This window comes from Xylocopa sonorina, chromosome 8, assembly GCF_050948175.1.
Source record: "Xylocopa sonorina isolate GNS202 chromosome 8, iyXylSono1_principal, whole genome shotgun sequence".
In the NCBI taxonomy this organism is placed as follows: Eukaryota; Metazoa; Arthropoda; class Insecta; order Hymenoptera; family Apidae; genus Xylocopa; species Xylocopa sonorina.
In genome coordinates this window covers 3297512-3554313 of record NC_135200.1, presented here as the reverse complement: position 1 = coordinate 3554313, position 256802 = coordinate 3297512, and the positions used below count along the sequence as shown (strand labels likewise).

Below are 256802 nucleotides of genomic sequence, written 5' to 3'. Positions count from 1 at the left end.
ATCTCTAATAACTTTTGCTAAAAGATATTAAATTAAAAGAGGAGATATGGTTCGTCCTTACCGGTCTCTTCGTGGCGCATTTTTAACGCGATCAACCGGTCGATCGAGCACGTCGCCCCGTATCGCGAACCTTCTTACGGGCAAATTTATCATTTCTCGATAACAAATGATAATTTCGCAAGGCCGCGGAACAAGTTTAACGAGCGTACCCCATCCCTGGTTTGAGTCGCCCTCGGTGTCTTTCTGTTAATCCGGATAACCAGGCTCCCGTGTCAGTTTCCCTCGTTTCACAGCCGCGGTTGGAGCCAGAATCGCGTTCGACCGATTCGCGCGAACGTATTGCTTAATTATTCAAATAGCCGCATGTGCGACCGCGATTCCGTTCGCAGCTGCTGTTTGCCGAGGCAAACGAACAGACCGACGTGTTTCCGCTCGACACGCAACGAATAGAAACGGCTGTCTCTCCTTTTCGACGAACTCGCTCGAAGCCATCCGGCAGCGCGCTCTTAACTCTCGCTTCGTCGGCCATTTTTCAGCCATTTCTTCTCTCTCTCTCTCCTCTCGTATTATTAAGTTATCGAACGTGTATTCGTATTCCGCGTTTGCACGCGATCCGCGCGATTTTCCGTCTGTTCCGCGCCGTTCTCCAGCCGATTTCACGATCCCGCGCGCACCGTACAAAAGCGCTCGTTACGCCGTTACTCCTCGTTTTGCCCCGTCCGGTATCGTTTTGATAATTGAAAGTTTTGCGAGCGCGCAGTCGGACCGGGAAAAGTAGTGGTTCTCGTTATTTATTGGCGAGATAAACACGTCCAGTTTCTTTTCAATGTCGCTTCAAATTGTAGTCCACGGTGCGCTCCCAATTACATGCAAAGTAGGCGGACGTTCTCTCCTTGAAAAGTTATCTTTAAATGTCCGGTTCTTTCATTCCCACTTTGCGCGTACTCCACAACCATTGTACAAATCTACGCAGTGATGATCAGCAATTTCCATTGATCCTAATTTTAAAAGAATCCCTTACGAGTCAAGATTAATTAGAATTAGAGTTGCTGAAGTGCGACTTCCATTACAAACACTCTGTCGCCGTTCATTGTTCCTCTCGCCTGGCGAAACATGGCCAAAGGACGGGGCCGTAAAGGGCCGTTAATCGGCGCGGGCCAATTAGAAAATGCTCGAGATAGTTTCGCCATTGATCCCCATGCAAATTTCGCCCCTGGCGGAGAATTAGCCTTCGCGAGATTGTCTCCTTCCCGTGGCTCGTTAGGCCGTATTTCAAATTCCTCCATCCGGAGCCGGGTCGATGGTACCTACGCTCGAACGAATACCACCGCGCGTGTGTCGTTCGGAATCGTGATGCGCGAGATTCCATCGCGGGCTGAACGCGGCGCCGCTTAGAATGTTAAACAAAACGACGCTCGTCGATGGGCGGTGGTTGTGTCATCGTTGCCCAGCAGAGACGTTGGGGAACCGCGATTAAACGACGGGCCTGCGATATCGTTCAACGGGACAAAATGCTTGTACGTCCATCGATCGAACTGGAGGGGACATTTTCCGCGCGTTTCCCTATCGCAAATTCCTCGAATATGATCCCTCTTTCAGGAAGAAGAACTCGTTTGGGACCTTTAGCGATACGATTAACCCTGTCACTGTTGTTTGCTCTCAAAATATATCGCATTCTCGTCGAGAATGTGCCTCGCGTTTCAAAGGTGCTCGAAACGCGATCGTTTTCGCGCGAAAAGAACCCGCTCGATACGCGTACGTGCGCGAGGCGATTTTTCGAACGGACACCACTGGCAGGTTCGACTGACTAAGTGGCGGGTCGGAACGAATTCGTTTGTTCGTCGGGTCGGTTTAGCAGCCGCGAACCGGCGTGTCGATTTAGCGATGGAAGCTCACCCACGAGTGCCACTCGACCTGGCATTCTCGTTAAACTTGCCCCAGATTTCGAGTGTTGTCTAAGCCGCGGACAATGCTGGCCGAAATCCTGAGCAATTTCGCCGGCGAACGACCCGACTGGGAAGCGATCGATTTTGCCTGATGACGCAGGGAAAAGTTGGAGCACGTAGAAAGCCTTTTCTGATTTATGATAATTCGAGGGCTTTGGGGATGTGCAGGTGTTACAAATGTTCACGATATTTCGTGGGAACCGAGCTTGGAGTCAATTTAGCGATTGGATCCAGTGAATCCATTTATTATGATATTATTTATTCATTATCGACTCGCGTGTGTTACGTCGATTCAAGATCATACTAGGCAAATCCCTTTTGTTCATTTGCGATTAAAAAGTGATTTTTCGAATCATATTTAAGGACACTACATTTAACGCTATACTCTGTTGTAAACAGCCTGTGCACAAATCCATTGTCCCTTTCGATCCATTTACATGCAAATAAAGAATGTTCAGCTTTTTACCGGTAGAAGATATCAATCGCTCGAATTTGAATAACAAATTCTGATCGACGCGGCCGCTGGACAATTTGCGAGCACCGTGTTCCGCGTTTATCATCGATGAACAATCACAGTCGAGGGGTTTTCTAGAACGAATCACGATCGTTCAGAGCGCGTTACCTGCACCACGACAATCGAAAGTTCGTCTCGGTTTATCTGACGCGTGCCTGGCAATTGCACGCGGCCTGATTACCCCAATCCCTTATCAAATTTCTCCTGTGCGATTTAATTCTGAGACTTGGAAAGAAGCGAACCGTGTCATTTTCCTCTCTCTCTCTCTCTTTCTCTCCTCTTATCGTCACTGGCGATCGCAGCAGCCGCGTTTCGCGCGCTCGAAAACCAGCGCTGGAGAAGTTCCTGACGCGATCTTAATTTCGCGAATTTCACTTCTTCGCCAGGCCGTGTATACGTCAACCTCCTCTGGTCTCGACTGACTGCGGAAAGTTCCGCGTAAACCGGGTCGGCCCGTCGAAGTTCCGCGGAAACGTTACGGCTTTGTTGTGTAACTTTTGTTCGCATGGAAATTAACCGTTGGCACCGGTCCTGGCGGGGGCGTGACGATTTCATTGATGCAACTTCGCGCCCGGGAAGTTAGGCCCGCGGTTTAACAGCCCCTCGCCAGGGAAACGGAATTGGACCCGAGCTGGCGACGAACAGTTTCGGTTTTACGTAACACGCGACTCAGACAATGGAACTTTATTCATCTTTTAGCGGCTGCGCGGCGCATCGAGAGGTGTAACGTAATATATACGCGAGGATGAATAAGGAGGAAAAAATCGGGAACAATAGGTCCGTTAGATATGGAAAAGCGAGTCGAGGAGGTTGCTGCGACTAAAATAGCACGCTAGACGCTACGAGTTTGCTGGTCTTCTTGGCCTACGAGAATATCTTTGCGCGTCGCCTTTCGCGGACGGTGCTTTCTTCGCCCAGATGAATCTGTATTGAACTGCGTTTTCTAGAGGATCCACGATTTAAGTGTTTTCTTTTTTATAGTTCCAGTTACGCGTTTCAGTTCTGAGAATCCTGAAACGAATGAAACTTGATAGTATTAATTAATTGGTATTACCATAGGTCGATGAGCAATTTTAATTACATTTCTGTCGCGATTTCTGAATCGCGTGAAGAGTAACAAGAGAACAAATCGAACACGCATCGTATACGCACGCATAAAGATATGCATGGAAAGGTGAAAGGTGTAGCAAAGGTTGAAGGTGCAATTTTTGTGCGAAATAATTTAGGGTGCGTACAGATTTAATTTCCGGAGGAGTATCGGGAATTTCAGTTTACCTTGAAATTTTTCGAAACGCGTCGCCGTGGCAAGGTTAAACTCGACATTAATCAAGCATTCCCAGCATTTATTAACACGCAATGCGCGCGCGTTATTCGCATCCGAGGGATCCGTTTCAGGTAAACCAACACGCTCGCTTAAGGGATATTCGGTTACAGACCGGGACGAACAAGCAGCCATGAAAGCGTCGAAGAAGTTTCGCATCTTTTCCAGCCAGCATCCCGTGCGTGTCCCCCGCGGGAATAAAAGCACGACGAGCGCGCGTCGCGCGACAGCAGGGACGCGCAGAAGCTGTTCTCCCCGAATCTGTCCCTCCGCGTGTCCCGTGTCAAACTTGTAAGTGGCCGCCATCGCGAGGAAATTCTTCCCTCGAACCCCGGACGATATCGTGTCCCCATTTCGCGAACAGAACGAACACGCATTTCTACGCGGTGTCGCGTGTGTTCGTTCAAATGTTCCAGACGCTCAATTCCCAGTGAACGAAATTCTGCACTGATTGAACCCATTCGCGTGAACCTATGCGAGATTTATCTTCCATAGCGATCGCTGGATATTACGCGAATCTAACCGATATTATTTTACGAGCAGCTTCTGCGTCTCTGGTCGAGGAAAGCGATTGGAAAAGCAATCTCTGGGAATTGCGTAACTTGTGGACGAATAGTCTTCCTGTATACAATTCGTACCGTTTATCAAGCGCATCCACGCGATTCGCCAGGCGAACTTTGCAGTCTCGTTTTGCTTTATCCAGCACGGATCGATCTTGGGTTGTTCCGTGTTCTGTTTTCGCGAAGTTTCATCCAGCAGAGGGAGAAATCCGAGAGGACACAGTTTTCGAACAGCTTCCACCGTTCGCTCGATGTACCTTTTATTCCACGCTCGATGCGTTTCGTTTGAAAATAATAGAAAGAAAGTTTGTGGACAGTGAACGTCGACGAACTAAACTTCCACTTGTTTTTCAATCGATCTTTTCGACTGGACGATCGCAAATATATTTGTGGCTAGGAATACAGGATTTTCTCAGCCAAGAAAGGCAGCGTGCAACCAGGTGAATGAAAACCGGCAAAGCTGCGAATAACGCGATACGCTAAACGACAAAGACGAGCGTAAACGTGTACAGAGACTTCGGGATTGCTCTTACAATATCACGTGTCGGTTCGAATTAATCCCCCGTAGAACGACGGACATCAGATAAAGTCGCATCGTACGTAAAGGCGTGGCGGCTGTAACGGCCGAACCGCAAATTGGTTCTACCATTCGCTAGAATTAAATTTAATTCCCCGTGCACAAATTAATGATAATTGCCGTCCAGTGATACACGCCTGGCAAAAGACGCAAAAAGACAGAAACAAAACCTGTTCGCTGTTCGAACGTGTATCGATACTCTGCAACACTCTCGCGGCGAACGCGAAACGAGGCGAACGGAAGAGCCTCTTTCAGCCCCGCGAGAAGCAAAAGCGAGCCGTCGTCCGAATTGCACGACGAATCAGACTGGCAACGCTCGTTCGAAAAGGCTATAATCATCGGTACATCCGATCCGGCCAGCCTTTAAACGGGGTGGAAAATAAAAAAACGCAATCGTAAGACTCGGTTATCGTGGCTGTTCGCGGACGAATTCCCTCCGCGACGAGTCATCCACGAGCGTCGAAACGGGCCAGCGCGCGATAGCCGTTGCACCCGCCGCTAAAAATAATACGCCGCGCGGCTGCACGCCGGCTATAAGCGCAACCTCGAGCGGAGCAGTGGTCTCGCGTGTGGCGCGGCTCGCAGAAAAGGGTTGCGACGAGCAAAAGGGGGAGAAGACGCGGCGGCAAGGCTGGCCGCGTTAAGTCGGTTGGTAGGGTAAAGCGTCGGCCGTGGCGCTGGGGAAAGATAAATGGCGTCTGCCCGTCCGAGACCGCTCGACGGACCCGTCCGTCCTCCATTCTGGTACCCGCGTGAGCGCGCGCGCGACCGCCAAACGGAGGAAGGCCGAATTAACGCGAATGTAAATACTCGCAGCTGCCATTCCCGCGGTTCACACGCGCCACCGGGAGAAGAAATTACCGCGATTAACGTCTTCCTTCCTCCGTGCGCGGACGACTTCTTAACGTCTCCACCCCGATTTCGCCTAGATAAAAACCACGTATACCTGGATCATCGGGATTTATACTGACCGGTTCCTCGCTGGCGATTGGCTTCCTTTTTTTTTTTTTCGTTCCCGTGGCCTCGTTGCGAAACAGCGTGCTGATGTTTCGCTTCCACGTAGCCGAGGAACGGTCGGCTTTTATGAATCCTCTCCTATCGCGCTTTGAATATTTTCAATCTCGCGAAAATCCTTCCGTTCGGATGTTTCGAAGGAATCTATCTCTGTTGTATGAAATTCGAGCGGACAGACTCTTAATAAGAGTACGGTACGTGTGTAGCTGCGCGTGCTCTCTTTTTCTGTTCATAGCCGACAGCAGTGGCCGTTGGCAGTTTTATACGAATTTAGTGGGACACCGTGCGATGTATCGGCGAATCGATTGAATTTTTTACGACCCATCAAATTCGATATCTGTCGATGCACCGCCGCCGGGCTGGCGCCGGACAATTTTTTGATCTCGCGCGGCACGTAATTGCCTTTCATTTGCGTGCTCGTCGCGATCGAGCGCGCTCGATTCCCTCTCGCGGACTGTTCTCGAGCGGTGCGTGTAGGCGCGGTTACGGCGAGGATAACGTTCCGTGGCGATACGCCCGAAATTCGCTGCCGGCTGCGAGGGGGCCGATTCGACGCACCCGCGCGTCAACATCTCGGAGGGAAAAATTGCGCGCGTGCAGATGTTGCTTGACGCGAGATTTTAGGTGCCGAGGGAGACGAAATACATTCGTACGAGCGGATGGACGCGTTGTAAGAGCTGTTCGGTTTAATACGCGTTTAAGTGTCCCCTGTCGTTTCGGTGGCCCCGTTTGAGCGACAGTTAGAGCGAATCGCGTTTTAATTAAAGCGGAAAAATGTGCCTCCCTGTAAAGGCCCTGGGTAACGTGGAGCATGGTTTTAATGGTGTCTAATGCGACGTAACGCGTCGCGATTTAACATTTTCGGTGGTAACGAAGAGATATTAGAAACTTTGCGTTCAATATCGTGCGTTAATAAGTAAATTTTGCAATCTAAATTTGGTTAAATCGTAATTAAATATTTGCGTTGATAATCGCGAGACAGGAGAAGAGAGAGATGGAAGGAATAACTAATTCGCAGAAGATTAATTTAATAAAGTTCCGTCTAAAGGGTGAGAGGAAAGGAAGCGTAGGGCACATAAAATGGTTTAATTACATGAGTCAACGTACTATACTTGATTAGGTGAAACAAGTTTTGAACGTTTCTTGTGAAACTCGTAAATGTTACATGTGTACGCTTAATATAGAACACGACGTCCACGGGTGTATGTATATGAGTCTAGCGACCATAATGTAATTGAACTTTATGAAAGGGTACTGTCATTAAACGCTTTTAGCAGTATTAATTCTATATCTCGCACGGGACGTTTCATTCTCTTATTCTCACGTTAAATGCACCAGGCGTTGAGAAAAAGGTCAAGTTTAATTACAGTTTAATTGACTGTGATATGTCAGAAGAAGGCGATTTCATAATGTTAGTTTGGCGAAATAGCTTTTTGCACACTTGTAAAGATATAGCGTTCCGATTTCATATATTTGCCAATGGGATAACGCCGTGTATCGTTACAAGACTGCAGATGTTGCAGTCTTGTGATGCATATTCGTATTCATATAAATTTAACCAAACAAGTGGAACGCAATTAAGCAAATATTTCTCCTATAACTAAAACTATTAAATATCGTGTAGTTTCGCATATTATACCCATCCTATACTTTTTTACATCGTTTTAATATTCCAATGAACGCTTAACTCTTCGCACTCCAGGGCTCCAGGACGTAGCAATTTAAAATTCTTCTTCAAACTCGAGGGATCCTCGATGGACACGATGCAAATAATTCTCAGTTCATAACACAAGGATAGAAACAAATCGAAACACCATCATTTATTCTATTAGCAAATTACAAATATTATACGAATAATAATATCATTATCTTTATCGTTAGATTTTCCTTCCGCTGAAAATGGTTAAACACCCATAATTTACTCGTAATTCGCTCGATGTACCATCAAGGACTTGAAAGTAACTCGAAAACCGCTACTAAGACTTATCGTCTAATAATCGTCGAAATCGAAACCACTTCCAGCCAACCAGCGTGGCTCATTTGTCCCGTCTAGATGGATTTCCATGATCTTTTCCTCGACGTCCTATGGGGTCCAAGGAAACCTCCAGCTGAGGAGCAAAGCGTGAACGCTCGTGCCACTCGTCTCTCCTCCTTCTCCCTCCTCCTCGTCTTCTTTTTCTACCTTGGTCCCCCTCTCATTCGGGCGTCACGTCTGCACTTCTTTCCACGGGATATCCCGGCCCGTTGTTCTCGTTTTTTGGCTTTCTTCTCCTCGTAGCCGTCTTCCCGCTAGCAAACGACTTGGCGCGCGCCACTTTACGTCCTCGAGAAGTTACGGGCTTTCCCGAAACTCTCGAGAGTTTCGCCCACTTGGACCTCCGCGTCGCCCGCAAAGAGGGGAAAAAAGAGAGACGGCCAGGTCGTTCGGTTGGCATAACATTAGAATTTTATACGGGCGTAGCCGGTAACCGTCCGCTGTACGGCTCTCTTGATCGTTTTTACTCGGCCCATTATCGGTCGAAATGTCAAGATCAGATAACCTGCGCATGCAGAATTACTCGGACGCGTGCCAAGGTTTTATTCGAGGCGATCTATCTAGTCCACCGCGTATCTCTCGCCCCCCTGGGATCCAACGGGCTTTCTTAATTGGTCTTTGATGTCGGTTTTTTTGTTCGGATTCTGTGGACATAATGGGCTCCACGTAAATGTCGGCTCGTCTATGGGAGCCGATTGAATAACGAGGCTTTCGTAAGCGTATCCCGGTTAAATTCGGAATTCGTAATACACGGGGGCAATATTATTTTCAACAGCTGATTTAGTATTGCTTACTACATCGTACAAATACAAAGTTTGTGAGAATTTTTACGCGACGACTACTTCGCTGCCAGCGCAAAATTTTCTGATTACATTGGTATTGCAATTTCTGTTTGAAGTTTCTGCGTTTATATATAAACTCCGTTACTTCTATACTCTTTTGTTCTCCAATGCAAAAGAATTAACATTAAGAAAAAAGACACATTTAAAATGTAACAACTAAATTGGTGTTAGCAATCAGTAAGGCCCTGCCATCTACGAGTATACTCGTGGTTGGCAGCGAATGGGTTAAACAATTATCAATATAAAATCGCCATTTAAATTGTTCGCTTCGGAAACAATTATCCAACGATTCGTAGCATTTCATTTCACGATTCGGTTGTTTACATAAAAATAGCTACGACAAAACTATCACGCGTAACGTACGATTTTAAATTCAATTGAAATTCAAACTGTCGAAACGCCATCGCGAAGCATCGTGGATCCATCGACCTCCTAATCGCGATACAATCGAAGCGCTTAAACCGTAACGCCTGACTAATCCCATTTAAAACGTTCATTGATCCACGACGCGGCAGAGAGCGATAGTTAACACGAAACAATTTGTACCCCCCGTTCCTCGCTCGTCAATTTTCTGTTCGGCTGCGCGGCTACACGGCTGCGGAATCAGCTGATTCGTATTCGCGATACAGTCGCGCGCGAGCAGCGCCACGGGCGCAGCCGCGGCGGCGATACGAACCAATTTCCACCTCCTACGTTCGCCAAGCGGGGATTCCTTCGTGCAGTCCAGTTCCGATGTTCCTACGCGGCGGTACGAAACGATCCCGCTGCTCCCGGTGCTCGAGTCCTGCCCGGATCGTGTTTTAACCAGGTTTTCGTTCGCGCGTGAAACTCAGAGTGCCGCGCTGTGCGTATCAGAGGAGGGTCAGTGGATAAGTGCGTGGGACAACGAGGTGACCGTCGACGAGGAGGGCCCGCTGCTGCACGAATCGAACCGAGGCAAAAGACCGGTAACGTATCCCACGCGCGTAAGTCGCGCGAGTTTGTTGAAATTGAAACGGTGACAATCGGGTTCATCGCGGTATCGCGCTCGCGTTTCCCGTCGTCACACCCGGGACCATCGTGTTTTCCTGCCTCCGCGCGCACAGATATCGAAGCGTAGATTAGGCAGATTAGATTTCGTGTGGGCGCGCGGCGATCAAACGGGCCCTTGTTTTGTTTACGCAAGCCGATCACCGCGGAACGGAGCTGGAAACGGACAAAAGGGATTCGAACGCGCTCTCCTCTGTCTTTCTGCTCGCGCGTCCGTCTGCGACTCCGTTCCTCGGCGTGCCCAGTAATTTCTTTTCACGCGAACAGACGCTCGTCGCTCCATAATTGTGTGCCGCGTCAGACGACGATGCGAGCGCGCTCGATTTTTCAGCTGGCATTCCAGGGCTCGTGTAACGATCGTCGATGCCCGTATTGATAACGAGACTCGTTGTAACAGTTCCGTTCGAGGTGTACAGTTAATACAGAGGGTACTCGTCTCTGCTGGTTGTGTACGTGTATACAGAGAGGAAGACGGCATTGTTGTGACGCTTTACGTGACACTGTTTTTCGAGCGGCTCGATTCGCGGTACGACAAGGTTCTAGGTATTTGATATTGTTATTCGACGACCAGCTTTTCGTGGTTTACGTCTCGAAGCGTAAACGACGGGGAGAAAGACGGGACGGGTTGGAAATGGTTTCACCTATGGGATTCCGAATTGTTTTTGCCGGTGCCTCGCACGACTGTGCCGGCACTGGCTTGCTTAACGAGCCTTTCTTGTATACATTGTTTCGATACGATAACACATAGTTTTCGTGACGTTCTGCCCACGGTTCTTTGAACTGTTGCTTGGCTTTTATGGTACATCTTTTGTTGTTTAACGATTATTCCCTCAGTGGACGGTATTCTACATATTATATTCGATTCCACGTTTACGTATCGCTTATGGTTTAGAAATAGAAGGCGGTTATACAGTTACAAAATTAAAATTTCAAATATTTCAGACGATTCCTAGATACTTAAAATTCTACAATAGTTCGCATAGCTTCCCATGGTTCTTATCTACGTTTTTACCTTGCGAATTTACAAGTATAAAAGCAAGTAATATTTATATCTGCTCGAGGAAGATTGCACGCTTAATTCAACGTTTATAATTTTTCCATCTTTATCGCTTCCAGTCTAATGAAGTAATTGCTGTAGAAACTTTCAGTCATAAGTGCATACGATTACATACAGTCGAACATGAACAGTCGCGAATCTATCGTTCAATAACGTTAAAGGAATCCTTAAGTTGCTTTGACTTACCGTTTGGAGAACGTATCTTCTCTCGCAGCAGATTAACGAAATTGAAAGGAACCTCTATAAATCGCGGGACACGGATAGAGAAGTATAACGCGAGACTGTAATCGTTTTTCTCGTCGACAGTAAAGAAAGAGTCGCAGTCGAAGGGAGGTTTGAAATAGCTGGTGTAAGTAAGCACGAGCAAGTATCTTAGTCCTCTAATGTTGCGGTCGAAACGGAGTCGTAACGGCCACGGAACGGAACGGAACCGTCCGCGTAACTCCTTCGCGGCATCGATAGCCGGGTACGTACGATTTAGCGTGCTGGCCAGTGAATCGCGAGGCGGTGCGCGCGAGTCACGTATACCGCAAAGAAACCTTGACTTTTTTTTGTACCAGCGATCTTTCCAGCCAGCGTATCTGCCCGGCCATATTTTCTGTGTCCGCCGGTGTGTTCGTACGTTGCGCGCCGCGTATGAAAGTGAAAACCAGTTATTCTCTATCGTTTCGTCCCCTTCCCGTATTTGGTCACCGAATGAGATCGTCTTGGCGCGGTTGTTTTAGGGGCTCCGCCGATTTTTACACACCAGCTGCCGATTTCTTGCTCAACCCGCGCCGGAATCTTGCCCCGATCGATCGATCGATCGATCGATCGATCGTTAACGATTTTATGTATGTACGTGCGCCGGCTCTGCTCGCCATTCATTTCATTCTCGAGCGATCCATTCGGATGATAATTTTTGTTATTACCCGCTCGTAAACGTAATACGAAACAGTTCCTTCGTTGCGGTTACGAATTACTGTATTTCGAGCCGAATTTGTATAGAATATCTTGGTTTAGAAAAGTTGCAAATCTTTGTATTGCTTTTTCATTGGACGAAATGATAATCAGGAGAACATGTATGAGACAGCTAAGATAATATTTGAGTTGTTACAATGTTTTATTATTTTAATTTGTGGAGGTATTCCGCATACATATCTGCTCGTTATGCACGATAAATTATGCGCAAGCGAAATGAGAAATTTCGAATGTCATTGGAACAGAAGAGATCGGAACATATTTCACGTTTTTCGTAATTACAATCGCAACTACGATGGAGAAAATAAACGAAGGAAACGTTTAAACGTGAAAGCAAACCGTTTCGCGTTTCGCGATCTGATATATTCCCGTTTCTGCTCGACGATTCCTCTTGAGATTGTCGAACGCTCCTCGTACTTCCTATTATCCGTTAGATTCGCCGTGGTTTGAGATTACAGGATCGGATCGATTTATCGGGGCAAAGTATTGTGAGAGTCTCGACACGCGCAATAATGATATCGAGCAGCCGGAATCGGAGTCGGAATTATTCCTGCGATAAATTATGTTAAGCAGTGATAATGATAGAAATTGTGGCGCAGGAGCGGTACAGTTAGCGATAATTACGATGGTCGTTAAGATGAAGGCGAGAGATTAACTCGGACGATATTGTCGTTATTACTATTATTCGGATTAAATTCTTGTTTTACAGGATTCTTAGTTGCGCGTACGAGAGCCGTGTAGGGAGATGTATATCGACTACGTCGACGTTCCCACTTTCCTACTCTTTATAATAGATAATTAACTTTTTACCTCCGAGACGCGAGTAAATTGTAGCGCAAGAGAATTGTGAAAGTACGCAGTGGGCAATGTAACGAGCAGTTTTTAACACCATCCACTCATACTTTGCACACAACGCGTTCGAATTCTAACTACAAAACTGTTCGTTTCATTTGATCAGGATCTTTTATAGCCCACTATAGAATCATTTTTCCAACCATGTTATGTATCGTTGTTGTTGGTAATTTCGATATAAAAACATTCGATATCCACACCTTTTACCCATACATGTACATATAAACAAAATTGCATCCTTGCACTCGAGGACTTTAGAACGGAGTCGTTTAAAATTCTTCATCAAACTCGAGGACTCCCCGATGGAGACGATGCAAATAATTTCCAGAACGCGATATAAGGAGAAAAACAGATCGTAATAACTTCACTCATTCTGTTAGCAAATTATAAATGTTCGAATCAAGAGCTCACCTCGTCGAGCAAAGTTTCCTCTCATCCAGTCTCAATCTCGTTCTATATCGAGGCCAATTACAATTTTCTGTAACCGTTGAATATCCATCGCAATGTTTCGCAGAGAAAACGAACCGCGAACAGTAAAAATCTAGCAAAGGAAGAGAAGAGTAGACGAGAGGGAGCGAGAGAGAGAGAGAGCAGTTTCTTGCCACGCGCATCCGGACAAATGGACTGGTTCAGGAAGAGGGACGAGTTTATCACTGTACGGAGCAGATAAAGGGGGTATCGCGGTCGAACAACCTCGCACCTGTTTGCGCCGTGAATGATTAGGCGCTTTGGCGAAAGGGAACATTTCGCGTGGATCGCGTTCGAGGCGCGTCTGCACGGTTTTGTTGTTACACGTGCGTTCGAGCCATTCCTCCAGGGGACCTACTTACTTGCCTCCATCCGACGTGCAATTTATCATTCGACGGGGCCATTGTAGCCTATGATATATCATCGCCGGTTCTTTTCCCAGCCCCAGCCATTCAGAACGTGTTACACTCCGCGAATTCCGTCCCGTAACGCTGTTGCATTCGTTTCCAACGAATTATATCGCTATTAGCCCTTAACTAGTCGCGTCTGATTATAACGACGAGTCGCGATTCCTGTTTCCTAGCCGTTCTTATCCGCGCGCGGAAATTGTCAGTCGGACGACTCTTCAGCTACAAATCTTCGCGACGCGCGAACGTTTTATCGTATTTGGATAATTAGAAGCTGAATCGTTCGATTTAAAACGGGGATAGTTTTTGCGCGTCCGTTTGGAAAATAAACCGAGAGGAACTCGGAACGACGCGGACGAACATCGTCGTTAATGTCTTCCTGAACCGTCTGAAATCGATCAGACCGATCGTAAAGTCGCGCTCAGGATAAATAACGATCGTTAATGGCCAGGTTTTGGTAAACGTTACGTCAGCTTCGGAATCGAGTGCAATTTTATTACGCACGTCTGGACTCGCGCGAATTCGATCGCTAATCTTCGAAAGCGCCACTAAACTTCAATACGAGACCGTCATCGAGGGATGCGTCTTATAATTAAGAACAAATTTGGCACAGCTGGCGTTACTATTTTTTTTCATTTTGCTAAAGTTCAGCTATTTTTGACACGGACACCGTATATACAATTATTATTTTTAAACGTTATCTGGCTGACCTCCACTTTAACTTCTCGAAATCGTTTCCTTCGTTACTCGACATGACTCTACACGTGTCGCGCGTCACGCTAAGTAAGGGTTAACGAGGTATCGTTTAAGTTAATTCTATTTTAATACCATTCGAATTCGTTCGAATTCCACTCGCGGGTTCGTTTAATTTTGTTAGATGCTAATTCGTACTCCTGTCGTCTCGCCGCGTTTTTATTGGAATAGTTCGACGGTGCACCATCCAGCTCAGAAATAGACAGCTCCGTTTCGGCTCGCTTAGGTATCGTCGCTCCGATTCGAGACTCGAATTACCGATATCTCATCGAACAGGTACGATTAAGCGCGCGGGGAATTCGATTACGGGTTACGATCGTCGAGATAGATTCGCAGAAGTGTTCTCCATTCGCTCGAAGGGTAGAGAGACAAGGATGAATATCGCCAGTCGATGTACAAATTGTTTCTCGCGGTACATTTTGTACTTTACACGAGCGTTTATTTAAGCCTCGCTCGTCTTATTTGTCGTTCGTCTCGGTTCTAACAAGTATTACTTGTTGTCGAATAAAACGAGCCAACAATTTGCATTCGAAATTTAATTTCCATTAACTCCATGCCGACGTAACTTGTTCAACTTCCATATACATTTATGGTTTCGTACCTTTCCTTTAACCCTGGAGTTCTCTCATGCATGAAATCCCAGCCGTGACATTTGGGACGCTGGCATTGATCACGAGCAGACACTGAATCTCAACAAAAATTTCTTCTCACGTAGTTACAATTTTCTACAATCTCGCTCGAAAAATCATTCGAACCTAATTCCTACTATTTCAATCAAGTTTTAGAACCACCTTAGTGCCTCGGAGTTCCCTTTCATGTATCATCCCGTTGAACAAACCCGGCTGTGATTGTACGCAAAAGATTACAAGCCCAGAGCCAGGAGGCGCGTCGAGCACGCTTGATCCAACGGACGCAAGCGGTTCGTCCAGCACCGCGAGTATTAATTCCGACGAGAGTCGAGAGTCAAGCAACTTCGTTACTCTCGAAACATCAAAGATCGCGGATCGACGACAGAACCGACGCAATCGCGTCGGCTGGTCGGTGTCCCCTGAATCACGCTCGATTCACTAGCCGCCCCCGCTTTCATTTTCGTCTGCCTCTCGATGGCGCGCACCGAAATAGACACCCTTCCGCCAGGGGTTCTCGAGAACGCAGACACCCAGAAGTGCCGTCCGATAAGTAAACCCGTCCGTGACACGGCTCTGTTCCCGCAGCATTTCTGCACCTGGTTTTCAGTACCCCCGGTGTCCTGTTCCTTGCTGCCCTCCTCGTACCGTGCGCGCCCTGTGTGGCGAGCGCATTTTTCCGCGCCAGGCTGCTCCGGGGCCTGCAGGTGCGACTGTTCTCCGCTCGCAGTATTTCAACTCGGCAGGTGCGATAGCCTGGACTTTTGCTCGATAAACTTGGGATTCGCTCCACGATAATGGCTCGTTTTATCAAGGAATCGTTTCCATCTTTCACCTTTTGTACAGCGCCGCGTCTGTTACCAGCTCTGTGCATATTCAACGCGTCTGTTGACCCCTGACGATGGAAGGCAACCGCGATGTTGTGGGGTTACGCGGGGACTGAAATGCTGGAAAGGACGCGATTTACGCGCGGAGAACACTTTCGATTTGTTCTGTACGAGTGTTCAGAATGTAGCGAGACATTGATGTTTATTATAAATAGAGAATATCTTGCACGATTGTTGGCTGGAGTTTTTATTCTCAAAACTGGATACAGAGTTTCTGTTTCAAAGGTAGAGTTTTGTAAGTGTTGACAGGGTCTCGTTGTATGTACAGTTGAGGGTAGAATGCGGTTAGGGAATTCTAGGGAGAAGCGTGTTAAGGAGATGTTGATTTTTTGAACGAACGTTATCAAGGACTTGTTTGCTGGGAAATTGCTGGGAGAGATTGAAAAGATAGCGAGATGGGAAAGCGATTACTCGAAGTTTAGGATTCGTGAACTCGTTCCAAGAGAAGCTATCTCGTGTTTGCGTCGAATATGGATGGCGGTCGGATGTTGAATCTTCTCTTGGTCTATCCTCTCGATGAGATAAAGGAGCGTGCTCTGGATTCTCGATTTTCGAGTCGTTACTGTGAGATCACGGCTGGATGGAGATGGTTCGCGGTAGAATTTTCGAGAGATCTCGCTTGGGATCGATTCGAAACGAGACGTTTTAGATCGGAACGCGCAATGTTGATTACTTTATTGAGATGCTCTTGCAGTAAACAACGAAGTTAATCAAGTAATCTCATAATATTCCTTTTGTAGAATTAATTTTTTTTCGTAGAAACAAAATATTTCAAACTTACGTGAACTGAAACGTTTCTCTTTTAGCAGGTGTTGCGTTTCGTTTCTGTGACCCACAATTGTTCTAGTTGCGTTAGTATTATTATATACAGTAAGAAATTTAATCGTATGATTGGAGATCATCGTATTTGTCGAATAAAAACTAAATGTCGCGCGAAGTTGTTAGATGAATGTTTAAAACCAGCGAAAAATTGATCTATTATTATAATATCGATCGATGCAACTGAGGTTTGCAATATTTCTAAAAAAAAGCATGCGTGCAAACATACTCAAACGATATAAATACCTAAAACCTTGTCGTTATTTAGAAACAATTTGGTAGATTTGTCAGAATAATTGAAACGAACATGGAGATTACCCGTTCTTCCGACTTAACCCTGACAAATTCGTCCTCCGCATTTAATAGCCTCCCATCGTCCAATTTCCAAACATTCACTCGACTCCCATTAAGCCGTACGAAGATCCCAAGTGTCATTTAAATAATCAATCCGCTCATTAACCTCGGCGAAACGAGTTTCGTCCGAGCGATGGATTTCGAACGCTTCGTCGACCGCTTTCAAATGCGTTCTGCATACGAGATACGTCCACAGACACAGACACGCGACATTAAACGCCATTAAACGGTATCCTTCTAATTTCAATCAGCGGTACAATAAGCAGCCGTTCGCGTACGCAGAATCTGCCGCCTCGCGAAGTTCCGTGACTCTCTGCAGTTGTTGCGCGTTGCATAAGAAGGCCACACCCAAAACAGATACGAAAATACGACGGATCGTCGACGGTGTTTTGCCAGCGAGATGTTTTTCAAGGCTAGGAAATGATGAAATCTGACAGAACCGGATCGAGCGATCAAGGATTTCGAAGCGGTGCAACGCGCAGCTGACCGATGACTCATCGTAGCCATTGTTGCGGTGCAAAAAGGACGCATTTCCGTGGTTTGTTTGTACACTCGGCCTTGATCTTCTCTTATGCAATCGTTCGAGAGTCACGAAACTCTGAATAGTCAGAAAAACAATGATTGCCCTCGTCAGGAGGGAAGGTGGTCGCGCAGAGCGTGTTCGTCCGTTGGAAAACTGATGCAGCCGTACGTGGTACGTCTCTCTTGAACACGGGAGGCGCTATAAAAATAGATTCGGCCCAGAAAGGTGATAAAACTGAAGCGGTGATAAAAACGAGGCTAATCTGAGTTTGTTTTCGAGTTACTGCCCGTTTTGTGTCGCAACAGCCCTCTCCACGACATCAAACGCCGCGAGTAATTAAGTATCCAGTTTACTTACGCGGAAGATTCTTCGATCCTGCGAAACGCTATCGGGCAGTTTAGTTGCGTCACGCGTAGGGCAGCAAAACGCGAATCGCTTCCCGAGGTGAAGCAATAATATACAATTATCCATATTTTCGCTGAACGTGATGAATTATTCAAACGGTGAAATGGCAGATTTGTTATGTAAGAATTCGCGGACGTAACGCCGCGTCGGATCTGCGCGTCTGGATGTAGCAAGATTCGCTGTTCGTCGTGCGAGTGACGTAAAGCAGGATGTAACTCGAAAACGTAGCCTTTTATCGGACATTTTCATAATTGTCCGAATACTTTTAATATCTTTCATCACGCTCTACTGGCATTCGTGCCGTTAACTCTAGGTCCACCAAAGAAATTCTCTAATTTATAAAAAAAAAAAAAATTACATTCAAGGATTGCGCCTTGGTTTTATATGTGTGTTAAGGAAAATGAAAACGGCGCTACGCAGACGATAAAATACTGTACAATAAGAATTAGAGGCATCTTAGTAAGACAGTTAGGCGTCGCGAACGCCTCGCATCAACCCTCCGCGCGCATCGCGCGCCAGAGGAGCGCAAACGAACCCTTTTGTCACCGACCCCAGTGTCGGAGGGGCACGGTCCCTCGAAACGGGCACGTAACGCGTATTAAAATTAACCGCTCTGCGTACACGATCCTCGTAGCATGGTCCATTCACCGGTGCAACGGCTTTGTGCGGGCGTGGAACGTCTCGAGCATACGCCGAGCGACCGTGCGGCTTCAAGGAGACGAAAAATAGTGGCCGGTGACGTGAAACGCCGCTGGCGAGGATCCTTGACTCGGAAACGCGGCTAAGGCGAGGCTACCGTCCACCAAGAGGTAAATTTTGCATTTTCTAATTGCGAGGCGTTCTCCAAAGCGACACGGCGATACCTGCGGCGAAATTCTGGGAAACTGATAAGGGTGTTTCGTGAGAACTTTTGTTTTTTTCCTTTTTTGCTTCCTGTTTCATTAGAATAGACAGGGAAAGAGGGTAATTTGAAAATTGCGAAACGGGAGGAGATAGTTTTTTTATATCATATAATCGAGTATTGTTGTGTTTGATCATTGATAAAATTGATTGATCGGGTCAGTGTTTTTGAATTTTCGATATTTTGCAAACTTCGATACAATAATTTTGATTTTTTATTTTTGGGGGTATGGAAGGATCTGTTTTGTAGACAAAACGTGAGAGACAATGGAATACTGATTTTCTTTGATACACTCGTGTGTTAGTGGGAGAGTAACGAACCAGTAATCTTCGCGTAAAACCGTGTAACGTTTGCTTCGTTTGCGCTGATTTAATTTACAGTGCAGTTTGTGGGTGTTGTAGCCTGTTGTGCCGTGATGTTGGTCATTTTAGAGCAGTTCACGTCGATTATGTATACGAATTAACTCTAATGTAATTGATAATGGTGGGTTTGATGATTGGATTCATTCTAAAACCTGTTACTGTGGCATTTAATTATTGAAATTAATCTAAATATTTTGCTGTGATTATTCCCGCTAACCACACACAGAGTTTCCAATTTCCTTTGCTGGCTTCGTACATTACGTGATGTAATATAATTAATTAATCAATAATTTCATATTTCCTTGATATTGCACAATAACTTTGAAAAGAACTAAAATGCAAAATAAACATTTTATCATTTTCTTTAATAGTATATTTCAGGCAAACGAAATCAATTGAATTGCATTATTATTTATCATTAATTTAAATTAATTACCAATAGTTCTAGGAGAGATCAATTACCTTCCTTACTTTATACAAAACCGATTGGAAAGAATTTTCCGCTTTCTAAAGTGCATCATAATTAAACCGTAATTCATTATTCTACTGTCTATTTTCTAGAATTTCAAATAAATTTTATAGTCCAACCGATCGCTTATTAAATATTCAGTAATACGGAAAAATAATTAGATCGAGCTTCGATACGAAGATACTGCTTGGAAACAAGTATCGATTATATCTTGCTGTTTAATATAGAGTAATGCAAAATAAGCAGCTTAGAAAGTTGCCTTAAACAGAAAATTTTCTATGCATACACAAAACTGACGATCAAATTTTGATCCAAGACTCGTAGTAATCGCTGAGTATCACCAGCTGCGCAGTCTACGAGGAACGCGAAACATTATTAAAAAATTCCTCTGGAATAGTCCATCTAGGATAAGTAGACAGCTTATCGTCCAACTTTCTTCTCCCGTGTACATACGTACACTGAATTGTCCAAGCGTGAAGTTGAACCGAAGAAATCTTGATTAAAGTTTCTCCGTAGGGTTATTAATTATTACACAGCCACGCGGTCCATTTCGAAAACTCATTTATCCCGTCGCTTTCTTCGCAGCGAAAGAAGGATTTCCGTTGCGCAAAGAACGTTACGCATCGAGATCAAACTTCTTTTCCTCGATATCGTAAGTAGTTACGCGTCAAGAAGAGCAACATTCCATTTCGATGTCTCTGCTGAAAAACTCCATCGATTCGCAAATAAGAAACATCTTCCTGATCCGAATGGCGAATTTGTCGGCTGTCGAGTCGTGCGAAAATTCAGCGAAAGACAGCAGTCAAAGGGACGGTATAAAGCTCTTGTGTTTCGCGAAAGCTCTCGATTTAAGCAGCTTACCAACGCCGCATCCCCAGCGCGAGCCGAGGTGATGGTAGATTTAAAATTTCCATTGACATAACGCGTTTCCACGGAATGGTAACGGCACCGCTGTAATCCCTTCTAATTTGCTATTCGCCCAGCGGTTAAAACTCCCTAGAATTACCCTCGAAATTTTCTCTGCCCTTACGAACGCGTTTAACCGGCGAGAAGTTCCGCGGAAACTTGTTTCCTCGCGTTTGTGACAATAAATTCTCGACTTGGCTGCTATCGAGGTTCGCGGCGAGGCGAAAGGAGAATCGTGTTTCAGGGTAGTAAAATCGTTGTCGGTACTTAACAGTGAAATATTAGAGGGTGTTTATTGGGTTTAACAGTTACACGGATTGATGTTTAGTAAGTGTAACATCAACGATATTCGTGGATAACAAACAGATTACTATGTGACAAATTAGTGAGTGTTTAACTTTCGAAAGTACAGCGATCGTGAAATCGATATCGCGACTTATTTTCCACTGTTTTATATTTCCTAGGCATATAGAAATGCTGAAACCGACTCACATTTTTCGAAGCACTTCAATCGTTGACAGAGTTCACATGTTAAAAACGGAGATGAACAGTTTTTAATGTGTCCACTAAACAACTTGCGATTGAAGCTGTTTAAAAGAGGAACTGACACGTACCTCGAGCTCGTCAACTGAAGGAAAAAACATAAACTGCCACAGATTCACTGTCGACTCGACACTTTCCCACACTGTTTGTAAATGATCGCCCAAAGCCCAGTAAACCGAGAGCGAAAGCGTAATAGAATTTTCCGTCGCGCAAAAGAAAAAACGAGGCTGGCCAATTATGCGGTGGTAAATGGGGGGGGGGCGAATATTTCCTCGCGTGCCGCATCAGATACTCCGCGTGAAACGTGGCAGAGAGGAAGATGAAAGAAAGCAAGGGAAGAGGGAATATCGGGGGCAGCACAGGAAGCGGCTTTCAGGCAGGTTGCAGCGACGCAACGTCCGGTGTGGATAACGCCTAACAAAAGGGTATCCTTCCGTTCGCGTCGACGAAATAGATACCGCCTTTCATCCTGCGGTGGAGAGCACATTTTTTCGTGCCCAGGAACCACCCTTACGCCCCCGATCCATCGCGCAACTGACTCGTTGGCTGAAACCGAGTTTCCTCGTTCGAAGTTCGCAGTCATCGCACGAACGATGCGAGGGGTGCAATAGACGTGTCCGTGAAAAGAATCTTGAGCACATCCTCGGAATGTTTTACGTACACTTTTTCTTCGTTACCTTGCAATTCGTTCGTTTTCGTGTTAAATTTGCTCGTTGCAAGCACTTTTTATTGTCATACCTATATACAGAGTGAGATCGAAGAGAAAATTCTAATGCAAATTAGCTATCGCGTTAGACAAACATTCCTCGCGTTTCCATAACAAAGTAAACCTTTATAAAAGGGCAGCCTTTTAAATTCGACACCGTTACTCAGTTTCCATGATAAAATGCAAAACAGCCACTCGACAGATAATTAGATCCCGGGTAATACCCGAAAAGCTAGACGAACGGCCGACGTACCCTGTTACATCATACATTATCGTCACAAACTAATAACGAAAATTGCGTCACGGTATATAGGTATATTACAGGGCCGTGCGAGACCCGTCCGACAATCAACCAGTTATTAAACTTTCGATGGGAATTAGGCACGCAGGTGTTACGGCCTCAAAGTGGAAACCACACGAGCGCATCCACCATCGACAAAACTTTCCTCGTGTAATACGGAATCGCTCGACCGCTGTTCCAGCTTCCTCGTACGGCGTGAAAACTCATTTCGCCGTACGCGAACACCGCCACGATTTCGTCTGCTTTTTCCTCGCCCCCGTTCGCTCGATGCCGTTCAACCCGCTCCTCTTTCACGTCCGATTTTTTTCTCTACCCTTCCGGCGTCCACCAGCAGCGGAGCTTTGGAATTCGTGTCCCGCGCGATCGACCCAATTTGATCGCTTCCTGTCGCCCTGGCATTCTTTCCGCGTCTCTACGCGCTCGCGTTCGCGTTTCTCGTCCTCGACGCGAGGCGTCGCCGCTGGAAAATCCACTGGAACGGAAACGAACGCGCCCGTGTGATTCGAGATTCGTCTCCCCGACGCGAGAAGGGCTTCCGACGAGATTGAAAGAACGAGCGATGGCATCTTGGCTACGATAATAGTTCTCGCGCGGAGGCGAACGAGATTCTCTGGGAGTGTCTCTTTCAGAGGCGATTGGAATATTTCCCTTTCGTGGTTGCGTTTCGATGGAAAGCGCGTTGGATACTTCGTTTCTTATTATTGGTTTCTTGCAGAAATTCTATCTTTTCGTATATACTACATATTTCGTTTCGCAGATGTTTTATAGAAAAATTGTGTACTTTAGTACACTCTTTTACTTTTTTCTCGAGTCCACGAAGGTTCGCAGCTCAGTGTACGAGAATAAACGTGTGATTAATTAGAAATTTAGGTGGTATTTTGCGTGTGCAACAATTTCCACTAGTTAATTACTCGAAGCGAACTAATTATGCGATACTGATTAATTATCGGCTAATTTGCAACAATAACGAACGCAAGTGTAATTAAGCCAATTACACAGCGTGTTTTTCGAACGACCCCTGTAATTTTGGAACTTGTGCTTTACAAAATGGATTAACGACACCGTTACAAGCGATGTTATGCAATAAAAAGCATAATGTTTCGTCAGCTGTGAAAAATTGCTCTCGGTAGCGGAATATTTTTCGTACAGAATTAGCTACGGAATTCACCGACCGAGCTGGGCACATATTTGTGCCTGCTTGTCGAACACTCTCGGCGAACGATCGAGGGGCGAGAAAATGGGTCAAGTTTGATTTATATTGTTTGGGAAAAATGGGGAGTTCGTGGAAACGGGGAGAGGCGAAAAAAAAGCGGAGGTCGAGGAGGACCATAGATTTAGCGGAAACGTGCTTTCTTCGAGAAGTATCAGGAAATAAAGTCTCGCCCTTTAGAAAAGGGAACCGTGTAACTGTCGTAAAAAAAATTGTTTCCTTTCGATGCTCGTAATTTCATTTAAACTTCGCTCGTAACCCAGTCGAGCGAAACGCGTTTTCAAGACTCGAACCGTGATTTAGAGTCCTATTCAGCATACCCAGGGAGTGATGGGGAAATCTCTGGAAACGTTTATAGAATTAATTTGTCAGTTTCGCTTTTGTGCAATTAGAGTGGAGCTTCAGTATTGCTAACAGGAAAAGTCATTTAATTACAGCGTAAACGTAACTTTCCTTTAGATTAAATTGCATTTTTCCTTTTGATTTCCTTCTTTTATTTTTTTCATTAATTATTTATTCTCTTTCTCTGCTGGCGTTGTATGTGCAAATTCTGTTCACAGAAATATGTCGCGTCTTCGCGTTTTGAAATATCTGCTTAATTATTCACTGTCTTGATTAAACATTCTCTCAGTGGAATTTTTGCTCGAGGAAGAAGTGGGTCCTTTTACATCATTCGCATAGTTTCCTTGGTTAAATAGAATAGCTGAAGCGAGTACATCATTTTACAGAGATAAATGTAGTGCAATGAAGTTTGTCAAGCATCGATTTAATTAAATATTCCATTTGGTTTGACGCATTAAAGTTGAGTCGACACTCTATTTGGTTCGAGGAATTAGGAAAGAGAGAAGAGAAACTGAGACAGTTTAGAAACGTGGTGCAAGGATTTCTAAAACATTCAGGAACCTGTAATTTGTTGGATTACAGCGACCAGCTCGCGTCATTCAACGTTTTGAATATTCTACCTCGGTGAAGTAATTCGTCCATTAGATTAGCCTGGCCGTTGGCGAGGTTTTTAGTCTCGTTTCTTTGGCTGGACGCGGAGTAAACGTCGTTCGAAAGTTGTGACTAATCTGACCTATATTTACTAGCCTGTACGTGTTCGATATTTCTCAAAAATCTGGACTGCATAAATCTCTGAGATTGTATCCGTTCGAATCGCTCTCGCAAAAACTTTGTTTTCGTGGCGTATCTGTTTCCATCGAGCACGTCAATTTTTGTCGGAAACGTCGCTCGTATCTCCTTTGAGATAACATCACCATCCGATTTTTCAAACTTCAGTGTTTATTCGTGGCTGAGTCAAAGTTAAACTGGTTAGATAGATATAGCAATTTTTTTACATTCATTATTTCTACTCGAGACTAGAAATATTTTTTTCATTTTTACAACGATGCATCAACAATTTATTTAAACATTTAAGAAGTCATTAATTCGCATAAAACCGCACAGCGTATCAAACAGAATTTTTCTATAGTAAAATTACATTCATGGCGCGTATAGTGTAGCCATCATAGTAAAAGAAAGCAGAAAACGTGTGATTTAGTTTTCCTCTCGACACCAGAGTGTCGTCCAACATTGCTCGCGTTTTTCACTCGCGTCTCCATTCTGAAAGCGAACGGAATACTTTCCCCAAGCTCGTCTTGAAATTAATCGAACTCCGCTCGGCGCATTCGCATCGCGGGCAGCAACGTTCCATATTCTGTCAGGGCGTGAAATATCTGGTAAACAGCCGTCTCGCTGCTGACAGCCTCTCCGCTTTCTTTACGCGGCCGGTGCCGATTTAATTTAACCTCCGTTCGCTCGCTGCCAGTCAAAAATTGAAACGGGCTAAAAACGGGCGAAACGCTTTCGCCTCTCCCCGGGCGTCCTTCTTTCGTCGCTCGCCCACGGGCGCGCTCCGCTACGTGATCGAGTGTGTAACGCGGGCATTTCATGACAATATCTGGGACGGGTCGTTGAACTTTTCATAGGCGAGCCTTCTTTGATTCACGGCCCCCATCATCAGTGGACAATCGAACCGCGTTTAATTCTCGGTAACGGGGATCAACCGGCCGTGTTATACAATGTAACCACCAAACAAGAAAGCTGCTGCTGCTGCACCTTGGCTTGTAAAAACGTCGATACTTCTTTCGTGGATCGTGTTTAAAGAGTGGACAGCTGGCTGTACACATGGCGAGAAGGTAAATTGCGAGATAACGATATTTCAATTTATTGGGATGCTGTAACCAGCGGAATGTTATATCAAATTGTAAGTATTAACTTGTAGATTGTACGGTATCGCGTTCAATCGCTCTGTCGGAGTTAGATAAAAAGGGATGGGAAGATAAGTGTGATTGACTCGAGTTCTGATATACCTTGTACATCAATTTATCATTGTTATCATCGGTTATTGAAATTTTAATGTTCTTCGATCAACACTACCATACAAGTTTTCTGGAACCACCCTTTAGCCTGACGTACGATAACATTTTTCATCAATAAACCAATATGTGGTCTATCTTTCTAAATATATAATATAAATAAATAGAAATAGAAATGAATATAGTTAACAATGTAGAAATAAAGAAGCAAAAGTTATTCAAGAAAAAAAAGAAGGAATTCTTCCGGTACCGGGAATCGAACCCGAGCCTCCTGGGTGAAAGCCAGGTATCCTAGCCACTAGACCATACCGGATTTCGTGAGATGGGACGTTTCAGTAACCAGTGATCTTCTACTCGCAGTCGTCAACTACATTCTCATCCTTAAAAATGAGTAAAATAATAATATTATACTCTAACGCGTATTAAGCGGATGTTTGCTCGTCAAATTCTCAGCATAAAGCGAGCGATTCTTCGCTTCGAATAATAATACACGATAGTTAGGTATTTGGTAAGAAATATTCGATAATCTTTGAATAATAAAAAATATATAACAACGGAATAAACAGAAGAATGCAAAAGGGAGGAAAAATATATATTGTATAAACAAATTCCACATTTTGGATATGAAATTTACAGCTGTTTTAAATTCTAAGAATCTGCAGGTGTCTAGATAGTAGATATTGTGCAAAAATTACTCCCCTAAAGTCCGTATTTACACGTTTCCCGCATCTGGCAAATAAATCATAGAAAACAGGTTTCGTTGGCTACCGCGCTTTAATAACAATAATCACGAAACGGGGTTTAAACGTTTCCCGCGTGAGATGCGTTAAGCAACGTCGTAAAAACGAATAATTAATAGTAATAATTCTCGATGTACTGTTGTTTTTAGCACTGACAATTTTTACCACGAGTGAACCATTACCAGCTATTGCAATTCGAACGTTTCCCCATAAATTAAGGGGAATCATTTCGACAACGCATCAACACGGTGGTGGTTGCGCAGTTCCGCGCAGAAACCCGCACTTCACCATCGAAACGGCGCGACTGAATAAATTCCATGGTTAGTAGCCCCTCGCTGATGGCGTTAACGAATGCCACCTCGAATTATTTACCGTGTACCGTGCGAAACGTTTTGCAAATAGAGTGGGTAAACAGCGATCAGGATCTCGGGAGTGGCGAGCGAGCGTAGACGGTACAAAATCGCAAGTGTGCTCGGACAATCAGGAATGCTAATCGAGTTGATCGATTCTCGTTGAGCGGCTAATTAGCCGGCAACGAATACGGGCGTGCATCGAAATCCTTGAAAGGATGATGTTCCAGGCGAATTGTACTGCTTGCACGGGTTGCAAGGGGAGCATCCTGCGTCGCAGGACGATCCAGCCGCGAATTAATCGCAAGTACTGCTTATAATGAGGACTTGTGAACTTGTGTAAGATATGAAAGGAATTGTTTAATTTAAGTGTGACGAAATCGAGTTCGCGTAGTCTGTTAGTGGGTGGTCTGGCATTATTCTAATATTAACTTTGCATCCTTCAACTTTTCGATTTTATTCAAATAACGCATTTAATGAAAATCCTACGTGGTCAAGATTTTTTGTATTTCTTGTTACTTAACTAGTTATCCGAGTTAGAGTTGAGTGGAGGTCTGCAAAAAAGATGGACTACATAAGTTTAAGGACCCCTGGGTTAGGGCATAGTTTTTAATAATGAAATTACATAAGATGTTGACGTTGATATATATACGAATTTAAGCTGGGTTATGAGACGATATTACGAATATCCATTTTTATAACATAAACGATTGCGATATTTTAATCATAATATTGTTTAAACGTACATTTTTTGTCTGTACGGATACTGTTAAAGAAAAATTACTAAGAATTCGAACAAATATTAACGAATCAAAGAAGTCTCAACTACTAGGAATACCAATTTTTCTTATTTTCATGCCAGTTAGACGAACAATTGCACCTGTTTGAATCGAGATATTTGCCTGACCGTCTCGCAAGTGGATTCACGATCGTCCGCGGTCAAAACGAATTTCCCGCTAAAAAAGACGGAAACAACACTGGCAGTTAAATGTGAAAGGTAGCCGAACAGAGTCTGCGGTGTTTCTACAATTTTTTCTCGCCCCGCGTATTGTGAAACACGCCGCTTCGAGGTGGAGCGAAGGCAATGTTGCGCGAAAACGTTATCCAACCGCGTTAATTTCATTATACGGATCTGGCTTTAGCCGCTTAATCGCGGAGAGCGCGTGCACGTCCCTTTGTTGCCTGGTACTTTCCACCGATTGTTTCAGCATCTCCCTGCGTTGCATAATACGCGCGCGAGAGTTGTGCAATCGCACACCTGCGCTTGCACCGACCGCGTCGAAGACGAGATATCTGGTGCTGCGCGTACCTGTACTTTCCGCGCGCCCATTAACGAACACGTTGGCTCCTCCCTTCGAGTCGAATCGGTTTTCATTCACGATTATAATTGGCGATTAATTAATATAGATGCAGAATGTATCGCTCGTAGCTGAAAGTGTACGATTGGATGGCGATTCTTTCTCTATTTAACGAAGATGTTAGGTTAAATATTTGTACTCGACGCCTTCTTCAACGTTGGCAATGGAAATTATTGCATAAAACGGAGGAAGATTTTCTTTGCATAAAACTGAGCTATAATTTTTATTGTTAACGTCTACAGGCGATGGAGAGTTTTGCTTTCAATAGAAATCTTGAAAGACACACGCATTTCTTAGAAGGTTGCGGTGGAATAAGTTTAACCTCCGTAATCGCTAATCAATTCTGGTGTCCCCTCAAATAGTTAATGGCTGTTTAGTAGCTGATGAAATTTCAAGTATATTAATTCTTAGTACTCCAAGAGTTTCGGAGCGGAGTCATCTAATGTTCACTTTTGAACTCGAGAACTCCCCAATAGAGCCAATGCAAAACAATTTTCAGTACATAAGAACAAAAACAAATCGTAGTAACTTCATTCACTCTGTTAGCAAATTGCAAATGAAATCTGTTCAGGAAAGTTTCGTTCATGTAACTGTAAAAAAAAACTGTTACTTTTCCTTCGGAATACAAAGAACTAAATGCATATATCAGAATGCCAGAGTTCTTGTATGAATGATCAAATGGTGTATAAGTATCAATTAATTAATTATGTGCGAATTATTATATTATATTAATTTACAATTCATTACTATATTAATTTACAATTCATTTAATCATCGATCGACCATTCTCATTAATTCTTAGCTAACGAACCAGAGCCAATAATCGCCTCTATCGTGGTAGCTATCCAATTATATCGATCGTTAACACATTTCCATTATACATCTGGCGAGCGTTGTTGCCGATAATCGCGAAAGCGATGTAAAAGCGCCCTACCGACGATGAACATTTCACAAACCGGTCGCAGAGTTTCGCAAACAATTCTCAGCACGTTTGTTTAGAAGGCATTCGGTTCCTGAGCCCGCCTCCCGGCGTCCAGGGCCATTTAGCCGGTGGTTCCATTGCGAGAGCACCCACCTATTTTCCAGCTTTTTGCGCGGGGGCCTGCTCGTAAATCCGTCGAACGTTTTTCGGGGGTAGCATAAATCGCGGTTCGTAATTCCGCTCGGTAAGAGGAGAAAGCTCCAGGGTGGCGCGTGGACCGCGATAAGTTCGCGCTGCTCTCGATAAATCAACTTTACGAGCTTACGCGCGAGCGGCCCCGCGTTTTCACCGGAAGCGTCGCCTGGTCTAATGGAAAAAACAAAAAAAAAAAAATGCGAGCGCGGCTGGTTACAGCGGTCCGCGAAAGGGTTGGCTAGGCTCTGGCGATCCATCTAATCCTGCGTAGACTCGAATTGCCCCGCGAAAGAATAGTCCGTGGTGGTGGAAGGATCGAAATAATTCCGTGAATCCCTGCCGTCGCGGAAGGGTTTATATCGTAAATCTCTCGCGTCTCGCGAAAACGAGCGGCATTGTGCGCTACGTGTAATTACGAAAGCGACAGTGGTTTCGCGTCCATTGAGACTCTGCGTGTGCAGGTGGTCTGGTTTCGTCCTGAGAATGGAGACGCGCGGATAGGGTCGTGAGAGAATAAAACGGGGGATCAATCGTTTGTTTTGAAATTCAAACGACGCGATCTTAACGCATTCTGTGTTTATCGATGAAAAACGCCCGCCAATTTTCTTATTCGTTGTATCTCGAACAACAGTTGCTGAAGCTTCGAAATGTAACGACTGTTGAGCATTCTTAGAAAACTTGTTAAACGCTGTTTTAACTTCAGTTTTCCGTATTTAAGTCCTGCGAGATTTGAAACGCGAATAGAGCCCGATATCGCGTTGCGTAACGTTTTCAACGTAGCAATTTTTCTAAGAACAGAGGCACGAGGAAGTTGAAAACAGGAGCGCTCGAATTGTTCGCCGCGGTAGCAACAACAGAAAATTACTCCTGTTCTCTCCTTTAATCATACGATGATGCCCCAGCGATTTCTTCTTCCATAGCTTCGGCTCGTCGTTAAAAGCCACTTCGTCCAGAGCCTCGGATCCTCCTCTATTTTAAGCGCCGCTATAACCTTTTACGAAACGTCGGCGCGAATAGTCGCCCAGTGGCCAGGCAACCTTTAATCCCCGGCAGAATCTCAAATCCGGCCTTTGAACTCGAAATTCACCAGACCGCGCGCGTCTCTCCCTCGACGGGGGATTTAAACCGGAATTAAACTGTTCCTTTCGTGAATTTCTCCAAAAGGACCTCGCCGCCTTGTTTAGAAACTTTATCTTTTACCATTTCCCTGCTCTCAGTGGAACGGAACTCTGTTCATGGAGCGCTGTTTAATGGATTTTATTCTCTCGAATAATTATTAGCTTTCGAAATGTTGTTATACAAATCGTTTATAAATTATCAACTGTCGAGATACGTATTTGTTTAAGCTGCGTTTCGACATTTAAGGGTTTAGGTATTAACTGTCTTATACGTACAAATGCAAGCAAGCATTCTAGCACCTCCAGCGATCCTAACCTCGCTAATTGAAACGTACAACACGGATGTCCAGTAATTATGACAGTAGATAGAGCCATTTCTAGCCAGACATCCGCGCCACGCATCCGTGTCTACGAGACAAGTAGATTCAGAACCGTTGCTCGCGTTTAAACGAGGTACATGTTTCGATACGTAGTTTCGATGCTTACTTACTCTGTTAATAATCAATATTGTATAACATTTGTGTTTATAAAAACATCGATAACACAATTTTTTAATAAGAAAATGCGATAAAGTTTAAGTTAAATTGTTAGTTGCCTCGATCAAGGTTTAAGAGCAAGATGCTTTGTAAATAAATACATTCATTTAGTAGCTTATTCATTTGATTCCGATCATTTTATGAACTTCGTTCGGATAAGGGAGCGCGCGCATAAATTATCAATCAGTTGAATTAAATTCTTTTTTCCCGTTTTATCGAGCTAATTAACGCGTTTTACCATATCGAATGAAGACAGCCGAGAAATGAGGGAAATAAGGGGCTCCACGTTAAGAATATCGCATATTACGTTATTTGCACGCGACCATTAATATTCATTAGCGGTCGGTTAATGGTGGAATGACAAAATTACGACTGAAAATTTACGGCTGCCTGTACGAAGGCTAATAGAGAAGCGCCACCGCGAACGATAAAATCGAGGGTCGCGAGATGCGCAGAGGGGTACAAGTCGGTAGCGCATTATTCACGGTCGTTCAACAAGAAACACCAGTTTTCGCAATCGTGAAATCATGCGGCTGCCCGCGATTCCGCGAATTTCGCGTCGAACGCCGCTCGTAAAGACGATGTTTCGCTGGGACCCACACTGGCAGATACAAATACTGTAATTCGTTCCGACATTCAAATGAACATCCACCGGATGGATATCTAGATTTAGTCGGTTCCTTCTCCACACGATCCTCCATAATAAGATCCGAGCCAAGTGTTTTTATTGCGGTGCGTTCATAATTCATCCCTCGTTTCAGGGTAATCGAGTTAATCGAACACGACTCACTTCAACCCAATTATATAACCTATCTTGAAGTTCTTTCACGTTCGAACACGTTCATCCGCCTTTCTCATTTCTCATAGAGCCTTTGCCACACTTTTTTCATCGATTCCTTTTAATATTTTCATTCACTGATACTCTTGCGAAGTACAGTTCATAGTTACATTAGATGAGAATTGAAAGCGTGCAATTTCTAGGGTTGATTAAAAATATCAAGTAAATATAACAGCAAAGATTTGTTAAGAAGATTGGTTGTATTAATGTTTAAGAAATCGTTCTATCTCGTTTCATCGTCTTTCACGATTTCCCCGATTTTACTTTCCGTGCCTTCTTTTCCCAAGGAACGCTCGTGGATCAACGCGATTCCGGGTCTAATTAATATCGCGTTTAAATTATTCGTAAATTATACGGATCGTTAATTAGCCGTGGCGAAATTAACGAGCGGCAATGCCGGCGAGCAGGATTCGCGTCGCTCGCGCCTTCCCGCTGCGCCACGCGGCGCCCCTCTCAGCTTCATGGAAACTGAAGTTTACGAGCAACAGGTGGCTAGAGCGAGGCGTCGTTTCCGTGGCGTGTTATCACAATCAACCGCGATCGACATCCGCCACGCATTCACAATCGAATCTGTTTAAGAAAAACGCGCATCGCGCGATGCGAGAGGGTACAATTCAATTACTTCGATACACATAATTCGTTATTCCTTGAAATATTGATGGCATCGGTGTAATCAAACTACAGATCGAATTTTATCGAATATATATTATATTCATCTTCAATTAGGTGCGAAACGTGAGCTATCAATTTAAAAAAGATATCAGAGCAGTAATGCACGATAAATAATTAACAACAAACTGAAAGATGAAATATTCCATCCCCTTCGTTGATATAACACAAGACTCCTTTTCATAATTGAAAGGTATCCCAAAACAAATCAGACTGTCGAGAGAAATTCAAAGAAAACCATTAAAGCGTTGTCTCAAGGAATCCGAATTCACAATCGAATATGTTTAAGAAAAACGCGCATCGTGCGATGCGAGAGGGTACTATTCAATTACTTCGATACACATAATTCGTTATTCCTTGAAATATTGATGGCATCGGTGTAATCAAGCTACAGATCGAATTTTATCGAATATATATTATATTCATCTTCAATTAGGTGCGAAACATGAGCTACCAATTTAAAAAAGATATTAGAGCAGTAATGCACGATAAATAATTAACAACAAACTGAAAGATGAAATATTCCATCCCCTTCGTTGATATAAGACTCCTTTTCATAATTGAAAGGTATCCGAAAACAAATCAACCGGTCGAGAGAAATTCAAAGAAAACCACCAAAGCGTTGTCTCAAGGAATCCAATTAAAACTTGGTTCGAGCCAATTTCCGCTAGAAATATTGTTCCAACGGCGCTCGGATTCTCGCGGCCAATCGCGTCGCGACATAGATGCCTGGAGGAGTTGAAATCGAAACTTACCTCTCTCTCTCTCTCTCTCTTTCTCCCTCTCCCCCCTGTATGGCCTTTAATTACGAGCTGGCCTGGCGGCCTATTTAAAAAGTGCACCACGCCCACGCACACCTACGAGCCGCGGCCTCTGCATAAGCGAGGAGATCCTACACGCTGCCTGGCAACATTGGCATAAATTATGTTCAACGAATCGGTCATGTATGCGTGCGCGCGCGCGCGAGAGAGAGACTCCTTCGATTAACACTTGCAAATTGTAATAATTGCTGGGATGGTGCGCGCCAGGATGACGCGTAAAGCCGGCTCCTTTCCTGGGAGCATCTGCTGTCTTAGCGACTCTAATAATTGTCTTTACAATCTTTTTCCGCTGTGGCATTGTGGGTTTTTCAAGGGGGATGTGAAATTTAATAGAAGTACTGTACGTTTACGGTGAGAAGAATTGTTCAGAGAAATTTCTCGTTTGTTAGTCTTTTATGCAACAAGTTGCGGTTGATTTCGTTTAATTATTAATTAATTGTTTTTCTGTGGCAGCAAGAGAAAAGGATTTCTATTTTATTCGGAGAAAATAGATGTAGATAAGAGGTAGTTTGGTCGACGCAGATTAGAGTATCGTTGTTTCTCTTTTATCGGTATTCTGTCTCATTTGTTCCGTTATTTTTAGATCATTTCTGATATAAAATCAAGCGTACACGTGTTATCGGTAATTTCATTTAGAAGAATCAGCTGTAAATAAAGAGTTATCCGTGCGTTGAAAATAACGAAGCAATTTGCGCGATTCATTATTTTTTATCTCGATTGAATGAGAAATTTGCCTCGGGGCCTGACCTGTGCGTAAAAGGAAAGTTCGCTGGAGGATTCACCGCGCGCGCTGTGTATTCCGTATAAAGTCGTGGTAATAATCGCTCGTGTAAATGTAGAGGCGTTTACCAACGTTGATTAATGCCCGTCGAAATCGCGTGGAAGGAGGACAGACGTCGGAATAAATAACGCACGTACAAGGGAGACGGAGCGTTCACAATGAAAGTGTTGCGCAATGTGATGGAAAATGCGCTGCGAGTGATGGATCGTTTATTAATGGCTCGGTCTAATTCGACCGACAGACGCTGGGATTATGTAATTCTCGTGTTTGTTTTACTTAACCCGTTAGACGTTGGAAGATCGACCGTTTCGAGGAAATTTCGACGCTTTCATTTCCGTTGATCGATCGAGATTCCGTCGATTCTTTCGCTGCACGGTTCTTCGAGGAAATTATCTTGCCAGTGCGTCTTTTACGCGTTAACAAAGCGGTTGTGATTCTTCTTTGATATAAATCTGTTTCCTTCTATTATATTAATTTTATTACTAGAGTATCGCATTAATGCAAAATGTGGAAATTTTAATGGGGTTATATTAAATGCTTGTACAGAAGCGTAGGTCTTAACTTGTTATTTTATACTGTCCTTTTTTTTAAGATGACCCTGTTGCGCTAAAGATACTTTTGTTCGATATTTATGTACATCTTTGTACCACCGTAGAGAACCGATAGTATAAAAGAACTTCAGCAGTCTTGATACGGATATAATTAAATCTAACCTTCTTCGTGCTGCCGCAAAAGGAGATACGTGTACTGCATAAAAATCCGATATCAACACCGTAGTGCCTTCACTCGTATTTATATCGCAACTATTCACAGCCAATTAATGATTTCAGAACACGTGTTTCCATTCGCGATGCATACTAGACTCAGTTCACAGTAACATAATCTATATTATCAACAATAATTAATCCAATTTCCACACTCCACTTTGCACTCTACAATTTCTAACGATTATTGCGTCCTACATACCCCTAAACGAACTTGTTAAATCACTCTGTAATAGAGATTGTTCGACTCTGAAAATGCAATCGAAGTAAAATCAAAGTTTAACATTCCCACCCAAATCACAATCAATGAGATACCATTGGAACAATAAAAAATCCAATTTCTGCATTGTGTACGTACCTCGAACGAAACTTGCGAAATAAACTCGCAACAACGATTCGTAAGGACTGAAACATTTCTCTCGAAGGGAAAGAGAATGTTGCGATTTTCTGAAATTCGAAAACAAAGCGACGCGTTAAAGGTAACTCGCGGTTGGAGATATTCAGAAGCCGGAACAACCGCTGTTCCCGTGTCGCCATTTTGGAGAACGCAGCTCGCGCGTGCGCGCCTCGTCCAGCGTCGCCCGACGGGTCTGATTTCCTTTACAGGTGTGAACTAGAGCGAGGAGAAGCCGCGACGAGGTTGGCCGCGACCTACGCGCCCACGCCCACGCACACCTGCCCCGAAACAGGATCGCGCGTAGTTACCCGTTAATTAGTCGTTAATTAACCCGGTACCTCGCGTGACGCGAGCAGAGCCGCGGCCCGCGAGAAAATGCCGCGGCACTCGCTCCACCTCGGTCCAACTTGACGGGAAGCTACGTCAGCCGGAGGAGGCTCGTTTCAGCCCCAAGGAAGATGCACAACGTCTCGACGGAGGGCGCGTCGCCCGGTGGTCGACGATTGTCGCGCAGTTTTCACTCCTGCCTCCGCGGAGCTGACCACGACGACCTCGAATCAGGTAGATCGAACACGCAACGAACGAGAGGTTCTCGCTCGAGCGAGTAATACCCACGTGTGCACGCATACTTGCATCCGAATCGTTCTGTTTCATATCTTATGAGCCACCACACGGGGAGATAACGGATTCGTTATGGTAACAGTACTTAAATATTTTGAGAAACCTATATTTTAGCTGGCATCCCGTTCGACGCACCACGAGACTGGGGCTGAGTAGTTAAGTAACGAGGTTAGTTGACCGGTTCCTTCTAACTGTTGTATCACTTCGATATTGGAGAAACTTGCAGCACGTCGAACCAACGGATTCGAATCAGATTACGACCTAGCATTTCTTTCAATTGTAATCGCTCTAGAGTGTAACAGTTAGAGGGGATTTTTCTCGTTAGTCGACTAAAAGTATCTCTGATATCCTCTACTCTTCTGCTGATTGCCTATAGTACGATACAAAAAGAGGCTGAGAACTTCGAATAAGCATCAGCTAAACGAACCAGAGAAGAAATCTTAATAAACTCGTAACAGGAAAAATATTTTGCTTTCCTTATCTCGTATTAAAGTAACAGGAACTTTCAAGTCGACCGCGTTTTGCGTTTAACATGTGCAAAGATAGAAAGAGAAATGGAAGCAGTCGAGACAAATAATAAATGAATAAGGTAATGCACGTACGAAAATCAGTCACGCTTGCACGTAAAACTTTTTAGTATCGTCGACTGGTTCAATTTTGCAGAACGAGCTGCACGTAAGTGTAATGGCAGTCTTCGATCTTGCCAATGGAAGTCGCGAGCGCAGGAACGCGTACGAGCGGAAGGGGAATGCCCTAAAGACGATAAGAACCGCGGTGTATATCATTATCCTGTCGGTCGGATTAAATATTTCCCGGCGTTTAAATATCGCGTCGCGATTTTTGTCGCGGATCGAGCGATTTCGCGGCGCGTAGGACAACGACACGCGTAGTTCTCCGCTCGCGACGTGGGCTAGCGGTATGCAGCGTTACGGGGCCTACGCTCGTTAAAAACCGCGCTTCTACTTTCCCATAAAAGAAAAACCGCTCGTGGGAAAAAGGAGAACGGGGTCTCGGTTAACGTGGTTGCCACGGCGGACGCGTTCACCAGTCGCGTAGCTTACTGCGTCCTAACGCGACAATCTCGCGAGTATTTCACGTTGGCAGGATTCGCGTTCGATTTCAGGCTGAAGGAGAGTTTGATGGATCGCTGATGCGCGAGGACCTTGCGTAACGGTTCGATTTGTACGCTCGAACGGGTTGAACGCCGTGGTTTTAGGAAAGGTTAAACTGGTGAACGAAATGCAGCGGGATTGCACGAGACTGAGTATTCCTTGAGAAAGTTTTGAAATTGATCGCTCAACTTCAATTGTCGTTCATTAATTTTTAGTTGAGTTTTCTTTTCTGGCACTTCGTAATCGAAAGGTTAAAAAATGACTGTGCGTTGATCTGTATTAAATCTAGTCGATCCTCCTTATTCGTGTCTGAGGAAAGATCTGTTAGGAATTCGAAATCTCTGCTCTCTTGTTTTATGTAAGAAACTCAATCCACGAAGGCTCTGTTATAAACAGCGCGCTAGGTTACTCTGAGAAACAGTAGTACGCGAAGATTGTATCACACCGTTTCTATTCATAACAACGACTAGGTATTAATTAAAGCCATTAAATCGTAAAGCTATTTCGCCCCGTATCGCTTCTTGGTACGTGCAGACTGGTTCCTTTCTATCGTACGCATACCCAATTAAAAATAGAGCGGATTCCATTGAATCCTCTTGGATGGTTCTCAAAAATCGTTGCTTACGGACTTCCGAGAAATCAAACTTCGAGTCGCTTAATTAATTAGAACGCGAACGTCCGTTTCGCTTTATTGCACGCGGTGTACGGGCGAGGCATAAATTCTTAAACGGTGGCGCTTCATAAATAACGCACGCGATTAATCTTACGCGGTCCAGTTGCTTGTTATGGTACCCCACGCGAACGCGCGTTTAAAACAACCTGCGACAGAGATTTGCGACGAATCGACGATAGAATTGCTTCGCGATTCGATCGATTCGATCATATTATATGTTATTACAAATCGCAAACGCGACGACAACTTTACGCGAAACAAAGTATGCCACGGAACATTTTTCCCAACGCGTTTCATCACGAAACATTTGTCACTCGTAACTCAAGTATTTCCAAACGCTTTCTACTATTAGCTATTGGTAACTGGAACTCCTTCGAAATCAGGGTGCCGCATCGATGTCACTGGTGTATCGAGAGACTGTTCGAAATAGAAGTTTCGACATTGCGTTGAAACGCGAGATAAACTTCGACTCGCCGCTCGAGACTTCGTTTAAAGGAGGAGCGCGGGAAAAAAGCCCCGATATTTACGTCGTACGAATAATTCATGAGAATATACGATACCGTTGAACCGGAACGTCTGACGGCCACAAATCCTCGAACGGCGACGCGTCTGAAAGGGTGCTGGCGCCTAAAATACTTACTTGGCGTGTTCGCCGCGAACGACGCCGCGAAGGTGTTCTAAAATTCGGCAGGAAACCGCGACAGAGTCCATCGCGGTCCGTCCTCTGCGTTTCGAGATGCAACGCGGCTCGCAACCGGGAAAAACTGATCTCGACCTCTGAGAAGAGCGCCAGGAATTCGGGACGGTATATTTTTAATCGAACGTTCAGCGTTCGCGTCGAGAGAAAGAGACTGACGATTTCACTATTTCAAAAGTGCGCGCTCCAGCTATTTCGGAAGACAGTTTCGACAACGCGCGTATATCTCTCGTTTCCTAACTGTGCATTCATCTCTCTCTGTAGAAAATTGTAAAATTTGTTGCGAACCATTCTAATTGCCACTCTTTATTTTCCTGATGAATATGGACGTATCGTAGCAACTGTGCAACTGGTAAAAAAACAAAGAGAGGGAGAGATACAGTTAAGATGAAATCTTCTGCAGCCATTGTTATGCTTTGCGATACGTAATGCTTCTTTTTTTTTTTAGAGTAACAGAGGAATTTTATTATGAGAGGTTTTTAATTAAAAGGATGGAATATATTAGATGCCTTGATAAAAGTAAATGGCTTTCCCAGGAGTATGACGAGTTCAAAGGGTTAATATCTCGGCGAGGAGCCTTTTCAAGTCGCCAGGATTCGCACCGTGAGATTTTCTCTCACGGTCAAAGATGATGGGCGATTTTTCAGCCGAGAGAAAGGATCAACCTGACGTTATTGGGTTTCGTAATTTCACGTGCACAATAACAATGTATCGTGGTTGAACAGACATTTTTAGAATCCATAACGATCGATTTCTCGATTCTAGTTACAAGTATCTTCATTTATTCCTGAGAGGGTTATGAGAAAGTGCTAGATGTAGCATATACTAATCTACCAAGTGAAATTCGCGTGTCTTTGATTATCAGCAGCTTAACACCAAACTTACCGCGTAACACGCCATAAGAAACTCAAAACTAAGTAAAATATAAATCAGTTTGATTCGTTCTCCGTTATATGAGAATTGCATTCTCAGAGCACCAAATTACGATTCACACGGTTACGAAATCAAATTTTATAAAATACAAAAGGCAAGATATATTTTAGAAGCTTTTCAAATAAACGTTATATTCTCTTCCAAATAATTACAATTAACACAGAACTTAGCATGAACAACAGAACATGATTAAATCGAAAGAAAATTCTCTTACAATAATTCGAAAAAAAATCTGATCGAAATCTAAAAACCGGTCATTTGATTGCTCTAATTCGATATTGGCTCGTGTGTTTTCGAAAGAAAGAAGAAACACGGGCCACTTGGTGCGTTTCACCCCGTTCATTCATCGATTCAACCGAAGCGAGGCGTACCTCCGAGAAACGGTGCGTCGCGACGCGCGTAACCGAGGGAGGTCGCGTTTAATATTTACTTTCAAACACGGCCTCCGCTCGCGCCAGTTCATTACCGGCTGTATCGTGTCCGCTGTCCAGTCGCGAGAGACACTCGTGGATCCGATTCCCGCGTGCCCAGCCGCGGGGACTCGCTGATCGTCTTTTCTTCGAACGATAATCACCAGTCGAGTGGACGCTCCGTCTCGTTCGTTCCGCGTACGACTTCGAGATCGCCCACAGTCGTCCGTTTAAACATTTAAGAATCGTTTGGCTAGAGAGTCGACGGAATCCGCGCACCGTGCAGCTCCTTCGTATCCTCTCTCGGTTCAATTCGAACGGATTCGTGCGAAACGATCGACGTTTGTGTTGTGAGATAAGTGGATTTGCAATGCGTCTGCACGGTGAGACTGCGTAGTTTCGCGAACGCTACGAGACAGCAGAGAAATCGATCGAGAAAGTGGAATAGGAGGAACTCATGAAATTATAATACCACTGATTACGTCTACTGTGCAGTCGTAGAAAAAAAAAGAACTGAACGAAAGTGGAATTCTTGCACAATCTTGATAATAACTAACATCGAAGGCATAAACGAATCTTTGTAACATTTAATGACAGTGCAATGGTCGCATGATCTTGGTAATAATAATACGCTAAACTGATAATCTCGACGCGAAAGCGAGCCAAGGATATCGAAGATATACGTATTGCGTTACAAACGCAACGATCAGTGCAATTGAAATTGGCGATGATATCTTAATGATAACAGAGTCGCAACGATCACGAGTCACTCTGAATGGTTTAAGGGAGTCATTGAGTCCCGCGTGTGGCCAACAAGGACTTTATTGATCGCGCGGCAGGTCGATTGGCGGCTAATTACCCGGTGAATTGATTCAGTGTGTTTAACGAGTGTCGCAAACGCTGTCCGAGCCCTTCGATCGATGAAATTTACCAGGCTGTCCTGCGTCTCGACCGACAGATGCTACCGTCGTTGAATCGAGCCCTGTGCTCGATGGACTCTCTCGTGCCACGCGTGTCGAACGATCCTCGATAAGATTGACGAGTCCGCCAAGCGAGTCGTCCGCTTTCACGAAGGGCGACGAATGGTTCCGTTCAAATCAGACGAATGGACGGGCCGTTCCGTTCTTCCTCGACGAGCGTTGCTATTTCACTGAAAGTTCGAGCCGTGCCGATGACTCGTCAATTGTCCGAGGGAAAGTCGCGATTTCTGAGACTGTACGAGATTTCTTTCGCGAGGAGGTTCGACAAATCGCGACGCGACTAAAGTGTAACAAGTTTCACTGTACTGTGTCTGAAAATTGCGCTCGTGGTTTACGCGAAAGGATTGCTTCGTAACAATCGGAAGCAATTTTTATTTAATTATTCTGAAGTTCGCGATGCAAGTCTACCAACGAGCCTCACATAATTCGATGCTACGGCTCCTGGCAATTTGTAGCTCGCTGTGAAATTAATTGGGAAAAACAAGCGTTGGATAGTCACCGTTGATGCGTGTTGATTAAGAAGCCGCTGAGACGAGCCTTGGGATCGTTACGGCTGCGGGACACGCGTAAAGCGAATATATTGGAATAAAAATACAAATTCCTGGAGATTGCCCAACAGCATTAATAAAACATCGCGCGAGGATGTGGCGAGCGGAGAACAATGAGCCAGTGATTTCATCGTTTCCATGATTAAACGGGCAGGACGTAACGAAGGGCGAGGTGCGACCGCGTTTGGAGCAGCTGATTTCAGGCCTGTTCGATCCGCCGGATTTATTCGTGGATGATCTAATAATTGCTCAAGGCCGGAGTAGCTCGCACAGTTTGCTGGCTAACCGGTAATTAGAGTGCGTCAGCAACATGAGAATCCGATACGTACCGCAGGATATCGGAAATTGTTACAAGCGTACGTTCATTTTTCTATTTTCCATACACTTTTTACTCTAGTTTCGCCTCCAGTTCGCGCGCTTTTTTTTTCATAGACAATACCTCGACGAAGGAAATTACGCGCGCCATGCCTCGATAAGGTAACTATTTCTCCGATCCGTGGGCAATTTTCTGTAGTTTGCGGTGACACGAATTTCATCCGCGGAGCGTGCGCGGTTGAAAACGGACGGTTACGTAGAAATGGTTCGATACAAACAAATAGAATACCCAACAAGTTTTTTTTTTAACGTTTCTTTCACCTTACGCGAAGATGCAACTACATTTTTTATTAATTTCGCTGTAAAGATACATTTGTGTACAGTAAATTTTGAACGATAATTATATTTTATTTGAAATGCTGGGCAATTGCGATTGCTCGAATCTTGTTATCGAGGTTGCGTTCATTGGGCTACGCGCGATATTTAATTCGCTAATTGTCCTTCGTCGAGCGCAATTCCGCGTAGAATGCAGATTTTCCGTTAATTCGAGGCTGATAATTTATTCGATCCAATTTTAATAATCACGAATACTCGACAGAGGACGATAATTCGATTTAAACGATTTCCAATGTAACGGAAAACGTTCCGCGGAGATAAAGGTAATTTCGAACCGCGAAATTTTGGCGCCTGTTAAGAGTTTTACGGAAAACGGCCAGTTGCAAATGTTCCCACGTTATTGTTCACAAATATTCGGAAGCTGTTGCGCGAATTAACGAGGAATAGCCGGGAGAGTATTACAAATTTCAGCATTGACCGTGCTGTTGCTTGTTACCGCGAGCATGCGGGCCCACTTGTTAAATAGAAACAGAAATGCATTTCAGGCATCGGAAAAGACCGCGTAACGTATTATAAAATCTACGTGTACCATGTATGAAGCATCGTACAGCTTTTAAAATGACCATAAAAAATCGAAGAAAATCTTTTAACCAGTTAACTGTGGAATTTAGTTTGAAAAGATCAGCACAGGGTGCGGAATTAAGAACAAGCAACGACGTGTATGCACGTCGAACGCAGGACAAATGGTACTATTATACATTTTACGAAAAACGAGGAAGGATTACATTTTTATTCGTCAGAAAAACTAACAATTCGTTTCTGAATACATTAGTCTTACTAAAAGCTTGGGAATTGTCAAAAAATAATAAAATACATAAACAAGAAAAATTGAAGATAGCAAGAGTAAACAAGAAAAATAAGAAAATAGTTTACAAAATTTCATGCTATGCTTATAAGGGTTTCTTTGTAGTGAATGGTAATTTTTTATTTTACACGATGAGTATACACGTCGAACGCACTTAACTGGTTAATAAAACATTTCAATTTTCTATATAATTTCACAGAAAAGCTTTGCACGCATTCTAAAAGCGAACGATTCACGCGTACGAACTATACAAAAATGGCCTTCGTCGATCTCCCCGCGAAATTCGATTCCGTTGGTAAAAATCAGCGACGTTTTCGCGCGCGAGATATCGTTCGCTGGTTTCGTATCGCGAGACGAAAAGGAACGAGCAAAGATCGCGAAATAACGCCACTGAACAGAAGATTGAAACGCGGTGGTAAAAGTGCGCACGCCATTGTGGCGATGAGATCCGTCGGAGCCGAGCAATTTCATCGATCGATCGGTCTATCCGTCGCTCTCCCCCCTTTCATTGTCGGACACGCTTTTTATCCGTTGATTATACAGTCCCTTTAATAGCTGGCAACTGGCAATTAAGTTGTATCTGGAGGCTCTCTATTTACTCTTTTCACGTTTTGTCCCACCGCGAACTGGCGGAGGATCGACTTTTTCCCGAGTTCCGCCAGCGTTGTCGACGAGAAACGAAGACGGAGGGGACGACCAGGAGGAACTATTCGGTAGAAAGCCGTCGAAATTCATTTCCATTCTCGAGGGGAATTAAGACACGGCGAACATCGACATCGAATTACCGCTCGGCGTCCCGAGTTTTTATCCGCCACTCCACCCCGCTGTTTTGCTCGGTAATAACGCTAATTGAATCGATCCTGGCTTGCTTCTGCCCTGCCATTACTCGCTCCGTGTGTTTCCATCCTCTGACGCTGCGCGTGCTTTCGTTTCTACCGCTGAAATTTCGATGCGTCCGCTCGCGATCGAGCGTAACGTTCGCTCCTGTTGCGGGCATCGCGAGAACTGCTGGTCGACATTTTCTTTGCCAACTTTTAACCACCCAATTGGCGAGGAAAACTGCGATACTTTGGCATGGAAAATTGTAAGAGAAAAAAGTTGTTTGCTTCGATATTTGTGTACGTTGGAGTAATGACGAGTAGGATATGGTTGCATTTTAGAGTTAATTAGTTTGCAGTGTATAGTGAAATTACGTGGAATTTCGAATGTTCGTGGAATTCGAAAGAGCGTAATTTCAATATTGAATGTCTTTAATGACTTTCCTCGACTGTGCTGTACGCGTGAAAGGAAACGTTGCGTTACTCGCTCGCTCGCTACACACACCGGTCAGTTTATACCGATGAAATGTAGGAACGATCGCGTGCGTGGATTTTCACTAACGTCTGTAAATTCCTCCGCGCGATTCCTTGGCATTTCGACGCGAATCTCCGGCTTTCACGAGCGATTCGAAACACGTGCCTCGCTTCCTGTTGTACCAGATTCACCATGCACCGCACGTCCCCACAATCGCTCAATAATAACTCGATTGCACCAGTCAAATCGGAGCGGACAGAGGATGGAACGGTCGTCGCTGAAAATCCCACAGAAGTTCGCGCGAATCGCTTTTCCGCCATTCGCCATTCAATTTCATCGAATCCTTCATTTCCCTGTTGCAATGTGAAATATTAAGTAAGAATTCGTTAAATTCCACTTGTCTTACCGTATATTTCATCCAAATATGTGTAAGAAACAGGATAATGCAATGAGATACACTCACGATTGACACCTGCGTTAATTAATTATAATAAGTCAAAGTGAACATTGAGTTTCTTACGCAATCCGACAGTGATTTCTCTGAAAAAGGAATAAAAGAAATAAAAATTCTTGTATAATATGTTCCACGCGTCGATATCCTTTGCATCGATCGACTCTTTCATATCTTGTACTTTATATTACAAATTGAACGGAGGAATTGAAATTTTGAAATCTCCAGCTGTCGACAGCTGCTGACAAGCAAATTCATCACGCTCGAATCGTAGCTTTTTTTCACCAAATATATTCGAATTATCCTTTTCACCCTCCCTGCGTGCCCGCTCAATCCTGACGGACAAGAGGTTAATTAAATCCTGACCGGGCGATTCGCGATTTTAATTAAAAATTTTCCCCGCTGGCTAAACTCTTGCTGAAAGTTCGGGAAAGCGGCTTTCACGTGTACTATTTCTTTTGTCACGCGGAGGGAATTAATTGGACGTCGATATAATCAATCATAACTCTTATAATCGGAAGTATACGAGGCCTGGCGAGTAATTGATGAGTTACGATCGTAAATCTCTTTGAGATCACGGGCATTGATAGATCCTCATTATCATCGATCCACCGGGAAATAAGGTAGAGATTTATAAATAGTTTATCAATAATTAATACGTCGTGACGCGTGATTATTGATTAATGCTCGTTATAAAGCTTGCAGAGTTTCGCTTCGATACGGCCAATGATATTTTTTGCAGGTGGAAATATATTTATTTGCAAAAATGTATGAAAAGTAAATGCACGCAAAAACGCGAAGAGTATTTTTTATACGTCCACGAAGAATTTAAACGCTAACGTGGTTCGACATTGAAAATGAACGTATAGGCAACTGTATTATATAACATACGATGTTTTCCAAGTTCCTGTACTAAACTTGTTGAGTGAAAGTACAGGAAATTGTTGCAAGTTTAATGAACTTGTGCAAATACGATTCGATAGATTTCTGATAAAGTCATCCCCCGTGTTTAATTTACTATGCGCATAGATTTTAGATTAATAGTTCTCAGGTCGTATATTCAATTGGACTAAATGATGTTTCTCTCGTTTTGAAAAGTTTCGTAATTTCGTGCGAAATATTAGAAAAGTTGATTGCAGTTTCTGATTCAAAATGCGACCTCGAAACCAGAGAATTATTTTCACTTTTCCTCTGCAATTTCACCTTCTAAAGTTCATGACCATTGGAGGGTCACAACGTAAGTTTCCTTCTCTCTCTGAAAAACCACTTGAAGCTTCGCAAAGCATTAAAAGCATCAAATATATTAAGCATCAAACATATTATATATATTATATCAGGTGTCCTTCTATAACCGGAACGCGCTGTACAACAAACGCGCAAACATCCGCGACGAATGTATGCCTCGTCCATCAGGTTCCACTGTCAACAAAAAAAAAGGAACGACCACCGTCGACGTTCGCCCCTGAAAGGGTGAACCAGCGATCCGCCAGCTGTCCCTGAAATCCCAAACGCCCCTCGAGCACCCTTTCGAACGGTTCGTCGACGCGCACGCGAAGTTTCTCGTGCGGTTCGAGGAAACACGTCTCTCGCGACGTCGTAACGGATCTCGCGCGGCACGGTGCGTTTAATCAGGTCGCGATTAATCCAGAGTCACCTCCCCGTCGAGTACAGTTAGAGAAAAGCGTGGACGACGGGACCGTCAACCTGTTTGGCCGTCCTCGGCGTCGCGTCAAGTGTCGCGAGAATTGGAGCGTGGATCTCGGATCTGGCCTCGCGCGCCGTGAAAAACCCGTCCCCGTGGAAAACACGCGGCCACTCTCTTGTAACCGAACCTACCATCTTCCGCTTCCCTCGAATCATCCACCGTGAACGCGCGTTCTTGTGTCAGACGGCCCGTCCTCGAGCGAAGCCAGACGGTCCTCCGAGTCGGAGTCACTCGGTTGAATCGAAGGACACTTCCAGCGGCTGACGGAAGTGGAGGGGAATTAGTAGAGAAGCTGTGTTTCTACAAGGATTCCAAATGAATATTAAAAATGGCAGAAATAAGCAGTTTATATATTTTAATTCCAAAACAGATGTAAAATAAATATTCTGGCAAAAGTAATCGCACAATATGTTTATTATTGATACTTTAGAAGATACAAGGGAAGCGGCGCTTTCACAGCTATCACGAATTGTATACCACTGAATTGCAACCTTCTAATGAAATTTGTACGATGTCTGATCTTATTAATTTCTGTTTCTGTTGGAATTTTAGTAGTTGGAAGTACAGGTATAACCTCCTATAACACGAAAGTTAGGTTCCTAGAAAATACGGTGTTGTACAAGACCTAAAGCTATTACAAAAAGGGGGATTACGTTCCAGAAACTTATTAAAAACAAATAGTTTTTTTTAATTCTACATAAACAACTTAATTTTTATTAAACATATAAATGTATAATACAAAGCAAAAAAAAAACGAAAAATATTATTTTAATCTAACGCAACTCTAATTTAATGATTTTCTCAAGCAAAATGACTCGAAATTTTCAGCTAGCTTAGCCCTTCTTGTAATTTCTTTAATATTAAATTAGTAACTGCACAATCTTTAGGACAGCAAGCCTCGCCGCGGCTGTAGAAGTACAGTGTTGTACAAAGGTTTTTGCAGTTTTCTTATCGTGTTATAGCGAAACCGTGTTGTAGAAGGGTTCGCGCAATTTACGAATTGTGTTATAGCGAAACCGTGTTATGAGATGTCCTGTTGTATGATGGCTACTTGTATTAGTATTTGGAATATAGTTGGTAGTATATGTAATATGATTAATATAAAGAAAGAAATGAATATAAGAAACATTTTGTATAGATTTTGGAATTTTCAAGCTGCTATGAATATCGTCATTTCTTGAGTCATCGTTCCTGAAAAAATAGTTTTAAAACATTCAAAATGCACGTTATCTAAAGATGTCGTATCTCCGCACGAATCCTTGCTGAGAACTTTAAAAACCGCCGCGGTAGAACTTCAGCCACGTTTCTCCATTCGTACACTTTAATAACGTGTTAGCATCGCGGGATTGGTATTCTAACGTCGTGTTCGTATCTTAATAGGAGTATATTACATTCGTATCCGCGCGTGCATTCGACATTGTCTCGATTGCGGAAGTTGTCCGTCCGAGGTTTGGTAACTCCATGAATTCTGATTAGTCTCACTCTAATCGACAATCTTACAGTCTGATGAAGTAATAAGACAGTGGGAGTAGGCGTGTTCCGTATTACGATTGATTATGATCCTCATCTAGCTGACTTCACCTACACGAACCTTGTATCTAATCTGTCGGCTCGATTATGTTTTATGGCGATTAATCGTGAACAATTAGAGTTCGTTTTTATATCGAGTGCATTACCATTACAATTCTGATTGTTAAAATATGAGATACTACATATTATAGGATAATCGTGTTAATTAAAATTGCGATATTTTTATTTGATTCGTTAGCGAATAACTGACGTAACGTTTTCTTTATTTCAGGTGAGTCTAAAGGGAAAAGTATACCTAAAAGTAATCGCCATGACAAAACTAATCGGAAAAAGCGAGGTGAGTCGCAAAAATATTATTAATAATTTAATGCTTGAACGAGAAATAAAGAAAAATCTAATATTTAGCTTCGTCAAACGAAGAACTTTAATTGCTACTTTCGCAAACGATAGATAAGTTTCTTTTTAAATATCTTACTTGTATAATTCTCGTATTGGTCGCTCGAATCTTCTGCAGAGCACGCGTCGCGAAACAACGACCCGATTTACAAATGCAGCACACGATCGTCTTATTAATAGGCATTGTTACGTTCGTGCCGCGTCTTGCAAAAAGAAATTAACCACAAGGTTACTAACGCTGGAATGCCGTAGGCGCGAGCATAACAACAGGATTAACCAATTACTCGAACAATTAAACTAATCGCACAGCAGAGTCTGACGTATGAACACCTCCACTCCTCGTTCGAACTTCCCCCAATCTTTTCGTCCCCTTTTCTCATTGAATCCACAAATTTCAGTGTGTTCTTTTCAGTCAAAAAAGAAAAGATATTCTGAAGTCGAAAGTTTACGCAACTAGATATTAAAAATTGATTTCGATATTTGGAGAGATATTCGATATTAGCAATCTTTTGCAATCTAAATTTTATTTGCTTACATGAAAAAATATGTCGTTGATAATTCCAGTTCCTCTCATCTTCATTTCAATGAACTTTATAAACAGCATCTGTAAAAATGTCCGTTAAGCACAACTTATAAATATAGCCGAATATAGAGGACAGAAATAAGTTTTAAATTTGGCTACGTCGGGTCCAAGAGGAAGCCTGGGCATCGCCATTTTCCTATTCTCCACGGCGGCGTCGGGACCAACGAAATCGTTGACACGAAAACGAAATTTACGAAAGCGGGCTGGCAGGCGACGACACGTTTTTACTTTCCCTCCGTTCTCCAACGGGGGAGTCGTGAAACTTTAATTATTCGCGGTGTGGGGTTAAATTAGATTTTTCTCACGGCTAACCAGGGATTTCTACCCTATTTTTTCTACCCCGTTACAACCGGCTACAATTCTCCCGCTGATGGGATTATAAATGTTTTGTCGAGAGCAGCAGCTAAAAACTCATCGTCGATAGCCACGATGGGAATGTAAATGGAAATTTTGCGGAAAACCTTGCAAAATTGACATTGCAATCTTTTCGATTGCGAAGATTTGCTATCAGAGAAAGTGAAAAGAGGGGATGATTTGACTGGCTGCATCGCGGTTAAATTGCTGGCAAAAACGAGTAGCTAATCGAGGAAGTTGAACGAATAAAGTGTTGCGCGACACGAAGTAGGTATGCAAAGTGATGGCTAATTTATTGGTAGAATACTCAGCGCGTTCAGTTTTATTTATTTCAATTTGATTCGCTGTAACAATCAGCATATTACGAATAAAGATATGAAATGATGCATGATGTATAAAATGAAATATAAATAAAGCATTCGATAAATAATGTTTATTTTATACATTGCATGAAATAACGACGAATCGAATGATTTGTTTACTTGCCGGATTGTGGATATCTGTATTAAAAAAAATATGCATAGTTACGTCAAATTATTAAAGGAGTCGTATGAAATTATACTGTAGCATAGTTACGGTTGTAACTTTGTAAAAATGTAAAAAGATTAAAGGTTTAATAAATAATCGTAGACCACTGTAAGTTCTGCTATTGAAATGGTGCAGAGACTGACATTACCGATAGTTTCTCATTGTAGTCGGTATACAGAGTGCATTTTTCCTTTATTACCGACAAACAGTTAATAGGCTTAGCTCCTTTGCACGTGGCGCCTCTGGGAAGTATAGTTTGAATTACTTTCACCGCAGAAAACTGATTTGAATTTTGAACGATCTCGTCTATTTTTATATACTAATTGCTTTCAGTTTTTACGATATGCGTTCGCAACAAACACGTTTAACATTTAACTCTGCGCGTTTTGCAAAAGAACACGAAACGTATATCATTTTCATAAAATATTTACATACTTCGATGAAGTTGTGTCTCGTAAGTGCGCGAGATTTCGTGGAAATCTCGTTCTCTCTCGTGACTGGAAGACAAATGCTTTCACGTATGTGTCCAGATCTTATCGTTCGTGTGACAAAACGCGTGCAAGCCTTTGTAAAATGCAATCAGTAACATTTGCGCATATGTGCGTTACGCGTGGAACCAATGGCGTGGAAATAGTCTTCGTCTATATTCATTATCCACAACTACCATCAACGAGTGTCGTAAGCTAAACTACGCAAAATTTATTCTAATACTACCATGCATTGAGTTTTAAATAAAATTTCGAAACTCTCATTTTTCATCGCTTGGTTAACACGTTTAACGCAGACGCATCGTTACTATTGCAATTTTAGAGACGCGCATTTTTTATACACGTACTTTCACCCTATATTATAACACTCTATATGTTATTATCGAGTTTCTTGCTCAAAAGAAGCACAGTAGAAATAACGACAAGTAGTGTACGATACATTGTACATACATACATGGAGTACATAGAACACATTGCACTGAGCAAGAAAAGCTTAGTAAACATAGGCCAAGACGTGAACCGTTTGCGAGATACAAAGATTTTTGTTTGCTAGCATCACGATTAACGTTCGTTCCTGGAACGATCTCTTCGACCAGGAAACTTTTCCATGTAAAGACGAGCCGCGAAACCATTTCCATTACCACGAGCATGCATAAAATGCATATCTGCCGTTTCTTTATTAGATACTTTGTAACCGCGTAACACTAATAAGATCCACAATCGCCACTAATAAGATACACAACTGACTAATTCCGGATGAAATCTACTATCAACATTTTAACGAGGACATTCGAGAACGCTGCCTATAAACGCTGATGCAAGCCAGTAAGTTAATCACAACTAAAAATGTTTATATCTCGCAAACTAGTCACCTTCCGACCCACGTTTGCCATTACTTTTTTACACGGTGCATCGTGTTCCAATAACGAATGAGAGGTCCTTTCGACCATCTCGTACGTTGACCTCGCGTGCATCGAACGTCGCATATAAAGTAATTCAAGCGACGAATCGAAACGCGAAAGGTTCAAAGGTGGAATCGAAAAATCCGATCAGCCGTCGCAAGGTCTACGCCTATGCGTGCGCCAAGTAACGTATGAACACCCATTAATGGCGGTACACCCCCTACAAGGTGGAGGAGAAGATCACGGCCGATCGTATAAGGCGTTCCATTCGTCGGATCGTTGACCGTGCAAGGTGATACCGTATTCTTCACCTCGGTCTTCTCTTCTTACGCAAGCAAATCAATTTCCACTCGAAGACCACTTAACCTCTTTTACGCTACGTGCCGTGGCATTCGTAAAACCTCGTCCCCCCTCCACCTCTCTGTTCCTTCGCCAGTGGTGCTTTCTAACGCGTCGCCTCCGACTGGTGCATCGTGGAAACTCATTTCCCTTTTAGCTCGTCTGGAAATTCCCCGTCGATTACGGAGAATGCTTTTGGAAAAATTTACGATGGGTAAATCCGTCGTAGCTTTTGTGATAATTTATACGTTGAAAGATTTTCGTTTGGTTGAATGGGGTTTTATTTCTCATTTTTTTAAGCTTCGATTAGACGGAGAAAGGTGGAAAGTGAAGTTTATCTTCGTTTTATTTGGTGTACGAGGTATCGAAAGAAATTTTATTTTAACGGAGAGCAATTTCTGCTCGCGTATGCAAATTGCGGCTCGTTACCATTCGCACAGGTGGATCTCGTTTTCACTTTCAGTTAAGCGCGATCCCATTACGCATTAAGCACGTATAATGCTTACGCATTTACAGGTTAAGATAATAATCTGAATATTTTCGTTGAGAATTCATTTAATTGAGGTTCCGCTTTCACCTTCAACAGTTACGTCCTGGCTATTTATGCGTCCACATTAATCGCTGATATCGCGTTTCGTACGAGATTTCACAAAAACGAGCAAATTTTACTTCTCCTTTCTCAGCTACGGTCATTATTAAAAACGTTTTATCATCTATTAGAAACAAATAATCTTTTAAGACAAGTATGTTTAAGACAAATAATCTTTTAAAAACACTGATCGCACAGCGATCATTTCACATTATTCAATTTTCACATGATTCATTTATCAAAGAGCAATAAATTTCAATAATTTTCGAGAACGTTTCGTTATTTCTCGACACGAGAACCAAACAGACAGACAACGCACAGCTGTTCCAGGTAGCGCAGTTTCGCTGCTCCTGGCGAATTCAGCTTCGCGAATCGGAGAACGGTCTCTCTGATCCGTGGATTAATTTATACGCGCGTCGAAGGTCTTAGCGACGGTGTAATAATCGCCATCAGTTTCCAAGTTCACCGCAACGCGAACGAGACAGCTGGTTTCAATTCAGCATCGCGTTTCGCGCCCATTATTGTCTCCCCCTTTCAAATCGCGCTCTTCTTCCACGTCCGTTCGCCACGCGTTCGCCAACCATTCTTCGAGTTCCAACGAACGCGCTTTGTTCGAACTTGAACGAACGTTTTCCAGCTTGATTATTAGAAAATTCGATGTCAATTGTCGACCAGCTGTTACAATCGTGTTCAACGTGGTGTCAACCGTTGGCAGTAGTTAGTTTGCATTTAACGATTTTTATGGACATTTGTAGGATTCGAATTTAAATTCCTCCATGCAATGTTTTCCAATTCACTGTTCCTCGTTCCACATTATTTTTTATATTTTTAGATATTTGAATTTACGACTTTTCATTGATAACATCTCTACATCCTCGTTCTCTCGAATTTCAGCATTTTCCAATCTTCATATTTCATATCTTCGAATACCAGCACTCGTCTATATCTTTGCGTTCGATATTTAAAAAAAATTTCCACGTTTCTGTATTTCCATATTTCTGCATGCTTCAGTTTCAATATCGCCACGTTCGACAGCCAGTCGAGAGATTTCCACGTTAACGCATAACTGGCGGTCCGCGTTTCCACCGCAGTTTCCGCGCTCGCGCATCTCCCAGCGACTCGATCGTCTCTGCGTGCACGGTTGAAAAACCGCAGAGCCACGCTCCCGCGAAATTCCACGCGATGCAACTCGAGCGCAGCGCGGAGTCTCTCTCTCGAGAGCGGTCACGTATGGTGTACCCTTTCTATCGCTCCTTCTCTGGGTCTCGTTCGCCAGGTTCCTCTGTCCAGCGTTCAATTTCGTAGCGGGCCCGCGTTTCGCCGCGGAAACGTGGTCGCGCGAGTCTTGAATTACGCGGACGGTCGCGTTTGCGAAACCTTCGTACGTCCTGCAGACCGTTTGTGCCACCGCGATAAATACGCCCCCGCCCTCGAGAACGCATTGGTATCTCGTTATTTAACGAGACGTCGTTTCGTCGTCGAGACGAACAGTCGCGTCGTTTTGCGCGCGTTTCATCGACAAATGTGCGAATTCGCAGGTGATCAGATTTGCGACGAGATTCGTAGCTAATTTTTGTTTATTTTTCGTGGAGATATTAATCGACATTCCGCAACGGTAGCGATCTTCAAGCGCCATTATAATTAATTCCGTACGATTCACCAGTGTCGAGTAAAATTTAATTGAGTATGTTTAAAGACTTCTGAGACGTACGAAGTAGAAACGACTTTATTTCGCGAATGAATCAAGGAAAATTCCACGCATTTCCAATATATAACTGTATTTGTATAGTCGAACGAATCGAGGTGTCCCATCGCGTCTCCTATTCCAGTGAATACGAGTTATTACAGATCCGCCGCCTTCCATCCGCTTTATCCCGATGTTCGATCCCACGACGGTCCTTCCTCCACTCCGCCATCTTTCTTCCGCCCACAACGCAATCCCCCGTGACCTCTGGGCCCCTCACAGATCCTCTATCACTCGGAACGCTCCTCTAAGCTGCCCTGTCCTCTAGCATGTGCCACTCTTTCGCCTCGTTCCCACTCGAACGGCTCCACGCGCCCTCCTCTCTCGTCCTCTTCCGTGCGCCTTCGTCGTCTCGTAGTTCACGGGGAGCGCTGTTCGCTTTAAATTCGTGTCCCCCCTTCTCTGTTGTTTGTACGGTCCAGGCACGAACACCCGCGATACGATCTCGTTTTCCGTCGGGAAAGGGGACGAGAAAACCCTTTGCATGGTTGCGCGAGAGACCCATGGTATGCAGGTAGCGAGAGGCGTCGCGCACTGTTCGGGAATACTTGATCTCCCAGCCCAGCTGTTCGTGACAAATTTCAAAACTTTCGTCGTTGTTTGGCTCTCGAAGTGTAGGTACATACGGGCCTGGTGGCGACCGTCTTAATTTCGTTCCACCGTGAGAAACGCGCGTCGCAAAGGCGGCTCGACGTATTTCGTCGAAGAGGAGGTTCGTAGTTTGAAGTACGCACTCGAGGATTTCTATTGAGATATTAAAATTCCTGGGTAATTAATGGTGTTAAGTAAGTCCTTTTTTTTGGTTGGATTATCGTGGGAGTTTTCAAGTTTCAGCGGTCTTCTATGAAAATCATCTCGAAATCTCGTACTTTAGGGTACGAAGCAATCTTTCATTCGGTATTTGTTTGAATTTATGATTCACATCGCGTACTATTTTCTCACCAATTATACGGATGTTGTACTTGGCTCTTAATTAATCACGCTATTCTGTGGTGTGTACGTTTCCGCGTAGCGTCATTAATAATAAAGACCGTTTCTTTGTCCTCTTAGAAATAATCTAGAAAAATGACACTGGTAAAATAACTTAAAATCTAACCTGAATAATACAAAGCTACCAAGTATAGAACATTTAAACAAAAAAGGCAATAAGACAGCAAGTGCGACACTATTCTCTTATTCCATCGAATGAAACAGCAAAAAGAAATAGATAAGACAGAGAAGATTCAACAGGACGATAGTCGCCTCAAATACATTATTTACATTACTCGTATCGCACGAGTAAAGGCTGTCGTGTAACAGAATTTCGTGCGCCTCGTGATCCCGGTTGCTCGCGTTATTTCGCGAAGTGTGTCTCGAAAAAATTTGCCGTTCGTTGACCTGGTACACGGGGCCCGTGGCAATTTTCCACGAAAGACGAACGGAGCCCGTCGCGGGATCGAACGAGGAATGTCACCCGGCACGGAACAAAGTGTGCTCCTCGTTCTTATTCAGACGCGGTCGCAGCGATGCAAATGGCGGATGGATGCGACGCCGGTGAACGGAAGTCGTCCGCTCACGGGCACGGATCACGCTCCGTTATTTCCTGGCGGGCGCGAGTCGTTCCGCCGCGGCGCCTGCCTCCGTGCACGCGCTCCTTTTAATCCACGGGACCCAGAGCGGGCTGTTTTTAAACCCGCCTGTCGGATAAGCACGACGGATATATCGGGCGTAGCCGTTCGCTGACGCTTTACGAATTGAACCTCGCTGCGATGAACGAAGAATTTCGTACTAATTATCTAAGCGATAATTGCATTCGGTTTTGGACTGCTACGTTGTATTTGCGCATTTTATTTCAGACACCCATCGATTTATGTGAAATTTTTTAGTCGCGATCTCATTTTTCCTGGAATTTATTGTATATCAAAGTAATGGAAATTGTTATTTGAATGTTTGCCTTACCAATCATATTTGTATGTATATCCAATTTATGCGATTTTCATTCGCGTAAAACGAATCCACGTGAAACAGATCTCCTAAATTGAGGGACGGGTGTACATATTTTTTTTTTTATTTTCGATGCATTCAAAATTGTATTACTATTGTTGCATCAATTTAGCTTTCTATTCCAAAATCATCGAAGAAAATTGCAAGATTGTAGGAATAGTGTTTCAACGAATTAATTTTTCTCCTACAAAATATATTTCAAATCAAATTCATCGCAGCTCTTTCGTGTTTCTTTTCTTACGCTCGTTATGCATTTCCAATACGCTCGTTCATCGATTCCCACACTCGACCATCCTGCACGGATATCTGCCTTCAGATATCATCGAGAATTTCATTTTCGCTATACAAATCTTGACCATCCTTATCGATTCGTGCAAGATCCATCGAGTCTCGTCCATGCTTCGAGTAGCGAATAATTCCTCTTCCTGTTATCGTCTTCTTTTCGTTTCTTTCCCTAAGCTTGACTGTACAACAAAATTCCTTTCAAGAGTAGTCGACGACGCTGCACTCGTAATCATTAACTAATCAGGTCATCTTATATTAAAAATAGTGTGCCTATCGGCATTTATGCCGCAATTAAAACACTGCTACAGATTACTAAAGTTAATACTGTTCAAGAGCTGCTTCAGAAAGTAGCGCCACTTCAGATAACCTTTTTCTGGCTCGATTACACCGTGCGTCTTACTCGAGAGCTAACGTTACAAGGTGGATAAGTGTTTATTATGCCTTCGTTATTTTTTACTGTCGTGTCTAACGCGTACAAATATATATATATATGTCATTCGTGGAAACGAACGATTATCGACACGTGTTCTTTTAAAAGCCTTTCCACGAGATACAGGCACAATTTTCATCGTCAGGTTTCAAGAGGAATTCACGTTCGATTTATAGTTCACCTTCCAGGCGAAGGCACGCCAGATATTTTGGTATCCCATTCTCCCTGCGCCGGAAATAAAACAGTATTCTTGGCGGAGACGCGGCTGTGTACCACGGCTTCCGGTACGCGCGTTCAGCTCATTTGTTTCTTTTAGTAACGAGTTTCTAACGTGGAAAGAATCACGGAACGCAAATAGCCACAAATAACTAGAACTGGCGTCGCATACAAATTAGTTGGAACCCCATAAAGAATGTTTATTCGATCATAAATATCCACAAGTTACGTTTCTCTCGGATTCCTGCCTTTTATGAAAAAAAAACAACAGAATAAATGTTTTGTTATCATGATTAATCGTACAAAAAATTTCTTTTACTAGAAACGATGTAAGTAATGATAATTTGACTGTATCAAAATTAAATACCCGTTAGGCGATAGGAATATTAAATCGATAATACATTTTATTTGTTGCATTCTTCGACATGTACAAGTACAGTGCAAGTCAAACACGATTGTCGTCGAGAAACCTTACAACTCGTTAGTTTTGACTTGAAATGGGAGCACCGCGCATTCGTTAACAGGTCCAGCAGGTTCACCACGACAGTCGCACGAAGTAGCTTCATTCTTCGCAGACTTGTCCAACGGTTTCGCTGGAGTTCTTCGAAGTTGCGATTTCTGCGCGTCGCTCTTCCGATTTCCTTTTCCCTTCCTCGAGAAGCGCGTACCATTTCTCCTTCGATCCGCAAAACGATGTGGGCGGCAACGTGTCCAACAGCTGGTTGTACTTCTCCCATTTATCCATGAAGTATAATCCCATGTCGCATTTCGGCCAGGGTTTCACTCTGCACGGTGGAACTTTCGCAAACAATTAATTTATTCCACATAGTATTTTCAAAATGATTTTGAAAACTCATTTTCCTTTTTATTTTGATCGATCGACTTCAAGGAAGAAAAAGGATTACCATAATTAGTAGCTGATGATTAATTTTTATGAATTATTTGCAGAATTTCTTTTTGGATGTGATCTTTCTTTTTATTTTAAGAATGAAGAGAAAGAAAGAGAGAGAGACAGAGAAATATGTATAAGGAAGGTAGTTACTGTAAATTATTTACCACCGCAAGAAGTACGCGGACAGTCGTGTTGCAGTCCGTTTCGATGATAGCAATCGCAGTCTATGTAAACGGACCCTGCGTACAGCTCTCGAGATTTCACTTTCCTCAGTTGTAGCTTCTTCCGTGAAGTCGTGGACGATTTTTTCGATTTCGAGTTTGATTGGCCCAACTTCAATTGCGTATGCTTCACGCTTTGCGACTTCTGATCAAATTTCATCTAGAAAAAAAGTGTCTTTTAATCCAAATATTTTAACTAGCATCAAAATTCTTCGTTCATACGACAATATGAAACAATTATTAATACATATTCGCCAACAGTAGATAATTAAATTTATTGCGCAGACTAGCACTAAATGAATGAACAGATTCATTAAAATACCTCAGTGACCTTAATACAACTTCGACGAGAAAAATAAAATAGAAATCATTCATTAGCATAAAACCGCGACCGCTTTCATTTCATTTCGCGTTACGTACACCATTACGAATCGTTCCATGCGTTCCACGCGTTCAACGCTAAGTACCCCTCTGCAACAACAATCTCGCGACGCCTCGTTCGACGCGGTTTTATTTAACGAAACCAGAGCGACCGCGTTACAATTTCCCTTTCCAGCCAGCTGTGATTTTACAACGCGGGCCAATTTGCATACGGGTAGGCTCGACCGCAGCGTCTCGTCGTTTCCTCCGTGGACAAGTCGACCCTGAGCGATTCCCTAGCGTCCGAAGCCGGCGAAACAAGAGCAACCAGCGCGGTTTCCGTTGGTCTCGGCGGTCAGCAGCCGCGTCCACGCTCCGTCGCTTCGATTCCCTCGAATTCGTCGCGGCTACGCGCCTCCTTCCTCTTCAGCTCGAGCACGGCGCGCGGCACTGGCAGCGTGCACTCGTCCTGAAGACCGTTCCTCTTCGAACGACAGGCCTCGTAACGAAACAGCACGCTCGATGGTACGTAATCCCTGTAACGAGTCAGCAACTCGGCCGATCTGACTTCAGGAACGATCGCCTCGTTCACGCGGGGTTTCGTACATTCCTCTGGAACTGATTTCCTATCGCTCTCGTCTGAGATCGTGCACGGTACCAGGACGCATTTCAACGTTTTCGAAACATCTGCGCGATCAGTTTCGAGTCTTCGATGTTGTTCGTTAGAATTCGAGCACGATTTGGGTCTGCATTCGTAACGGTGAGAAGAAGAGTCGATAGAAGCGGGCTGAAGTCGTTGATGGTGTTGGTTGTTCGAATTCGAACAGGATTTTGGTCTGTCTGTAGGCTGACAGCAGTGAGGAGGGCAGACCTGTCTTCTGAGGACGCGTCTGAAGCGATTCGATGGGGTTACTTCAGAGGGATCTAAACCGTTTCTGCGTTCCACTAAAGGATCAACAGAAGAGTTGTCTGTGTATTTTCCTGAGCAATCCAACGGTGATTCTTCGTTACTCCATATTTTCTTGCGAGAGTTGAATTTTTCTTCCGCGACATCAAGCAACTGACGCGTTACCCTCGCGATAGGGCCATTCGCGCAAGGTTTAGACTCCGTGTAACCGCAGAAGTCGTCGTCCTGGGCGCAGACGACCATACGCGTGGCTGGTCCACGCTCGTCGAGCTTCGTCTCAACGAGACTATGCTGGCACGACCCAGACTGCTCCACGGGACACAGAAAACCCACAGCCATTGGGCAGCTGCCGTCTCGTGCCACGCGCGTCTCGAAACAGCTTCTTGTCCCTGGTTCCGCGTTCTCCTTGAAGCATCTAGCTACTCTGGACGAAGTTCTTTCGTTGGACGCGATGCAATCCATGATCGTCATGGGCGGATCACAATTTTCGATGCCAATGGGTGCGGTTTCTTCCGTCGCTGGCTCGTAAACGATTCTAGAGGAGGGCTCGCTGGAATGCTGCGAGCTTTCGGTGGTTTCCAGGGTGGTGACCTTCTTCGAATGACATGCGGTTGCTTTTTCCACGGGGACCATTACGGCTCTGGCCACTGGCCCGTTTCGACACTCGCGAGACTCTAGACTGTAGCTCATGGGAGGCTGCGAATGTTGGTGATTTTGCCATGCTGGAAACGATTGGTTGGAGCTTGCCAAGTCTTCTTGCGGATGGGATACGATCCTAGAGGAGAAATTGAAGGAACAAAGAAAGTGGAAAAAGAACTTAAACAGATAATTTGTAAATAAGTTTGAGAAAGTTGGATTTTGAAAGTTAGATTTTCGAAGCAAAATTTTCAACCCTTACAGCTCTAGAGACGCAATATGCAATCATTTTCGTGTAAAATTAATACAGGGATACTCGTTAGTAATTTGCCCTTCCTTAGGTAGCGGTTGGGCAATATTAGGGTCATCAAGATCCCCATTTTACGCCCCACTCTCTAACCAATTAGATTTCAAAATGATTAATTCCTGTTGTAAATATCAAATTTAGTTTTTTAGTTGGTTGTAAAATTTAATGTTTTAAATTGTTAATGTTTACAATACATAATTTTAATGCTGAAAAACAACAGTCTTTAATTATTTAACCTTCTGAAAAAGAATCACTATAATTTATTACTGTCTGCGTGTTGAATAGTCACTTGAGTGTGGCAAAAAAGTATCCGTCCCCAGCGATGGTCAGCAATAACCGCGCTCCGTCCCTACGAACCGTTTCGACCAGGAGTATTCAGAGCTCTAAGGGTTAATATCATATTTTCTTAAATTTGCTATAAATATTCGTAATAGAAGTATATACGTAATAACCGCGAAAAGAATTCCACCAGCCCGTCATTAATCAATTCATCAAAATAATAACGCCGTTGAAATGATCGCGCAGAGAACCGTAACCTAAATGAACTCCATGGTACCCAAGACTTCCTCGTCCGTCAAATCAAACATCGCGGAAATATACAACCGACAAAAACGGCGCAGCTCGACCAATTTAATCCACGCGCTTTCACCATCTAAAACCCAATCGCGTCCACGATTCCAATCCCACCTAAGGAAACTTAATTCCCTTCTGTTCGACACACGTAGCGCCCTCGTACCTGGATACAGGGCCAAACCGCGAGCCCTTGGTCTCGAGCAGCAGACGCGTCCTCTGGGTGGCCGCGCGGCGATCCACGGGCACCTGGACGACGTGCGCCACAGGTCGATCACCCTCCAGGCGACACTCCAGCAGCGTAGATCCCGGTGGATACCGCGTGCAGCAGGTGGGTAGCGTGCTCGCCGGATATTCAAGGCCACGGCGCTGTCGGAATCGAATTACGTGCAACGAGTACTACTCGTTTCGATTCCACGGCGTCCCTCGCGAGCCACCTCCCTCGAGGTCGATCTTCGCGGGCCCAGGAACGGTGCTCGAGGGACGTTCGATCTTCGAACTCTTCCACGAGTTTTCTATTCAGTTTCGTTCTAGCGGCGGATTCGTTCGCGAATTGCACGAACAATTAGGTGAACGCGAGTGAGGGGAATAGAGATTCGAGTGGGGAGAAGTAGGTGAAGCATTCTTGGGTTTATGAGTATAATTAAGAGCACGAGTGTTCGTATAATGGAAGTTTTTTAGGGATAGAAAATGACCATTTTTGCGATACTTTGTAATAGTTTTATTCGTTTAAATGGAGATGATTCTATTGCCGTGTTCCGTTTTCTTTCGACGAAATGTACGGTTAAGTAATTTATTTACAATTATCGATCATCGTACGGTCGTTCTAATTTTCCGCGACGATCCGTCTCGCGTTCTAATCGAATTCGTTGGTTCGCGTTATTTATGACTCTATCGATCGTGGAACGGCCTGGTTCCGCGGCGATTCCGGAATTTGGCGAACGCGAAGATATTCGACGCGTTCGAAGAATCGCGCGACGGTTGTTCGCGTTAACGATGGACGCGGTGATTTACGAGCGAGAGTGATTGATGGATTGCTCGCGGTGGCGCGAACACGAAGGCGCAGTAAGTGGGCAATTATACTTTCCGAGAGTTCGAAAAACGATTAAAGCATTCGCCAGGACCCGTTCGCGTGCACGCGAACAGCCTGTCGATTAATTTCCCGACGAAATTAGTCAACGGACGAACGATTCCGATTTCTCTTCAATTTAAATTGTATTTATTTAAACATTTCGCGAGGAGGTGCACTTAGCGTCGAACGAATAATTCTCGTTTCTATTAACCCAGGTACCGTTCCACTCCTCTCGAAACAAGAACGTACAACAACCAATCCAAGAAATTGGTAATCGAATTCCTTACCTTAACGGAAGCGGTCGTTGGTTGGTTCTCGATTTCGGTGCAGGCACCTGCCGTGCGAGCCGCGTCGGTGTTCCCGCTGGAATTGCAAATAAATATTAATTTCCGTTCGAACTCGATCCTCTCGATCGTGTTCGAGGCGCCGTACGAGTTGTTTTCGACGTTGCGGCGATGTTTCGCGCGATATTCGTAGCTGATCGAGGATAATTCGGTAATGACGTGACGCTGCGCTGACTACCGTGCGCGCGTAATAGCGTCTTAGCGTATGGGGTAGCGTCGAGTCTGAATAACCGCGACGAACGAGAGCCATATATACGTAGAACGCGACCGCGTTATCCCTGGTACAATGGACGGTCTCGTTTCGACTCAGTCGAGCGTGTAATGCAACACGATAGCGGCTTCTTATTCCGTGGAAGAAGGAGATTAAATGCCCCCGGGAAGGGAGCCACGACGCTAATGCGGCGATAACGTTTCTTTGCGCCCGATAGTTTTCTCTGCGCGGATATTTTGCCAACGTTCTGACGGGATTTTTCCCGTCAGAACGAGACCAAACACAATGGCGATCTGTGGCGCTATCTGCGCCCCGGCGGTATCGTGTTTTATTGGCGCGCTATTATACTGACACCGATTAAACTAGTCCGGGCTATCGCCGCTTCCTGGATTTCAGATTAGAGCGAACAGCTGTTATCGCGTGCCGCGAGCAAATGAAATTCCTGTCGTGCTTCGTGTCGCAGAACTCCGTAAACTATTAGGAAACGGGAAAAACCGTGCCTCTCGCAGCCGATACGACACGCAGTTATTCTGATTGGCTGAATGCAAATGGAAATTCTCTGTTTTCTGTATGAGTGTCAGGTCGCTTAACGTGTTCGCTACGAGTATAAGGAAAAGTGCAGTGATATATAAGAACTTGTCCTCGTTCAAAGGGTGTGTCTACAATGCATGGAATTATACGTGGTAGTGATTACAAGATATTGATAAAAAGTAAAAATATATTGATATGTTTGTACGAAAAGACGTAGGACTTTGATGAAAAAGAAGGCAAGAAGACGGTTTGAACCTATCGAGCCTGCCGTAGAACAAATATATTTCTTCTAAGATTGCTCGTTTCATCGTTCTGATAGTGTACAATTATCACTGGACACCTAAAACCACTTGCACTACACGATTAATATAATTGAGTCGTTTATATCGAAAATGGTCAAGATCCACTTATATTAAGATCCACATGTATAACGATTTGCTTTTGAATAAGTTGAAAAATATTGGTAACCAATAAAATGGTAGCAGAAACTTTCTCTGATCCTAAGGGTGTATAATTCATCAACCCAATTAACATTATTTGAGAAAATAATAATTTGCATCATCGTATTAACCAGCTAATTTTCGTTTTATGAAACGTTAGCGATTTTTAATATGTCAAACATTGAAATTCCATCCATTTTGACTTTCTCCAAAAATGCACTCAGACCACTTTCGATTAACGAAGCGTAACCCACAACAATTGCAAAAAATTTTATTCAAATCTACAGCATTCCAACATCTAATAGATCAGTATTTCAACACCTATATCCCTCTAAACATTTGAACGCTTAGCCACGCAAGATTCGCCCAACTCAACGACAAGGTACATAATAGGCACGATTCACGATGGCAGACGAATTCCGCTGGCCGTTGATCGATTCAAATCCGAAATAAGCATGCTGGCCAATGTCCATCCAGCGTATGCAAATCTCCCAGCCGCACCCCTAGAAAAAAAAAAAGAACTCGACGTCGCAGTACAGCTGCAGCCCTCTGCCACGCATCGACGCCTCGTTCATAATTCAAACCCGTTGCGCACTTTTCTCTCTCTCTCCCCTTCTATCCTCGAGCGACGCGCTTCCGTACGAACGAGCATTCGGGTTCATTAGCAGCCGCCTAATCACGTTCGAACGGGCTTTTAAATGCGCGCCAGGCGCGTGTCGTTCGTCGTCGTCGAATGATCTCTCTCGTCGACCCGGCTCCGCGATTATCTCGTCCAGCCTCGAATTAGAATAAAGGGTGCCGAGGACGGAGGTAAACAGTCGTTTAGAAAATGGTCGGTACTGGTGCCGTTGGAAATATTATTAGGTGCGCGCGTTTGTCGAATCGAACGCAGCGATTGCGCAATGGTAACGAATCGGCTGGAATTGATGGGCAGTCGATTAGCTGGGATTACATTTTGCTTTAGACGTTCCTTTCGACGGTGGCTTTCGTAATTCCGCAGTTTCGTAATGCCTGTTTTCTGGCTAACGAGTGAGCGTACGTGTAATAAAAATTTATATAACCAGATGCGGCTTGTTATGCGTTTGATTCGCGTTACTTTGATATTCCGAAATAGCGTATATATTAATTATGCTTTCGCTAGGAAAAGTAAAAGCAACATTTTCTTTTTTTCGCTTTAGCGTTTAGACGATATCCAGCGAAAAATGTGGAAAATTGCGTAATGCACGCGGAGTGCGTTTACTTTCGGTCGGTGAAGTCGGTATGATTCATTGCTTCTCTTTCACCCGCGTTACACATCCGACTTGTTGTAACGATTCGTTCTCTAGAAATTTCTTTTAACGTTCTCGATGTTTTGGAACGAAATAACCTACGATAAACCTGGACGTGTTCGTGCATTTTGTTGAATAAACTTCGCGTTTTGTTCGTCGATTTTGATCGTTTTGAGAAAGTGATTCTGTCTAATGGTATTTCATTACTCGAACGTTTGGAAGAATAATTCTACCTACTTACGAGCGAAGAACATTACCATCCGGCGCGCACCTTTTCCCAACGATCGCCGCCATGTTACCTTTGCAGTTACTAATTTTTACGCTGTTCGTCGGTCGAGCGATAACCCTGGTACACTCAGAATTTAAGTTCCAACGACCATCGCGTCGTCACGAGAATTTTAAAGCATCCGCACGTTTCCGTTAGCCGAAGTTAGGAGCTGATAATTTTCTTCCACTGTTTCTCTTTGAACGTTCGCGATAATTATCGAACAATTGACACTGTGCGCTGAACAACTTCAGATATAATGCAACGTTGGTGCAGAAATAAAGGACGCTAATATGAGTTAACACGGAGGATCCTCTTCAAAAAACTGACGTACAAGTTTTTCATTATTAACTTATTTCTTAAATTTCGAACAGAAATTTTACGAATATAAAATATGCATTGATAAACGTATGCAACGTTCAAGCTCTTTACTTTCTGCGCACGTGATATCAATTTCCGTTTCGATCGAATTTCGAAATAGTTACTTTAGATTTTTGTTCCGCCCGTCTCACAATTGCATCTGTAAGCTGATACTTGAATCTGGCATAAGGAGAAAGATTACTTTCATTATCACTAAGCCTCATTCGCGCGTGCCTCACGCCAGGCGATCAAAACGATATTACGCCGCCATACCATCGACTTTTACGACGATCGCAAAGGGTTAATAAAAACTATACCAATACTTTTCTTAAGCTATGCTAATTTATTCCAAGTAAATAAAGGGAATATCAAAACGTTCTCATTTTCAACTCGTAACCGTATGAGTCGAATGATCAGTTGCAGAGTAACATCGATTCAAGTTTGGTTATCTAGAGTCAAGTATGAAACGAGTCTTCTAAAAGGTCTGTCGATTAAACAACATTCGTACAAGACTCGAAACCTGTCGATACCACCGAACATGTTCGCGCGTCCCCAACAAAGTAGACGCGAGCTATCCGCGCAACATCGTCTCTGGTACCGTCCGAAAAGGAGTAAAACTTTATTACGGATGTAAACCGCGCGGCTCCCGGTGCGTTCATGCGGATAAACATAAATCATCGCGTCTTCGGCGATGGTGGCGGTGTTCCCTTTCGCGAGCTGCTCGAAAACGAGAGTTGTAAATCGCTGGTGCAACACGCGGCGCAGGTAGATGGTTAGTCTAATTGGAAATATATGCCGGTTCATCGAATCGCGTATCCCTTATCGAGGCTGTCGCAGTCGTGGAAACATCCCTGGGTATCGCGACACGATTAATCCCGTGGCGTGCCCGCGGTGTAATTAAAACTGTGCGCGACGGAAGTCGCAGCGAAATGTTTGCGACCGAATGGCGAACGTTCGCTGGTGAACGCGACGCATCAAAAATGTAATCGAAACTAACATACCAGGGTTATAAAAATTGTTTTTTTTAATAAGTGCTCTTCTGATTCGAACGATTTGAATTATTTATAAAAGTCCACCAATGCTCGAATTGACTGAAGTAAAATCAGTTAGTTTTTTACTGTTGAGTGATAAGAGATTTACAAGTGGAATCGATTAATCGTTGCGCACGCGATGGCGCAGCAGTGCTATCTTCCAACGGTCGTTCGTACTTGTTTGCTCTGCTAGAATTACGGAGCAGCGTGTGCGCGTGCGTTTGAAATAATATTTGAGCTCGAGCACGGTGTTCTAAATCGTCTGTGTTAATAACGAATCTGGTTATTAAACCGGAATAACCTTTTGCCTGACCGTTGTTACGCCATTAAACTTTCGCTCGTGAACCAATTCGTAATCCTTCGCGAGCTATGCGCACAAGCATTTCCGCTCTTGATACACTCTGTTTCACGCGATTACGTTTCTGTTGCTGGTAGCGCGCGTTTTGGTAACGCGATTCCGCGCTGCTGTTTCAGAAAATAGAGTCGGACTGCTTTAAACCATTGTTCGAACGACGCGCGGTCAATTCTGGCGTTCACTTTGATCGTTCCTCGCGTGTAACGTTCTCACTTCATTGCACAGGTACACTACCCATCAACGATTCACAGATTTACGTATGAATTATAATAAATTCTAAAAAAAAACTTTAAATATTTCTAATTAATTTCAATTCTTCAGTTTCCTTCTTGAAATCCTCGAACGATTTTTAAACTTAACCATTCCTCTACCCTTCGTCTCCACGATTTTATCAAGCTGGCTAAAAAGACGAAATCGCGACGTGGACATCGGATATCTCCTTTCTTCAAATCTTAATCCCTATCGCGTTGCATACGCGCATCTACCAATTACCTCCCAAAACCACCTGCCTGTCGAATGAGATAAGGAAAAAAAAAATAGAAATGATGTACGCTGAACCACAAACCCGACACACGCACGCATAAATTCTTATCGATAGTTGGAGTCCAGGCTCCATCGGGAACCAGTCCAAACGGTCGCGAAAAAGATAAAGTAGCCAGCGACGGTGGAAACACGGGACGGGATATCAGCTGGCGCGCGTATCGGCGCCGCGTTTACCTGTTCAAACAGCGGGACGGACACCAGCTATGCGGTTTCGTCACGGTCGAACGACGGAACGAGCGGAAAACCGGCGAACCTTTCGCCACGCTCCTCGAGGAACCGTCTCGTAACCGCCCCGGTTCGACGCTGTTCCGGGCTGTGAACCTGACTTATCGCGTACTGTTCGCGATCTCGCAACCGATCCACGCGCTGATCGATCGCTATTGATCGCCGCGAGGACTTTAATTGGAGATATATCGATATCGACCTGTTGCGAAATGGGGTGCGTTCTTCTAGCCACTTGCGATTGATCTTGACAACGCTTTATGGGTCGCTGTGTCGGTACTTTTTTACGTTTTATTGTTTGGAGTAGTTAGAGTTTGGATATTTTTAGAAGTACCTACTTGGTACGAGATGCACGTGCAATTGCTTATTTAATTTCCAGACAAACGTGAATATCACGAGTTTTACTCTGATCATTAATTAAACCAGAGAAAATGTACTCAGAAACAGTGTATCGTATTTGCTGCATCGAAAAACGAATTGTCTTCGGAAAAGATATAAATATCCAACTCATCGTTTAACGCAATGAGAGAAAATGTACTCAGAAACAGTGTATCGTATTTGCTGCATTGAAAAACAAATTGTCTTCGCAAAAGATATAAATATACAACTCATCGTTTAACGCCAGTCTACGATAGAGTTATTAACCCTTTGACTACGACAGACTTTAAAACACACCAGTCGTACTACACAGTACGAATTCATTCGCGATATACACCTAGAATGGCGAAACTTTTCGTTCACCATACATCTCTGAGCAAGTATATTCAAAACCTCAAATAATATTATTTATTTCTTTGTACTCTACTTCTTTATCGAATTGCTTCTGCATCGCTGCATTCCAACTTTTCTAATCGCCTTTAGACACCAGCAGTGATCAAAGGGTTAACATCTCCCTCGATGATACTGCATTAATATCCTTAATCTTATACTAAAACTTTCTTACAATTACACGCTAGATATACCACTTCACACTTCAATTCCGCGAAGGATAACAATCTTCCCTCTCGAGACTCGATCTTGCACACCTGTCCAGGCCCGATGGGCCCAGTAGATCTCGCTTGTACACCCATAACGCAACGTCCGAAACGCAACGTTGACACAGGACATCGAAGCTCCAACGAGACACCGACAAATTAGTTCCGTATCATCCCCTTGTCCCTGGTATCGCCTTACGTCCCTCGTCCGGTGGGTCCTGCTCGTCATCGACTACCGTCTCGGGCCACGCCGCGCAAAACAAGCGGGACGAGCGAGGCTGGAGAAAGCGGAGAAAAAACAGTCGACGAAAGAGGAGACGGGGTTCCCTGTCGCGAGTGAACCGTGCGTCGTTTTTCTTCCCACGCACGGGACACCGTCCCTTAATCCGTTCACAGCGGGCTCGTTCAATCCGCTCGTAAATCCGGCGCCTATTTTCCGCGATGGGGGCCGAAATTGAGGCGGCGCGTTAATGGGACGCGAGGAGGCGTCGCGTCGCTTCGCGTCTCTGTGCTTCGCGTCTTATACGGGTCGGGTAATCACGGGGATTCATCAGCATTTTCTGTGTCCTGTCGTTACTTGGGCAATGGAGGGTAGCGATGGCTGTCGATTAGGATTTTGGGAGATTTCATTTGGGAAATAGTCTTTTTATGGATGCATTAGGAAATTTTGTTGTAGCACTTTGGGTATTGGGTGGAAGGATGATTGAATGGGTATAATGGTCTTTCTTATAACGAACTGTTTCTCTTATCGAATCAAGGGCGTTTGTAATGGACACTTGCGCGCGTAATCTGTGAAATTTAAATTCATTGCACGCTTTTATATACAGTGCTGGACAAAAGTATTGGCACAGCATGATTGTTATGATAAAAATGCTTATAACTATGAAACAAATTGTTAAAAAGGAAAAATTTGTTTACACGTTTATTTATTTATTATTCTAGATTATTATTTAACAGAAACAGTAATATAAATAAAGTGATATGCGAAATAATAACAAAAACATATTTATTGAGCGTTTTAAGCATGGACAAAAGTATTGGCACAAATGATTGAAAGTACTTAGAAATTAAAAATTAATATTTGGTTGGCCCTCCATTCCTCATGATAACTTCCTTCAATCGTTTTGGCATTGAAGTTACCAATTTTTTTGTAAAATCCGGCTCTATATTGTTCCATTCTTGTAAAATAATAGCTTTTAATTGGTTTTTGTTTGTTATATTATATTTTCTAATTTTTTTTTCTAATTCATTCCAAACATGTTCGATGGGATTCATGTCTGGACTCTGGGGTGGGGTATTTAATGTATGTGCGGTATTGTAAACGATCCATTGTCGTACAATATAGGCAGTATGTTTTGGATCATGGTCTTGTTGAAAATAAAAATCACGCGGGAGATTTAATTTATTAGCACTTTTAAATAAATTTTCCTTTAATATATTTAAATATACATATTTGTCCATAATCTCATCTATGAATACTAATTCGCCAACCCCAGACGCTGCAATGGAACCCCATACCATGACTCCACCTCCTCCATGTTTCACAGTGGCTTGTAAATGTTGTGGATCCATTTCCGTATTTGGCTTTCTCCAAACTAATACTCTGCCATCTGATTTAAATATATTAAATTTAGTTTCATCTGAAAATAATACGTTATTCCAGAATGTGGGATCCTTTTTTATAAATTCTTTTGCAAATTCTTTTCTCATCTTCCGATTCTTCTTGGATATGTATGGTTTCCTTCTTGCGACACACGCAGAATATCCCGCATCTTTTAACACTCTCCGTATAGTTTTCGAACTTACTTCTTTTTTATTTTCTTCATTTAACTTTGCTCTAAGTTGTGATGAGTTTAATTTACAATTTATTTTCACTTCCTTTACAATTTTCCGTTTTTCTCTAACTGTTAACTTTGAGGGACGTCCACTTCGATTCCTACTTTTGAAATCTGATTGATTCTCAAATCGTTTTACGACACTTCTAATAGTGAATCGACTTCTATTAACACTTTTTGCTATTTCACTATAAGATTTTCGCATTTTGTGCAAATTTAATATTATTTTTCTCTCTTCACTTGTAGTTTCTTTCCCTCTTCTTGACATTGTTGCTTGTTATATTTCCTATGTTGCTAATCGACTGAACTTAAGGATGACTGTTAGAAAAAATGACTATCAGGGAATCCCCTACCTATACCATCAAGTGACAATCGGATTTTTTTCGGAGAGATACAACTACACTAAATTTTGTATAATGTGCCAATACTTTTGTCCATGCTTAAAACGCTCAATAAATATGTTTTTGTTATTATTTCGCATATCACTTTATTTATATTACTGTTTCTGTTAAATAATAATCTAGAATAATAAATAAATAAACGTGTAAACAAATTTTTCCTTTTTAACAATTTGTTTCATAGTTATAAGCATTTTTATCATAACAATCATGCTGTGCCAATACTTTTGTCCAGCACTGTATATGTCTGCGTGTTATCTTAATGGAGAAGTTTCGTTGTAGAACGTCCCACTGTACATAATTTTATTTTGAAGAAGAGAAAATGATTGGATATCGTGTGAATACAAATGTTCGTCGTGTATGTTTGATGAAAAATGATGGGAAATTTGGAGAAACGAATCTCAGACGAAACGCGTTTCTAACAGCAGTGGAAGTATCAAGCAGAGTTCTGTATTTAGAACAACCGCGATGTAGAATCTTGGCGGGTTAGATTGGATTCTCCCCTTTTTCTTTTCTCTCAACGATTCTGGCGCCTGTATAGTACAACGTTAACATAGACACATTCGTCACCCGGTTGGTTTACGTCTGTATTAACGTCACGCCAGGCGCCAGAACTATTGAGGCTGTCTGTACCTACGAGTTTCATATGAAACACGCGTTACGAAATCCAGTCGTGAAGTCGTCACGTGTACTCGGTCGCAATGGAAAAGAAAAGAAACAGAAGCTTAACGATCGACGTACGCCACACAGCGCATCTGCTTTCCGATTGCACGCATCGATTGCACGTCATCGATCCAGCGTTCAGTCTCGAACGCTTACCATCGAGACATCGGTAAAAAACAGATTACGTCGAACGAGACGAAACTTGTACACGAATAATCCGAACGGTTCTCGTATCTTCCGTGAAATGCCGTGAAATCACAGCCTGTGTCAGAACTAAGGCGATTCACAGAATTCACCGCTCTTCCAACGTCGACTGAAACGGTTAATCTTTAATTCAATTAAAGAACGGGGACGTAAACCGTTCCCGTTAACACCGCGTCGTTCTCGAGCGTAACAATAGCGTAATAATCGAAAGCAGCGCATAACTCGCGGAAGAAGACACGAGGAAACGCGTCCAGCCGAATGACTAATGTACCTGAAGCTAATTACTACCCCCGACAACGTTAACCCAGCGATTTATCTCGCGCGCGGATCGATAACTCCTACTACCCCGAGCACCGCCAGCACCATCTGTGCGCGCGTATCACCGCCGCGTTTCAGAATAACTTTTGATTTACAACGCGGACACACTCGAGATCAAGCGGAATGCATTAGACTCGGTGCTAATTACGGTTTGTCGGGCCTGCCCGCGGAGGTTTCGCGGTTCTCGCGCCGCGGAATCGACCACGATCGATGCGGGGAATTGTTAATTAGGATCGTCGAGGGCGGCGCTCGCCTCCCTCTTTACCTCGGTGCCGCTAATGACTCGTGGAATTTAGTTACCCGCGTTCGAGACGCGTTTCTTTTTTTTTTTTATTTCTTTTTTAATTCGCCTCGCGGTTGTTCGCGTCGTTTTGTTGCCGTTGACGCGTCGCATCTTTCGCGAAGCGTACTTTCGTCGGGAATCGAATAGTCGAGATCGTAATTAGGAGCTGGGTACGCGTTGCGGAGGTCCTTTGGTGCTTTGGATACTTTTTCTTGTCACCATAAACAATTGTTGATATTCATCTTGTACGTAAATAATTTTGCGAAGAAAGGATTTACTTTATCGTCAAGTTTGTTGAATTTCGCAAAAATTGCATAAACTAATCTCTTTCGATCGCCTCAAAATTGAGCCGTAATTTCTCGATTCGTAAATTTTAATCATCGACGACAGAATGCTTCCAAAGAAAAAGAACGTCTGTCGTACTGTTCAGTCCCTCGTGGCTATCGAAGCGACTCGTCATCCTCCCCGAGGGACGCGTTCTGTTTCTCATTTAGCCGAGGTTGCTCGCAAAAGTTACGACGAGGCACACCAGCTGCGTCTGGGTCCGCTGGCAAAAAGACAAAAGGAGCGTGGCGCAATTCCCAGACAGAGCCGGTTGACCTGCTCCTCGTAAAATGCTAATTGATTTTCAGCCGTCACCGTGGCTGGCCGAGAGATCTTCCCGAGCTGACGAACATCCGACAGCTCTTTCCGTTTGTCTCGCGCTTCCTGCGGGACCCGATCTCGTTCACGATCGGCGCTGTTGTCGAACGAAACGCGTGCTGGAAGGAAATGTACAGATTTCCGACTACCCACTTCAAATATTCTCGAAAATTACTGAATATATTATTATTAAAAATTATATATGAATATTATTAAAAATTAGCATCGATTTTGTCTGAAGTGCAACTGAGTCTCCAATTTTTCAACTAAAATTTCATTCATCTATATCAAAAAACTTACAGTTGCCGCAAATGGCTAGTCTTGCGAAGTGCCTGCACTGTCAGAAGCTTGAAGAACGTTTACAATTCGACAGAGGGTACAGATCGTCGATCTTTGGCAGAGATTAGCGCGAGAAGAGTAGTACTTTCCTCTTTGACGATCACGTAGCAAGGTTCGGTTGGTCCGTCTAGTCTAGTTATTCTAATTGGACGGCTTAGACTGGCTATTTAGATGCGTCGACGCCTCGCAGTTCGCCGCGGTGTTATTAGCGTTCGTGTGTGGTCTCGGATGGTAGGCGGTGTGTAGGATCGGCGTGATGCGTTGCGATCGAGCGAGGTTACAGGCTGAATTAAAATACCGCGTCCCGTGATCGTGGAAATTGGAAAAGGAAATTGTTAGGCTCCTCGGAGGTGTGGGTTGAACGTATCCGTAATGGCGAGGGTTTAATAAAGCGCGGCTTTGTCTTTGCTAGTTCACTGTCTTGGGCGTGGATTGTACGTGGCGCGATTAAACGAATACGACTCTTATCGAGTGTAGACGGTTCTTGGTTGTAGAAATTAATGGAAAGTTGTTTTAATTCGTTGAAAGTATCTATTAACCTTTCTGCATTGTGGTATTTTTTATTCTGAACTCTCTCATACCGCGAGGGAATCGATTCTAAAGTGTTTAAGACAGTTAAAAATAATTTTCTATTAATCGAATATTGTTCATGTTATAAATATATTCGATAAAATATTAAAATATTAATATCGAATTTTTGTTCTATTTCTAAAAAATTGAGAAGGCTTCGAAAGAGGTTAAAAAAATGAAGAAAAGTCGGACGCACGAGAGGAGGGGATCCCCCAAGCATTGCGCGCGTAACACACAGGCGCGATGGATAACGCGTGCAACGAGGAAAGTGAACTAAACCGGCGTCGCGCCGTTGGATCCTGGTTCTTTGCGAGGAAAACGTGCGTCACGAGTTTCTTTCTCATTCGACACACGGCTTGCGACTCCCCTACCCCCTCGTCTTCCGCCCTTTCTACGCCTCTCGAAACCCCTTTTTCTTTCGCGTTCCACGTTGTCGATATTTCTTCTTATTCCTCTTCGCTGGCTGCCTTCTGCCTGGCAGAGTCCCATCTCAAACATTTCTCATCGTTGCCCGACCTCCCTGCCCATTCCAAGCTCTATTTGCTTCCGTTTCCACGGTTTTCAACGTTTTTCATATTTCATTTTAGGTACCAGTCGCTTAGTCGCGATTATCGTATTACAAATATCTATCACTGTCTTATAATTGCAATGCACCTAAAATTTTCCAACTATCTCTACGAGAGTGTAATCAGTATTTAGATATTTATGAATTTGCCATCAGTCTAATTACAAACGCAGAATTTCTACACGCGCGTCGCAAGCTACGGACACGTATCTATTCGCTTATCGTCGAAGATCCCCAGTGGAATCGATCGCAATAGTCGCCAGGAGCTCGAGCGATGAATCGACTCGCAGGATCGAGAGGGAATTCGAGGCAGGTCTCTCGAGGCACGCTCGACGGGATCGATCGGCGTTTCGCGTCGGAATTGGAACGGAATGGAGCGCCGATTGAACGCAATTCCATCGCTTCCTCCATAGAGGGGCTGCCTGTCGGGCAATCGACGTGGAATTCCGTCCGTGGAAAAATTAAGCGCGTCCCAACGACGCGACGGGTGGGGTCGAATTGAATTTTAAATGACCGACTTCGACTTCGCCAGCGGGCCTGGGTGCCCACTGGGCGAATTCAAATTTAAATCCCACCTGCTCGCGGGGGCCTTCGACCAACGGACGACGCCCACCGTTTCCGAGATGGGACTTTAAAACGCGTCGCAACGCGAATCGGACGTTCGCGATAGGTAAATTGATGCCTCGGATCGGGGACAGTGGAATTGATAATAATTGAGCCGTCGCTCTGCTGACCCAGTTGAATTCCTCGCGGACGAGCCAAGCTGAATTCTTCGCCTGTTGCCTTGGCTGAATTGAAATTTAAATGACACTTGCTCGTTACGATATAGGACACCCACGGTCTCCGTTGAAATTTCAATGATATCGCAAGGCTCGGTTAATTACAATTTTATTACCAACGAATGTATATAATAGAATTGCGTACAGTCGTTACACTGGCGTTAGATCGCGCGATATGTCCTTCGTTGAAATGTTTCGAAGAAATCTCGATGCGATCGAGAGTTTAACTGCTCGACTGTACGCGATCGTCGACCGAGTCGCTCGAAGCTCGTTCCCAGAACGGTGTCCACCGACGCTAATGACATTCGCGTTTCAAGGATCGTCTCTTAAAACGGCGCCCACCGTTGAAATTGAAATTCCAACGGTACCTGCGCGATTGCAGCCGTCACAGTTTTAACTCGACTAATAACACGACGCGATTTATGTCGCGTTTACCGGATACGATTAACTCGCGCGCAGCGGCAACTGTTCGCGGCGGTGTTTATGTCGCAACGTGAAACAAACGAGAAAGAATCCGGTAAAAATTGATTGCTCTTTCCCAGCTACCAATGACTCACGAGCGAACGATCCGCCAGTCATTCTCTGAAACCGTTTTCTCGGGCCTGTCACTTGCGCCTGATAAGCGTGCAAGCTACGTTAGCGGATTAACAGCTATTAGAGCAGTACTTCGTTGTACCATTATGTTTGTTTGAATTTTCTTTGGATACGATTCGATAGACTTTGGAATATCTCACAGTTTAGTCACGAGAATAAAAGGGAGTAACAGTGGAGCGTAAAAACTAAATTTACTTGAAGTCTTCATGAATCGACTCAATTTTCAGAGAAGATCGAGGGCAAGGAGATACCAAGGGGTAGTAAATCTTTAGACGTGAAAGATTCAGAAGGCGACTGCTCCATTTCCTGATCGATTCTAAAGTCACAGTGTATAAAACGAGAACCTGTACGGAGAATCGTTGTGCAATGGTAAATTTGTACTTTCTAAGAATTGCTTCGCGTGCAATAACATTATCAAGATTTTGTTCGTGAATATATTTTTTCTATATTTAATCGTTGAATAATGTGTAGCAATTTTAAATTGATCAGATTTGACATTTTGGGGCTATCTGTTCGATCATTTCCTACTTAAAAGAAAAATTGCATCGCCAGTATAGAAACCCAATGGTAAAGGAAACTAATTGTAAGATTTTCGTCGTTTCTTATTTAAACGAAAGATCGACGATTTATCGAGCGTAAAATTGTAAAATTCCGTTTAGCAAAATTCATCGAGTATTTTCTGGAGAAAGTCGCAATAACGTTTATGGTTACCGTCGAAATTGGTTCGCGCGAACGATTTTACGGAAATGGTAATCTTCCGCGGGACCGTTTTACGAGTCTTTTCTCCGGGCATGGAACGCGGTCGAATATTTTTTCTCCGCAGGATGGAAACCGCTTGTGATAGTAGATTGATAGCGTTTGCTCCAGTTTCAGACAGCGTTTCTGCGGAGCAGGAAACGATTATCGATCGCGATCTTAGGTCCGGTCTGAGTCAGCGTCACTTTGAACGCTGGTAATAGGCACGAACGGGGTAGGCACTGTCACGTTCCCCTTTTTTGCCTACTCGTGTTTCTGGGAAATTCTGAACCTGGAAATATCGGGTGAATAACAGTAAACGTGGAACTCCCGGAATATTTCTATTTAAATACACTTTTAAATGGACCGACAGCTTTCATTTCGGCAAACTTTTTACTCACTTCGATAAATTTAGTAAGAAATTTACTAAAATTTGTGTAAAGTTTCTAAGTAATTCATGGAAGCTGACTGAAAACTAAAATAATGTAAATTAACTTTTCGTTTTCAGTATAGTACTTCCTCTTACTACAAAATATCTTTTTATACGATTTCGTGACATGGTATTTTTACGGCGAAATAAGGTACTTAATCGTGTCTATAGGCCAAGACGATCGAAGTTCTGCTGTATTATTTATATCAACACACTGACCTAAGAGACCCAAAGTTCTACCTCTTACCTTGAAATCAGATGAAATTCAAGCGACGGATAATTCGAAATTAAAGAATAAATAAATGTAAATTATGATCTGTATTCTCCGTGGTTATCGGTAAATCTAAATTACCGTCGCCATTATATGACCCGCGCGACGTCCATTGTTGAATTTACAATGATGTGCACTGATGAACCAAATTATGGAGCACCGTTCGTTTAATTGTGTACGTTGTACGATTATTATAATTACGAAAGACTAAGTATCATCGGTGCGTAAAAGTGTATATTTTTTAAACAAAATTTCTGAATAAATAATAATTATAAGCTCTCTGTATCTATGCTTTTTAGGAAGATGAATAATTAGTTTCGACACGCGTAACGATGGGACTACCCCGTGATAACTGTTCATTTAGAGGTGCAAGAAGGAATGCTCCTCAGCGTAGCTAGACAAACCTGGCCAGTGGACAGTAATTGATACACAGTACATATCGACGTCTGGGACGTGACGCGAATTTCATCCTTATAAATCGCGAGCGGAATTAGATTCTTGTATTGTACGGTGGCTCGAAGAAAGGCACCGACGCAACCTCTCCTAAATAGAAGCTTGATCGAATGTAATGGGCTGCAATAAGGATGGAATCAAGTTCAATGAAACTTGAGAATCTGAATTCATTTAGTGGTTAACTACGTGCTATTTATTTATTTCTTTTAAATCAAATACACTTTCAATCGAATGCCTGGAACGCGTAAATGGAAATACAATTGAAACTTGTACTGTACGATACTTTATACAATTTCTTTAACCAGTTAAGAGCACTCGACGCGTATACTCGTCAGACGAAATCTCTACTACGGTGCGTTTGACGTGTATACTCGTCGTGTAAAATAAAAAATTACTATTCACTATAAGAACTCGAAATCTCAGTAAAATGTAATAAGAATATTATTTTGTGGTATGTTGCCTTTATATTACCAATACTTAAATTATTTTCTTATTTCTCTTGTTTATTCTTGCTATCTTCAATTTTTCTTGTTTATTATTTTATTATTTTTTAATAATTTTCAAGCTCTTAGTGAGAACAACGTATTCAGAAACGAATTGTTAGTTTTTCTTGACGAATAAAAATGTAATCCTTCCTCGTTTTTCGTAAAATGCATAGTATCGTTGCTTGTTTTTAATTCCGCACCCTGTGCTGATCTTTTGAAACTAAATTCCACAGTTATCTGGTTAATTTATTAGAAACCATAACGATCTGGAATAAAGAAGAATCTACTATCCGTAGAGAATCGATTGAACGCCAGTCTCGATCATTTTTATACAACACTGTGTAATTTGCTGCTTAATAACGAGTTAGCATTAACATAAATACAGTGTTACGTTAAGTGAACGGGATAGTTAGACGCGAAACGCAGGATACGCGACCATTTCGCGACGAAGGCAACTCTCCTCGAGTCGCATTACAAATATTCCACCCTATCAGTGGGAAGGTTAATTATAAAACTGCATTGCTCCCTCGCTAGATCACGCGCGGTCACTTTCAAACCGCCACCGCGAGGGCCCAGCGTTCAACGTCTTATCTGCTGCTCCTTTTCAAATTCCCGCAACTCTAATTACCACCGCGAAAGAATCTCGCTGATCGCGTGCCATCCGCGGATTCCGCCAGTTTCCCAGCGCGGAAAGGTCGTACAAAGAAAAAGCAGCTGAGAAAGGATTAACTTATTCAATATCGTAAATAACGTTACAACGAACGCGCTGTAGTATTACGTAAATAAAAGAAAGAACGGCGGTCGCAGTGGACTCGCGATCATCCGCAACCCTGCGCTCGAAAGTCCACGGAACGCGACGACGAGTCCCGAGTGTTTACCCGGGACGACCGCCAGGGGCGCTGCGGGTCGCGCTCGGTAGACGTTCGAACAGATAGTCGTGTAGCCGTCTGCCGTGCGGACGATCGTGTACGGACGTCGCTCTGCACGCGTCTGTCGTCTCTTTTCGCCAGTGGTACGTCGCGGCTCGCGAGTAACGCTGTGCGCGTCGTTCGAGCAACAGTGCGATCGGTGTTCGTCCTCGCGAGAAGAAAGAACGAGATGCCGTCAGACCGTCCCGACATTTCGCGCGCATTCCTGAAACGCGACGACGGCCACGCCGGGCCACGAGCGAACCCGTCGTCGTGACTCAGACCCTTTTACTTTTCCTCGTAACTCGCGCGCCAGCCTTCTAGTCCGCCGTGTCTCTCGTCGTTTTGTCGAACAGCGGCTCCGTTTCGTCGCGTGAATCGCGCGCACCTTCCCTGTTAGTCAATGGTGTTCCGTGCGCATCCCGCGAACAGTTCCGTTCTAACTGCTCCGTGTGTTCGATGCACGCTGTTACTGTTATCGCGCGCCACTCGTTCGATCGAGTCTAACTGGTGAACCGATCGCCCATCGTTCGAGAGAAATCGTGTGCTCCAAAAAAGATATTAACAGGTGCCAGTCGTAAGTAATCTCGCAGCGAGGTTTTGCTCGTCACTTTCGAGTTCGTGGATAGTGCGTGCGTAATAATCGGTCGCGTGAAAGGAGTCGATCGAGGGAGGTCAACGGCGACGGTAATCGGTTGAAAACATTGGTCGATAGTAAAAGTACTAACTCTCGTGGTTGTGAGCGTGTTCGTGTGTTATCTACGCGGCTCGCGTGTATACATGTAACGAAGGCCAGCGTTGGGTTTGTTTTCCTCGATACTCGTGCTCCTGCGAGTCCTGCCAGTCTATATTTAGTGGCAGCGTTCGCTGCGAGAAATTCGTGGAGCCCTCGACCGGTGCACGTTCTTTCGCAGCCCTTCGAAACCTCTCTCTCTTTCTCTTTCTTCGCGTACGGTGCGAAGAAGGAAGCGTAAGGTGAATTTAAGGGAACTCCCTCGGCCGCTGGACCGATCGCGGGTACGAAGCGTATACTGCGTTCGCGTAAACTCTCTACACGCGGACCTCGGTGAATAGTGAACCTGTGAGACGCGTTGAACGACTCCGATGCGACTCGAAGGCGCGTTCATAATCGCGTGACGCCTGTCCCGGCGCGATCAATCGTCGAGCAATCCGCGCGGATAATGCGAATCGAGTTCGCGGAACGGCGGTCGAGCGAATGCCATCGAGACGTACGGGAAGAGAAAGCGTGAATCGTGACATGTGATCGGGTGACTGCCAGAGACATGTTGAACGCAGAGAGCACCGAGGACTCGCCTAAACGGAGGTCGACCTTCTACGTATCGTTGGACACGGACGTGCGACAGCCAGCGAAGATCCTGAAAACAGTCGACGCAGAGAACTCGGAGAAATTCGTGAGCAACACGTTCCCGATCAGCACGACGAAAACGGCACCCAGCGTGATACTAACGCGCACCCTGAGCAACAACGAGTCGCTGTCGAAATCGAAACGGTCGGAGGAGTCGTCGTTCCCCGAGTCGAGAGGCAAGGTGCAGTCGTTAACGAAGATATTCGAGGCCCCAAAGGGGGACTCGGTGGCGAATGGGCCGGATCAGAGGAAGAAGGTCGAGAGGACCAGGTCGTTCAAGACCATCGAGAGGTTTCAGAGCCGGTTCACCGGCCGGAAGGACGCGGGCAGAAAAGACAGCCGGTTGAACAACACGATCGCCTGCTTCGAGGTGGAGGACGAGGAGTCGAAGAAGAGAACGGAAGCGGAGAAGCGCGCGAGCTCGAAGGGGCAGGATGCGAAGTCGAACGGCGCGGCGAGGATCGGCTCCTCGGAGACGAAGGGCAAACAGAACGGGAGCACCACGTTGACCAACTTGTTGATACGCAGAACGCACAGCACGAAGCTGGCGAGGAGCACGAGCACGCTGGTGAAGGCGAGCGGCAGGCACGCGTCGGTCGACAGCCCGTGCGGCGCCGCGACGCCCGCCAGAGCCGAGATCCATCGCTCGAGCAGCGAGAAGTCGAAGGAGGACGAGACGCCGGACGATTCTGTCGCGGATAACGACGAGGGCACCGAGTCGTCCGTCTTCGAGGACGCCGACGCGGACGCTGGGATACATTCAGGTAGGCGTTAGAACCCTTTAACTGCGTGCGGCTGCTTTTACCACAGCGAGAGAAATAAATGGGGAATCAGTATGTGTGTTCTGATTTTATATTACTGACGTGTGTATATTCTGTTTTAACCAGTTAACTGTGGAATTTAGTTTCAAAAGATCAGCACAGGGTGCGGAATTAAAAACAGGCAACGACGTGTATACACGTCGAACGCAGGGCAAGTGGTGGAAGGATTACATTTTTATTCGTAAAAAAAAAACTAACAATTCGTTTCTGAGTACGTCATTCTCACTAAAAGCTTGAAAATTATTAAAAAATAATAAACAAGAAAAATAAAAAATAGTTTACAAAATTTCAAGCTATCTATATAAAGAAAACATATCACCAAATAATATTCTTATCACATTTTATTGAGATTTCGAGTTTTTGTAGTGAATGGTAATTTTTTATTTTACACAACAAGTATACACGTCAAATGCACCGCAGTAGAGGTTTGGTCCGACAAGTATACACGTCGAACCACTCAACTGGTTAAATGGTTTCTTGTTGTTTTTATTTTAGTGATATAAAAGCCACAACCACTGTTTGATATTAGCCAAAATTAACGGGTTGTTTGTATACCACACCCGCCTCTGGCTAGAATTTTAGTATATGGTTTACAGACCTACCCGCAGTTAAAGAGCACACCGCTTGCGGCAATAAAATGACTAGTCTAACTCGTCATTGGTTTTTACGTCATACTGTACAGTGACGAGTTACACTCGTGACTAAAGTTACCGTTAGATATGGTAGTAATTAATTTAGTTTAAAATTTTGTATCGAATCTGATGTTAGTTGTGTGAATATCACAGATCGTTATCACGTATTGTTTACCGTAAAACTATCAAGTACATGTTGTAGATCTATTTTATTTAGCCAGCCAGATATTCCTCAAACTCCTCTTCTTGTCTTTGAGCTGCGATCTAAGTGAGGATCGTGCTCGAACAATTCGTCAAATATGAAATTTTGAATGCTTATAAATTGATTTTTAAGAGAGCGTTATAGCAAATCATGAACAAGTATTGCTCAACTTTGTTATATCGATGTCGATGTAACTTTTGCTTGTTTCTATAACAACCAAACAAGAATTTTTAACACATATTTCTCCTTTCCCGTTAATAATCAAATGTTTCATCTGTATATTTGATATCGCCATTTTTAAATCTCACATTTAATCCTGAAATAAGTCTTCTTGTAAAATTGAACAGCACAAAACATCGCGTTTTCATCTTATTTAAACATTAAAGATCGCAAACAAACTGTACGTGTCGAAAGATCGAATTTTCGTTTTACGAAGAAACACTAGAAGTCACAGAGGGGTAACTTTTTATGTCCTACTAAAGAAAGGTCAATGACTTAGGGTGAAGGGGGTTAATTGAAAGCGCGTGAAACGTAATTCGGTTGGGATGAAGTCCAGATAACTTTTTACGTAATTGGTTGGGCGTTGTACTCGGGAATTTGTAGGGGCTCAGAGATAAAAGTAGAACAATTTGATAATAGCGTAGTTGGCATTTCATAACAAGTAGGATGGGCGTTGAATGGATGTTGATTCGAAGAGTGCTATGTCAATAAAGTCTGTTGAAATTACGATTGAAAAAAGATAGAAAAAAGATGATTTCACTATGAAACGAGCGACAAAATTCCACATGTATATATATATATTTTTTTTTTATTAATTTCGATGAATGTCGACGAATTGGCGAATGGTAAAATCGAGAAAGAGCGTGGAATCACGGTTGAGCGGCGTCGAACGAAAGGGCTGCAGGGTACGAGAGGGATGCTCTCGTAAATCAAGTCGAGGAAGCGATCGAAATTCGCGATCCACGGGTCCCGTTAGTCGGCCAGAAATTGCTCGACGAGCGAGCGCGAGTATTTTTATTTCACGTTTCACCGCCGAGAAGGTCCGCCTTAATTAAGGACGAACGATCACGGGCCGTGGTTCCAGGACCTATCGTCTGTTCCCTCGAGGAAAATTGCCTGCATTCCTGCCGTGCACTCTGCCGTCCATTGCCGTGTGTAAAACCTTTCGCCAAAAATCGAAGGAATTTCTAATAACAGTCGAGGGGGCTGCGGTCAGTGATGGATAACGTTGAAACACTAGACACGGTCAAGTTCAACATTAGGCATTACGTATTCTCTGATTTATCGCGGATATAATGCGAGATTGCCAATTTGTCGTTTACTGCAATCCATTGTTTTTTAACGCCAAATGAGCTAGGGAATCGAAGAGTTGGGAATTCGAGGCGAACGTGTAAGGGGACATTACGGAAGATCCGGAAGGCATATGGCGCGTAAGTCGCACGACTGGAAACACTAAAAGTGAACGTATTAAACGTTGCGCTGTGTTTTTCGTACGGTTCGAATAACGAGTGCAAGAAATTCGACGTAGAAGTAGAAAACAAGTAACATTACAGCATTCTAATGGAATTCTAAAACAATTTACGCGATATATGATGTAGTAACATGTCGGAGAGTCGTTACTAAATTCTCGAGAAATTAACATTTCCAATCAAGTGTGTATAAAATATATCGCGGAAACACTTCATAACAGTAACCGTACGAGGGGTCTAATCAGTATATCCGAAGGCTTTTTCAACATACGGTACATTAATGGCTGAAAACAAATTGAGTCATCAATTGCACGAGGCAATATTTCCTTCTGAATCCCTTTTATTCTCCGCAGCAGCCATTAAAGGCAGAAATATCAATCTTTATCGGATACAGCTAATTATATTGAATATTTCTGCGGTAACAGTCGGTTACCGCGATTAAATTCTAAAACGGAGCCTACAAATTACCCAAATAATTAACTCGTCTGAATATATTCAACGTAAGGAACAGTGTCGTACACAAGAGTCAAGAGAATAATTTATCTGGCGTTTAACCTTCGTTTACAAAAAATCAGCGAATACATCGATGTTTAAGCGCGCCCATCAGACGTCTACAATTCTCGCTCGAGCTGGCAGGGACAAAGCGAAACCATGGCTTCGAGAGCAATGTTACACCCACGAGGTACCGACAAGCGACGCGTGTGCTCGACTTAATTGAATTTCACGCGGAATTAAGTTAATCGATCGGCCCGTTGCTTTTCATAATACCTGGGATGCAATGCTAAATATTTATAAACCGCTTACAGTAACGGGACCAGGGTAGCAAGGTTGACCAAGGGTTCCAGGCAGCGACAACCTTAATTAGGGTTCGTTTTGTTCGATGTCAACGTGTAGCCGTATATTTTCATATCCAACTCAAAACTCTCGCTTCGTGTACAACGTAAATCGAGTCGCGAATGCAAATCTAGCTCGAGTCGAGATTACGAACCGAGGTTCGAGGCAGGTTCGCATCAAATATTTCGAATTTAATCAAGAACTAGCGTTAGCATTCGGTGTTAGAGAGCGCAGGAAAGTTTGAGTAGCGAACTGAACTCGTTGATTCGGAAATTTAGCTGGTGTTTTGGATGAAACTCAATGAAATTCAATTAGGTACACCAAAGTGAATCTGTTATTAGCGGAATTTGTTCTCGATAGGATTGATTGAATTGCAGAGAAAAATGGGTAGGAATTTAGCGCGATCGGAGGTGGAATTCTTCGAAGGATTCGCGTCTACACCGGAACCGACGCCAAGAATACGGAGGACCTACTTACGCGGTAGCCTGGTTGAACCACCTGCCTTTGAGGCCAGGTCGAGAGAGCCGGAGAGTTATTTGGGCAGCTGGTGGGTTGGTCGAAAGAAAAAGGCTGGCACGGTTGTGCTTCCCTTTGTTGGACATCCCCGCGACCTTCCAGCCAGCACCCTCTCGCTGGCCTTTTCTTTTCACTGCATAGCTGTTCAGAAGTGGTTTCTGAATGTATCCGGGTAATTCGATGCTCGATTATTTTTGGAGTACTCCCTGCTACTGGAAGGATAGTTCGCATATTTTAGTTTCGCTTATTTTCGATGCCATCGAATGGCACGCTGGGATGGTAGTCGGAGTTGCAAGCAATTCTGGATAGTTCGTGGAAGAATTGGCGAATAAACTTTCGATCGTTAAACGTCTCGAAGTAGGTTGAACTGCGGAAATAATATTTACGAGAAGAAGATTCTCCGCTGTTTTCGAATGAAAGAACGGAAACGATATTTTACGCGAGATGAATTTTTAGAAGTAGCAACGCGCAATGTGAAACCAAGAAATTTTATAAAACTGGCTGGCATGTTTTTTTAACGTTTGCTCGAGCGTTCGTATCGAGCAACGAGATAAGTCATTATTTACAATAATGTGATGCAATAATCTGGTATCTGCTTGGATCTGATAATTGATTAATCAGGTGTGCACTCACACGGTTCTTCGAGTAAAATAAAAAGGTGAAAGTGATTCAACGCAGGTGAAATGGTACATACACGTTCTCATTGAAAGGATTAACAATCTTCCGTCAATATTTACACGACTATAAATACATCAGTAGTACGGTTATCATTTAAATAAACACTCGTCGGTGTATTTATAATTTAGTTCACGGTAGTCGTCGGTTGGTTACGTAAATTATTAAGAATAAGCAGAAATCGTTTGCGATTTATTTTCCATGCCAAAAGATCGAACGCATCTTGCTCGTATCCTGAAGAATTGTAAATGCGTAAACATCCGTACAGCGTGCATCGATTTTGTATACACAGAGCGCAGTTAGATTCGAACGAATCAATCGCGTATCATCGCAATTCCACGATTCGATTAATCCAACGGAAAAACTGGGTGGTCGTGCGTAGAAGCAGATACGCGTGCCCGATTTCCCCTAAAAAGCGACATAAGGTCGCCGCTTGGTATCGCTCGATACTGGTTTTTCGGGCCATATTGCGCCAGTATCGACGCAGATAACTCACGCTCGATCGTAATAGACCCGTTTTATCTGCCCCAACGCCTCTCTCTTTCTCTGTTGCTCTCTCGCCACGCGTAGCCGCGCGAATCCGATTTTTCACGCTTCCTTTTCCCGTTCCTGCGAAACGAAGCTGCGAGACTTTGGTCTCCTCTGCAAACGAGCGTTTAATGGATCGGCCCCGATGCGTCCCGTTGCCCCTCTGCAGAAAATCGCGATGACACCGCGGTTTTACGGCTTCATCGCGAGCCACCGCCGCGAGAATCGTTACTTCTTGCACTCGTGACTTCTCTCGCGAGCGTTTTCTTTCCTTCGATTCCCAACGGTTCGTTGCGAGGGACAATGACGGTATCGAGGATGGATCACAAGGCACGAGAATAGTTCCGCGTCATTGGTGCACGCTCTCCTCGCGATGATTCGTCGTATGTACACGCGTGATACGAAAGAGGACACGAGTACCGGCTCGCATGAATATTTTCGAGGCTCCTAAAGCGGTACCAGACCTCCTCTTTGTTCAGAGGCTTGATTTTTGCTCGCGAGAGGACCGAGCACGGTTTTCGAGGGAATGCGGAGCACGATGGGAACGAAGTTTCTCGTAGAAGAACGTTTGAAGTTCCGTGGACGCTCGCTATGAATTATTCGAGAGAATGCTCGATGAAATTCTTGCTAGTCGTTCGTGCACGCGACGAGACGTTTCATTTCCTTTGTATGGCGCACTTTTATTGTCCGTTAAAAATTTCCGCTTAAATACGTGCCTCGTTCGTGTGTAATATACGCGTTGCGCAAGGTCGAAAGTGTACTTGACGTTTTAAAGTTAGAAGAAATTGCTTAAATTCAACGTTTATTAACGTGACGATCGAAAGCGACACGTTTAGCGAATTTTGCGATCACCGCAGATTTCGTCGAGTGCGATTCAAAGATACGCTCTTTTATTCCGAGCCACGTTTTCTTTTTTTCTCGCGGAACGTGCGGTCTCGCGGAAGCATATTCAGCGGGGAAGCAATTTAAAGTTTTTAAGAGCGTCAAATAGGTCAACGCCAAGATCGAGAAGTGCCCTTTCGAGTGGAGCGCAAACTTCAACTTCGAAAACCGTGCCTTTTCTTTTTCCAGTTTTCTTAAACGTTTTCTTGCATCTTTAAGCATTCGTTCGTGGTTATTGCACAAAATTCACACCTCGTTAAATATTCATGAACACATCTGACAGACATTGAAATTCATTCCACTTACGAAATCATTGTACAATCGATGGAACCGCAAGCATTAGAATTCCTTCGGTTTTCCAGTAAACATTGTGAAATGAGAAGATAGTAAAATCATTTCTACCTGGCAAATTACTCCTTTTACACTGATTCTACCTGTTTTTGCCTTTTAACCCAGTGAACGACAAAGCTATAAGCTGCAGGTCAGAAACGAGCAATCGTATCGAACGTGGTCGTTGAGCCAAAACGACAAAGGGATATTAAAGGTGCGCAGGTAAAGGCGATAAACGCGAGGTTTACAGTTTGCGAATGCTCCGTTGCACTCAATCCGGGTGAGAATAGGATGCCCACCCGCTGCCGTCAGAGCGTCCAGCTAATGGCGGCAATAACGCTGAATGACATCAGAATCCCGTTCCTTTGTCGGTAATTGCGGCCTAATCGCGAGCGCGAGGCGGATGAAACCGTGCATGGAGTTGGAGGAGCGAAACCAATTCCAGGTCGACCGCTCGAATCTGGGTCTCGTTATGAAATCATTTCGAAACGACCCTCGCTGTTACTTAATTGCGCTGCTCGATCGCGCTCGACGCGGCCAAACTTTCGTCCGCGCGGGAACGTACGCGAGAATCACGCGGGAACGTTACCGTTTTTATTCGAAGGATCTTCGCGAATGCTGAATGTCGTTCTTGTCGATACTCGTCGCGAAAGTTGTTCGTTTCTTCTTTCTCTCGTGATTCGTCGTTTGTTCGAGTTTTTAATTTTTTACGCTCCACTTTTGGGAGTAGCAAGTCGAGGTGATTTCGCGTATCTGTGACGAATATCTTGAAATGATTTTGCGTACGAATTAACTTATGAAAACGTAACAGAAAATGAGAACGTAGGCTTGTAAAGATATTTCAATAGTTTATCTATTTTATTCTCGATGGCATTTCATTAAATTGATCGCAAGATAGTTTGTTTTGAATTATCATAGTCTTCTAAGGCATCACTGTCACTTTTTCTTACATCGACTACCGTATCAATATTTCCACCACTACTATCATTTTCTTTATCACTAATACGATCAATTTCGTGTTTCAATAGTTCGAAATCGAATTTATCTTCATTTGAGCTAATTTCACTTCTGATACCTATTTTTGTACGGCTTCGAAACTTAACGCTTTGCTTTAAAACTTATCTTAGCAACGCGTGGCTGACACTGTGCTTAGCTTATTTCGCTACTATCAATCAATTATTTTCTTAATATCCAACATGCAATTGAAGATCATAAGCACCAAATATAATTGTCCATTTAAATCATTTTTAGGTGTTTTATACTTACTAAAAACAGTCGATGGAAAGCTCAAGTTGTTACATGAAACACCGTGGCGACTGAGACTCATATTTCTAATACGTTAATATATTTCTAAACTTCTTTATATGTTACGTTATATTGTATATTTATATCAATCCATCCTTTATGCATTCGATGCCAAAAATTGATTAAATTAACTCGAAACCAAACCAAAGAACTCAGGAAACCAATCAAATTCTGAAACGCCTTGTTACCAAAGAAAACTTAATAGATAGATAAGATTCACAATGATACGTCGAAAGAATCCAATCGGAGAGGACGTGGTATCCAGTTAACGGTCCACACCGTGGAATTCGTTTATCATTTCCACGGCTATCCATCTCGCGAACGTAGGTTCACCAGCGATATCGCCTGTGGTCCCCGCTCGAGAACGAATCGAATCTCCGCGGGCAGGAAATCGCGTCCTTCCGCGAGCGGGTTCGACGTGAGAATACGCCGGAAATTTATTCCCAGCGGGAAACAGAGAGAGCCAGCCAGGAGGCTGCGCCTCGGTTTCTCACGAACGGTTTTTCACCGACTTCCCTCGTCGTCGTCGATGATTAGATTTTGCTCGCGACTGGACGATAGGGAATCGCGTCGTACGTTCCAAGGTTTAACGGGTTTCCTGGGTGGTAAATATCGGTCAGATACGCGCCTATCCTTTCAGGGTTGTTCGCAGATTTTTTTTTAATTAAATGCTCGTAGCTGAGGTTCATTATTGCCGATTAGATATTGGAATACCAGTTTCAATACCAATCATTAAGTCACCCTGGTTATTTTTTCTGTTTTTTTTCAACTGATTCTCTTGATTAGTTTACGGATGTTGATGTTCGCAATCAATTTAAATACTTCTTCGAGAATAGAAAATTTGTAAAAATATTGCGGTTTTGCTTGAGGTGAATTGTTTGTCTCGAAGAAAGCGCTACATTAATTACCTGTAATTAGTAATACGATGTTAATTACATGCTAGAGGTATTTAGAAAATATGTCGGAAGGAAATTTCACTCGTTAATGTGGGATATTTTACATAGTTAATTACAGCGTCTAAATAAAAAAATAAAAGTCGAACCTCAATTTGATAAGTAAGACAGGAGAGATTATCGTAACTTGAAGTGAACTAATTTTCTATGCAAATTAACAATTTTCTTCCATATTTTTAACACGTCAAATGCCATAGGGGTCATTGATAACCAGCACTCAATTTAGAACTATTATTACAATGCCACGAACAAATTAATACAATATAAAAGATAATAATTAATTTCACTTCTAAATAAAATATACACCTATTGTACGCGCATATTGCATAGTAAAAAATTCATCTTGGCACCATAAAATTAACGTAGCATTCGACGTGACAATTATAAAACATTAGCATTCGTAAAAAAACAATTCTTTACAAATTCTGCGGCAAATTGTTCCACTTTAAACAAAGAAGCAAAAAGACGAGTCGTTAGGAACGCTGGCGAAACTGTCTCGCGCACGTTTCCTCGCGTCGAATCGTTTGTTCCGCGACGGTGCCAAGGCACGCCACACGCCGATTGGCGAGCGCAATTACAAAGTGAACGGATTTCTTTCTTCTCCCGCGCGCCACGTTCCTCGCCGCGAACGAACGGTAACGAACGTTTACCAGACACGTTTGAATCAGCCCCGTTCCATCGTTCTCGCTTTTCAAATCGTTTATCTGTCGGCTTTCACCGAGCGAGCCGATTTTCTCCGTTACAGCGCGATCTTATCGATCGTTTCCACGGTCTCTAGCTGGTGTGTTTAGTGGGTCAACGAGAAAGTCTTCCACCGATTCGTTCCGACTGATCTCCTTTTTTCTTTTCCACGGCGGATCGTTTGCATGAAACTGGCGAAACGTTGACCAAGCGGTGGGCTGAACGGCACGTTTCATCGAGGGAAATCGCGCGCCGTTAAATATTTGCAACGGCCGTTTTTATGCACCGCAAACGACGGCCCAGTTTCGGTGTTTACGTTTCGTTTCTGCCCGTGAAATTTCTTTACGCTCGTGTTTGCACCCGTGTTTAGCGGTTTTTTCGCGCGAGGCGCAGAGGGGAACGTAGGTGTGTCTGGGCTCTACTGTAACACGATAATACGTAATCGTTCGACTGCGGATGTTTATGCGTTTAGTCGCTCGCTTGCTTGCTTGCTTGCAACGCAGCGAGAATTCGAACGGACGAGAAAGTTTGCGGCACGCACACGTACGCTGCAAAAATCTGCGAGACGATCAAATGGAAATGCTCGTGTTGTTTGGGTAAATTGTTTCCTCTGTGAGAAACAAATCGAGCGGAATTTGTTTTTACTTTTTTAAGTAAAAGAACTTGGGTTTCTTTATGGAAATTTAATCGACATTGAAACCTAGATAAATTAGTGTCCAACATTTTGCAGTTGAAAGGTTTCTTCGAAAGCGTTCTAGCAAACCCAAGCCATTTTACAGTGAATTTATTAATAATTACATGTTAAGGTAATTTGAGGTATAAAAAGGGTTTCGACGAAGAAAAAAGGGACGAAAACTCGTTATTACGTGTATTAAATATTTATTTGATAAATTAAAATGTTGAGTTCACTTAGACATAGGAATACAAGAGATTAAAATAGAAGATTAAGTCTAAAGTGAGCATTTATTAAGATACCAACAAAAACTTCTATTTTATTTAAAATTGCGTGAGATTGAGCGATATGCTTCTTATGTGTTTTTTAGTTAGGTGAGTCACCCTGTGTTAGAAAGTACAAGCTATTATCAAACACTCTACAATTGAAGTTTGGAAAGTAAAACTCTTTTTTTTATAAAAAAAAAAACAAGTAACGTGTCCGGCAGAAATGCATCCGAGATTAATTAACGAGAGTAAAACAATTTAAATACTTTTAATGATAGCAAAGTGAAACTCGATTATAGGGAAAAATAAGAAAACGGAAGTAAACTATTGAATTGTGAAGAAAACGAGCAGGTGCAGTGGAGAATAAAAGTGTACCCAATTGAACGAATACAGAGTTAACGGAAACCGTAATTTTTCGGGTCGGAGTTGTTCAAAGGGCGCATAATAAATTTCGAGTTAACGAAATGCACCAGTCATCCACGTGAAGCGTATTCGAGGGTACGGGTTTAAATATTTTACATTTGAAACGATCGATTGAATGGAAAGCCGAAAAAGGCGTACAAAAGCTCTTTGAATTTGTTCTGGGAAACAAGGCGTGGCTTCGTAAAGAAAGGCGTCGGAATGTCACGAATGCTGAATTTATTTTTTCCCATTGTCATCCGTCCGTCCCGTTGAAAGAACGCGCGTGCATCGGGGTACAGTAGCGTCGAAAATTTTTTCCAATTCTTCGACGCACCACACTCTTTCAATCACGTACAATTATTCAACTGGAAATTTAACAAAAAAGTTGTGCACAAACATTTCAAGCTCCTTTACAATTTAATATAAAATTGTAATGAAATATTTTTCTATTGACAAGCAACGACAGTGACTAAAAATCACCTTCATTTCTTAGCTCAGCTGTGTTTCACGAGTATATTCGTCAAGGTTCGAGTTTCGTGACACGTGTAAGTACTCTGAAAATGGAGCGCCACAGCTGACTGGAATTATCAGATTCTAACATCCAAGTAAAGACGAAAAGCCATAATTCAATTTCTCTGCTCTGGCAAACAACTAAGAGCCAAAGTACACAAACGCGTCGCAGCATCGAAATACCAGGAAACTCCCCTCGACGAATCACCCTCTACGAGACAGCGTCCGCCCCTCTGGTCTCGGTTTGCCAAATTAATCGAACGGAGCGTCGCGATACAAATTGGATCTGGTGCTCAGAAAGTCCCGCGCCGCAATTATCACGGCCCGTTGGGTCCTGCGTGGTCCCAGTTTCGCGCGGACAAAACGGAGCAACCCTCGCGACGGAACACGCGGCCATCACGGGAGACGAAGAGGAATGGTCTTCGACGTTCTCGTGTTTGAACTCGTGGCGGTTTTTTCCGCGCGTTTCGAAGACGAATCGACTTTCCACGAGGGGTCCCCCGGTCCTAAACACACAAACCGTGGCTGGGCGTTCTGCCCAGTTTTGCCAGTCCCTCCTCGTTATTGTCGTCGAACGAGCCGTGCATAAACGCCGCGAGGGCCCGTGCACTTGAATAGACGCAGCGATCGGTGGATCGGTGAAAGCCACTTCGAAAACTCGTCCAACTGTGGAATTTTTCGACGGTCTAGAGCACTGTCCCGCTACCTTTTATTTTCGATGGCACACTAAACTTTTGTTGGACGATTCTTTCTTGTGAGAACCCAGTGTAATTTTGCGAAAGAATATCTGTATAAGAAACAATCGAAGACTTACAGACGTAGCCGTAGAATACTTAATCATTCATGACAATTACAAGAAATGTATAAAATAGATTTTAAACACTTGAGAAATCTTGACGTTCGCTCTCGCTCGCATTCTGAAAATTTCAATGTATTTATTGTGACAATTACAAGTCGACAACTGTCTCGAAATATGTAAAATCGAGATTCAGAAAACGACAGTCAGTCTATGCTATATTCCACGTTTATATTACGCATACATGCCATTACCCGTTCTTCATAAAAATCCATCGTTTATGTAAAATTCGCAGCCACTAATCTCGGAATATATGATCGACGCTGGTAAAAGTACATTTTCTACGTTTGAAACGATACCACGATTGATCCGCGCGCATAACTCGACCCGTCTATATTTAACGCGGTCGAACAGATCGATTTGCATACCCGATCTATACGATGCGATAGGAGGTCGGTCTCGATTACGCCCACGCACCGCGATACTTCCTCGATTCCATCGAGCAGACCTGCCGGAAGTGACATCAGACGTCGAGCCGCGAGCACGTGGCCTCCTGCAATCAAGGATCATTAAGCCTCGACCACCGCCGAGGACAGGATCAATTGAGACGGCAATTTGCTCGCGCGCGTTACGTGCAACCCCAGAAAAAATCTGCATATCCGGCTAATCGCGCTGCGATCCGCGCGAACGTGACACGGCCGCGACTCGTCCGTCCGCGAGGTTCAATCTTCGTTTCATTCGTCGTTCTATTCGTGGATCGATCTCCTCGAACCTTCCCTTTCATTTTGTCTAAACGTCCTACGCAAATACAAGCTCAGCTTCAACCAGCACCACCGCTTCTCATTTATATTATAATTATCGAAATAACATTTCATACTTTCATTTTTCTTACTCTGATACTGAAAACGATGATGGTAAGGTGTTTCCCAACAATTGTCAGGTCCACATTAAAATATTTTCACATTACTGTTAACGCACAAAAGGATATCGCGCGCTCACGCGAAATACAAATCAGTGAGAGCGTTTAAAAGGTGGGGGAACAGTTCCTCGAGATGTTCCATCGACGCGCACCCACTATTCGTCAGCCAAGGACAAAAAGCTGTCGGACGCGTACCGCGGTCGTCGCACGAGTAGAAAGTGTGACTCGTCGATCAATCGTAATCGCGGAATTAATTGCGTCTATTACGTTATCGCGCGGCACGGCAGACCGGGCGTCGTTCCGATCCGCGGGAATAATTAATCGCAGGGTTCGTTGCACTTTGCCAGAGCGTTTAACGGGCTTTCCTCGCGGACGCGCCGCGCTTACGGCACTTTCCTTCTCTAAGGTTACGCTTTATCGCGGTAAACAAGTTTCTCTTTTCATGGGCGTAACGCGATCGAGATACCACCGCGGGAGATCCTCCGGCTCTCCTCGTCACAGCTGATCGAGCGTCGCGCGTTGCGCACGTGCTATCGGCGTTGCTGGCTTCGATTTTCGAACGACTCCCGCCATCTTTGTTTCGCGCAGTTCGCTGGAACCGCGACAAGTTTCATAGAAAACTTTTGTACTTGCGCTGAAGTAATTATTTGTAGTAATTAGATAAAAGATATGTTTATCTCGAAGGGTTACCTGCAGCGCGTGGCTCGATGAATTAGCTCGAACGAAAGAATTCGTACGTGTTCGCGATTAGCCATTATCAGCTGTGTAACACATAACGGTTTACCACGTAGCCAACAGTGTATCTTGTAACTAGTGACACAACCAGAAATGCGATAAATCTAAATATAACCGGGAGCATAATATTATTACAGAAATGACGCGTATGAAACGCGACGGACTTTATTACGTGTATCTTCCATTATTAGCTCACAGGGTTGCGAGAAGAGGATTCGTGAATTAAAGATGATTAAACCGCACCGCGAATCCATCTCGAATATTTATTAAAAATCGCCGTTACGCGAATGCACCGCGCGTACCTCTGTTATACTTCTCGATCGCGAGACGTGAACGCGAAACACGCGTTAGAGTCGATGACCACGAAATGGGCCGAAAGTCAGCGGTCGTCCTTATTGCACGTTGCATCACCGTAATTGCGATCGTTAACGAGGAATCGAACGGAGGACACGATAATTTTCGATAACCACGGGTTCGCCTCGGTTTCCACCGCGGCAAATTGGAAGCCGCAGAAGCCGGGAGCAGCGCGTTTCCGCCTCGTTCCGCGCGGAGAAAGTTAATGTCCTTGCCCGCTCGATTACGCCGCCGCGCGTTAATTACGCCGCCGCGCCTCGATCGATCGTGCCGCGCCGTTATCGTTCAACGTCGCCCAGGACGCGTACCTTTAATTGATCCCGCTTAATTACGCGACGCTATTTTCTCCTAGACACGCCACCGCGCGTGTTCCTTACGCGTCCCGCTTTCACGACCGCGAAACGATCGCGAAGCGTTACAGCGGCGCCAATCGACGATTGGTAATTTCCTCTTCCCCTCCTTCCCATCCGCAGGGGCTTTGAATTCTCTGCTTTCGATGGAGCATAGTGCGATCCACGAGTGATTTATTCGCGTTGACGCGCGACTCGATCAATCGATGTTGAGAAAGTAGATACTGTCTTGGTTGATTTCGAACTTGTGTAACGCACGGGTCAAGTTTACTGGTGTTGCACGAGTGCTACGATAGCGTGACAGTCCCTCCTACGCTCGCCACTTGGGACAGCAACCTTAACACGCACAATACAATTTCACGAAAGTATTATTTCCGCTTGTGTTGCCGTATAATGGAATTTCTGACTGTCCCTGACAACCCCTAGCTAGTTTTAGTGATGAGTTTACTAGCAGATTCAGCACGAGACGTTCTCTTTTTTCCTTCTCTCTCTTCTTACACGTCCATAGCTGTACACGAAGCAACGTGCTTCAGTAAAATTTGCTTCATTCTCAAGTAAAACGAATAAATTTTGTGTAGCGTGTTTTGTTTTGTCACATACAAGCTTATAGTAAATAACAGAAAATATGTTAAATGGGAAGATATACACGTCCAATGAAGAAATAATTGTTTCGCTTAAAAGTACAACGGTAAAACTGAAGTATGCAGCTTCTATCTTTAACCACTTCGAAAAATTCGAGCACGTACGCAGTATTAATTCATCAGGAATAAGGTGAACGCACGATCGGGTCCCCTAATGCCGCTATCAATCTACTTCCATATCCCAAACTCGCCCAAACCGACTTACCCAGTTCCATTAACGATTAATGGCGCAACACGCAGCCTTTCACCGCGCGCACCTAGCCGCAACCAGTCCTCAGGGAGAAAAAAAGAGGGTTCAGGATTAACTTAGCCGAAGGTGTCCGCATCGTTAGATCCAAATTCGATAAATTAGAAGGATCCACCTCGGAACGGGAGCTTAACTCCGCTAGCACCAGTCGACGCCCGTAACTTCCTCCCTTTTTCACTCTCATTACCAGCCGCGATAAGGATCATTCTTCATTGTCGTCGGAGGGGTGCCATCCAGGACGGAGGAGCCCCGTATACGCGCGCACCCAACGACGGATATTTAAATCTGCTTTGGTAACAATGAACGTCGCAAAGCGGCCGTTTAATCCGCAAAAATGTGCCCTTTGTGCACCGTGTCCCACCCCTGGATCGATCCCTTTAAAAGCCAGTTTACGGTGCATATTGGCCCGCGACACCCCTCGAGAGGATCCTGCGGTCTGCATTCAACTTGCCCTTTTCTTTCCTCGACCTCTCCCTCTATTTGGTCGCCTTTGTCGGTCGCTTGTTTACGTACGCGCGTACGCCATCGACGTGTCCCTATCATTTTCCTGGCGTGGTGCTCGCCTAATTTATCTGACGCGCGCCGCAGTCTCCTCTGATAGGGACACCGTCATGTCCAGCGGACCGATAGCTCGCTTTTTAGCTCCAGATTTTGCTAAGTTTCTTTATTTCGATTTGTTCGAATGATTTTTACGTCGTCGTTGCTCGCGTTGCATCGGATAGTTCCCACGCGCGTGCTCGTTAAGAGGTACTGCAGTGACGCATGCTCTGCGAAGTAATTAGCCCTTTGCCAACTCGTATGTCAACTGCACAGGCGACACGATACGTTTTACCGTTGCACTCGTATGTCGCCATATACTCGCCATCCTACATTTCATTACTATATATATATGTTTACGTTAGTATTACATTCTAGGGACCCTTGCTGTTATTTTTTAAGGATTTTGACAAATAAAAGTTTGCAAAGAATGTAAAATAAATTCCAAGCTGCTTAGTAGTCTTCTCAAATATAAAAATGAGTGCAAAGAATAAGATACGATTGAAAAGTATTTTTCTTCTTGCACTTTCTGTTTAGATTTCATACGATTATCGGAGGAATCGATACTTTTTCATTCGATTCGAGAATTACTTGATTGTTAGACTTTCTCCAAGTCAATCGATATTAAATCTGGTGCGCTAAACAGCAAACAAAGCCGAGCAATTTAGCCGCAAAGTGGTTCTCGATATTGTTCGCGACTTAAGTGTTGGCCAATCGCTAAACAGAAAGGCGTGACGGTTATCAATCGGATCGCGAAACGGCCGCGGTCCGAAACCCTCGATCGAGCTTAAAACTCGTTGCGCAACCCGGACCCGTTACGCGCGGACTTCTGACATCGAAGTCGATTGAGTCCTTTCAGCGTCACGCTCGTGCGCGGTCCACGTCGAGGAGGATCGAGACGCGGAAGGATCGAGGCACGTCTGACAAGTTTACGCTCGCCACGGTCCACGCTATGCGCTCCCAACCTCTTCAATGTGTGCGCGCAAGTACGTATGCCAGGCCACATCGTGTGTGTGCGACGCTGTGACGCGAAAGTAACGTGTTACGTCGTTCCTCTGCTGTAACAGTGACACAGCTACCAACTTGTCGGTTTTTGAGTTACTGCGATCTTATTGCTGGCGTCTCGCGTGCTGCCTATCTAGTCTAACATTTGTAATCGTGTATGCTTGCTCTATGGAAACAGAATAGGCGAGTAGAAAGATAAACGTACGTGATGGGATTTTAGACAAAGGAAAGACTCGTATTTAAGTAGGTACTTGAAAATAAGGTCAAGTCTTCGTCTTATAAAATACTATGGAAACGCTGACAGACTTTGGAAGAGTTCGCTTGGTCTTTTCTTTCATATCGTTTATATCAACCATTTGGAGTAAACTCGCATATCTCTGGACCAATTCAATTTTCACTTTCAATCTGTTTTACAATAATAGTTTAATAAACAGATTGGTTTTGCTTATTCCAATCTAACGACAGTTAAATCGCTGAAATTTCGTTGAGCAATTGAACGTCGCAAGTCCAGACGGAGGTCGACAGACGCGTACAGATTTCGAGCGAAGTCGATGCCAGCGCGACTGGTTGACTCTTCTCTCGTTTTACGTCGTCCCTCCTATTCGTCGTGGCGGTCTTCTTCTTTGAAACGAACCGGGATGAGTCACGTTCACGGCGAGTCTCGTGAACCCTGCCCGCCTCGTCATCCGCCAACAGGATTAACGACCCTGTCCGCCGGTTTTTCCTTCGGAACAAACCGGAAACCCATCTCCCGTTTGCCCTGACGCCGGAAATACACCGATACCTGCATCGATCGTGCATTTTTTTGGCTGCGCGAAGATGGTTAAACGCGATTCTCCTGTTCTATTTGGGGACTTTTAGCCGATGGAACGAGATGGTGACAACTCGAGGCTAAAATTGGCGAAAGTTGAATCGGTTATACTGATATAAAGCTTTGCGAGCGATTATATAGAGCGAATCGAAGAGCAAGCGGTTGTTTTTATAAGCTGTTTTTCTCTTCTTCGAAATTGTGGAAAGAGAACGTCGAATAAGAGATGCTGGTGTCTGTATCGAGATGATTATCAGAGTTCTTGTAAAGAAAGTCGAGGTATTCTTGTTGGAAAAAGAAAAATTAAGAAAGTAATAAATGTATAATAAAACTTTACTCCTGACAGACTACAGGTAACCTAGTTCTCTATGCTTGACACATACTACCTCACCCAGGTTCAAGATAAAATTAAATCAAAAGGAAGTTTTAAAAAGTTTTAATGCAAAAGCATATGGTTATAGTAGACGTTTAAATGTGTAAGAAGGACTCTAAATCGGTCCAGTCGTTAGAATCGTGTACCTTTACAGCGTCTCAGAAAAGATGAAAGAACTAGAACGGATACTGACTCACGGATTAAGCAAGAAATGGAGGGAACGTTGAATTAGTTAAGTGATTTCGAGGAGAAACGAACTTGAATACCAACGCGAATTGAGAGCGACATCCCTTTTTAGCGAATTGCCAGAATGTTGTTTGAGTCGTTGAAATTATTTGGAGATCTTAAATATTCGCGACAACAATGTAACACAGCTTTTCTCGAAATTTATTCCCAATAAAATATACAACACGATGCGAGATACAATCTGAAGTAAGAACGCGCACTTTTCTCATCGATCGATCGCTGCAATTCGTTGCATTAATATTCGCGAAGAGGAGTGGGCGGAAAAATACCGTCTTTTAATCCCCAGTGGTGGCACGCGACGAACTTTATGCGACCTAACGGTCTGCACAGCATTTTTGCGTACGCAACAATTACGAAACAATTTGCAAATAGATTAGCCACTTAACACTTGACATTTCACCGTGGACGTATCCTTGTCGTTCTCGTGACTCCGCGTGATGTATCGTTCCTTCGAGCCGTGTAGGACAAACAAACGAATCGACACACCTGTTTCATAATTATTTTACACCCATTCGTAATTTAATATAGCATAGATTGTTCGATGTCAAATCGATAGACAGTTCTCTGGGATAAATAGTTCTTTACAAATGAGATTTCAAACACTTGACAGTTTTAAAACATTGGTTTGAAAGACTCATTCATTCGACACATTCGCATTCTAGAATATTCTGCATAAAACATACGAAATGTAAATTATTATATATAAGAGGATAATGAAATTATCCTTCAATCGCATTACATCTTTTTATTCATATAATAATTCTTCTAGATCCACTAATTTATTATTATTCTCTTAGATACACATTAAAAATGATTTGACTGGAAACTTTTATAAAAGGGATTGTCCAATATTTCATCTCTTACAATCCTATGTAAAATTCTAATGTAAAACTTTGAAAAGTTCACGTACAACCAAAGTGTCTGCAGACCAACATATTTTCCCAATCATAACCCTGTTGCACTTCAATTATTATCTCACTTCACGAGAGCATGGATTAAAAATCAATGTCTCACGATTAACAGAAAATAATTCAACTTTGATTCCAATTTCCTTGGATGGAGGTACGCGCAGCAGTCTCGTTCGATTTAACGATTGAAAATCGTCGAAAATGATACACCCTTGCAGCCCCTGGAAGGGAGCCGCGACGAGAACTGGGACATCCGGTCGGAGCGTGGTAAAAGCCGCGCGCGTGGACGTTGCGAGTCCGATGAATAATGCAAATTGCACGCGCCAGCTAGATTATCGCAGGCCCCTTCTTCGCGTTGAAAATCGCGCGGCCTCGAGGAAAGTGGATCGATGCGTGCCCCAGAAAATCGTGATCCACACCCCCGCGCTCCACGATAATCAATTCGCGCGTACGAATTGGGCTCGCGTAATTTCGATGGCCTCGCTCGAAAAATGGACGCGTCCGAGAGAAAGTAGTTTTGTACTGGCTGATCTTTATTTACGATCCGTGGGAACTTTATTGAGTCACAGATAGCGCGAGTAATTGATGACAGCCGGTAATGGTGTTACTCGTGAACGTTCATTTATGAGAGGTTTCTGTTAATCGCGTTTCTCTTATCGCATCGTTTTTAATTGGGCTTAGAGTAAATCTCGTGGTCTTACGTGTACATATTACAGAGATCAGCATCGTGTATTCTATGCACTTATGATATTCGTGTTTGTTTTACGCTGTGCAAGTATACAAACAAAGGGAATTTTAATGAATATTTTCAAGAATTATTCCATGTAATCGAAAGGTAGTACAAATCAATTTTCAACTTATCAAAGTTCAATCAACCGTTCTTCTGAAATTTTCTATATATCGCAAAGAATCTCGCGATAGTCTCGTGTAATTAAGCGTGTTCATCGCATTAATCGCTGGTATATTCACCTTCCTCTTACTCGTTTCGAAACGCACAGACGGAGAAACGGGCAACCGTGTGCTATGCGATACACGAGAGGGCACGCTGGAAAAAGATCTCGCTGCATTACGGTTATCCGCGAATGAGTCATCGATAGTGTACTTTATCAAAGAGCACTCGATTCTAGTGTGAATAACAGCTTTGCAACCATAAGAGGAGTATTAATGGAATTATCGAATCGCTTCCGCGAGATACGGGGATCAATAGAAAAAACATTTAATATGAATCAACTTACGATGAAACAACCTTGCGATTAATTCGTATTATGGAACTCTTAAAAGGTGCGACTAATTTTTAAATACAAACCTTTTACGATATTGCTCCAGCTTTAATAAACACGTAAATATTTGCGTTAACACGTTCGCGGGTAGTGAAAATTTCAGTGAACCGCAAACATGGACAGGCAATTTTGAATGCACAGAGAAAAGATAAAATAATGTGAAATATTAGATTATGACTTTAAAATACATAATAATTAAAATTAATAACAAATACATAATAATAAAAATTTGAATGCCATAGCATTCAAATTTGTGTCATTCTACATGACAATGGAACTGAAAAGAATCTCGATCCACCTGTTTTCCAACGACGCGTCACATTTTCCATAGTCAAGTCGAAAGAAAAAGAACGGAGAGAAAAATATCTGCGTTAAAACACTCACGAACAGTAAAAATGTCAGTGAGTTAAATGCACAGAGAGAAGATAAAATAACGTGAAATATTAGATCGTTACTTTAAAATGCATAATAATTATAAACAAAATAAAGTTATGTGAAATGAAGTGAATAATAATTAAAAAATTCGAATGCCATAGCATTCAAATTTGTGTCATTCCGCATGACAATGGAACTGAAAAGAATCTGGATCCACCTGTTTTCCAACGACGCGTCACACATTTTCCATAGTTTCTTTCTTTCGAAAGAAAAAGAACGCGCAATGCTTGATGGAACGCGGAGAAAACGGGACGTCGGTAGGTAAATTCACACGGAACTATTTTCTTTCACGCGCATCTGTCAATCCATCTGCACTCAGAGATAAAGCGGCCGTGTCTCCCACGGGCTGTAACGCTGGTACAAAGTTTCCTCGGTGCCCCGCCCAACCAGCGTTATCTCCAGCGAATGTCTTCCGAACAATAAAAACCAGGTCCCCCGGGCGACGCGCGTCCAAACTTTCCCAGCAATTTCCAGCAAAGACGCGTACCATCGCGTTATCGGGACACCTTGCGGAACGGTTATCTGGGAACGGCCGTCTCCTATCCATTATCGATAACCGAGACCCGGCTGGCGATAGAACCGGAGGTCCCACGGTGTTCTTTTTTTTTTAATAAAGGAAATACCACCGTCGAGTGTTTGTCGAAGAGAATAAATTACAAGGTAGCGTAGGTCGTGCAGAATAATTTTAAATAATTTTCGTTCGATTTCCCATTCTTTTTGCCACAACCTACCACAAATGTGTTATTGTATTTTTTGTACTTTATTCTTTTTTAATATGTGGAGGATATAATTGATAATAAGGCAACGCCAATCGTGAATTTGGTGCAGGATGCTACTTGGTTCTTGGTAACAGGGCAATAAAAAAGACTCTGCGATATGCCAGTTGCTTGCCAGCGACTTGCATCTGTTCCAAAGTACAACCGCTGCAAATTTCTGAAAATTTCAATTCCGGAGTGTTTATACTTGCGTTACACTGCGATCGAACGACTGAGTTTACGCTCAGCTGATTTTTAGCTCGTTACGAGGGTAAAATCAACAAACTCGATTCGCTCGCCGTTAATGCCACTACCTTCTTAGAATAGCTAAAACTTTCCAAACAGTCGAAGGTATTAAAGTTCGCAATACTTCCGTTCGAAACTGCACAATGAGTTATTGACGACACGGACGGTGAAGTTAATTAGAAAAATCCTGTACCACGGTCGTTAAGGCATGGCCGTAAAATCATTTCCTTCATTTTCTGTACAATGGAGCATTGCGTAGTCGCGGGTCTACCTGCTGCAAGATCTAGGATATTGCCTTGGAATTAAGGGCGTTTTCTATCCAGTTCAGAATTTTTATTTCTCTAACAAATTTCGACGAAATTGTATAATTCGAATGTTAAACGATTTAACCCTTTACGTTTGGTGATTTCGCGGATGTTAACACATTATGGGCAAGTCGGGTATCAATTTTGCGCAGGACGTTCGTAAATGTTAGTAACGCACTTATCAATGCTCAGTTTTTCTTATTCAAGGAATATTTTGTTTCGTATGACTCTTTATGAGGAATAAAAAGGAAAGCTTGGCTGTTCCATTGTTTCAAAAAATATCATACAGTAAAAAGATATTAGAGTAAATGAAATTACTACATAAGAAACAGGATAATAAAATATCCTTAAATATCATTACGCTTCTCTCTTACTAGCTTGAACTCTTAAAACTGTGAAAAATTAATAATCGTCTTTTGCTCCACGTTGTACAGTAAATAAGACAATAGAAAACTAAATTAAAAATTGCATTTTTTTTAAAACATAATCCAATACCTTCGAAATACTATACACTATCTGTTTTCCAAATTTCATTGAAATCATATTTCACTAATTTTCGCCTGCCAGACGTATAAGTTCAGCTCACGCTGTTACCCATTCCATGATCTGTAAACAATTATTTCTACCAGCAACAGAAAATTTCCATTTCAATAGAGAGCTTCTAAAAACCATGCATCTCCGAAAAGCTACGTTCAAATAAATTCAACCTACGTCCCTCAAAGAGGACATCCAAGTGATACGCTAGACTCGCGATGTCCTTCGTTCAGAGAGCAGATTCGAGTGCAAAAGGGTTAAGAAACGATTTATCGTACAACAGTAACTACGCTTAGGAGAGCGCTGAACTCGATCCTGGGAAAAGCCCGATAAAACGCGTTGCTCGATCGCGTGCGACCAGTCGAGAGCGAACTCGTGGCCCGCTTCCCGCGCGAGACCAGAAACGAAACGAAACGAAACGGAACGGGGCGCCTGCGGAGAACGCGCCTCTAGGCGATAAGAAATAGAACGGCGCACTTGTAGGCCGCTCGTCGAAACGAACGAACCCAGACGTTGACTCATGCGCGGGTGAAATGAGTCTCGAGAAACGCGAGAGCCGCAACCCCCTTTCGCCGCGTAACGCGCGATTAAATGTCGCCACGGCGACCAACGGGAGCGGGGTAGTTGTCCCCTGAATCAGCCGGTGAATAAGGGACTGGATTTCGGGGCGTCGTCGTGTTAGTCACGGTTATTACGAATCTGGAACTCGATCGGCTGGAGCGCCAGGCGTGTCTTTCTAGAGATGTGATACGGACGATTCTATATCGTCAGGATGGGAAACGATCGTTTCGAGCGACGCTCGATGAATTTACTCTGTAATGTAGGAAATTTATTAATTAATGACAATTACAAGATTATTAGATAGTTCTTTTAAATTGAGATATTACTTGAAAGACTGCTAATGAACAACTAACTAATCGTTTTAAAACATTCACACGAAAAACTCATTTACTCCGCACATTCGCTCTCGCTCGCGTTCTAAACTATTCCACGCAGATAACATTTGGAAATTGAATTATAGATTAATTTTTAAATTAAGATAATTTCATTATCCTACAGCAATTTGGAATATTTTTTGGATTTGAAATATTGTGACTGGGATAGTATCAGTAAAGCACAATTTTTGTGCAGTATTACAGATTGAAAATTGGTTATTTATGAAATATTTTTATTTTTCAAGCATTTCTTCATTATTGATTTTCATGCTACATCGTATAATGCAATGACAAACTACACAATCACGTTGTGCGATTAAAGTTACTGTTAGACATGGCAATAATTAATTCAGTTTAAAATTTTTACTATATCGTATCTGACAATATTACTCGTGTAAGTATCACAGATCATCAGCACATATTGTGTATACTACAATTCTATCCAAATAAAAAATATAATTTTAATTAACAAACACGTATGGATTATAAAACGAAATATATTTTTTCAAATAAAAATGAAACGGTTATTTCATGCACAACTTTCCACGATGAAATCGTACCAGAAGGGGTTAACAAGTACAGGAAGAAATTTTTTCTATTAAAGTGTAGAACAACCGAACGATAACTAAACAAGTCTGCCAGTGTAATTCTATAGGAACACTTAGAACACAGCCATAATCATAAAGCAGCGGTTAGAAGAGATAAACAATAACCTCCGAAACGAGAGTGTTTAAGCTGTCTCCCATAGAATTTCCAAAAAATCGTTGGAATCCAAACGAAGCGTCGCTCGGTCGCGAGAATCTACGTCGTTTCCACGCTTGCTCCACTCGCTCCTCCTCTTTCGCTCCCAGTTTCCTTAATTACTTCATTATGCGAGGTTATTAACCTCCGCAGGCAACGACCTCCTACTGTTATCAATGTTATACCAGCGATATTAAATGTTTCCATTATTTTTCTGTTTCAGGTGAGCGCAGGATACGCTACGCAGGATTTTCAACTTTCGAATCGCGAGTCCCCTTCGACGGTGAGGTGTGATACGCGTATCATTCGCGATTTCCTGTTCTTAAACGAACATAAAAAGTGTTCGCGATTTCTGAAATTTGGTGGATCGCTCAAAGGGCATTCAACATGCTCTTATTACCACACACAATTAATTACTATTACGTGTAATTGTAGATATTTTGGATGTTCCAACTATCTCTTTTTTTGTTTCTTTAATTCGATGGAAAGTTTGGCGAGCCTGCACTTCTGGCTCGAACGTGGAATCACGTGAAAACTTTCAGCTCGATTCGATCTATTGTTCGAAACCTGCAACAACATCGATATTAGCCGGTTCTATCGATTTTCTAAATCGATAATTAGAAAAATAACAGGCCCAAGAGTTAATTACGAACGCTTCGCTGAAGCTGCGAGCGCACGCGAAAGTTCGCAGCCGTTTCAAACGTGAATAATTTCGATATAATTAGCAGCTCAGGATTAAGTCAGCGGATCGGGTGAACCTAACAGCGAACCTAATTTCGCGAGGGTAACACATTACAATATCTCGATACGACGCTTCGTTTTACAAGTTAATTTGGAGGAGGCAGAAAGATATAATTCCAGATAATATATATTTCTTTAATTCCAGAGGAATGGAAAATGAATAGAAATGAATTCGAGTCTCATTTTCGAAATAACGAAAGGCAAATAATTGTATAAAAACCGCGTATTCCCGCAGTTGAACTCCGTGATACGCGTGTTCGAACTCCGGTTCCTTCTGACCGCGGGATGAGTTGAAAGATCCCATTCCACGGACGGACCTGTACCGTTTCTCAGTGAAACGGAACTCTAAATACCCTGTCGCCGAAGTTTTATTGCCCGCCAGTATATTTTTGCGCTCCCCGAGGAGGACATGTGCGCGCGAACGCGTCGTTTCAGTTCTTTCGATGCTCCTCCCGGGTACGTATATACCCACCGTTTTTCTTCAGTCGTCGAGCATGCCAGCTTGCAAACGCTGTTTATTTGTACCAGCGAATTACGCTCATGATTAATTGATTATATTAATTTTTTGAAATATTCAAGTTCAATCTTCGTTCGCGATGCGTTGGGGAGGATTCGATGGAAATTATACGAACAGATGCGTTAGGACAGTTTTCTGGGTACTTTTCAGATTATCCAAAAGTACTAAGTGATTGCAAAAATTCGTACTCGATTTTCATAAATGGCAATACACTTTTGATCGTACTGACGTTTCCTTTGTAATCATATTATTTACTGACAGTTATCTAAATGCCTCGTGAGTAACCTTAAAAATATAGTTTATTTAAAGTAATTTGCGTGCAGGGTTAATGTTCAAAATGGAAAATGAGAAGTCACATTTCCATCGTGTCGTAATAAGAAATAAGTAATATATTTTATGAGAGCGATAACGAAAGTTTTAACGAAAGGGGTAACTTTGAGAAATGCGATGAAAAAGCTAAGAATTTATTTAATTAATTATATTTATTATACACTGTTCCGTGCGTTGGCAAATGAAATCTGTTCGAAGTACAAAAATCATTTCAAATAAATCGGTTCCCCGAGGGGTTAATTCGTTTAGACCCCGTCGAGTATATATTCAATTAACAACAGTGGACAATCGCATGCGAAAACGGTTGTATAATATTTCTACGAAGAGACGAAGCGTATCATCACCATTTTAGTAATTCCGTATCGTCGCGCGACAGATAAGCTTCGCGACAAACCGGCATCGCGATCCCACGAATGCTCTAATGAGTCGGTGTCGATGGTCGATAAGTAATAAACGGCTGTACGTGCCTGCAAGATGGGTACGGACGGATCACGCGAACCTTCAATTATTGCAGTACATCGAATCGTTTTGTTCGCGTTTTATGCGCGATCGAGAACCGTTGCCCGGGGAATCGGCTTCGAATCGCTCGAAACAGCCACCGATGGCTAAACTAATTTGCCCCGTCGGCGAGCTTAATAATTGTAATTACTCGTCGACGTTCCAATTCCAACGAGCTAACTTCCAAATTCTCCTTTTATCACTCGACTTCGTACGTTCTATAATACGTTTCTTCCGTCGTTCAATTCGCTGCCATAATGGATTCTCATGGTGATCGATGTTGAAAATTGTGTTTAAACGGAAACGTGAGTAACAAATGTCGAATTGGTTCGCAAATTTAATACGAAATTCTAACAACCGCTCGTTAATTCTAATACGTTCGAAGCGCGTGTAGAAACTGTATGGGCGCTGAAAGGGTTTCTTCTTTGAGGATTTCAATTCTTGAAACATATTCTCCTTTTTACTTGTTTAGCATAATTATACTCTAGCACGTTTTTCTGTGATCCAATTTTCTACACAACCGTATATTAAAATTTTTCATAGAAGGAATATAACTTTGATGAATTAATTCCAATTTTATTATAAATTTCTTTAAAAAAATTAGCTTTGAATTTTCATCAATTTTGAATTTACTCTCGTTGAAAAGTGTTGCTTCGTGGAAAGCTGTGTACGCGTAAGAAGGGAGAGAAAGAAAAGGGAGGCGATAACGTTTTCCCTTGGGTCTGTTAGTGGCCTCATCGTTGAGGCTACCAAAATGGCGGAGTCACGCTTTAGATGTGGGAATGCTAGGGACGGGCGGAAATGAGTACTTTCGAGAAACTGTATCGCGTGTGAAGAGCTTGCTGTCCCTCTAGTGACATTTGTTCGAAAACCACCACACGTTATTTATTTACTTCTTTAAAAAAAAAAAGAGAGTTTCAAATGCATCTGAATACAGTTCTATCTTCAGTATGAAGCTCATCATCTCTCAAGCTTCCATTATTAAAATGCAACCGAAGAAATTCAGAGGGACGATAGAAATTTCATCCGATCGTTTCCAAGAATCTCGCAACGCAACGACTACGTCCCACGAAGCCTGCCACGAGTTATCTTCCAGCACCACTATTCCAGCAAGTAAAAATCGTAACGCGAATCGAAGTACGCCAGACTGACCCGATCGCTCCGTATGCAACGATCCTCGCGTTCAAATAACGCCAGCGCCGTTCCACCCTGTAATTCCACCCTGCGAACGGAGTGTATCCAGCTCGCGGGCACAGAACGACCACGTGCTCCAGCTGGATGTAAACGTCGTAGTGGAGAGAGAGAGAGAGAGAGAGAGAGAGAGAGAGAGAGAGAGAGAGAGAGAGAGAGAACGATCAGACCGTGGACGAGGGAAAGCATCGCGTAGCCGCGAGTGTCGATGATCTCAGCCTCCCACGTTCGCTCCGGCTGGAGCCCACGGTGACTTAGTGTTCAGGCATTCGCAGAAGAAATTGTCGAGGAACGATAGTGACGGAAGGAGGATCGTAGTGGGGGTGGAAATGCGTCAGCGTTGCTTAATTACGCGGTGCTCGAAGGTGAACCGGCTCGTGACGCGGGCATTCGATTAATTACCAACAACGCGATCATCGTTCTCTGGATAGGATCGATCTGGTCGACGTTGCACCGTCGACGGGGTGTCACGTGGAGGGGGAACTGAAAGAAAGGCGTTCATTTTTCAGGAACTACCTGTTGAGTGGTTTGAGTGATCGAGTGTTGTTGCCATTGATTGATTAGTGAGCCTTGGGTATTTATGCTAATTTCTATTTTTACAGGAGTAAGTAAACAGCTGGAGCTTGAATATGCGTGTCAGAGTCAGGGTGTAGAGAATTATACGACGTGTGCAATTTTATGAACGAGTAAGAAGTAGCTTTTCGCGTCGAAGGTTTATAGATTGTTCGTTTCCATCGATTTCATTTATTTGTCGGAATAGGTCGTTGCGGTAATGGTTGACGCGTTCGACAACGAGCTCGTGAGAATCAATTTCGCTTTTTCTCTCGTTTCTTCATCGAGGCAATTACGCTTTATTGCGCGTTGGCAATAATAACGAAACTGGCTCGTACGCTTTGAATTATTATGCAGATAGGAAACGTCCGGATTCGCGGTTGTCGAAACGAGAAGCAAGTTGAATCTTGTTGAGATTCTTTCGTTCGGCTAATTGCTCGATTAAGATATTAAAAGGGGTGTAGGATCACGGAAGTGATTAAAGAAACCTTTCGAGGTTCTTGCGCGACGCGTTGTCACGTTTTATTTGGACTACCTTTGCACCAGGATTTATGCTTCTTTTTATTGGATATGACAGAACACGTGTTACTTAATCGTGCGCGTGCAGATAGAGTTATCAGGAATCGTGCTTCACTTCAAAATTAAATTACGTAATATTCGTAATTGCATCACATCTATAACTGTTTTTAAATTATTTTTATTCTTCGATTGTCAGAAACATGCATAAATACACTCTAACAAGTAATGCTTTACTATTTCATTATTTAATTACAATTATACGACACACACGCAATCCGAACCAATCGCACCTACGATCGTAACGCAAACACATCACGTTCCAATTGAAAGGTCAATAATATCTTCATAACCGAATGAAAAGTTAATTGCATATCGTTATCCAAGAAAAATTGAAAGAATGCGAAATTGCATCTGATATACGAAGCCGTTAGGCAGTTTCACGTGAAAGAGAAAGTAGAAAATCTCAGCTAATCGTCCCTCAGCTGAACGATGTCGAGGCATGTTCGAAATGTCACTTTATGACACGTTCAGCTACGCACGCTCGCGCTGCAACCGAACAGCGTTGATAACAGAATTTATCGGCGCTGGTGCTTATTCGTTGCACGCGCAGCTGCACCACCTGCGAATTAATTGCCGCGGCGTGTCCATTAAGGGGCAGCCTGTTAACCGTTTACAGCGGGTACCAGCGCCTGGATCGACGGAACGACGATTTTTTTCTCTTATTACAATTCAACTGGCACCCCTTCGTGGCGCGTCGTGGACGTTCTCTTGGACAGGTTCAAATCGAACGCGATACCAACTACTGCACGCACGAACCAAGTTCTAGCAACGACTAGTAGGATCAAGCGTTCAGAATTGTATGATTAATCGATGTCTCTTTACGATGAGACGTTGAACGGTTAGTAATTGACTATAATGTCTATGCGACAACTTCATTTCTTGCAGCTGAAGTTTACTTTCTTTCGTTTCTGATCGATATATCCTTATCGTCGTTTCAACCTCTTAAGACTGTCAAATCAGTCAAGATGACTGAATTTTGACTAGTGAATTACAAGTATATAGAGCAGAAAATAAAGAAAAAGGGATAAGGATGAAAACTACAGGAAACAAATTACACGACAGCTGTCTACTTAGCTTAGCTGAATGTTTCTCCTTTTGTTAAGTCATGTCCGTTACAAGGAATACAAGGTACATGTTTTTAATGGAAACGAAAGGTCGTGAAGAGACGAAGTGACAACGATAACCAAAACGCGGTGATGTTTGTTTTACGGGACGTTCGATAATCGAACGTGGCCGGACATCTGCGCATGCGTGCGCGCAGCTGCGATCGCGTTTCGAGAAAGGCGGTAGCATCTGCCTCGACCGCGCAAGAGTCGCGTGCCCCGCTCCGCTCCAATTACCCTTAATTATTCTCGCGATAATCATTGCCAACCGAGCGGAGTGGCGATCGTGGAGGGCGATAGCGCCTGCAGGGACCGATTCGACGACCGTTCAACCGTTTTTCTTCCCGTTTTCTTCTTCCTCTTCTTCTCCACTTCGCGGCTGCTCCGCCAGCGTTCGCGATGGCGAGCCACGAGTCGATTGCTGGGCGCGTGCAACGTCGATGAAACAAGTACGGCTTCAAGTCGAACTTCGTGAACTTTGCGAACCTGACAGAACAGTGTTCAGAGCAAAAATTGAAACATGACGATACAAGTGGACGAAGTCATGCTTCGAATGCTGTTTTTGCGCTGATAGGCGGTTTCCTGGAACGTCATAAGCTTTATATAGACAATTATTATGATTCAGTTGGGCTCGCGATAGAGCTTACGTGTAAGTCAACGTAATCAAAAGGATTTAGCCAAGAAGAAACTGAAACGAGGAGAATCTGAATGTTATAGTTCGCAAATGGAAAGGTAAACGAGATGTCCCAACTGTATCCAACATGCATACAGATGAAATGGTTCAAGTAAAATATGAAAATGGACAAATTTCTACTAAACCAGATATAGTCGAAGATTGAATTTTGGGACTGTCAGGTATTGATCACGCTGACCAACGTATGCCCTGCTACTCGTTCCTTAACCGTACATTGGTAGAAAAGAATTGCATCATACTTCTTCGAAATTTTCCTGCAGAAAGCGTACGCGTTTTATACTTGAAGAAATCAAGGAAATAAAAAGATGACGCTGGTTGTTCGCTTTAAGGAATCGGTTATTCTGCATTTGGTTGATGGCGATGCTAATTATGTAGGAGAAAGTGGCATCTGTAATACGGATATGTCTGTATTTCATTAAAAAAGGGATTCCTACAAAACCATATGGGATGTATAAAAAGGTAAAAACGACGCAAAGAAAGTAAATAGTTCGCATTGATTCCTGCTTTAAAGCTTATGATACACAGCCACAACGATATAAATATTTCATTTTAATACTATATAAATATACATTACTATATAAAATTTTCATCCATCCTTTTTAGTAATTGCTAACTGAAACGGCTACAAACCTGTGCCGCGACCAATTGCAATCAATCTAAATTTGTAGCGGAAACTACAAGATATCTATCTAAATTAGAGCTAACCAACGACTTCCTTCGCTGAAATGCGTGGCTGGTGATTGATTTCGGTGAAATTGAGTGCAAAATGGGAAAATTACTGCAACCGTGTTGTAGGACGCAGTGCAGTAGGAGAGCTCTGCTTTTATGATACTTGTCGTAAGATAAAATTGAAGGATGAATTAGGAAAATAGGTATGGTCTTTCCATTTGGTATAAAAGTGTCGATCCATCGAGAACGCATAAAGTGGCGCAAGAAACGAGCAACGCTCGTCGACGGGCACATTCAAGCGCACGCTTGAGACCTCTTGATCGTAGAGTATGAAAAAAGGCTCGACTATAACATATTGTATTTAAATGAAGGGTAAATCATTCTCCCGTGATAATTCGGTATGCGCTAGGCAGAGGTAAATGAATAAATGCCTTTCTTCTCAATTACACTTGCGTCCGTTTGCATAATAAGGGGAGAACGATCGCGGCGACACGCGCTCTCGTGACTCAAGCCGACGTTTTTCATTTCCAATCGAACAATGAACATCCGCCTCCAGCGCCTCGTGCTTAAACAATTTCCGGGTTCGTTGGAAATTATTTACGAACGGGATATTATTCATGCGACCCTCGTACGCGTCCATTCATTCCCGATGCTTCGCAAATATCCAATTTTTCTGTTCACCCAAACGATTTCCCTCTCATCTGCATATTTTCTCTCTGTCCCCTTCTCAGAATCTTCAAACAAGATGTATATACAATCTTCACTCATTCAGCGTTCGTTTAACCGCCGTTTACGACGCTGCTCGGTTATTTATTTATCAATCACGGGGCAATTCGAAAACGATATCGCGAAGAATATCGCGACACAGAGTCGATGAATCGTCCCGTGGCACGAGATCGTCAGAATCCGCGCGATGCCACTTAACCCAAGGAGCCCAGCGATTGCTTTTCGTGCGACTACCGATCGTCGCAAAAAACAAACGGCCGCTAACGACGACGATTTATCGCGGACTGCGAACGATCGTTAAGGCGACGCACGGGCCCCGCTGGAACAACGGCCGCGCTTGTACGCTGGCCACCGCGATTAAGGGTGACCTTACACGGGCCATCTTCCGAGAATACGAATTAACGGTAACGGTGACCCAATTCAACCGTTCAGATTTATATCGCGACTTGCTACGAGTCGTTACCGCTCGACGCTCCAATTGATCGCGGTATTTATTAACGCCGCTAATCGATCGTTAATTTATCCGCTGTTACTTTCTTTAGGTGTTGTCAGTTACGTTCCAGCGCGTTACTGTACGCATTGTACAGCATTTGGGGAAAATAGTAGCGATTGCAAGGATGTGTCTTGACTTTTATATCGCAACTTGCCGCGAGTCGTTACCGCTCGACGCTCCAATTGATCGCGGTATTTATTAACGCCGCTAATCGATCGTTAATTTATCCGCTGTTACTTTCTTTAGGTGCTGTCAGTCACCTTCCAACGTATTACTGTACGCATTTTACAGCATTTAAGGAAAATAGTAGGGATTGCAAGGTTGTGTCTTGACGAAGAGTTGTATAATAAATATTTCTAGTAAGTGTTTTCTAACGCGATCGTTATAGCAAGCTCGATATCGCGCTAATTAAATCACGATTCATTGCGGTGGTGGCTTGGAAAAAAGCAATCCACCTAATTGGACGTAACTAGATTGTAACTCTGAACCGTGCAACACCGTAAAGAAACTTTTCCTCCTCGAAACCTTTCTATTTCCACCCGCGAACAAAAACCGTCGTTACGTCGCGCACCCTTCACTCCAAATGGGGCCGAGCATATTGTCGTCGAAAGCGTTTTAATTGTTCCCCGCAGATGACGCTCGAGATCTCTCTCTCTCTCCTGGTGCCTCGCGGCGGTCCCTCGCGATAGAAGCGCGGAGAAAAACACGCGGCGGTAGCGTGATCGATGCGAGACCGATTCGTCTCGATTCCAGGCTCTTAATGGGTCGAATCGGCAGGCGCGCGCTGAAAACGTGCAATCGAGCGCGCCTCTCGAGGACTCTCGTTGCCTCTTTCGTCCGGATACCAGGCGTGAGTGGGACCCTCGCAAAGGGCCCTGAGAAACGGTCGTAGGGAAACGAGAGAGTCCTCGAGATCGAGCCTGGTAATCGGAAATACTACGCGCGTCGAGAGTGCCCGGTGGCCTTATGCCGTTGCTCGCTTTGTCCACGCTCCTCGCGATGGAAACTGCCTTTAATCTGGCCGCACGAAAAAGCGCGTTAACGCTCCGATTCCATCGTCGATCGCCTCGGATAAGAATTGCTATGTATTGTCGTTTACGGCGTTCCTCGTGAGAACTGCTTTTAGCCATTCGACGTACTCCTTGTAAGCGTAGCTCGCGTGTTGAGAAAAGTGCGACCAGCTTTTTAGCGATGGCGTTGGGTAAGGAAAACGTGAGATCGAGTGGAAGAGGGAAATGATTTCTATCACTTTATTCTCCGTGGTGACTAATTTACCCTTTGCACTCGACAGAAAAAGTAACAGTAATGTTATTTTACATAACATTCTCAATTTGCTAAGAGATTATACGAAGCTATTACCATTTGTGTTTGTCCTTATGTTAGGAGCTGAACATTATTTGCATCGTCTTCATCGATGGATCCTCGAGTTTAATGAAATATTTTAAATGACTCTGTTCCAAAGTCCTCGAGTGCGAAGGACTCAACTCGTTGCCTTTTAATTTCAAATTCTTCGAACAAAGTATTGTTTATTCTAGCGAAAGAAAAATACAATACTAATTCTCGTGGATAACATTCGAATAATTCCGTAGACGAATGTGCATCACCGCGTGTACCATGCAAGCCAGGAATGTAGCAATAACAGGAAGCTATTCGTAATACCAGTCGATCGATCATAATTATTCTTTTCCTCGGCCTTGGAGTAATTATTAAAGCGTATCGATAGATCAACGATGCATTTAATATCTCTTGTTACACGGTGGACATCGCGAGATCGTCCACGGATATTCTATGGGCGTAGAAATCGACCGGATGAACGGATCAGAGGAATCCGTTCGCAGGGGAAAGGGAAAATTCCCTTCGAAAATTGATCAAATATTTTTTTTACTAATTTTATCGATTCCTTATCGCTCAATTACTCGTTCTGTTGCTCGGCGAATCTTGTAATAAGATTTCCTCGCGGGTCCCCTCTACCTTCTCCATTTAATTTCGTTTTCCTCTTGCTGTTTTCGCAAATATGCTGGCTCGTCTTTCATTAGCAGATAACGCAACGTATTATAACAGAGTGCGAGTTTATTTACGACAGTTCGATAGCGAATAAATCGTACACGAATATCCGACACGCACGTATTTTTAAAGGCACCGTAGGCGATGATAAATCCGCGGTCTCTGAATAAGTAAGAAAAGTAGTGACCTCCTGTGATTAATTTCGTGTCTTCATCGCGCGCAACCACTACTCTATTTCTCCCCGTATTACTTCCGGGCAATTTCAAGTCCCCAGAGGGGGGGAGAACAAGACTAATTTCGTCCCCCTTTCTCGCAACGGTAGATTAACGTAACAGGTTTTCCTTTCAATTTTGAGCCCCGATAATTTCACGCCTTCTCATTTACGAAGAAAGCACCCGGCGCTATTATTAAATTTATGCTGGCGATTCCCACCGTCGTTTCACCGTAGAGACACGTAGTGACGTTAGTTAAACGAAATTGATCGTACCATCGGTGAATATCGTCGATTAAATCGCAAAATAGTCACGCTGAGAGGATACGAATAATTCACGCGAGATTATTCGAGGATATTTTCTGAACCGTTTCGACGCGAGAACGGGTAACCAAGTCGAACGCTGCTGGCGTTCGTTAAAACAATCCCGTCCCTGGCGAGCCACGAGGCATCGCGATCGCCCGTAAAAAAGTATTCCAATAACAATAATTTATTTCGTTGTTGCACACGTGCAACCGGTTCCGTTCCACTCTGCGCTCGTCCGGCGAGTAACCGTTTTTTCCGCCGCTGCTCGATCATTTTTTACCGATTCAATTAGCGAAAAGGAGCAAGAACATGGCCGTCGTACCGCCACTTAGTAGCAACACGGTTCTTAATCGATCGCAATTAACCGTTGCAACAGGTTGCCACGAGATCTGTCACCCGTTCGATTTTCGTTTTACTCGGACCCGGGTAATCGCGTCTTGGAAAACGAGTTGGGGGACGCGGAATCTTGGATCATCTCGCGGCTGATTGGCCGCTTACGCACTGTTAACCGTTTTTATTTACGATCGATCTGCACGTCGTTCCAGGGTATTACTAAAAAATGATATTTAATTGCCTGGGATAAATTATCGCAACTTCGCCGCTACTTTATTTAAATTGCGAACAATTTTCAACGAGACGCGGTACTGGAAATATTTATTTATGCATCCTTGTTATCGTTCGCTGGAGAAACCTGTGTAAAACGAGGCAGTTAAAGCCACAGTATCTATAAACATTGAGTTTATAAAACAAATTGTGTAATTAAGGTCGTGTTTATTATACCTCGCCGAGAGCATGAGATAACAAAAATGTAAGTAATTGAAGTGCTGAGAATGCGAGACCATTGAGTAATAAATGTTGCATATTATTGTACGTACTTGTTGAAGAGAGACCTGTACGTTCAACCCTTCGCATTCAGCGAGAGGCAACCTTAGATCCGCCGATTCCAACCACTTTCGAAATTTTCCTTTTGCGATCGGTTGATTTCTCACTTAGTAACCTTGTTATTTTTATCGACAAGTGTACAGATACACACTGGATCATCCTATAACACGGTTGTTCCGTGCTGTATGAGTTTCTTAGATCATACAAATGCATGAGTCCTTCAAAGATCGAAACAATTAAAAAATTTGCTTCATGTAACTATTTTTAATAATCAAGCTCAACGAATGTTCAGGCGAATAAGCGCCCTGCGTCTCAGTTTATTTATTCACAAACATACACTTACACACATACATAACGAAGATGTCAGATTAATATTTAACGTGCAAGAGTTAAAATATCTTTTATTTCTTTTCAAACTGAACGAATACCCAAATTAAGAATTTCAATTTTGTTATTCATTTCAGCGTCGAATGAAACATGCAGCTACACATTTATCCATACTTATTATTATATTACACGACAACATTCTCCTTTAAAACCATGGTAACTCTGAAATTGGTAAATACAAATGACGTTCAGCGTCACCAGGCACAAGTTACATCAATTATCCGAGCTGAAACATAATAAAACTACATCTTACCGGGTTATACGACTCATAACTTTCAACTTTCAGAGTACTCCACGAACAAGGTTACGATTTTCTCGTGTCATACGAACCCCTGCGTTACAGGGTGCGTCTACTGCATTTAAAAAATGAAATTTGTGGTAATACTAATCACTGCAACGAGATTGGATGTCGCTGACACGTCCCAGGGACCTAGATCGCGAGACGCAAGCCCCGTTCACCTGGAAGGGGATAATTATTCGAGGGGAACCAGTTCCGCGAGCAGTCCGCCGCTAGGGCAGCGTAAAATATCGCCGGATCGTGTTCCTCAGGGAGCGCGGCCCACGTTTCTGGCCACGAGGCCGGGTTTCGATTCAATTAGAGGTGTGCAACGGGTGCAGTAACGCTTCCTTGTACATCGGTTGTTCGCGCTTGTTCCACGGGGATCGCGTAATTTTTGCCCACGAACAACGTAACGGTGGTGCACGCGGGTTGGTGCTTCCTTTTGTCTCTTTCGTTTCGGCGAGCGAGCCAGAAACGTGTTCGATGTAATAGCGCGGTGTATTTCATGAATTACCATGAAATTTAATGAATGCGCTATGAATTATTCAACGTAATGAATTTATGAGAGTTTTAGTTACTTCTCTCTTTTTTTTTTTGCGAAGGTGTCGAGTAAAATATTATTTCTCGAGCTGCGATTATGGATCGTGAATAATTTTGTTGTTGATGGTTTAATTGATTTCACGGGACGTTCCAGCGAGCAGAGGTTGTCTGTTTGGTTGTAATGTTTGTTCGTTTAATCGTGATGTTAGAATAAATGTGATTATTAGTAATTGCGGAGAAAATTGCTTGATAGGAAGATAGTATAGAGGAGATTAGATGAGATTAGGTGAGATTAAGCGAGATTAGGTGCAATAACGCAATGCTCTACAACCTTTCGCCTTCCAATGTTTTCTTTTTGATAATTCTGCGGCACACCACAAGTACAAGCTAGCAATTACATAAATTATAGTAATACATATATATTTTTATTAAATAAAATACACAACAAAATAGTTCTATGTACGCAGATACTTGCTTTTATTTAAGTTCTACATAAATCATACATTTCGCTGAAGTCGAGCTTTTATTTCTAACTAATGTGATAGTTAAAAAATTTAATTAATGCGATTATACATAGTGAAAAATATGCAAATGAATACAAAATGTTTGTCAAAAATATTCGTGTAAATAATTGGAAAGAAACGGATAAAAATGTAAATTTATTTTCACAGTTTTTAAATTCATTTTCACGTCGATGAACACCGTCGAGGCACAACGATTGTAACTAAATATTTCAGAGATGAAAACGTTTCATTAAAACAAGCCATAAATTGATCCGATTAATTCGAGTAACAGTTTTCCTCGCCCACTTTGTGCTCAGTCTTCGAGTCGCGTTTCATTTAGAAAGGCGTATCTGCTTAGGAAGCGATTATAGAATAGGCTCGTTCTTAATTGCAATTAAGCAACGCTACGAGTGCGCGATCGATGCTACGGATTTGAATTTTAATCGGCCGATTAATATTCATATCGAGAAACCGGAAGTGAACGGGCTCAATAAAATCCGTTTTCGTCGATCGATGTTCAACGATCGAGTCCCCAAAAACATATGTGTATCATAAATTTTAAACGATAGCTTTCAACTTTTCACAAATTAAAAGACATTTTCAAACTGTATAGTAGTAATGGTAAATGGAAAAGTTAAATGTTGAAGATCCATATTTAATATTCGAAATAATAAAAAATTATTTACCTAGGATTCGAAGGCGAAGGAGGCAAGAAATTAACAAAAAGATATACATTATCTGATTCGCCAAAAGAGACACGTGTCACAACGTGTTTTGAAAAACCAAAACAAAAGACTAGCATTGGCTTGTGAACTTCACTATCGACGTCTCTGAAGACCATTCCAAATCCCCAATAATTTAATTCCTTGTTACCACTCGATAATCTACAGAATAACAAACCATTCCCACATTTATATTACTAATTCGCTACCATTAACTACTCCAAAATCGCACGTGCACTGCAAAAATCCGCAATAACCTCGTTCGTTGCCACCACTCGATAATCTACAGAATAACAAACCATTCCCACATTTATATTACTAATTCGCAACCATTAACCACTCCAAAATCGCACAGGCATCACAAAAATCCCCAATAACTTAATTCTTTGTTACCACTCGATAATCTACAGAATAACAAACCCTAGGTATTCTAGAAATCTCTCGCGGATAAGATCGCAGCATCCAAACTGGACACGATAAAAATGCCCGCCGCCAAATAAGCGAAGAACACAGCGCGAACCCAACCACCGAGGCCACGAATGAACAGTAAGGGGGGGACAAAAGGGAGCCCTGAATGAGGCCCGTATCGTGGTCGTTCAGCCCAGGCCAGGGAAGTTACTCAGCGCCGTAACGCGACGCCTCACCGTCGATCCCACGCTCTTTGCATAACGTGACTGACCTACCGTATCGTCAATACCAACCGGCTACGCGATCCAAAGCGCGGCGGCCTGTTATGCACGTGAGGCGAGCCCCCCAGGAAATTCGCGCGCCGCGGAAAAGGTCGACTTTTCCGCGACGCGACTGATAAACGCGTTTTTCGACGCTGATCAACCGGCTCCGGTTGATTGGCTCGCATCGGTGCCGAGGAACGGTATCCGTTTCGAAACGAGACAGTGAAGAGTAACGACGTCGATCGCAAGTAACGTTATTGGGCTATCGCGTCTGCGTGTTTCGTTTGTTTCGTTGCGCGGAGAACGTTTGAGGAATGTCCAAGTGCTGGGGAGATCGTGGAACGGGACGCGTGCGTGGCGGTGGGGAAATTTGTGGGAATACTGTTACGAGGATTAAACGGATCGTGTGATAGAGTGAATCCAGTAGGTGCGAGAGGTTTCCTCGAGCCGTGAACGAAGTTGAATCGCGTAACGCTTGGGGTATAACGCGGGAATTAACCATGAAATTGTGTGTAATTAAAGCGTACTAATTTGATGGAAGAATAAATGATATGTACTTAAATGAAAAGGAAGTAGTCTTTCTACGTATTATTTATAAAAATTATGGGAATTGTGGAAGATCGCGATTAAGGATCGCGAAAAAAGAATTGCGAACGATTCTAACGATACGAAGACTCTTTTCGCAAACAGATCAATATTCGAAGAAGAACATCGAACGATCCATATTTTCGCGCTCAACCCTTTCAATTACTCATCGAAACATCGGTCAACGATACTCTCTGACCGCGAGTTCACGCACAAAGCCGTCAAAAAAACATCCCTCCACAGCGGATACGCTACTTACGTCCGAGAAGATGGCGGCTAAGTTCTGCCACGACGACGCGCACCAGCTTTCTTCTAGCTGGAGCACTCTGGACCTCGACGCTCTCTGGTATCGCCGTGAAATTCGCGGAATCATCGATGCAGATAGAGAGGGGCTCGGTTTAAGTAGCGGCCACCGAAAGCCGCTTTGCGTGACCTTAAAAGAAGTACGGCGCAACCTTCGCCGCGGGGCGCATCCCACGATAGCCGCTGGGACCAGAAGAAACAGAGGGATAAAGCGCGAGCGAGTCGTTCAACAGGAAGTCGGTGTTCGCGTGCAACGCACGAGGACACCATGTGTGCGCACGCTCGTCGCCAGCCGTTCGAGCAAGAAGATGGACCTTCTCTCTTTCTTCGCCGCTGCCGCTTTTTCTTCACCGTGGAAACGAGTTTCCGTCGTGGCGATGGAAACGCGTGACTCTCCAGTACTGGGCTTAGACCTTTAAACGATTCGCGCTCCTACGAATTTTACTGAATCCAATTCTACAATCGATGTTCTCAATTCCGTCACAATTAATATTTGATAAAAGATTCGTTGGATTGTTAAATTTTTTTTAATGGAAAATAAAAATTGTTGATTATCCGAAATGAAATGAAAGTAAGCAAATGGATAACTCGTACAAAACGCGAACGAAAGTCCTCCTCGGCTCCTGCGAGCGGAGTGAAACAAAGGAATTCATAAATAGAGTTTAGGGATGCAAGCTGCAACGCTGCGGGGCCGTTTTTTATGTTCTAAGCGGAATGAAAAGGTCTTCCGCGCGAGTAGGCATAGATATTTCACGGGTGTTCGGATGTAATCCATATTTTTCCCCCCATGGAGAATGCTCGATCGACCGTAATTAACGCCATTAGCATTTCACGCTCGAACTGCGGCATAAATATCCGATTCGAAATTGGTCCGTGACTCCTGCCGAAGCGTTCGAGCGACAAAAAGCTGCTCACCTGTGCAGCCGTTTCCTATGTAACGAGATATACAGTCGATCTTCCCTTTTTTAAATCGCTTCTCGTGCTCATTTTATTATTCCTCACGTCTCGCGCGTTTTTGGACGGTCGATGCTTTTTTGGCGTCGAATTAATCGCCATTAATTAGCAGCGCAAAGAAAAGGACTAACCTCGAATTAATTGAAATTAACGCGCCCGTTTGAAATTCATGAGTAATCGCGAGAGAAGAGGCGTAATAAACGTGAGAATTTAGTTGTCGGCTGGACGCGTCGCTTTTGAAGGGTGCGTCGGCTGCGCGGATCATCCTGATGATGTATCATCTGCTTATGCAGGCGAGCCCTGCGAAATCGGATCCGTCCCATTTCACGCGGCCATTAATCGCCGCTAATAATTTACCCCTCCGACAGATTGTCAAAACGACAAATGAAAAATATGTAAGAGGGCGAGCGTAGACGAAGATTCATTTTTAAACCGCTCGCAACCAGATATTAGCATGTATTTATATTTTAGTTCGCGCACGAGAATACATGGGTGTCTTGTTTGTGTACGCGTCGAAGGGTTTTAAATATTAATCCTCGCTTTTAAATAGTCTATCACATGGGGGGACTGTTTTTATGAATCGTGAAACAGATTGTTATATCTTTTTCAAGTTAAAATTGAATTGTCAGATCCCTTTCGTGTCGGTCACATTTTAATTTTCGTAATTTATTTAGCAGTTATTGAAACATCGAATATCTCATGTGATGTTCAAATAATTGACGAGGAAATTTCAGTTTTTTATCGAACTGAAAAAAACAAATTCCATGTAATTAACAATCTTGCTCACTTTTCAAACGATTCAAGAAGAACAAGAGGAAACAAAAAGGTCAGAGCACAATACAAGGATTTATTCACACAAGCACTATTCTTCCGCAAGAGTTATATCACAAAGTAACAAACCCAGCGCACATTTACCCCGAAAAGAGCCAAGAACCTACCAAAAAGAAACCAGAAGCTAGTTTCCCGTTTCGCACGTACACAAAGAGACCCAAAGCGTTCGCGAAACGCGCCACGTAGCTCCAGTTTCCCCAAAAGGGCGAACATGAGAAGCATCCGCAATTTCCTCCTCTCTTCCAACGATCGTACCGGAAACCGTTGACTGGCGTATCGCAAAAAGAACGGCTCTATTAAAATAGAGAAGACTCGAGGGGGATGTTGACGCGCGCTTCGTTCTCCAGGCGGAAGAGATCCGCCGCGTGGAGAAAGGGAGAAGAAGCATCTGGCCACGGCGCTACGGGTTCCGCCTCTCTCTCGTCGTCGTCCTCGTCGCTTTGAAGACCCGCCTTTGCTCATTTGTATACCATTCGCAGCCGCACTCGCATTCGCGACGCGCGTAACGCATCAGCCCTGTCGCGCCCCCGCCGCGTCCTGTCTCGTGGGTGCCGCTGCAGGAACTGGAAACCACGTGCGCCGGGTTTTTAACGTCCCCGTTTCTCTTCTCGCTGACGATGTCGCGCGTCTACCTATTTGCTTACTTCTGCGCGCTGCTGCACGGCCGTTTGCAGCACCTGGTAGCAATTTCGAGGGGCGATCCACGAGGGTGAAACGAGGCTATTGCGGTTCGAGATCCATTTCGATGAAGAGGAATAAGGGTAATTGCTCGCGTATACGTATACTATCTACTAAAGTCTGCACTTTATACGTATGCGTTTATGCGCGAGCTTCGATGTGTTTTAAAGTCGCTTCGCTAGGAAATGAAGCATTGGACGTGGTTGCTTTCGTGATTCTTCATTTTTGCGGCTTTTTGTAGCTTCCAAGCTGATCTTCTATCCCGTATTTTCTTTTAGAAATCGCTAATAATCTTGCATTATTATCATTTAATTCAATAATATTTCGATATACGATGCAAACTCGTGTATTCAAAATTTGATATTCTTGTCGATTACCTGTTTGATATTCATACTTACGCTGACGTTTGCGTCATGCGTACAATTGCTGTTTAAATAGTTTCTCGTACTTGCGTCTTTAGAAAGAAAAAAGGCGAGTATGGTAATGCGATGAACGTGATATTTCTTGACACGTAGTCAGTTCTCGTTTAACCGCACCGACGCCATACATCACGAATGCGATATTTATGGGTGTAGCTTGATTTAGCCGAAGTATGTTCCAAGAACGCCTTCGAGGTTCCACGAACAAATTTTCTTTATACATACATTCTATATTCTGTTCTTAAATACCCAGGCATTTAAATTTCCCTGAAATGTATAAACGATAAAAAACAATTATTATACAAGGTAAAAACAAATATTGCGTTAAACATAAGGACGATGATCGCGTATCGATGCCATTTAACTTCGCCATGCAAATGCTAAGGTAATTACAGTGATACAGAGATACTTTCTGCTACCGTATGCACAAAACGTTCATGATCTACGAACAAGCGATTCAACCGGTCCGAGAATCCGCTGAACCTACACTTTCATTCAGAAAAACATGATATTTGACTCGAGCGTGCATTTGCTGTCTAAATTCAGCGAACCTTCCATCCGCTGAGCGTAGCGACATTCCAAAGCCGACGAATGCGTTTTAAATTAATAACCGAACCGTGACTGGACGCAAGCGTTCCCGTGGCATCGATCGTCCCTTGAAATGCATTCGGAATTCGGGCATTTTGTTTGACGCGCGTTTGACAAACGACCGCGTCCCTCAGCTCTGCATACGGTCGACGCCATAATACGACTTCGATACATCTGGAGAAAAGCGATTTCTAATAGCCCACGGTCCATCGTAAATGGCGTCGGTGAATTTATGGCCGCCAGCACAATGAACTGGTTCACGCCTCGCCCGGTAGACGCGAGACGCGTTTCTTTGACAGAGCCAGTCCAGTTGGCAGAGCTCGAGGAAACGCGGAAAAATTCACCGGGACGAACCGATCTTTCCCCTCTGGCGAGCACAATGGAATTTCGATTGTTGTTGACGCGTTTCATTCGATATGCATAAAAAATGGCGTTGTTGTGCGGTGGAGATTGGTTCAATTGATGTGTGCGCAACATGGGCTTTTTTCAATCGAATAAAAGAAAAACGTAGAGATCTCCTTTTAAAAAATTTGTTACGTACTTAGCTTCTGGTGGTTAAAAGAAATATCCTAATTATCAGTAAATTCTTCGATGTGTATTACATATAAAATTATTAGAACATTGTTGTGCAACCAATACGATGAAATTCATACATCAATCGATTTTTACTGTTTCAATTAACCCAGTTCACCAGTAATAACTGTATTCGTCATTCCAAGTACAGATAGCCCTCGATTTACGCCCCAGTTCCGTTCCTACGAAAGTCGACATAAATCAAATCTACATAAAATAGATCTATATTTACAGTGATAAAAATGAATCCATATTGAGTAAAAATCTTTGTTTTAACGAGCGCAGGACGTCGCGGCTGAGTAAATACGTCAACACTGAACTGAGAATCAGTCCAGTCATAGGGAGAATCGGGGAATTACACGGGGAAACGGCGAGTTGCGCAAACGACGTTATTCTGAATAAACGTAAACCAAGGGGTGCTACCTGCATACTTTCACCCGATGTCTCTGATTTCACTGGACGTCCGCGCATCCGCTCACAAAGGCGAAACTGCAGCCACCGGGGGACGCGTGTCGAATCGCGGTAGCCAAACGCGAGAGCGAGGAAACGTAGGTTTCGCGCACAATGCGCGAGCTTCGTTGCACAATCGCGAGCGCGTGTTCACGTAGCCAGCATAAATTGTGTTTGGTCATCCTTTGCCTATAAATAATTCCGACCGGGGTGCACAATGGGGATGGACAGCTGAGAACGATGTAAAAAGCCACCCTGTCGCAGACTCACGCACGCAGGAGAGGGACAGAGAGGGAGAGACAAAGTCGATAGCTTCTCGACGGTGTCAGTCGCTGACGCGTGCAGAAAAATCGGCGAAAAAATAACCGGTGCGCACCAGGCCAGGATGGAAAAGTCGAGTGGCTGAATACAAAGCAGGGGAGCGGTGAAATTCGCACCCCCTCGCTGGGAGAGACGCGAGCCTTCCGGCGGAGGTGTCGAGCTATCGAACCGAGACGATTCATTCGGACGCTCTTCCCGGATTTTAATTGAAAGTTTTAGGTTCGATGAATTTTGTGACGGTATGTGAACTTGTGGTCTATATGCGACATGTGCGCGTCGAGGTTAATCTAATTTTATTGAAAACGTTTTTCTACTCAAACTTATTGTCACTATTCTATTATTGATACATCTATACAGCAATCGAGAGTTTAATGAAAGTATGAAGGACATCGCCAAAAATTTGACGGTATTTTAGCGATATCGTAGCAATAGTTTTCATTGTTAACGTCTCCTGGCGATAGAAAGTTTCCATTTCAATAGAAAACTTCAGGAGAACGTGTATTTTTCAAAAAACTACGGTGGAGTAAGTAATGTCTCCTCAGAGGGGATATTCGAGCGCAAAGAGTTAAATAGTATTCCGCGATAAGAAAAAGTTTGGAGAACGCCAGGTTAATCGAATATCAGGCGCACCAAATCGAAAATGGTGCCTTTCACCGCGTCTGCGACGTTATTGCGATTTAACCAGGTTTCATTGCACGCGCACCCCGCTAGGAACCCCATAAAAATAGAGGCTGGAGCGCGCGTTTCGTTGGCCGCTGCTAATGACCCTGGCATTGTGAACACCCCGGCCACTATATAATAAAGCGATAAATTAAACGTACCAACCCCACACGTCTCGCCGTGTTCTTTTTCCGACGTGTTAACAGCCATCGTGGGGTTAATGGCGTGTGAATCCCATGAATCGTACCGGTTAGCGGTCGACTTAAATGGGAACCAGTCCGCGAGCCGCTGGGTCGCCAGCGTTGCCCTTTTTACCGGCCGCGCGGACACGCTATTGGCTCGGCTCGCGAAGTGGCGCGCGTTTCCGATTTCAAACTCTGTCAGCTCCGATTGTCCGATCTCGAAGTTCCTTCGTCGATTTCTTTCCTCTTTCTTTTTGGTTTGCAAATCGTTTGGGATAAAGCTCGAAAGAAATGTAACTATCGTGCGATTTATTGACATTATCATTATTTAATCATTAATTAATTTAAAAAACTATAATTACTTTACTCCTTTATACCACATAATTAGTTTAAAGAACTATAATTACCTTATACCTTGTACCTTTGTTCAAATTTGTTTGTCACTTCACATTTAATAGCTAGCAAATATCAATATTTACGTGTACATTTGAAAACTTTTTATAGTTGTAAGAAATTTCAATGTTTCTAAATAATACAGAGGTATAGCGGAGTATTAAATGTGTTTAAGCAACGTGGTAATCAAAGCGTAATGTGATACAGTAACGGAGTAGTTGCAGTTGTTCAGTTTTTCCAACGAACGCGCAAGAACGAGTTTAATCCTCGTTTGGCCCTGGGTCGAGATCAAAAGACGGCGTAATTAATCCCTCAAAGCCAGGAGCAGGCATTCGCGCGCGAATAACGGTAAGCCGCGGGAGAAAAAGAGCAAAAGGTGAGAGTGGAAGAAACAAAACAGGCCGCGTGGTTTTCGCGTTATTTCGGCGTCAAAGCAGATTCTACTGCGCTCACAAAAGACGACGGTGACACGTTGTTGCATGTGGTTCGAATAACGAGACGCGTTTTCTACAGCCGACTGTATCGTTAGAGAGCTTAGAAATTTCTCAGTGGAAGTAGCATAGACGCGTGTACAAATTCTCCGATGGACACTCGTTTCTGTAGGATGAGCTTGTTGAAATTAACTTGGTATGGTTCGAATAGTTGATGGCGTCTGGTGAATAACATAACTTACGAATTTCTTTATGCAGAAATAGATACTTTTGATGGAACAATACAAAAATGGTAGAAATTTGTGAACTTGATTTGGACCTTTGAACATTTCCTTCTTACAAGTTCACTTTTCGTTTATGAAATTAGTGAAATTATTCTGATTTAAACTGGAATCGTGCAACTACTGTATAGTAAATGTTAGTAATTACTAAGCCGCCAAGTGTCACTAAAACAATATTATTCAGTTATTAATTGTACGTAATAATTTTGTTGGATAATGTAATTAATAATTGCGCAAATGACTAATTTGCAGATAAAACACTGAATCCTTCGTACGACAATAAATAATTTTCCTATATTTCATATCGTAAATTATAACTTCGAAATACGGTGACGTTTCATTTCGAAGAGCACGAAACTTCGCCCTCGGTCAAGCATTACTTCGAAGCTTTCATCCGCGATGAAAAGCGCGCAAAGTTTTCACGAACTCTGTTGAACTTCGCCAGGAGCAGTTTCTCATCGAACTTCCTCGATCCCGTTAATTTCGCCAGGCTCGAAGTTTCCTTGGGAGAGTGTGAAATTTTCTTGAATCTCGTCGAGATGATCTATTAAAAGAAATTCTGCGAAGGCGACTGGGGAACGTTTCCCCTCTGGTGCATTGTCCCCTGAAGAACTCCCCTATCTAATGGAGAGACTGAGGAAGAGAGCGAGAGAGAGAGGGAGGAGGCGAGTAGAATTCTTGGACGCAGGCCAAACGCTCCGTGGAATGTGGAAGGAAAACTTTCTCGTGGGATTTTGAGATTCCGCGAGTCGTTTCGAATAATTTCCGCCTGTCGACGTGTGGAAAAGCAAACGGGCGTAGATCAGAGGCATTTCACCGCCTCTCTGACGATATTTTCGTTTCGAACGTATTTTTGGATCGTTTTCATTGATACTCCTCTACTTTCTGGGTCATTGTCGGTTTCTTAAAAAAAGTTCCTCGATCTTTTTCTGTACAAGAATTTTAACGTACCTTTATAATTATACGATATATTCTTGGCGATAAGCTTTGAACAATTCGATTTACGGTAACATAAACGAATAGTGGCAGAGATCCAATAAGAGAGAGCTGTATCTAGTGCCATCTGGAATAACTTAGAAGAAGTTTCAAAATTTCTTTGAATAGGATCCCTGAATATCTTTGTTCATTCTTAATAGATTAATCACTAAAACAAAAAATTTCTATTATTAACCCTCTGCACTCGAGGGCTCCAGAACAGTGCCATTTAAAGTTTCTCTTCGAACTCTTCAACGCAGATAATCTTCACCTCGTAACATAAGAACAAAAACAATTCGTAACACTGCATTTATCCTGTTAGAAAATTGCAAACAAAATCTGTTCAAAAATGATAGAAAAAAATTGTACTTATTCTTTCAAGAGCAACATAATCCCACGTAACACCAAACGGATAGAACAGAAATTCTATGCTGACCACGCCCGGATACAAGCACGTTTCAAGGATCATCGATTCGCGAGAGCTGCGTTAAATCAAATATCACTGTACTCGTAACGATTCGTGGATTTCGACGAGGACGAGGTGAATCGTCGCGAATATTTCAAATTTAACCACGTTTCCCGCGCGTCGAACGAAACGGAGCCGCCAGCTTTGAACGCGGATTCGATAACGCGGCTTCAAAGGTGGTTTGTTATCAGGCGCGAAGGATCGCGCGGTTCCAGCACCCGGGGACACCGCTTATCTCGTGCACGATTCGCTGTATAATAAAGTCGGCCAGGCGAAGATGATGATAAGGCAGCGATGCTGCGACCGCTCGTTAATCCGCGACACGATATCGCCACCGTCCGCCGCGAGATGCGCTTCGGATCGATCCTCATAACCGGGACGGTAATAAGCGCCGCGGAAGAAGTTAGAACGGTCGGTGGACGGGAGCAGGAAGAAGCTCCGCGTCGTTCCGCCTCTCTGCACACGCGTTTCGCTATGGAAATATCCAGGTTAATGGGAGAACGACGCGGAATTAATGTGGGAACCGTACGAGAGACGATACTGGCGAGTGTGCAGCGTGAAAGGAGATCTTCGCGTAGAACCGTAATTATATAATCACGATGACCTTGATTGCAGGTAAACATTTTAACTGTTTAATCAGTCGAAAGGCTAACACGCGGGCGATAAGATCAGTGTGAATAATTGGAAGTTCACTCGAGATACCAGGAATAGGAAACGCTTGATGCGTTCTGTTGGAAAAAAAGCGTGAACGAGTACCAGTTTGTTATTCCACATCCGAATAAATGGTTCACGGATGATCGGACGCGATTAAATTAAATTGGGCCCATTGTCCCGTAATACGACAGCGAGGGACGATAAATTGAAACCGTACACGGTGATCAACGGTGGGAGCGTAAAAACTCCGAAATTACACGTTCAAAGTTACCAGCCGTGACTAACGCGGCGAGGCCGATAGGAAATAAAAGGGGGCATTAATTAACAGTTTCTTCGTCATAAATTCAATCTACCGTGAAGCACCGATAAATCTTGAACCGAAGGGACTCCGCGGGCTCGCTCGATCGATTTCGTTGTGCGCGCGGCTTAAAAGACAGTGGCGGGAAACAACCGTCAGGCTCGTAAATTCGCGACCACTACTTGTCACGGCCGGCCAGCGAGTTTTGCATCGCGATCTTATCGGAGCGTCCGCGATTGCGCGGAATCGCCGATGCACGAGCCTGCTTTCGAGAGCTGCAGTCGAGAGACAAGCTTTGTCCACCGACATTAAACGATCTTGCCGCGGCCATTTTTTCAAAACCACTTTTTTCATCTCGTTCTACCTGCCGTGAAGTAAACAATATCCGCAAACGCGGCGTCGAACGTGACAGCAGTCGATCCTGCGAAATTAATTATCCTAATCGTACATCTCGAATTGCCAAACGGTTGTGTTACTCTCTGGGACATTCTACGGTACAAAAGCCGTACGCGACTCCTATTCATACGTCGATCGTAATCAGCGTAGAGTTTGCTCAGAGATTTGTCGTGCAGGGTACGCGTTGCTCGTAACGGTTTAATGGGAACTCGATTCCCGTAGAATTTGTATGCCCAGCGTCCTTTGTCGCGTTGGGTGGTCCGTTCGTCGAATCGGATCGTTTATGAATGGTTTTTGTAACCAGAGGGACGGAGGGAGCCGCCAACCGAAAATCCAATCGACACCGCGGTAGCCTCTAACGCCGCCATTACGTCACGCCACGGAATGCAAGAGGTCGACCTTGCGAACCGCACAATCGTCCATTGTGAAACCGTTGAACAGACCACGATTCTATCGCGAGACGTCGACTTCTTCGGTTCCCCGATCATCGCTGGGAATTAAGCCGACCCGCGACAGATATTTACTGTTTTATTTCCAATTACGCATCCGCCGTGCACTGTATTTATCGTCCTCCCTTATCGTGGATTCCGCGAATCGGTGGATTTCTCGGATACTTCGGAGGCTGTCACGTGAGTAGCGAAAGGTACTTTTGGGTGCAGCATGTTTTCATCGTTCTATCCTTGGCTGTTTTCGAGCCCTCGCGTGATCAACTTTTCTACTGTTGTGGACTGAAATTACGCGCGCGTCGATTTTTTATCGAATTTTTTATTTTTCTCAATGGCGATACGTAGCGAGTTCTATGTACCTGTAAATGTATTTAAAAAATGGTTAATAGTTTTTGTAGACGGTATTTTAAATTCGATTGGTCAGCCAAGGGATTAATTGCTCGACATAGATTTATTAATTGTACACTGTACTTTATTATACGTAGGTGCTTTGTCTCTTTATTTCATGCGCGCACAATTAGCGTGCAATTATCGGTTTGAAAATGAATATCCTTGTGGTTACATGATGGCGTCCTTTAAAAAAAAATAAAAGATTCTTGTATGCACGTATGCCATTATGAAGTCATCTATCCGGAATGAAACAAACTTTGTTACGTGATGATTTTTCTAAGGAAAAGAGGACTTTCGTACTCTATTAGGTTTTAAAATAGCGTCTAATTATACATTGTGGATACAGCACAGAATTACGAAACAGTTCAGAAGTCGTTTCTTTCTATCTATTAAACTGCTTAATTATTTTGTTACTTGTTCGTACCAATATCTAAGTTGATGTTACATATTCGCATTACTAGATCAAAAATTGAATATACATTTCAGGACAATTAGTTCACTAAAAAAATTCTTTCATCTAAAACATACAATAATCAGAACCACTGTTACTCCATCCATTCCTGCCTACATCATTAATCGTTCTATATCCACGAACAGAATTCCATAACAGTAATCATTACCAACATCTCGAACCCCTATCAGCCCCGCCCAGCCAACCAATATATCCGTTCACCGAACGGAAAACTCCCAAACGAATCTCTCTTTACAACCCTTCACAATGCCAAACTAGCTACAGGGAAGAAAAGAAAGAAAGAAATGCCCCGATTCAACAGCCAAGACGTATCAATTCACCAACTACCAGCCGTTTCGGTTTCACCAAAAGTCTCCGATTGTCCCAGCGTCGAACACGCCCCGTTTTAAATGGCTCAGAATCTGTTATACGTCGCACGAACCCACCCCTTCCTGGCCCATTACGTTCTATATACACAGAGTTCGTTTCCGGGTGGAAACACGTCCCGATCGATCGATCGATCGATCTCGTGCCCGATCGACGGGACAATCGGTCACGAAAGGGTTTCGCGTGCCGGCTCATTAATAACCGGTGACCTCTCGCGCCCCGTCGTTAACCAGTGGGGCGCGTGCTCGCGTTTTCGTTTCAATTTCGATTGATCCCGGACGCAGTGGCTTTTGCCGCCGCGCCCGCCTTCCTGCGCACTCGAGCCCGCTGCACAAACGATGCGTGCTCTCCTCGCGCTGCACGGGGCCCGCGTGCAGCAGCTGCAGCCCTCGCGAGGGCGAAAAGGGTCCACGGGCGATCGTTGCGCGCGCGCCAATTAGCCGATCGTGGATGCTGGCTCCGCGACGCGATGCGTTTCTCAGCTCTCTTCGGGTGTGATTCGTTTTTCAGAGGTTTTCATAGAACTTTGTCAGCTTTGAAGTTATAGGTTTGCTTAGTCGATGATCGGACGTGAAAGAATGTTTGAATGGCTTGATTGCGTTCTATTTGGTTCGATGTATGAGCAATGAGGCTAGTGCGCTTAGAATCCGGATCGCTAACCCTGATTTATTGTTACCGTCTTAGAGTTTCATAGATGCATTCGGGTTACGTGCATTTTAATTAGTTTGTTCGATACTTTTAAGGTGTGCGTCATTGTGGTTTATAAATATCTAACCTAGAACATGTACGAGTTTCATCGTGCAGGTTTGTTAATTCTTAAACACAGTGCAATATTGTTGGGTTGTCAGGAAAGTATTTTCGATGGTCACGTCTGAAAGACTTGTGTCAGTGGTGTCATTTTTTCCCTTTGATATGAAATTTAGGTTTGGTTATCGAACAAAGTGACAGATATATAATTGATTAAATTATAAAAAGGTGAGTTTTACTTCGCACTACGAAACAGAAAATACTGTCGTGCAAATCTAATATATTGTTTATTCAAACATTTATGCTGTGCTGTTAATAAACGCGAAAGAATTCCACGCGAAAACTTTCGAACGTACTCAATAGATGAAAAAGATCAAACTCTCGTCTATAAATTGCAATGTTTCGTTTCAATATTTCTGTGAATTATCCGAGCTCCTAATTGGTTCCTCGACGCCAAATGAAAGTCTACGCCACAGCATCCAACAGTCCCTCGCGAACTCTACTTTTACCAAGAAACATCCTGTTCATCTCTCCGGCTGTTTCTCGGCTTTTTCTCAACGAGTCCCCGGCCTGGCTTTTGTGCAAATCCGTCTCTTCGTCGAACGCCATTGAATTTGTGTCACGGGTCGTCGGCGAAGAAAGCGCCCATTCAGTCGCGACACGTGCGTCGCCTTTTTCCATCCGTGTTTCTCAGTAATACGCGGACGAGGGACCAGTTTCCTTCGCCCCTTCGCCAACTGGATTTTTCGAGACGCGCGGTCATCACGCGTGCGTTTTTTCTCCTCTCCTTTAGCCGGAAGGTGTCACGCGATTTTCAACAAAAGCCTCGAGCCTCCAGCTGCCACACGAACGTGTCTGTCTTTGGAAATCTTAATTAAATCGAGATGAACGACTGTACCGTTGCACTTTTCAGAATCGTTTATGCGTGTGACGCGCGCGATTGGTAACGGTTCTGTGTCCAGTTTCGTATCGGTTCGATCATCGTCTCTTGTCGGTATGAACGCGTACGTATACATGTCCTGAATAGTTTCTTCCTTTCTTCGAACTCGGAATTTATCTATCAGCGACGATCTACAATTCGAAATAAACCTGTTACATGAAACTTTGATGTGTTGTGCAACCTTATTTAGAGTCTCTTAATATTTCAACCAGAATCGTTAGAATAGCATTAGTTAGTGTTGAAGCTATTGTGCTTTCTCAGCCAAAATATACATTCTAATTTTACATTACTGAAGTGATACTTTACAATTAAACCATCTTTACTTCTGACGTATACTTTACAATGTTTACAATAGTATAAAGACCACAATTCCCAAGAAAATGGTGTAGAGTTTAAGGTGTACATTACCGCAAAGCAGTACATTTAACTTTTCAGGAGTTCACGTTACAAGTTTCGTTGCTTTCATCCTCTTACAATGAGAATTTCAAATGGGTCGAATGAAAAGTTCACCATGGTGCGCATACGACCCAATAGCGTAAAACTTTATGAATCACTGCGAGTGTAAAGAAGGTAAAAGGGAAAATCAGAATAATTGCACGGATAAGAATAGTCCTGAAAATCCTTCGATTCCTCCTTTCCCAGTTAGTTGCGTAGTCCTTCAGACATAAAGAGAAACGAGTGCCATCGCTCCACAGAATTATTTACCGAGCGAAGTTCCATCACGCGTTTACCACTCTCTTAATTTTCCCTTTGACGAAGAGAAAAATCGCCACGCGGTTAGAGTTGTACTTCAGTTGGTATAAAAGAAGGAAGCGCACCTCTCGCGTATCCCATGGCTAATTTACGACGCGTAAAGGGTTGGCGGATCGACGAGGCGACGAAATTCGCGGCGCAACCGTGGCGGATGGGTTTACGGCTGGACGCCTCGCGATCGCACGAGGAAGCCGCGCGGCCGCTTACGGGGTTATTAACGCGGCGATCGCCGCCTCGGTCCACCGGCGATAAATTAACTTCGAGGCCGGTTAACAAACAGCCACTAACGCGGACACGCGGTAAAAGTCGCGCGCGAAGATTTAACGCGATCGTAAACCATCGGGATCGGCGTTAATTCCGTCGGAGCCGGGTTACGTCTTATTTTACGCCGATACCGCTCGCGGCCCGCTCGAGAGCGTAGAATTAGACGCTGCCGGGTCTCTATGCGGGCGTTTTAAACGTCCATCGAGTTTATACGATCGCGAGCCTCGGGAAGTCGTTTTTACGTTGCGTTCGACGGTCTCGCGTTTAAGATATTGGAAACCGGATGGGAGTTACTGGCGTTTCAGTGGCGGGACGTCGATTTGTCGTATTATTTGTTCTTTATGCCGGAGATGAGAATTGATGGAGATATTTAGTGCGAGTCTTTTGCGAGTTTATTAAATGTGACAACGTATTGCGCATCATATGTACCTCTTTTTTGTTACGTATTCGTTTGTTTCATTATTTTTTTAATACGTTTCATTTAAATTGTCTAATCGTATAGCAAATATTATGAGCAGCAATTAAGCAATCTTTAAATTTTTTATCGTTTAAACTTATAAGTAATTTTCAATCAAATTTGGGAAAATCGAACAAATCAAATCGAATTCCAATTGACTCATCAATTATATGAGTTTTCGGTTCTCGATCGACGATTTCTGACCTAACAAACAGTCGCACACAGCACATCGAACACGTTCAAATTCATCATATAAATCAAATGCGTCGAACTGTTCGTCGTACTTATCCGTGCTCCAAATAAAAAATGTTTCCTTTTCGACGAAAAAAATTGTCTGGAAAGGTAATTTCAGACAGCATCCCCCCGAGAAATTAGGCCACTTCGTTTCAGCTTGTAACCCGTCAAGTGTCAAACGACACCGTTACATCATGGCCACCCAGTGTATACGGTGCGTCGTATACCGGGTATTTCGACTCTGCCCGTCGATATTGCGTTACGTATTTTGACAGCGAAGTCACGAGCGGATCTGATTCCCCCTCGTGTCGATAACCTTTTGTCTGCGAGATCCAGTTTCGTCACTCGGTACGTGGCCCGTTGATTGGATGTCTCGTCGAAGCTGCTCCTCTTTTTGCCTTCGAGAGACAGCCCGCTATTTGGAGCGGACCTTCTTCGCTGACGTCTTGGTTTAAACGCCGGGAATTGGTCCGGTCCCTTTGTCAATTTTTAGCCAACCGTCTCTCTTTCTTCCTTCCCTTGCGCTTCGTTATATCATTCAGAAGTAGTATCCTGTAACCTGCAATAGATTAGAGCAGTTCTATACATTTTGTATATTTTAATAAATATACTTTTTAGTAAATATACTTTTAAATCCGTGAGACGATTGTCGCAAAAAGTTTAACGAATTTAATACAGATCATTCTAATTTTTACTTCATGAATTTCTGTTGCACTGTTTTTTGGATATCATTTTTTCATTTTATTGTCCACGTAAAGTTTCAATGCCGTCATTCGAAGTCCGTCCAACCTGTGTTTACAACGCGGGATTTAAATTCGTACTTAAAGTAATAAAGTTAATAAACATTCAGTATTTTCTGATTTATTTTAAGCAGATGCAATTATCCAATATCTGACAAATACAAAGATTATAACAATTCAGTGGCCACGATTCATCCAATTCACAATGTACCCAGGTTAATACCACTACCTGCATCTAGCGAAAATAATTTAAATTAAATTCAAAATAGTTTACACGCAACAGAAAATAGACTGCGCTTCCGTCCCAATGCAAGAAAAAAGAAAAGCACGTAATTTATCCTGTGTTACGCAAAGTTCGCGTACACGGACGAACAGGAACCGTAGCCACGTGACGTGGCCAGTTCTAATTAACTTTAAACGAAATTCAGCGAGCAAGAAAGGAACCCCTGCGAGTAGATCGTCGGCTACGAACATCGTCGTCACGGGCCCCGGAACGGAGAAGAAAGGCCGAGTAACACGAGACTCTTGTGCCAGGAGGAGCGTTTAAACCGCTGACCGTAAACAGAGAGAAAGGTCCGGGCCCTGTGGCCTCTCGCAAGGGCGTTAATTACGGGGCTGCTTTCCGACCCTTCTCTCCCTCTCTCTCTCTATCTCTATCTCTCTCTGCCTTTCGCGCGATTTCCGTTGCCTGGGACGCGTGCACGAAGACGAAGAACGAAGGGCGACGAGGAAACTCGAACTCTCGAGGCTCGCGTCGAGTGGTTACTTCGGATTAAATGGAAAGTGTACACCACGGGTTCAGAGGAGGGGAAGCGATTTTTAAATTAGTCCGACCGATGGAACTCGGCTTGAAACGTTTAATACTTGACGTATTGTTGTTCGCCGTCGCGTTCTCGGGGTTGAACGTTCAATGGAGCGTGTTCAATGCGCTGTACGCGGTGGTTTGTTAGATTAGTGGTGGTTAATGGCGAACTGGAAGTTCGTGTAATTGATGGATCGATTGAAAAATGAAAATTTGCGACTTCTATCGGAATTCTTTTTTTCTGCATAGCAATCGAAGGTAGAATTGGATATTTTCGATGGCAATCGCGTTTAATCAGAACCACGTATCGGTTTGAAGAAGTGACACTGACATGTTATAACTAATTATGAGGTAAATAACTGTAAACCTGAACAGAGAAAGAGCAGTTACGTACAGATAATTGCATATTCTGATTAAGGGGACGCAAAATCAAAGATCGCTCGCGAGGAAGTCTTCGTGTATTAACAACACGCAGCAGAAGAAACTCGATCAATTTATCCTTCTCCCGGGCGCATCAAAAGGAAAAATAAATAATGAATACCTCTCGCGCAAAAAGCCTGGCATCATCGTCGTCATCGTCGATTTACCGTCCCTCGTCCAGTCATCAACGCACCTGTAAGCGATCCCTCGTGCATTCCGGAAGCCGTTCAGCAGGCTAAAAAACAGCATCGTTCGGGAACGAGGGCGGAGGAACGCGCGCGGCGATTCCGTGGATGCTATTTAAAAGAGGGACTTCCGTTTCGAACGAGGCCACTGGCACTCGCATGCCTTCGAATTCGATCGCGGCACGGTTCGAGCCTACGCCTGGGGAACCGCGTTACTCGACGACGACAACGGGAGCCATTGTGCGCCCGCTGGGGACCATTCACGGGCCCCTCTCGTAATAACGGGCGGCGTTCCATCGAAAACGCGACGAAAACGCTCACAATGACCGAGGGCTGAGCGCGCAGGTACCCACGATCTGCCTAGGATTCCGTGAACAGAGGGAACCGATCGTTACCACGAGTAACTCGCCACGTGATACCTACCCTGCGAATGGTAATTGCTGGCGTCTTAACGGACGGGACAATTGAACGGGGACATTTTTTTTATGGGAGGAATTCGATGTATGGAGTTGGTAAAATTTTCTATTCTGATTTCTTCGAATTATCACTGTTATCGTTGTGTAATTGTACGTCTGTTATGCTTGAAATTGGAATTTTTCAGTTCAGTGAACAATCAAAGTTTAACATTTGTACGATATGATTATTCTTCTGCTCGCAAGCTTCGATTATACGATATTGATCCTTTATATTGGGATATCCTCTCTGAGAGGACGTCAGAAGTTGAACTTACACCGCAACTTTTTACGAAATGCATGTCTCCTTGAATTTTTCTATTGAAACGAAAATTTTCCATTGCTGGTAACTAACGTCTAGGAAAACATCCGAGTACAAAGGATTAAAAACTGCGATCGTACAAGAACATTTAAACAGTCGATACGAATACTTGTGCATATTAGAAATATTAATTCAAGTTAAAGGGTTTTCGAATGAGAACAAAGTTGGAACGAAAAGCGTTCGAGACGAATTCACTCTAACATCGATTAAACCGCTCTAACGAGACTCGAACAATGCCATTCCCCGACTGCGAGGAACGCCGTGGCGAACGCGATTATTCGGCCAATAGCGATTCGGTTTGCCCAGGCTGGCTGCGAATTTCCATCCGTTTCGAATGCGAAACGGGATACGATAATTAAAAGCCAGCCGAGCCGCGCCGGAAATGGCCGAATTGTCCAGCCGCTAAATCGCAAATGTTCTCTCTGTTTCAGACACGTCCTACGAGAAGGCTTGTCGGAGGGGTAGCGCGCCGGCCACCCCTGTCCTCGGAGCACGGCCCCTGGACGTCACCCCCAACAGAATCGTCGTAAGTAGACCTCATTCCTACCATTTAAACTCCCTGTAATTTCGACTGGCCCTAATTTTCGATCTCCAGATAATATGCGCGTAGCTAGCTGGCTGCTACCCCTTTCCCTTAGGGGTAGCTGCCTTTTGTTCCATTCAACCGGTGATGGAACAATGATACATTTTTCTTTCATTGTTCTTTTATCGCAACCATCAGTTGTACGTTCTCCGTTATATTTACCGATGGTGTATGATTTACGACGAGCGAGATTTGAAATTTCGGCTGTCTGAATATTCCTTTTGTCCACGCAATTGGTAATATTTAATAATTAGCTTAGATGCAGATTTAAAATTGAACGTGAGCGAATTCAATTGAGTATTTTCGTTGAATGCTACATTTTGATTATTTTTTTTAACGAAATTGGATTTAATCGCTGGGTCAGGAAATAACCACTCCAGCGTCTATTTTTGGCCCGAACAATTTCATTTATTTACGCGATGAGTCGCGAGGAATTTTCGCGTGGCAGGTAGAAAAGGCGTTAATTGGCGAAATATCGCGGAGTAATTATTTGATCCTGTCTGCTGTTCGTGTCCCGAAGAAGACCCTTGATATCTTGTCGTGGATCCTTATTGCGAGGAATATTTTCGGCGTATCTGTCAACGCCGCGTTAAACTACGTTAAACTTGCAGATTAAGCTTGAATCAGGGCTTGACGCTGACTATGGCTAACTAATTTCCGCGAAATTGCTCGTTCTCGATCTTGAGAGTACCACGGGCGCGAGATTTTCCTGATCATCGAGTTTGCGACTCTTGGAGTCTGTAAACCGTTTCACAGATTTCCTCGAGTAATTTTGCGTTGTTTGCATTTAAAGGTACATCAGAAGTTAAGCGTGATTAAATTAAGGTGAATAACGTCGCGCTGATTTCAGTGCTGTTTCGAACGTCGAATAAATTTATTTTCACCTAGGTGATTAACTTCTGTTAAACTGTTGTAAGATAAATGAACCGATTTGATTTTCAGTATTTAGAATTTGTACGGCAATCGATACGTAAAGTCGAGTTACAATAATTGTACAAATTTAATGTTATCTCTATCGATATCTTTTAACACCTTTTTGCTAGAATGCAAATATTTTGGGAATAATTGTTAAAAATTTTCAACCCCAGAAAGGAATTAGAGGAAAATGATAGCATATAATCAATTCAACAATCATTATAGGGCAAGTGAAAAATTTTGTTGAAGAAAAATGATTAAGTAATGATTATAATTTCAAGCGGAAATTTCAAAAGGTGTTTTTTAACACCTTCGATAGAAACAGCGTTAAGAAGATCACCAATGATATTAACCTGACGATTTATCTGAAAATTTCTCTTCACCATCATTAATCACGGAACTTTCTTCAACGAGAAAGAAAATCTAACCCAGGATCTTCTTATTTTCACAAAGTCGAGGGAAAAAATTGACGTACAGCGAATGAGAAACGATTTCGACGAGTAATCCTCTCACGTGCCTGAAAAGATAAGCCTGGAAAGGTAAATCGTGGCAGACGGGAGGATTCTTTTTGTCGCGGCTTACCATTCACTGTTTCCGGTTAGAACGACACACGGCGGTAGCCGATGGCCGCTCGTCGTTGTCACCCCTCGAGGAAGCATTTCGTTTTCGAGGCACGGGGGCCGAGTCCCGGGTTTTCCGATCACGTATCTTCGATCTCTCGAATCTTTGGGTAGATCGAGCCGTCGCGAGTTCGTGTATCGTCCCCGTTCCCTGCCTCTTTTAAGCATCACGTTCGTCGCGTTTCTCTCCCCCGTTCCGCGAACCGCGCGATGTCGGAAATGCTTCGTTCGATTGTCCGCTATAATTAGAATCGACGTGCTCGCTGTTGATTAATCGGTTCTCCGTTTACACCTTCCGCGCGGATGCCTTCGCATGCGAGATTTTTATATTTTCATAGTCTCAGAGAGAATAGACTGGGCCAGGGACGAGCAACCGTTTCTTCTTTTAAAAATGTTGCGCTGGCTGCGTGTAAGGAACTTACCATAATACACATTGGTAGCATTATTTCTTCCAGAATTTTTGCAATTTCGCGAGAAATGCAATGTATAATATACAGATTAGAAACTCAAGTAGGTAAGAGGAAGTTAGAAAATAACTCGAATCCTTAGGAAGATTAGCAGACAAGAAACTTAATTAGAACAAGCGATCGATATATCGAATTTACTCTTCCTCTCCATTTAAAAGGTTAATAATTCTTTTGGACACTCCCACAACTTTCGTACAGTCAATTAACCCTCGATTCTTCCTCCAAACTAAACTAAATCCACCAGCTTCTTCTTACCCTTCGTCCTCTAAATTCTACCCACCGCCTCCATCTACGTGGTGCACCGTTTAATCCCGCGAAGCGTCCCGTCTTCTCGCAATTTCATCCCCCGTTCCGGCCGCCCTCGTAGACGCTCTCTCTTTCCCGGCGTCTTTCACCTTCGCCCTTCGCTTCAATTCCGTTGCGTAAACTGACACGCGGGCTTTTAGCCGGCCAGAATGGATGCAAACGCCGTGAACGTGACGTGCCAACGGGGAATATCGACCGGGTGTCGTCTTGGCGCTCGGCCGCAGGTGTTCTCAAATCTCACGGCCTGGATCGGTTTTCTAGGACTCGCCTAGACAACGCCCCGGGTCCCAGGTGTCGAGCGATGCTGCGGTTGTTAAATAAACCATGCTCTGAGATTCGCGGATTCGTTGCTCGAATTGCTTCGTTGTTGGATCGCGCGGGTTCCTCGATGGATTATTAATTTCTCGCGTTCGTTCGGGAATTCTGATGATCCCTGCTTGCTTCCTTCGCAATTTGGAGTCGAATCAGTTGTTTGAGTCAGTGAGACGCCTTTTTTCATTTTGTGTCTAAATTTTTTCATGTATCGTGAATTTCTTGTGCAATGAAGTAGGATCGACGACTGATCGATGAGTAGATTTGATTTATGGATTATGGATGCTTAGTTCAGCCTCGTCAGGGACGATCTTTTATAGTGAGAAAGAAAATTATTGAATTTTTTTTTATTACGATTTATTCATTTTATATTGATAGGAATTTGAAAAAGGAAAGATATATAAAGAAAGCAATAAAAATGCACAAAAGACCGTAACGTCCACATATGTGACCAAAGGCGTCAAGAAGTTAAATAAAGTCACAGCTTCTATAAAAGTCAGCTCACGTACATATAACGAGAGAACAAGAGAACAGTACAGATGAAAGCAGCGTAAAAGTGTCTGCAGAAATATAAATGGCAACAGGCGTGCAGTCGTGGTGCTCAAAGATAATGGAAGATGTAACGCAAATCAACGTGCAATAGGACAAGGACTTCGTCTCGAAGTAGGCCACTGTGCTCTCAATCGAAAGGAGATAATATAGATTCATCTACGAACCAGAAACTTTCCTTAGAAACCTGGTAGAAGTCCTCGCGAAATGGACGAAAAAAAAAAAAGAAAAAGAAATGTAAAGATACTCGCGTGGAAATGTTCTAACATGGAACAGCTTGCGTCTGGACATTCTTCTCTAATGAAGATGGCCCGGATGAAAGTTGACGATCTCGACTACGATAGAGGATGAACCAGCGAAATCTTTCGATTCGAGCAGGTATCCAGGTCAAGTGGAACATCTATTCCGAGATGTGCCGCGCGAAGAAGCCAAGAGTTTCAGACGGTCTTATTTCAGCCACATCCGAATGATTACACCCTAAAAATTCCCTCGTAATTAGAAATCCCGTTCCGCGTTCGTCGCGCATTTTTCTCGTCTTCTCAAATTTTACTCGCACGATGTTTCTTCTCAATTCTATACGTCGTAATACATAACAATTAAATATTTAAAAACTATTATCTTTAGTAGATTAAATGACAAAATTTTGAAAAACGATAGAATACATTTCACACGTTAATCTACTATGATCGTGCCAATAACTATAATACGTACATGAGAAATTATTTCTATTTGAATGCAAATATTTTGGGAATAATTATTGAAAATCTTCAGCTCTCAGAAACAAAATTAGAGGGGGAAGAGATACCACACAATTAATTCAACGGTCATTATAGAAGTCGAAATTTTGTTGAGAAAAAACGATCAAATAGTGACAATAATTTTAAGCAAGAATTTCAGATAGTATCTCTCGATAACTTCGTTAGAAATAGCGTTAATGCAAGAACCGTGGTTGGTTATAAATTTCTAAAAATTTCGCACGGCGTTCAGCCGAAGTTCTCACGATAAAAACGTAAAATCGCGTCTTTCTTCGTCCATACACGGACATTAACTATTTAAGGAGGCAGACCGACAAGCTGCTGGTAGCTGCAGTTGTAAAACTTTCAACTAGTCCACCTGGTGCACTTTGATTACACTCGCGTATCACGTAGATCGATAACAGCGAGCCAGTGGAACGACGAGTCTCTTCCGGAATTCCCGTTGTCTTCTGTAAATTATGAACGTTGCTTCGTAACAGAAGGCATCACGGTCTCTTTGCTACTGATATTTCCCATTTCCAACTTTTTTTTTAAACAAAATAAACCGAGAATTATTGTATTTAATCTTTCGTGTAACAGTAAGATTTCATATCTGTAATTTCTTTATATCAGTTTCTACTGTTGCATTGTCGTAATACTAGTTGTTGTCAGCAATCTATTTATAGCGATTACATATCGCTGCTATTGTTTTAATAGTTCTTTTATCAGAATAAACGTCGTTTACAAATTTTATTCTTCGTGACTGCAGAATAAATTGCAATATAGGGAAATTAAAATCAATAAATGGAATAAATTGTTTAAATCGGATTGCAACAGGAGGAAATTATGCAGAGTTAATTATATCGAATAAAATCATTGTTCTTGTTATTCGATTTAATGTTACGAGGAAAATGAATTCCCGTGAAACGGCGGCACGTACGCGAGCAATTTCCTTCTTCGAACGGTTTTCCCTCTTTCGGGTGTCTCTTAATTCAAAGAACGTCACGCGGCGTATAAAAGGTAATATATGAGCTTTCTGTTACGCGCTGCACTCATAAACTCGTTCCGCGCTTTATATTCGAAGCAAAGCGAATTAAACATTTCACGCACGACGCGTCGTAAATTAATCGAAGGGCAACGCGAGCCTTCCATAAAAGTCGCGCCGGTGGGGATTTAATTTGAAACAAATTCGTTCCCCTCCAAATGGAAAACTATTAATTGCTGGTTACGAGAGCTCGCGATGATGCTTTGTAGCAGTAACCCAAGCGGTTTCCCTTAAGAAAACGGGAAAGGAGGTGAAAATATCCTCGACTTGCGATCGAACGGAAAACAACGACCGCGAGACGACCAAGATACGATCTCTCGATGCGAATTGAAGGGAATAGACGATTCGCGAATAATGTAACATATTTTCAATTTAATTACCAGGCGTTTACGAGAGTTATTAACAGGCGAGCAAAGAAAAACGAAAGAAGTACGATTCTTAATTACGAGCCTGCGGCGGGATGGTAATAAAGGTAGAGGGGGAAAAAGGGAACGTTCTCGTGGCTGTTTTACGAGCGTGTAGCAGTTTCGTGGACAAGCTATCGACGATCGGAACGATTAAGAAATTATAGTCGATAAAGATGAAATATATAGGCGAGCGTTTGCCCGCTTTTTTCCAGCCCGTTTTATATGGGCCTGTTATTTTATACGCGAGATATTTCGAGATCGCATCGAACGAGAATATACGTTTAAAGGATAGTTACATCTTTTTTCATCGAAACGAGGCGAATTTCTAAATTGTATCACCTTCCGTTCGAGCGTACGAAATCAATTCACGATTAAAATCCGACATTTTCTGTGACTAAGAAGAATTGATATTCAAGCCCAACAAAAACTGATTTGGAAAGTGAAATTACCTCGAGCGAAGATGAAATCGACTTTAAACTGTCGAAGAAACGAGATCGATTGCGTTCACGAAAAAATTAATGGCAGAGAAAATGATGCACGACCAACAACAAAACTCGTCCAGCGTGGAGGGTTAACAATCGCAGCACGAATTTATTTTATCCTCGTTACGTTACGTAATGAAAATATTTTCTGTTCCTCGCGCAAAATCGTCCGAGCGTAACGAAACGTACTCGCGCGAGGAGCGAGGCGAAGAGAAAAAAAGCGAAAAAAAAAAAATGGCAAGACGCCGTTATGATTGGCCGACGCAGCGAGGGTACGCAAAGTGGAAGGTACTTTTACTCTCGATCGCCACGAGTTAGCCGACACCCCTCGAGGGAACGAAGGAGAGAGAACCCTGGGACTGGTTCCCGAGCGATGCGTCGACCGACTTCACGGATCGATCCGATTAAACCGCGCATTGTTTACGAAATCGGCGAGCGCGGCGCGAAACGAACCGTGTCCGTGGCCGATCTCGCGAGCTGGTGTTACGCGCTCGCAAGAAATCGCTCGTCTCCGTGTCGATTTCGGTAAGAAATCTGCTGCAACCGTCGCGCTTAGTTTGCGAATTTGCGTTATTGAATTTCTTCGCCATCGCGGTTGTAACCGTGCGAGAAGCGTCGCGTCGGTTCCATTTTGTTCTTCGTTTCTCAAACGCGAGATTCTTTGGATCTAAACAAGAGCCATTATTGAATATGGTTATTCGCGTGGCTTGGTGAACTTTCTTTTCTGTACTTTCGCGTGAATGTTTTCATAATTTCAATTATTCTTAATCGACTTGAACCGCAGAGTAGCGAAAAATAATAGAAATGTTTTCATTGCAAAAGAGAGGCAAAGTGGATACCGATCTGGGCAACGATGATGGGAAATCCGAGGCGAGATTTCCGCATCTGCGAGGCGCAACGAATGCGTGACGTAGCGTCCCGCAGCTGGCTTCCGTCGCGAACAGAAGTGGATGGCTCGGTTTGAGAACCCCTCGAAGACGTTTTTGTCCTTCTTACCGGTGGATCTGGACGAGGGGCTGGGGAGGCCGAGGGCCGACCCGTTTCGCCTCACCTGAATGCCGGGGCAGGGTTTTTGGTCGCGGTGCACAAAGGTGCGCCCCAAGGATCCCTTGACTTCGGCTACCCGGATGAGCAACATCTGCGCCAGTCGCCGTCGAGATTTTGCCGCGAAATCTTGCCGCTCTACCAGCCTCCGCGTCGAATAGTACGTTTGTTGTTTCATCGAACGTTTTTCTTTTTTCCTTTCCAAAGCGGCATTTCTGCAAAATGATTCACGACTCGACGAATGACTTTCGAATCTCGTAATTGTCGCCGAGTATTTTTGTACGCGAGCGTTTGTTTTCGTTGGTGAACGCTCGACGGACGAATCGCAAGTTGTCGGCGGGTGGTTTGATAATCGATAAGAGGCGAGGGCGATCTCGCGAGGAGACAGTAATGGATTTCAAAGTGGTCGTTGATGACTTATTTCGAGTGGCTGAAAGGTGGCCTGAGTGGGTCTTTGTCGAGACTATTCCATCGGTGAAACGACTGTGTACTATTTAAAGAGCGATTTTCAATCGTCGAGACTCGTAACGCTACGAAATAACCAACCAGAAAATTCGTCGATTACTCGAAACTCGAGCAAGGGTACTCAAGTAACAAATAATATCCAATTGATTCGACGATAACTCGAAATGAAATCGTCACTAGTGAATGAAAAGAGGCGTTCAAGAGCGAACAGGAGCTCCACTGTTAACGAATACCACTAGACGGTCGTTTTGACAGTTTGCCAAACGACGTCTCGAATAATCTCTCGAAACGAGAACCAGCCGCGAGGACGCGAGGGTATTTCAGCGAGAAGGAGGAAACGAGCGCGTGTCCGGCCGCGCGGAAGCGGACTTGGCGCGCGCGCTCGTCGCGAGTAACGCAGGGGCGATAATTTATATCGGCGAATAAGAGAACTCGGTGGCGAAATAAAGGAACATCAAAGGCGAGAGTGGCAACTGCCTCGAGAGAGGGTCGACGGCCCCGCGATCGACGAAAAGCGACGACGAGCCACCGCTGCTGAAAATATCGCCTCCTCTCAGGGCCCGCGCGGTGAAACGAGGAACCACCGCCGATACGAACGGCCGTCGCCTGTGCGTGAACCTCGGCTGGAGATCGAGAGGCTGCGTCGAATAAGCAAAAGTGCTGTCTTTCGCCGATGAACCGTGGAAATTGTACGCGAAGCGATTGTGTGGTTCACTTTAATTGTTGCGCTGGCTCGCGGTGGTGCTCGCGGTGTTTCGTGGCTAGTAAGTCGAGAACATTTTTAGCCTGTTCACATTCTGTGGCTACGGATTATCAATTTTCGCTAGTGAATATTCGAGGCGAGAATTGCTCGTGACATCGCTCACTGTTACTGTGGATCAAGAGTTTTGGAGTTACCTTAATTAACGCACTCATTTGCAAAACTTGAAACTTAAAAGTTGCATTACTCGTTAATTTTCATTTTCAAGGCGTTGCTCAGAAGTTGGTGAAAAGAACAGAACAACTAAAGTCGCTATCGAATTGTTCCATTGAAATAATAACAAAATCAATGTTTGTGGAATACATTGGAGGTGCCTCTTCGAAGATCAACATCAAGATCGACGCGTGAACACCAGCAAACGATCTCAACGGCTGCGACGCAGCGCCATCGAGAACGAAAAAGGGGCCATCGACTGGTCGAGGCATAAATCGCGGCGGATCGTTTAAAGAGCCTGTCGATTTAAATCCCAAGGGCAAAGCGGGACGCTCGAGGAGGGCCGTGGCTCGAACCGTCGATCCCGTTTTCGGGGGCCGTCGAGAGAGATACCTGAGAGAGCCAGCCAGCCCCTGGAATCCCCGGCTCGTGCTTCCGCGTGTGAATAGAAATCCCCGGGAGGCCATTGTGTCTACGAAACGCACTAAACTCGAGCGATTCGCCTCGATGGCTGGTCGAGGGAAACCAGAGATGCAGCGACCGCCACGGTCCACTGTTCTCGCGTTGTTTGGGACCAGACGGCCGGAGATGGGATGAAAGATTTTCGGCCTATCTCGACTCTTAGTGTCTGCTTCGCGAATATACAGTGAGAGATAGTTCGAATGTACGCGAGTTATCTCTGAGAAGAAGCACCTCTTGGAAATCGTTCAGGTTCTTGCCGCGAGTTTAGCAGAAACCACTGCAAAACTGTAGCGTTGTAACCCAAACCGCGAAAAGTCGAGGAGTTTTACGGCATTTTTGAAATTGTGTTTCGCGAGAACTTTTGGAAATTGTTTCATTCGAGACCAAAGGTTCTCGCGTAGTTGTTTAAATATCGTTCGAAGGACTCGTTACTCGTGACAAAAATCGTGGGGTTAATAGAGAAGAGTTATACGATTCTTCTAACACTTATTTTATTCGTTTGCTTTCGGAAAATCTGCTCAAGACTGAGGCTAATAACGATCGTTGAGAGAGAAAATTGATGGACTTGGAAACGTGGATCGTACGATCGAAAGTTTGCAAATAGTGAGATGATGTTTGACGAACTCGTCGTTTGATTAATCGAAGTTGCACTTGTTCGAGGAATGATTTATGAAAATCGACGACGGCATTTAATGAACCTTTGATACACGAGGAAGTGCTGTGATTGTGTAACGGTTTCGAATGAAGCTACTTCATTCCGCGCGACGATATTATTCAAACAAGACTTTCTACAAGTACAAATTGAGTTTCTCAATCTTCTATAAACAACTAAACCACTAATCATAATTATTATTCAATTAAATAAATGTTATTCCAGTGTGAAAAGAAGATCAATTCGAAAGACACTCGACGCATTGACGTCGCTCGTCGAATCCAATACAATTAACGAACGCTGTTGTTCGCGGAAAAGCGTGTTGTTTAAGGCGGCGAACCGTTAATCGCACGGTCAACAATTCGCGATCGATTCCGCGGAGGAGAAAGGTTTCCCACCGGAGTCGTAGACGAAAGAGCTGGTCTCGTATCGCGACGTGCTTCCCAACGACGAAATCGGTGACGCAGTCCAGCGATTACGCTGCATCCTGACATTGGGCGGTCCTATCGGCGGTCGCACGTGCGTGATAACAGCCGGCACTCTCTGGGGCTGCGTGGCGCGCGTTCAGTGACAACGGAAGCGTCGCGAGCGCTCGATCGCAGCTCTTATTCGCCCGCTGAAACGATAAACCGCGTAGTTCGCGATCGCTGTTTCACGTCGAACGTTCGAACCGGCATAAAAGTTTCGAGCTCGCTGCAACTGACGTTGGCGCTCGAATAAAATCGCTCGAGAGTGGAAATTAGGGGATGAAACGCGCGTCGATCGAAATCAGAGACAAACCACTCGAAGAGACGTTACGAAAGTGGAGTTAGTGGTAGAATCGGTGTAATTGGAAAGAAGATTGGTGAATGGAAATATTCGCTGAAGAGTGATCGATTTCCACCGAGTCGCAGTTAAGAAGATCGCGGTGCAAATAAATCGAGACCAGGGGGAATAAAAATAACTACGTAAGAGGCGATACACCGCGAATTAATAAGCGTATCGACTGCAGACGGTGATTAATTTCGTTCGACGATATTAAACGGACGTTCGAGCGAAAACAAGACGCAGGATACAGCCGATGAGACGAGCGTCGAAAAGCAGCGACGGGGTCGGTGAAACCGACGCGCCACCGTCGCGAAACACCCAGTCACGGTGAAAACAGGCTGCGATCGAAAAGACCGCGCTCGACGAGGATTCGCGGCAGAGAGAAATCGTTCTCCCGACGAATGACGTTGCGGTAGACCGTCGTTATTGATAAGTGCGAACGGACGGAAGATTCGAGCGCATCGATCACCTTTCTCGGTAGATCGAACGCCACGCGATATTAACAGTGAGTCAGCACCGATAACTCGCGCGTAATTGCCGTGTTTATACAGGCCGATCTGTCGGGGGAATTGTCATCGATGAGATCCGACGTGTTCTTTCCCGCTCTCGTCACGAATCACACGCAACTGACTGAAATCGCAGGTACGAAGAGCCTCTACTAATTCGAGAAAAGAATAGATAAAATCGTGAGTGAAATCGATTTGGATAAATTGAGAAATTAGTTGCGATCGAACTTGTGAGGGAATTTGGAAGAAGTGCCATCGAATCTGAGAAAAGAATAGATAAAGCTGAATGAAATCGATTTGGATAAATTGAGAAATTAGTCGCGATCGAACTTGTGAGAGAATTTGGAAGAAGTGCCGTCGAACTGAATCGGGAGATGTGTCTTGGGTAGGACGGAAGTGAGAAATAGAGCTGGGGCGACGAACCGGTGGAATTCGTGGTGACGCCTGGTGCAGTTTCCCACGCGACACGGTTCGCATGACCAGGAGAAAAATGTGCGTGAAACCGATGGAGGAGAACGAGGAGGACAAAGTTGTCAGCATGATCGTCAACTACTTCACCGCGAGGGTAAATATGACTAGCCGGGGTTGGGGCGAATGGGGACTGGTGGCGCGAATAAACGAGGGTGAGGTTTGTTTTGTGCTTGTTCGGTGAAAGTCGGTGGGATTTATTCGCGAGGGAACGTTGGACAAATTGATGCGATCCTTTTCGTGATCTGAAGATATATACCTGTTTAGATTTATAATCTCACAAATATGCTTAGAAAATAATTAGTTGGAATACATACTCCACGATGGATGTTTCCAGTCATGAATTTCATTCGTGAAAGATTTTAGGTTAAATCAGGTTAGATTTTTAATTATTTCATTCGTTATAAAGTTAATTGCACATATTTTCAAGGTTTATTTGTACTTGGTCGATAAGAATCCACTAAAATAGCTGGTTAAAACGAGTAAGGTATTTCTAGTGCGTCTTTCGCCAGACATTTTTCAGCGGAATTGTTGGCAAATTGACGATCCACTGATCCGTTACATCCGGGAAAGCTCGCGTCGCGAGCCGCGTTTCCCGAAACGCGGCGGGAAGTTTGGAATCCTTCCGAGTTCCGTTGGCGCCCGGCCAGGTTCTCTTTATCCGATGACCCGAAAGAGGCACGAACCGCGTTCAAAAGTCGTGGAAAGTGGAACGGAGGATTTTACGTTCGAGAAGCCATCGGTTTCAGCGATCTCGTTGTTAAATCCCCGGCGAACAAAAGGAGAAGCTGTCCCGCCGCGTTCGGAGACGCGAAAGCACCTCCTTCCTTTCTTTTTCGCGGGTGAAAAGATTTTTAAGTACGCGCTGTAAAACGTCGCGTAATCATTTGGTATTTACCTGCTTCGAGTAAATCCCATTTCTCTCTCGAACTTTTACAAAACTTCTCGAGCCACTTTCAAATCAGAGGAACACGAAAAAGTATCTTATTCTTACACAGAGATGCGAGAAAATAATTATCGAATATTCTATAAATTCCTTGAGGATGAAAGAATAAAAATACACTTCTGGTCAAGACGAAACAAGTTCTCGTTGGAGCGTCACGCGGAATTAGGCCCTCGCCGATACACGAAATTAATTACAACATTCCTTTCTCCCCGTTCGAACTTTCTAACGAACCACGTTCGATCCCCCGTTTACATAATACACGTTTTCTTAATTCCAGCAGAAACATTAGTTCTACGCTCGGATCGTTTCCTTCCTCGACACGTCGCTCTAATCGTAACTCAGGGGGTGCGTTTCATCGAACAGCGGGTGCGAACGTTAAAAGTCCTTTCGACACGGGTCGCTAACGATTTTTGGGCTCTCGGATCGGTCCAGTTACATCGCTGGTCCGGACACACTGGTTAAAGCCTCGATCGAACGCCACGGAATTACCTTTCACTCGAGCAATGTCACGAAAGATTCTCGATATCGCTCGCGGGAGTCAGTCAGTCGATGATTTTCACTCGCGCCGCGGACAACTTTTGCCACGGTTGGCGGCCGTCGAGTCCTCCGTCGCTCCTGCGTGCTGACCACTCTTCAGCGTCGCGTTACTCGCGTTGTGAAACGGTGTTTGGTTCGGTGCGCTGAATTCCCATCGATTTGTGTCGTTTGTAAGTAAATGCAGGATTAACTGGGATCTGCTTACGTGTCTTTATGGAGCCAAGGAACGAACAGTAAGAGAGCTCGAGCTGTGTATTGGTTTTTCTTCTTTAGTGGTTCATTTGTAACTACTTATTATGTAGTTTGCTTTATAATGAAATATTTACATTGATTGTGTTAAGTGAAGGTTTTTTCTGAATATCGAGAAGTATTTCTTTTTAATACGCCAACTGTTGTTTCGAGTGATTAAAGCTTGGTGCATTTCGATGCCACTCGATTTAATTGCATAGGATTTGGAGAAATAAATCTCTTTCGATTCGAGAAGTAACGGAAAATATATTCTTTTTTTGTTTTGTAAGGCTGAGCTCGGTACTTTTCGTGGGAAACTGTTTGAAAAGAAGAGAAGAGTACTTTAATTAAACAAAGATACATTAGACACGAACGACTTTTTACTTCGACCGCAGAGAACGGGCATTTGATACGTCACGACCTAATAAAATTGCGTAATGCAACTTAAAGCACGATCATACGCGTAAAATGAACTACAAGTATGTAACAACAGGTAGAGGTTCGAAATAAATCACCGATCTCGAAGCAAACCTAAGCGTCGTGAAACCGAAATTCTTAAACAGCTGCGCGACACATTTACCCCAGCATTGACTCGACTAATCCTTTGTTTGCCATGCGTTGACTCCAAAAAAGTGGTGCAACCGATTCTCAGAAGGGAAAAATTACGTTTTCCACGAGGCACGTTGTGTACGCGTACGCGCGGGCGTGTTTGCAATAAATACAGCCGCGTTTAATGGGTTCAGCGTGTCCGCGTCGAGAAACCAATTAAAGCGGACACGAGATGCAATTTTCAATTGACGTTTCTCCATTTCCTTCACTTTTTTTTTATTCTTCTTCGTGTACACGGTGTATATATCGATACAACTGTTGGAGTTAATATCTCGAAAATTGTACGAGCTGTCGTCCACTCGTGTCCAGATTTAACAACTATTTTTATCTATTACATTTGTTAAGCGATTCTGGAGGCGACGAATTTAATTCTCGCGTTGAACGGTGAAATTTTCAACCGGAGAGTGAAATATTTCCACGACAAAGGAATAAAATATTCTTCCTCTGAAAATGATTCTAACACGTGAACGCGGATAATAAAAATTTCAGCGAGCCGTAAAAACGCGTCACGATCGGCTTTAAAAAGAACGTTACAGCATTCACATCCGCGGAAACGTTAAAAATCGCTAAAATTTCCTGGACTTTCACAAGTCCGTCGCGTCGATACGGTATTCGAAACCACATTAATTACCTTCATTCCGCTCGTACGTATCGTTATCCGTCTCGCGTTGAAAAATTGGCTCGTTCGTTCCTACGCTTAAAAAAAGAAGAAAAAACAATCTCGTGGCGAACAAGAAACTGCTTTCACACGGAATAAAACGCGCAAATCACCGAGTTTCTTTCGCCCGTTATCTTTTATAGTCGCGGGCATACGTACAGGCGCGCGTATCGATCTGGCGTAACATTACGCAGCGATAAGACAAGACCGCGGATTTTCGCGGGCGAAACGGATCGCAGGAGCGCGGAGGACTTGCCTCTCGAGGAGGAGAACGCGCGCAATCGACGAACTGAACACGCACGGACAGTTATATCATACATCGAAGTTTATAGGCACGTCGCGCATCGCGTTGCACCACCGCCTGGTCGATTAATCTTCGTGTAATTAATTCGATACGGGGGGATATTTGCGCGAGGCTTGTTTGGGAAGTAGAATCGCGCAACCGTTCGCTCGATCGTCAATCACAATTTAACGGGGAAGAATGCAAAATTGATTCGATGCGGCCGTTTCAAAGAAGCTGGATTGTTGGGGTAAATTAGTTGCGAGAAAGTAGATGCGTGATACGACGCGGTGAAAGGATTCGATACTGGTCGGTTCTGATGTATAAATGTACAAATTGTAGATGAATGTACGTGTACGTACAGTGTTGTAATAGAATAAGGCAACAAATTGAATTGTCAATATTTAATCAAATTTTTGGTCGGTATTTTATTGCCAAAAAGATCAATATAAAAATATTAAATGGTCAATACATAAATAGCGAATGGTCAGAACAATTAAAAAAATGGAACTAATTACTGGTTAGTATGGAATTAATTGCTGGTTATAGTATCATTACGATCAGTATAAAATTAATTAACAAAGAATATAAAGCAGAAAAAAGCACAGTATTAAGCCCACTCCATTATAGATTCACTGTAAGTTCGAAAATAATTACATAAAAAATTCTTTTTATTTTTATATGTGAAATTCAATTTTGGCTAATAATGGTTAAGTTAAATTGGGTTATGTTATTTTATTTTAAAGTATAATACTGACCATTTATATTTAAATATTAACCGTTCATATTTAAATATTACTAAAAGAGACTAAAATACTGACCAATAAAATACGAGCCATAAAATAAAAATTTAAATGGACTGGCAGGTAGTTTCGATGAGGAAATAAGTGGGCGAGAAAGGATAATGGCTTTAAATCGATGGAAATAAATATTATATGTACGTCAACATGAAATATTATATATATATCTCTCTGAGACAACTAATGTTTTAACTGAAAGTAATCGAACCGTATCTTTTCTCTAAAACAAAGTGGCACTTTGCAGGTAGTACAGCACTAGAAAGTGCGAACTTTTTTTTTCTCGCACTGCAGAGCGCGTATCACTTTCGAGTAGCACACTTTGATAGATGCTTCAAATCAAATTTTCCTCGTAAAAATTCACTGCGTCGCAAAATTCGCCAACCTTAATCACAACAACGTCAACAACTTAGTTAATTCATAGTATTGCCAAATAAATGAAAAAACTTTAAATAAAATGTCAAACTGTATGACAATGAGTAACTTCAGCTTTTCGAGGTGAGTTCAAATATATCCCATCATGCATGAAAAGCTAAGCAAAAGGTGGGACAGTTGTTAACCTACCTAATCCCAAAGAGATATACGTACATTACAGGGCGAGAACATTATCACGCGACACTTGATTATAAAACCATCGCGCTGACTTTCATCGCGTATCGTAAACTTTATTACCAACTCGTAATGGCGGTATAGAGTGCACTGGTAGCGAGTACCATCAATTAAATTTATTAAAGCGACGAAACATAAATGTCAGAATCAAGCATAAACACGTTTTCAAATTTTTAAATTTACACTATAAGAAGCTGTACGTTCATAAAATTTTTCCAAAAGATAGCAATCTTTATCTAACAATCACAAATCCATCATACCGCAAAAAGGTTCTTTTTCATTCCATTTCACAGTCGCCCCGTTTCCCAAGAATCGAATCGTCATAATCTAAAAGTTTTAAAAAATCCAAAAAGTCGCGCCATTCATCTAATTCACAACCAACAAGATCACGAATCGCATTAACCAGTTAACTGTGGAATTTAGTTTCAAAAGATCAGCACAGGGTGCGGAATTAAAAACAAGCAACGACGTGTATACACGTCGAACGCAGGGCAAATGGTACTATTATACATTTTACGAAAGAAGGATACAAGGAAGGATTACATTTTTATTCGTCAAAGAAACTAACAATTCGTTTCTGAATACGTTATTCTTACTAAAATCTTGAAAATTGTCAAAAAATAATAAAATACATAAACAAAGAAAAATTGAAGATAGCAAGAATAAATAAAAAAAAAAAAGAAAATACTTTACAAAATTTCCAGCTATGTATATATAGGGAACATACCACCAAATAATATTCTTATTACATTTTACTGAGATTTCAAGTTTTTATAGTGAATGGTAATTTTTTATTTTACACGAGTATACACGTCGAACGCACTTAACTGGTTAATGTAGGTTTCAACGATTTTCGTAGAAACTTTATCGATTGAAGCGTTCAGTTAGGATATAAGAGAAGGAGAAAAGTTTTGTAAAAATCTGTGAACCAACAGGCGTTAATCTCGGTGAATCTGTTTGTCCATTCGCAGAACTTCTTCTCGAAGAGGTCGTTCCGCTCTAACCCGTTGAAGAGGACGAAGAGCGTGACGAAGCTCGAGCGACAGAAGCAACGCGGCGCCGGGCTTCGGGGTTGCCGTTCACACGAGTCCCTGCTCTGCGGACAGGCGGTGACCTCGATGGACCTCGCGGCCGTGACACCGCTGCATCCGAGCCTGCTTGGCAGACCTCACTGCTTCCAGGTCACGCCCAGCACAGGCGGGCCCAAGTATTTCAGTTGCAGGACCGCTCACGAACGGGACCAGTGGTTACACAGGTTGGTACCGTTCCTCTGCCCCTTCTTTTTACCTTCCTCTCAACCTTTGCCTCGTTGCGTCCGCGGCGTGTTTCCCTTTTTTCTTTCCACCACCTTCTCCTCCTCCTCTTCGTTCGCCTTCGCGGAGGAACTGTTACGCGTCGCAGACGAATCTGACAGAGCTCGCGACTGATAAACGTTCGCCGATTGCGTCAGTGCCGCGTCCTGGTTCGCGCAATTATTCCAAGCGAATGATAGAGTCTGCTTTTCGAATTAGCGGGAGATTTAAATGCCGTGAGGTATTTACGCGTTAGAATTATTAAAATTGTGTTTAATTCGGGTGTTGAATTGAAGATGATCGACAGAAAAATCGAGAGAATTAATTATAGAATCTCCAAGTTTCAGTGGAACGGATTAAAAACTATCAAAGTAAAGAGTTTCTTAATTAATAATTATTCCATGTTCCCTTGGTAATAATTTTTTTGCAACGAGCCGTAAATCGTAGCTCGTTAGCGTTAATTCCCGTTTTCCTGTCTGTCGCATGCATATTTCCACGTAGAAGCGAATGATTTCACTCCATGTACGAATCAGACAATGCCGGCAGCGGTCTCGTTCTTTCCCCGCTTTCTATTCGCGAATTTCACCGGGCCGTGGCGTAGGGGGAGAATAATCGGCGTGGCTAATCGTTATTCCCGTGAAACGCAGCTTGAGGAAATCGGTTCAACCCGACGCGGAACAGACGCGGCGGACGGACAACTCCCTGCAGATCTGGCTACTCGAGGCGAAGGGTGTGCCAGCGAAGAAACGATACTTCTGCGAGGTCTGCCTCGACAGCACTCTGTACGCGAGGACCACCGCGAAACTGAAGGCCGACCTCTGCTTCTGGGGCGAGCACTTCGATTTCCATCACTTGCCTTCCGTCAACACCATCCAGGTGAACCTCTACAGAGAGGCTGACCGGAAAAAGAAGAGGGACAAGAATGTTTTGATCGGTGAGTTTCGACTCTTTCTTTTTATCATCATAGACTCTTCTTTAATTGGTAACTAACAACTGATAATCAGTGTTCACTCTTGTGACACGTAACGATCAGAATTCACTATTTTGCAAATCGAATTCACCTTTTTTAATGATTGAACGAAAAATAAAATTGGTTCTATCACAGGTTCCGTTAGCATACCGGTGCACAACGTCACGTCGCGTTACCTGACAGAGAAATGGTACCCGGTGCTGGGAGATAAAGGCTTGAAGGAACCACCGACGTTGAGGGTAAAATGTCGCTTTCAATCCGTGGACATACTGCCCGTTCAGGTGTACCAGGAGTTCCTGGAGTATTTGAAGACGGACTACGCGTCCTTGTGCGAGAAATTGGAGCCGGTGATCGGTGTCAAGGCGAAAGAGGACATCGCCACGGCTCTGGTTGCCGTCATGCAACGCGAAAAGAAAGCGCCGCAATTTCTCGCCGATCTGGTGATGATGGACATACACAGAATAGGTGAGCGATTCTACTTGCACGCGCGCGTAAAATGAACAGAATCACAGGAGTACTCGTGCATCAACAGACCTCGCGCGCAAAGGGTGAAATAGGGTAATGTCACCGCCAGTGAATGTTTATCCGTCCATTAAGGGAGGAATATTGAATTTCAGACGACGAGAGGCTCACCTTTCGAGGAAATTCGTTGGCCACGAAGGCGATGGAGGCCTACCTGAAGTTGACGGGTGACAGGTACCTGCAGGAGACCTTGGGCGCGGTGGTTAGAGGAGCGGTGGAGGGTGGCGATTGCGAGGTGGACCCGCTGAAAGTCGCCTCGGTAGCGGCCCTCCACAAGCAACAGCAGAATTTGCGGAACGCCGTGGAGCTCGCTTGGAGCAGGATACTGGCCAGCCACGCTCACTTTCCTCTCGAATTACGCGAGTGCTTCCGTATATTCCGGGAACGTCTGGCTGACATGGGCCGCGAGGACATCGCCGACAATCTGATCTCAGCGTCTATATTCCTAAGATTCCTCTGCCCGGCTATTCTGAGCCCGTCCCTCTTCAACATTACCCACGGTGAGTCGAGAGCTTGGGATACTGTCTGGTTTAACCAACCCTTCCGCTCTTAAACGCAATTAAACGATAGACGAGCACTAGGGGTAGACGTAAATTTGATCGATTCGAAATATTTCATTAACTCTGACGACGAGAAATGGCAAATTACGTTAATATCTCTGTACTTCCTTTAGAATACCCGAACGAAAAAGCAGCGAGGAATCTCACTCTCGTGGCGAAGACGCTTCAGACCTTGGCAAACTTCACTAGGTTCCAAGGGAAAGAAAATTTCATGGAGTTTATGAACGATCTACTGGAACGCGAAGCTCCATCCATGAAAAACTTCCTTCAGTTAATCAGCGTACGTGACCATCTCTCGCCACGTCCTCTTCGAGCCCCGACGTGTGGAATACTCGATACTTATCAGCGTTGAAATTGCCTTTTGCAGAGCCCCGTGCCAAAGGACGCTCCTGCGAACAACTCGTTAGAATTCGACGGCTACATCGACTTGGGCAAGCAGCTGTCCCTTCTACACGCGCTTCTGCGCGAGAGTTTAGTCACCATATCCTCGTGTTCCCCTTCACTGCCTCCGTCGCGACTCCCGGAGATCCTCGACAGGATTTCTCTGGCCTTGGATCAGTCGGGTCCAAGCCCTGTGCCAGCCTCGCATCGTTACCCGAACCTGCAGAACAACATATTCCGCTACAACGATCCGACGATTGCGAACAGCAACACGAACCTGTCGGTGTCGGCGACCTCGACGCTGAGCAATCACAGCACGCTGAACGGAACGATCCGCGACAGCAACGAGGTGTTGCAGTCGAACACGCTGGGCCACAACAGCTCCCGCAGCCCGAACGTCGCCAGGGCCGCGACCCTTCCTCGCAACGCGTATATGCCCGCTAACGGGAAGCTTCAGCTGCAAATCACCTCGGACGACTACCCTCTGGAGCCGCCAGCGTTCGTCTCTCGCTCGCCCACGCCCATAGTGCGCCAGCACAGGGTGATAGGGACGAACAGAACGGGCGCCGGGTACAGGCTGACCGCCAGCGCGAGCCTGGCGAACGTGAATCACTGCCAAACGCATCCCACCAGTCCCACCAGGTCCGAGAGCCACAGCAACCTGAAGGACTCCAACTACAACATCACCGCGACCCAGAACAACCAATCGAACAACTGCACGATCATGACTCAACAGCAGAACCACAGACACAACATCGCGCGGCTACAGAACCTGGATATCCACGACAGAGAGGACAACTACAATCACAATAATTACAACGTCTCCCGATCGGCAAGCAGGAATCACTGCAACAAAGAGGAGAACGCGAACCAGATGCAGCATCAGAATTACAACAACGTCTCGAAGACCACGGTGAACGCGAACGTGGTGGTGAACCCGTCGTCGAACCTGACCTTGTCCATCAACCATCAACCAAATAACAACTACAACAACGGTAAAACCAATAACACGACGACGGCTAACGGCAATCTGGACGAGCTGTCCGACCTGTTGAGGTACGCCGACGACGAGGTCTCCGAGTCGAAGTCGCAGAAAGGCTCGCAGATATCGATCTCGCAGCTGAGCAACGTCGCTTCGTCCGGGTACCAGAGCTTCGCCGCTTACAGCCAAAGCTCCAGCCCTGTAGATTTGAGCAGCAACAACGCGAACGCGCATATACTGAGCGCGGCGCCGTTGGCGTTCGCCAACCCCGTCTACCATATGGAATCGAATCACGGAAGGAACGGCAGGAGAGGCAGCAGCAGCTCTGAGGAGAGGGACGGGAGCGGCGGTGGGGTGGAGGGCGTCAGAGGCGTCGATTTAAGCCCGTCGCCGCCGCCTCAGAATAACGTGAGGAATCTGCAGAGGAACAATCAGAACCAGTGGAGGCAGACGAACCAGACGCACAGGAATAACTCGGAACAGAATCAGGGCGTCTGTTGCACGAAACTTAGGAGGAGGCTGTCGCTGGACTCGACCAGGGATCTGTCGGACACGAGCGAGGAGGAGAGCTGCACGACGAGGAGGAGCAAGTCTCGCAGTCATCGAAGCATCGATCAGGTAATTGATTGTGTCCACGGTGCACGTTTCTGTACTTAAAGAGGCAAAAAATCGTGTCTCCTTGTGCTGTTTTTTTGTTTCTTTTTTTGGTAGAATCAGTTCAGTTTTACTGTTTTCCGATACGTTCGATAAGATTTAACGATAATGAATTTAATCATACCAAGATTAAAGATAATACGTTGAAAGAGATGTATTTATACGATTTTTTTATCGCTAAGTGCAGATTCTTTGTAACTATAACTGGGTACTTGGTTTCTTTTTTGACGAATAAATAATGGAGGACTTTTACGTCCATTTTTATATTATTAATATTTAAATTTTGTTACAACTTCTTTTTTACTAGGGAAAATAGTATCCACGTGTTCTAGGTTGTGTCGCCTTTATGCACTCTTGCTATATTCGCGATAGACTCTCGTACAGAAACGAAGTTGTCGAAATGTTAGCAGATGGCACAGTATGCATGCATACATCACCAAACATTTCCAACAAATCGACACTCAACCACATTTTTATCACTAATAACCTGAAGAATTTGTTTTATTTTTAGCAAGTTAAGTGATGCTTATCAAATACTAATATTTGAAATCGATAAATCGCGCACGCCAATTTCTATTCGTCACCTAATGAGACCAAGTATTAAAAAGGATGTACAGCCTTCCAGCAGCGATCAGGACAAGGGAACAACGATCCTTCCATGAAACCCATCTAGCCGGATTCAAAGAGAAACTTACACGATTCTCTCAGCTAGTCAACTCGTCTATGTGTACATAAATTGACCGTGATAACGTGACCGTTGTGAATAACAAGTTTCTCTTCCGATCTTATTTATTTATTTAAATTTTTTTTTTATTTCTCTCGTGTAACGCGCGACATCGAGTCCTTCTTCTATTATTTTTCTCTCGCTTTACCGTCTCTCTGTGCCTGTTTCTCTGACCTGCCGCCTAACGGAACGCCTCGCCCGCGCTGTATGTGTCTTGTAACTAACAACGCCACGTCTCTTCGTTTCCAGTACGAAGTGGAAATCGAGAGGCTGCAGAGTAGCGTAGATCGACTGAGGGCCCGGTTAGGCGCAACCGAGGATACCGATATAGACGGCATTGCACCGGATACCAAGATGAAGAGCATCATTTCCAGGTACTTAATCCCTCATTAACGCGGCCAACTAACCCAACGAATTTATTCTCTTGTTTTCTTTCTTTACTTTTTTTTTCTTTTTTTTTTTTGCCTGAGTGTGATATCACCCATCCACAACCCTCTCTTTCTCTCTCTTTGTCTCTGTTCTTCTCTCTTTCTCTCTTGCGTTTCATTGGAACCCTTCCGTATATCATTGATCAGTCACGTTGACTATTTTCTTGTGTTCCATCCCTCGTCCTCAACTTTCTTACTTCATCGCGACTCTTTCGTTCTTCCGCGACAAGACCAGAGGTCTGCGGAGGAACCATCAGTTCCGTTTCGATGCTTCCTCCGCGCGACGACCCCTCTTTCTTTTAGCGACGCGACTCTTTGCGTTTGTGGTTGACGCGGGATTGTGAAGGGAGATCATTTGAAATCGCAGACGGAGTTGTCATTCGAAGAAGTAACGCGACTTTAATTTTAAAACTCTGCAACATTGCGATCGCTGTTTAATTAATTTCGCTTTATAATTCCAATGGACGACGCCAATCGACTAAAAATCGTTCTTTATCGAAGAATTCGACGCGTTTAATACTTTTTTTTTTAATCTTCGTAGAAACATTTCTAATATAAATTCGTAGGAGATACGTGACTCTCTCTGCGATCGTTTCAAATTTCTCTGAACGTTGATACTTACTGTTGAATAAAATATGTAAATATATATAAAAAAAAAAGAAAAAAAAAATCGAGCCATACGAAAAGTATGAACTCAAAGCTAAATCCTGTGTCTCTATTGTACAAGTAATACCGAATAAACAGAATAAAAAAAAAAAAAAGAAAAAATAGAGCTACTGAGCCGCGTAATTCGAACACGGTTAATGTTTCTCGAAATAATGTATGTTTAATTGATTGTGTGTTCCTGTGCATTCTATCCGCTGCATTTGGTATACTCTGGCTTGATCTGGACCTTGGTGTAAGAGTCAATTATATTTCTAAGCTTCTTACATTTTTACATCACATGTTTTAGCCTTTTTTCAATCTTATATATATATATAAACTCGTATATATAATTCTTAGTTTTGTTCGAAAAAAATCAAACACGCGCCAACAGTTCAACTCTTTATATCTATACATATATACACGCGTTCTGAAAAAAAAATAAAAAAAATATGCATAAGGAAGGGTCGAAGTTTATTCGCCTGATTCGAGACGTACCCTATTGTCGAGCTATATACTCTGAATCACCAGTTCGGTACGAACCAACATTCTCACCCCGTGTGTTTTATACTTACATCACCGTCCAATAAAACATTCTCTCGGTCAGCCGTACTTCACACACTGTCTTTAAAATCCGACACTCGATAAGTCTCACACGTTCGTTCTGTTCACCTGCGCACGGTTCACTCTTCGCAGCCATTGTTTTTTCTGCGTCTCAGGTCTGCGTGCCGCGTTGTCGATACTCGCGGGAAATGTTCAGGATAAATTATTAATTATTACTGCAAATTATTCCGTGTCCAGTTGCGAGATCGATTGGTTACAATTTGTAAAATTCGTTCACATGCTGTGTGTTTTCTTATTTCTTTATTTCTGGAGCACATTGTACATATATATATATATATATTTTTTTTTCTAGGAATAGAGCGTAGAAATGATTGGTAAATCGTGAATGCGAATTATCGTTGTAATGTTATATAGGTATGATTGACTTGATTGGCTTGAATTATTTCAGCAAGCGTTCGAGATTCTGCATAAGTTCTGTTCGAGAATAGACAGTATAACGTACGAGTGACTCTTTCTTTTTTTACGTGCTGTGTGTAACTCTTAGTTTGCTCGACGATGCGTGAATTTTCAGAGGTGAGGCTACACTTTTCGAATCGCGCACGATCAAAATTGTACTCAATTTGGGATTAATATCGAGCCGATCAGAACGCAGTGCGCAAAGAATAAAATACGACTAAACATTTTTAACGTACAACAAAACACTTATTTCTAATCCCGTTACATCCTTATTCTCACCGCGATCTTCCTAAAAATCGCTCAAACATTTTCAAAGACAAGAAAAAAGTCTATCGATCACACGGAGGATAAATTATTAACTAAACATTGCTAACTAAACATCGCGACGATACAAATAAATGCTGCAAGCTGACAGAGAGTACACTAATCGCCGATAATTCACTTTCAATAACGCCTTGCTCTTTTTGCGTTCGATAGAGATTGTTCTACTCGATCGTAGCGTTATCCTGAACGTTGATCGCAACGCGACTATGGCAGACAGTGGTGAAGCAGACGCCTCGCTTCTTCGACACGATGAGAAACTGCCCCTGTAACCCTATTTGCATTCTTGATCGTTCTCTTTTTTTTTTTTGGTTCTCCGAGTGTAATGATATTTTGCACAAGACACTGCTGCTTCCTTTGACTTTCGTTTCCGAATCGTATATCGAGTTGCTGTTCTTTTCGTCGATATATGCATCGTGGTGTGCTTGGATCCTCTCGAGCCTCTCTGTAGTGTCTCTCTCTTCGAAATAACTCCTCGAGTACAAAGACAAAAGAAGGAGAAACCTGAGAAATCTAAAGTATAATTCAACGACAGAGAGAATCAACAGGTGAGGCTCGATTCCATGTGTGCTAAGAACCATCAAAGTATCTTCTATTTCTAGTAAAAAAAAAAAAAGAAAAACAATCGAAGTAAAAATGAATGAACGAATTCTTAAAAGCTTCTCCAAATCAAACGGAGGAGCTTCGATTGAAAGTAAAGAAAGAGAGGCTGCTCGATGGTTGAAACTCGCGAACCGATTGGCTCGCAGACGGTTCGAATATCCACGAAACAGCCAAACGTGTCCGGAGTGCGCTAAAACGTGTCCCGTTTAATAATTCTAGGTTAATCTCCGTGGAGGAGGAGCTACGGCGCGAGCAACAGAAGATGTCGGCTGCGTTGTCGTACAAGCAGCGCGTGATCGACGCGCAGGAGCAGCAAATAGCCGCCCTGGACGCCGCGAATTCCCGTCTAATGACGTCAAACACAAGACTGTTGTCCGCATTGAGCACCCTGAAGCAACGATACAACGCGAAGTCGAGCCAGAACAGCGAGGCGGCCGCGTTGCTCCAGAACATCGCTGACATCGGCGAGCTGAAGAGCTCGTCCTGTTAACCAGCCCGGATCCCCGCTCGAGGACCAGCCACGGACGCCCGGTGAACCAACGTCGAACATTGAAAAGAGAGCGTTCGCGGAATGACGTGCTCTCTCGCACCAGACGAACCCGATCTAAGCCTCGGGGATGACTCGATCGACACGATTGCTCGCGTCTCGAACACGCTTCGGGACGCGCCCGAACGGAGAACGAGAGCGACTCTTCACATCTCAGGATATCGATCCTACGATATCACGAGTTCGTTCTATCGTTGTTCAGCCGGCTGAGCCGCACGGAATTCAGACTGATCTTGCATGTTTAGCATCGAAACGTGCGAAGTCCGTTCGACACCGTTGAAAAAGTCGAAAATTCGTCAGAGCAAAGAAATCATAGAATAGTTGACCTTAACGTAACATTAACTTAACCTAAGCTAACCAAGTGGCTATCGTCGGGCTTGGATAATGTAAAATCGTCTCGCGAAAAGTGATTATCACTCGAGCAACTAACTCTTGCGCAATTACCAAGTTCAAGTACCAGCTCTACGGATATGAACATCGTTAATCAGCTTGAATGGGATGAATAGATCGGTTTGGGTTCCGCGTGGCTTGTCGGTAAAATGGCGCGCGTTTAAACGAGATGGCGTAATCCCACTTTAACTAGGTTTCACGAATCTAGGGAAACGGTAGTACGCGCGAGCGTCGAGGATAAAATGGAGGAAGGAAAAGGGGTAACGAAAGTCGTGCGAAAATAGAGGCTACCTAGTAAATAGGCAAAACGGTTTAAGTAGATAATTTACGTCGAGTTCGATGTGACACGTAGCGTGTAGGATTATTTGTACATGTTCAGCAGCGAGCCTCGAGCGAGGCCTCGCGTCGTTCACGATCCATGCGCCTCGAAGGGCTGTCGTTCGAGTCGAGATCGAAGAAAGAAAACGGGAACCGCCGATCCTCGACGTACGATCCGGCCGTGGATTCGTCCCGCGTCACTTTTCTTCGTTCGCCGCGAACGAGCCGGAAAGTGGTCGACCCGTTGATGGGACACCGGGTCCTCAGGACGGATCGCGAGGATCGCGTCATTCGGAGAGCTCGATCGGCGAAACGCGATGGTCGATCGACTGGTTTGGCGGTGGGCAAAAGCGAGGGAACGACACCTCCGCCAGACGGTGAACGATGTTTGTTTCGTGGTTTTGCTCCACCTCCTGTGTTTTTTTTTCCTTTTTTTTTTGTTCTGTTTTCTGTTGTTCAGCATCGTGTATACGTACCTTGACGCACAGCCGCATGCACCGTAAATGATAAGTATGAGGTAGGGAAAGTTACGCCGCGGAGAAGCAAGTGTCGAGGATCTGTTGCGAAGTTTGCGAATGTATTCTGTGCCTTAAGATCGCCGGATCAATATTTTGTGGATGCGGTTCGGTCTCCAGGGACGCTCGGTTTTTTTAAAGGTTCGACGCGTTTCGTTTGCATTGGGAATGCTGGAGGAAGGTCAGAATTGCCAACTATCCAGAGATTCATCGGTAATAATACTCTTAAATTGAATTCAAATTGAATCGATGATTCCTATAAACTTGAAAGATGCAAAGAGTTTTGTTGAGAAAGATGATCGAAGATCATATTTGCGATATTTCTAATACTTTTGTACAATGCATTTAGTGGGTCGATTGTAAAAAAAAACATCTCTAACCGAATTACTTGCAATTTTTCTAATGTACCCTTTTTTTTACACATCGTGCAACTCTTAATCTACACGTAGGAGTCTCGTTTAAATATTAAACGACCTCAGTGGATCCATGCTCGTTGGAACTCGTCAATTAACATTTTAGTACAGAATACACTTGCAAATTGAACGACGACAGTGTGTTTTTTCGTACATCGCACGTAAATCGTTATTTGAAACTGGCGTTTCGTTCACGCACCGACGTGTAACATCCTCAAGCACATCCGAGTCGTACTTCAGGACGTTGTATATGCATGTATATTTTTCTAGTTTACCTCCCCGCGCGCGCTGCGTTCGGGCAGCGAAAAACGGACACGGACGTGTCCTTCGTCCCGTTTCACGCGAGAGGACCTCGCCGCGCTTTTATCGTCGAAGGCTTCCAACGGTGGACGCGTCCTCGCGCGGTCAACGCGAGTCTGTTCGCGATTCGTCGCGCGAGAAACGCGACGACGAGCGTGGAATAGGAGAGAACGGGATGGGAGGCTGAAATTATTCGGTTGGGGAGGCGTGTTATTCGTTGACGCGTCCCGTGGAAGCTTCTTGCGCGTTCGATCCGAGCACCGATTCTTACTGTAAGCGACAATATAATTTATTTAGTAGTTTCTACCAAAGATGAAGAGGATTTCATTGTAAAAAGAGAGAGAGAGAGAGCATCGAGATTTACGTGTAAGATATTTTCCGTTTCCGCATTGTTAAGCGCCGCTCGTGTCGATCCAATACGCGCGAGAATCGATCGATCGACGACCAGGAGCGATTAAAGGGCCAACCGCGCGATTGTAACCCTTAACTGCTCTTAAAAAGAGAATCTTTTTCATTTTTAATTATATAAAATATATAGATATATATATATATATATATATATAGAACATATAATTAGCTTTATACGTATTAGTCATTGTCATCAATATATGCCATCGTTAAAATTTAGAAGGATCCCAGCCTCCCTTAAATCTCACGATCCGTTCTCATCTAGCAAATCCAGTCTGTGTGTATTTCTGCGAGAAGTTTGCTTGCTGGACTGCATCGAAATCTTCTCAGCGCGGAGGAGTTCTTGCGATACTCGAATTGCGAAATTTAGTAATTTTAGGAACAAATACTCCGGAACTCTGCCAGAGCAGTTAAGTGGTATACAAAGGAAGAAAAGAACAAAAAAAAGAAAACAGATGCAGAGTCTTATTATTCGAGAAAAGAAAGAGATCGCGTATCGAGATTTCTTAGCCGCGAGAACTTCTGATTCTGTCCTCTAATTGTACCCCGTCGCGTTTCCTTTTCCGTCTGCGTTTCTCTTTTAAAAATTAGTTCTGCGCTCACCGACTCGCGCCCCGTACACTACAATTGGACAAGCACACTCACACACACACGCTCGACGACGGTTCCGTTTGTTCGCGAGCGTTAGCACGCACTACGTTCTACATCACATACACACACACACACGCAGAAAAAAAACAATTATATTATCATCGTAGCCATTGCGTAGCGAGATGCACGCGTGCCAGGTCGAAAGAGAGTTCGCGTGCGAACGAGCGGAAGAGAATGAACGGCGTGAAAGAGAATGAATCCGTGTGCGAGTGCGCGACGTATGCGAGGAAAAGATCACGATTCAGTCTAATCTCACTGCAAGAAGAAAAAAAGTATTATCTCGTCGACTTGTATCATAGATCATTATCCGACGTTCGCAGGAACGTTTTATTCTCTCGCCTTTCGCCGATTAATTTTGTATAGAGAGTATCTATCTTCCCCTCTCTGTTTCTTTTCGTCTCATCATCCCAACCCACTTTTGGTACCCCGTCAGCTCTCTTCACACCCGATCCCACTGTTTTTTTTTATACTTTCTTTAACGCGCATCCTTCTCCGCGGAGAAATCGCTCCGTTGAAACTGTTTTCGATTCGTCGAGTGTTGACACCATAAAATTAATATATTTAACGGTACACTCTCCCCCTTGTTGGACGATGTAATCGATATAAAGTAATCTATTTAAAAGTGACTTTGAATAGCGTGTACATTGCTAAGTTTTTTGGTATATTCGTTTCTGCAATACATCAATCTGTATTTAAGCGTATAGCGTCTATATTAGTAAACAGTACATGAGCAAATAAATATGATTAGACATTATTACGGCTGTCAAGTAAATCGTCTATCAATCCCTGACACGGTTCCTTCGTTTTAAGACTGATACTACTCGTCTATCGTTTAGCTAAGCATTTTAATGTTATTATTACAACTCTAAGATGTATCGCATTGAAAGATATAACAATTCGTTTCAGAATGATATACAGTAATGCTACTTATGCAAATTTATAGTTAAATTAATACTGTTCTATCATTACTATTACGTACACTTTTAAGTCGAACTATTCCGTGCTGAATCGGTAAAATAGATAGTGGCACCAAAGAAGCGATAGGACTCGTTGAGTCTCTGAATCGACTGGCACAAAAATGACCAGATGATTCTGGTAATATCTCATACCTTACCTCCGACAAATCTCCTCTAATCTTCTTATCGGTTCGAAGTAAATGTTTGAAGGTACCAACGATACCTTCTTTCATCTTGATAACTGTTTAAATTGAAAACTTTCGCAACAGTTTAAACTCTTATCGATTTCGACAGAACGCACAGTGGTTTCTGTTCGATAATGTAGAAATCATAGTCGGTAATATACTCACGCAAGCAGAGGGCACAGAAAATTGTACGCTGCGGACCAAAGAGATGAGACAGAGCAACGAAATGGTCAAATTTAATCAATGAGCTCGCGATAAGAAAGTTTCGAGTGAGGAAATTAACGCGAGGTGTGCGGCTGCATCGAACTTTTCCGGTTACACATAGGAAATGACGGTCTTCGTGAGAGGGGGCGCGCGCAGCGATCTCAGCCGACAGGGAAATTGCGCGAATCACGAACGAGCTAATCGTATTAACCTTAATTCCGTACCGTTTATCTCCAGCTATGTGCTTGGATATCGTCGTGTAAACAACAGTTTAAGCACGATCGTCGCTGGGTAATCAATTTAATCGAGATGTGTCTCGATTACAGAAATGATTGAAAAAATCAATAACGCGTGTTGACACATTCTAGGTAACTTCAAATCGCTGCGCGTCCACGCGAACGCGTGGCGCACGTATTTGAATTACCCGCAACGCGCGCTTTTCAAATCAATTTACACATATATATACATGATGAACTTACATTTGCTGTGCGTATATGGTTTTTCGTGGAAGTTTTTCAGTGATGAAATCCTTTAATAATAAGTATCGAAAGAATTTATGTGCATAACGTGTATCATTTTGCATGAAATTATCTATAAATATTTAATAACAGAGAACGAGAAATTATGTTTTCATATGTACGCATTAATCTTCTTATCCTTAATAAGCCATAATTAAACTGGGGATATTCATGCGCTTAGAGGATATGCAAAAAAGTACACGATGCACGGAATATGGTAAAATGTACAAAGTACAGTGCAGATTAGATATAATATACGGAGAGCGGTACATATTTCTAGATTATATCGACATAACTATGATTATCTTTGCGAGTAAAGCAAATTTTGAAGACATTAAACATTTATCAAGATAAAGCGATCTTTTGTTAACAATATCGTAAAAGTAGTTTCTTCGACTGATAAAGAAATTAGAAGGTTTCAATTAACGTATGAATAATGGCGTAAGGTAGCGGTAGAATCACAATACTGTTTTGTCGAGAAGCAGATATAGAAAATATTATTTATTATTTACAAATTCCGTTCGATCGGAAAACAGAACGAACGCAGCACGGCATTGCGACAACAGTAACTACGATGTACAATATGCTAATACTCAATTCATTATTACAATAATGAATGAATAAACGGGATAACGCCCAACGCGATGCAACATCGTCATATTTGCGATAGACGAATGAATTCGTAATAAGATCCTGATGGTTCGCGGCACGATTTTCATTCATTCGACGTTGTAACAATCGCTGGCAAACAAGTAGATGCGACCTTTATGTATCGGTATTCATCATCAAGGATCTGTTGCAAGGCGTCGTTACATATCAATCACCGTGTACAGGTTGCGTAAGCGTATCGTTATAAATGCAGGCGGAATATTAATTTGTAGATTATCAGGCGTAAAACATGCCTATTAAGAACCCTTGCGAGCAAGAGCGTTCATTTAGATTTACGTGTTTTGCATTTTCTCAAAGCCACGTACAAATTATCGACATTTTTCTGAATTTCAATTATTGATCGCTCGCGTGATGACGCGCGAATGCAATATTGTTTCACACTCGAAAGAAACATACGTGTTTGCTTCGACAAGGAAAACGAGCATTTATTGAAATATTTGTTTACATTCTAGGATATTTTCACTATTTTTTTATTTTCAGGACTGTTCTCTGCGATCAACTGGGAATAAAATCTGGACACATTATTAAAATTTATATATATATGAAATAAATAAAATGACGTAAAAATTTTGTAATCACTAACACGTACTTACTGACAGCTCTACTGTCGAAATGCGACATTAAAATATTTAATTACGTAAATAAAGGTGGTTCTACGCTATCGTGTGCCATCGTACGTTTTTCGCAAGTCAACCAAAACCTTCTTCTAATTTCCTTATTAGGAAATAATATTATTAGAATCGTGGTTTTAGACGAGATAACGCTTTTTTTCGCGAACATTATTCTTCAGAATGTCATTCAACTTTCAGCGCTCGCTGATAACTACTCTCGTTCCTCTATTTTTACGCATCATAACTATTAATGAAAGTTGTTTTTATCTTCAGAAATGTTTAAAGAAAGCAATACGAAATGCCTTCTACATCTTCAACCGCTCTCACACTCGAGAAACAACCCTCGATCACCAATTTAAAGCATCCTCAAGAAATTTCCAACCCAAAGTATTCATTCTTATCATTCTCTCGATCCACATCCAACGATACATCTTACCAATTACAGAAATAATTATAATTGCCGCACAAATCCATCGTACAACACTGGTCTCGCTATTTCTCATAAATTCTTTACCACGAACTACCCCAAGAGCTAATGCAGCGCTAAACACTCCACGTCCTCCTCAATTTCGTTCCTTTGAACACGGAACGCGCGAGTACGTTTCGCAGCGCGTATTAGTGCACGTAGGTGCACACTCGCGTCGAGCAGTGCCGCTTCGAACTCGTGAGAAAACGGCTGGTTTCTCCGTGGCCGGGTTCCTCGAGCGTGTCGAACGTAAACAGAAGTGAACTTGGCGGTGTCGATAATATCCTCATCGAGCGAGGGTCGCCGAGGTTCAAACGGTCGAGGAGAATGCGCGATCGCGAACGGAAAGGAAAAGAAAAGGGGTTGCCCTCGCGCGAATAAGAGGAACGTATGGAGAATCAGATGAAAAGAAAAGTAGAAGGAGCGAGAGAAAATCGCGCAGATGGAAATCTAAGAAGCAAAAGAAAGAGAAAGGGTGAAATGGGAAAAATGAGAAACGAGAGTATTCTCGCGATGGCTATCATAAACGATCAAAGAACACCAACAGATTGACGAGCACGAACTATATACGCGTCCATTCAACCATGGATACCATGTTCGCGAGCTGCATCGCTCGCAAATTGAATTAAAATCCTGCTGGTCCCTTTGGCTGACGAGGTTCATCGTCGTTTTCATGTCGTCAGCCAACGAGGAAATGATCTCGATCACATACTCGACTTTCTAATTACAAATTACGATGAAATATCGCCAAGTTGCGAGTACTTGGTAGATCGAAAATTCTATTTAGAAACGACTGTAAGGCTGGAAAATGGCGTCGAGATCAAAATAGAGGGGTGGTAAAGGTTTGACGATGGGACGAGCGCGTCGACTCGATAACGTGAGAAAATTTTCCGACGTAGTTGGGAAATGGAGGATGGAGGATGGTCGTGTGGCCTTGTTTCGCGATTAATCAACCGCGGCGGCAGTGCGCGCCGTGATAATGACACCGTAGCCTTGATAACGGAGTATCTTCGCTGGATCCGTTTCTTCAGCGAAGCGGTAAGCCGAGGAGAACGAGATTAACAAGGGAAACGTATCGACGAGGCTCCTTTGTTTGCGGCCTCGCGTAAAAACAGGGTTATTAAATGACCGAATGATTAGCGTACAATTTTTAATTGCCAACTGAAATTTTATTTTACCTTTCCTTTTATTGCCATTTTAGGAAATGAAGTATTTTGCGGTAGGTTAATTTCAATACGGAAAATTCACCGATTTCGTACGGTTCAAGCCAATCACCGCCGTGGAAATTTAAAGCGTTTCGCCCTGGACGAATTCATTTGAAATTTATACTTATTCCGTGGCAAAGTACGAGATATATCGTGAATGACAATTTTGATATAAGAAACTCAGAAGTAAGTAATCTATAAATCAGTTCGATTCGTTCTGCGTTATATGAAGATTGCATCCTCAGAGCACCGAGTTATGACGCGCGCAGTTGCGAAATAAAATTTTCTAAATACAAAAGGCAAAGTGTAGTTTAGTGCATACATAAAAGTGGAGGACTACTGCAATTTTTAGCCCCATACTCTACATACTAATATAATATAGATTTCTTTTTTATTATTTTAGATTTTCAAAGTATGTCGAGCTTCGAAGATTGAAAATAATAAAAAAGAAACCAGCGATTATACTTCGCAACGACATTACTAACGAAACGAATAACACTCTCGATTGCTGAACGCGTTTCCGATCCGAGCGAAACTATCGCGCCCTTTCGTTCCGGATACTCCGAAGGAACGCTGTCCACGGTATACCCGAGCGTTGGTGCCAATCGGAGTCAACGGTGTCAAGGTTCTCGCTCGATCTTGCACAGGCTCCGCGGTTCACCGATCGTCGAACGTTCCACGCGTGTTCATTAATAATAACACTCCTGGCAATGGCCACCTGTCTCTCGCCTATTAAACCCGATAAGCCTATTCGGAGTGCCGTTTATAAATAGGAACGTTGTCACCGCGGCGCACCGTGTCGATCGTACCAGATGCCTGTAGATTATTACGGCTGGTGATAATTTTACGACCGCGGGCCTAATCGATCAAATCGACCGTCGCAATTACAGACCATCGCCCACCTCTCGCTCTCACTCCGCGGCCACCAATAACGCACGCGGCTATGGAAATAGTTTCGAATCGATCACGATCGTTCGTCGATGATAAATGTTCGAATTTCCTGCTCGTAGAGAATATTTGTTTCGAGCCGTGTTCGTTTGACGGGTTCTATGGATTGCTGGGTGGACTTGGTGTTATCTGACTCGGTGTGGTAAAGTATGTTTTAATGACGTATTAATGGAGTTGTTTTTATGCAATGGAATACTTTTTGCTGCAAGTATTTTCGAGATTCCTAGGAGAGCAGGTATGCGTGTTTAGCTAAATAAAGAACAAGAATGAGCGAACACGTACTGTTACGCATAGAACAAGTAATATATATCAAGAACTACGCGACTGTGAAAAAATTATTTCTACTAAAATATTTGAGAAAGATGTAAGTACTTTCCGTAGCGCGCATCTACAACATATATTAAAGCAAAATGTCGTTTAACATCGAAATTGTACATAGTCGAGAATACCGTCAACGATTTATGAAAGTAATCATCGACAGAGCTGCCGTGGACAATCGAAGATCGATCGTACGAATCGTTGGTGAACGAGTCCCGCGAGTTTTTACCGCGACGATGATTTCACGAGGCGCAGACCGCGAGAAAGTGGCTTAAGGAGGCGGCGTATAGATAAGGTAGAGCGAAACAAGTGCGATAAGCGGAACACGAGATAGCGTCGTCGCAGCCAGCCGTCGACGATATCTCAAAGTCAATGTCCTATGAAGGACTGCTAACGCTCTGACGAGCGCCCGCACGGCTCCTCCGATCGCGGGCACGTCGTTGCATTCCCGTTTTCCTCGTTTCTCGCGGTTCGACACGTGGCGCGCTGCGGCTCCGCCTCGAGGAGACATCGATGCCCAAAAAGGCGACGCTCTTTTTACGCTCCCGCGCTGCTTCTCTACTTTACTTTCTATTCTACGTAAGAAATGTCGTGTGGCAGGATGCATGGCCGGACGCAGAGGGCCACGTGCATTTCAAACATTCGGATGAGCCGTAGCGCGAGGGGTGTCCTCGAGATTGACACGAACGGCTTAAGAAAGCATTATCGTACCAACTCTTGGATTTAGAACTAGTCGAATAACGTATTCTTGAGTCTACGTCTTGCTTAGCCATCGATTCTACTGCAATCATTTTTGCGATTCCTTGCATGTCCTTTAATAAATGTCAAGTCTAATCTAACTCGAAGCAGAAATCCAAATGCTTTCTCTTGATATTGAAGTTGTAAATGTTGACTTGCAGATTTGATAAATTCTAACTTAATAAAAGTCTATACATACAGCAAATTGTGAAAAAAGATTGCGAAGAGTTATAGTCGATAACGCGAACAGGTTGTGCAAGTAATAATTTTAGAAATGTTTAATATTGAAAATGTAAAAAGAATCGAATTTTTCCCGCTATCAAAACTGTTTAAAGACCAAAAGATACGTGATACAATCTCATATTTTATGTATGCGCTGCATACACCAAGAGCGTAGGAAAGTTGCATCTTGCGTTAGAAAAAGGAGCATGAGCCAGCCTGGAGGGGGCCACTCGTAATGTACCCTCGAGCAACTGGGATCTCTTTTCGGATATTCTATTTTTATGGAAGCCTGAGGAAGCTCTCGGGTCTTGGATTGTTTTTAGGCCGATGGAATGCGCTCGTTAATTATCTTGACCCGTTAATAACGATTGATTTACGGCGCTCCGTTTGATCGTTTGTTTTATGTTGTAACGGCTGATACGAGGTATTGTAATAGTTTGCTTTGTAACGCGATTAATTCGTCTTGTATTTAATCAGGCTAGAGCCGCGACAAGTTCTGCACTGTTCGCGATCATTTTTTTATATATAAATATATATAATAAAATTGAAATCGCGTACAATTTCTCTCTTCGATTTCTCAAGCCATCGTGTCATTCAAATTGTTTTTTATTCAAATTGTAATATCGAAATTAATATCTGCGTACACCGACTCGTTCAAACGGTTCGTCTAACAGCTGGCGTCGTAAGAATATTTTCCATACGCAAACATAGTTTCGTCAGAATCTACAACGTGCTTACATTAACACGAAACTCTGGGGGCCACGATAAAAAGCTCCCTATCCGGAAACACGATAAGAACAACGAAATCTGACTCTGACCTTAAACTTCAGACGGCGCATGGATCTTGAAAAGATGGCCGTCACGGTCGTTCGTTGGCTCGTTGGAAAATTCGCGTAACTGCCTTTCTCTTGTTTAAATTTTCACAAAATTATGCAGTCTGTCTCTTCGTGGTCAGTCTCGACGTTGTTCGCGAGATGTTACACGCAATTTAATTATATTTCTCGCACGTATGCTCACGTGGAAGCTTCTTGTGTGGAATAATTAGCCACTGGAAAGTATTCTATTCCTAGTTAATGAGACAATGTGAATTGTTTAAAATAACTATCTCAAAATTTTTAAGAAAGATATTATATCACTTATTATTTTTTCTACCATTTTAAAATATTAAATGTAATTATATCATTTAGCATTATTTCCAGATATTTTTAGTTCGTTACTATTTAAATATTTTAAATAGTCGAATACAGTAAAGAAAATCCGTAAACTTGCATCATTCTATTAAATAATTAGTTATTCTCTAATCTACCCAATTGAAAATGATATAAAAAATCTTATTTTCCATTTGAGTCGTACACAATTTCTTTAACGAATAAAGCTTCGAAATATAGACGTTTGATATTTATCAATGATGTCTGAAGATATCTATCACGTCTCTAGAAAATAACACTTTAGAGTTAAGCTATAATATATCCATTATTTTTGCCACCGTTGAATGGGCATTAAGTGTAAAGATATATAAATATATATAAATGAGAATGACACTCACGATTTGAAGTACGAGGCTTAAATATTTTGGCGGCGCAACGTGAGTCTCCGATATTTCGTTTTATTCTACTTGGAGACTTATGTGCATGGTAGAACATCGCTGGAAATAAAAGTTCCAAACATTATTTACTACTCTTTTGTTATTACAAACGAGTATAGCATTTAAATATATTATAAAAATAATTATTATTATTTTTAACATGGTCTATACATTTTACGTTCAATTTGATTAACTTCGCACTTTCGTAAAATTAATAAATTGCTACGATTAATCTTATTAAACTAGTTAAGAACGAATAATATGTTTTATTCAATAAAAGGTATCAACTATTTACACTAAATATGTATGTAATTACACTATATATGTATAATATACTATACTATAATTTTCAACTAATTACAATAATTATGATATTAATTAAAATTATACCATTAGCGGATGAAAATTAAAATTATATTTCGCTGCTAAATACGATTTTGCTAAACACGATTTCGGTTGGGTAAGTATTTTAATGATCTAATTACGCAATCAGTTATGGTGGCAACGTCCTCGGTAATTCGCATCACATCAGAGCAAACAACCGGGCGAAATATCAGACGTATTATTACAGAGATAAACTAAAGTCTTTAACCTAAAAATATGTCTTCGCTCATATTAAGCAACGCCATCTTTTTTCCCTACTCGAGCGGACGAAGCGGATGCGTTACGATAACCGAAGAGAAAAAGTAACGCGACTTCGAATACGAGTTTGAACGAAATTCAATTATAATTGGTCGCATTCTTTATTACGTACGATGGAAAAGGAAATGATAAAATGAAAAATTCAATTCTCACGGAAGATACAAAACGTTCGCCGAACGTTTTGCCAAATTTCTACGCAGCTCTATCTTTCATCCATCAGTCTCTATCTCTGTTTCGAACTTAAACATTCGTACGATAAAACGAAACAATTTTCTTAATTGAAATACTTGGAATTACACTTAACTTACTTACTATTTCGTCCGACTATTACTCATACATATACTGCTTCAGATAAATACCTTATCATCTCTTCTTCCTTACAAGCTTTAACCGTGAAAGTTACTTGAACGATATCATCACGATTTAACCGATTTTTGTATCGATTCCCAGTTTCATGGCAGAATTCCTTCGCGAGTCGACGAGATCTCGTTCGATCGAAGAAACGGCGGGGCCGTTGACTCGTTGCTGATCGTACTTCCCGCGGATCTAATCTTCGATCTCCGATCGAAACGGCACGATCCACCGTGCCGACGTAGGAAACTTACGGGCGCAATGTCACGAGCTAAAGGTCTATCGAGAGTGTTTCAGCCGTCGATAACGGCAACTAACGACGGGCTAATCTATCAAGGACCCTCGACAGTGAAAATCTGACCTTGAAGCGGCGAGGCACAATTCACTAACTACTCCAACGTCTGACATTTGTGCTCTCGCGTCGTGTTCAACGAGTACACGGAGTGAACAAATTGTTGGAAATCAGTTGCCAATTCATCGACACTGAAACAAAAACAGTACCGCGCGTAGGATTCGGGGACGGTTAACGCGCGCGTGCCAACGGAATCTGTTCGGTTCTGTTTTGTGAAATGGAGTCATCGCGCACGGCAGAGAGTCGCGTGCAATTCGAACGCCGGTATGGAAGATATGCGTAGAATTGATTCCGAAAAACGCGACCAGGTATGTTACCGATAGCTCGAATACTCATGTGGGTCACATACGGCCTGTCGTCAGCGAAAGGGTTAAGGTATTTAAATACCAGCATTCCCCGCGATTTTGTACAACTAGAGTACCCCGAACGTTGCGGTTTCCGGATACACGCGTTCGAGGATTGTTCCACCAGCCAACGAATTCGATAATTCGTTACCATTCAACGAGCGTTGTACCTGAAAACTGCAATTATCGCGTTATTTACGAGCAGCGAATCGTTCGTCTGGCGTCGATATAATTTCCAGCAAAGATGTACGCGCGAATAGAGCGGTCGAGGTTCAAACGGTCGGACCAAGCGATGATGAATCAACGACGTCCGCGAGGAGAGCGCACGCTTTCCAAGTCGAGCCGCCGAAGCATTGACAAGCGTGACACCCATTCCACGAGCGCCAGGGAGACAAGTGCGAGGATCCCACCCTCTCATTTCCACGCACACCGAATCTGACCCTGGATCGTATCCCATTACCGCCGGAATCGGTCATCACTGACCCTCCACCTTCCACGACCCTGCTGCCAGTCTCCTACCCTACACACAGACATACACTCGTCCTTTCTCTCTCTCTCTCATGCGCGCTTTTATCCCTGCACGCCCCATCTTCGTCTCTGCCCGATAGGCAGGTCGGCCGCAATACGCGTCGATCTCCTCGAAGCGGTTCGAGGGGAAGGGTGATGGGGGATGGGCCGCGGACAGGGGAGAGGGAGAGCCGCAGTTCGGGTTAGAAGCGGAATCAGGAAGAGAGAGCGTTGCACCGCTCGAGAGGGTACACTGTACCAGTGAACCCGGTGTGTGGTTGCCAGCCAGTGGAGGTGCGCGTCCCCCACCCTCGATCAGAGTGACGTGAGAAGAGAGAGAGAGAGAGAGAGAGAATTGGAGAGAAGGGGTGACTACGGCGTCGAGAATGAGACGGTGGACGATGAGTGGCGGTGAGTCGGGGGAAAGAAAGCAACGCGAGTAACGGAGTATCTACCCCTGATCGCCCCACTCTTGGTCCTCTCCCACCCGCGTAGCCTGATTTCATCGCGAGAGGGGAACGAGGCGGTGAACCCCCACCGCGACGCAGGTTTCTCCTCCTCGCGATCGCTCCTCCAACCCCTTCGAAGCTCGCCCCCTCGCGGCGCGAAAGCGCCGTTAGACGAAACGTCGTTACGGTTCTACGTGACTGACGGTTCCTCGCGTCGATGTGACGAGCGGAACGTAGGGGAATCGAGAACGGTGGGGTGACCGTAAGCGGCGGGGAAGGTTTCAGAGATGGCGGGGGTAGTTGTCGACGTGGTGGGGATGTTGGTGGTAGGCGAGTGGGGCGGAGAACGCCGGGTGGGGAGTAAACGCTGGCGGAGGAGAGCTCTTTCGACGGCAGGGAGAGGTCATTGACCCGAGCGGCAGGCTGCCGGCTGCTAGAGAGCTACGTCGCTCGCGCGCGCTGCCCTGGCCTCTCCTCGTCTGTTCCGCGTTTGTTCGTAACCTCGTGTGGTGCTGTGCGCGCGCGACAGAGAGAGCACGAGGGCCCGTACACCTCTGTCGTCCCGCTCGCTCGCTCCTCAACGCTATCTCGTTCTCCCTCTCGTTGTATCCGTCTCTGTTCGTCCCGCGTGGTCCCTCTTCTTCTCTCTTTCGATCACTCTTGCCGCTCCGTTCCGTGGTGTCTCTACACCGTGCGTATATACCTTCTCTCGCCTCTGTTCGTCGTCGCGATTCCGGCAGGGCGCAAGCAACGCGAGAAACGGAGAGAGAGAGAAAGGAAGAGAGAGAGAGAGAGAGTGCGCGCGTTCGGTTCCCCTCGCGACGACGACGGCGACGGCGACGACGACGACGACGACGACGTTGCGTTACGAGCGAGAGACCGCGCCGACTGCTGCGCGGACAGCGCGTGTTCCGCGTGTTACGATTCAAGCTCCGCTCTTACGTACACGTTTCGAACAAAACCTATACCCTGTTTTCTTCTTTCGCGCGTGTGTACACGGTACCCCCGGGCACCACCGCCGTCCAGTGGGTGAACGGCAGAGAGAGAGAGAGAGAGAGAGAGAGAGAGAGAGAGAGAGAGAGAGAGAGAGAGAGAAAGGAGGAGGGACAGAGAGAGAAAGAGAAAGCGCGCACGCACGGTTCAAACGCATGCTTACCCGCGGTCGTCTTCTCGCGTGTGTCGTGTGCCACGCGTGTTTTCGGCGCGCGTTTTACCCGAGATCGGTTTCGCATCCCTCACGGAGAATTCTCTCCCTCGTTAGTGCCGTACCGTTCGTCCCCCTCGCAGGCTACTCGTCCGCTCTCTTTCTATCGCTCGCGTTCTCTCTTTTCCTCTTTCTCTCTCTACGATCGTTTTTCTTTCTTTAGCCCGCCAGAGTCCCTGCTTCCGTCTCCGTCAGTGCCACTGTATAAACTCTCCTCTCTTTCTCGTTCTTTCCCTTCGGCTGTCTCTCTCCCAGCGTGTCTTTTTCCCCGGCTTTTCTGACCGCGCGCGTCCGTTCCCTTCTCCACGAGGGAGGAGAGCGAGAAGGAGAGAAAGAGAGAGAGAGCGAGAGACGTCTGTCGCGCTTCGAGGCTCCACGCGTGCACGCGTTGAGAGTCGGCTTATCGCGGACGAGCGTGCCGAACGCTTTCTACCCGAGTCTCTCTCTGCATCCTCCTACGTGCTCGGCTAGAGTGGTGTCCACGAACGGGGACGGTTCACAGTGTATACACGCATACACGTATACATCTCGTTGGTATCTGTGTGACAGTGACTGTGCGACGGTGTCTCGTGTTCCTTCTTTTACTCCTCCATGTGCGTTCGTTACCGAAAGTTCGAGGAAAAAGAATTCCTCGCGATCGTAATTCGGTGATACGATCGAACCCGCGCGTATTTCCCTCGGAATTCGAACGGTGGTCGGTCGGTCGCGTCTCTCGCGACACGTGAACATTGCCTCGTGACGTTCAGTCTGTGACAGCCGGCGAGGATTACCCGCGATACTGAGGTAGAGCACGCGAGAGACAGAAGAAGAGTAAGAGTAGAAAGAAGAACAGTCGAAGAAGAAGTAGAAGGAGGAGAAGGAGGAGGAGGAAGAAGAAGAAGAAGAAGAAGAAGAAGAAGACGAAGAAAGCAGAGAGAGAGAGGGAGGCGGAGGAGGCGGAGGAGGAGGAGGTGGTGGTGGTGGCGGTGGTGGTGGTGGTGGTGGTGGTGGTGGTGGTGGCGAAAAAGGTGGAGAAGGAGGAAGAAGAACGGAAAGGAATAGAAGGAGTAGGCGGCGGAGGAGGAAGAAGAGAGCAGCCGCGAGTGCGACGACCGGGCCACAATAGTGTGCGCCGTTTGTTGTTTCGACGGGCCGGTTTTCGGTTCGCGTTTTCCGTTGTTGGATCGCCGGCCGCGATAAGTCGTTACGGGAGGCCGCGTAACGTGACGAGAGGCTCTCCTCGCGAGGGCCGTCGCGTGTGCGATACGTAAACGGGGTGAACCTCCGCCAGGGGCGGCGATACTCGTTGTGACCGCAGAAGTTCTGTTGACAGCCGCGAGTGTTGCTACGTTCGTCGAGTGGTGCTGTGTGCCCGGTTCTCTCCTGTAATCGCGTCCGCTCGCTTTGTTTTTCCCGTCGTTGTGCCCGGTTTGATAATAACGCACGTATCTCGAGTAGCTAGCCTTCTCCTCTGTCTGCGGGTCTCGCGGAAGTCGCGGGTGGAGGGCCAAGACCGGAGAGGAACACAGTGTAGAGAGGAGCCCCGAGTGAATCACCTGTGGCGATACGCAGTAAACGGGAAAGGGGGAAACACGGAGAGCGGGGGACAAACGAGAGAATACCTAGATCTCTATATATCTATACAGATTGACACGCATACGCGTAGAGAGGGTCCCGAGTCGATAGAAACGTAGAGAATAGGCGAACGAAAGGAAAGATAAAGGAACAGGAAGAGAAATCTGTCACGTCGTGATCAGCCGGAGAGCGAGAGAGACTCCCGGATATATTCATCATGCATACACACGCATACACGCACATTACATATAAATAGACGCGTATATACGTACTTATGACGTTCGTCGTGATACCAGAGTCCGTCGACGTGTTCTCCAGTTCCGATCTTCGCCTTTCTTCTCACGTCATTTTCTTTCATTTTAGTTGTTTCTCTACTTCAAACCCCCCCCCCCCCTCTTTTCTAATTTTCCGTCTCGTTTTCCCGTTCTCGACGTTTCGTTCCGTTCGTCGTTCGATTTTCGTTAACGATCGCGTCCGTCGATCACGCGCCACCTAGACTCCGTGTCACAGAGCGACGTAGTCCACGGTCAGTCGACGAAACGCGCGTTTCCTCGCGATCGTTTCTCTCGCGGATTCCTCGCGTTTCACCATCCCTCGGTTACTCTCTCTTTCGTTCTACCGCGCGCGTTCTACTCGTCATATTCTCTCTCTCTCTCTCTCTCCCTCTCTTTCTTTCTTGCGCACACATACCAGCAACACAACAACGCACGCTTCTCTCATCAGCATCTTTCTAAGTCGATCTCTCTCTCTCTCTCTCTCTCACTCTCCCTTCATTTCTTCCCTCGTTCATTCCAGCCGGTACACGTGTTCATCCACGCTCCGCGTGTACCTTCGTTCCGCTCTCTCTTTCTCTCCTTTCTCTGTGCACACGCTCGTTTCTAGTACCCGCGGTTTTACGTCCGCCGCGCGACCCCGCAGCGTCTTTCGCTTTTATCTCCTCCCGTCGTTTTCGGTCCAGTTGCGTCGGCTCGTCCCGGAAGATCATCCGCCCACGATATCTCACCTGTCGTCGTCCACGTCGGGCATTCCTTCACGCGGGACTCGCCTGGATTCTACGCGAAATTTAAGTATCCACACGAAACGACAACTTTTACTGTTCGTCCAGAAACGGGGGTAACGTTGTTACGTGCCGCGACACACAGTGGAGGGGAATAATTGCACAGTGATTCCGATTTTATTCTTAAACGCGCTACAATTTGCGGTCCGAGAGGCGTTCGATGTTTTGTCCCAAGCGGTTGACATTCGATACGCGACTTTCTTAACCCACGGTGTATAATACATTTTTATTAAATTGCTCGACAGCTGGTGTGTATGGAACAGTGCGACAACGAACTAAAGTGTCGTGTTCATTCGAATCTAAAGAACGCAACTAAAATAGTAAGTCCGCTCTCTATCGAAGCATAGAAATGACGCGATGAACCGAGGAGCAATTACCCGAACGTATCTCGGACAGCCCTGAATGTCGAATACCGGAAGGAGCACCATATTTAGCCCCGAGGAGTGACTCCCGCGCCTATCCTGTGTGACTAACCCAGCAGTTGGTCGGACAGGACGTTGCCTTGACCCAGCCAGAATACTGTGCCATCGCGCGACCACGTAACAACGTTGGTTACGTTCGAGCACCAAACGGCCACCGTTTCCTCTTGCCGAAAACGGCGCCGCGTCTCAGGGTGCCACGACGCGTCAAGGGAGAAAGAGAGAGACCGATCTGGATGAGAGGGGTAAACGAAAAAGAAAAAAATAGAAACGAAAGCGAAACGAAAGAAAAGAGAGAGAGAGGGAACGGAACCGTGTGTGGCGCGTCTTCCTGGTTCACGGAGGACCGTCGACGTCCGACGTCGACGCTCAGAGGATCTGTCGCGATGGACGAGTGCACGCGCGCTTCGAATTGATAGCCGCCAGACCGAGAGAGAGGACGAAACGCTTTCGCTCGCCGTTTTCTAGGCCTGTCCGTGTGCGCCTCGCGCGATCTTTCTTCCTTGCTGAGAAAACCGCGAAAACTTTTACGTCGAGACACTCGCTTCACCTTTGCTCGAAGGCTCTTCTCGTTGTTCCAGATTGACTGACGTTCGTCTCGCGTCGAATCGCGACGAATTAAAAGTGTACCGGATGACGTCTCGTTAGAAGTGAAGTGCGGACGTTGGCCACGGATCGAATAGACTGGTTCGAACAAATTTTCGTCGATTCGTTTCCCGTGAATTTACTGGAGATTCCTTACGATTCTTCAGCGGTGATTTATTGTTTCTCCGGGAAGACAAAAATAAGGTGGTTTTCGTTTCATGGTCGCTTTTTTTAGAGAAGCTTGTCGGCACGTGTCGAGATCGGTTCACGAATTACACGAGGATTTCATCTTGAAGAACAGATAAATCGATTAATTGAGTTTCGCTCCGAGTGGGTTCGGATTCATCGCTTTCTTCGCAAACATCCTCGTTTCCTCGAGGTTAAAGCGAGGCATCCAGTTCGTAGGAAAAGTTTGCCCCACCGTTGGTCACCTACTTTACGAAAGAAGCTCGAGATTTGTTTCGTTACGAAATTTGTTACTCGAGTTACGGTTCGCGGTTAGTTTAGAGATATAATTCGGGCAAATAAAATAGATAAATGCGGTGATTAAATTAGTTCTGACCCGGTTTCGACTAATTGTTCCCGGCTGCGCAAAGATCTTCATCTCCTGCAAGTTGGACCGAGCCACTGGCCCTCGAAATTGGTCTCTTTTTCGAGTAAGGGGATCGGGGAAGTTTCTTATCCAGAAGATTGCAACTTGAAAACGTTCCACGAATTGTTTCAACGACGTAACTTCCTCCGCGCGATCGTTCTCGAGAACAGAGTGGACGCGCGCGGCAATAAAACCGACTGGGACCAACGTACGAAATCAATTCCCGGTGACTGGACCGGTAACAGTGGCGCTCGTGAACGTAGCTACGTCACTGGTCCCGGTTTTAAATAAGAAAAGCAGGAAAACGTCTTGCGAAGTTCGCATCTTGAAAACAACTCACGAATTATCCAAAGATATACCCTCCGCTGCGCAACTATGTTCGAAAATAGACTAGATAAATTCGACAGCGAGACTAGCTCCAACTGGTTAACCTCTCGCCTTACGATTTCCTCGGTGACCACTGTGTGTGCGTTAACGTCAGCTTAATTTACTGATTTAACGTTCAACTGTGCCACGCGAGCCCGGAATATTGCGATACTATACGCGACTGTACAGGATCTGGTAATCCTCGACCATAGAAAGTGAATCTAACCTAACCTAACCGAACGTTTACAGTTGTATAAAAGAGAAATAGGAGAGACGTTTTCGAACGAAGCGAGAATAAAAGTTCGTTTCGAACCTGTACACGTGTTCACGTTTCATTTGTGACGAACGAGGTGTCAGAATCGCTTCCTTCAGGTGCGCGGAAGATCGCGCAGCGTTCGCGTCGCGTGGCTCGATCTCTCGAAAAGTTCGAAAAACCTCGAAACGGCGCCACTGAAGTAAATCTAAATATAACACCGCGGCGTTTCGTTATTTTAAGAAACATCATCGGGTCGTTCGTCGTATCGAGCGATTCCCTTCCCGTTCGAAAGGGGGAAAACAGAACGACTAGGCGACCGTTCCGTTTCGAATGGAAATACGATTCATCGTTACGATATCGCACGATCTTTTTCTCTCCCCTTCTCGCCTGGCCGTCTCGTCTTCTCCGTGTCCCTCCGTCGATCGTTCTCCACGATCGCCTTCGTAACACCTTTTCGGACGGTGCCGCGTGTGCACGCGATAGGCCGCGCGAGTACGCGTGCGTAATATCCGGCACGCGCGTCACGAGCCGCGCACAGTCCGTTTCTGACCGACGCGGTTATAAATAAAACGCGCGCCGCGTTACACTCCGGGCCGCTTTCGTGCCGGTGTAACAACGTGTCAATGAAAATAGAGACAGCCTGTCTGCCCCCGGTGTGGAAACCGAACTCGCCGCCGCGGGTATGCGCGATGATCCTCTTCCACGGAGAAATGTGCGCCTCGATTTCACGCCGGTCCCAGTTTTGCCACGCGACCCGCTAGACCTTGCTACACGTGCATTTTCTATTTCCCCGCTTTCCAATTTTCATTTCGATCGATAATTATTCTTATAGATAAGGTTAGTTAACAGTGGAGTTCTATGGTTAGAATTGGTACGACAGTATCGATAGAGTTGTTACGATAGCTTGGTAAGCGAAGAAGCGATTTGCATTGGTTTATCGTAAAATTCTTTAAAAATCTTTTCGATAATAAGAATTGGCGATTGTTGAGGGAATAAGTGAAGATTTCTGGGAAATTATTGGAGAAATAGTTTCCTTGTTTTTTGGTAGACGGTTTTATTAGTCACGGTTTCGTAGAATTCCTATAAGGAAAACGGCTGGGATATTGTCGAAATCGTTACAGGAATTGTTTCTTCTATACTCGATACTTGGACGCGAACGAAATCTACGCCACTTTCTACTTATTTTTTGGGATATTTACCTGCTGCGAATCGACCGATAATTTCCAGCGAGATTGCTTGGAATCTTGGTAGTACCTTCGCTGAACTATTTCTCGACAGTTTCGATTATATTGCGCGCAGAGTTTTTCCGAGGGCAGTATTTCACGAAATTGATCACTCGCAGAAGGGAACGTTGATCTATCTCGAAAGAATCACATTGTACGTTAATAGAAATTTTTTGCTCTTTCAACATTCAGAGTTTCTTTCATTGATGTAGCAGATGTTCGATTTTTCGTATACGTAGCTTTCAAATATTAATCCTTCTTCCTGGAATTTTCAATTTACGAACGTCTGAACAAGACTTTACCATCAGCGTGTCCGAACATTGGCCAGAGACCAACCGAATATTGCTCGTTGATGCTTCCCATATTGCTGCGCGAAACATACGATTTGTAATGCGCTGATTAGATCGATCGGTCGGTAATCGCGTTAAACGCGACATCGTGAACGCTTTAAATTAATGGAATTTCCAAACGTGCGAATTTTAACTGTGCAACATCTCGTTGATTAGCTCGATCATACGTTTCGAGCTTTGCACCCGTGAACGTTCAAATCGTTCGTGCGAGTAGTTTGATAAAAAAAAACAAAAGCCGATAGTAAATTTTACTTTTCATTCGTTATATATTCCCTACGATTAATGAACTATTGAAAACGATCGCTTATACACGAGTAGGATAGTATGAGTTTATTACTTTTAGATGTACGCGAAATTAGAGATAGAAATATAAACAATTCTTTTTGCGTTAATCTTTATTGAGCGCGGTAGATTTAAATAAATTCTCGTTTCTATTTAAAAGAGAAACGTCTCCTGGCACATTGTTTCTTAAAGACTTCCTGTACGCCCGGCTCAATGGCTCGACCTTTGAAATCGGGTTTAAACTCGCTCACCTAACAGCGATTAACCGAATTGAATGCAATAATTCGAGGCTGTCGTGCACGGTTGGCGGTCCGGTCTCGGTCTGGACCGACTGTGCTCGATAACGAGTCAATTATCGGTTGAACTTCATCGTAATCAACGCTCCCTGACGCTCGACGACTTCGCTGAAGAAAGTAGAGCCAGTGTCATCCGCCAATTCTTTCAACACTGAACTCTGTCTCTAGGAAAATCAACTCGAACTCTAAACGTTCGCGTATATGCAATTCATCGAAGAGCGTGCTTAGCACTTGTGCGAAAATTTCGAAGAAAATCTCATCGACTCTTGGAAAAGAAGCTTAGATAAAGCGGTCTTTCCAATAATCTTCCACTTAATATTCGCCACTTCTACATTTACGTAGAAAGATTTTCAATAGCAATTCGAGTTGAGTCATTAAGACAAGATTCTAACTGCGAACAATCTCGCAGAAAGTAATATCGCTGCGCAGAATTGGCGATAGGGAAAATTCACGTTTCACGAAACCTCTGGAGACGTTTTGCGAAGAAACACCCACGAGATACAATTAAATCGAGGCATCGTATCCTCGAGAAGGTTTCGACAGCTCGTCGGGAGAGTGGTCTTCTAATCAGTCTCGAGTAGATCGTTCTAGTAATTAGAACGATCGGGTCTCGCGTACGCGCGCACGGATCCTCGAGTATTCGCGGCCGCGACAAATCCGTTTAGCTAATTGGCTGGAACGATCGTAGCGATCGATCGCGACCGATCCTCGCCAGGGGGTTCTGCGCGGGTTGGGGAAGATCTCGCGTGCCCCCTTTGCTCTTTCGATGTCGCGTGACGTTGCCGCGACATCGCGGTAGCTCTCGTCTTCGATTCGAGGCGGGTCGGTGTCGGCGAACGACGAGCAAGCGTGAGCCACGCGTGAATCAGAATTTTAAAATGGAAGGAACTACCGAATGATTCCAAAGCGAATGAATAAAGCAACGTACTTTAGCTTCGAAACTGTTCACGACAATTAAGAAAGAAAAAACGATTGCTTCGTGTGTGTTTTGCATTCGAATCAGAGTAAAAAATAGAAAATAGAACGATTCGAAAGAAAGTAGATTCGTAATTCGCGGCGAGAGAGATAAGAAACGAGCGTACGGAGTAAAGGAATCGAAAGGCTCACGCTCGCGTTCACTTTCGCCGGCTCGAGCCCGAGGGGACACGTGCCATGAGCCATTTTCCTTCCGTGTAGCGAATGTAACGAGGAAGAACGGTGCCGCGGTCCCAGCAGTTCCAGGGCCCCGAACGGACTCGGGTTTCCGGGAGCAACCACCGGGGAAATCTGGCCGCGCGCGCGCTCACGCGCATCAAAACACTCTCGGCTGCGTTCCTTGTTCCATGTTGAACTGTGATGACCGCGAACCATCGCCGGAAGGTACTCGAGAACGTGATCCTGTCGTGTGTTCGCGTGCCAGTGCACAAACCGGACTGACAAACGGCGATTGAAAGGATCGAGGGAGCGAGAAAAAAAAAGTAGGAAGCGCGCCAGGAACGCGTGAGCGGCTTCGTGTCAGTTCCAGCGGCATGCAACCGCGGACCCGTCTGACCCGCGAAAACATGTCTGAACGACACCAGCTGGAAGCCAGTTAATAAGAAGAGAAGAGAGAGCCAACCATGTCCAGCGTCGACTCGCAGCGCAGAATTATTTCCATCGCCTAGAAGAACCTGGCTGCGAATACACGCTAGCCAGAGAGGAAGCCAACGGGAGAAGAACAAACGTTGCAGCTGTGTGTCGGAGAGTGGCGACAAGGGCCCAGACCAGGGTACACGGTGGATGTACACGTACACCACGTCAGTCGTGAGGCGATCCGGAGGTTCGTTAGCGCGAGGCGAAGCGTCCGACTAACGGACGGGGCAGGAAAAGCAAGCACCTGCGTGGAAAGGGAGAGAGGGGTCTCTGTGACGTTACCGGTGGCCGTCTACGTCACGTTAACGGTAACGGTAACCCTCGTACACGACACGCACGCGACCTAGTCGGCGCGCAGCGACGCGGAGCGGAGCACAAGTGGAGAACGGCCAGCAGCGGGCGAGCGCCTCGAGGAATTTAAAAGTGAAACTGTGACGATACACCCGGCACTCCACGCGTTTACCCCTTCTCCTATTTGCTACCGTTCCACCGCCACGACTTCGTCGTCGCCTTTTTTCCGCTCCTCTCTTCTTTCTCTTTCTTTCTCCCCGTCTGATCGCGCCCCTCTCCGTTCCTACCGTTCACTTTTCCCTTCTTCCTCCTCTTCTCTTCTCTCTTCTCTTCTCATCTCTTCTCTTCTTCTCCTTGAGAGCTCCCTTCCTCGTCCCACGATCACCGGTTGTTCCATCCTTTCCGACGTTCGCTCGCTCGCTCGCTCGCTCGCTCGCTCGCTAGCTCCCCCCTGTTCAACGATACCACCTTTCTCGTCCTCCTTTCCTTCGCGTCGTCCTTCCCGAGCCGCTTCCTGATTCTGTTCGCCTAGAGAGTATCGCGCGCGGTTCGCGACACGCGGAAGGGAGAACGCGTGGCCCGGCGCATAAGTGAAAGTGATCTAGCGGTACGATTTTCCCACCGGGTAGCGGCGGCAGCACCCGGTCTTCGACGGCGACGGACCGTCCGCGGGTGAGAGAGAAATGACACGCAGGTGCGATACGGGTAGGAGCAGCTGAAGGCGGCCCCCGCGTGACCACGGCCACCGGTGTCGTCCAGGCTCCCGCGCCTCTTCCGGAACGCGCGCACGGCCAGAGGGGGGACAGGACGGGGGATCGAGAGGATTACGCTGACAGCTGCCGCTCACGTTGATGGCCGATCATCGACGAACCAAAAATGTAAGTTGCACACACGATATGCACGGTTAACCTACTTTCTTTGCCTTTCTTTCTTTCTTTCTTCTTCTTCTTCTTCTTCTTCGTATTCTTCCTGTTTCACCGTCTAGCGAGTCTAAGGAAACTTCCTAGCCACATGTATCGTGCTCGCGCGTTTAATCAACGTCCGAGTCGTACGTGGTTATCTCGGGATAACGGATGAACGTTTTTCTCAAGGTTAAGGTCGAGGAATGATTCGATGGTAGCGGGAGACTCGAGATCTGCGCTACGTTTCTTCGAACTAGGACACTGTTATCAATGGTCGTTTTTAATGATCTTAAAGTGCAACGAGTTTGTTAACCTGTTGATCGAGGAATTAACTGTCGTTCGGATCGCTTCAGAATGGGGACCTTTTTCGTCGCAGTGATAAGTAGTGTTATCACGCTTTAGGTAATAAGAAATCGTTTTATTTCGACAAAATGTCAGTCAGTTTTGAGTTAAAGTGGAGATTTTGGGTAGGAAAATAAGTAGGAAATTGAATTATCACGTTCTAACGTTAGGTTTCGATCGAGACAATTTCAAACGGCGATTCAAGTTCATTGTTTGAAACCAGTTTGCTTGAATTTAAATCGAGATTGCGTTTGACCTGCAGGTTAGGTTTGTACAAACTGGGTGATGACTTCGACGTCTTATACAAGGCTTAGTGGACTTTACACGGCACCTACTTGCATATACATACGTGCACGCTGTACTTGGCGGCATAATTAACTACGATTAATTATCTGTGGGAATGGAAAACTATTTTATCTGTTTGAATAACACGAGTAAAGTAAACTATGATTCTTCAGCTCCACATCGCGGTAAACAAGTATATAGATAGCCTATTTATTAACGAGATGAAAATTCTTATCGTCAACAAATCCCTCGCACTTCTGAAATCTATCCTTGAAACGATTAATTTCTACGACAACACATCGGTACAGATGAATCTTGTTTGTATTTTGAAAATGGCGTAGCTCCACACAGGTTAGGAACACTATTATTATCCTCAAAATTATTGGAAAAAATCAGAATCGAAATATAGAAGAAATATAAAAATGGAAACTATCCATCAATGCAAACCACATAAAGTAAAGAATAAAGTGGACACTTGCGATGCTCCAAAATGATGGTTCGAGACGCTGAAAATATTTGTAAAAGCCTCCAAGAAATCGGTTCTTCTAAACGAACATTTCGAGCAACGATATTCGAAACTGCTCGCAATTCGAAGCGCGCGAACACGGATCGACGATCGAACGATTGGTCGTGAACGATATCGTGGTCGATGGGGCGAGGTAAGGAGGGTGCCTCGCGATTCTAATGTACCGTTGCGCGAGTCACGGAATGGAAGTTCACTCTCACGGTAGAAAGGAAAGGAAGCGGATAGAAACGAGCTGCCTAGGCTCGTGGATCGAGTTTCACTTCTTCGCTGTCTCTTACCGCGACTCGTTTTCGCGTGCTCGAGGAGGAAGTGTTTTCGCTTCCACCGTGGAAAGGGAATGGGCGGCCTCCTCCGCGCGGAATCCGTTGTCTTAGCCATCCGGCGGGACTTACGTTCTCCGCTCGGGCCACTCGTTTCCTTCGATTACCGCTCGTTTCATTGATAATGCGGATATCAATTCGCGATTTCCTGGCTCGCGAATAAACCAGCCATTTTACAATTTCTGATGGAACAGATACGACGTAATACGCATGCACAATTTCGCGTTCACTTAGAGGATAACATAGAATATCAGTCGCTAGCTGATCGTATACGTGTGATCAGCTTAGACAGCTTAATTGCGAACATTAAATGTTTCTCTTCTACGATGATTATTAAAGAAATATTTGACCACCAGAAGCGTTGTTAAATGAAATATACAGGTACAGTGATCGTGAAAGGGAAATTCCCACAATATTCGCCTACAAATGAATTAATCAAACTGTTATCACGTAATCTTCCTTCCGCGAGAGTGGAAAATTTGTGCATTCAGAAAACGAAACGATGGAATCCAATTAAAGGTTCGCGCGGTGATTGCAAAAGCATGGAAATGCATCAGAACCGTTACGAGCGCGGGGCGAGGCAGTTTCGCGTGAGAATTCGAAAATCTGGAACGCGCGGCGCGGTTTCGCGAGGAAACCGCGGATCCCCGTTCGAATTCGTTCGAATTCGCTCGAATTTTTCGAAATTCGACGCGCGAGCACAAAAGCGAAGCGGACTCGATGACCGTATTGGCGCGTGAAATGTGTGCTTGGCCGAGATTCGCGAATACGCGGCTCATCCGATTACAATATACGGCTACCACCGTTCCGCTTCTGAAAGCGGGAACTGCAGCGACTGTACCAAAGAATTGGAACACTCTCGTCGGCGTTATTCATTTTCCCGGGCATAATGGCGCGCCTGGGTACTCAGACGGCTGAGGTGTCACTCCGCGAGACTTTTTAAATCGCTGGCCAGAATTTTTAACCGCGCTCCTTTCCATTCGAATTTATATTCGTCTGCGTAACTTCAATTTCAAACCACCGCAGACGCTGAGGACGCGATCGTAATCCGCTACGTACACAGGGTGTACGTTACTTAATTCTATTTGGGAACTTCCTGTTCGTTATTCCATGATAGACAGCGTTATAACGTTATAACGTTGTTCGCAATTGTATTATCGTGACAGCGAAACGATATAGTGTATCGACTGTAACTAAATAATATTCGAAATAATCGAACTTGTCACGTTTTCAATGTACATCTAAAACAACGTTTCCCAAACTTGCTGTTCTACAAACAGTCGTTATGTGTTATTAAAGACAAAAGATATTACATAATTAAACAACTTTTGTAAAAAATTATAACTAAAAATTTTAATTTACTCTACGTTTTTACTCTTAGTTGTTTACAAATTTTCGAACCCAACGAGAAAAGTCTAAGAAACGCTTATCCAAAAGGAACCATCTCTCTACCAAAAACAGACCTACCAAAGACAAAATATACATAAGATCGACTCGACCACCGCGAGCGATGGCAAAAAAAAATTCCACAGACTCGAAAACATCGTATCATCCCACGGTAGCCGTTCGTCGCGCATTCGCGACACGTGAAACGACTTGTCACGCGGGCATTGCCGGACGAGCGCGATAATTACTATCAGCTCTTTCCCATAAGAAGAGGGAAAGCCGCGCGTAGGGTTCGAGAACGGTGGAAAAGCGTCGATAGTAAGAAATGGATAGAAAGGGAGGAAGAAGAGAGGCCGCATACATCGACTGGGAGCGTTCGTTGCCACTGGAAGAGGGTTGTTGGTTAATTTCGTATCGACGAGGCGCCTACGCTTGTCGCGAGGGGTGCATCAGAAATGGCCGCGCGTATGTAGGTTAATCCGGCGCTCGATGGGAATCGACCTGCGGAGGAATCGCGACACGGGTCAGGTTAACGAATAGGGTAGGTTAGGAACGTGGCAATCTCGGCGCACGTGGCGCGTCGTACCTGCGCCCGCGTTTCTCCCTCTCTTTCGCTCGTCCTTCCACCCTCTCGCGCGATCCTCCTTCGCGCGAGCCTTCTCGCCGCTCTTTTCCACCCTTCTCGACGAGCCACGAGCGATAACGTCCAACGACGGATCGTGCGAGCGTACAGACGAAGCTGGATACGTTGAAAGAGAATTGATTGACTCCCCGTGAAAGTTAATCGTTCGGTTTTTGTCGGATTTCTGGTGATAAGTACGCGCGAGAAGTTCTCCGGAAAGTGAAGTTGATTAATGTAGCCTGAGATGTGTATGCACGTGTGTACGTGGGAGATTGGTATCCGCGAGTCGTTTTACGGGTCGAAGTGATTAACTTATATTTTTTACATTTCCTTCGACTTTAATGCCAAAGCGGTTGATTGATGCCTGATATTTTCTTGCTTTATCGATTATATCGTTTCTCACGCATGAGCGTTCGCTTTAAACTGGAAATTAATTAGACAAAATTGTACTCGCAACTTTCAATTTCAGGGAAGTGAACTTATTTATTAAATAGACGTGCTCGTATGAGAGTGTAAAAAATGTATCGAGCACTTTTTAACGGATGTTTACTATCTTTTTTTTTCGTTGTGCAATTAGTAGTAAATGGAAAATTATATATTGTTCGTTTGGAATAGTAATCTATTCAGCAGCTGGTTAAAAATGCAAATGGAATGGAAATACATGAAATTAGTAACAGAGCAACTGTTAACGCCTTTACGAGCTCGTCTAATGATAGAATTGACGGACTGGCAGCTGCTCGATGATTCAACGGCATTCCTTTTTAAATATTGATGAAGCCTTATTCTTTCCACGTTCACCGTCGAGGAAAACTTTTTACTGTTCTTTCCTAGAGGCAAATTTTCAATTCTAATTATTTCAACAATTAATCCTTTCATCTTTCTGAATTACTTAATAAGCTTCTTTTTGTAAATATCTTTTATTACAAAAATAGTAAAATTTCATCCAGTGAAATTAGGTCAATTTTCATACGAGAAAGCAAAACAATGAACGTACGATTCGAAATGCAACGAAAGATATCGTATAACGTTTAATGCGTTTCGATGAAACGCACGCTTTTTAAAACCGACGAAATTATACTCACACGCCACGAATATATGTTAATAATTCCAATTAAGAGGAAATCGTAGAAATAGTTGGCGAGCGCGATCGAATGGAACGAATTGAATTAATTCATCACTTTGAAATTTAACTTAATTCTCGCTGAATTTACGCGGTGTTGCGTATAGCCCGTTAAATAATTTACTCTAAAAATCGAAACTTGATATACCTGCTTTGTCGCGAAATTTTGCGGAAAGAGTTTTGCGTTTAAAAATAAATTTCAGTTGAAATCAATAATAAAGTGAATTAAATACAAATTTAACGGGGTGGACCGTGAATTTTGCATTGTTCCGAGTTTCAAATTCTCTTCAATTATTCCCATCTTTTTTAAATAATTATCTGCTCTACCTTCGGGGTATTTAAAATTACAATATAAAAGTCAAATGGAAGCCCGTTTTAGAATATCGTTCACGATATACGTATCCTGAATCTTTCTAATATTTAGATCTGAGATTGAAAGTTGCAAAACCAAACTGGAAGCTTACGAGAAACGACAGAAAGCTGCAGGCACGTCGACCAACCGGCTTCGAAAAACCAGTTCGTATTTCACACCCCCGCAAATGTCTACGGATTAACCTTTTCAGGAACGCTGACACGTACGTGCGTAAAAGAACAATCGAAAACATTGTGACCAGCAACAGTTAGGAATCTTTGAACACGAATCAAAGGTCATACCAGGAATTTCTGTTTTCCGTTACTGGAATGTCCACTTTCATGTATTCGAAGAATTCTCATCTATCCGTGCATCAAAATGTCTGTTGAGATGTTCCACGTTTGAACAAGGAGAAATCAAAAGTTGCTCATGAGAACGATTGAAATTGAAGAACTTGCTCTCTTGTCGAGCAGCTTACAGCTGACTGCCTTAAAAAACGCCAAAGAGGGCTTTTCGCTCTGCCCTTACCCGCGAACACTCTTTCCCTGACACTCACGATTCTTCATGCAGGTCAACGTTACTTTCAGTGAAAAAGTACCACTCGAGAATTCCGGCCATCCGGAGGATGAGGAGTTTTCTATCAAAGAAGCTCGATCGCTCGAACAATGTAGATTTGAACCGTTACATTGACAAGGAAAGGTATTTGAAGTTCGCTGACACGCGCGAAGGAATTCGTTCTCGAAGAGACGAATTCCAAGGGGCCACGATCGAGAAATGGCCACCGCGAACGGACGCGTGTCGCGCGTTGCCCTAAACATCTCATCGAGCGACGTCCGCAGGCCGTTAACATGTCCTGAACGCGAGAACGGTCGATCCGCGAGCGTTCGCCGCAGCCCAGGCCGCCTATCGGCTAACATTGTCGAGCGTTTCGCCCGTTCGCCATTGAACGTAACGCAGTGCCGAGCGAGGCCCATTTATCTCGCTTCCGGTCTCGCGGCGCGCGTGCGTCCGAGCGCACAAAACGCGCCGCGTACGCATCCTGTGTGTCTTCACCATTTCATTTTCCAGCGGCGGGCGAAACCGCGGGACGATCGACGCCCGTTACTCGACCCGCACAATATGTCACGCCAACGACAATAACCGTGCGCCGATGGCGAGGAGAAAGGGCGAACGTCTTCTGGTTTCAATTGCGGGCCCAACCTTCGCGGGTGAGGTCCAGTTGGTATTGGACGCCGCGGGGAATGAATGCTGGAGGATCGATAGAGTGGTTGACACTCGACTTGGTATTCGACTCACTCGATTTGTCAACCTAGTTAATTGCTCTTGTATCTCTGCCTTCCACTGCGATTCGCCGTTTTTTAAATACGTTGTTTCGTTTCTGAACGACAGCAGAAATGTATATCTGCGTTAGAGTCCTCGCAGAACGAGTGAAAAATGGTCGATTTTCACTTTATTCTCGTATGATTACGTTAAAATGTATTCCAGAGGATGAAATGGAAATTGAAAGCTTCTGATCTATGCCACGTTTCCTGTGGATGTGCAATCCGTAGTGTCAACGGATGAAATCGTTTTCTATTGGAAGAATTATTTAATTCGTGACTCGTGGCTGTGGAAAGAAAATATTGGTGGAAAACATATTAAAGATACGATACTATCGGGACGTTCCTTTCGAGAGTTGACTATTTTGTTACTTAACACGGTTACACAATTCAATATTATTGTCGATGATACAAACGCGGCGATAACCGTGGTTCACGGTGCGGTTACGCGTTTCAAGTAAAAGATAAAAATACGAATTCCTGGTAGCTTCTGGAAGGTCAACTAAACTAAGAATGCGATAAGCTGATACGTTTCCAAACTGTAACCTCTGTATACGTAACAATTACACTCTGACACTGAAATTTTTCAGAACTGCTCTAAAATTCAATCCTCTGCGACAAATTGTCTAAAATGAAGCTAAATAATAAAAAAAACTATCAAATGGATGAGAATCAGCTGTTCGCTACCGATCCAACCCAATTTATACCAGCGTGAACTACTGTCCCTTGTATTATCGAATTCATAAATGAAAAAAGCAGAATCGAATAGAAAACGGGTCACTATCCACTAATAGCAACGTAGCAGGTTATTCTCGAAGCTACGAGAAACTCGAACAAGAATCTTCGATTACTGAAACAGTGTCGCAACATCTCCAGCCAAACTCTCAAGAGTATCTTCCCCTTTCTTACGCTCGTTTCCCTTCGGGCCACAATGGAGTCCCGGAAGCGAGTGTCACGGATATTGCCGGCTACTAAACGCGGTTTTTTTCACGGCAGCTCGTCGCAACGGGGACCATCGATGGAATCTGTCGAGTTCCTGGGCGTGCCCGTGGTTTCACGCGCACGCAACAATCGCCAGCGATCCCGCAACTTCCTCGTGGCGCCTATTGTGCCGGCCGATTAGCTTGGACGGCGCGCGGCGTCGTTTCGAATGGGATCAAGTTCCTCGAGACATTTTTTCGAATCTTCCCGCGCCCCCAACACCGTTTCACGCGCTACTCCATTCGACGCTACACCTGGCCGTGCTCGCGATGATTCATGCCCGCGTCAACGCCGCTTCCTACGTGTGCGCGTTCAATAGCTGGACTGCTCGACTTGATTTACAATCTCATTGTATTTGTCGCTCGTGCGTGGCAAGGTGTTCCGGAAGTTCGTTCACAGAAACGTCTTTCATCCGCGCGCGAGACTTTCTGGTTCCTTCGCGACTCGTTTCGACGATTCATATCGCACTCGTTCGAATTCCTCATAAGTAAACGCTGATGAATTTTCTTTTCGACTACTATAATCTTCGAAGCAGAAATATCTAAATATCAGCGGATAAAAAATACCCCAACGAACGTCTGTGCGTAACGAAAATAGTTACCTCGTGAATAGGCGTCGATGCATTAAGAAAGAACCGGCGCTAATTGACGCGAACCTCGTCGACGTTGAACGAGAGACCCGCAGCCGCGATGATTCGACTAGAAATTGAAACTAGACGGGCGACCCGATCGATCGATCCCGGGGCGACCCCGCAGCGGATGACTGTCGAGAATAGAACATCCCATTGCCGGGACGTTTGCACGGTTATCGAAATAAGTAACGACTCCTCGTGACTCGATCCGACGACACGAGAGCCAGGGGCCGTCCGCCGCCTCTCTCGCTGTCCATCCATCGGCCCGTGCACTCCGCTGAACTGTCTCTGAAATTCCATCATCGAAAACAGCCGAGGCTCCATGCCAGATCCCCCGTCATAAAACCGATACGTCCACCAGTCTCGTAGAACGCGCTCGAAAACTGGTCTGGATTGCGTTCCCACGTCGACGGGAGGCATCCGTTCCGCGCCTCGTCCGCGTGGACGTGCAAACGGCGCCAGTACGAGCGGAGATCTCCGCGTACGAGATGCGCGAATGCACGTTTCGTGGACAACCGGACATTCAATTAAGTACGAATATTTTTTTTCATCGTTCCTCTCGTGCTCCTGCTCGCTCACTCGTCGGACATTTTGGTATCGAAAACGTTTCGACGGTGGTACAAGAGAGACATCCGCATTTGCATCGTGATATTCGGGACATTTGCTCGAGGACGTTGTTGGTTGCAATGATGTGACAATTGAAACGAATTATCGCCATCTTTTGTACCGCGAATATCGTCTGATCGGGATAAAACGTGAATTACGTCGGTGAATGCAGGGGTTAAAAGAGCGTCCCTCCCTGTTTTCGCATCGTGGCGGGGCAGTTACTGAAGGGCCACGCCAAAGCACGCCGCGGCGCGTCTCCGTTTCCTACCAGCGCGGTTGCAAAACTCTCGCATAACCGTAACTCGCGCATTTCCGCGGTTTTCAGGAGCGACCGGCAGCCGGGCTGCGTGACCGTACGTAATGGGCGGCTCGTGCGAGAGATCGAAAGCCTCGAGGAGGAGCTGGTTCGAGAGAGAGACGCGCGGCGGGAAGGGGAGGAGATCGAAACGCGGATCGACCGAGAAGAAGAGACGACAACGCCCGATGGAGAAAGAATCGTGTAGCCGCGGTGAAACACGGTCGATAGGGCATCGATTGTTATCGATAGTTTCCGACACACGCAACCAAGAGCGTTCTTCCTTTCAATTGACGAAATCTTAAGCATCGACTGTCTCGTTTCCCGATCGTAGGCGTACCTCGATAAGAATTAAGCAATAAGCATCACAGACCCAACGAGGGTTGACGTTAGTTCAGACGTCAAAGGCAAGAAGAAAAAAAAGCTACAAACAAGTTTCGCGCGATACTAGAAAAACAAACAAAATACCGAACAGATAACGAAATATATTTTCGAACGAGTTGTGGCTACCCCAGAAAGGACCCGTTCGAACGAACAAACTTTACAGATCTCCGATATCGTCGACAACAATAATAGTCGGATATTTAAACTATCGTTAACCATCGATGGTTTCTCCTATCGATGTTTCTCCATCTCTAGAAAGAACGAGGCGAGCCGCGCACGGCAGCAAGACAGAGAAAGCGCGCGCACGAGAGAGAGAGAGAGAGAGAGAGATAGCGTGTTTGAGACGCGCAGACGGGGCGTGTAGAGGAGAGAGGAGAGGCGGCCGCGCGCGCGTAGAAAGAGAAGGACAAGGCGCGATGTGTACGGTAGCGGGGCGCTACTCGTACTATCCGTGTGTATCGCGCTGGAGGCCGGCCGAGGTCGACGTCCTCCCGCTCGGCGGGAACCGTCGCGGCTCGGCTATCCTCGGCACTAGGTCAGTGATGGTGTCACTGGCCGCCCCGAGCGTCGAGGCAATGACACCGAGCACGCCGCGTTGCTGCCACCGAGCCCTCCCCACCACGCGGCTCGCGTTACCCCCACCACCGCGACACGCGCCACCGCGCTCGTCATCCCTTTCTCCCTTCGCTACCAGTACCCCACCGGCGCCCGCGGTCGACGCTACGCCGCGAGCAGCGCCCTCGTGCTCCACGGAACGGACCGACTCCCTCCCTCTCTCTCTCTCTCTCTCTCTACCTCTCCCTGATCGAGACCGCATATGTAATCGGCTTATGCTCGCACACGGCCACGCCGTTGCCTTCGGATGATGGCCCGACGAAAACAAACCGACACGCCAAGCGCGGCTGTCCTGGATTCAGGGAAACGACAGGATGGAATTTTAGAATTAGGTTATTGTAGGTCATCTGGAGTTTTTCGATCGAGACTGGCCCGTGAATTCTTATGAAAACACTCGTTTGTAGGAGGAAATTGACGCGTCAGAGGCGTGCTGTCCGTGGATGATGCGGAAGCGTTGCTTCCCCATGTATTTTTTAATGTACAAATAATAGATACGTATCGCGCGATTATTCTTCTGAGAATATTTATGTTGTACTTATTTTAGAATTGAAATAAATGAACTGTTTATTTTTGTTATTATTAGTATTCGCTTATAACTTGTACTGCAATTATCTGCGTTGATCGAAGCTCAACAAAATCGATAACTCTAGTACCACTATCTAATATAAACAACGAGAGTAACGAAAATTGAGTAAATAAAGTTAACAGTCGTCGAAGAAAATTGGCTGATCATTTATACGAGCGTAGTTCTCTGCTATACTAAAGCAAGAGCCAAAGATACGAAGCTCTGCAGCCCAATTTGACTCGGTTGATAATAAAATGGAAATCGATCGCTCAGGTTTTTACGATTTCCAACCACCGTGCAGCTCGACGCATCGAGTCCGTCGTTGGGTCTCGAAGGGTACGCACGATGACTTGCCGCCACGGGATAAGGACGATGGAACGGAGCGGATTGTTGACGATGATGACGCGGCTTGTTATTTCGAGCTGCTGAGGGATGGTCGATCGGATCGTGGAGCCCGTACGAGTTGGGGATCGTTCTGTGAATCGAAGTGAGGCTGTTACTTGGGCTGCTCCGTGGAATGTGGGTAGAGGAGACGAAGGGACTGTCGGTTGGAACCGATGTGGGGAGAGGACTACGCGTTGAGTAATGGTTGTTGGTAATAAGGGAGAGAGGGCAGGTTTTAAGGGTAGTTCTCGCGTCACGATTTCCTGTATTCATTCTCTGAATGATTCTTATTATTAATGCTTGGCGGTTGGTGAAAGTCATCGTAAAATGGAGAATTGGATTATGAAAGTCACCGTAAGATAGAACGCGTTATGTAAGATGGTATTGTAATGCGACGGAGATAAGGAACGTAACGCGCTGTTTTGTAAAATTTCAATCGAGTTTCTATTGATTAACAGGCGGTGGGAGAATCGTTAGCGCTAGGAAGCAACCTTTCACTTCGATCTCGTGCAGCATAAAGTAACGCACGGAGCATCGATTCTAATTAGCCATAATGGTACTACAACGCGAGACATTAACTTCTTGATGCAATTCCAGTAGGAAGTAACCGAAGTGATGTAACCAATTAAGGGGTTTACAAAATCAATATGGAAATTCTTCCTTTCACGTTATATTCACCTTCTAACAATAATTAAAATTAAATCGAAATATAATCTACTTTAATAAAAAATTCTTCTTACCAGTAATAGATTAAATGCTCAAAATTTGAGATCAAGAAGAAATTGCATTTATTTATACTTATAGGTCTAAAATTGCTTCAGTTCGTTGTTAATTACTTCACTTTTTTAACGATTTCGAAGATTACTACACTATATATTAAATATGCTTAAAAAAAGAAAAAAAATAACAACACATTAACACAATCGAAACAGATGTATATAGCCACATTTTTATCTCTACTTAATCAAATCGCTACTTATCTCTACATAACAAAGTTCTGCACAGAACTTAAAGAATATGTCACGCAACATGTTTGCACGTTTCAGATAAATAATTCAACCACTTTTTACCTACCCGTACGTTTATAATAATATCATGCAGATTCGTTTTCTATAAAATTGCTCGTCATCGAACGACACGTTTCCTCCCCTTCGCGTCTGCTCCATTCACGTGATTACCCTTCTACCGAGCTCCGTTTACTTCGAACGGTATGCAGATTCGTCGTGTGCAAGGTCACAATTATTGCTACAATTAATTTTAATCTCCGTTTCGAGCGAACTGATCGTTGCTGGCGGATCATGAAACGCGGTTGCACGAATCGTGTCGAATTAACGCTGTTAATGCCCACGCATCCCCATTCGGCGCCGCCATTATTCGATTCATCATTTTTATTTCCAACCAAGTTCTAACAGGAAGCTTTTACCCAACCGAAATGAAAATCTCTCGCGTTCAGTGGAAAGTTCAATTTCAAACAACGAGGTCCGTCTGTCTATGAAATTTATTACACTGTAGATGTGATTGAGCAATATTTTTTATGCACTTCACTGTTATTATACGTTATTACAAATTGATTAGAATAATTCCGTAGTAGACGTGGTTCAGCCATAAATTAAACTTTCGACTACTGTCAGCGTCTAAAGGTATTTAGGAAACTTGCGCTTGTGATGCTATAGGCGCTTGGAAAACTTGTGCTTGTGATACTTTAGGCGGTTAGAAAACTTGCGGTCGTGACACTGTAGGCGCTTGGAAAACTTGCGCTTGTGATACTGCGAGCGTTTAGAAAACTTACACTTGTGATATTGTGGGCGCTTGGAAAATTTGCACTTGTGATATTGTAGGTACTTGAAAAACTTACGCGTGGGATACTGTGGACGCTTAGAAAACTTGCACTTGTGATATTGTAGCCACTTGAAATACTTGCGCTTGAAAAACTTGTACGTATGAAACTGTAGGCGCACAGAAAACTTGCACTATGATACTCTAAGCGTCCAAGTCGCTTAGAAAAATTGCAGTCTAACAATGCGGAATACAAGAAACGGAATAATATTGTTTTCAATATTTTGATTATTTGATTATACTATCTGAGAAACGCGCGGCTAGCGAAAAATGTCATCCTTCAAGATGAATATCAATGAATGAATAACCCACCGTATGGTACGACTCTTGCGTCTCAAAATCGGCCGTAATCAAAGGATCAAAAACAATCAACTTTACAATTATCTACTGCATCGATTTGGTACAATTATCTACTGCATCAATTTGGTTTTCAATAGACATCACGATTGTTAGATAATGCCATTCTTCTGGCAAACAAGAGATAAAACAGTGCCAACCAATTAGGATTTAAAATAAACGTTTCGCTTCCCATGTAATAATTAATCAGTGGTTTTTATCGACTGAGCGTGTATCGACGAATACCCGATGGGACGATAAATCTCGGCGTAGCACAGTGGCCAAAAAAGGGTCACACGGCTGGCAATTAATTCGATTCGATAGCAGGGAACGGTGCGATCGGTGGTTCGGCAAGTCGTTGCGAAACTCGTGCAGACTAAATATCAGGAGTATCGTCTGAGCATCGACCGGTTTGGCAATAGGTCGTGCAAGATGAAATGCAGATAAAACTTGCGACACCGGGAACAGCTGGAAACGTCGATGAACGAGATCGTAATAAAACTAAACGTCTTAAGCCTCGTTCAGATTAGTCAAATTGTACAAATTCAAGTGACTCGACTTTCAATTTCGATCTTCAAATATATTTCCAATCTACGCTCGATCTTATATTCCTTATTACCAATGGCGATCAACGCAACCTTTCTATGAAATTTTTATTCTCTTCGATGTGAACGCAACATTTCTAAATTATCGTTAAAATATTAAACGCTACGAGATAATATTTTTCATCCTTTTCCTCTCATTAATCGACGTCCCTTTACGCGACGCTTAGAATCGTATAAAAAAAAGCCATTAGAAGCAAGCAGAGCGTCTAGCTATTTTTTTCGTACGAATAATTACGGAACCAGAAATGCCGTACGCGATGAAAATACATATTTCCCCTGTCGCGTGTACGCGGTCGCTTTTTTTTTAAGCTTTTAGGACCTCCCGCGTGTAAAAACACTTTCGTCCGGCTTTCTACCCCATGGTGTTCCGTGGCTCACCCTTGGCCCTCTTTGACTAACGGCTTCGTCTTCTGCGGGATTGCCTGCAGGAATGCCCCTCAAGAAGTTCACCCCCTCGTCACGGGGCGTCAATACGCCGCGCACTTAAGCCCTTCGTGGGCCCGTACGATTTCGTCGCCAGATGGAAATGCAGACCTGGCTAATCTAGAACGGATGGGATCAGTCGTAAAATGAGATTACGATTGCTCGATATTTGACGAGAGGAAATGAATTTTTTATTTTTAATCATCATTCAGATTTCCTTCTTTCATCTATATTCGTTTATTCTAGAATGACTCGTGCTTTCGACAGGAAAACGCATACCTTTCTATTTTTTATTTCGACAAACTTTGCATGGATACAAATATGTAGTTTAAGAAGGAAATTTTCAGAAATTCTTGAATAAATGTTTAGGATGAGGTTCGTTTCGCTGGTGGTTTGATAATCTGCGAGGTTCTATCGTGGTTCGAAAAGGTTAGTAAAGGTTAGTAAAAAGTACGTATCGAGGTTCAAGAATATGCTGGATGAAAGACGGGAAAGAAACGCTTGAAATATCGTACAATTTTCGCGAGGTTGAAAACTCGTAAGGGAGGGATTTTACAGAGATTCTACGCCATTGTTCTTGAAACAATGTAGGATGTATAGAAGTTGATGTTTGTCAGCCTCTGGAATTGTATTCGAGAGTGAACAGACATGGATGCGTATTGACTAGCTGTTACTTGTGCAAATAATGTTGCTGTTTGTCTTGCATCCTTATAGAATTTTCTATTAAAAAGTGGCAATTGGATAATATTAGAAACACATGAAATTAGAAGCTTGATACGTCAAATAATTTCAACGCTCTCGAGAATTACGCGTACTATTAATTTAATAGTCGTCTCACAAGAAGAAATCGGATACTTCCTATTTATAAATAAATCTCAATATTTCGACGTATGAAACGCGACAGTTCAATAGAATGTTGTAATTGTTGCAACACGCATACCCTAGATCTAGTTATAATTTTTATTAGTAAGTGACATAAGAAGGCAGGCTCTTTTTCTATTACCGCGCGTACATTGAATCAGTTGTTTCACTGATAAGAAGCGCATTCCTACTACTTTGTGTTAGAAACATTCTAGAGCACGATTAATAGTTTACCTTGTACAAAACAATATAGCACGTTCGCGCAATTACTTATCTCCCGATCGACAGTATCAATTGCGGTGGAATAATAAAAAAAAAAAGGGAAAAAACTCAAGGCGAACCTCTAGTCTTTTAAAAAAATTCGCGATAGAAAAAGCCCATCGCGTTTAATAAGCGAACTCGCTGTTCATTTTACCAATATCACGAGACAATATTGCACGCGTTCTGTCAAATCTGCCGCGAGGAAAAAGTCGCGTTCGAAATGTCAAAGTTGCAAAACGTACGTTTCAGTTAGTCAACTACCAAGTTACTTTGTTAAAGTACATCTGTTATCATATTAACTATAACAACAGTTTTTCCGTTCAACGATATTTTACTTGACATTAAATCCACAAATGACCCTCCTTTCTTTCCCCGCTGGATGACGCATCGTAGATTAATGCATCGATTTTCACTCCTTTGTTGATCGAACAACGGCCGCACTTTCACCGCGCGAGTCGCTAAACATTCTATCTGTAACTTGACTAAAGCGCATAAAAGAAAAGAATGGAAAGGAAAATGGCAAGGTGAAGAGAGCGAGGTGGAAAATAATAGGCTGACGGTTTACTAGCCTCGATTTCACTTTCTCCCTCGCGTGATCCCACGGGTGGAACGGTAAAAAGGAAAACCGGGTTCCCGCGGAACATGGGGCACCATCATGTGCCACGGTCTGTCCCGCACAGTCCGCGAGCAACCTTGGGCTAACGGTACCGTGAGTACATACGGTAACTCCCTACGGTTCGATACTTCAAAACCATTTACTTCATTTCAGAAATGTACAATCATTTTGTTACAATATATATCGTATCAACCATCCTTCGAACTTTATTTTAAGTTCACCAATTTTTGTTTAAACTCAGACCTTGCTATACACCATATGACTGTTACCAACAATTAACCCTCTCGCATTTGTACAACGAACTGTACTCTTTATGTACTTCGACGTAATAGAGTTTATTGCAATATGAGACGTTGTTTTTGAAAGTAGTATAAGTCCATTTTTTTCTTATATAGAGATAATTAAGGTTTTGCGTTTCAGTGAGTAATTACAGGTTGCGCGATGTTTCTAACCCTATAAACCTGTTAAATTTTATTATGTAATAATAATTAGTAAAAGTGTTAAAAAACGAAACAACCTTTTTAGCTATCAATAGACTTATACTACTTCTAATAATAATAAATTACAAACAATCAAAGCGAGAGTAAATGTAAGTCTATATTTTCATAAAAATTGTCTTCTCTGAAATGGATTGTTTAATCTAAAAAATACTAATTAAAACTAAATTTCAGTTATATTATAAAAGACATAAGTAAAGAAATATAAAAGCTAAATCGTTTCGTTAAGATACCTAAAAATAATAAATTCGTTAAATGCGGCGTTCATCCGAAAAGTCAGGAAACATCTTCCATCCCTCGTCAAGCAACAAAGGAGGCAAGAATCTCGCGTAAAATTTCGTAGGAAAAAGTCTGATCGACCGCGTCGACGCGATCTTCCCACGAGCAGGCGGTTGAGTCACGATACGGAAAGGGAAAACCCGGAAGCGGGTGTAACGGGGCGAGCATGGTGGTCTCGCATAGCGCGGGACTAGCGGTACCATGAGTAACTTAGCGGAATCCTCGGGTCTACGCCGCGGCTGTTCGAGGGAGCCAGTGGAGCGACGACTCTCCCCGGCTCGTTCACCAACCGGCCAGTGAACGACTGGGCCCGGTGCCGCGGGCTGAATGGCGGCGCGACGTCGCTCACGGTGCGCCTATGGTCTTTCACCTCTTTCGAGCGGTCTCCTCGCTTCCATTTCGCCTATTGGCCGCGGACGAGCGGCAAGCATCGTTCAATGGGACGCTCTCCGGCAGAGGGAATCCTACGCGTTCGTTTTACGAAAACCGAAACCGTCCGCCGCCTTTTACCTGGGGACAGCGATGGATTTTTACCTTCCACGCGGCTTTGTTCTATCGTTCGAAAGTGTTCGAACGCCCCCGTTATGGCTCTGTTTGATATCTCCGCGGATAGGTTAGTCATTTCTCCTGGCGAACGTTCAGCCATCCGATTAGTATATTAAGAGGCATATAATGTTCTAATTAATAAAATTTAATCGAATTTCACTTTTATTTGGAGCTTAATGGTTGGCTCAAACTATTTCTCGATATCGTGAATAATTTTTTAGATATTCATATGTAGGTATGTATTTTATACATGAGAGAATAACGGCGTACCGTGATATTTGTTGATATGGTAGTTGTGTTTTCATCAAAGTTATAAACATTGTTATATAGTATTTATATTTTAGAAAATACGAGAGTAGCGACGCTTCCACTGATATGAAACATTTTACTCTTCCCCCGTGAAAAATGGGAATACATGCTTTTCGCGCTCTCAGTTCCGTCCACTCGCAAGATTGTTTGCGCTCGTGGTGGTATCGCGATCTGTAAACGACACTGTCGAATTAGCAGGAATTCACGATCAGAGGTAGTCAGTCGAGTTCTCGACTCGCTTTCTTAACCTCGATTCGGATATCTCCCCGGGGAGAACCGAGCGATGTAAAAGCAAGCCATAAATCACTCGGTCGTCCGTTACTGGATGTTCGTCCTGTCGACGAGGATTTTTCTGCGCCTCGTAGACACTCGTTAGCCACGTTCCTTCCGTGGCTCGATTTCGATACTCTCGATACGTTCGCGTGTGATTTCGCGAAACTTTGATCGCGCGATGCACCGCGATAGAATCGACGCTATTTGTTCGAGTCATTTCGATTATTTTCCCTGCGACCCAGACTGATTAATTAACGATGGACTTCAATGGATTCCTTCGAGTACAAAGCATCGAATTAATCCTGCAAACTCTGATGAGCACGATATTTAATAAGAAACGGTGAAAATTAAGGCATGAATAACAGTTTGTTCTACGAACAGTCGCATATTTTTTTGCTGTTTAAAGGAATTCCAAACGATCACTCTTCTCTTTGTTACTCCAGTAAAACTCTCGTCGAAACAACCTCGCGTTTATATAATAATTTTAATATCTCATTACGATCGACTCGCTTTTTCTATATTCTAATAAATGAAAAAAAGGAAAACACATCGCTCGCAAAAAGTAATTCAGCTACGTTCGACGGGGCAGGCGCTCGTTTTAATTAAAAACAATTTAATCCTACAGTTACGGGATAATTTTTCCGGCTGGTATTAATTCATACCGAATATCGATATATTTTGCGCAAGATAAAACGAAATATCGCGGGGGGGTCGTTCGTAAAATCCCGTTGGGAGTAAAAAATATGTCTGATACAATTTTTCAAGCACCGACCCCGTTCGATAGCGCGTGAATCGCTTTGTATTTGCGAAATGTGAATACTTTCGTCACAACTATAGACACCACTTGGCCGGGCGTCATTTCCATCGCTAATTAACGCGGAAATCGCATGCAACGTCATGCCTGCCAGTTTTAATTTATTATTGACGGCTATTAGCGTACACATCGACGGGTTATTTTCGACGTAACTACATTCGTAGACATTTTGCATCGGCGATTTTTCATATCCCCGTGGAATTGTTCAACGATCGCGAACGCGTCATTCTCATTTTTCATTTTTTTTCATACGCGAGACGGCTGTTTAAATAAATTTCCCGGCTCGTCGCAAAAGCTCTATAATCGCTTGGCATTAATACGCGATTAATTGTTGGCCAATATTGTTGAGTAATTAAAAACGATGAATCGAAAATTTCGTACGCGCAGGTATATATTAACTTGTCAAGAATATTTCTCATCAATATTCGTATAAATACCAGTGGAATATACCGAAAGCTGTTGCTATAGAAGTCTGGAATAAACAAAATTTAATTAACACTTACGGAGAATTAACAATACAAGTTTGCACGCGCGAACCATCGTTTCTCATCAGGTTTCCTGGAAATCCAAATATTTAAAGTGCTCGGTTGTATCATACTTTATTCTCGTAAAATATCATTGCATCCTCAATAATCGACTTAGGTACACATTGGAAAATGTTTCTCTTCGTTATACTGGTAGCTACACTTAAAGACACCCCTGCTTCCGTAACCGTTCTGTCAACCGATGAATATCCTTTAAATCCCCTCTCAAACACTCTCGCGATGAAACAAGCATCTTGTTTCCCCCTTAATCCGTCTACATAACTTAGCATCCCATATTTAGCGGAAACTTTCTTCCCATTTAACACTTTATAAATCTTCTTGCCAATACAATTATTCGAATGAAAAAAAAATATTTTTAAACTTGATTCACGCGTTGAATTTATAATTTCATCCACTTTCCACGCACCTTCCGTACAATTAATTACTTTTACCAACGGACAACTCGTTGCGCATACGTGTATTAATAACACCAATTCATATAATTTGATTCGACAGGGTTTTATCGCATAAGCTTACGAATTATTTGAACTGTCTAATTATTAAGTAAAAGTGACATAAAAATCGAGTAGCATCAGGGTGTTAAATGGCAAGCAGTTGCTAGCGATTCACCCACAATCGTAATCGTCAACGTTTCCCATCTAACTCGAACCTCGCCATCTTCCTTTGGAAGATGTTCAGCCTGTGGCAAGATCGAGCAGGATCGTTCGTGGAATACATTATCGGCGGGACACAAAAATAGCTAGTCGAACGAAGGGGAAAACGTGGTGGTCGCGCGTGTCCGATGGATCTCATTTCACTTTTCGTGCCCACGGAAGAGTTCTCGACGCGCGGTTGCGACCGGAGGGGTTGGTTGCGCAACCGTTCCTCATAGCCGGTCGAGCGTGGCTTCCATCGAGATCCAATCCTGGCCAATCTTATCCTAGCCTGCCACGTCCGTCCGTCTGTCTGTCTGTCTCTCGGCTAGGCTGGGCTAGATCGCGTATTACGACTCTGCAGCTAACTTTCTCTCCGAGGACGATGCACCTGGCCCCCACCGCGCGATGCGGACCGTTCGCTCCGACGCCTGGGACCATTTTTCTTCACCGCTCCGCTCTGGACTCGGATGGTATCGCTGCTCCCAGTTGAACGATTCGAAATCGTATTTACATAGAAGAACTTTCCTTTTTGTTTCTTTCTTTCTTTCTCGTTTACTTTTCTTTTTGAATTTAGAATTCTAGGAATCTTTCCCTAGGGCCGTTAATCTCGAGCTCTATTAGTTATCAGAAGGATTAAACAGGGCTGGCGATGTGGAGAAATTTAGATCGCGATGAGGAGGTTGCAAAGATTCTGCGCAACTGTGAAACATAATTGCAAACAAATCTAGTACTAAATATCCACCTTTGGCAAAATATGAGTTAATGGTGGGTTTAGTGAACTATAGATCTCCTTCTTTTCTATTTGTAATAATATTAATATTTATAAATTAATTAAACGAAGATATATAATGAAACAAGTACACAGAGAAATTATAAATTAGTTGAAAATATACTGGACGAGGTTTAAGAGAGATGAGCCGCGCAAAATTTTCTACAAATCTTGTACAGAAGAAAATGCGCCATTTATAGTCATTCTTTCACTCGGAAGACCTAAAAATCTCAGTGAAATTACTACGTAGTTTCAAGACTAACATATATAAGAAAAAATGAGTTCATTTATTAGACAATTCCTACGAGAGAGAAGAATCTTCAAAAATATGATTCACTCTTTCACCAATAAAACTGATTGTGTGTGAATATATATTTTTCGAACAGAAATCTTCGAATTTAGGGTTTTAGTCCGATGCGCGAACTAAACGCGAGTACCTAATCAAGGACTACACGATGTAGGCCTTGGAACGATTTCTATTTTCATTCGCCTTAACGCAACGATTAACGAAGTCAACGAGCAGCGTTAATTGGCTTTGACGCGAGAGAGGGGTCCGAATAGTTCCATCGTCAGGTTCGAAATAACTTTCTATGGAGTCCGAAATGATTCGAGTATGATGTCCACTACGAAACGGGACGGGAGTGTGAAGTTCGACGGCGTTTAACGAGGTGTACAGGATGCGCCAGAACCTGGCGAACTTTCTACTTCCGAAGTTTGCTCCTAGACCTATGAAGCTGTTACTTCACGTTTGACCCGAGCTATTTCTTCTCTCTCTTCTCTTTCCCCAACATTCTTGCCAACGAACATATTTCCGTCAAGATATATATCAACTTATTCACACGTATATTTACTTCAATTTGCATGTTTGTTTCGCACCAACACTAATTCGATTCTCAATTTTATTTACTATGTTGTGTAATTGCGTGGACTGTATTTTATTGGTCGTACGTGCATACTTCTAAGCTGCTATCGAACTATACGCACCCCTTTACGATTATTTCCAAAACTGTACGTTTAATGCTAAAGATTGCTAAGAACTGAACTCGAATAGCTTTGGATGTTATAACGATAGTGTCTATGGGGTGTGTTCTCGTCTCGTTAGAGCAAGCGGATTCGTTTCTACGAAATTTGCTGAGGGAAGCGGATCACGAAGCTAATTGGTCGACAGAAATTGTATAGAAGTGACAAAAGTCCGCCCCCAGACCCTCGATCACTTACCTCAGGTACCGAGTGCACTTCCGTGCCCTAACTTTCGAACGTAGTAAGCAATAAGTAGCAAAAGAAGCACCTCGACTTGAACGATGTAACAACGAAACACTTGTTATAAAGAATACGTTAAATCTTGATTTCAAGTGATGGACTTTCCGAATGTTATTGATGTTATGGTAGATGGTTGTCAAATAGGTATGAATTTACATTAAAATTACATGCAATGAAAGAATCTCGATCGATGTCTACCCGCTATGACATTAATGAATATCGATGGACATTTTCCTTGATGTTTTACGATTCGACACACTATTACCACTGAAAATACTGTAGGGTACGAGAAATGAAAGATTGAATTTTTGAATTTAATGAGATGCGATCGTTTATAATGGTGAAGATGTAATTGTAAACGTTCTCATAATCAATATTCGAGAATATTTCAAGCGAATTTGAATTATTTTAAGGAGAGTAACGACAAGTGTATTTTCTTTAATTATAACTAAATATAAATTTTCATCAGCCTCACAATATTTTCATCAGAATTCGAACAATTAAATTTTCTTCGTTCACTATATTAATTACTCTAACAAATTGAATGAACATCGAAAACGCGTTAATTTTTCTACGAAACAAAAGAAAGAAACAAGAATAACAATGACACGTCAGGCGCGGCGAAAGCGTAGGAAGGGTAAATTAATAATCGAGCGGAGTCAGATCGGGCTGCGACTTTCATTGACGTAATTTTTAGCTCGGCAGACGTCGTCTGCGCGCGGTGGTAAAAAAATTCGTCGCTAACTTCGCCGCGTTAAAACTCCGGGTTTACCGCCGCAATTTCGTCCGGCGAGGGAACCGATTGGGGGGTGTCTTTTTTCCCCGCAGTCATCGTCTCGGTAGCTAAATTAGTTTCACGGGAGCGTAGAAGCGCGAGGGAGGAAGATGGCCGTTCGCGTTCGTCCGAATATACGCGATCTCTGTCCGCGCTCGGCAAGTTTCCCACCTGCGATTCGTTTCTTCGAGTGCAGCCATCGGAAGCGCACGTGGAAACCGGCGAACGCGGCCGTGTTACCGATTGGTCCGCTGGGCTTCCTGCGTCGCTTGTTACACCACCGTTTTCCAATCTCCCCTCGGTTAATTCGGCTAATTCGTTTTTAAATTCAATAAAAACCCACTTTAAATTGTAGTAGTCGGTTATAAAATTATTCCCCACTTTCTTCCTGCCTCGCTAATAACTTTATTCGGAGCGAACGTTCGCAGATTTTAATAAAAATACTTAATACTCTTCGAAACTATTCCCCTAGAAGATTCTTTTAACTTCCTGCGTGGTTTGTTAGAGCGTTTTCAAATTCGTTTTCAAATTAGATAAAAAGGCACTTCAAACTATAATCAGTTATCAAATTATTCTTCATTTTTCTCCTGCGTCGCTGATAACCTTATTAGGAGCGAATGTTTGCAGATTTTCTCCTAGAAAATTAAATATTAATTGAAAAGAGTCTAAGTGTATCTTTAGCGTACCGACTACTGGAAGGAACCACTCTTATTCCGCCGCATAATTAACACGCGAGACTTGGTTAAAGCCAAATAAGAAAGATAGACACGATGTCTCTAAAAATGCCAGCTCCCCAAACAGGAACGGTTAATTATTGACGAGAGCTGGCGAGAATCTCGATTGAATCGCGCGACCTGGCGTCGGATTTACCTACGTACCAGCATCGATTGCATATCACTCGGATGGCGGATAAAAATACACCGTGGGAGCGATGACTCGGGCGTAAAAATACATCGAAATGCGAGAGCGTGGCGCGCGTTCATCTCGACTCGAATGATCCTCGCGAAACGCGCGCGCCCCCGGTTGAATGGGACGCGCAGCAGAATTTACGAGCCACGAAAAGGGTGCGATCCTCGGGTGGAAACTGCGCGGAGGCGAACGATCTGGAGGGAAAACGGAATTTTCCGTGGGGTCGTCGCGAGCTAGCCGCGTGTTTCGAGGACACCTCGACGCAAAGTGCTACGACTCTAATGTACTATAACGATGGCGATTGTTATTTTAAACGGAGGAATTATCGCGCGTAGCGAACAGGGTTATAACAATGAACTGTTGATAATGCGTTTTTGTTATTTAAAATGGACAAGTTGTATTTAAAGAAAGAACTTGAGACATGGAAGACACTTTCTCAGGAATTTTTCCAAAACAACTGGAAATTTGAAAGCAGAAACATTCTATTCATCTCTGTTTAAAATGAATCGATCGTTTCTATTCTGTACAAAATATACACTGGTAATACCAGAAGAGAGTGGCTGGAAAACAATAAAAGAACCATTCGAGCGGCTCCCTTAATTACACACGCGCATTTACCAGCTACCCGATGCCACTAATTACAGGAGGGTCTTATCACCGAATAGCTTCGCGTACAAAAGAAGAGGAGCAGTACGAAGTAACAGAAGGTTACAGAGAGGTCCTCCTCGAGGATCGGCAAAAAGCTAATCAACGAGCTTTCGAATATCCTCGCGTAATTCTATGAAAGCCTATCCTCGAATCGAGTTCGAGCGCGAAGATCGATCCCCGGGTCAAGGGTGCTCGAAATCGAGCAACTCGAATTCGCGTTACCATCGAAAGTGGCTACTTCTACGCGAATGAATCTGATAATCAACAAAATCTACGATGAAAGAGAAAACAGCTGGCGCGGAGACGCGCGAGGCGGTCCCGGAAACGCGACGGTTCCACTCTTGGGGCGCGGCACGAAAATTCGTGGAAAAAGGGTGACAAGTTGCGAAGAAGAGCGAACGGCCGTTCGACGTTAAACAGCCCAGGGTCATTGACTGGTGGCGGTGGTTACACGGCCGCATCGGAGGGTCCCGGTTTTACGCGTGGGAGTTATTAAAAGCCGAACCGTGCGGCGGGAAAAAGCGTTCGCTGGTTAAAAAAGGAGCCGAACGCGGGCCCGTCGTCTCTCTGCCGGGTGTCACGGCTCTTTGCCGCCGAACGCGAGAGTAACGCCGTTTCTTGCGCATCGACGGAGCCCAACGGCTGATTCCGCCCTCGAAACCGCCCGGGAATAATTGCTCAGCTCTTTCGAGGAGGGATCTGGGCGGCTCCTTACCTCAACCAGTGTCGTCACCTTCGATTTACAATTAGTTGATCTTTCTTCGATAGAGAAAAGTTTCTTTTCTTATCAGTTGACTTGGATTAATCGTAGTTATTTAAGTTGAATGTTTGGAAATTTTACTAATTTTACTAATTTTACTATAACGTAATTTTAAGTGTCTTCTTCGAGATGGAAAAAAGATGTAAAATGTAACCGTGTACCGTAGACAGAGGCGCGACGATGAAATGAAACATTTCTTATTTCTATCTCGACTCTCGTAGCCTGTTTTATTGGAAGCTCTCGCTGATTTATCTCGCAAGGTCAATGAGAAGATACTCCCAGCAATTAATTGTTCCCCCTCCTCAGCGGTGGCGTATAATTTGATCGTGAAATTAGCCAAACCTCAACCTTTAAACGGAGCGATTGCGAGCCGGGAATGTGGCGCAACAACCTAAACCTTGCCAATGGAGAGAATTTAATCTCGACCACGCTTTCCTTCCTGTCGGATAACGAGCTCGACGGGGTTACAGGGAGAAAGAGAGAAAGGACCCACGGGTGAGAGGAGGAAAGGCTTGACAATAGGCCTCGCTGTGTTGCGGTCAGCTGACTGTTTGATAAAAAGAAAAGAGAAAGAAACGAGATAATCCTGCGACGGCGGCGATAACAGGGCCAGGCTTCGCTCGCTTGTTTCCAGACGATGAATTTTATTTCAATTCAACCGTACTCGATTAAACGGTTCTCTCCCCCTTCGCGGTTATTTATAGCGCAATTTTATTTTACACGCCGGTTTTATTTAGAAACGTCTTTCGTGTTTATTTAGTCGGCGAATACCAAGGTGGTTCTCGCGCGCAACCAGTTACTGCACGCCCATCTACGCTTCACTTTTCTTTTTAATATACTCGAAATCAACATGCTACTGTTTGTTCCAGTCTGATCGAGAGATTCACTTTTTTTTATTCGTATATCACTTTCTTGTGTCGCGTTGAACTTTGTAATTGTTACAAGTCCTATCGTTGCTCTCTTCGTTTTATCCTCGTCTGTCTTCTCCCGCTGCTTCAATTCATTGATATAAAAATCATAAAGGATTATATACTAGCTTCGTTACTTTTAATTACCCTCTTTCATGTTTGGTTAACGATCTAGCGTTTAAATATAGCGTCCGACGAAAATACCTGGCAATGCAACGACTATTAAAGTAAACAGTACATCAAAATAAAAAATATGAAAATAAAAATATATACAGATACTTTTGTACTAAAATAAAATGTGACGATGAGAGATTAGAGCAATTAATATGGTTCACGTAAAAGGAATCATTTTTTTAATACAAATATGTATTATAAATAATTAGATCAGAAGGTACCAATTAAATTGTCAAATGGAAAACTTAACAAATCAAATTGCTGATGGAATTCTAAACCCTGTAAATCTATAAAAATACTCTGATTACTCTATCTCTTTCTCTTCTTCCTCCACGATAGAGAATAATAGTTCTGCTTGACATGTAAGATTTTTGCGAGCTGGTTTCTTCGCTGCTTGGAACAGCGATTGTCGAAAGTAACAAGAGGAAGTTTTCGCTGCAAGAAGAAGGGTAGAGTACGTGGTCTAAAAATTGGAAAACCCCGATGAAAACTGCACGCGTCCATCGGTGGTTTACGAGCTTCGAAGCTCTGCGGGGCTTCCGAAGTGCAATGACACTACGTGTTCCCAGTCACCGCGACCTTCTCTCTTTTATACGACACGAAACTTCTTTCAACGCGCATTGTATCTCGCGCGATTGTTATTTAGTTGCAAGCCAACTTTTCCATCGATCCGTCGAACTGTTGCATCGCGATCTTTGACACGGCTGGACGCAGGTACGCGCGGTTACAAGAACGAACCGAGCAAGTTAGAAAATCTCTTTTTAAAACATCACACGATTAAGTGCAATTTTTGGATGAAAAGAACAGACTAAAATTAGTTTGAATCGTACGAGACATCTTTCCTTTTCACATTAACATAGCAATATTTCCACAAATGTATCAAAAGAAATTTCTAGATTTATTTTAAGTTAGAAAGTCTCTTTTTAAAAGATCACACGCTTAAGTGCAATTTTAGAATAAAAAAAACAAACAGATTAAAATTAGTTTCAATCGTACGAGACATCTTTCCTTTTCACATTAACATAGCAATATTTCCACAAACGTAACAAAAGAAATTTCTAGATTTACAATTACAAGACTTTTTCTAAAATCCCAAGAACAGAATTGAAAAGTGAAACTCGCAACATCGCGTCGAAGCGACTCCACACGTTGGACCTCTCGAGGCCAACGAATGACGTTCCTCGGACTTTCGATTACTCCTCGAGTTAGGTTAAAATTCACCTGTTCGTCGAGAAGAAGCGAGGATGACGCGGTGCCGGCACGGTGGACGTTCTCCGTCGTTTCCACGACGCGTGAAGGATCGTCGTCGGCGGGTTGACCTCGGGCAACTTTCACCGGCCGCGCGCGCCTCGTTCGACGTAATTTATGCGCGTTGCGTGCGATCATGGTCTCACCAGAACCGAGACCCGCCTGCATGGTCAGGTACACGAGCAGGAGGTTGCGGGTTGCGCAACCACCCACGGTTCGTGCACCTTGCCCTCTTGCGAGGCAACGGCCTGCAGCGGCCGCGTTTCCCTTCCGCCTTTTTCCTGCCAGTTCGAAACGGTCACCCAACACGTTTCGCGAAACGTGTTCGAGGGATCGTAACCGTTTTTCTTCTTTTTTTTTTCAAAATGCGATACGTTCCAAGAATTTGTTTGCATATTTGGAGAGAATCACCAGAGAGGGTTCTCGTTTCTTCGAGCAGAAGTAAAGCAAGGTTTTGTTGTACTATAGCATTTGTTGTTTTTAACACGTTTCGATTGTTATAGATCTTTTTTTTTTTTGGTCACACGTACACACGTCGTGGATGTCCAAAGTCGAAATAAAAATCAAATATACAACGCTTTTAACAATGAAAAGAAACCTATTCGGTTTTCTAATTTTATCAAGTAGCGGTGGATATAGTTTCAAGTGTACTTGATATTATTTGATACTTGTATGGAATAAAACAAAGTGGAAAGTATAAGACGTATTGCAAGAAAAGTATAGAAAGTTTAAGATAGAAATGAATTCATTGTTTTTAGTTATCTTAACGAAGTAATTTAATTTTATTTATATTTCCTTTAAAATTTAGCAGATTTATAGTGTTAAATCCTTAATTATCTCAATATAAGCAAAAAAGGACTTATACTACTTTCAAAAACTACTTATACTATTTTCAAATAATTTCGATATTATTTTATACTACAAATCGCTTGAGATGGTTATTGCTTCATGTTTTTACGAATGATTGCTTTCATTCCCAGCGATATCATTTGTTATTCTGCATATTTTTTAATCCGTCGATTTCTATAAAGCTACACTCTCTAATAAATATTTTCAACCGATACGAAGCGAAACTGTACGTGATTTACTCGACTATCTACATCCTAAATAGTTTTACCTTCGCGTTTGAGCAAAGTATGTCCGTTTTTATCGCGCACCTTCAACGTTATTTTATGAATACGTAACGAGTTTCGAAAGAAGTCAAGCCGATCGTTTCTCAGCGACGTTTTCAAGCCACCAGGACAAGATCTAGCCAATTATCGGTAGACACTTCGGGAATAGAAATTGGCATTGATTTGTTTCTACGGTTATAACGATTATTTACATCGCGGACGCGATCTTAATCTCTGTTCAATCGGGTGCCTGGTGTTCGTGAAATCGGTTAATCCGATAGTTTGCACTTGGGCAAAGTCCTCGGCTCCGCGGGATAATTGGGAAGACTGTCGACGACGGGATAGGGTAGGTGCTAAAGTGACTGTGCCGTGTAACTTTGATCGAGAGAACTGGTTTCTGAATCTATAACCACGATCGACTTATCTTTCTTCTCGTAAATGAAAAAAAAAAACGAAGAGGGATAATGAATTGGCGAACCAATGCGCAGATCTAAAATTATCTACCCCATTCTTTAAACACATGTATATTCCTATTTACTTTGTATAATATTTATTTAATATTTTTTTTTTAAGCATAATAATCTCTTAGCTTAGAAATCGCGTCTGAACGCGGAAACTGATCGAATTAATTATTTTCTGCTCTTCGAAAATTGAATACAAAATGTGTCTATACATCGTTAAATCAATTCGCAAAAATGTGTAACTCAACATTAACAAAATACGAATTCATAAAGTATCAATTTATAATTTCGAAAAATATGGAGAGGATTCAAAGGGTTCCACAAAACTTGATTAACATGGAAACACAAACTGCGCATCACAATTTTGATCAAACTTTCGTATACGCCACTTCGAAATACATGTTCGACACATTTACCATCGGCAAATGTATGTTTATGTTCATGTTTATTAGTTTTCTACTGATCACCTGCACTATTACAATAACAATTTTTACTTAATACATGGTCCAGTAAATGGCGTTTGTAAAGAGCGCACTGCTCTTATTTTGTCCAACGGAAAACTTTCTTTTTCATTTTTTTCTACTCTTATCAAGTATATTCTACTCCAACATTCAATTCAATACTTTACATTTTTGAACCCATCCCATTGCATTCATCCTCACCTTCCTTATCTCTTTGCATCCTTGTTTCATTTATCTCAATGCATTTTCTTTCAAAAAGCAAATGTATACTACGATAGCTTGAAAATCAAGCTCACATATAATCTTACCTTACTGGTTTAAAGCGCAGAGCTGAGAAAAATCTTCTCTAGACATTTCGCGAAACATTCTCGCTAGAATCATTTTCAAACTTCTCCAGAGGGATCGCGAAAAGAAGATGAAGGACGCAAGCGAGGTATTCGCGTGCGTCGCGCCGAGTTTCCCTCCCCTTCGAGTCCTCTTGGTCCGCGTCGCGTAACGGTTCCGGCGGTGCTTGTGGACGAACGGTGAATAGGCTGGAACCGTATTTAACAATTGCACGCGGGTCCGACAGGCGCAGGGTGAACGGGCGCGCTCGAGCTCGCTAGGCAGACAGAGCGAGCGGCGCGGAAGGTGCCGCGTCACCGACGCGAGCCAGGACGTCGTGACAGTAGGTCACCAGTGAAAGTGGCTAGGCGGCGAGATGATTGCAATTGCACCGCGACCGGGGGCGTTTAGCGGCTCGCTTCCTGGTACCTTCCTGGTGCCTTCCTGGTGCCTTCCTGGTGCCGACCGGCTACCGGCATGCCGCGCGATTCCTCTCGGATAATCACCGTTTCTTTGCCCCGGGAAATTGCTTTCTAAACGCTCCTTCCGAATCACCGCTACCACCCCTTCGCCTCGGTTATCGAACGTCTGAGATGTACCGCTATGAGATCCTGATTCTTTCTCCTACTTATCTTTTACTCGTTTTCAGCTTCCTCGATGTGTATTTAGGGGAAATTGTTGCAGCTACTTCTTTTTGGGTGTTTCGTTACTTGTTGGAACGTATTTGAACCAGGGATGGCCAATCAGCGACTGGTTATACTTTTAAAAATTCTTACAATGTTCTGCAGGTTCGTTATACTTTAGGTGTGTTAACTTAATTTTTGGAAGTTATGTCGATATCATAGATAGGCACTGATGTCATCATTTTTAAAAATTGTATTTAATAATCTTCTTCTACATGTATCTTTCTGTTAATGAACATTTCCTTTCTATTATTTTTTATATTAGGTTTATTTTGTTAATAGAGACATAATTTGAGTTCATAGTTCAAATGGCTCATTTGTTGTATTTTATGTGTGTTAACTTAATTTTTGGAAGTTATGTCGACATCATAGATAGGCACTGATGTCATCATTTTTAAAAATTGTATTTAATAATCTTCTTCTACATGTATCTTTCCATTAATGAATGTTTCATTTCTATTATTTTTTATATTAGGTTTATTTTGTTAATAGAGACATAATTTGAGTTCATAGTTCAAATAGCTCATGTATTTTTTATTAAATGCAAATATCTAACAAAATCAAGTACACTTAAAGATATATCCAACACTACTGGTAAAACTTGAAAACTGAATAGGTTTGTTTTTATTGTTAGAAACAACAACATTCTATGTGTATCTGGTTTTTGACAATTATCTGTATCTCTTTTCAACGTTTATAACCTGTGCATATTTAACTAAAGAAAATTCCATAAAAATCGTCGTACCTTAAAAATAACAAATGCCTAGAACACGAGAAAACCTTGATTTACTTCTCTGCTCGAAGAATACAAACTCAACCCGTTGATCCCCTCCGAATATGCAAACAGATTCTTGGAACGTATCGCAGTAACGTAACAACAACAACTTAACTTCACTTCCGATAGAAAAAAATGGGGGATTATGAAAAACCAGTTTGCATACCAGCGTACCCCCGCGCACAATGTACAATCAGTACCTGCTACATATTCAACGAACGAGCAGAGTAAATTCTTCATCGAGCCGAGTTCCGAAAAAAAAAAAAACGTAACGCATTATCGGATCGATACCCCAGCCACATATCCTCGAGCCTTCGATCTGCCAGGCGGACACGTTTTAATCGTACGTCGAGCAAGAAACCATTACCATTGAAAGCAGGTCGCAATAAACTTCCTCGTAAATCATAAATCTATACGTTTCATTCATTCCCGATCACGTGCGCAGATATACACTCTCTCGCATACACACACTCTCGTGGACGGGGTATACAAACAAACGTAACGCGGTGGTCGTTAATCGCGCCGCGCCCAACGCCTGGAACCTCGCGGCCGATGACAAATCCAATAAAGAATGCACACGCGCACCGGTGAACGAGAACGGGCGGACGGTTGTTCACCGCGGAATGGAACAACGCGGACGATACGAGGATACCGCGTTCCGGCTTCATAATTCATTCTCGCCTAAGGCTTCCTAATCCCAGGTCCCACCGGGAAGCAGTTCGGGAAATAGTCTCGACGGGAAGAAGGAAACGTCGGTGCGAGCTAGAAAACCACCATCGCGGGACGGTGTTTTCGAGTATTTCTCTCGCGGCTGGTGCTTCTTGCAGATTTATGGGCTCTCGAGCGTCTCACACGAGTGACTTTGGCAACCTCTCCACCGTAAAAGTTAAACTCTGTTGCGCGCATATGGAATCGTACAGTTCTTTCACAGTCTGTGGTGTACCCACGGTACAGCTCGCTACTTAATTTCTGAAAAAATAAGATATCAATATACACGCGAAATTTCGGAAGAAACGAGACTGCGAAAGAGTGAAAAATTGTATTTCAATTAATATCTTTTAATCCAGTAACCTCTTTTTCTTCGTTCACGCCACACCAATTCTCAACCCCCGTTAACGAACGGTTTAAGGAGCAGCTAGTATTACTCCGACTGGAGTAACATCACCTTCTAGTACCATCGTGTTAATGCGTTCGTACAGGAACAGACGCGAAAACAATGTCTATTATCAAAGCGTGCTGGCATTTGGAGCGCGATTCTAATTGGCGCTGGGGAACGGAAACGGCGATCGTGCCGGGGAAATTTTGCAATTCTAAAGAACCTATTTCCAGGGGACGACGCCAGCGGCGAACGGTAGACAGAGGGAGAAAAGAACGGATGGTAAATCGCGTGGTACGGTTCATCGTGTCACTGGGTTAACAGTGACGATAAACGAAAGCGCATCGAGTAGATGTACGCGGCCGATACCAACGACGCTACCGCTTGAAACATGTCCGTTTCCACCCCCGTTTGCGCCCCAGACATCGAGCACACCCGCTCGTTTCTGATTTCGTTTTAATCCGCTACGAATGTGGATACCGAGCTGTTCTCGTCCTCTGTTTCGAATCGAATCCTCCATGCAAACACGCCGGATTTTCGGTTTAATTCCTCCACTGTTGTATAATAATCGTAATCCTTTGTGGGTTCGATTATTTCCTCGGAAATATCATTTGAGAATATATATAAAATATTTTATGCGAGAGACCTAATTTTTAGGGGACTGCAAAGGATTTCGTAACGAAAATTGTGAACCGTCGAGTTTTATTAGTTAAACCTTGTCTTTCTTTAAAATTAATGCGAAAAAAAATGGAAGGAAAGTGCAGCGAAATTTTAACGAGTTCAGATTTTCATGTTTCTCTGTCCGATGTTCCTCTGATTTTACATTTGAATTCCATTATTTCGAATTAATGGAGAACCAGGCCAAAGGGAAACAATTCTCAAACTCTCCTCTCTCTCTCCGCTTGAGAGCTCTCTGCTATACAATAACAATTTCGTGGTTTCGAGCGTCCGCACGATAACTGACAATAGCGTCCCAGTAATTCTAATAAAATATCTTTACTCTTTCTATTCATTAATACTGAATTATTTTACGCTGATATAACTCATTCAGATAACAGCGTTCTCAGTAGCGTCAAGAAAAAATTCCATTGAAATATAACCAAAGGTTTAACCATCAACTTGATAAGCAGTTAAATTTACCAATCCAGGAGAAGTAAATAAAACTAATATTTCATACAACAGAGATATACAAAATTTCGAATCATTCTCGAACCTTTTCATACTTACTAGATTTCATACTTAATAGATTCGATTCTTTTTTTTTTTGTCCGCTTCAACGCTTACAGATAACCCAATTTTTCCTAAAACAACGACGATCACCACCAAGATGATCATAGCGCACGGAACAACGGTAGAACCAATGTATGCTGTAATATCTCCCTGGTCCCAGTGCTCGTAAATCAAGGGACATCGCAGAAATACACGACGTGTACGATTACACCGGTTGTAAGAGTACATACGTTCACCGTGGCTGCAATCGTATATCCCGGGCCACCGACAGTGGTCGTAATGTCTGATCAATGTTGCACGAGCCAGAGCCGGTCTGCTACGTGTTTCTCGTCCCCTTTGGTCCAAGGAGGCCCCGTAGTCTCGCTAGAAGTGCCACGCAGTTGCGGCGAGACACAAAAATCGTTAGCTCGAACCACGAATTTCAATGCTGGATACGTACGGTTGGTCCACGAGTGGTTCTCTCCCTTGGCGTGAAACAGTCGCGAAAGTTAGCCGCCGTAAGTAACGTTGCGCCACGTGCATCGAGCAGATTTCCGGGGGTATCGTTTCTGGTTGCTCGTGAATCATCGCGGCCGATTGGCAGCGCGTCAACAGTTTGCATAATCAGCAGCACCGAGAATAAACGAACGACACGCGGTCAGACAAGCACCGGGACGCGGAAACGCGTTTACGCGAAGCTGGTGGTCACGCCACTAGACGCAACGCTAAGCACAGATCTTTCAAATAAATATTGTTGTTATTGGACGGAACTCGAACGGAATCTCCGTTTGCAAGCGAGAACGAGAGTCGTTCGAGTTAAGCGGGAGAATTATCGCGAAATTCACCGGAAAAAGATAGGGAAGATACTCGGTCGCTTAGAAGAAGGAGGAGATAATGTAAATGGAAACGGTTGTATTTAAAGATCAAGTCGTTTGACGAGAAGTTGCGTTAACCTCGGGAAGAGTGAGTAAATTAGAAATTTGAAGGATTAAAGAATTGCAAATACGATTTAATAAAATATCAAACTTCTACGCCGCCACGAACAACTTATATTTAATCAGAAATTAAAGTAATATATTAAATAGAAGGAGGAGAAAGTAGAAATAAGAAACGAATACTGCAATGCAAATGTTGTCGTTCGAATCGGCGGAAGGAGAAAGGGGTCGGCGATGGGGCTCGAAGCGAGCGTTCAAATCAAGCGTAAATCTTAGCTCGTCAATTAACAGGAAAGTTAACATGAAACGAAGAAAGGAGGGGAGGAGGAATGGCGCACGAACACTCCACGCGTCCCTTTTCTGGTCTTTCTGAATGTTTGTTCATTTTTTCCACTCAGTGCTTGCCCTCTGTCTCCCTTCCCCGACCCGGACGCCCCTCTATCCCTCCCGCCGTACCCTCCCGCTCCTTCCTTGGGCCGGAGTAAGGACGGGCATTGACCTCCACGCGGTGTATGGAGCGCTGCACCGAAATACATCGTTGTTGCTCGCACATGCGTCTCCCCTCTCTGCTTCTCGCTCTATCTCCATCTCTCGCGCGCACACACATACACGCAAACACACACACACACACTCTCTCTCTCTCTCTTTCTCTATCTCTATCTGCTTCGCACGCCCGCAAACGCGTTCGTTCTTTCGACCACCCTTTGCTCTCCGTGCCCCTTCCAATCTCTCTAGGGATGCATGGAAAAACCACGAAGGGCGTGAACACGCCGAAAAGGGACTCTCCTAATAATAATAATAATAGTAGACGGGTCCGAGTCCTCCGTAAGCGGAGCCGGTTCGCGCTCGTACCATCGCTCTGCGGGCGATCACTTTTTTAGAGACGCCGCGTACCAGCACCGCGTCCGCGAGCATTTCGCGGAACGAGAAGGCACAGGTCCGTGAAACGAGAAGAGTTCCCGGTTCGTCTCTGTGAAAAGGGTCGACGCGTAAAAGGTTCCTCGCGGTATAGCGGTCAGGGTGACTCTCGAGTTTCGCCGCGCGTAAACACGCGGGACGCGCGAAAATGACCGGAACGCGTCCGTGACGCGATGACGTTCCACGTTCACTTTGTTCCTGTCGGTTACGAAACACGTAGACGGCGGCGGCGGTCTACTCGGCTCCCGGGAAAGGAGGAACGCGTCGACGTTTCGGACCTACGCCAATGGGACACGGCGCGGCCACCAACGCAAACGGTAAGGAAACAAGAGAGTAAACAAGAGAACGGTAGCCGTTGTTGGCTCGTTAACTTACGGGTGGAGAGAAAAAATTTCAGTCGGTCAGTGTTTATGCGCTCGTTAAAAGAGCGCGTTAAGAGTTCGGCAGCTGTCGGGACGGGTGGGTACGACAATCGTTGCATTATGGGCGCCGAGACTGCCGAAAGGCCGGGTTCAACGCCCTCTCGATGCACTCCGAAACTCCTTTCCTTCCGCTCCTTCGCCCTCCTTCTACGATCGATAAAGCCTGACCGTGAAAACGCGACGAATGTGCACGACGACGTCCAGTCGATTTTCAGGCCCCCCCCTTCGCGGCACTGTTCACTCTCTTCCTGCAACCACCCTTCCTCGTTTCCACTCACACGCGGTACCAACCTTCGTACGCTCGTTCGTTCTCGCTCGGACCGCCGCGTTTCCCGTTCTATCCGTCGCTGTTGCGCTCGCACGTGCGCCGTACAGCGACTCTCTCCGGCGACTGACTGCCGTTCGGTCACCTTCGACGACGCTCGACGCTTTTCGCCCGTGCGACGTAACAACCATCGCCGCGGCGTGGCCTCGCGAGTGTCAAACGAAATTTCCTCTCGATTTTCGCACCGCTTCGGAGAAAATCATCTGTTGTTGTTGTTGTTGTTGTTGTTGAACGGGCAATCGGGACGATCGTCGAGTAAATCACGACGGATCGGTGAGGGCACCGAGGAGGGAAATGCGAAGGAACGAGGAAAGCGAGCGGCTCGAGTGTGTTAGGGAGGTGGTGTTGACTAACGCGGCCCGGCAACGAGGTGGACTGGGACAGGTCAAGGACCTGGACTGTAACGATACGAGAGCAAATCTTACGCTCTAATGAGTTGTAGACAGTAACGGCGTGTTCCGCGGTGCCCATTGACGTTTACTTTGAAAGGGTTGCTTTTTCTCCTTGCGCGAATCTGTAATAGCACCGTCAAGATGCGCTAGAGGGTGGCTGTCTCGTGAAAAGGTGCAACAGAGCATTGCAAGATTACCATTGTACAACTTCTCTAACGACGTATAATGTATATCTATATATATATATATATATATATATATAGGAATCTAAAGGTTCAGCAGGTGTACTCCAGACTAGATGTCAATAAAAAGGAATAAGTCACCCGATTCCCCTTTACCCCGTATCATGTACATAGTAGAAAGAAATTATTTACTACACTCCTCTGTCGATTCTTAGTGTACGTTATCCGATAGTATTTATTATTTCTTTTAGATTTTAAACGATTCCATCGTACCTCGTAAGAAGTAACCCTTTAGATAATTATTTAAATTTTTTACCATTACCACCTGTATCTTTTTTACGCTGTCCATGTACTTCTAGCAAAAATTTCGGGTTTACGCTATTCAGTTCTAAGAGACTCGAGAAGTCTACGGACGAGATATGTCAACGAACCTCATTTATTTTCGCTTTATATTTAGCTGTTCCATTTTTAACGGCTTCGTTATGCGCCCCAGAGTTCCGAACGAACGCGAGAGAGCTGCTTCCTTTCCGCTTTCGCAGCTTCCGCGTGTCGGGTCGCAGCGGCACAATTCGAATAATGTTTATAATTGCTCGATTCTGTGGCCACTCGACCCCGATAATTCTTCCGAAGGCTAAAACGGGGGCTTCGTCCGCGGGAGGCCGGTACGCCGCTGCATTCTGCCTCCAGAAGTGTCCGCTACACAGGCCACGAATATAATTACCGCGCTGCGTGCATCCGCGATGCTTCCGATGCGCCTGGACACCTACCGATTCTACCGCGCCGCATGCCGCTTCTCCGCGCACTTTAAACGTGCGTCACGCGTTACTAAACAACGGATTGACCCGTTCAACTGTGCCTTTTCCTATTTCTACAATGCAAATACAAGCCGCGCCGTTGCTTTTTTCCCTTTACGTTGCATTATCAGCTCGCTTGATGTGCTGCATACTTCGAAATAATAAGGAAAATTGCATAACGTATCTCTGTACTCGAGGAACTCTAAAGGAAATTAGAAACTACGAGAACCATTAGCAATGAACAACTAACTGTATCTTTGGATTGTAGTTGCATTTTAATAGAACTTTTATTTCGTCAACTCATTGACGCATCGACTAGACGGCTAAAAGTTAAGCAGACAGAAAATCTCTAGGAAATTGTGCCACTGATAGAACGATTATGTAGACCGACTAACCCTCCCTGGTGAAATCATCCACCGCGACGGAACCTACTGAGAGGCTCGTTAGCTGCGTTCCAGGCCCGTGACATCGTTCCAAAAGACCTACAATTCAAAATAGCCTCCATCGGCCGAAAGCGAACCTCGAATCGTCACGCACCCCGTGTACCCATCCCCTAAAAATAATACCGGCTCTTGAAACCCGAAGAAGCCGTGGCCGGCCCAAAGCCCCAAAAACGGCTCAGTAGAGACCAAGAGGATCCGTTGGAAAATAGGAAAGCGCGTTGCACACGCACGCCGGTGCAAGATGATGCAGCGCGACGTGCACCGCCGGTTGCGCACGTGTGCACGTGTTGCGTGTCTTATCGCCACTTGAGAATTCGCTACGAATATTACACTTGCTTGGCGTCTATCGTTCCGCGCACTCTATGGCCTACGCGGTCTAGGCTAGATTCTTGTCGTCGAACGAAGCGAGAATAAGAGAGAGAGAGAGAGAGAGAGAGAGGGAAAGTGAGATAGTTGGAGCGAGAAAAGAGGGTAGGAGGAGAGATTCAGCTCCATCTGGTGGAGGTGCATGGCGATATTGGCTCACCGTGTACACACGGTTCGGGGTGGCGTGTATGCGCCGCGTGTGCACGGGCTCCCGATGGCTGTATACGTGCGTTCCATAGCGTAGACGGGTCGTTGACCCCGCGGTGCACTCTGCGCTACACGTATTCCAAACTACACAAAACACAACGTGTCTCGGTAACGCTTTACAGGCCGTTTCGAATTTAATCTGACGCTAGTGCGGTGTGCATGCGCAATCGCGCGGTCGCCGCGGAGACATACGCTTCTCTAGCGGTGCCTAAGGGCTACGCGAGAGAAAGAAGGAGAGGATGGGGGCAGGGGAAAAGAAGGGAAAAAAAAGGGGAAGAAGAAGAGATTTAAGACGCGAGCAGCGAGAGAGAGAAAGAGAGACGATCGATCGGTTACAAAGCGACGGCAAGATATTGGGATTGGCTCTTGAGGGCGAAATGGCCTCGAATCGTGCGTCTCCGACTGACCAATTCGTGGGATTCGGAGATTCCAAGCTCTCACGACTTGGCATCGCACTGTTATTGCCATTGAAGCTTCTTGGAGCTGCAGGATTCGTGTCCATCTGAGAATGAAGTATCGCCAGTTATACTCTGGAGTTGAATTCACCAATGCACACCCTTTGCCAAAGGTAGACAGTTGGTAATTACACGAAATGAGGCTGGTAATACATCATGCGAGGTGCACGGAACGACTGGGTTTGCATACAACTTAGTGAAATTGCAACTATTGAACTTCGACTGCGCACGATATTCGGAAACATTTACGAATAGGTACATACAGATTGGTAAATTTCACTCTCAAGAGGAACTTACGTTGAGATTGTATTTCTGATGTATTAGCATCACTCTCGGTTACTCTTCGAACAATATTGAGATTCGTTCGATTGCAAGTATACCATTGTTTAGCCGCGAAAATTCTCTGATATTAAAATGAATGAAAATCGCGAAACGTTGGATGTTTTATGTCGAACACGTCGATGTCGATACGACGTGAATTTGGCTGTCTGCAGCGTTACAAGTAGCCGATATAAATGAATGTTGATTAGGAAAACAGGGAGGTGATAAACACGCGAGGGTGCTGAAATCGACGCGTTCTATTGCAGCCGTTGTGCGATACGTTGACTCCCAGTTAATTTGAACAATTAGTAACCAGCGGTACGTTGGAGATATTGGAAATAGATTAGGGAAACGATGAACGCGAGGAATGCTCAATTTGACGATCCCGTGAATTTGAAACAGTTTGTAGCTAAAATTACACCTGTATGAATTCTGCATCCACGTATTAACATTGACTGTCTCCGATTAATGTTCGTCGAAACTTTAATTTTTATTTAAGTTTATTCGACGTTAAATTATTTTTAATTTATATCGCGAAAAGCAAATACAAGTAGATCTAATACAAACAACTTTATAAATTGGCACATTTATTTAATTTTTTCTTTTCTATACTTTAGTGTTTCCTTCGTATTTTCATGCATAACGAGACCTAAACGTCCCTGCTGTATTTTTACTTTTACCGCGATTAATTCAGACTTGGAGTTAACATCGATATTTTTGGCATGGGACCAAATGGCCGCTTATTAATTGCTAATTATCTGCATTATAAATTAATGTAGCCACCAGCGTGTACCGTTTAACCGTGCTTTATGCAGTAAATATCGTTCGAGCATGGGGGTGTTCACTGGGATATTTATGAGTTCGATGGACGTGTACTACAGTTATCGGTGTACGTGCAGCATTTACTTTCCCTAGCCAAAAATTGCTTTTAATTACAGAACGGAGATGTAACAGAAACATTCGTAATCTCGTTGGCATTTTCTTTAAATAATTCTAGGAACTGTTCGATTCGTATTGAGGACAAAAATTGTATCGTGCTCCGTTCGATGTAAAATGTGAATCAAAATAGTATACACCGCGGGAGAATTAAATTTTATTTACAATTAATTAAGCCAGCGGAGTAACGTATTTAGTTTTACGATAATAAATTACGGGACGATTTTCCTTTCTCGCGAGCAACGAGCGCAGTCGAAATGAAACGGATTTAAAATGCTACCGTTCGACCTGTTGCGTTCTCGTCAATAATTATGCTGATGCAAATCGCGGCGGCGATTTAAAATCTTTACCCCCTCGACGTGGCCGCGGAAACGGGAGCATTTAAGCGGTAATCGGCCGCACGTGACTTTCTCCGGGTCGCGCAACGCGATTTCATACGGCGGGGGTTACCAACGCTCGTTTTCTATAATTAATCCTAAAACCGTACAAGCCACGGGACGTGTGTGTCAGCCTAAACGGCCGGTTTCTAATCTTGCATCTGATTAGACGCCGTCGACGTCACGTTCTCGCGCCACCCCTTTCGACGCGTCGTTCTTTCCAACACGGACACTCGCGTTTGACCGATATTCGATCGTTATTTTCTTACAGCTATCCCTTAACATACATCGACATAATCCTGTCCGATTCGACTGTTTTAATTAACGTTCTTAGTAGTCCAAAATGAGAGTATCTGTCAACGGGACATTCTAACGAAAGCGAAACAGAAAACTGTCGAGTTGTATTTGAGATGAAATCTAACAATAGAAACGTGGGACCATACAGTTTTACCACATTTTTTAAAGCACGATGCACCGCGGACAAAAGGCGGCGACCGTTCCGGCGGCCATTACACGCGTTACGATTTAAGCAGCATCAATCAACGGGACAGCAAAGTGTTTTAAAAATACAATGAAAGCAATAACGATAAAAACACACTCGACTTAACGGCCGAGTTAAATCCGCGGAGAAAAATCAAAGAACAGGCGTATCACCCACACTCTCCGCTCGGATATTACCCGCGCAAAAATAGAGTTCTAATTCCGCGCGAAGTCCTCCGGTCATTAGTAACGAAACAATGGCGATGGAGAAAATTCAATACAAGCGTGCCTGTTTTTCTTTTCTTTTTTTTTTTTTGACTGTACTATCAGAAATTCCTCGAGAGTTAATAGCGAACTCTATTTAAGGCTTGAGTGGAGATACAGCCCGTAGATGATAGCAGCTGCGCTACAATTTTCGATGTAACAGCTGACACTGGTCGCCACGATAAGCGAGTCCTGTGTGCTGAACAAACGGACGCTGGATACAGATGTATCCGTAATCGTGTTCGAACGTCACGTTTATCGCGTTTGTCAGTCGTAACGGGTCGTGCCAGAGGGCTTCCATCCTTTTCGTAAAGGTCCACGAGGTTTCTGAGCGATTAGTTTGCCTATCTACAGGTGGACCACCATATGCGTAATGGGTAGAAAGTTCGTTTTTTTGGGCCTGCCTACAATCGAATGGTTTCTTGAATATCTTATATTATATCTATCTTGTCTATCATATTATCCAATTATGTATATGTAATATACTGAGATACATGATTACAATGGCTGGTATTGGGACGTGTTCGTAAATTGTAGCAAATTGTACATTTAGTTTTACAATGGATACCGAGTTATTATGATAATAAGAAGGTTTTGCTATAATACTGAAACTCTTATTTTTGGTACATGTAACTCGTGACAATTTCTACCCTTAGGTAGGCTTTAACGCACTTAACTTCTATGCATGTGAGATACCCTTTTGTTACGGAGACAAACGAGGAACTTGATTATGCACCCTCGATCAATAGACCGTAGCTGAAGAAAAGTTATCTTATACTTGTTGGGGTCTCGTGATTTTAGGGGCGAACGTGGTTGAATTAATGACTGTTGACACGTTGAGAATTTTCTTAACGCCTGTTCTCTACTTTTCCTTTAATCTGCTTTGATGATACAGACACGTACACCTACGATCGAAGGCATAAATTTGGAATTGCATGAACGATATATTTCAAATTTGAACATACAGTAGTTATATACGTTCAATTTATGATAACTCCCTTGCATTCTCCACTCAAAGCTCTGATTAGATACTGGAAGACCTATTTTAATTCTTAAGTACCTCAATTCATAAATAATAGCAACGCGAAATTGAATAACAATTTTTAACAACGACTTCCACGTATCTGCACGTACAGCGCTGCTCTAAATCCTTTACGTTACTTCTTCGCTGATTAAATAATTAAAGGAAGGAAGTAACGAAAATGAAGTTGATATCGTGACCTCTTTCGTACAGTTGGTATCGAAATGAAACGGTTGCACGGTCACGATGGAACAATTACTCTGAACTATCCCGCCGTTCATGAACGCGATAGCGTAAGAGTTATCGAGGGATACGTGTCAAAGGCCGGCCCTGACCGGCGGCACAGTGGCGTGCGGACAGCCGTTGGCGTGCACACGGCAGAAATTGACGGTTAAGAAAGCCAGGCTAAATCATATCCTGTCATAATTGCTCGTAGTTTAACCTAATTCCTGTCGGACGATCTACGCGACCACCTACCGACCGGACGATTTCTCAACGAACTTTGAACCCTCTCTTCTAACCCTTCTCAATCATTCTTCTCCGCAGGCTGTTTCAAACAGATACATCTATCAACTAAATTGCAAAACAGAAAGGTTATCGCAATTTATTACGCATTATTTCAATTTTTATATTACCTACTTGTGTACTCGTCATTCTTGAATTTTTAAAATTAAATATTGATAAATACATTTTTCCTTTTTTAATCAAAGTAAACGTTTTATTTGCGAGAAATAATTATTTTCTTCTTTAGCATATAAAGTGTAAAGTTTAACAAGATTTCCTGCTTCCTCTTTTTAAATTAACCAGGAGTCGTCGCACGATGATTATATTTAATAAAAACTCGTTAAACACCGTAACAGACGCGAGCTGTCGAGAATCGCCGTATTCCAATAGCAAGATCCAACCGAATTTCCATCTCTGGTTTCAAGATCAGAGGAAATCCTGCCAATTCCAGCGCACCGTGCAGCCGAGAGCGCGGTCGTTCCATATGCACGTCCGTGACACTTTTAATTCGCCAGCGGAGAGTACAGTGGAACGACCTCGCGGGCCTCGAATCTGGGTTACGCTCTCGAGGGGTCGATTTCCGGACGAAGGGGGCTTCCCGACGAACGAAAGGCGCGCTACCCTCCGCCGCGTCGATCAAACTTCCATGCTCTCCCTGCGATTCCCTCCTCCAACCGCGCGTTCTCGAACGTAGTGAGACAATCGAACCGCGGGACAAAGGCTCTGATTAAAAAAAAAAAGAAAAAAAAAGAAAGAAAGAGAGAATAAAGTGAGAGGGAGGGACAGAAAAATGGAGGAGGGTCGCTCTAGTCCTTGGATGCAGTTGGTCGCAGGGTAGGTTGTTAGGTTGCCAAGCGACAAACCGTACGTTGACCTACCCCTTCGTTCGGGGCCGCGTGCAACGCGTACATCAGCCTGGCACACGTTGTCATGGATACTGCGTAGCCTCGTAACTGGAAATCATCTTCTTCGATATGGACCCGGGCGCTGGACGGTTTGAAACGCACGACGATTCGTTTCTGAGGGGCGCGCGTCTTCGTCGCGACGACCACCGCGAAGGAACGGGTGTTCCAAGCATGCTGGGTTGATGCCGCGAAATTTCAAAGGTTTCGAACGGCCCTTTCAAGGCTCTGAGAGCGTCAGGATGGAGTGGGTGTCAGTACTGAAGTTTCAGTTTAATCGTCAAGTGCGAATGTCTCTCCGTTTGTGTTAATAATAGTAGACGTGTCTTGTTTCAATCTCCAAGGCTAATGTTTCATTTCGTTTCAATGGCAGAATTTGTGAATCAACTTTTACAAATTTGCTGATATATCTAATGATTGGAAAAATATATTATTATTGACTTTTTGCATCCGATTTGTACTAAATTATTCTTCTTTAATTTATAGCTCTCGTATTAAGTTAGCAGCTTTATTATGATATTGACGGTTCATTGACATATAATTTGATTATTTCTATACTTTTTCATTTATCGATAAATTATGCCTACTCCAAGTAAACCTATTCCAAGGATATATTCAAAAGGAAACCACCTAACCATCTTCAAATTCTCCAAATCAAATGGAAATACCTTTCAATATCCACAAGTAACAAATAAAAAACACTGAATGCAAACCAAAATATCAGATTGGATACCAAAGCGTACGTCAGCCAAGTGAAATTCTGGTCACAGACCATAGAGAGTTAATACGATTCGATCCACAAAACTGGCGCAACCAATGCAATTACGCTTGTAGAGTGACGTTCGCCAGGAGAGTGAACCTTCCCGGGGCCAATACCCTCGTCTAGGTGTCGATCGTGCCCCGAGTTCCCGAAGTCTTTCCTACGATAGCTCGGCCAGCTGAGGTGGGCCACGGTGCGGGAACCACCCCGAGCAGCCAGACGTACGTGGGATATAGCTACGCTCGTATATCGTATAATGCGGCAGACTGCCGGTCTGTCGGTCGTAAAACGAGTGCAACGGCATTCTGAGTGCCGCTACTGTCGGTTATGCCTCCGCACCCGGGTTCGAGGTGCCACGAGGGGTGGCTGCCGATCGTTCCGACGCTGTTGTCTGACCTGCGGTCCCTCCTCTCGCTCTGTTACGCGAATTTTATGCGCGTTTCCGATCCTACGAGTTAATTTCTTCAATGGTTTCTGTAGTTTATGTCTGTGCGTTGTGATGTCGCGACGGAGAAGAATGAACAAACGTTGTGGTAGTGATATGGGTAGTAGGATGTTGAGATAGATTCGCGATGAACAAGTCAGCTGAAGTTTTGACCAAGAATTTTCTTTTACATCAGTAATCAGATTGAAAATTTCAATGTAGTGCAATATTGTAAAGTTTAATGTATAAAACAATAGTATAGACGGAAGAATCGTTCTTAAACTGAATTTTCTCGAAAATATTTCAGATTTCCCTTTGTGTTCGTAAAAGGTTTCTTTTAGAGAATAAATTCCGATCTGAAAGATCGTTTACAAGGAAGAGGAGAGAAGTGATTAAAGCGTTCTCCTTCCGATACTGTACAAAATATTCTGAGAGAACGGATAAATAATATTCTCGGACGGTAGTACGTTAGCTTCTAATAAATTGAAAATCCCTTCAGATAGACGCTTCGTTGATGCTTTTAATACAGCAGATCCAGTAATTGAGCGGAACAATCACATCGTCCCATGCTTTCGCGATATACCGACTTGTTGCGTATCTCGCATGCTGATTGCAATCTGTGGAGAAGCAGCCATCAGGGAACAGACCTCAATCGCGAATGCTACCATTCTTCTCGTACGACAATTAAAAATCGTTGTTCCTATCATTTGAGTAGCATGTCTGAATTGTCGCAAGAACCAAATTCTTTGGAAATTTTACACTTCTTCTACCATGATCCACTTTGCTTCCTACACTGTAGCGATTGAAGTTTTTTCAGAAATTTATTAACTTTCTTAATATCGGGATATTGGAATTTGTTCAGGAACGTAACACGCTGATAAGCTTGCAACGGAGTTGCTGCAATGGATGCATAGTCGTGGGCGAGCAAGGGAAATTCTTCACCTTCGTCAAACTAAATACCACAACATATCTCTAATTTCACAACTATACGCTCGAAAGTTGCTAGCTTCCAACATGCAACGCAAAGTAACCACGAGACCTTTGAAAGTAGAACCAAAAATCCTCCCTGGAAATCGAATTTTCCCACGCAGCGAGCCCAATGGACGGGAATACCGTTAAAAAAAGCGTCTAAAACAAACACAGACTCGCGCGCACACACATGAAGATGCAAGCCAAAGCTGTAGGAAGCAAGTCAACCGTCGATACTCCGCGCGACGCGTTGCACCAGGGGTCCTAAAGGCTCGAGCCGTTCGGTAGTTCGGGCTGCTCGGGTTCGTTGAACCCCGGTCGCTTAGTGTCTTAAGGGAGGGCCAAAGTTCAGGCGAAGCTCCTCGAGAGGAAGAGAGAGAGACAGAGAAAGAGAGAGAAGAAGAGATAGAGATAGATAGATAGAGAGAGAGAGAGAGAGAGAGAGAGAGAGAGAGAGAGAGAGAGATAGCCCACGGTCCCGATTCATTAGCGGCGGTACGTTCGTGTGTATACCGCGTTGGCTTCGTCGATGCAAGAGAGGCGCGCCGCGTTGTTGGGCGGGGTAGTGTACACGCCGTGCCGTTTTGAGGGTCACGTTCACAGCGCGCAGCATCCCCTCGTGACGGCGTCGTCGATTCGGTGGTTGCGCGAGGTCCGGGCCGCTACGGGGGTAGGAGGAGAGGGTGGATGTTGCGATGGGGGTAGCAGTGGTAAGAGGAGGAAGGGGAGGGTGGGGGGTTGGGCGAGCGCGGGGGAGGCGAACTTGCCTGAACGCGATCCTCTAGGCCAGAGGGGGGCTCTGGCGACAGGGCAGGGGGTGAGGCGGGCGACGGAGGACGCGGAGGAAAACGAACTGCAAAAGCAGAGGGTTCGGTGGCGTGCAGGGTGGCGGCGACGAAGGGGTTGGAGATGCACAGCTGAGCCGTCGGTCGATGCAACTGCACGCGAACCCCTCCAGCACAGCCGATCTGCTCTTGCATCCCCGCCTCGTTCTCCCTTCTTCACTCTCTCTCTCTCTCTCTCTCTCTCTCTCTCTTTCTCTCGGGAGCGTCGCTTCTCTTCGCACGACGATGGGAACCCCTTCCAGCTGCCGTGTCCCGCACCCTTGCCCCACTCTGTCCCTCCTTCTCTCGCGTACGGAGTTACCCCTCCATTCTCTCTCTGCCACCCTCGGTCAATGACCTCCGCGAGGTAACGCACCAACGACTCCCATTCTCTCTCATTCACTCTCGCCGGCGTCCCCGCGAACCGTCTCTCTCTCTCGCTCCGCCTCCGAACCGGTGCACCCCCTCACGCCCCGCCGCCGTGCTCCTTCCCGCTGCGTGTTCTCCTCTCTACGGCCGCTCTGCAGTTTGTTTACATCGGTGCAGGACTTTTAATCGCGATCGATTCGCGTCCCGTCACTAGAAGCCGCGTACGCGATCCGGACCTACGATGCCGCGATGACGTGATCTTCGTTGACGAGGAACCAAGCGACGGGGGTGAGCCGGCCTCGATCGGCCAGCAGAGGAGGCCGAAAGATCTGACCGCTCGAGAGCGATGATCGTGCGCGGAGTGGTGGTGCGTGGACCGATCAACGCAGTGGGCTGATGGGTTGACACGCTGGGTATGAATCTTCTCTCAGCGTATCTTGGGGATATCTCTATGGGTATGTGATCTTATACTGTGCCGTTTTAACTGAAAGAAGAGAGTAAGAAGGGACAAGGGAGAAATACGGCGTGAACAAATTCTGGGGAGATTGTATAGTCGAGTGTGCGTTCGAATCTTTGCTAGAAATATTTCAGGCTCCTTACGGAAGTTACCGTGACTCCATTAATCGTTAATCACGCCGCGTACACAGAGCTGGCGGACGAAACGTGTTTAGAGGAACAGATCTTTCGGTCTCTACTTTAATTGGATGGCTTAGGGGAGAGGTATAGCGGGATACGAGTAAATTGAGTTTAACCCAACGAGGCGCAAGTCTATATCTACACACCATGACGAATCTCGCTAAAAGTTACGAATATATGATAGACTCGAAAAGATTTGATTTCTTTTGATAGACAAAGCCTAACATACCACATAATATATTAATCACCCCTTCGTCTTTACTTATACGACGAGATAAAAATAAAATTCTTCACGATGTATAACTGTCGACACAATTCTTCCATAAAGTACACAAACCCCCTCGTTACCATCATTGCAACAGCTGAAAAATAAAAAGAAAGGAAAAAACAGAAAACTCGTTACCCAACGCGATCATCCTCCAAGCCTTTCAATTATCGATGCTACGTCGATTTCCGGCAGACGACGGTAGAGAATCGACTCTGCCGTGGGGGTGCGATGGGCGTGGGGAGGTCGGTCGAGGGTGGCGAAGGAGCAGCGGCAAGAGGCTCGATTTTTCTGCTGCCAGGGTCAATGCGTTGCTCCTCGAAGTTCTAGTTCGCGAGGCGTCGCTTCCTCGTCGGTGCACCAACCGGTGAAGCCAGCGAGCTCCGTCGCGGCGCTGCGCCCGGATGCTTACCACGCAGAGCCACGAGGAAGTTATTCCGATTTAAGCGATTAATTGCTTTCCCGGCTCGGCTGTCGCGGTCGAGGCTCCTATTGGCGACGATCGAGCCTCAGATCGGATGATGCTGCACGCTGGCGCCGGAACCGTGCTGCTCTTGTTGGTTTCAGACAGGCCCGGGCGTTTCTGGCCGCTCGCTGATTCCGCTGATCGATTTTAAGTAACGCGTTTGATCGGTTCCCAGCGTTACTCTCGAAGCCGCGTTTCGACAGTTTGCGAACACCGCTTGCGATGGATGATGGACGTTTCGTTGGATGGCTTCTGTCGTTTCAGGAAACGTACACTAGTTATGTCATTTTTTATGGGAATGTCGTTGGTACAGGGTTGTTAAATAATATTTTCTAGGTTACATTGTTTATGATAGGATGTAAAAATTTGAAAGCGTTTAGCAGGAACACACACTTGGCTATTTTGTGATGTCATATTAATTCTGTCGTTGGTTCTTATGAAATATTTAGAATGAATATATATGTTGTATGTGATTTCCTTTTCGTTTCTTAGTAGCGGAGAATCGTTTAATAAATCGTTTAATAGGTCCTCTGGTATTCTTTGCCATTCTTTAATACTCGAGACAGTTCAAACTTCTGTAGAAACTTTCTTCTCTTGGAACTTTTGTTAGATATAAAGAATCTACGTGATACCGATTTACTCGTTACACCGGTACAGTGCGATTTACACGTTAATACCTTTCTGAGACGCGTTGGATAATGTTGCTTTTTTTTTTTTAAATATTCGGATACGTAAAATCATAGAAAGTGCGAGCCTTAATTCGAGAGTAACCTAGACGGACTGAATCTTTTTCAGCTATAACAACTACGGTGTATCGCAACACGGCACAAAGGAAGGAATAATGACAAAGAAAATTAATCTAGAAAATCCTTCTCATCGCGCGTCTAAAAATCAGCGAAACAAAGGCACGGAAACGAAAGGAAAAGAAAGGGGAGACGTTCAAACGCGGCACGAAAATAAAAGCGGGGTTACGGTCCTCGAAAGATTCGGGACCGTCGTCAATTTCTTAAAAGTGTCCGTTCGTTCCCCGGAGGGGGCGGGCCAGCGCGATAAAACTCTTAAAAGCGGCGTCGTCGTTTTGCATGGCCGACGAAAAGAGCTCCGGGTGCCGTAAATACGGACGTTCGTCAAAACACGGGAACGCTCCTGATTCGTTCGCGTTCGCGAGCCTCCTTCCTCGACCGCGTTCCTCGACGTCGAAACAGAACGGCTAAGGGCGTCGACCATCGTCGTGGAAGAGGTACCACCGTAGGGCATGTCAATTTCGATGTCTACTCCTCCTGCGCCAGCTCTTGCCGCTGGCTTCCTCTTCGTTCTTTCCACTCGTTTACTCGATCGAAACATTCTGCTATTCTACATACCGCATATCTTGCTTCGTATCGAGTATACATATGATTTGCTAGGACGTGTGGACGTGTGAACCACGTTCTCGCATGGCCGCGATTAACCTTGTCGTGTCGCGTTTGTACACTGATTTCCTTGGACGAAACAGTGTTTCGTACAAAAATTTTGTTTTTTCTATTTTTAAAGTATTTATATGGTTTGCTAGGACGTGTGGACGTGTGAACCATGTCTTCGCATGGCCGCGATTAACCTTGTCGTGTCGCGTTTGTACACTGATTTCCTTGGACGAAATAGTGTTTCGTATAAAAAATTTTTTTTGTATTTTTTAAGTATGTTAGTCATTTTTTCTAATGTTTACGACTAAAATTTTTATTAACACTTTTTGAAGATTCTATCGTGAATTTGAAGTGTTATCTTTGAAATTAATGGGACGATCCTGAGTTTCTTTATTTGGTAACAACAATACGGAAATGTTAATATTTATCGATATAGGAGGAAATAGGAAGTCAGATTAAATTATTTTTTCTTGCAAGTAGTGTGGTATATTTTACTCGAAGAATTACCTTGGAAATTATTAACGAATTTGAAAATGTAATCCTTTGCTAAAGTGTGACTTTAATCTTCACCTAATATTACATTTCCCGTATTCAGAATATCTTCAAATATCTATGTCACACTTAAAAAAGAGTCTATGTCAAACACGACTAACCAGAACCAAATAAAAAATTTGTAATCGTGCATTTTGTCGAATTCAATCGACTCGAAGAACTATTCGACTATCACCCATTTCTATAAACTCATTATTCGCCATTTACTTTACGAGATTCATCCTCGACGGCCACTGGCGTACGAGCTTCGATCCTCCATCCAAATTACGATCGTCAACCCTTAGCTCGCACGTCCGTGTGTCGCTATTACTTACTTCCGATTCACCTGTTCAGAGGGTACGAAACAGCCCCGTCGCTGCGGCTCCGTTTCCATAAAGCGCCATCACGCGATCTACCGTGAAACAGGATTTCACGGAGTCAGGAGTCGATAGGTGATTATTCTCCTCGTCATCGGGAGAAACGCAACGTCGTCGAGTTCCATGCGCGATCTTTGATCAGAGAAAACGTGGGAAAACCGCGCATGCACGCGAATCGTCTGCGCAAACTTGGATGCCTTTTCCAGCCAGAGTCGTTCCACCCCCTCGATCGTTTTCTCTCGTTAAATTATGTTGTACACTGGAGAACGACTGTACAGTTTCTTGTCAAGGGTGAGGTCGTTTTTACGCGCCTCTATGGTGACGATTGCCGTCGTTCTCTGTGTCTCGACTTGTACCACTTAATCTGACAGTTGACAGATCGGTGTTTGGCAAAAGGGGAGTTCTTATGGCGCTTCTTTTTAAGTACATTCGGTGGAAAAGAATGGACTCTTTTTGTGACGTTTCTGATTAGATCGCTAAGATTAGGTTGTCGAGGTGATTGGTTTATCAAGGAAGATTGTCGAAGTGAGTTTACGATATTATGTATGTCGATATTTAAGTTTCTCTGAATTCTTTTCCTTTAACACCACTTTGCGGATAAAATAAAGATCATATCGTGAAATTTGCGCTTCAAGTATTGCATCTATTTATCATATCATTTAACGTATTACGCAAGCAACTTGTCCCTAAGCCCTTTAAAAACCATCCACCCGAAGACGATCAATTTTGAAAAAAGCGGAAATCCCTTCAAATACATGGCTCCATAACACGAGTAAAAACATTCTCAACACCGGCATCCGCAGGAGCATCGCACACATATTTCCCTCGTCAAACCGACACAGCAACAAAGTTGAAGCAACATCAAAGACGGTGCTCGCATCGCTCGCTCGCGTCCACCTAGCAAGAAAAACCAAAACCTCCGCACACCTCTCGCAGGCTCTCCGTCCTCCGTGCCCTGACCATCCTCAAGCTGTCCTCTTTTTCTTCGCGCTGGAAAACATCTTCCCGTACCCAACGACAAACCCTCCCCACCCGCGAACGATCGCGCGGCTCCTCTTCGATTCGTTCGGCAAGTTCGCCGCCGGACGGGTCCGAAGAACGAAGGGACGGAAGCGGTTAAGGAGGGATCCGATGGAAAGAGAGACAGCCCTCGAAGCAGCGCGCCGCGCTGCTAACCAGGCCCCACGGCCGTGGGGGACAGAGAGGCGAGACTCAACGATGCGAAGGAGTGCATGATCCGCGGGATGGTTGAAGGGGTTGAAAGAGCGGCAGAGGAAGGGGTGAGCCTGCCGCGTGGAGTGGGCGAGCGGTGTGCATTGAACCCAGACCGGTATCGAGCTAACCCACCCAGCCACCCCTTACTCTCTACCCTCTCCCTCTCCCTCTCTCCTCCTCTAGTTACTCCACATCCGTGTACACCCGTGTACACCCGCCTGCCTTTCTTCCTCCGTCGTCGCTACACCCTTCGCCAACCCGTGTACGCGCGCATACGTACGTGGCACCAACACAACCAGGTATACGCGCAGCACCGGTGATGGTACGCCGCTGTTGCTGCTGGCAGCAGCCGGTGCCCGATGCTGTCGCTCGGTCCGCGTCCCGGACCTTCCTCAACGCGAGTCGCATTGCGCAGCCAGGGAGTGTTTACTATTTTCGCGCGTGCGCAACGCTCGCCCACCCCTTGATTCATGGGAACGCGCGCGGTCCGTGTCGATGGTGGGGGAGGTCGAACGGGGACGATGGATGGCGTCCGGGTGGTGGTGGTGGTTCCGACCTGGTGGCAGGGATGACGCGGAGAGGTATATACGTGGACGCAGGTTGCGTGGAGGGGAAGGTTTCACGTGACGGTGGTGGGGAACGGGAAGAGTGAACGGTCCACGTGGTGGTGGGGCCGTGCATTCGACGAGGTGCATTCCAGGTGGGGAATTCCCCGGCGACGATTTATGCCACGTAACCTAACACCCTGCCGCGAGTGCACCGCTGCAGCGGCGGGAGAGAAAGTGCCGCGGATGCGACGACACTGGACCCCCGCGAGGGTCGAACGATTAATGATCGCGACCCCTCGCGACTATTCTTCCTGCCCCGTGTGTGCCTGCCCTTATTTCTGCCCCCTCGTTTTCCTTCGACGAGCCGCGAATCGGTCATGGTTTTTTATTGGCAGAATTCGTTCGGATGATTCACGCGAGAGTTGGAATTTTAGGAGGAATTGGAAACGCGGCGGGACTCTCTGTATTATGATGCGTTTTACTTGTTCGCATCTCTCGATGCGGATCACGTGGATTTTGCTATTTGTTATGATTCCAAAGGCTGTTTAGAATTTTTTCTACAGAAAATTCTCATGCGATATAAAACTCGTCCTTCTACTTCAATTTATTGTCTATGCAAAATCATCATGGACGTCGTAGTATATAAATCACGCTCGATGTCCTTTTTCTCAAGTTTATCTTTCTAATTATTCATAATTACTATAAACATTCGCGCGACAATCGAACAAACAACCCGTTCGTCTGTCTCTTCGTCTGCTCGCTGAGAACACCTTCCTGTCGAAGCGAGTCCGTAGTTCGCGTCGGTGTTCGTCGGAAAGGAGCGCGCGTACCGATTCGCAACGAGATCGAGACGCGGCTCGTTTTTCTTTTCTTCCTTTTTTTGCCAACGTCGCGCGCGTTACGTCAGCGAGCAAAAAGGCGAGCGGCGTTTCATATTATGCCGGGGTTAAAAGTCTCGGGGACTGTAGTCGAGGTCAGCCGCGGCGGCGACTGTCCCCGCGGAATCTGCGCCTCGACGCGGTTTCCCTGCCGCGCGGCCGCCATCGTGTCACGAACGAGTTTTCCTCGATCGCGGCCCTCCAAGTCTCTCCGCGTTCAAGGTGAGAGAGAACTGGGCGGCGTACCTTATCGTAGGCCGTGCATCGGTGCATAATGCGTCGGTGCACGCCGGCCTGTACCCGACCAGCCGTGAAATTGACGACGAAAGCGCGATACCAGGCGCCGATCGCGGCTAAGTTACATGACCGAATCGAGCGGCGGCGATAGTGAAAGTGAACCGCTCCAGGGGTAACGGAAATCGGAGGAAAAGGGGTTCGACACGGTTCTGGCTGCTTTATTCGCGTTCCCATCAGCAGCTACTGATTACTCGCCTTTCCTTAATAACTGTTCAATCTATAAATCGTTTTGTTCTCATTTTGATTCTGATTTAATTGGATTACCATATTTTAACAATTGTATACTCGCAAAGGTTTTGTATCTGTAAAACATATGATTCTGTTTCCTTGTTTTATTCAATTTCTTTGTTTGTGAACTACAATATTTGAAGCGTCACTATTTTTGTTAAGACGCGGTGGAAATATTTCGTTCGAACCGCTCACGTGCCAATAATAATGTCGAGTGCGTTCCACGAACTTGTAAAGTTAGACTGAAACTAGCGGCCGACACCTCGCACGGCCGTCTCGTAATTGTACTATTCAGGGCGACTAGAAGATCGCTTGATAGGATGACTTCATCGACCAGTGAAGTGTCCGGTACTTGGAAATCACTTAAGAATAAGCAAGTAAATATGCCGTTGAACGGGTACGGCGAAACGTATCATTTCCTTGGTTTCTAGCGTGTAGAAAATCGGTTGCACTGGTATTTCAACATAGACTACCGCGGCGCACACGTACGTGTGACCGTGACGATTTAAAAATCGTATCAATATCTTATCTTTACAACTTTGTTACGCGGCAAGAAATACCTTAGCGAAGTTGAACTGGCGTTTCTCGGCTAGATACACGTATTCATTGTTTTATGCGTTCTACGTGTTACCGATGTAAACATTTCCGATCGAAGTGTATCCTATCCTAATCAACGAAATATTGCAAATTTCAACTAGTATTTAATAAATCTGAACAGACGTTTAAAATAGTTGATACACCACTTTCTACAATTTCATGGTGAATTAGTAAAGAATGTTGCAACCCTTGCACAATCTGCTTAGAAATATTATTATGGTAAAGCAGTGTGCTTCTCGAGTAATTCCGTTTACGGGGTGTATGCTTTCATGAAATTAATTGGACGAACAAAAAGCGATATAGAAGTGCACGAACGCCACTTCGAAATTCTGTCACGTACGTAGACTTACTTAACACCGTGTAAGCGGTGGCTTTAACGCTATCTTCGGAGTACAACAGAAACGCGAGAAAAATGAAGCAATGGAAAACTTTTATCGCACTCACCGGTTGCCTGTCGTTCTTCAAATTGTCATCCGGTTCTCGCATCCAGTGCACTGCAAAACGAAAGAAGATTCACGATTTAAATACGTAAACAAAAACAAAAGAGAAATATTATAAATATAAAACATTCGAATCATAGATTAAAAATGTTTTTGCAACTGCAAATATATAATATACATAATAATATTTACGCTATAAACATAAATTAATCGTACTTAAAACATTCGTTTGCAACAACATTTTAGCATTAATTTCATCGATATCAACTTATATTTGTACTTAAACACATCTCGTTCGATTCTTTAAGAGAAACGGCTTCAACTATACGAATAGTTAAATATACAAATACTTTCAATCATAGAAATCACTTTCACTAATTTATTTAAAGCACACTAATATCAGTTTGCAAAGCTGGAAAGAACTTAGCAGCCACATTCGTAGGCCTCCGCGCGCAAACGTTCCCAAAAATTCCTCCACAGTAGTAGAGGTCGTTATTAGTCAGACGCAGTAGATTTGGACGGAAGCGTCAGACCTGCGCCCATTAATTCGTTCAGCAATCACTTTTGCCGCGTTAAACACTATTCGTCTCATTGATATAACAATAAGACATTGCTTTTCATGTACAGCAGGCATATTTTGTTATTGTACGTAGCTTTATTGCATACTTTACGAGTTGCTTCGATAAAAACGATAGTTCGTTCATAAAATGATAATTCTTTCTTTATCAGACGCGTGTTGATCCACTGAAATAGTAGCGAACGATTGATTTTCGTTCAGAAATTGCGATACACACCACGCTAGATTTCTATGCATAGTTAGATTTCTATGCATAACGGAAACGAATGGTTCAACAATGAATTCATTATGGAATCGATGCGAACGTGTGGCAAACAGATAGAACGAATAAATCGGCTCGATTGCACACGGTCGTCGCGAATCGATACAGCGAAAAATTGTTATTTATCATACGTAGCGAGCCGGTGAAATGTCGCGTTAGATCTATTCGGTGGTTTTCGAGTAAAATGGAACGGATCGATGAGAGAGGTGAGCGTTCACTGTACCGACGACGACCAGCTTCTCTCACGCGAGAAAGTATAACAGATTTCGACGCTTTAAATGTTAAGAGAACATGGACTTTCGCTGAGGATTTTTAAGAAAGTGAATTTAACAATATTTGTTTGATTTAATAACATTTGATTTGATAGAATCAAATATACATACATGTGAATTGTGAATGTTGATGTATTTTTGAAAAATTTCAATATATTGTGTATATTCATAACACTGTTATTATAAGTGTTAACAATGCTGCTGTGCTACGATAAAAAATAGAATGGAATAATGGGTAGAATAGTTTCAAGAGTACAGACATCACCTATTCATTCGATGCGCGTGCTTAGTCGTTCGAATCAATTTTAAGAAGAGCAACGAAAAGTATACTTTCTTCAATTACAAATAAATTTCATTGTTCAAAAATATGGCTGTAAAAATTTGCTAAACATTATAAAACGAGGTAAACTGTAGGAAGAGGCGATAAAAGCGGTTGGAACGTCCGTGAGAACGTTTTACGACGCGTCGTAACTCGGAACGAGACAGATAAATCAATTCGATAGAGCAGAGATCGAAGTTTCGCGATTCTTTTTAAACCGTACGCGGGCTTAATTTTTTTTAATGAACGATGGAAGGATTTTTTCTGCCGGCGGTTAGTCGGTGGATCGCGTGTTTTCGAGGCGGGCGTTAAAAACAAGCCGGCGTTACATAACCGCCTGCCTCGCCACGTAGTCCGACGACCTTCCTCTATGGAAAGGATGGATCTGAAATAGCAACGACCCGAATATGGGTCAGCGTGCATTGTGCCACGACCCTCTTCACGCAGAGCGCCGCTGCACCGCGCGCAGCCGGCTTTTACGCTCGCAAAAATAGACGCGCTTTATCAGACCCGCTCTAGGCGGCTGGTCGCATCGCGCGGGCGATCGCGCGATTGTCTGAAATCGCGACTCGTTACCGAAATGGCCTTTCTCGTTTCTCGACCGTGTCACGCGCGATGCGCTCATTTCTTTTCTTTTTTCCCCTCTCTCCCTCTCCCTCTCTCTCTCGTTTCGTTTTCCACTCGTTTCTCGCGTTTTCTTTCGGTAACGCAACATCATCGGAATTGTACCGCGGTTTTTATTTCGTATCGCACGTTCGAATTTCGAATTCTTCCTTGAAATATCGTTCCCCTTACAATTATATATAGAAATGATTTTGCGAACTTTTTGTATATTTTTTGAAATATAATTAACGCACGAAATTAGAGTAAATTAATTTCAAGTTTTAAACGAAAATTGGAACGTTTAGTTAGCAAATATGGCGGCCGTTCTATGTGCTATATTTTTTGTTCGTTCCACTCGTTTGACCCAAGAAGCTTCTCACGTATTAAAGACTTTCTAAAAGCGCCGCGACATACCGTGAAACGTGATGCAAGGGAGGAAGGGGTGAGAGAGCAGGGTGAAAGAGGATTGACGCGGTGACGGGACGAGAGGGAAGGACAAAACGGAGAACCGTTCCCGTGGAATACATTCTGATCGAAGAACTAGGTCAGAAAATATTCTATTACTCGGTAGATTTATTCGATTTCGGGCTTTGCGTTGATCACGAGTTCGCTATCGCGTTTCACGTTATCAGCGGAATAGCAACGCATTGGTGGGCTCCTTGACAAATATGTTTATCGCTCTCCCGCGAGATGAAATGTGGAAAAATGTTTAACTCGAGTCTGACAAATAGTCGAACCTTTTTATTCCTTGTTCTTATGCTGGAATTAATTTCTACTTTATAAAAGATTCATGCGCTCTTGAAAAATTAAACGCTGTTTGTTAGAAATCTCTTTGAAAGGTGTTACATTTCATTAAAAATCTTTTAAAAATTAATTGACACGTATTTTCTAATTTTCAACAAGAAAGGAACAAAACATGCGGGTAGCAGATCAATCGAACATTGGAGAACTCGAGGTTCCACCGTGTAACAATACCTGCATAAACCTGCTTCCCACTATCACAGACAATTAGCAATACTCGCAGCCAATCGAAAATTTTCGCACAATAAAATATCTACTCGTGTGATAGCTACAAAAGTAGCAATTACCCCCAATCCAACAGCTCCATCGAAATCAGGCGCATCGAAAAAAAGGAGGGGAATCATTCTGAGAGTGGTCCAGTTTAATTGGTCTAACCTTAAACCAGAAAACGAACCGGTTTCATAAATTATTAATGACATCTTTTTTATCCGACGGAAGAGCTCAAAGGGACACGGCACCATCCGACGATCCCGCAGACCCACGACCCACTTTCGCCTCTCGAGAAGATTCGCCGCCGTAATCGCGGAAAAAGTTAAGTCCTGGTATTCTGACGTGGATACGACGAGCATAAGGGCGAAGGCGGAGGTGGTCGAGGGTTGGTATTCGCGGAAGGACTCGCAGAGAGCCGTACCAGAAGGACAGAGGAAAGCGCAAAAGGGAAAAGCTTCGCAAAATTTTCGATAAAAGAGCGGAGAGCCCAGCGGGTGGGTAAACGCGTCTGCAGTCAGTTGGGGTAGGTCGCTGTCTATTTTTACGTGTACTCTCTCTCTCTCTCTCTCTCTCTTTCTACGGACTCTCGAGTCTTATCGATTCGCAATGTACCACTGAGCCGTACGCCACTGGTTGATAAACAGGTTATTATCGATGCGAAGATTACGCCTCGCGAGAAACCCTTGATCCCTCGCTGATTAAAATTCGATTTTTACATCGGTGGAACCTGTTACGCTCTATGTGGGGTAATAGCGTTTCGAACCTGATCGGTAAAGCAATATCCATCGTCTTCTTTGCAAGCTATGTTCCCTCGGTCCTTTATGTTTCTCACTCGTTTGAAAGTTAATTGTGTGGTTTGCGACGCTGATTTTTCAGGGCGGAGACCAAGTTTATTTAAAATATTTTTTATTTTAAAAATGGTAAAAATGAATTGTCAGTTTAATAGTAAATATCGAAAATAGGTTTGTCAATGTTTTTACTACTGAAATTCTTAAGTCGAACAAGATCACGTCACGATTGCAATATAACGTGTTTATATTAAACGCCTTACAACTGTGTCGATGAATAATATCTCGGCTAAAGTTTGCATTATATTAAAAACAGTAAAGTACTAACTGAAAAATCATGCTATCACTTACAATTTCCAAACCGTGGACTATTTCCTGAATACGATACAATGATCAATCGCGAACTCGTATTCGTCACCTACCCCAATTTTTATACGTCAATTTACCCACATATTTTCTATCCGTTTCTCCCATCAGAAAGTCATAATCCATCAAAACTCCCTAAAACTAACAACGTGTCCAGTCGAATGTATCCAGAAGCGAATCGAACACAAGTCTCGTAACGTCAACACTTTCAATCTTCTTCCGCGAACATAAAGGACACGAGTTATCGTTCGATCAAAGTGAATCGTATCTTAATGGGCACGTTGCACTTGAAATTCCAATTTTTCGAATTTTCGCCAGTTCTCTTTCCGCATCAAAACGAAACTTTTCAATCTTATCAATTCAAATTATTCAGTTCAAATCTTATCAATCGCATTAAAGACTAATCAGAGTCATACAATGATTAATTATTTCTTCACGCAAAAAGAGCATCTTATCGTACGCGAGATCTCCTCGAGTCAGAATCCCATAACGCATGAAACTTGTAAAACCAACTCCTCGAACCGCTCCAACCCCCATCAACCAGTAGATACGCGAGTCTCGTGGCGCCCGACACCTTCCATCCTCCTCCGCTTGGCCAAAGAACTTGGGCTACCTGGGGGGGTACCTGTTCCGGCTCGTTCCAAAAGGGAAACGAGCCGAACAAAGACCGTCTGCGACGAGTCGGGGTCCGGGGGAACGAAGTGCATACTTACATACCCCGGAACAGTTTACGCGCTCGCGGAGCGTCGATGGACGTCAGCAAAGGAGAAAGAAAGCGAGGCGGAAGGAGAGGCTCATCGGGCACATCCGTGGCCCGAGAGAAAGGGAGGGAAAACGCGGGTGGAGAGCGGGGCAGGGAGCGCTGCGAGCCTCTGGAGAGGGGTAGAAAGAGGGAGAAAGATGGCGCGAGAGCGAACCGGTTAGAAGAAGGCAGAGGCACGAGGTGGTTGAGAGGAGGGACGAGGGACATTGGGGTAGGTCGGACGAAAGCAAATGAGAGTGCGAGAGAGAGAGAGAAAGGTGGAGAGAGGGGGATGGAGAGCGTTGCCTGACGATCCTCGAGGGTGGGGAGGATGTGGAGGTTGGCGTTGAACGAGGTGGTGGGACTGGAGGTGGTAGAAGAGCGAGACAGAGGTATGGCTAGGAGGAGAGGAGGAAACGGCGCGAGAGGGAGGTGTTCGTGGCGTTTCGAGGGAGTCGAAGGAGGACAGGGGCGGAGGGGCGGGTTTGGGACACCTCGGCGGAGGGTTGGAGCTCGAGGGGAGGCAGAGCGTTCCTCAACCTTTGCCCCAGAATGCTCCTCGTAATGTACTGATATGCAACGCTTCGAACCCGTTAATCGCGCGTACCGTTTGCAATTTCGACGTGCCCGGTGCCTCCGCAATTTGCCTCGTTCCTCGAATATTTATAAGCCGAAACAAACAGCCGGACCGCCGCCGCCGCCGTCGCCGCGCCGAAACGCGGCGACCGATTCACTTTGGCTGGACAATGCGGATCATTCGGCGAAATTGAAAGCGAACAGAGGCTCCGCGCGTAGGCGAGTTGAAATTTTGATCGAGAACGCTGCACGATCGATTGCTCGTTTCACGGAAATCCACGCGACTCCGTTCGCTAGAGCAACGCGATTGATTCCAATTGATCGATAATCGATTGTAATTTAAGGAGAATTCGAGGTGGTTCGCTCTTGTTCGAGAACGGTGCTGATGCGCGAATATGATATCGAAGACGATGAGCGTTACGGATTCGATTGAGTTACTCGAACAAACGATCGATTTATATTGTTCGCTTTACTTTTCATTCGATTTCGCGTAATTTGATCAGAACTGTGTTTACTTTGCCTTTAATTTTGTTGAATCAACCGCATTGTTCGCCTCGGGTAAACCGTGTATTTTCGCATTTACGAATGGCTTCCGGTCGCTTACGAATAGCTACCAGAAACCAACCGACATACTACTTTCCGGAATATTCGCCATGGTAGCCGGAGAACCATACGAGGGGGTTAAACAGACTCGTTTGTTTGATCACGATCGCCAAATGTTATCGCGTCCTAATTGCTGTTTAATAAAACGCGTGCAAACATTTCGAAACGGCAACAAAAAGTGTGTCTATACAAACGTGGCTTTAGATAAAACAGAAAATAAAAAAATGGTGCCGGCTCGGCCTTCCAGAACCTACCTATGACCTCCTTCGCGTATCATTATCATAAGTGATACATTTTTTACACGTTTTCTTCAATCCGTCCAACCTGCGAACAACGTACAGCTACTGCTGTACTTCCAACCAGACAACGTAAACGAATATCTCTTCGAACTATTTTTCAAATTATCGAGCCAGGCAGCACTTTTTCAAACGAGTTACGCGCGCGAATGGCGGAACAAGAGGGCCATCGCGATCCAACGATGCGCAGATTCAATTACAACGATTCATCCCCCCGAGAGGAGGGAATTTTATCGCGTAATCCGAATATAGCGCGTTGGGATCTAGAATATCATCGCGCGATCTATTCTTAAACTAGAAATAAATAGAGATCGGCTGCGAAACAAGGGAACCGGAGCGCCATCGGATTTATCCGGTCTACCGTGGCCGTTCCAGCCACAATTACGGCGTCTCCCGGAGGATTTATCGCGGCGATATTTCGGTGGGAGAAACGATTCCGCCACGGCGTCTCTGATAAACGTAGCCCCGCGGTACGATCGCGCCACGAAGACGGAGCTGCTGTCGTACGTGGTGACAGCAGCCAGGGGCTGCGCCACCCCCATCCCTCTCTAACCTATTCCGTGGCACGTTTTTGGGGTCACACCCGATCGAAGATAAGGCTGGCCCGCGTTACGCTTTATCTACTTGCACGGGCTTATTTGGCACGCGCGGAAATTTCACACACCCGCTAACACGGACGAGCCTGGCGGCCGTTCAACCTCCATTCGACTCTCGTCCTGGACGTTACGATGCACGATATGTACAGGATGTTCGAGAAGAAAAAAGGAACGTTCGTTAGATTAATTGCTCGTCTTATAAATCGCGCATTGGTCGTAGTCTTTCAAACAAAATTAATAGGTATCTACCGTAATTGTAATAAGTATTGTGGTAAATATGTACATTTTGATAGTATAAATTTTCAAATATTGAAATTGAGAAAGGAATTTGTATCTATTTTTTTTATGAAACGTATAAATTTTTATATGTTGAGTTGTAAATGAAATACTGATTCAAGGATAGTTACTCTTCCACGTATTTTGTTTTATATTAATGTACTTCTTTTATTTAATCTCGCATATTTTCAATACAAAGTGAGATATGTATCGTTCTCTGTGTACAATCTTTGTAGGACGGCTTACTCGAAAGCAGCAACGAGGCGCTGAACGTGTTAATCATGATTACATACTTGGATATTAACGATCGGTTATTATATCGATTGCCATAAATTATGGCGAGATCAACGGAGTATAATTTAGTGTAACTCACGTAATAATTATTATATTTTAAAGTTGTAATGCTTCGTTATTGCACAAGGTGAGGGAAGTATAAGCGAATTAAATTATTCTCCGCAGTTGTTCGCGAATATTATTTCTTAATCATGTTCAATATCGTTGCTATACTTTTCATATAGCAATTACGTTACATGTCTGTTCGACACAAGAAATATCTACGAAGATGAAACATGAAGCTTGGGTTTGCAGTGTTCGTAGTATGCAGTTTCGATTTAGTAATAAAACTGCAGTTACGACGCTGTTATTTTGATATTGTCCTTCTTCTCTATTTCAGAATATATCGTCATTCCGTTTCCACAAAACTCATCCTCATTCTCAATTCCCTTCATCTTTTTTATAGACCATTCCGAAGAACGCTGCTACGCCCTCGCTACTAATATTCCAATTACAATCCCATTAAACAATAATAATATAGAAGGAAACAATCCAAGGCTAGAGTCGAATACCGCGTGTGTATCTGCGCTGAAATCACACCTCGTATTGTTATCTAACAAACGCTAAGCAATCAAAGCGACGCGGCCAATGGCGAGCATAATTTCAGCCCATTCGTCGAGAAATTTCCAAAGAGAATGAAACCGATCTTCGCGTCAGTCGGACGCGCAAGCGCGGACGTTAATTGTCAGCAAGGATCAGCGCGGAAAGCGTGCATTATTGCCGCAATTATTGCACTCGGTTATCGTTGTTCGCCGGGCGAAATGCTAATGTCGCCTCGAATTAGTACGCGCCCTCCCCTCCTTGACCGCTCCCTTACCCCTCGCCGCTCTCTCCCGTCCCCCTATGCGCTCCCACCTCCGCCCAGTCGTTCTTCCGCTGGTACCGCGTAATTGCCATCGCGTATACCGTGTCCTTCGGCCAGCGGTTGCATAACGAATGCATCGAGCTTGTTTTCCCTTTTTCTTTCCGTTCCTCGTCATACGTGGGTCACGTGGTTCCAGACGCTCTTACGCGGCCACCCCCAACAGGTAGCGTCAGCTCTGTCGTCTCCCCCTTTCGATTCCTCCAGTTCTTTCTTGGTCAACGGCGCGATCGATGGCTAAGACGAAACTGAATGACTGTTCTGGTGAAAAGCAATAATAATAGACGACAGTACGGTTGGGCAAACGTGGAAGAGTAACAGCAAAATTGATTCGCGCTGAAGACTCTGACAGAGAGTCGTGAAATTCATTTGGGTTGAGTTTGGGAGGATTGTACGCTCAGTAAAGCGTTTTTGTTTTAATTATTAACTAGTTGTTTCGAGAAGCATATGAATAATGGACGGATTTAAAAGATTCAGGATTTTCAGATCCACGTTAGACGTTAAATCGAAAATTCGTCTCCGTGATCCACTTTAAAAATCTTCCTCCGATAAAGAACAGGTAATCCACTTTCCACGTAACGAAAACTGCGGATCGGAGTGACTCGCGTCGAACACGAAATCGGTTGGGCTGCGTAGCGTACCCGTTCGAGGGTTAATAATCGCGAAGGAGAGGCTCTCATTCAGCCTCCGTAGGCGAGCGTCGCGAGTACCCGAGCCGTTCGAAAACAGCGGTGGCCGTTGTGCTCGCGGTGAAGAGAGAGAAAAAAAAAAAGAAAAAGCGAGCGCTCGCCCGCAGCCGTGAAACGGACGCCTCCCCAGCTGCGAGGCCGGGCAAAAGGAAAAAAGGCGGATGTTTTCCGCGCTGCGCGGCGCTTCCAATCCCAAGGTCTAACCTCCTGTGGCCGCTTCGAGAATCGTGTGGAAGGTTTCGCGGGGAGTGCGAAGGGGGCTGAGAGGGGTTGGGTCGTGCGCGCTAGAGAGAGAGAGAGAGAGAGAGAGAGAGAGAGAGAGAGAGAGAGAGACGACGAATGAACGGCTGTGAAGAGCGCGCAAATCCACAGAGACGAAGAGAACAAGGAAGGAACGAGAAACAGCGGAACGGAGGAGGACGGAGAACGAGCGCGAAAGGGTTCGCGCGCGCAAGAGAGCGAGGGATATAGAGAGAAAGAGAGAGAGAGAGGGAGAGAGGGAGGGTGGGAGAATGCTGCGAAACGGGCAGCCAGTGAGCGAACCGAGGCGCTGTGACGACTGACCCAGTTACTCGCCGGAGGTAATGACCGATACTACACCTAACCCTCCTCCCTTCCGCCACGCCGCACGCCTCGGCAACCCCTCCGCGGCGCGTATGACGTGCATGTACACACCGCGGGTATATACACGGATCGTTCTCGGTGCACTGAGCCGCGGCCTCTGCGTGTCTGCGTGTTGGCTGCCGCATGCAACACACTTCGGATAGGCTCAGGGATGGATACGCTCGCCTGGGCGCCCTGATTTTACCGACCCTGTCCCGGGGATGCCTTCGAGCGAGGGTTGCCTCGGAGCGAGACCACCGCGGGCGTTGATTTACAGGACAGGGACACGGAACGGACATTGTTCGACTTCGATTTTCATGCGCTTTTAAGGGGTCGCTCTGGTGTACAATAGCGGGTAGATTAGCATCGATGTCAGTTTCAGATACGAATTAACCCCGGCTGCCTTTTATATTCTGAATCGTTTAAGTAGTTCAGATTTCGGAGATGGCAAGTGTCTTTTTGTTTTTTTTTATCGATGTTAAGAGCGTCGATGCTTGGAAATTCCTAAAAACTAATTTTCTGATCGAACGTTTCACGGATAGCGGATAAAAGCGACAAGATCGAAATAGAGAGATTAGCATTCCTCCATTGTACGAGTGTACGTTATATGCAAATGATCTTCGCGAGATGCGTATCGGGGGATATTGCATTTGCGGTTTTTTTAAGACCGTCGAAGCCGAAATTCGTTGGTTACTAATAGAAGAGCGAGAGAGAGGGAGATTGGAAATTGGCAAGTTGCATTTTTAGCCGGTTATCCGTTTTTAACGGCGCCCAGGAAGAGGAGGAGGAGGTCCAGTTTAGAGGTCGAAATTTGTCCGACGAACGGGTGCTTTCTGGAGCAGCGGGTGGCGGGGTTTCGGGACGCTGGCGGGTCGCTGGATTTAGGTCGCTCGATCATGGGGTTGTGTACCGGGCGCTTGAACTTGGAACGAAGTTTAAGTGTACGCTCGACGGGCGAATTTCAGTGGTATCACGGATGCAACGGTTACCTTCAGGATCTTTATCGCATCTTCGAATCGAAAATACGGTACTAATTAAACGTAATCCCTCTGAAGAGCCGCAACTTCTATTAAAAATACATAAGACATACATACAAATGTAAACAAATGAAAAGAGAAATAATTCGAAAATATAGGATCGACGCGTCGAAGTGATCAGAAACGTTGAAACCGTGATTCGTACAAGGGTTCGATTCCCACGGCACGATTCTATAGCTAATTGCAACGATAGAAACGACTCGCGTTTCGCGCAAGGCTAGAACCCAGTGTTGGGGAGCGGGATTTTTCAGAATATGTAACGCGCGGCATGAATTACCGTCCCGGGTAAGAAGCTGTCGTGCATATTAGAGGAAGGCCAATTACTTCGGAATATAGGACGAAGTTATTGAAGTTTTTATCGCGTTACGCAACACGCTTTCCTTCGCCTTCAAACGAAGTGCCCCTCCCATTCACGCACCGCGCGCTGACCCATTCGCATCTTCCTTTCCGCGTTTTCATCGAACGCGGTCTAATCGAATGGGCGTGTAAAGGGAGAAGAAGTCCGCGCGGTATCTTGTTGACACGGCACGCTCGCCCCGCGGCTTCTAAACACGCCGGTTCGTTGCGTTAAAAGTCCGCGATAACGAGCAATAACTCGTTCGCGCAGACGTGCACGCCTCTTTTCCGTCGCGTCTACGTTCCTTGACATCGCGAGCGTTCAGTCAGCTTTTCGTTTCGGTTATCGTCGCCTATCTCCCGTCTCTTTGCACGGGACGTTTCGCGAGCGTGGAGCGCGGATTACATTGTTCAAAGGGTTCACGATAACAAGGAAGGTTCTCATTGAATTACTTTTTTTGTCACCGTCGTTTTCTGTTTCGAATGAATGATCCTCGTTCTTCGCTTCTTTCATTTTTCTAGACCATTCTAAAGAATTCTGCCATGCTCTTTCTATACAACATTCTAATCAGACTTGTATGAAAAAAACAATAGTAATAACAATAAAATAGGCCAAATATCGTGCATGTGCACTAAAATCATATATAATTCCCAAGCAACGTGAATAAAAATATACACATCAATACATATAATACACATAGATATTAAGAGTAAAAGAAAATGTTGGGGTTAATTTCTGGGTCATCCAGATACTCGGAAGATTCCAAGGATTGTATAAAATTAGAATAACGATTTTTATGCAAATGTATAACCACCCCTAATATCTACAGGCGTGAAATAGACCGCGTATTTGGTAAAAAAAAGAACGCCAACAGACACCATAAAGAATAATTATAAAATTATCCGAGAAAAGAACCAGCGATCACCGACGTGCATCATTAATACGTACGAAAAAGAATGTTGAACGTTTCAGCCAGTTTCAACTGATATTAATAGAATTCCGCCGCGCGTGCTGCGCATTCAAACTCTTTTCTCCGTTTCGAATAAGAAGCGAAACAAAAACTGTACACAGGAAGAAAAGACGCGAACGGAAGAAACAGCCAGTTGGCGCCCCGGGGTGAATGGCGGTCTCAGTGTTCGCGGGCGCAAAGCTCGAGGCTTCAGAGCGTAGAGTTCACGCCGTCGTGCCCTCGAACCGAGCAGCGCGCGGTTCATCGCAAAAGGGTCCACACGCGATGTGCACGCTCTACTTGCGGGCCGATTGACGGAAGGGCTCTCCTCTCTCCTCGTGGTCCGATGGAGAAACGCGATGATGCGGATGACGAGGGACACTCTATGCACCGTGCACTCTCTCTCTCTCTCCCTCTCTCTCTCTCTCTCTCTTTCTTTCTTTCTCGCCTCCGACTCACGCAAGAAATTTCTCCGCGAGGCTCGCTTTCGTTTTTTGTCGGAGCCCGTCCCGCCAGCAGCCAACCGCGCGTTGGATAACTGGTACCGCGTTGTTGCGAACGCGCGATACGAGACTCGAGGAGGGAGGTCGAGGCAATTTTTTGTTTCGCGTTGTCGCCTCTCGAGCGAGATATTTTTTTTTCTCCCGTTCGATCTTGAGATGCGTATTCTTGTATGAATGTTAATTCTTAACTCTTCCTTCGGTGGGATCAAGTAGCAACTCGAGATGATCTTGAGGAGTTATGAAAATGTAACGAAAAGTGACAACGTTTGATGTTTTATCTGTTTTATTTTGTTTTTATTTCGCCGGATATTCATCGTAAAGCATCCATTTTGAATTGTTAGTCTTGTGGGGCATCGCTGTTACTCTCGGATAAGCTGCATATCCCTATCTCCATCACCGTTTTTATTTTCTCTATCGCTAATTTCTTCACAAGTACAATCGATTTCGTTGTTCAACAGTTGAAAATTGAGTTCATCTTCACTGAAGCTAATTTTATTTCTGAACTTCATTCTTGCAGGGCTTTGAAACTTAAAATCAGTCGATGAAGAGGATCGAGTTGCCACGTAAAACGCCTCTCGAGCGCAAAGGGCC

General features: G+C 44.1%; 2 protein-coding genes and 1 non-coding gene across 6 annotated transcripts in view; 2 read left to right on the top strand and 1 right to left on the bottom strand.

Moving 5' to 3' along the window:
* The first annotated feature begins 18584 nt into the window (after positions 1–18584).
* Positions 18585–163870, top strand: Raskol (Ras GTPase-activating protein raskol). Of its 4 annotated transcripts, none has more exons than XM_076899576.1 (11): positions 18585–18758; positions 35403–35754; positions 138134–138228; positions 155075–155358; positions 156043–156329; positions 156501–156830; positions 156983–157387; positions 157561–157727; positions 157815–159428; positions 160438–160562; positions 163422–163865. In XM_076899576.1, the coding sequence occupies exons 2-11, from the start codon at positions 35652–35654 to the stop codon at positions 163690–163692; spliced, it is 3681 nt and encodes a 1226-aa protein (XP_076755691.1). In that variant the 5' UTR covers positions 18585–18758; positions 35403–35651; the 3' UTR covers positions 163693–163865. The 4 variants fall into 4 exon arrangements, with proteins under 4 accessions (XP_076755691.1, XP_076755690.1, XP_076755689.1 ...); XM_076899575.1 differs by lacking the exons at positions 18585–18758; positions 35403–35754 and adding exons at positions 41182–41523; positions 47934–47999; XM_076899573.1 differs by lacking the exons at positions 18585–18758; positions 35403–35754 and adding an exon at positions 79641–80610 and having other exon boundaries at positions 163422–163868.
* Trnae-uuc (transfer RNA glutamic acid (anticodon UUC)) lies at positions 25946–26017 on the bottom strand. The gene has a single exon. It is a non-coding gene; the product is annotated as a tRNA-Glu (tRNA).
* Positions 163871–188799: 24929 nt separating the features above from the next.
* The window catches only part of Hr4 (nuclear hormone receptor 4), a 165841-nt gene continuing 97838 nt past the window's right edge, over positions 188800–256802 (top strand). The window contains exon 1 of the mRNA XM_076899584.1: positions 188800–188978. The gene's annotated coding sequence lies outside the window, so the exon portion shown is untranslated. The remainder of the gene's footprint in view (positions 188979–256802) is intronic.

Coding starts and splice junctions, on each gene's coding strand:
- Raskol (XM_076899573.1), top strand. CDS start 79,764: ATGTTGAACGCAGAGAGCACCGAGGACTCGCCTAAACGGAGGTCGACC. Junction 156,330..156,500: donor GGACAAGAATGTTTTGATCG/GTGAGTTTCGAC, acceptor GTTCTATCACAG/GTTCCGTTAGCATACCGGTG. Junction 157,388..157,560: donor CCTCTTCAACATTACCCACG/GTGAGTCGAGAG, acceptor TACTTCCTTTAG/AATACCCGAACGAAAAAGCA.